Source organism: Lissotriton helveticus, chromosome 5_1 (genome assembly GCF_964261635.1).
Source record: "Lissotriton helveticus chromosome 5_1, aLisHel1.1, whole genome shotgun sequence".
In the NCBI taxonomy this organism is placed as follows: Eukaryota; Metazoa; Chordata; class Amphibia; order Caudata; family Salamandridae; genus Lissotriton; species Lissotriton helveticus.
In genome coordinates this window covers 562,890,824-563,179,181 of record NC_136065.1, presented here as the reverse complement: position 1 = coordinate 563,179,181, position 288,358 = coordinate 562,890,824, and the positions used below count along the sequence as shown (strand labels likewise).

The 288,358-nt window shown below is 43.7% G+C and overlaps 1 protein-coding gene and 1 pseudogene across 1 annotated transcript; one reads left to right on the top strand and one right to left on the bottom strand.

The window, feature by feature from the left end:
• Positions 1 to 74,163: 74,163 nt before the first annotated feature.
• Positions 74,164 to 286,454, top strand: MINPP1 (multiple inositol-polyphosphate phosphatase 1). Its single transcript, XM_078642895.1, has 5 exons — positions 74,164 to 74,895; positions 130,798 to 130,995; positions 146,247 to 146,344; positions 151,746 to 151,879; positions 282,346 to 286,454. The coding sequence occupies exons 1-5, from the start codon at positions 74,274 to 74,276 to the stop codon at positions 282,743 to 282,745; spliced, it is 1,452 nt and encodes a 483-aa protein (XP_078499021.1). The 5' UTR covers positions 74,164 to 74,273; the 3' UTR covers positions 282,746 to 286,454.
• LOC144756461 (uncharacterized) lies at positions 97,303 to 98,387 on the bottom strand (annotated as a pseudogene).
• Positions 286,455 to 288,358: the final 1,904 nt, after the last annotated feature.

Below are 288,358 nucleotides of genomic sequence, written 5' to 3'. Positions count from 1 at the left end.
CATCAGTCTCTTAAGTCAATAAATCAATATTATTACATATTGGTAGCACTAGACTCTTGTAGTTGCTTTATATAGGTGTAGCCATAGTTGTCACAAATGACTTGTACTTAGTAGCCATGGTGGAAGGGCATACCCTTCACTCCGATCAAGGGCCTGTTTATCGCTCTCTATGTTGGCGAAAACACTCATTGAAGTGGTAGTAAACCTTCAATTCTCACATCCCTTTAGACCCAGTTCAAACAAGTTAGTTAGGAGAGCTATTATTTTCTTGAACAAGCATTGACTATGAGGGTCTTAAGGAAAAGGTACTCCCTGGTTCAATAAACTTATATAGCACACAGAGCTTTAAATGTTAAGCCAAGACAAAATTTGATGAACTGCACTATTTATTGAATGTTCATCATGAAAATGCATTAAAACTGTCTTTGAGGGAAAAGTCCTCATATTCGATCATGCCATGATCTGTTACAGGAGTTGCATTTCTCCTGAAAAGGTTTGACTGACGCAAAGAAGCTGCAACCCCATCCGCGTCAGCTGCTGTAATTGGCTTGTTACCCAAGCACAGAGAATTTAAGGCTGAAAAGCGAGAATGAGAATGGGTGGAATTTGGTGCTGCCTACAGAGAGTCTGTACAAGTCGTACCAATGAAGGGCGGACAGTAGTGTTGCCACTACTGCCTGGAAAGAAGAAACAGTAATAGGTCTCCATTGACTCAGTGAAGCCGTACCATGTGGCCTATCCTGCACAGTTGTTTATTGCCGCTATCAGAAAAATTGCACATTGTGCAATCAACATATGTATCTTGCCATAGTACACGCTTCAGGTAAAGAGCAACCAGGTCCAAGTATAGCTCAAGAAGTGGTAAGTACTGTGATGACTGAGAATGTAATGGGGACACCATCTGCACCACCACTAACATCTGCCTCAGACCACATAGAAATCTTATTATATGAAAACACCAGAAACCCACCAGACTGTTACATATGAACTCTCTGAATGTGAAATATTCTTAGCCCACTTGATCACTGGCGCACAAAACTATTGATTTTAAATGCTTGTCATGGTGAACTCGCACCACAATTAGCGAAGCAGATGGGTGGCGTTAAGGTGTGCAATGAAAACGTATTCTAAACCTCCCTGGACGTATGCCTGGATAGCTTTGGCACTGGTTTTATTCGTTAAATGGGTGACCATGGGGTTGTTTCTCATTCAGATGATGCATGGTAAATACATCCTGGAGACAGAGAATTCAAGCTCAGTATTAATGAAGTCTGACAAACAGGAAAATCTACACAGAATAAATATGTTTGTCGAGTGAATCTATAATCAAAATAGTAGCCACTCCGCTGCAGGATGGTGCCTTTTGGGAGGACTTGGACCACAAATGCTAGGGCCAGCCAAAGCTGTACAGATGCCACACACTTTTTTTTGACATAGATAATATTTTATCGCCAGAACCTTTTGCCAGTGATTGAGATAAAACAAAGCACTATAAAGAACTTGCTTGCTTATTTACAGTCTTATGTTTTGCTGCATGATGCTAATTCTCATCTCACTACAGATAAGTTTAGGGACTTAAACTTACCATCAATGTGCTGATTGGTTTTTACAGATTTAGGGCTAGGTTTACAAACCGATTTGAGGTAGTTAATGGCCCAATTTGCAGAATTGGGCCTTTTGCGAATGCAAAAGGCATTTCCAAATGTACAAACTCTAAATTACGATTCGCTAACTTGTTACTGAATCGCAATTTTGGTTTTAAAATTGGTATTTGGAAGGAGCGTGGTTAGGGCATCCGTTCCAAATACCAATTTGCATTGGTATGTAAGAATGTTTAGTGACCAAAAAGTGGTCTCTAAACCTTTGTACCGCCAACACTAATTTGGTGGTAATTAATTCACAAATTGGAAGGGGTCCTCAAAGGACCCCTTCCCCTTTGAGAATGGTTAAATAAAATATTTTTTTAAGGCAGTGGTCCATGGGACCACTGCCTGCTCTTAAAAAATTAAACTTTAACATTGATTTTTTTCTTTTCAAACTGCATTTAAAAAAAAAAGATTGCTTTATTTGAAAGCAATCACAGACATGAAAGTCTACTGACCTCATCAGGCCACCATTCCTGGGATGGTAGCGAATCGTAGTGGGTCACAAATTGCAACCTACCTCATTAATATTCATGAGGTATATCTATTTGCGACCCACTATGAATCGCTAAATTAAACTCAATGAGTTTCATACAATAGGAATAGTGTTTTCCTAATTGCGAATCTCAATAAATTGCAATGATGAAATCGCTATTCCTAATCTTCGTACATCAAGCCCTTAGAGGCCACGAAGATGGTGTTTCACAAACAATCACGGGGAAGATGGCGCTGTACTAATGTGGCAGAGTGAACCTGAATGTGTTGCAAAATTCACTTACTTCAAACCGCCTCCGAAAAATCTCATTTCTACAGCCAGACAGACACAAACCTGGTTTGTGAGTTTCTTTCTTGCCACAAAATGATTATACTTTATTTCTAAGTGTATATATCGAATAGGGTGTGTGGTGTTGAATTAAACAATTCATTTACATATAGGGTAGGGAACAGATGTAAGGCAAATTCAGGGAACTAATACTCTTTTTCTGCATGTTACTATCCTAAAGATTTTATATTTCTAAATAACATTGGCAAGAGACAACATGCCTTGGCAGATATAAGAGAATTGTTAATTTTCAAGTTTTCCTAGAACGAATTACATGCGCTCTCCTAACTGGAAGTGGAGAGGGGTGCTAGACAGAGGTTAAATGAATGCTACATATTATGTTTAGGAAAGTATGGAAGACGTTCTCCAGCATGGAAAATCGCACCCCTCCGGCACTCCGCTAAAGTGTTGGTAATAATAAATCCTTAGATCAAAATGTTGGCCAAATTCATTATTTATTCTTATTTACATTTTCATTGGCTTCTTCTTCATATTACATGAACTGTAATGTTAGCTTCACATTACTCAGTGCAAATGTAGGAGAGTAGGATCTGCTTACTATGGTTACCCCCACTTTTTGCTGGTGTTTCACTGTTTTTCGACTTTAGTCTGGCTAGGGCCCTGCTAACCAGGACTCCAGCCTAGCTGCTTCCTCTCTAAATTGATTGCATGTACTTTAGGTACACTCCAGATTGGTTACAGGGTTACCCTTGTGAGTCCCTAGTAAATGGTACCCTAGGTACCAAGGGCATAGGTACCCAGGCCTAACAGGGGCTGAAGCATGTATTGTGCCACCCCTGGGAAGCCTTCCAAAATGGCACCACAGGTCTGCTACTGCAGCCTGGGTAAGGTGGTGCTTGCGCCCCTTACTGAGATATAGCCTACGTATATCTATCTTTAAATACAGACACATATAAACCTATAAGTCACTCCTATGGCAGGCCTTAACAATCCAGAAGGCAGAGTGCTTGGTTTTGTGTGAGAGGGTGCCCACGCATTAGCTGAGCCCCTCTGCAGCTTTCGGAATCACTTCTCTGTAGCTGTTCTGTGATACAGCCAAACCATATACTCTTATGTGCATTATGACCTCGCTGTAAATGCTAACTTTGGAATGGCTGCATCAAACCATGATGGGTTTGGTGTCAAACACTTTGGAATCCTACCCCCCCCCACCAGTCCTGGCGGCGGGGGTAGAATTCCACCCTTTTAGAGGGAGAAGACATGTACACCTTTACGTAACCCGTAATAGTTAAAAGAACCCCAACATCACAAAATGGATGCTGCTGCCACAGACACATGTCTGACCTCCTGCTGCTGGACGAAACTCCGGCAGGGGAGGCCTGGACAATAGGTTTCCTGTCACAGGGAGGTATAACCACCTCCCCAGACATGCTTTAGTGTATTGGGGCAGGGTGGGTGCATTCAGTGAATGCTTTTCAGACAGTGCCTGGGCACACAAGGTGTCCCTGTACATATCCCAGTTCAAACCGGTTGCTGGGGCACTCAGCCTCAGCGCGGTGCGAAACTGGACAAAGGAGAAGGGGTGTAACCATCTCCTCCCCAGGTCCTCCCATAGGTGGGACCTTAGAGTTACTCCGTCCCCTAAACTTAGTATAAGTATAGGAACCCAGTCCCTAGGACTTTAGATTAGCCTGGACGAAACTCTTCAACGTATATCCTGGAACTTCGACATTCTATTTCGACTAGAAGACGGAAGAATCTCCCTTGGGGTCAAGGAGTGACTCATCTGTTCAAACAGGCACCAAAGAAGCATCTTGCCGGTCTGCATTTCAGAGGTTCCTGCCAGATCCCGAAGGATTTGCGACACAGGACATGGACTTCCAGACATCTCCGAGGCCGACACGAGATCACAGCAAAGCTGAGACCTGTAGCCATCACGAGAGACGTGGGGCCGAAACTCCTGGACACTGCACATTTGCTAGTGCATCCACTTCCCAAGCTTTCCCGAAGTTGTGCATTGGGCTACTTGTAGTCCAAGCCCTGGGCACCATCTGCACTGAAGATTGTGGGCCTACATTCCACGAGTGTTCCGTGGGCCTGCTTCTAGCATTTCTGCAAGAGGCCCCTTAGCGATTCCTGGTCCGTCGACTGGTGGGTCCCCACAAAGGTAACTCTTCTGTTTCTTAGGCTTCCCTGGTTGCTCCAGACGTGCCCTGACTCCCCTCCAAAGGGTGAGTCCCTCAGACCTTGCAGGTCGGCACGGAAGCCGATCTCTGCTTTCTGCGTGGGTTGCTGTTGCCAAGGCTTCTTGGTTCCAATCCAGAAACCAACACCGCAGTACTCGACATCCTTCGTGGGACAGCTCGAATCCAGCTCTTCATCTTCCTCGATGCCTCCTGGTCCTCGTGGCTGAAGAGTCAAGCTTCACCGTCTTCACCTGAAATCACCTGACATTGGTTGGCATCTTCTCCTCGCCTTGTAGGTAACTGGCTAGTGACCCAGACTCTGTCCACTCTGCTTTCAGGTTCTTCTTGACTCTGATCCAGGCTTGGATCCATCCGGACACTTTCGACTTGGTCGCCTGCAGCACTTTCTCGCAGCTTGCCATTGAAAACGACGGCGAAACCCAACACGAAAAGACACCTATGCACCTGGCTTCCCAGGGTGAGGTAACACGAGTACTCCGGTGCTCCCGTGGGTATTGACTCTAGATCTGCCTAGCTCTAAAGGGGTTTGCTCCAAGTCCTCTTCTTTTTTTTTTTTTATACATTTTTATTAAAAGAAGAAAAAACAACAACATACAAGGCAAAAAAGAAAACAGTGTACATGGACATGTGTTCACAGAGGAGGACACCTAGGCACGATGTTATACAATAGATCAATGGCAAATGGTGTAGGGAGGGGGCCAGCGGGGAAACAAATTAAGAATAACCTAAAGCACACGATATATGGAATGTCGGATCAGGGGGACAGGGGGACTTCGGGGTTTTCCACGAATGGAGGCGTACATATATTTCCACGGCATGCGTTCCACTGGCTCCAGATGCTATTCCATTTCCTAGGTTTGCCCCGCGCCACATACACAGTCTTCTCTCTGAACATACACCAATCCATATTCTCCTTCCATACCGATACCGTGGGCGGCCGCTGGGAGCCCCACAACTGCGCAACATCCCTTTTAGCGATCATATTCCCAAGGGTTGCCCACTGCGTCTGGGCCACACTACAATCATTCGGCTCCCACACATTTAACAGGCAGCGCCTGGCCTCGGGCAGTAACAACACTCCTGTGACCCTACCCATCACGGCATGCACATTATTCAAGAACGTCACCACCTCCGGACACTCCCAAAGTATATGGAGGAAAGTTCCAAGCATCCCACAACCACGCTTACATAACCCGTCTGAGGAATAACCCATACGAATCAAGTGCGGACCAGTGATATATACACGATGTAAGATTTTGAGCTGAACGAGTTGGAGACGGGCGAAAATCGCAACTTCTTTAGGCGAGGATAATGCAGCTTGCCAATCCTCGTCGTCCAGCTCCAAACCATCACCGGTCCAAACCTCCCTAAGACGCACCAGCAGATCCACCCGGGTATTGATCAACTTCTTATATATCAGGGAAATGGTACTGTCGGGGACGTGGCCATCAAGGACCCTATCTTCAAGGGGGGAGGACTCGGGGATGACGGTACCCGCAGGGAGAACCGAACTTAAAACATGGTGAATCTGTGCATACCGGAAGAATTCCCTGTCACTCAATTCATATTCTGTCTTTAATGCTGCAAAGGTCTTGATTTTGCCCTTCACCCAGAGATCGCCCACGCAGCTAATACCAATCATGTCCCATTTTTCAAAACCTTTCGTTTTCCAGAGACATCCCAACCTTTCAGAAGCATACAACGGGGTCGCACGAGTCAATCGATCTCTCCATCCCACAGACGCATTCGCAGCATGCCACACGCGCAGAGCAATCTTGGTAGGTCCAGATAAATCCTTGCCCGCCGCCTTGGAATAGAGCGCCCTTCTGTAGTCCCCTCCCGGCAGCAAATACCTATCCATCTCGAACGCTGGGTTAGGAGCAGGAGCGTATGTCGCATGATTGATCGCGCTCAGCTGCGAGACCCAATAGTAACGCCTAATATCCGGCAGTGCTATACCCCCGTCATACCAGGGAAGAGTACGTTTAGCGAGGGCAATACGCGAACGTCCATCCCAGATTAATCGTCTCTGCAGGCTCTCAACCTCTCGAAAGTAGCTCGCCGGAATAATATCGAACGTATTCTGAAGCGCGTATAAGAACCGCGGCAGGGCCATCATTTTAAAAAGGGCTGCAAGCCCGAGCGGTGATAGAGGCAACCCGCGCCAGCGCACAACATCAAGTCTCAATCTCTGAAGGGGAGGGAGCAGATTAGGTTGATAGCAAGCCACAGGGTCCAAAGATATAAAAATCCCCAAGTACTTAAAGCCCGTCGGAGAGACCCGAATGGGGCAGCTGCGAGGCAAGGGAGGGGGACCGCCCGAGAGCACGTATACACAGGATTTAGCCCAGTTGATCACAAGGCCCGAATTCTTCCCAAACGAAGTAAGCACATCGAACAAAACATTCAGAGATTTTCGAGGGGACGTAAGGTACAACAAGATATCATCCGCATAGAGCGAGACGCGATCCTCAAAGTCCGGGGACAACTGGATCCCCTTAAGCGAGCACTTCCAGCGCAACCAAGCGGCCAGCGGCTCAAGGGCAAGCGCAAAAAGCAGTGGTGACAACGGATAGCCCTGCCGCGTGCCCCTCCCGAGGACAAAAGACGCAGAGACTCGACCATTCACAACCACCAGCGCCAGTGGCTCCGCATACAAAAGTTTCACCCAGCCGATGAACCTGGGGCCGAATCCGAATTTCACAAGAGCGGCCCAGAGATAAGGCCACTCTAGAGTATCGAAGGCCATCGTAGCATCCAAGGAAGCCAAGATGGCCGGCTCACGAAAAGATGCCGCCCTCGCGGGAACACCGTGCAAGCGCCGCAGGTTGAGTGCCGTGTTACGGTGCGGGATAAAACCGGACTGATCCGGGTGGACCAGGTCGCTGATAACGTTCGTCAGGCGGTTAGCTAATAACTTAGCCAGAATGTTCGGTTCAGCGTTTAGAAGCGAGATTGGTCTATAAGATGAACAGCGATTCCGTGGCTTCCCCTCCTTGTGAATCACTACGATATTAGCAAGACGCTGGTCATGTGGAAGGGAGCCAGAGTCGCGGGACTCTAGAAACATATCACGAAGATACGGAGCCATTTTGTCTGGACACAATTTATACAGTTCAATGGGCAGACCATTAGGACCCATGGCCTTGCCAGAGCGCACTGAACGAATAGCGGTAGCCACCTCATCAGCCGAAAGCACCGCGTCCATCAGGTCTCTATCAGCCTCAGACAGGCAGGGCAAAGTAATATCGCGGAGCAACAAATGAGAGTCATCCTCCGGGCTGTCAGAGACCGGAGCATACACAGTTCGGAAGTGCTCCGCAAAGCATTCAACAATTGCAGCCGGGTCAGTCACGCACACTCAAGGTTCTCAATCACAGGAACTACACGACTCGCCCTTTCTTTCTTGTCCAGCCACGCAATCAATTTACCCGCCTTATCCCCAACATCATACAGTCTGCCCTGCTCTTCCCTGCTCATGACCTTTGCAGCATCAGTAACCAGGGCCCTATAATCTAATTGTTTGAGGCTTGGGGAATGAAGCTTGGCACGGGACACTCCGCGCTCCAAGTTACTCTCCAGCTCGGCTATCTCCGCCTCCAAACGGACCACCTCTTCATGCTTACTTTTCTTGGCGTTAGCGATTAGAGATAAAGCCTGCCCACGTATTACAGTCTTAAAAGCTTCCCACAACGATACAGCAGATGACACAGAACCCACATTTTCAACAAAATAATAATCGAGGGATTTCATCAACTCAGCACGGGTCTTGGGATTGCAAAGAAACCAGGGGTTTATAGGGGTGACCCGTCCCTCCTTACTCATAGTAGTATCCATGCTAAGCCATACTGGGGAGTGGTCGGATATGCCCCGGGTGAGGTGCCTCACCTCCCCGATGGAGGAGGACAGCGCCGCCGGCACCAGAACATAGTCGAGTCTGGACAGACTGCCATGGGCTCCAGAGTGGAAGGTGTATTGCACCTGATCCGGGTGCAGCAACCTCCAACAGTCTATCAGACCCAGTGTCTCCAAGAACCCACTCAACCAGGATTGCGACTTGGGAAGATCCCTGGGGGGTAGCGATCTACGTTACCGGAGACAACCGAATTGAAGTCTCCGCCCATCACCAAGATGCCCTCAGGAAGCCCCAGTACTACACGCCCAAGATCCGCAAAAGTCGAGGTCTGTAGACCCGGCGGGATATAGACAGTAACAAATGAGACAGTCCTCCCCTCCCATCTACCAGTGAGAGCAGCATAGCGCCCCCTGTCGTCAAGAATCACATCATCGATTGCCAAAGGGAGGGAGGACCTGACGAGGATACCCACACCCCTAGAACCAGAGGTGAAGCCAGAGTGTGCCACAAGACGATACCCTCGCCGATTCATGGCATGACACGTGTTCCCAACCAGATGCGTTTCCTGCAACAACACAATATCGGGGGAGAGGCGTCGCAATAACTGTAACACCACATCCTGTTTTATCCTATCCCCCAACCCATTGACATTCCAACACATTAGTTTCAACCCACTAACCCCCATCCCAGAAAGAAGTGCTGAATCCACCCCACGAACACAATGACCTGATCAAGAAGAAATACGATACGTTGCCTTGAAAGAAACTCACAAACACCCAAGAACCCCCTCCATCCCCCAATTAGAACCTGTTACAACTCCCCCCACCCTGCACCCCTGCGTTAGACTCAAAAGCCACCCCAACTTGCAGTGTGCCTGTCGCCCTATTATTAAACTAGTCTACAAAAAGAAATCCCTGAGGAGGCGAGAGTCCCACTCCCCCCGCCACCCTCGGGTATAGAGCAATAGAACACAGTAATAGAAGAAGTATCGAACCCAGCCGAATAACACGTGAATGTTCAGAAATCAGGAATCATAATGTCACTCTTGTTCCGATACGCCGCCCTAGGCTCCACCCGGATGCCCGGTTGAGTCAGTCTGTTTGGGAAGGGTATCCAGCCAGTCACTAACTCCATCAGGACGATCAAAGAAGAGAGTCTGGTGTTCGTATTCGATACGCAGCCTGGTTGGAAATAGCATTGCATATTTCAGGCCCAAGTCGCTCAGCCTTCGCTTCACTCCCTGAAACCCCATCCTTTGCCTCTGAACAAGCTGAGTGAAATTCGTGTTCTCGAATTTTACGGGGCCCCTTACTCTCGAGGCCTGCAGGATAGTATCTCTGTCCCTAAAATTGAAGATCCTAGCGATGATAGGTCTCGGTGAGGCGCCTGATTTCGGTTTTCCACCCGGCACTCGATGGGCACGCTCCACGGAAAAATTTTTACTCAGGCCTGTAGGGGCAAGGTGATTCAAGACGTTGTCTTCCACAAGGAGATCAGTTGCCAGAGCACCAGAGTTTTCAGGGATCCCAATAAGGCGTATGTTGTTGCGCCGGGCCCTGTTTTCAAAATCCTCCAGTCGATGGGCCATGAGATCGTTGGAGGAGCGCAAGCTTCCAACTTCCGTCTGCAGATCAGATACATCGGTCGTGAGGCTAGAAGTCTTCAGGTCTAGAGACTTGACCCTTTCATTGGTTTTTGACAAATCAGCTCTGATCAAAGTAACATCAACTGCTACAGTGTCAATTTTGAGAGCGAGAGCCTCATATTGCTGACTAATGGAAGCCTTCATGTTGGCAATGGCGCCCATGACATCCTGCAGAGTCAATTCGGTCAGCGCAGTCGGGTTGTAATAGGGGCCCTCCAAAGCTCGACTGGCGCCACCGGGGGACCCCTTGGGTTGGGTATAGCGATCCATGACGTTGGTTTGAATCGGTCCCCCACGTAGAGGCGTTTTAGTCTTCTGCTTCTCGTTGTCAGGTCTGGTAGTTGTTGGAAACCGGCTATTTCTGGTAGGCTAAGGCTTATGCCAAAGCCAGGCAGAAACCACCATTCCAGTCAGGGCAAGGAAGTCACACGCCAAGATAACCCCTGCTCACCCTCTAGGTAGCATGGCGCGAGCAGTCTAGGCTAAACTCGGAGGCGATGTGTAAAGCATTTGCGTCAGCGCACAACAGCAACAACATACTAGGCACACCACAAAAGAGACTCCACACAAGGTTATATTAAAATAACTTTTGTATTGTCAAAACATATCAGATAGAAATCACACATGTACATTGTGCCAACTGGCACGGCAATATTCACAAGGGATTATTTACAAGACAGGGCCACATGGGCCACTGTCTGAATCAACACTTTGCAGATATAGAAATACCTGTCAGAAATTAGAATAAAAGTATATAAACTTCACTGTAACACAAAGTAACAGTTATAGATCACACCCAGTAACTACTGGGAACAGGTAAGTACCACCTACGCAACCCTACACTCCTTGGGAGACTGTCACGCAGGGGACCAGGACCTCACTAGGACCACCTGTACTAGAAAGAACAACCACCTAAGGATGAAATCCACTTAGGGGTATAGCTCAAAACACACTACCCATGATGCATGAATATACATTCAGAGGAGTAGTAAAGAAAGAAAACACATGATGTATAGACCTACACATTCAGCGGTGTTCAGGACAGAGCACATGATGCAATTAAAATACAGTCAGGGGTGCAGCGCAAGAAGACACATGATGACTAAACATTCAGAGGTGTAGCGCAAGAAGAGAAAGACACATAATGCATGTAACATTCAGGGGTGTCAAAGTAAAGCAATAGCGCAAGAATCACATGATGTCTAAAAACATTCAGAGGTGTAAGATCAAGGTGCGTAATCATACTAAAAGCATTACATTTCCTAGCACCACATCACAATGCGCCAAACTCACATTAGGCAGATACTATCACAGGAGCCGCTACCTGTGGCAGTCCCTAGGCCAACGGCCTTGTTGGGGCTCAGACGCCCTGAGTCTCAGTGTCAGGGTGTGCTGCCATGCAGCGCCAGTCTCAAAGTACCAAAAAGCCTAAACGTAGCAGGTGCCCACTAAGTGCTGGGCACCTGGAGAACAACAGAACTGAGCCAGGGCCCTCACTGGCCCTTCGGCGCCAACTGCGCCACTGCTGGAGCCACACAGGCTCTGGGCATAGCACATGCCCCAGACGTTGGAGCCACAGAGGCCCTAAAGCAATGATGCCAACCGTTGGAGCCACACAGGCTCTTAAAACACCGATGCCCCCATGAGCCTCACCGGACTCTAGCCCTCACACTCAGGGGCAGGAGGGGACGAGCACCGAAAATATGCCCCGAAGCCCCCCCTCTCGAATATGGCCCTCTCGGGAGCCAAACGGGCTCGTGAACATAATGCGGCCCCTCTGAGCCTCTCTAGGCTCAGGCACGTTGGGGCGACCCACTGCCAACTGGGGCCGCCCAGGAAGCCTTCACGGCTTCCTACTGGCACTAGGCGCGAGCTCAACACAAAGACTGGCCCCTCGAGCCTTCCCAGGCTCTACACACCGTTGGAGCGGCCCGCTGCCATCCGGGGCCGCTCTGACGAAGGGGGACCTCCCAGGCACAGCCCCACTCGGCCCGCCCTCAGCCCAGACTCACCGGGGCTCACGGGGCGGCTCCTCCGTCTTCCTGGGGCAGGCGCCGACAATGCGCCTCGGGCCCCCGGGCTCTCCCCTCTCCTCGGCATCGGCCGCCATCTCCCTCGCGCCTTCCTCCTCTTCCTCCCGCCTCACAGGCTGCGGGGCGGGACTTCCGGCCGGCCGCGCAGGGATTGGCCGGCCGGCCAGGTACTTCCGGGTCGCCGCGGGCAGCGCGGCGGCCCTCGCTAGGCAGGCAGGCGGGCAGCAATCGCGAGGTGGGCACTCGTAACTTACATAAACCTGGGCAAATCCAAGTCGGACAAATAAGCGGAGTGGGCTCCCGCGCCGATCCGCCGCCGGCCTCCAGCAGCAACGCGCTTCCAAGCGCTATAGAGGCACACAAAGCGCTCCAGCACTAGAAGTGCAACCAAAGCGCCATGGGCAGGAAATAAAGCGCTCTCAGCGCTATGCAGGACAAGTCCAGCGCTTCCAGCGCTGGAAGGCAATAAAGCGCTCTCTCAGCGCTAGATGCGGATGAAGCGCTCCCTCAGCGCTACCGGGACAAGTCCAGCCAAGTCCTTCAGCAATGCAGCTCCACCATGCTGCACGAAGGTCCCAGAGAGTCCCAGGGGGCTAAGCAAAGTCCCCCCTTCAGCCCAGGCAGGGCAGAAGGGTCCCCCAGGAGTCCAGGAATCCAGGCACCCAGGGGCTGGGCAGCGCCCACCCCTGGTAGATCCACCTCAGCCACACGAGCTAGCACAAGAACATTTTGGAAAGGGGCAGAGCCCTTTCTTATACACAGAAAAAGCTTTGAAGCCTTTGAAGCTTTCGTGCAAGGCGAGCCCTAAGCTCTGGGAGTATCTGGTTTCCCTCCCCTGTCAGCCTCAGGTCAGAGGTGACAGGGGGCCATCGGGAGGGAGAGTCATCCAGGGTGGGCCGACAGACACAGCCTGGCACCACCAGAGCTCTTTCCACTCCTCCCTAACAGCAGATGGGGGGCCTTTCATCTACGCCCTCCTCCGGGGCCTTGCGGACCCTGCAGACCCTGTTCTACTCAAACCAGACAGTCCATCTACCAACAGGCCCAGGCATGCCTGGGCAGACTCACCAGCCAATCACACGCTAGCACCAACTTACACAATTATGCCAACTTCCAAAAGTGGTACTTCTGGACTAGACACAGTCATGCTGCATACATCATTTTGCAGCATTCATTCTCACGAGTTCATACATATCAAACTCGACCCTGCACTCCCCATGCATCAGGAATCTACCAGGGGCATACATATTCCCCATTCATTCCTATGGGAGGGCAGGTCACTCACCATCCATACACAGAAAGCACACGCACTTTACACTGTACCACAGTGAAAAAGTGCGCAGAGGCCTACAATCACCAATCCAGGTTCCAAAAACAGGCTAGGAAAAAGCAAAAAGTCACGGGGTAGACCTGCCCAAAGGACCGGGTCCAACAGTAGTCATTTTGAATGGTGACCCCCGAAGGGGCCCGCGAGACCTGGTGAAAATGGCCGCTCACCACCAGACCACTGAAAATCACGAAAGTGGGCAGAAAGGGCAAAAGCAGCAGCTCAGCCCAACACCCAAACCCTCACGACAGTTGGCGTATAATCAGGAAGCAGAGTTAGGCTGGACCTCGATGGGGGCGCGAGGTAATCACGCAATCAGAGGAGGCAGAGGCCCAGAAACGAAACCGAAAGTCAACTCAGGGCAACAGGGGTAGTCCCTCAGGCCGTTGTTGTTCAACTACTCCCCGGCGTCTTGGCGTGCCAGCTCCCGGTGTCGCCGTAGGGCGGGCCTCAAAAACTCCGATCGGCGTATCTGCGGTTCCTGAAGTCCAAATGAAATTTTGAAAACAGCTAAGGTGTCAGCTGAGGTTCATCTTCAAGAACCCGTGGTCAAAGTCAGGATATCTTTCAGGATATATGCGGAGGGCAGCGAGGGACTCGGGAGCCCTGTGCTCACGCGGCCATCTCGGATGCGCGCGTAGCTTCTCCCGTACCAAGTCCTCTTCTAAGTGTCCTTCCTATAGTTGCAATAACATCTTCTCTCTCAGCCCATTTAGGTATCTGAGGTTTCGGTTCATTAGCCTTTCTATGGAAATCCTGACTCCTTTTCTCTACTAAGTTTAAAAATACCTTTTCTTCTTCATGTAACTTACAAGTTAAATTGTGCGTATGTGCTTCAGCTATATCTATTGTTTTCATTGTTAGAAAATATTCACCCATGAATTGTGAACTTCTACTGCTAAGGACAGGGTTCATGTTTCTACGTAGAGGTATTTTGGAAAAAATCACATCTAGGTTAGAATAATAATATTGTAACTTTCCAGTTCTATAAAATAAACTAGCTAAAATACTACATGAAATACCATATGTCAATGGTAAATGATGATATGTCACTCCTTGTGCTACTGATGTCGGTAATTTCATACACAAATACAATCACTAACTTCCATTGTTTCTACATAGTGTACTAATAGGTTAGCGAAAACATTTAGATCTGTATCATTTTTATATCTACTGTGATGTATATCTGTCTCATCAGGTGCTTCTAATGCTAATCTATCTTGCTTAAGGTTAGCTACCTTTCCATGTGTACTAGTGCTATTCTGTTCATTAACAGTCATTAGATAGGGAATTGCTATTGTCAGTCCTAACCATACTACAAGCACTATAATTCTTCATCACTTTCTCCACTTATTTCTAAATTCTCAAAATCTATAAGAATTACATATGTGCATTCAGGACCCTTGTATTTATTATTCAGCCTTAGCAATTGTGGACTTTGTGGTGTTGTGTGTCATACATGGAATCAGGAACACTGCTGTGCTCCGGATTCCATGGGATGACAGTTACGACTCAGGTTGCCTGATAAGATGTGATTTACTTTACTCTACAATAAATCACTTATTCACAACTTTCCAGTATCCTGAACCATCATTATTTCACTGGCGACGATTGGGCAACGTCCCTAATTCAACCTGGAGTCCCTACCTGCATCAATACACCTCGTCTGATGCGGAGGATCACGAACTGGCAAGTAAACTTCAAGGCGATGTCTGCGCTGTGTTCCCGACTATATTAGCGTCTGGAAGGTGAAACCGCCGCAATTTGAGGCTTTTCTGGGAGGAAGCTGATGAATTTTGAACTGATTTCTATTTCCCCGGTGAGTCGCGCTGCTCGAGCCTGTGCCCATGCGTATGACAGCGTCTACGCGAGCCTGCATGCATGCGAGCCGACGTCTACGCGAGCCTAAGACCAGCTGCTCGAGCTAATGCGCATGCGTGTGACGTCATAACGTCATCTCACGCACGGCGGCCATCTTTTGGGAAGAAATCCCACACAAAGCATTGAGAATCAGCGGACATCGCGCAAATAAGTGATTTTCTCGAGCCAAAACGAATTCATTCACCGATCTTCGACATAAACTGAGTTTATGCACCAATCTTTGACAATTATTCAAAAAAAAAAAAAAAAAAGTATCATATCTGCACCTGCGTTAGCAACGTTCAATACTGCTAACAGTTCAATTGTTATCACGGATGCTAGTAATGTAGGAGTTGGTGCAGTATTGATGCAACGTCAAAAAGGTCAATTGGTGACGATTGGGTTCGCATCCCGACCCTTGAGAGATGCTGAGTGCAAGTATTCCACATTAGAAAAGGAAGCCCTGGCATGCTGGTGGGGCATTGAATACTTCCGCAAGTATGTGTATGACACTGTTTTTAAGCTTTGGTCAGACCATCGTCCGTTGGTGGATTTATATACTACCAAGGGCTGTGGCAAGGCGAATTCAAGAATTGCCAGATGGCAGTATAAGCTTCAAGACTTTCATTTTAAAGTGGAATATATCCCTGGCATTAGAAATGTCTTAGCTGACTGCTTGTCTAGATTGCCCGTTCCTGATGACAAGGTTGTGGAAGAAGATAAGGATGATGACAATGTTGTGTCAATTTGTGAAATCTCCAAAGGTTGCATTGGTGAGGATGTTTGGAAGTCGGCATGTGATAATGATTCTGTTCTTAATGATATTTGTAATTTTGTAAAAACACAATGGCCTCGTAAAGAGCTGTTATCTGATGAACTTCTTCCTTTCTTTCAGGTTGCACAGGAATTATCCATTGTGGAAGGTGTTTTGTTTAGAGGTTTACAATTAGTAGTCCCGCATGAATTACAACCTAAGATTTTAGACATGGCTCACAAAGGTCATCCAGGGATGACATCCATGAAAAGAAGGATTAGGAGTGAATTCTGGTGGCCAGCAATGGATAAGTGTATAGAACGTCGGGTTAGAGGCTGTCTGGATTGCTGTTTAAGCGACAAATCGCAAAAGCACGTTAAGTGTGATTTGTTTCCCATATCTAGACCTTCACGTGTTTGGGAAAGTGTGTCGTTGGACATTGCAGGTCCTTTATCGTTTAACAAAAACGTGATGTATGCAATAATTCTGGTAGACCAGTTATCTCAGTGGCCTGAGGTAAAGATGGTTTCTAGTATAACATCAAGTGTTGTGATCAAGTTCTTAAACGAAGTGTTTGAAAGGGAGAGTTTTCCAGAATCTATCACTACTGACAATGGGGTGCAATTTGTATCTTTAGAGATGAGAGAATTTATGGAGCGCCATGGTATAAAACATATTTACAACAAGGGGTGGTGAGGGACAGAGTCTCTGAATTAAGCAGAATACTCTCACCCAGTCAAAAGATCAGGGCTAGATCCAACACCGTTTTTTAGCTCATTGCACCATCCCAGTTTCAGAACCTGGCTGTATGCAAATTAGTCTGTTCCTGTCCCAGTGCATGATGGGAACAGGGCAAACCAAACTACAAAAGCCAATTCTTACACTGGGAAGGAAACAAGCTTCCGGGGACCGGTTTCTGGCATTACAGCCGTCTTCGGCCCGGCTTGCTTGAATCCTGATGGTGCAATGAGCAAGGGACTCATGTCTGAGTATACCCTTCCACGCTTAGGGTGGACAAAAATATTTACAACAAGGGATGGTGAGGGACAGAGTCTCTGAATTAAGCAGAATACTCTCACCCAGTCAAAAGATCAGGGCTAGATCCAACACCGTTTTTTAGCTCATTGCACCATCCCAGTTTCAGAACCTGGCTGTATGCAAATTAGTCTGTTCCTGTCCCAGTGCATGATGGGAACAGGGCAAACCAAACTACAAAAGCCAATTCTTACACTGGGAAGGAAACAAGCTTCCGGGGACCGGTTTCTGGCATTACAGCCGTCTTCGGCCCGGCTTGCTTGAATCCTGATGGTGCAATGAGCAAGGGACTCATGTCTGAGTATACCCTTCCACGCTTAGGGTGGACAAAAATATTTACAACAAGGGGTGGTGAGGGACAGAGTCTCTGAATTAAGCAGAATACTCTCACCCAGTCAAAAGATCAGGGCTAGATCCAACACCGTTTTTTAGCTCATTGCACCATCCCAGTTTCAGAACCTGGCTGTATGCAAATTAGTCTGTTCCTGTCCCAGTGCATGATGGGAACAGGGCAAACCAAACTACAAAAGCCAATTCTTAAACTGGGAAGGAAACAAGCTTCCGGGGACCGGTTTCTGGCATTACAGCCGTCTTCGGCCCGGCTTGCTTGAATCCTGATGGTGCAATGAGCAAGGGACTCATGTCTGAGTATACCCTTCCACGCTTAGGGTGGACAAAAATATTTACAACAAGGGGTGGTGAGGGACAGAGTCTCTGAATTAAGCAGAATACTCTCACCCAGTCAAAAGATCAGGGCTAGATCCAACACCGTTTTTTAGCTCATTGCACCATCCCAGTTTCAGAACCTGGCTGTATGCAAATTAGTCTGTTCCTGTCCCAGTGCATGATGGGAACAGGGCAAACCAAACTACAAAAGCCAATTCTTACACTGGGAAGGAAACAAGCTTCCGGGGACCGGTTTCTGGCATTACAGCCGTCTTCGGCCCGGCTTGCTTGGAAGCGTGGAAGGGTATACTCTAGATGTGAGTCCCTTGCTCATTGCACCATCAGGATTCAAGCAAGCCGGGCCGAAGACGGCTGTAATGCCAGAAACCGGTCCCCGGAAGCTTGTTTCCTTCCCAGTGTAAGAATTGGCTTTTGTAGTCTGGTCTGCTCTGTTCCCATGATGCACTGGGCCAGGGACAGACTAATTTGCATGCAGCCAGGTTCTGAAACTGGGATGGTGCAATGAGCTAAAAAACGGTGTTGGATCTAGCCCTGATCTCTTGACTGGGTGAGAGTACTCTGCTTAATTCAGAGACTCTGTCCATCACCACCCCTTGTTGTAAATAATGGTATAAAACAATGGCGCGTGTCAGTGTACTATCCCAAAAGTAATGGCATTGTAGAAAGATGGATCAGAGTATTTAAGGAAGGTCTGCAACTTGCGTTGCAAGATGGAAGGGATTGCAAACAAACCATTAGTGAAGTTCTGTGGTGTTATAGAAACACACCCAGGAGCATGGGTGATCTGTCGCCTTTTGAAAAGATGAGAGGGAGGAGGTGTAGTTCCAACTTGTCTCGACCTTGGATGAGAATGCTTGGCTCAAAGAGTTCTCATGACGTTGATCGTGCTCCTGGTGGTGGTACTTTCCAGTTCAGTGTCAATGATTGGGTCCGTGTCAAGAAATGCAGGAATGTCAAGTCTGGTGAGTCTCGGTATTCCAGTCCTTTAAGGGTCATGCGTGTTGGAAGACAAGTTGTCGAGCTGTCAGATGGAAATGTGTGGAATTTGTCCAGGGTTGTTAAGGTTCCGAGGTGGTTGTGGCCCAAGGATGCGTCTCCAGGGTCTGAAGTTTCTTCTGGCTTGAGGTCTTCCAATGGGGCAAATAATTGGAGGAAATTCTCAGATTCTACAACCCTTCACCATTCTCCTGAGGTTAGATCTTCCTGTTCTTCTGCTGTCAATATGCCAGTCCAACGGGTACAGAGGAAATGTCATGTTCCTGTTTGGTCTAAGGACTATCATCTTTATAGATAATTTAATTTGCGTATTGTGCATGATGTTTTCCAGATATAAGTATTAATGTGTTTTATTTCCAATATTTTCAATGTATAATATTTGTTGTTCTCGTTATTTATCTTTTCATTGTGTCTCTGTAATTCTTCCTTCACGAAGGGGGATGTGTGGTGTTGTGTGTCATACATGGAATCAGGAACACTGCTGTGCTCCGGATTCCATGGGATGACAGTTACGACCCAGGTTGCCTGATAAGATGTGATTTACTTTACTCTACAATAAATCACTTATTCACAACTTTCCAGTATCCTGAACCATCATTATTTCAGACTTCTTCTTCTTGGCTTTTCAGTAGACGGTCCAGATTGGCTTGTTACCTAATTTTCTTGCTCTTGTTCTTCATTTATTGTCTTTAAGCAATATTTTAGTCTTTTGATAAATCTAGGCCAAGTATCCCCTTTTCTGAGTCTTTTAGCTGGCACCGTACTTTCAGTTTCTTCAGATGTTCTTTTGTTTTTGTTGATTTGTGGTACAATTTGATTATTTCTGTCTTCTGTATTCCTCTCTATCTGACCTGGTCCAGGGCTTATTATTTTTGTAGTTTCTGCCTAGATGTTTTCTTCTTCTCTATAACCCTGTTCAGGTATTTGTTTGCTTTGACTTTGTTTTCCTTCTTCCTGAACTTGTTTTTCTTGTCTTAACTGGTCCTGCCCAGGTCTTACTAATTCTTGATTGTCTTCTGCCTGGGCGTTTTCTCTAGTGCCTATCTGTCCCTCCTCAGACTCTTGGGTGTTGCTTCTATTTTCGTCTGTCTGAGTGCATTGTTCTTTCCTTATCTGGTCCTCCTCAGATTTGATGTTAGCTTTTTTTCTGTAATCTGAGTGTGTTCTTCTATTCCTGTCTCATCCTCACTATCACTCTGTCTGTCTAAATAGGTTTTGCTTCTTGCTCTCACAGTTATTTTTAGGTATGTCCACTATTGGGATCCAGTCATCCTGACTAGTGCTAGGTTGTTATCGGTCAGCTACTTCAGAATCCATTACTTGTGATTCCTTAGCTGTACAACCATCTGCCCTTTCAATCACTTCAGCTTGTTGTTATTCAATTTCATCAGGTGCTGATATCCGCTTGTTGTGGCTGGCATGTATCCAATTAGGCAATCCTGCACATTTCATAGCTGTTGTCGTAATCAATATAACCTGATGTGGCTTTCCCCACGTTGGTGCTAGGCAAGATTCTCAAGTGTGCTCTTTCACTACTACCCAATCACCAGGATTCAGGTCATGTGCATGGTTCTGCTGCCTGGCAAGAGCCTCTTCCCCAACTTGGTGAGAGATAGAATGAACTTGGTCAGCCAACTCTTTGCAATATTCTAGTAGCAAATCATCAGATATATTCAACAGCTTGTGTCCTGGTGTACATGCTTGCCTCATTGCCCTTTCCATGAGTATCTCATGGGGACTCAAGCCTGTATTCTTGTCGATATTGCTTCTGAGTCCCATCAGGACAAGAGGTAAAACATCAGGCCACTCCATTGGGGTGGATGCACACACCTTTCCCATTCTTGACTTGATTGTGCTATTTAGTTGTTCTACCACTCCAGAAGCCTCTAGGCGGTATGCATAGTGCAGCTTTTGCTCAATTCTAATTGCTTCACACATTTATCGAATTATTTCATTATTAAAATGAGACCCTCGGTCTAATTCAATCATTACTGGAAAACCGAATAGTGGAATAAGCTCTCTCATAAGGAGTTTGGCCACTGTCAAGCTGTCATTTCTCCTGGTAGGGTATGCCTCCACCCACTTTGAAAATAAACAAACAATGACGAGTACATATTTCAATCCTCGACAAGCAGGTAACTGAATAAAATCAATTTGTAATCTGATGAATGGACCTTCAGCTTTCCCAATTTTCCCAGGACAAACTACAGTTTTTTTGCCTGGGTTAATTTGTTGACAAATTAAGCATCTCTGCTATATTCCTGAACTTTGCGTTAAACCAATCTTGTCTGAAACGACGAATCATTGCATCTCTGCCTATGTGTGTGTCTCCATGATGCATCCTAGCCATGGGTGCAAGCGCACAGTCTGGTAACACAGGTCTTCCATCTAAATAAATTATTACACCATCGTCATTTCTGCTTTGACAACCTATTCTCTCCCATTCCTCTTTTTCCTTTGGTTCTGCTTCATTTTGTGAATCTCTTACTTCCTCCCATGTTCCCATGACCCCTAATAGCATAAGTTGGCAGCTGATTCCACATGCATCAATTTTCTTGTTTACTGCTATTTTGTATTTAGCACAATATTGGGAAACTTGGTCAGCATAACGATTACCAGCTGTCCCTTTATCGTTTCCTGATTGGTGAGCAGCACACTTGACCACAGCCACTTCTTTTGGCAATTGAATTGCTTCAATTAATTCTTTGACAAAATGTCAATTTTTAATAGGGGTTCCTGAAGAAGTCAAGAAATCCCTTTGCATCCAGAGCCGGCCAAAGTCGTGCACAACCCCGTAACCATACTGACTATCAGTGTAAATGGTTACCTTCCAATTTTTCCCAATTTTGCATGCTTTAATTAAAGCGATCAATTTGGCTACTTGTGCAGACTTGACTCATGTTAAATAGAATGCTTTGACTATTCCAGCCAATGTGCATACAGCATAAGCAGCACTCAGTCCTCCTTCCTCATGACGCATATATGAGCCGTCTACAAACAGCTCATGTTCTGCATCCTTTAAAGGTTCTTCTTGTATGTGTGGTCTAGGCTTTGCACTCATTTCAGTAAGATCAAGGCAATAATGTGCAACCTCATCTTTTACTTCCTTGAAAGGTGAATCAGGCAACAGAGTTGCAGGGTTTAAGACAGTACATCTGAGTATCGTTACATTTTCTGCACCTATTATAACTCGCTCATACTTAGTCAGCCGACTTGGAGAGAGATATTGGGTACGGGTTCTTGTCAGTAAAATCACCACTGCATGTGGAACATACACTGTTACCGGGTGTCCCATTATCATGGATTCACTTTGTTCCAGACTCATACATGTCGCAGCTACAGCTTTTAGCACCCCGGAAATGCAGATGCCACTGGGTCCAAAGTGGCAGAGAAATATGCCACAGGACCTTGCATCAGGCCATGTGTTTGTGTTAGGACTGAGAGAGCACAATTGTCTCTTGTATCACAGAATAATGTGAATTCTTTGGAATAATCTGGCATACCTAATGCAGGTGCTTCGCACAAACAGTTGCGTAATTTCACAAAACCTGTCATGCTTTCATCATCCCATTCCAGTGGATCATTTGCTCTTTTCTTTGTCATTTGTATCAATGGTTTAGCAAGTACTGCAAATCCCACAATCCACTGCCTGCAATATCCTACAACTCCAAGAAACATCCTTATTTCTTTCTGGGTCTGAGGTAATTTCATATTTCTAATAATTTTGATTCTCTATGAAGTTACTCTTCTGACCCCTCTTTCAATTTGGTGTCCCAAATATTTAACCGAAGTGGTGCAAAATTGCAATTTCTCTGGCGACACCTTGTGTCCACATTCAGCCAGGTGATTCAACAATGCAATTGAATCAATGACACAGTCATTTTGGGTTTTTGAGGAGACTAATAAGTCGTCTATGTAGTGCACCAAAACAGACTTTCGAGGCAACACCAGTGATTAAAGACATTTTTTTTAAATCTGATTAAAAATCAATGGACTTTCTGTGTACCCTTGAGGAACGCGATTTCAAACATAAACATGTTCGTCAAATTTAAATGAAAAAAAATGCCTTTCAGGGTGCAAGGGAATGGAGAAAAAGGCATGGCATAAATTAATTACAGTGAACTATCCTGAGCTCCATGGGATCTGATATAGGATCACTGCTGGATTTGGTACTATTGGACAACATGGTACCACAATTTATTTATTTTACGTAAATCTTGGACCACTCTATATTTCCCGTTTGGTTTCTTTATACCAATTATAGGTGAGTTACAGGGACTACTCATGATTTCTTTCAATATGCCCTGCTCGACCAGTCGTTCAAGTTCTGCTGCAACACCTGCTTTTATATCTGGGCTCATTTTATACTGTCGGGTATTGGGGTATATGGCTCCTTCCTTTACAGTCACTTTTATTGGATCTACATTTGCCGTTAATCCTACTTCTTTTCCTGTAAAATCCCATACATCAGGATTTATTACGGTATTTTGGATTTCTTCTGGTAATTCATCTAGGGCCAGATGTAGGTAATCTCAATTTACCTAGTCTTAAATACCGAATTTTACCGATTCGGTATTTAAGAATAGGTAAATGGGATGTAGATAATTTTTCGGTAAAAATTACCGAATCGGTAAGATTTGGTAATTAAGAATCTGTATTTACCGATTCGGTATTTACCGAATCGGTAAATTCCGAATCAGTAATAGGGGGAACCCTTTCAAGGGTGGCAGGATGTCACATTGACACCCTGTTGCACCCCTGAATAGTGCATGGGTGCACATGTGGCACACATACATGCCCTAAGGGCATGTATGTCTGCCACATGGCACTGAATAAAAAGCAAAAAATTGCTTTTGAAAAGGAATTTGTCATTTACCACCAACTAATAGTTGGTGGTAAATAACGAATCCTTCAATGTAAGAAGCACTCACTTGAGTGCTCCCTACATTTCAGAATTCGGTAATTTACCAAATCGGTATTTTAAGAATTTGGTAATTTACCGATTTCTTAAATTACCGATTTGGTAAATTACCGAATACTGAAATGTGACATCCTACATCCCAAATGCCCAATACCGGTCGGTAACGGCCGAAATGCGGTAATTTCGGTGGTTACCGACCGGTATTTGGCCACCTACATCTGGCCCTTAGTGTCATTCTTTTAACTGTGTCATTTACTGCAGTTCCCTGTCTAGCTAACATGATCTTATACACTCAGTCTTCATCAGGAGTAAGTATTGCAACACCATCCGGTGTGCAAAATATTGTGCAGTTCATTTTGCACAATAAATCCCTTCCCAACACATTTACAGGACTCAAGTCGCACACAACGAACTTGGGCATTTCTCGAAAATTGCCAATACATACCTCCATTGGTTCGATAATTGGGGGTCCTAATCTGCTTATTAGAAACGCCCACTACTTGGATCGCTTCTCCCGAGAGGGGTAGGTTTGGGATGTCTGCTGTTCTAACAGTAGAACGGGTAGCACCAGTGTCCAACAAAACGTGATGTCATTTCCCTCAACTTTACCTTCAATGTAAGGGACTGACTGGTCTACTGGCAAGGATGAGCCAAGTACTTATTCCTCTCCCCCCTCTCAGGCACCGTCATAAAGTCTCTTCCTCAAAAAATGTGTCCTGTTTGGAGATGCTGCTATGGGAGGCGGGTGGGGGAGTGGGAGGGTATTTGAGTGCGAGAATGACTATCTGTGACACGTTGGTTGTTCTGTTTTGGTTGAAAATGCAAATAAAAATAGTTTTAAAAAAAAATGTGTCCTTTATAAGAAACTGTTGGGTTACAGGATTTTTCTTACCACTTCCCTCCTGGTATCCGGTGTCCACACTGTACTTGGCTTGAATCACAAAATCTGGCATAGGGGCAGGTGGCAATTGATTCTGTATTACCTGTTGCGGTGACCTCATTAACACTTCATTCTGTGCCTGTGGAGTTAAATTTTGATTTTGGATATTATTATTCTGTACAAGTTTACACTCGATTTTCCAATGCCCCAATTTTTCGCACCCGTGACAGGGAAACTTTTTCTTTGCCTCTTCTTTGCTCATTCTCCCTCTTGGTTTACCCCTACTACCTTCACCTTGGCCTTCTCCTATTCCATGATTATTTGCCTGATTACTTAGATGGAGCTCTTGTTGTTCTGCTAATTTTACTTGGGCCCACATTACCTTTTCTTCTAATTTCTTTTGTCTATTATCTATTTCATTCCCACAGTACTTTGCGTACTTAAGGATTTCATCAATAGGTTTGTCCTGCCAACATAATTTATGCTCTTTAATCATTTGGGCTATGTCTGATCCCAGCCCTGACACAAAACGATAAATAAAATGTGTCATGTCTTTGTTATCAATGTTTTCTAACCCACTGTACTGTTTAAATACCTGTAAAGGGAAACAGCCTTAATCACGAATCTTTTACAACGACAGTACTAAACAACAAATTTTAACAACGACCTTTCCTGGACAACGACTCGATGAAATCACGGCTTACATGAACACCGACTACATGAACAAAGAAATAGGTCATTGTAAAAATTAGTTGTTTAGTACCATCTATATAAAAGATTTGTGATTAAGGCTGTTTCCCCTCCACGGAAGGATTCCAATTCTCGATCCATCACCATCCGCAATGCACGCTGACACCTCTGCCAGTCTCTCTTCCTTTTAGTTTCCTACTCTGTCCGGCTGTCTGTACACCCTCCACGATGCGTGATCTAAAAAAAGATGATTACTTGTCGTGTGGTTACATTGTTAGCTGGGTAAAAAACTGAAAATGTGAAGATGGAAGCTATTTTCCTGTCTAGGGTGCTCGGGAACACTCTCAACGTACCTGCTTTAATAATAGGGCTGCGAAAGCACACAAGGTCGTGCATCATAGGACAGGAGAACAGCATCAAAGATCCATGCCGAACAGATCTGCAACGTAGATCAGCTATTTACTGGTTTGGAGCAAGGCGGAAGTAGTTTGTGGCATTAAGAGGCAAACAGCTTCAAAGTTTTACTTACGGTGTCTTGGTTCTGGCAGGAGGATTCACGAACGGAGACCAGCTCAATTTATCAGTAAAAAAGGGAGGTAGTACAATGAGGAGATTGTATACATGAAAAGGAGAGGGAAAGTGGCGAGAAAGGAAGATTCACGAATATAGGATAAAAGGGAATTTATCCCCTGCCATTCCAGGACAATGTTTTCAGGTAGGCAAAATAAATGCATTGAGACAAAATTAAAATGTTTGTTGGGAATTAATGTATTAATATTGTAAAATGATTTTAAACATGCGTATTTAAAAACACTGAGTAGTATAATCGGATAATGAGCTAATTGTATATTTTTCGTGGTTCAGGCAGTAGTTGTTAGGAATGTAGTGGTTAAGCATTGTTCGTGGTTCAGCATTCGTGGATTAGGAATTCGTTGTTAAGGAAGTAGTGATTTAGTCATAGATTCCCTGTAAAAGGCGTTCATAATATGCATGTTCCGATTCATCTTTCACTTGAGTTGTTCTATCTATTTTTATCCAATCGGTTTCTTTTGGAGAGATCTTTCCTTTATAAATAAGTTATTACTTGGTGTTATTTTTTCATTACATCATCTGATGGGGCTACTGTTTTTGCATCTCTTGGGTACTCTTTATTAGGCAAATCTACTGAAATGTTACATTCTGTCCATAAATCAACAGGTACAACAATGTCAAATAGCCCATCTAAATCTTTCAACAAAACTTTTGAAACTTTCACAAACCTTTCAACCTGCCTATACCACTCTACTGGTTGCTCTCTAAGCTTCGGGAAGTCATTTGTAAATGATAAAATTTCCTGTCGGGACCATGGGACATGTACATAACCTCCTTCTTGAACTTCTCTCATTGGGCACAACCGCTCAACATTTTCTGTTTCTTTCATTACATACTCAGATGTTGTTCTATTTACCTGAGCTTCTTCCTTTTTCTTTGTCCATCTGGCTTTCCATCTATCTAAGTCTCCCCATTTTTGTAACAATGTCAATAATTCTTTTATCTGTAATTTTCTTCCTGATACATTTATATTTTCAAAATCTTTGTCAGAAAATTCTGCTCTATATGGTTTCTGCAATACTTTAGATTTACCTTTGTCAATTCCCATTTCTAATGCCATATTCATTAATTTTTCATGGAATATTTTTGTATTTCGAGTGATACTTCTGCATATCAATAACATTTATTCTTCGCTAAAAGAATGTAATCTCTCTAGCCCTACATTCCCTGCTATCGTTTCTACCAATTCAACGCTTAATTTAATGATATCTAGTGCCTTTGGCTGTGATTTCGGTTTTTCTATTGCTCGAGTCCATCTTTCTATCTCTTCTGGAGTAACCATAGTAGCACTTATTATTCCGGTGGGTGTTTCTATATGTACTTCCTTTGAGCATCCAGGTGTAATTTTTCTAAATGTGTCATTTGTCGGTTCTCTTATTGGCAAATCCATCAGAGAAATTACTGACTCACACTCACTCGCTTGGTCATCAACCATTATATTTTCATTTCTGGGTTGAATGATTGGAGTAGTCAGAACAGGAGTTTTAGAACTGGTTTGCTTATTTCCATACCAGGGAAGGGTGAAAAAGGAAAACAGTCCAAGGACATACCACACGGAAGGATTCCAATTCTCGATCCATCACCATCCGCAATGCACGCTGACACCTCTGCCAGTCTCTCTTCCTTTTAGTTTCCTACTCTGTCAGGCTGTCTGTACACCCTCCACGATGCGTGATCTAAAAAAAGATGATTACTTGTCGTGTGGTTACATTGTTAGCTGGGTAAAAAACTGAAAATGTGAAGATGGAAGCTATTTTCCTGTCTAGGGTGCCCGGGAACACTCTCAACGTACCTGCTTTAATAATAGGGCAGCGAAAGCACACAAGGTCGTGCATCATAGGACAGGAGAACAGCATCAAAGATCCATGCCGAACAGATCTGCAACGTAGATCAGCTATTTACTGGTTTGGAGCAAGGCGGAAGTAGTTTATGGCATTAAGAGGCAAACAGCTTTAAAGTTTTACTTACGGTGTCTTGGTTCTGGCAGGAGGATTCACGAACGGAGACCAGCTCAATTTATCAGTAAAAAAGGGAGGTAGTACAATGAGGAGATTGTATACATGAAAAGGAGAGGGAAAGTGGCGAGAAAGGAAGATTCACGAATATAGGATAAAAGGGAATTTATCCCCTGCCATTCCAGGACAATGTTTTCAGGTAGGCAAAATAAATGCATTGAGACAAAATTTAAATGTTTGTGGGGAATTAATTTATTAATATTGTAAAATGATTTTAAACATGCGTATTTAAAAACACTGAGTAGTATAATCGGATATTGAGCTAATTGTATATTTTTCGTGGTTCAGGCAGTAGTTGTTAGGAATGTAGTGGTTAAGCATTGTTCGTGGTTCAGCATTCGTGGATTAGGAATTCGTTGTTAAGGAAGTAGTGATTTAGTCATAGATTCCCTGTAAAAGGCGTTCATAATATGCATGTTCCGATTCATCTTTCACTTGAGTTGTTCTATCTATTTTTATCCAATCGGTTTCTTTTGGAGAGATCTTTCCTTTATAAATAAGTTATTACTTGGTGTTATTTTTTCATTACATCATCTGATGGGGCTACTGTTTTTGCATCTCTTGGGTACTCTTTATTAGGCAAATCTACTGAAATGTTACATTCTGTCCATAAATCAACAGGTACAACAATGTCATATAGCCCATCTAAATCTTTCAACAAAACTTTCTAAACTTTCACAAACCTTTCAACCTGCCTATACCACTCTACTGGTTGTTCTCTAAGCTTCGGGAAGTCATTTGTAAATGATAAATTTTCCTGTCGGGACCATGGGACATGTACATAACCTCCTTCTTGAACTTCTCTCATTGGGCACAACCGCTCAACCTTTTCTGTTTCTTTCATTACATACTCAGATGTTGTTCTATTTACCTGAGCTTCTTCCTTTTTCTTTGTGCATCTGGCTTTCCATCTATCTAAGTCTCCCCATTTTTGTAACAATGTCAATAATTCTTTTATCTGTAATTTTCTTCCTGATACATTTATATTTTCAAAATCTTTGTCAGAAAATTCTGCTCTATATGGTTTCTGCAATGCTTTAGATTTACCTTTGTCAATTCCCATTTCTAATGCCATATTCATGAATTTTTCATGGAATATTTTTGTATTTCAAGTGATACTTCTGCATATCAATAACATTTATTCTTCGCTAAAAGAATGTAATCTCTCTAGCCCTACATTCCCTGCTATCATTTCTACCAATTCTACTCTTAATTTAATGACATCTAGTGCCTTTGGCTGTGATTTCGGTTTTTCTATTGCTTGAGTCCATCTTTTTATCTCTTCTGGAGTAACCATAGTAGCACTTATTATTCCTGTGGGTGTTTCTATCTGTACTTCCTTTGAGCATCCAGGTGTAATTTTTCTAAATGTGTCATTTGTCGGTTCTCTTATTGGCAAATCCATCAGAGAAATTACTGACTCACACTCACTCGCTTGGTCATCAACTATTATATTTTCATTTCTGGGTTGTATGATTGGAGTAGTCAGAACAGGAGTTTTAGAACTGGTTTGCTTATTTCCATACAAAGGAACAACAGGACCTATAGTCACTGGGATCGTTAGTGCTTCAGGACTTGTATTTAATTGAGTTAATTTCTGGATTAACTCACTTCTATTTTTATTTATTGCTTCCCTTTCTTTTTCTTGAAGTACCCTTTCCCATGTATTCTCATGTAAAACTTGTGGAACTAATGATGTTTTCAAAAGGGGGGCAGTAGGGGTAATTCTATGTAATTATTCTTCATAGGGTGGAGGATTTTTCATTAATACGTCCTCTAAATAAACGTCCTCAAAATCTCCACTACTAGTCATTATGTGCTTTGTTTTATCTGTACATTTACTTCCCATGGTTTCCTCGGTGGTTAGTACAGGATATAATCCTTCCACTACCATGGCTTGTCTCCACTGTTTCATTTGCTTATCTCTGGTTTCTCGAGGAAATCCGGGATAAAATGTACTTAGGTTCCTGTCACATTGTGGTCTGTCTCGCTCAAAAGCCTCAGTTTCCCATTCTTCTAAAGCTTCGTACTGAGTTAATCTAGGCCTTGGTTCTAATTCATTCATGCGAGTTCGTAAATTATCCAATTTTCTAACCGTACACAAGTGTGATAACCTCTTTCTATCATCATATATGATGCTGGTGTATTCGGAGGAGGAATAATAATCCTTTCTCTAGTTTTAATGGGTTTATCCTTTTTGAAATAATTTTTGATTTTCTGAATAAATTACATTTTTCTTTTCTCTTCTTCGTTTTCCTCAAATGTACTGCTCGTGAGCAAACCCTATAAATCTTCTATCTGGACGGGACCCTACTATAGTTGGATCGAGTCTCCACATATATTTTCCACTATCTACTAATACTGCAAATGCAATTTTGATAACTAATTAAATGTTTACGCTTCTACTCTAATGCTTCTCCAATACCAGCGCGTTTTCTATTTCTTTTGACCAATCAACATTAGGTTTACTATTTTCTTTTTAACCAATGATTGCGCTGCTTTCCTGTGACTTGACTTTTACTCTTTGGACTCACCCCTCCTTTACAATTTTACCTCAGCTACACGCCCGCTGGTTCTACCAATCCCAGCGGGGCTCTCGGTGACGTCAGTGGAGCACCCGCGACTGACCCCTCCTTTGCAAGGTAATACGAAAACTCAATTTTCTTTAATTTAACTTACACATTTCGTTAATTAACAACATATAAATATTCGCTACTGTACCTGATTGACTAAATTCAAAAGAAAAAAGCTATTTCTTTTACTGCGAGTAAAACCCTTCCGTTTACCCTTCACACCCTACGAGTAAAACCTCTTCTGCTTACTCTTCACTCAAGCATCAAAGAACCCGTTACTCCTTCAGTATTACCCTTTCTAGGTGATATAAGACTAAAGTTTTACCAGCGACCTCCTTTGCTACCAGTCACTCTCACTTTTATGCAAAAAAAAATCCCTAATTAGTCCTTCAAGTTCTGCCTAACTTTTCACACTTTCTTCATCAAGGCAAGTAACCTCACTGCAGTGTGGCTTCCACTTACTACCCGCTATTCATTTTTCCCCGGGGATTTCTAGACAACATAAAACAATACAAACGGGTTTGGTTAATAACATAAAATTAATAATATATACAAGTTACTACTAACGACCTATCTTAACTTTAACCTAACCGCCACTCTGCTACCAAGATCTTACTGATGTCGCGAGATTACCGGCTTGGTTTACTCATATTACAACATGCTCATCTGGTCCCATAAACATACACACAATAAGCCGGTAATCTATTTGCCGCTGCCTATCAGGAATTAATTTACCTTATAGTGACTTATACCTGTACACCATAACTTACCAATTCCTTGTCACCTTGAATATTAATTTACTTAGGATCAGGTTATTAGAATAATAGGTATAACTGATTCATTTACCTTATTTCATAAATGATCACAGAGTCGGGAGAGTTTTAAAACCTTTAACTGTGCAATATTCTGTGAGTTAAATACCAATACAGATCGGTCACCAGTTTCTCAAGAATAAAAATAATGATCAAAGCAAAAATCTTTAGAGACTTAATAACATTTCTAGTCATTTTTACCAGGGAAGGGTGAAAAAGGAAAACAGTCCAAGGACATACCACACAGATTTATATTTACCTAGGTGCGAGGACCAATCTCTGGCCAAGGGCTTAGAAAAAGGGTTCCCGACTAATAAAGTGCCAATAGGTCAGGACAGATGCAGGGCAGGACAGGTAACATCCTCAAAGTGCAACGCCAGCGTCACACCCCTCTCTGGTGCTACTCTCGGACCCCTCTAGATGGATCGATTCTTCTCCTTCAGCAATCTCCCGATTCTTCTGTCAGAGTGCTCGACCAGGCCTCTGCTCTCGATACCATCCACGATCTCCTTCAGCATACGTTGGGTCAGTGACATGCCTGTGACGAGTCGGACAATCTAACTGACTAAGCCTACCTCAGTTATACCAATTTCCAGGGTATGTACTACCCCCAATGTTTCAATATTCATGTATTCCCTTCATTTGATTGAACAGTCGGACGGGGAGAGGTCATCACACCATACTAATATGACTTTATTGTTCTAAGTTCCCACCCATATTTATTTTCCCATGTTTTATTCCTCCCAGCAACATTCAATTTTTTTTTCTAATATTTGTATTAAACAAAAAAACAAAAGACATTACAAAAAGAAATCAACTCTCAGGTGAATGCATTTGGTTCCAAAGCATGGATTCAAATCGACACAGTACAGGATCAAATAGCAACGATCAGTAATAGGGTCAAGGGCATTCCTGTGCTCCTAAGTCTAATCCCGCCGCGGGTGGCTCACATATTCCTCCTCGGTGGCTAATCCTCGCTCCCCAAACCTTCCCCCACTTCTGCGGACAGCCCCATGCCACATACACCGATCTCTCCCGGAACATGCACCAATCAAGATCTTCCGCCCATTTATCAATCCGAGGCGGCTGACTGGCCCCCCAGAGTTGAGCGATATTACGTTTGGCCCCCATATAGGCCAGAGTCACCCATTGTTTCTGGTACACACTCAAGTCCGTTGGCTCCCACGCATTCAGCAGACATCTCCGGGCCTCCGGTCGCATCTTCTCACCCAAAACGTCTCTCAACTCCTCGTCGACTTTTGTCCAATACAACTGGATCACATCACAATGCCAAAGGATATGCATCAATGTACCGACTTCACCACAACCTCTTCTACAAACTCCACTCTCAGCTCTCCCAATTCGCACCAGACGAGGCCCCGTTATGTAGGATCTATGCAGTATCTTTAACTGCACCAACCGGAGCCACATCTGGATAGCAACTATCTTACGGGACGACACCGCCTCCGTCCAATCCTCATCGTCAAGTTCTAACCCATCTGCACTCCACTGAGCCCTAAGCCGCACCAGTGGGTCCTCCGAGTTGTTAACTAATTTCCTATAGATCAACGAGATGGTTTTCTCGGGAATATGACCATCTAAAACACGGTCCTCGAGAGGGGATGCCTCCGGAAGCTCTGTGTCCTTGGGAACATGTGTGGTAAGAGCATGTCTAACCTGCAGATAACGAAAGTACTCATTTCGGTGTAAACTATACTGCTTTGCAAGGGATTCAAACGTGAGTACTGAGTCTTTCCCCCACACATCTTTAATCTGGGTGATCCCGATAGGATCCCATCTATCGAATCCCTTAGTCCTCCACAAACTGCCCAACCCTTGCAACATTCAATTTTATTTCATATACAATGTATAATTTTCATTTGAATCGTCTTCCTCTTTTCAGGTCAAGAGGTGAGGTTCTCAGGTGCATCGCTGGTAAGATGTGACTTGGCAGTCTTTCAATGCCATGACTTCAAGGTTTTTAGAGTTCAAGTCCGCACGCGCAAAAAATCCAAGATGGAGATTCAGACACCCTTCAGGCCCAAATACGAGCTAATAATAAAGTCAAAGAAGGACACGTTAGAATACGAAAATAAATGAATGCACTGTATACCACTTATTCCTACTCTATTCCCATTACTTTATTTTATCTATTGCATTAGCAGTTAAGCAAAACACATGAGGTTTAAATCAAATCAAAGTATACTTTATTCGGCTTTAAAGTTAAAATCATAAAAGTTACACAGTTCCGTAAAATACAATAAAAGACAATAAAAACAGAGGGAGGTAATCCTATAGAAAAAAACAGCAGTATGTACATCTTGTGCAAAAAATTAATCAGGCGGATATATTGAGGGGTGCCTACCAACATTAAACATTTACTAGCTCTCCATACAGATCCTAGATCTCAATGAAGATTTCAGAAAGCCTACTATAAAAGATACACATTCTGGTTTCAACAATTGTAAATAAAAAAGAGCTGGGCGGACCTAGATAAAATTCAACTTTTTCACACGAGGTTTAGTTTAGGCAAAAGCATATGCATTAGCAATTGAGGTTTGAAGCGGCCATTTTTGGTACTACTGCGCAGCTGCAAAGAATTCCCACCAAAAAGCAAAGGACGTCATACTAAGTAGATGTAGTAGATGCATGCGCAGAAGAGTTCCCGCATTTTCGGCAGCCATATTAAGACACTCTGTTTACTTGTTAGTAAAGCACATTGGAAAGGTTCCTGTACATAAATTAAATGTTGTGGCGTGCAAGTATTAGTAATCACAAAACATGTTGGTTAATTCATTACATGTTATTTCAAGAGGATTGAATCCGAGCAAGTTTCGTTACGTATGAAACCTTGCTCCATCAGTATATCTAAAGTAAAAAGAGAATACCACTCCATATAACAATCCAAGATGAGGATATCGTCAAATGCATTTATAAACATTTGTTCGTTTATTTCATTCACTGTAAGCATGTTCACTCACGTTTTGATATTTTCACGCTCACATTATTCAGATACTGTCTTTTCGTACACACTCCACTGGGAGTTTATCACCACTTTGAACAATTACTCTATCAGGAATCTTTTACTATAACCAAGTATGGTTGTAGAACCACAATTCCTGATCCTCACAAATGTTTATACATGCATTTGACGATATCCTCATCTTAGATTGTTACAAGGAGTGGTATTCTCTTTTTACTTTAGATATACCCCCTGAGGAAAGGCATGGCCCGAAAAGCATTGGGGTTTGTTGTGAAAATTAAGTGCAGATGTTTCCACTGAGTAATGTGAAGCTAACATTACAGTTCATGTAATATGAAGAAGCCATTGAAAATGTAAATAAGAATAAATAATGAATTTGCCCAAATTTTGATATAAGGATTTATTATTACCAACACATAAGCGGAGTGCCAAAAGAGTGCGATTTTCCACCTTGGAGAACGTCTTCTCTACATTGATACAACCCACCTCAGGATCAGGAGGTGATACCAACTGGCACCCTTAATATTAGGACTGCAGGAATTTCACAACTAAAACACAGTGTACACTACGGAGTGTGATTGCTATTTTCATTTCATGCAATGTTTAGGAAAGTAACAGTTGAAACTAAGGAAAAGTGCTTTTATAACCTGCAGAGAATCTAATGTCATCATAAATGTGCTAATGGAGTTGTGCAACCACGATCAAACAAAGGGGATCCTGGGTATTGTTAGGTCCATATAGGCACCTATAGCATTAGTAAAGATTGTTAATCATGGTCTAATAAATATCTCCTGAGGTGACATCCTGAAAGAGGGTGCCCTGATTTCTTTCAATACACTCCAATCTGAATACCAGTTGAATGACACCCAAAGATATAAATATCTCCAACTGAAACAAGCATGGAGGGCAGAAAAGATAGATACCTCTGATATCCCCGAGTTCATGCCTTTAGAGGGTAGGCTACTGCAGGAAGAAATACCTAACAAAGCTGTTTCGTGGCCATACAAAACCTTAATAAATACTATTCCTGATCGGCTTAAACCCTTAAGATCAAATGGGGAAACCACCACCGGACCACTAGAAGACATTGCTTGGGAAGCAGTCTTGATGCACCCCAGGGAGGTGGCTATTAATACCTATATAGGGTATACTTTGACAGGGCATGCCTACACACCATGTGGAGGGCGGAGACACCAAGGCCTAGATGTAGGTAATTCCCATTGACAGACTCTTAAATACCGAATTTTACCGATTCGGTATTTAAGAGTCTGTAAATGGGAAGGGGGCAGATTTAGGTAATTCCGAATTCAGGAATACCGAATCTCTAAGATTCGGTATTTATCGATTCGGTAAATACCGAATCGGTATTGCCCATTGATTCCTATGGGCCTTGAAGCCCATAGGAATCAATGGGCAATACCGATTCGTTATTTACCGAATCGGTAAATAACGAATCCTGCAAGGGTGCAGGGATTGTCACTTTGATACCCTCTAGCACCCCAAGTACAGGCTTGTGTGACATGTGGCACACAGACATGCCCTAAGGGCATGTCTGTGTGTCACATGGCACAGGTGTGCATGCACAGATGTGCATGCACACCTGAATTCGGTATTTTACCACACAATAGGATTGTGTGGTAAAATACCGACTCTTAAGGGCCTGTGGCACTCTTAGGAGTGTCAGCTACATATGGATTTACCGATTCGGTAAATATACCGATTCGGTATTTTACTGAATCGGTATATTTACCGAATCGGTAAAATTACCGATTCTTAAAATAACATGCCTCTACGTCTGAAAACCCTAATACCGGTCGGAAACGGTATTAGGGCTCCTACATCTGGCGCCTAATTCCCTATGTTGTAAGACGGAGTGCTGAACATATATCAATACAATCTAGGAATGCCATTACATAAAATTATACTGGTCCCAGATAATAGGGGAACTGAGTAAAATACTAGAGGCGCGATTGTCTAGGGATGCCAAACATATCCTGTTGGGTATTCCCACTGATGTAGACCTCCCTTGCAGTAAACTCCTATTATGTAACTTAGGGTTGGTGGTTGCAAAGTGGGATATAGCCCGACACTGGGGAGCCCCGAACCACCCTACAATTACTGAGTGGAGGACAAGCATGGACCTTTATATGGTTGCGGAAAATGTAACATACAGAGCTAGAGGCTGCCTGAAGAAATTCACTAAGGTCTGGCCCCCCTGGTTGAAATACTACGGGTTGGAACTAGAGGGGGAAGTAGACAAGCCCCACCGAATCTCAGGGACTAGGGAGCGCAAAGCACCAGTGGGTACCTTCCCCCCTCTCCCTTACTATGTGGGTGTGTTCAATATAGAGTATTGTTTAGTGATGGCTAAGCTGGCTGTAATCTATATTTGAATCACTGCTGCCCTGACTTAATGCCTTTTGATTTCATGGTGTCATACATTTCTTGTGCAAATTGTGTATCCCAATGTATTTGCTGAATCTGTATTAATAAAAACAGTTTGAAAAATAAATATATCCTGACTGCACTAACAAAACACATTGATTCATTTAATGAATCTGAGTATTTTCCTCAAGGGGCGTCAACTGAAGAATAGGTCAAAAAGAGATCTAATATTATGGGTAACAGTGGTATTAATTAAATAAGCATTTGCAATGCAATTGGTCTCGCGTTTATGAAAGTTGGAGCTACTAGCTTGGTAAATGAATTATTTTTTACTTATGTTTGTTTGTAGTGGAGTATGTATGTTGTTTGTAGTGGAATTATGTGGTTTGAATTGGAATTGTTAGTTGTGGAATTGTGTAGTGTGTAGAGTATTTGTGCAGCGGAATTATGTGGTGTGGTAAATAGATAGGGATGAGAGCTGTATATTATAAATAGAAAGTAAGGTTGAGAGGGATACATAGTTTGTGTGTGTAGTGGTGAAGGAACTGTAGATAGAGTAGGTTGGCAAGCATGCCATCCCTACTGACCAAAATGAACTTTAAAACAAACTGTGACTAATATTGCTAAATCCTGGGAGCAGTCTATTCAACTGAATTGTATGTCGGAAATTTGCACGCTCCCTGCATGACCCCGTGTCCACTAGCCCCTTCCGTGCACGCTGAATTTCCGCGCTGTGCGGGCATTTCCATTAGTGGGCGGGGATTTGGACGGCTGGGGGCCATCCTGCGCACACGCCCACCGTGACTCGTGACGGCTCCTGGCCGCCACGAGCATGGAAGAGGTTAATTTTCAAATGTAAAACAAGTTTTATAGCACGTTGAAGAACCAGACCTAGAAGGGCATGGCGGCGCAGGGCACGCCTGAAATCTTTGAGTTCACCTGCCTTGTTGTACAGAGACGCGGAGTACTCTGTTAGCGTAGAAAACCAAATTTATTAGCTGCAGCTATGCACAGTTGTCCCGGAAGTACACCAATATTAGGTTCTCAGGAGACTGCCCCTTCACTCCGTGGCTCACAGTCTTTTATAACCATATACACCCACAGAAAAATACTCCCCATGCACCAAATATTAGCCAATAGGAAAACATTCAAAACAAGACACCATGTGACCAGAACGTCCCCCTTGAGTCGTGTTCTTGCCCAACCCCATAAGTCAATCAATGACAGCACCTATAGGTCAATCAGTAATGGCAGAACGTGTTTGTGTGCTTCAAAGGACAACTTGAGAAATAGGATAATGCAGGGAAAGAATACAGAAGGCCAACAGATAAGATAGGACAGGGAAAGAATACTGAAGGCCAACAGATAGTTGGGACAAGGATTAGTCAGTCTAGACAAGGATTAGTTAGTTTGGCTAGTTCCTGGAATTGGCTTCACAACAAGGAAGGGGGGGTTATTTGACACGTAGCAGTACAAAAGGCACAAAATCTTGGTTTGCCAAGCTGCCCGAGTGAGGGCAACACAAAATGGCGACGGAATACAAAATGGAGTCGAAACTGAATTACCTCAGCCCCTCCTTTTGCCATTACGCAGGCAAAACACAGACTCACGTTAATCTGAGTCAATGTTAATAGCCATGAGATCGTCAAGCTGTTGCTGCAACATCATTTTCATATTTTCTGCTTTCTATGAGACAGGTCTTGGGACACACAGGGTGGCACAAAGGCCGCAGATAGCGGGACCACATTGTAGACAGAGGCAACAATGAAAGATAATAGCCAAAGTCACTCCAATGAAAGTCAGTACCTTCCATCTCCATGTGGACAATAATCCCCAGAACCATCCTGTGAAAGACCAGTTTCCTTCGTCCTGGTGAATGGACTCAGCGATCAGGTGCAATTTAGAGATGGCCTGGTATGCTGTAGGGGCGTTGTCAGGTATGTAAATGCAACAGCTGGATCCAATCAATTTACATACCCCACCACAGTCCGCAAGAATGATATCTAAAACCATTCTGTTCTGTAATGTCATAAAGCGGTCCGCCTGAAGCTCGGCTGTGAGGTTACTCAGTGCCCCCACAGTTTCATCTATCGTTGCCTCAACAACTCGAACAGGATGCCTTATGTTTCTGCTATTGGCTATAGTGCCCCAGAATGGGAGGAACCCTTTGAAAAAGTCGCCTCCCTCTTGTCCTGCTGTATCTTCTGGATCAATGACGCCTCTCCTGTACCTATTTCTGTGATGTCCTGAAGGGGCGGTATATGTCGGAGGGAGGAGAAAAGCCACGTAACATGACCCTGAGAAATTTGTTGGTAACCATGTATAGGCCCTGTCATGGCAAACGAAATATGTTCCCTGAGATGCCATTAACGGTGGAGAAGTCTGGGACGCATAGGTATATGTATGTGCACAAGAGCTCTTTCCCAATTGGGCCTTAGCATTCTGACCATTTCCTTGGAGACACAGGTGGCCTCGGTGGGGTACAGTCCATATGGGCGGGGATCTTTTTCGCCTGGCCCTATCTGTAAGGCTAGTAACGTAACGGGTCACGTTCCAGCCAATGTATGCTCGTCATTCGTCGGCGGGGAACTCATTAATTTTACTATAATGCTTAGACATATCCACCATTCCCTTCGCCAGAGGGTCATGACTAACGTCAACCCCACCCCCATATGGACCAACAGGGTGCCGGGGTTGGTTCTCGTAAGCATTAGAGAACATAGATGTATAAGCCCAAGCGGACCCCTTCAGGGAAAAAGGTAAAACTAAATATGTAATGTAATGTAATGTAATGTAAAACATACTTATATAGCGCGTACTGTCACTCAAAGGGTATCCTGGCGCTTCCACTCAGCATACATCACAAGCAGAGAGGGATCACACAGCCCTAGGAAAGAGATGGGACTTCAGCCCCTTTTTGAAGAGAGACAGTTCATTCAAACTCCTTAAAGAGAGTGGAAGGGAATTCCAGAGTTTAGCAGCAGTGAAACTGAAGGAACGGCCACCCATCCGTGTCCTCAGGATTCGGGGAACTGCCACCAAATAAGCAGAGGAGGAGCGTAGGAGTCTGGCTGCTGAGTACCATTTAAATAGAGTCTGGAGTGCCCTGGGCCCCAACCCATGAAGTGCCCTGAAGACAATGCAAGATGCCTTGAAGCAGATCCGTTGATGTATAGGCAGCCAGTGAAGGTCTCTTAGTGCCAAGGATGACGAAGCTGAACGCACCCGTGAAAGGGCCAACTTGGCTGCCATATTCTGGATCCGCTGTAATTGTCTAATCAGGGAACTAGGGCCACCTAGAAGCAGTGCATTGCAATAATCAAGTCTGCTTAGTATCATACTACGCACTACCTCAGGTCTGGCTGCTGCAGGTAACATGGGGAGGATCTTACGCAACATTCGTAGTAGCATCATACAGTTGCCAATGGTCTTATTCACAAAGGCATCCAACTGTAGATGTGGGCCAAAAATAACACCCAGATTGCGGGCAGCATCCGCTGATTCCACAATGACCGAGGTTATGGGAGGCCAGAAGTCAACAGGCAGAGGGCGAGGAATTTTATCTAATGAGCAATGCAACACCTCTCTCTTTAATCCATTGAACTGGAGGGAATTTTGTCTCACCAGTCCGCAGTGGCTAGCATACAGCGGTGAAAGGTCTCTATAGAGACAGCATCCTTACCTTCAAAGGAGAAGATAAGTTGCGTATCATCAGCGTAGTTTACTACAGTGATGCCAAAGGATTTAATCAGCCTGATCAGGGGGCAGAGGTAAAGCTTAAATAAAATGGGGCTGATCGCTGACCCCTGGGGTACGCCTTTCCCTACCATTCTGGTGTCAGATCTAAATGGAGGCAGAGTCACCACTTGATGTCTATTGTGGAGGTAGGAGACTAGCCAATCCCGGGCCAAGCTGACCATCCCATAGTCTTCCAGTCTTCTGATTAAGGTAGCGTGGTTCACCGTGTCGAACGCGGCCGACATGTCGAGCAGCACCAAAAATGCTGCTTGGCCACTGTCGACACGCAAGCGAAGATCATCCAAAACAACCACCAGTACAGATTCCGTGCCATGAGCTGGCCGGAAGCCAAACTGGGCTACATCTAAACAGGCATTCGCCTCTATGAAACCTGATAGAGACTTAGTGACATATTTTTCCAAGATTTTAATTGGAAAGGGCAGTAAAGAGATGGGCCTATAGTTTGCAGGACAAAGGGGGTCTAATGTGGCTTTCTTCAATAAAGGCGATACCACCGCCAATTTCCAGCTGTCAGGAACCGTGGCAGTGCTAAGAGACTGGCAGCAGATTGAATATAAGGGAGGAAAAAGCTCTGCTTGGAACAGCTTCCAAAACTTATGTGGCAGCGGGTCCAATGGAGAGCCAATGAGACACTGTTGGCCAAAGTACAGAAATCCTCATAAGATGGAAGAGTAAAGCTAGACAGCACCGAGTGCGCAGTAATCTCCCTTGTGTCAACTGGAGTCTGTATAGGTAATGATTCAATAGTAGGCTGGATGTTAAAAGTACTTGAAGCAGAGAGACCACTCAAAATGGCGGTGATCTTGTCCTCAAAAGTAGAGGCCAAGGAATCACACAGTGCCTGCGAAACAGGAAGCTATTGATGGCACATGCAGGGTTGGAAAGACTGTTAACAATTTTAAACAGGGTTTGTGACTTATTGGCCTCATGTGCTAGCGTAACCTCTAAGTACTTGGCTTTGGCGCTTTTTATCTGCGCTTTATAACCCAGGAGCAGCTGCTTAAAAAGGATTTTATCTGACTCGAGATATTGCTTCCTCCAAGTTCTCTCAGCTTGCCTACAGCGCAGTTTCAGCTGGTAGAGTTCATTGGAGTACCAGGGAGCAGCATGCTTGGGCCTATCCTTCACTTTCCTTAGAGGAATTGCTTTATCTAAGGATTCAATAATCCGTTGGCAAAGGCTCTGATAATTCTTCTCCACTCCTTTTTCCAGGGTGAGGCCACAAGGTAGCAAAGTAGGCAGTGTGGAACATTTCAGAGATTTAGACCACTTTCTTCTAAATTTAGTGTTACCTATGCTATTATCCACAAGGGAGTCATTAGGGAGTTGCAGTGAAAATTGGATAAGGGCATGGTCAGTCCAGCATTGTACGGTTATATCCTTAATCTTGACCCAGGTATCCTCTGCAAAGACCAGATCAAGCATATGACCCCTCAAATGAGTTTGGGAAAGCACCAGCTGCTGGAGGTGGATGTTACTGCAGGCCTGGCATAGTTCTTTATAGGCGGAGTCCAGGGGGCCATTCGATCAAAGATTGAAGTCACCTAGAATCATAAGCCTGGCATGAGTTTTTGAGAGATCATAGATAAGATCCACCAAGTCGTGTGAAACTGTCATGGCACTGCCAGGAGGTCTATAACAGAGCAGGCCGGAATACAGGGCTCCCTTATGACCTTTAAATGAGAAGCCCATCAGTTCAATACCTTGAACGTCTTTGACCTCAAACTCTGTCAGGACAAATGCGTCCCTGAAGATAAACCCCACACTTCCTCCTCTACCGCCCACTCGAGGGTTATGCCTGATCTTATAGCCGGGTGGACAGGCCAGACCAAGCTCCACCCCACTGTCAGCTCTTGTCCAGGTCTCAGTGAGAAACAACACATCCAGACCCTGGGTTTCGATTAAGAGTGAATTTGGCATCCCTTTATCCGTAGTATGGGGCAAGAGTCCACAAACCTAACAATCGGTGGTGTTGACTACCAATTGATGTTGGTGCAACAATTGAATGAATGAATTATTAAAATATTCCATTCTCCTACTTTGCTCATGTTCTGGTAATGTATGTAACTGGTGCGGGGAGGCAGTGGTGCGAAAAGGCACGGAATGGGAGGTAGGTGTAGGTGTCTGCTGCATAATATAAGTCACCCAACCCACACAAGCTAATATAATACATAAAAAGATTAAAATACACAATGTTATACCACATCTATTATATAATAATTTGCAATATTTCTTCTTCATTTTATCCTTCTTATCAATTTCCTTTAGTATAACAGAATCCATCCTCTAAATGTTGCTTGTGGCAGTCTTCCTTCTTCACTCAGCTGTGATTATCAGCCGTCCTATGACACTGGAAGTCCCGCAGGCCTATTGCCACTACTCGGGTCACAAACTAAGACCCTTACCACGGCCCTACAACCTAATTGGATGGTCAGTGTCACTGAAAAGTGCAATCAAAAGAAAAAAATTCTCAATTGTCTCTAGCCACTCTAGGCCTCAAATTGTATCTCGTCTTATTTGGCACAGTCTGGTCCTGAAAAAGTGTCTCTGTATTGGTTGTATTCAACCTGAGATGTGGTGGTAAAGCTTCCTGTAAAATGTCATCATCCTCTTTCTCAGATCGAGTCCAATCTAGGCGTGCATTGCTAAAAGGTACGAATCGGGGGACCCTTTCACCTTCAAAATCGCCAATACCTTCACGGACCCACTGGTCATAAGGCAAAGGCAAGGGTACCTTCTTTCAATGCACACCGTGGATCCAATTTTTCTTTCCGACCACATTCACAGCTGTGCGTGTTGTCAACAATACTTGACGGGCTCTCTCCAGCGAGGCTCCAAGTTCTTTGATCTCTGGAAGTTCTTCACGCACACCCAATCGCCGGGTTGTATGGTATGGCCAGGATCAGTGGAAGCCTGAGGCAAGGCGTCTTGTACCTGTTGGTGAAGGACACGCAATTTAATGGTGAGGTCATGTAAATAATCAATCAACAACGGATACTCTATCTCGGAATACTTCTTTGGCCTTGGGACTCCCCAGACATTTGCTGGACGTCCAAATACAACCTTGTAGGGACTGAGTCCCATATGGGAATGGACAGTTGTTCGAGTAGACAAAAGAGCCAAGGGTAAAGCATCGGGCCAGGCAAGACCCGTGCTGGCCTGTATCTTCGCGAGCTTGAGCTTAAGAGTACCATTATAGCATTTCACCAAACCCACTGACAGAGGGTGGTTTGCCGCATGAAATTTCTGTCTGACACCGAGACCTGCACACACTTTCTGCATTATCTGACCCACTAATTCGCTTCCGTTGTCACTCCAAATCATTCGAGGTAAACCAAACCTCGGGAAAAATTCCTTCAAAAGGACTTTAGCCGTAGACAGAGCAGTATTATCCTTTAGGGGGTAGGCCTCTATCCATCTAGAAAAGGCACACACCACCACAAGGACATACTTCAGATTGTTACATCGCTCCATGTGAATGTAATCTATTTGCAACACCTCAAAAGGGTACGTTGGAGGAGCAAAATGGCATGCTGGGGTTGGTGTTCCCTAACAATACAGTGCTTAACCAGATTATCTGCGCATTTAGGGATTCCCGCATTCTGCCATACAGGGGCTAAAAGTTTACATATCCCTTTAGCACTAATGTGGGCTGGACCATGGGCCATGGTAACTACTGGAAGCACCTAGGCGTCTGGTAACAGCCAGCGCTGATGTTCCGACAATTCTGTCCAACACCTTGTCGCGTCCAACATTCCTGTACCCTCTTTCCACTTACTCAGTTCTTTCTCCGTAGCCTCTCCCTAGATCATTTTTACACTTTCTATTGTGTCCTCACACATCCCTCCTTGTCTGACCCATCTAGCAGCGCCTGCAGCATACATGCGGCTTGTAACATCGCTGGCTGTCTCTTTCGCTATCTGATCCGCAAAAGCATTTCCTCGACCCACATCATCAGTAATCCTCTTATGCGCACTACATTTAACAATTGCTATCTGAGTGGGCAAGGTAAGCGATTCGAGAAGGTCATTTACCAACTGGCCGTGCTGTATCTTAGTGCCGTGGGAGGTGAAAAACCCTCTTTCCTTCCACAGACGGCCAAAACTGTGGGCCACTCCAAATGCATACTGGCTATCAGTGCACACATTCACTCTTTTTCCTTCAGCCAATACACAAGCTCTAGTCAGAGCTATCAATTCAGCTGCCTGGGCTGAATTGTGCCTAATGCGTGCTGTTTCCACAACTGTGTACAAAGTAGTGACTGCATAGGCCGAAGTCGTCTCACCATTTGGGAGCTTGAAACAGGAACCATCCACCCATAGGATCCCATCCGGGTCCAGGAGTGGAGTGTCCTTTAGATCGACTCTACCTTTTGTCTCCTCTTCTGCACGGAGGAAACAATCATGCTGTTCCTGAGTACCTGTTTCTACTGGGATCGGTAACAGCCTGGCTGGGTTTAGGGTATTGCATCGTTTGATATGTACGTGGCTGGCCAAGAGCGTCAGCTCGTACCCTGACAAGCGGGCACTCGTAAGGTGCTGAGTCTTTGTTCTATTTAGGAGGGTATCTACTGCATGTCGTACCATGACAATAAGAGTATTATCCAATACCAATACAGCAGACAGGCGAATGGAAACTGCTGCTGCTGCTGTGGTTTTCAGACAACTAGGTAACGCCTTGGCCACTGGGTCTAATGTGGCCGAAAAATAGGCACATGGGCGCTGCTTGTCTCCAAATTGTTGCGTTAAAACTGACAATGCGCAACCTTCTCTCTCGTGAACGTAGAGTGTGAAAGGCTTACTGTGATCAGGAGTACCTAACACAGGAGCAGAGCATAAAGAAGTACGTAAGTCAGTGAAACTTTTCTGACATTCCGCAGTCCAAGGGAGAGGTTGGGGTGTATCTTTGAGAGTGAGTGCCAACAGAGGTTTCGCTAGCAAAGAAAAATTTGGAATCCACTGCCTACAATAAGAGGTAATGCCCAAAAAGGCACGCACCTCCCTTTGTGTACATGGTACAGACATTTGAGCAATTGCTTGAATACATTCTGGGGTCAATCGCCGTCCCTCCTTCGACAAGAGATGACCTAAGTAGGTAACCTCTTGGCGACAATATTGCAATTTAGAGGGTGAAACCTTGTGATAAAGGTCAGACAAGTGACGTAACAATGAAATAGTAACCTGTTTACAAATATCCTCAGAATCAGCAGCAACCAACAGATCATCTACGTATTGAATAAGGGTGGCACCTGGGGGCAAAGTGAAAGCATCGAGCTGAGTTTTCAAAGCTTGACTATAAATGGAGGGACTCTCACAATAGCCTTGAGGAGCACTCTTGAACCGGAAGCTTCGGCCTCCTAAAGAGAAGCCGAAAATATCCCTACTTTCCTCAGCAATGGGAATGCTGAAGAAAGCATTCTTGAGGTCAATAACAGAAAACCAAGCAGCCGAAGCAGGTATCATTGTCAATAGGGCAGTGACATCTGGGACGACAGGGAATTGGGGTACAACAATCTTGACCTCAATCACAAAACGATAAACGGATGGCTGAGAAGAGTCAGTACGTTTAAGAACAGGTAAAACAGGACTATTGCATACATTTCCCCTTGTCTCCTCAACCACGTCTTTCTGAACCAAATCATAAATAATAGCCAAGAGAGCTCTTTCACCATCACTGGAAATCTTATACTGGGGAATGCGAGGTAACTTAACATTGGATTTGAGAGTCACAATGTAAGGCGGAATCTGCAGGAGACCTACATCATTGGGGCCTGTAGCCCAGAGGGTGGCAGGAAGTGAGCGCAATTCAAGGGGGAGTTGGTCTTTAGACAAATACGCTGGGGAAATCAATTTCTTACCTAAAGTGAGGTGTACACCAGAAGGGGAACAATGCAATGTGGCGTACAGTCTTTTTAATAAGTCCAAACCTAACAAATTTTCACCACAACCAGTTGTTAAAATAAGCGGAGCCTCCAAATCATAAGGACCTATTGAGATGGGCAGAGGACAAGAAACTGGGTTATGAACTGGGGCGCCAGAAAATCCTACAGAAACATTTGTTAAGCCAGACAAAGGTGTCCCAGGGAGTTTAGAGTGGATGATAGAACTCTTCGTTGCACCAGTGTCCAATAGAAACGGCTCTGAAACACCTAGTGCAATGACTTCAATATAAGGCCCATCTTGGTCCACTGGAACTGATATGACTCCCTCACTTTGTCTATGGCTGTCCTAGCTAGTATGAAAACCGTGACTCTCATCCTCGGTATAATAATCATCATTGTAATAATGGGCAGACTGAGCATTCTGCTGATCAAAATAATTCATGGAGTTTTGAGGGGGAAAGGAACGCTGGTCTTGAGATGATGTACCTCGCCCCTACCCCTGGGTGTTGACTGGTAGACACCTCGGCCTCGCGGCCCAGGCATACCACCAGCATGCTGCAACAAAACCGGGCAATTATTCTTGAAGTGACCTTCCTTCTTACAATAAGCGCATTGATTTGGACCCAGTGGGGGCAGGGAAACAAAGGGCTCAGGTTTTTGTAACAGCTTCTGGAATTGGGGAAGCGGCTGGAACTGGCGCTGAGCAGGACGAGGGGGATAAGCCTGTTGCGAAAGAACTTTTGTTTTTAATTCCTTAGTTTTTTTTATCAAGTTTGTCCTTTTCTTCTTTATCCCTATTTTCATAATACTGAGCAGTAGCCAATATCTGAGCAGAAGAAAAAACGGCCCATGAACTTTCGGAATCCTTCAGTTTATTAGAAAGATCGGGGAGCAAATTAAACACAAATTTATCTACAAACAATCGTTGGCCACCTTCCGCGCTCATATCCTGACCACTGTGATCAAGAAACGTCTCCTCAAATCGAGTAAAGAAGTCGTAAACGCTTTCATCTTTATTTTGCTTACAGGCAGCTAACTTATCCCAATTAACTGGCAGAGGGGACATCATAGTTTTCATCAAAGCAATGATCCTAGCGGGAAGGTCTGCAATTAAAGCATCAGGTTTAGCACCACCCACTTGGAGTCCATCTGCGGCAAGGATAGCAGCCCAATCAACCCCCAATTCTTGAGCATGGTCTTCTTTCCGAATCCTAGCCCATAATGGTTGTGGGACCACATTTCCCATCAACATGTCTATATCGGCTAAATTCATAATGCATGCATCAACAGTCTGGGACAGCTCTTTGTAATAACCAGCAGGATTTTTACGGGGGTCTGGTAAGGATTGTTTGAGGGCCAGAACCTCAGATCTTTTCCAAGGAACATGTACCCATACACGTTGAAAGTGAGCGGGTATACCAAGATTATTGCCCTGGGGTGCAACCGCTTCTCTACACACCGGGGGAACCTCTCTCATAGGATAGCGTTTCAGTTTCCTTTTAACAGAAAGATTGGGTTCAGACAGACACCGGTAGGTAAACATTGTCCTAAAGGTGACAAGTGTCCTTACGAATCTCTGACAGAATATCGAGGCTGAAAATATCGACAGACAAAATATCGACGTTGGAATATCGAAGGCAAGTATATCGACACCCTATCTACAACATGATAAGTACAAAAATATCGAAACAAAAATATCGATGTTAAAAATATCGTAATTAAAAATATCGTTTTTTAAAACAAAGGTAAAATTAAGTAAATAGTATTTATATATATTTTAAACTTATGTTAAAATGTGTTATAATGTTTAAAATTAATAAATAATACATATTTACTATTAAACATTTAATTAAAATTAATTATTAAATATATAATATATACTTAAATAATTATAATATATACATTATTTTTTAAATAATTATAAAATATTAACAAATACTACAATTTAAAAATACATCAACACTCATAAAATAATAACATAAATAATAATAAATAATTATATTTAATAAATAACAACAATTAAATATACTTTCAATATTTTTAAAATTTATTAAATACAACATTATGTAACATCTTAAATACATAAATAAATATAAATAATATTGAATAGCATAAGGGTAAAAATTACTATTCAAACTCCAGAGGGTGCAACAGTAGATAAAGCGTTGGATAGCGTAAGTGTAAAAATTACTATTCGAACTCCAGTGAGTGCAACAGTAGGGAAAGCGTTGGATCGCGGGTATATAAAAATGACTATTCCCACTCCAATGAGTACAACATTAGTGAAAGCGTTGGATAGCGTAAGAGTAAAAATTACTATTCCCACTCCAGAGAGTGCAACAGTAGGGAAAGCATTGGATAGCGGGTGGGTAAAAATTACTATTCCAACTCCAGTGAGTGGAACAGTAGAGAAAGCATTGGATAGCGGGTATGTAAAAATGACTAATCCCACTCCAATGAGTGCAACATTAGGGAAAGTGTTGGATAGCGTAAGAGTAAAAATTATTATTCCCACTCCAGAGAGTGCAACAGTAGGGAAAACGTTGGATAGCGGGTGGGTAAAAATTACTATTCCAACTCCAGTGAGTGGAACAGTACGGAAAGCGTTGGGTAGCGGGTATGTACAAATGACTATTCCCACTCCAATGAGTGCAACATTAGGGAAAACGTTGGATAGCGTAAGAGTAAAAATTACTATGCCAACTCCAAAGGGTGCAACAGTATGGAAAGCGTTAGATAGCGTAGATTGGCTAATTACTATTCCAACTCCAAAGGGTGCAACAGTATGGAAAGCGTTAGATAGCGTAGATTGGCTAATTACTATTCCAACTCCAGAGGGTGCAACAGTAGGGAAAACGTTGGATAGCGTAGGGGGGAAAATTACTATTCCCACTCCAGAGAGTGCAACAGTAGGGAAAGTGTTGGATAGCGTAGGGAGAAAAATTACTATCCCCACTCCAATGAGTGCAACATTAGGGAAAGTGTTGGATAGCGTATGGGTAAAAATTACTATTCCAACTCCAGTGAGTGGAACAGTAGGAAAAGCATTGGATAGCGTATGGGTAAAAAATAATATTCCAACTCCAAAGGGTGCAACAGTATTGTAAGCGTTGGATAGCGTAGGTGGGAAAATTACTATTCCAACTCCAGAGGGTGCAACAGTAGGGAAAACATTGGATAGCGTAGGGGGAAAAATTACTATTCCCACTCCAGAGAGTGCAACATTAGGGAAAGCGTTGGATAGCGTAAGGGTAAAAATTACTATTCCAACTCCAGTGAGTGGAAAAGTAGGGAAAGCATTGGATAGCGTATGGGTAAAAAATAATATTCCAACTCCAAAGGGTGCAACAGTATTGAAAGCGTTGGATAGCGTAGGTGGGAAAATTACTATTCCAACTCCAGAGGGTGCAACAGTAGGGAAAACATTGGATAGCGTAGGGGGAAAAAATACTATTCCCACTCCAGAGAGTGCAACATTAGGGAAAGCGTTGGATAGCGTAAAAGTAAAAATTACTATTTCCACTCCAGAGAGTGCAACATTAGAGAAAACGTTGGATAGCAGGTGGGTAAAAATTACTATTCCAACTCCAGTGAGTGGAACAGTAGGGAAAGCGTTGGATAGCGGGTATGTAAAAATTACTATTCCCACTCCAATGAGTGCAACATTAGGGAAAACATTGGATAGCGGAAGAGTAACAATTACTATTCCCACTCCAATGAGTGCAACATTAGGGAAAACGTTGGATAGCGTAAGAGTAAAAATTACTATGCCAACTCCAAAGGGTGCAACAGTATGGAAAGCGTTAGATAGCGTAGATTGGCTAATTACTATTCCAACTCCAGAGGGTGCAACAGTAGGGAAAACGTTGGATAGCGTAGGGGGAAAAATTACTATTCCCACTCCAGAGAGTGCAACAGTAGGGAAAGTGTTGGATAGCGTAGGGAGAAAAATTACTATCCCCACTCCAATGAGTGCAACATTAGGGAAAGTGTTGGATAGCGTATGGGTAAAAATTACTATTCCAACTCCAGTGAGTGGAACAGTAGGAAAAGCATTGGATAGCGTATGGGTAAAAAATAATATTCCAACTCCAAAGGGTGCAACAGTATTGTAAGCGTTGGATAGCGTAGGTGGGAAAATTACTATTCCAACTCCAGAGGGTGCAACAGTAGGGAAAACATTGGATAGCGTAGGGGGAAAAATTACTATTCCCACTCCAGAGAGTGCAACATTAGGGAAAGCGTTGGATAGCGTAAGGGTAAAAATTACTATTCCAACTCCAGTGAGTGGAAAAGTAGGGAAAGCATTGGATAGCGTATGGGTAAAAAATAATATTCCAACTCCAAAGGGTGCAACAGTATTGAAAGCGTTGGATAGCGTAGGTGGGAAAATTACTATTCCAACTCCAGAGGGTGCAACAGTAGGGAAAACATTGGATAGCGTAGGGGGAAAAAATACTATTCCCACTCCAGAGAGTGCAACATTAGGGAAAGCGTTGGATAGCGTAAAAGTAAAAATTACTATTTCCACTCCAGAGAGTGCAACATTAGAGAAAACGTTGGATAGCAGGTGGGTAAAAATTACTATTCCAACTCCAGTGAGTGGAACAGTAGGGAAAGCGTTGGATAGCGGGTATGTAAAAATTACTATTCCCACTCCAATGAGTGCAACATTAGGGAAAACATTGGATAGCGGAAGAGTAACAATTACTATTCCCACTCCAGAGAGTGCAACAGTAGGGAAAACGTTGGATAACGGGGGGGTAAAAATTACTATTCCCACTCCAGTGAGTGGAACAGTAGGGAAAGCTTTGGATAGCGTATGGGTAAAAATTACTATTCCAACTCCAGTGAGTGGAACAGTAGGGAAATCGTTGGATAGCGTATGGGTAAAAATTACTATTCCAACTCCAGAGGGTGCAACAGTAGGGAAAACGTTGGATAGCGTAGGGAGAAGATTTACTATTCCAACTCCAAAGGGTTCAACAGTAGGGAATGCCAATTAATAAATATTTACAAAATATATTACACATAACAAATTGTAATTATTTACAATTAAATTACTTCCCACCCTATTCCCCTATAAACCCACAACCCACTCTGGTACTAAAACATAACATTTAATAATAATTAACATTAATTACCAATTAAATAAATAATTTATCAATTAAAATATTTAATTGCCAATTAATAATTAAATAAAAAATTAATTATTTACAATTAAATTACTTCCCACACTATTTCCCTATAAACCCACAACCCGCTCTGGTACTAAAACATAACATTTAATAAAAATTAACATTAATTGCCAATTAAATAATTAATTTATCAAATAAAATAATGAATTGCCAATTAATAATTACTATTAAATTACTTCCCACCCTATTCCCCTATAAACCCACAACCCACTCTTGTACTAAAACATAACATTTAATAATAATTAACATTAATTACCAATTAAATAATTAATTTATCAATTAAAATAATTAATTGCCAAATATTAATTAAATAAAAAATTTATTAATTACAATTAAATTACTTCCCACCCTATTCCCCTATAAACCCACAACCCGCTCTGGTACGGAAACATAACATTTAATAAAAATTAACATTAATTACCAATTAAATAATTAATTTATCAAATAAAATAATTAATTGCCACTTAATAATTACAATTAAATTACTTCCCACCCTATTCCCCTATAAACCCACAACCCGCTCTGGTACTAAAACATAACATTTAATAAAAATTAACATTAATTACCAATTAAATAATTAATTTATCAATTAAAATAATTAATTACCAATTAATTATTACAATTAAATTACTTCCCACCCTATTCCTCTATAAACCCACAACCCGCTCCGGTACTAAAACATATAATTTACTTAAAAATACATTTATTAATATATAAAAATAATACACATATAATATAAATTAATTTAAATACTTTACAAAAACATATAACACATACATAATAAAAATCTAAAAAATAATACAAATATCGATATTAATAACATCGAAATTAGTTACATCGATATATATGCTATCGATATTACTAACTTCGATATTACTTACATCGATATAAATGAATTCGATATTACTTACCTCAGGGTCGATATTCTGTCCTACGATATTCTTGACATCGATATTCTGTACCTTCGAAATTTTATACACGATATTTTGGTAGGTCGAAATTTTCAACTCGATATTTTGACTGTGTACCGTCCTTACAGCATCCTCAACCTCAGCACCCACAATTATCCCTTTATTAAAGTCAGCCTGAACATCTAGCAGACCCTGGGGAGCTAATCCTAATCCCATGTCCTCCCACTCTTGTCCAAGAATAACACACATAATATCAAAAACATGTCCCTTTGCATTGGCGCATCCCACTGCTGGAAAGTGTCCATGATATTTTGTATACCATACTGGGGACCATTCATGATCCACTTGCGGGCAAGGAGATCTAACGCATCTCGCTCTTCGGGACCTGGGAGCTGACTACGGGTCTGCCTACGAGGAAGAACAGAAGTCATGTTGAACGACCCAAAGAAAGGGGACAAAAAGCCAGAAATGGTGTCAACCATCCGCTTACGAACTGAGGGGGAATTCGACATCAGGACAGGGGACAAGGTATTAGGCGGGGCAGAAGAGGGGGTAGAAGAGGGGGTGACGGGAATAAAGGGAGTCTGAGGCAAAGGAGGTGGCGGGATTGGCATTACCGGAAGGGGCAGTGGCAGAGGTGCAGGGACCGGCTGGGGAACAACAAGTGGCTGAGCGGGTGGCAATAGTAGGGGTGCATTAGCACCCGGTGCATAGGGCGGGGGTAATCTCAAAAGGTGAGAAATTAAATGATCCTTTTCGGGGTCAACATCTTTGTCTGCAGGGGAAGTTGGCAACACCGGATAACACTTATCTATTGCCATACGATGTTGTCTATCTGAGACCTCAATCGCATAATCAGTCTCATTGTCTTTGAACTGCTGGGCAGCCTGTATAACAGTCATGCCCTTTTCCTTCCTATCTCTTTTCATTTGTTTAATTTCTTTCTGTTTGGCTTCCTTGCGCCAAAGGCGAAAGGAGTCAAACATAGCCGGCCGGGCTTTTCTCTTAAACAATGTAGCTTCCAAATTATCTAATATATCAGGCTCAAAACTACCATTTTGTGGCCACTGCAAAACACCATCTTTTCTCGTATAACGGACACACACTTCATTAAAGGTGATGGGGCCTACACCATGTTTAGAATAAAGCTCATAGGTGGGAGTTCCAGCCGGAGGAATTGGACAAGAGTCCTCCAGTCGGGAATCCCTATCACAACATCAACAACACCATTTTCTAAACTTACTGAAACCAGGCATCGTTATTTCACTGGCTCCTTTACAAACATCAAGGGGTTAATCAATCAACACAGCACAAATGTACTCACCCCTCGGCTTCGGCTTTTGCAAGAGCCGAATCAAAAATCAAAAACAAAGAAGTGGGAGCTACCCACTATTACTTAACCAAATGTTCTCTTACACCAACAGAGGTCCGTCCAACGTCTCGCAATACCAGTCATCACCAAAGGGACCAAGGCAGGGCTGCAGTCAGGGCAGCAGTCACCAGCAGCCGTTGGAAAGGAGAAGCCTCGCTGCAAAGACCTTCGGCCCACTTTCGACATGCAGGGGTCAATCATGTGGTGCGCTTCCTCCAGAATTTCCTTGCGGGGCTCCTCACGACCCTCGGGCTCGACCGCTACCTCTGAAGCCGCCCCACGTTGGGCTGCCAGTTGAAGAACCGGGCCTAGAAGGGCCTGGCGGCGCAGGGCATGCCTGAAATCTCCGAGTTCACCTGCCTTGTTGTACAGAGACACGGAATACTCTGTTAGCGTAGAAAACCAAATTTATTAGCTGCAGCTATGCACAGTTGTCCCAGAAGTACACCAATAGTAGGTTCTCAGGAGACTGCCCCTTCACTCCGTGGCTCACAGTCTTTTATAACCATATACACCCACAGAAAAATACTCCCCATGCACCAAATATTAGCCAATAGGAAAACATTCAAAACAAGACACCATGTGACCAGAACGTCCCCCTTGAGTCGTGTTCTTGCCCAACCCCATAAGTCAATCAATGACAGCACCTATAGGTCAATCAGTAATGGCAGAACGTGTTTGTGTGCTTCAAAGGACAACTTGAGAAATAGGATAATGCAGGGAAAGAATACCGAAGGCCAACAGATAAGATAGGGCAGGGAAAGAATACCGAAGGCCAACAGATAGTTGGGACAAGGATTAGTCAGTCTAGACAAGGATTAGTTAGTTTGGCTAGTTCCTGGAATTGGCTTCACAACAAGGAAGGGGTGGGGGTTATTTGACACGTAGTAGTACAAAGGGCAAAAACACTTGGTTTGCCAAGCTGTCTGAGTGAGGGCAACACAAAATGGCGACGGAATACAAAATGGAGTCGAAACTGAATTACCTCAACTTACAGAGAGGTAAACTCAACAGTACAGCTTTCCACCATGTCACAAATCCCACATGCACACCGTGACTAAGAGCTGTACTTGTTGCACTGGTGCGCTGCTGGAAAGTTGAGATATTGGTAAACTTGTTTTTGCTAATAAATGATGCGTAAAAGGGATTTGTGTAAGATCTCTAACTTTTTACACATTTTTCAGTCATTCTGTGTAAGGTATGTGACCAATATGTGACACATAATGTGATCTGCGAAATGAATGTACTTTCTTCTGTAGCATGCCATAAGTTACTTTCTTGCAACCTATAGTTCGCAATCACAGCAGCCAGGTAGGTGTTTGGTTGCAACATCTGCCCTGCCCCCCCTCTGCAGCTATACAAAAATCAGAACATAGCAGGTGATCAAGAAAGTGCTTGACATTTTCCATAAAACTGATTTACCTAGGCTCTATTCCAGCCCAATCACTGTTTCATTCCCTGCTCAAGTAACATTCTAAGGACATCAAAATGTGGAAGTAATGTCACATACAAGAACTAATAGTGGACGACTGCCACTGTGGGAAAAACATAGCCATCTTAGGCCTATTCTAGTGCTAGTGATTGTCATTTGTTGCTAACAAATATTGTCTATTGATTTCAACCAATAGGATTTTAATGTTCTGCCCCTCAGCTAACTGACCGCTCATAAGTAAATGTTCTAAATAGCACGTCCCACAAATTGACCCATTTGGTAACAGGACAACAAGACTTTTTTAGTGTGCAGAGAGAAATGCCAATGCCAACCTCGTGAAATTTTATTTGCAAAGCAGGCAAGACAGGTCTTGTCAAGTTAAACACACAAAGTGCACAGAGAGGACTGAGGTGGCAGTTTGCGAGGTGAATGTACATGCAGAGGCATATTTTGCTTATGGGCAAAAAATACATATATTGTTTGAAGCGCCAAGACTGGGAAAGGACGAAATTCTGGCCATCTATAGAAAACAGTGAGTTAAGCGCTTACTGAGTGTAATTCTGCAGCGCGTGCCTTTTATCCCTGCAAGGGTAACATTCAGAGTATCATTAAAAGGGGTAAATGAAGCATTTGTTATTTACAGCATTGTGCTGTAGCAAGGATGCAGTAGCAACTGTTATATTGAAAGACAAACATATTATATTGCTGTATTTCTTATTTTCCTTAAAAACCCCCACACACCTACGAACACAATATTTACTTGCAGAAATCTACCAGAAAAATGAGAACTTTAGTAAGAAAGGTCAGTCGGTTAAGTGCTCACTGTTGAAATCTGTGTTGTTAGAATCGCACAACGCCAAAGCAGCTCTTCAGTGTTCCGAGATCAGTTTACTTTGTTAACCACTTCTGTTGAACAGTACTTAATTGACATAAAGAAACACAAAAACATAAATGCAGAGAAAAATCACTTATGACCAACAACTTCCTAGGTCAAGAAAACGAGTCCTGTCAATACACCTGTTATTTACAGCGCTGCGAAAGGTAAGACTGCCAGTTATATCTTGCCCTGCCTAGTAAGAATATGTTTTGACAACATGTTAGTCCTAAGCAGCAAATCAGGCATTTTCTCCTGAAAAAACAGCACCTTGTCGGTACCTTAAACTTGAGAAGAACACTATCCGCCTGTTACATACCGAAAGAAGGCATTGTTTTGTTGAACGCACACCTCGTGTCCATGCTTGTGATCTCTAACAAATGTTGTATTCCTTAATTAACAGCGATACGGCAGTGCAGCCTGGCTTCGCTATAGCCTTTGTTCATCGCCTTAAAAAATGAAAACAAAGGAAAGCACACAGAGTGAGAGTGCAGCGTCCGCACCGAGACGAACACCATAACAAGAATTGACAGACTGTGCAAAAGGAAAAAAAGAACAAGAACTGCAGCATCTTATCAGCAGTAGGTTGTTCAAGTTAAGGAATCAAAATAGCTGCCGCCAATGAAACAGCCTTACTGCTTGATCAGGGAGCCTGCTGCTTATTCCCTGCAACTCACCTACTGTTTTGATCACCTCTATCACCTCAGTACCTCACGGTACCCGCTGTGCGGGTCCCGCATCGCCCGTCTTGCTGGGTGCTTCGCCGAGGATCAAAATCTTTGCCTGGAACTTCGGTTGCATCGCCGGCGTGAGGAGAACAGACCAGCAGGGCTGCGAGCGCCAGGTGAGGGACAGGGACTCCATTTCCCAGGAGTCCCTGCATTGCCATCACCTGCACCTGGACGTTCTCCCTGTTTTCCCCGCCCCCGACCACCGAGCTAAAGGTGCCCGCCTGCTCGTGGATCAATGGGAGACGCCTAACTGCCTTACTGCTTGATCAGGGAGCCTGCTGCTTATTCCCTGCAACTCACCTACTGTTTTGATCACCTCTATCACCTCGGTACCTCGCGGTACCCGCTGTGCGGGTCCCGCATCGCCCGTCTTGCTGGGTGCTTCGCCGAGGATCAAAATCTTTGCCTGGAACTTCGGTTGCATCGCCGGCGGGAGGAGAACAGACCAGCAGGGCTGCGAGCGCCAGGTGAGGGACAGGGACTCCATTTCCCAGGAGTCCCTGCATTGCCATCACCTGCACCTGGACGTTCTCCCTGTTTGCCCCGCCCCCAACCACCTCCCTCCTATAACAGGACCTGTTGTTTCCCGCTGCGCGGGAGCGTCCCGGGAGAAGCCCGGGACAAGGGCGGGACAGTCTGCGACAGTCCGCGACTGGCAGAGACTAGACTGGGCCAGGAACGCTGTTTATTTATCTCCGTGAGTGATTTCTACCCTTTGTGATAACTACGAAGTACCATACCCCTTACAAACGGATATAAGGGGAGGTCTCATAGTACTTGTAAGTAGTGGCTTTTGGACAATAGGCTTGTTATTTATTTTGGGCCACTGTGATTGCTGAGTGTTGTTACAGGTATGTCTAAACAAAAGCAAGGTACTGCTCCTTCTAACACCATGGATAACTATCTATTCCAAGTGGTCGCTAAGATAAACAATGATAGAAGGTCTTCGCTGGGGTTGAGCCCAACACCTACTAATATCTCAACCGAATCACCCCGAGTTAATTTGCAGGAATTAGAAGACTCCAGCGAAGCAGTGGTGCTTTCCCATATTAGTACTGAGAGCCCCGCTCTAAATGCATCCTCACCTGCTACATTGAGTAAAATAGATGAGGTTGATCAGGATGCCGCAGACTTGGACCTAGAAATAGTGGAGGATAACTCCCCTAAACCTGTGCCTGTTCCTGCGCCTAGGGTGACTAGAGGGGCCACAAAGGGACTACCTAAGCGTGGCGGATTACGCTCTAGCAGGAAAAGACCAGCTACTCCACCTAGGAAAAATAGTACAGAGGATGTAGGGGTTGAGGATGAGGGCAGTATGTTATGGGATGAGGCCAACATTAAGAAACTCATGGGAATGTTTGATCAAAAAATGAGGGGTATAATTAAGCCATTGTTATCTAAGATTGACCAACTTACTGACAAAGTTAACAAGCTTGAGGGTCTTCTGTTGAACACAAATGAAAACATGGGGGAAATACCAAACCAGGTGGTGGACAAAATTGAGCAAACAAAACATAGGGAAGGTGGAATTGGAGAAGGTAGGGAGTCGTTGGTTCCGACCCATCCACTTATTCTCACCCCATGCTCAACAGCAAACATCCATCGCCCAGCAGATCCGTTGATAAATAACGGGTCTAGGAAAGATTCTTTTTTGGAACCAGGTCCAATGGAGTTAATTGTAGAAGCATCCCCACTGATCCTGGTCCTAGCTAATGTACCAACCCTGAAGCTTGGCCAGACAGAGTCCCCCCAATCACTCTTAAGTAAAGCTCTATATTGGCTGACTAATAACATGCACATCACCCACTGGGGTAAACAAAAACTCTCAGAGGAATTACTAACTGCCAGAAGAGTGAAATGGATAGGTAGTAGCCCTAAAAGATTTGAAGGCGACTGTGTGGTGCTTAACTTTAAAGGACCAGAAGTATTATCTGATATTTTACCTAATCTTCTGCCCCCTCAACGTAGAACAGTAGAAATCATCCCTCTCACACTTGACTTCTTTTACAGCAGAAGTGGCTTTATTGCTAAACCAAGTGTTCTGAGGACCAAATGGACCACAGTGGCTAACAGAAGGGGCGGGGGTGGGGTTGCCCAAAGTTGTAACTGGGGTGTAAACTTAGAAAATAGATTTGCAGCATTATGAACCCTAAACGAGTGCGATTGACTCGTATATCAAAATAATATGATAGGATACTCTCATGTTGTGAAAACAAATAATGGTAGTGTTAATAAGGAGGGTTCATTAGCCCCGACCCAGGTAGCCAACCGCATGGTAGCTCCCAACCGTAATAAAAGGGAGGGGGGGCCCGATATCTTGGAAGGGTATAGCAGTCTAGTCCGGTGTAATGGCCATTACCCGAGTTTCACCTAGATGATGCCATTGGCATCCCTTCAAAATTTTTAGTAACAGAAACTACACAGCAGAACATAAATACAAGCAACCTTTCAAGACTTGGCCAGTCAGGGCCCACCAGAGCTAAATCAACATTGACCTTTATTTCTTGGAATCTTGCTGGGATAGCGAATAAAGTAACATCCCCTGAATGGTGTACTTTCATCGACTTACATGATATTATACTATTCCAAGAAACATGGTCACCAAGCCCTGTATATCGGGTGGGGTGCCTCGACTTTTTTATTTCTGCAGTGATAAATGGCAAACGCCGCCCATCAGGAGGTATGCTGATTTGGGTTCGCCAGTCGTTGAATTGCACAATCCAGCAAAGATCCCTTCCTACCGGGGATATACTATCAGTTAATATTAGATGGGATAACGGTGAAGAGCTAGCCCTTTTTAATATATATGCTAGGGGGGTCAGAGGGGGAAAGACCTCAGACGTAATAACGGTCCTCGAACAGGAGCTAGAATCATTGCCCCTAGAACAATTTATTATTGTTGGGGGGGACTTAAATACTACTTTTGAACCCCTGGGTCAAGAGGACAAATTCTTAGCAGAGGAAGAGGATAGCAAATGGGGAATCCCCCAGCTTGAGATAGCTGCAGTTAAAAGATGGAGTTCGGTGGCCATTCAAGTGAAGAGCCTCTGTCTAGCTAGAGGCCTAAGAGCCGCAAATGGTCGCACAACCTCTGACCGTGTTGGGAACAACACATTTGACAACGGTCGGGCATCCAGTAGAATAGACTATTTTCTGTTAGACACCAGGGTCTGGATCAAACTGATTGATATGACCGTAGTAAAAAGAATGGAAAGCGATCATAACCCGCTGTGTATGGCCTTCAAGTCCTATCTAGAGGAAAGGGGGGTAAGCTCAGAGGAAGAGAGGGTGACCTTGGACCTAGTATGTACAAACAATCAGCGGCATCTAAAATGGGGGAAGCTAGTAGAGGATGAGGGGAAGCTAGATGAACTTAAGAGAGTAGTAGGAGAGGAAGTAAATAATATAAAACTACTCACAAGTAACCCTAACTTTCGAGACATTTTGCTGGAGGCTCACAAAAAACTCTTTTGCAGACTGCAAACATTCTTCCTAAAACCAGTAGGCCACAATAAGGGCAAAAACACCAAAGTAGGCAGGGGTGGTATGGTAAAAGTTGTAGACTGGCACGCCAGAATCTTAGTAGAGAGCTTCAATTGGGGAACGCCGATGCAGTCAGGGAAGCCAGGGATACCTATAGACGAACACAAAAGCAGGCGAAGAGGCTGTGGAACAAGGAACTATGGGGTGAGCTCAAAACTGCATGCGCGGCCAAAGATTCGAAGTTATTCTGGTCCACGGTAAAGTGGGATAGGGGAGGGTTGGCTGTCCCCCCACAAAACCATGTTGCCATTGACAACTGGATAGAATTCTTCAAACCTCAATATGCTCGCAATCAGTCGCAAGCCTGTGTTACTCCGCCACCAACTGTTTATTACAAGCATAATGTGTTTAATGAAAAAGATGTAAGTCTTGCCCTTGACTGTGTAATGGGGGGAAGAGCGCCAGGCATGGACGGTATACCAGTAGATGTCTACCTAAGTGATCGGAAAACATGGTGTATATATTTTGCTTGGCTTGCCAATGCAGTGGCGATGGGTGGTGAAGTACCTTTGTCCTCGAAAGGAGCGGAAATTGTCCCAGTGTTTAAAAAAGGTGACAAATCCCTCCCCAGCAACTACAGACCCATCAGTCTCATAGATTCAGCTCAGAAACTGATGGGTCGTATGGTGCAGAATAAGCTTCAAGTATGGATAGAGGAAAATAACATTTTGAACACATTCCAAGCGGGGTTCCATCCCTTGACAAGTTCCATCGACCAGGTGTTTTACTTCATTTCCCTGTACTGGAGGAACGTCACCTTAAACAACGGCCCTCTATATGCTGTTGTTGTGGACCTAAAGTCAGCTTTTGACTTGGTCCCCATGGACAAGCTTTGGAAGGTCCTAGCTGATGCAGGGATAAGCCAAGAACTTCTTACTCTCCTTGTACGACTGCATGAAAATAATTATGCCAAAATTAGATGGGGGTCACAGGGAGAAGTAACCGAGCCTTTCCCCGTAGAGCGTGGGGTGAGGCAAGGTTGCGTTTTAGCGCCAACACTGTTCTCGATATATATAAATGGTATAGTAGAATTCCTGAAGAGATCCCCTTCTGATGCCCCCAAAATAGCTGGTTCACATGTCCCCGTCCTAATGTTTGCGGACGACACGCTTATATTATCACGTACATCAAGCGGTCTCCAAAAGGCGGTCAACGCATTTGGTGAGTTCTGTGATTCCCGAGGTTTAGAACTGAACACCAGCAAGACAAAGTTTATGTGTATGAACCGCCGCTCGTTGTTTAAAGGCGTTATCACCTTTAAATGCACTCCCCTTGAGCAGGTAGATGCTTTCACTTACCTTGGAATAACACTACAGGGGAACTTGAAATGGAACACACACATAGATACTGCTGTATTAAAGTTTAGCCAACTAGCAGGAGCATTACCACTAAAGCATAGAGCTTCTTTTACTAAACCAGTAAATTGTGTTCTAGAGATCTATCACATGAAAGTTATTAGTGCTAGCTTGTACGTTTCAGAGCTATGGGGATTTTGTAACCTAGCAAATCTGACTACAGCAGAAAACAGGTTTTTTCGGGGGCTGGTAGGGGTGCCGCAAAGCACGCCTACTGTTCCTCTGAAATTAGACCTTGGTAGGAAAAACATTGCGGACTTAGCGAGGCTGCGCCCACTGCTATATTGGAGACGTCTAATGGTGACCCTGTTGTAAATAAAACAGCGGTATTATTAAGCATTAGCTGAAGCCATAATGCATCAGTCCAAATATCTAGTATAGGGATTTCATTTTGTATTTCGAGTCCACCATTTTCATGCCCTACATTGCCATGTGCTCAATGTTCTGATTGTCCTACCTCTCTGCCAGTTACACTGTGGATTCTACCTAGCAACAGTTATTATTAGTCCTTCTTGAGAGTGTAGCGCATGCTCAGCAGAAGTAACAGTTGTTCCTTATTAGCATAGCCCTCCCATGTTTTAGAAATACTGTTAGCTCCACCCACTGATATATTTGGAAATGTCCTTACGTGGTTGTAACCTCTGTCTAAGCTGTAAGCTGAACCCCTTCCACTGTGTATAAAAGGGGCCATGTGCTTGTATTCAGTGTGCTACTCTGTACAATACTGTAGAAGTGTTGTGGAGGTTGTATCACCACCTTTAAAGGTTTATTAAACTATGTTTTTGTATTTCCAGTTTCCTTGCCAACTTCATTTGTAAGTCTAAGGACTTTGTACACAGAAGGGCGAACCCTTTCGGTACCTTTGGGCCTTGCTGAGGCCTGAACTCATCAATTGGCGCCCGTCACGTGGGGCTCATCGGCGACTCGGAGGCTCGAAGGACTGGTCGTGACGAAGGAGTGGAACTCTGCCGGGGAAGTGATCACTGCCAGCGGCGTCTTTAGTCCTGGCATCCTGAGGTATTTCTTCCTTCCTTCCGATCTGACCATCTGGGTGGCGCCGGTCTTCGACTGAGACCTCTTCTGTCGGTTTGCTGTGGATAAGCTGTTTGAGCAAATTGTGGAACTTGGCAAGTGGAATCTGGACGCTCGTGCTTGGTAAGGACCAATGTATGGTAATTACTGTGAGTGTTTATGGTAGCCAGTGATTAGCAAGGCAGTTTTAGGATACGCTTGCTGTGGTTTATGGATATGGATATGGATATGGAGATGTTTGGATGATCGATCATATTATGATTATGAATATGGGTATATATGCGTTGCAACACATATAGGTAGGCAATGTGGAGATTTTTCTCCAACATATGGTTGTGAGCGGCGCAACGATTAAGTGCCATTTTTCTGTATAATATTGTGTATTTCGCACTATTTCTAGCATGCCTGCTTTTAGCGCACTACGTAAGTGGTGCTGCTGTGGAAACCGGTTAAGTCTTGAAGAATCGCAGCCGGCTCCCCCAGAAGGGACGCCGAATAGGGACATGTATATTAAGTTTGGTCTTTCCCCTATAATGTACAGCACATTGTGGAGGAAGTATACCAAGAAGGATCCTGAGTTGAGATGGCCTTTGTATGGTTCGTTTGATGTGCGCAAAATTGAGTATGTGGAACAGTGCCTGTGTAAGCGCCGAGCGAGACAAGATATGTTTGAGAGTGTGCGAATGTGGGTGAAAGAAGTACGTGAGCGTGAGAAACGTGAACATGCGCTGATTGAGAAAGAGCAGAGGAAGAATGTGCGTGAGAAGGCGCAAGAAATGAGACAACGTGAACAAAAAGATGCGGAAGAAAAACGGGAAAAGGAACGTAGATTGCAGATATCTGGCCAATATCCCATTCGTCGGCCTCTTTATCCTGTACTTAATAATGCTGATGATGATTTTTCATTACTAGATCGTTCTCCGCCTCCGTATGCTGGCCCGTCTGCTCCGAATGGGGAAGATGAGGATTCTCGATCATTTAAAGATAAGGTAGACACGCGGTCTAAGCTAACATCTGATCGTATGGCGGAGCTCCGACAAATTTCTTATCGTATTCTTAAGGGTACAATTCCTCTTGCTGAAATATTGTTGTCTCTTGAAAAATGGCCGGACAGGGAAAAAATTTATTTTCTTGAAACCTTTTCTGATGAAGTAGTCGGGGCTTTTCGAAAATATTCTCCTGTTCTTGAACCTGATGACATAATACAAGATAAGAAAGAATTGCGTAAAGGTCTCTTTTCTCCTTCCCAGGCAGCTGATGCAGTTCGACGGTTATTCGTATTGCGGGATGAGGCGTCTCGGTTACGAGAAGAAAAGCGACAAAAGACGGTGGACGACAAAGAGACGGGTTTGAGTGGCGACGGGAAACAATCACCTATCTTTTCTTCAGATAAGGTCGATATTGTGCATGTTAAACCTATGCGAGAGGCAGCGCCTTTGTATGTTCCTCCTAAAGGAGCGGGTACTAGTTCAGATAAAGATTCAGCTGATGCCCGAGGGTATTTTATCTATAATTGGGTATATACTCCTTGGAATAGAGCGGATGTTATGGCCTTAAAGAAAGCGTTACCTGACCCACGGAAAAATCCTGCTGCCTTTTATGATGAAGTTGAGGGGGCTTTGAATTCTTGTACTATGACATTAGCTGACATTGATTTATTCTTTGGTCTTATATTACCCCCTGACATGTGGAGATCAGTACGGAAAATCGATGATTTAGTGACGTTTAAAGCTAAATGGGAAGACATTGAGGAGGAGGACAGAGCTAGGAAACCTGCGCAGAAACCACCCCAGCTCATTCTAGACCTCCCTGCTGCTATTTTGATTAAATTAAAGACGATTATTCCCCCTAAAAAGATTGACTGGACTATGTTAGCATCTTGCAAGCAAAAGATAGATGAATCAGTTTCTGACTTCTTTACGCGATTTGAAGAAACTTTTCACGATTTCAGTGGTCAGTCTCTGACGGATGACACGGGTCGACATCTGTTTGTAGACAAATATGTTTCGAATTTATTACCGGGAGTAGCAGCTCGGTTGAAAGCAAGTGAAAGCTCCTGGACGACTTCGACTCCGGCATCCCTCCTGACAATGGCTCAGTATTACGAGCGTCAGGAACTAGAAGCAAAAAGTAATGAAGATAAGAAATCTAAGGATTTGAAAACAAAAGTTATGTTAGCACAAGTGTATGGACCACCCCAGAGAGGAAATAATAGAGGTGGTCGGGGTTTTTATGATTCTACATATAACCGCACAGACTTGGCTAAAGATCAATGTGCATATTGTAAGCAACGAGGCCACTGGGCCAATGAGTGTCCTTTAGCGCGAGAACACAGGGCTATGGGACGGGGTAGAGGTTTTGGGAGAAATCGTGGGGGTTTTTCTGGACCACGAGGTAACCTAAATGACAGGGCTAGATTCGAATCTAGGGAGCAACAACAAGGAGGGTCTAATACCTTTGATAGACGAAATCAGTATCAGATGTCTGACTATGTGCACCCCGAAAGTCATGATTCCCAATATGCATAGGATTGCGTAGGATGGGGGGAGGAATCAGTTGAAGTACCAGTAGATCAGAGGGGTCCTTATGTTACAGCACATGTTTTGGGTTCTACTGATCAGTTTCTGGTTGATACAGGGGCTACTCGTAGCGCTTTGTCTAAACAATTGGTTCCGAGGGCTCCCCTGTCTGGCTTAACGATCACATCTGTAGGGTTCGATGGAACACCTTCTCTTAGCCCATTATCCCAACCCCTTGCATTTCATGTCGACAAATTTACAGCACCATGTCCATTCTTGCTTTCCTCAAACACGCCTGACAACATTGTGGGTCTAGACATGCTGAAACAGTTTAGAGCCACAATCCGCTGCTCCCCTGAAGGAGTACGCGTGATTTTAAATGACAATTACCCTGCAAAAGAGAGAGTGTGTATGGTCGCTGAAAGTGCTGCATTAGCCTCTTTACCTCACACGTTGTGGGCTACTTCAGACACTGATGTGGGACAGATGGTCATTCCCCCGGTTCGCATTAGTGTAAAGGAGGGAGCTGTGTTGCCACGCCTGCCTCAATATAGGATTTCACAGGAGGGTGAGGAGGCGCTCATACAGATTGTGCAGGATCTCATTCGAGTGGGGGTGGTGGAAGAAGTCCCATACAATGTTTGTAACAGTCCTATTTTACCAATCTTGAAGAAAGACACTGATACTAGGGTATATCGATTTATTATTGATTTGAGGGAGGTGAACAAGATAGTGGTGCCCCAATACCCTGTTGTTTCTGACATCACGACACTCCTTACCTTGGTCCCACCAACAGCGACAACATTCTCGGTTGTCGACCTGAAGGACGCCTTCTTTTCGATCCCTATTCACCCTGATAGCCGTTACCTTTTCGGCTTCACTTTGAATAATCGATCGTATAGATTTTGTAGAATTCCACAGGGCTATACTGAGAGCCCTAGTATCTACAGTCAGGCATTGAAAAGACAGTTGGATTCCTTTGTCTTGCTTGAGGGGGTAGTGCTTATTCAATATGTCGACGATATTTTGTTGGCTGCTGACACCCCTGAGCAATGTGAGACTTGTACGTTGTCTTTGCTTTCCTTTTTGGCTTCTCACAATCATAAGGTATCTAAGAAGAAATTGCAATTCTGTAGACCTAAGGTGACCTACCTAGGCCACCTTTTGTCTAAGGAGGGGCGTGCACTTACATCAGATCGTATCCAAGCCATCCTGGACACACCAACACCTTCTACACAGAAAGATGTTCGAGCATTTTTGGGTCTTACGTCCTTTTGTAGGCAGTGGATACTGGGGTTTTCACATATAGTCAAACCACTGTTAGCGCTATTGACAAAAGACACTCCAATTCCCCTTCCTTGGACAGATGAATGTGAAAACGCTTTCCAACAGTTACGTCAGGCCCTTTGTTCAGCACCAGTGTTAGGCACTCCTGATTACACGAAACTTTTCACATTATATGTACATGAGAGAGATGGATGTGCGTCATCTGTGTTAGTACAGATGCACGGGGACAGGCAGCGTCCGTGTGCATATTTCTCGGCATTGCTCGATCCTGTCGCTCGGGCATTGCCGGGGTGTTTTCATTCGGTCGCAGCGACAGCTGTGTCAATACGTCAGAGTGAGGGAATAGTGTTATCTCACAAGCTGTTAGTGTTGGTTCCCCATGCTGTTGACGCCCTTTTGAATCAAACAAAGACGCAGCATTTAACAAGTGCCCGTCTGACTGGATATGAACTAACGTTGCTGGCTCCCCATATCACATTGAGGAGATGTGCTACGTTAAATCCAGCAACATTGTTACCATTCCTGACGACTCAGCCTGAGGCACAAGAAGCACATGATTGTATTTTTGTGACTGAGGAACAGACAAAGGGTCGTATCGATCTCCAGGATACGCCTTTCTCAGATGTAGATGGAGAATTATGGGTGGATGGCTCCTGCCTGAAGCTACCGGATGGTACGACTTCGGCAGCATATGCCATCACTACTTTGTATACTATCGTGGAAACAGCACGCATACCACAGAAATCATCCCAGGCAGCGGAGCTGATAGCATTGACACGAGCATGTGAGCTTAGTGCAGAGTTGTGTGTGAATATTTATACAGATAGCCGCTATGCTTTCGGAGTAGTGCACGACTTTGGCCTGCTCTGGAAGGAAAGAGGTTTTCTGACATCACACGGAACACAAATTATGTATGGAGAACTGGTGCACAATCTTTTGACTGCCCTGACATTTCCTAAGAAGATAGCTATAGTGAAATGCAGTGCACATAAGAAAGTTATTGACAAAGTAGGGCAAGGAAATGCTTTCGCTGACCAAGTAGCACGAGAAACTGCAATGAGACCTGACTCCACTTCAATGTATGTTGTGAAGTCACAAGCAGAACGATGGCATGATGCTACGAAAGAAGTGAGGGAAATACAGAGAGTTGCTTCTGATAAAGAACGAGAGCAATGGTCTGAAAATGGAGAACTGGATGATGAAGGTTGTTGGCGCAACAAACAAATGGATAGGTGGAAGTTGCCCACAGCTTTTGTCCAACCTATGGTTCAAATGGCACATGGGCTAGCACATGTTGGAGCTTCAGCGGTTGTGAAATTGCTTGCGCAAGTTTGGGAGCATCCAGAGATTGCTAGCACGGCCAAGAGAGTGGTACAGACCTGTATGATCTGTCTTAAATACAACCCAGGGAAAGGAACACGGACTCCAGCAGGAGGATTTGAAATACCTACTGCACCTTTTGAAGTCCTGCAAATGGACTATATCCAACTTGAACGCTGTAATAATCTAAAGTACGTCTTGGTGGTGGTGTGTGCTTTCAGTAAATGGATTGAAGCCTACCCTACTAAGGACAATACTGCAATGACTACAGCAAAGGTGCTACTGAAGGAGTTCTTCCCTAGGTATGGTGTTTGTAGACTATTATGGAGTGATAACGGGCCTCATTTTATAGCAGACGTTATCAAGTACGTTCTGAGAGGTCTGGGGGTAAAACAGAAGTTTCATGCAGTGTTCCATCCACAGTCGGCTGGCTTGGTGGAACGCTACAATGGAACACTGAAGCTTAAACTAGAAAAGATCCAGGCTTCCACTTCTCTGACTTGGCCCGACGCTTTGCCTTTGGCATTGTTGTCAATAAGATCAGTACCACACTCCCGAACCGGCCTTACACCGTATGAAGTGGTGTTTGGTCGTCCCATGAATATTTGGGGAGTGCCCAAACCAAGTTCCGTATATGATGTACCTTGTGTATTGATGAATGACTATCTGGCACAATTAACTGATAACTTGGTTTCTATTCATCAACAGGTTCGAGAAGCACTCCCTGACCGGTCCACAGGTGAGGGTCATAGTCTCCGACCCGGTGACTTCGTCCTCATCAAGGCGTTCGAGAGGACGAGTGGCCTGGAGCCCCGATGGTGCGGTCCCGAGCAGGTTCTGCTCGCAACAAGAACGGCCGTCCGAGTGACCAACCGGAAGAACTGGATTCACTCCCTTCATTGTCGCAGAGTGCAACCCGGATTGGTGGAGCCTGCCGTGTTGACTGACCATCGAGAAATCCTGACTACAGAGAAAGGCCCTGCTGTGGTACCTGAAGAGCAAGAGGAGTTCTTCCCGGACCCGACGACTTCTGGAGTAAGAAAATATAACCTTCGACCCAGGAAGAAGTTTTCTGCTGTTTAGACTGCTGTCAGAACGGCCTCTTGGTTGGTGCAACGGAGAGCCGATGAGGCAAGGGGGGGGGATCAGCCTTGCATTAGAGTAGTGACACCCGTCTTGGCCCGTTGGTGAAGAAAACAACAGCCGCCTTGGGGGAAGAGTTCTGACAGCCTTTTTTTTAGTTTCAGGAAGATTTGCGAGACATTTGTTCAACATGGAGAGAAAGAAAGTGATCTGCGCCTTCGGATTTATTGCTAGTGTGGCAGTTGTTGCCATTATCACGTGGTTTGTTGAGGATGTAATTCCTGCCCGTGATCTATATGTGGTTTCTACACCGGTGCCAGAGGAGCATTTCTTTTATACGCTCCCCTATCAGGAATCAAAACACCGCTTGTCCTTTGTAAATAACACCTTCATTCAGATGCTACATCATACCCACACTGCTAAAAATGAAACAAATTGCTGGATATGTGGTATGATGCCAGCGCACCAGAAGAAGGGGGGAACACCGTTTATACCTCTCCCTTTCTCTCATAATGGTTCTTGTCGTGCCTGGTATACTCTTCTATTTGCCACAAGAAAGCCTGCTGTTGGAAGATTACTTTTTAGACTAAACAAAGAATGTCACCAGAATAAAGAAGGCTATCCACAAGCCAATGGAACTATATGGGAGTGGGAAGAATATCGACCGGACAATGAGTCTACTCCCTACATTTTTACGAACACTAGAGACACTGTCGAAAGTGAAAAATTTGTGATCTCAGTTGCACAAGCACAAGCGGACTTATGCGTACAAAGTGTTGGGTACATCCCTGTAGGTGTTAGTGATTGTATTAAAGTCTTAAATATAGATGGTCTGAATAATAGCACATTTTTAGCATCCCATAATACATATTTTGTATGCGGTAATAGAGGATATTATCGATTACCAGCTGGCTGGTCAGGAGTATGCTATGTATCGTTTTTATTACCACCAGTGTTTTTAGCACCTGCCACTTATCATAAAGACTTGAAATTGTTGAATAATGCCACTGTGAATAGATACAAACGTACTTTATCTATCGATGATGTGGACCAGACCGACACTAGTTTGCAGCAATATGTAGATTTTAACCTAGGGTTATTCTTTTTTGTTGGAGCTGCCCTAAACAGTAGAAAGATAAGAAGATTAACTAGAGTTGTAGAGGCAGTGACCAACCAAACTGCTGCAGCACTAGGAAACGTAACTGAAGAGTTGCAAATTACTAGAATTGTTGCCCTGCAAAACAGAATGGTGTTAGATGTCATATTAGCAGAAAAAGGAGGAGCTTGTAGACTTATTGGAAGTAGCTGTTGTGTCTTCATCCCAGACAACTCGCCTTGTTTATAATGCCATAAATAAACTGCATAAAATAGCTGCTGACATACATGTAGATAATGGTACATGGACCTTCTCTAGTTGGTTTTGGACCTTATTTACTACATGGGGTTGGAAGATCCTCACTGGCCTTTGTATAATAGTAGTAATTCTTTTTACTTGCTGTATGTGTATTCAATGTGGTCCTATGATATGTTCTCTTTGCATTACCTCTTGTATACCCAATAAGAAAGCTGTTTCCGAAGCTGCTTATCAAAAGAGTCTAACTAAAGAGATTTCTAACATTATGAGCATTGACATTCAAGATGAGTTTGATGACTACCCTATGAAATGGAATGGCTTCAGCTAACGCTGAAAGGGTCGTCTGTTGTAAATAAAACAGCGGTATTATTAAGCATTAGCTGAAGCCATAATGCATCAGTCCAAATATCTAGTATAGGGATTTCATTTTGTATTTCGAGTCCACCATTTTCATGCCCTACATTGCCATGTGCTCAATGTTCTGATTGTCCTACCTCTCTGCCAGTTACACTGTGGATTCTACCTAGCAACAGTTATTATTAGTCCTTCTTGAGAGTGTAGCGCATGCTCAGCAGAAGTAACAGTTGTTCCTTATTAGCATAGCCCTCCCATGTTTTAGAAATACTGTTAGCTCCACCCACTGATATATTTGGAAATGTCCTTACGTGGTTGTAACCTCTGTCTAAGCTGTAAGCTGAACCCCTTCCACTGTGTATAAAAGGGGCCATGTGCTTGTATTCAGTGTGCTACTCTGTAGAATACTGTAGAAGTGTTGTGGAGGTTGTATCACCACCTTTAAAGGTTTATTAAACTATGTTTTTGTATTTCCAGTTTCCTTGCCAACTTCATTTGTAAGTCTAAGGACTTTGTACACAGAAGGGCGAACCCTTTCGGTACCTTTGGGCCTTGCTGAGGCCTGAACTTATCAACCCCAGAGTTAGCCCACTATGCTTCAGCATTGACAGACATTATTCTGCTTGACCGCTTTCATAAAATTGTCTGGTTGAAAGAATTACGGGGGGTACTGTCACTGTTAAAACTAGACCACCTATGGGGTAATACTGATGTGTCCTGCTTCCCCTCAAAGATCAGGCTGAAACAAATGTACTGGGAGATGGTGAACCTTAGAACTTTTGCCAATGGGACTAACTCTTCGCTGACGAGACGCTTCCTGGACCTAAAAATGTCTCCCTCGTGTGAAGCGTACTGAGACTTGATTGAGAAGCCGCACGACAGGAAGTTGTACTTTCAATTTAGAGTTGGATCACTCCCAGTAAATGTGTTTAAAAAGAAATGGTCTACATCCTGGGACGAGCATTGTTACCACTGTAAAGACAAAGTTGAGCATGTCTCCCATGTACTGTTTTGCTGCCCTTTATATGCCAACCCAAGGCACAAATGGATAAGACCTGTTTGCCTCAACCTGGGGACGCGTAGCCAAGCAACAGCACTTAGAATTCTGGAAACTGACTGTTCTCCACTGTTCGTAATTGCTGTTGCAAAGTTTTTGGCCTGGGCCTGGGTGATTCGAACACGTACTCTACTAGGAAAAATGTCGTGAGGTATCTCAGTTACCATGTTTTTAATGCTTTGACTTGTGAGTAAGTGTCAAGGTTGTTCTTAATAATGTCTTAACAGCTTATTGTATTCGACGGATTTTTCGTTTAATAATTATCTTAAATTCTGTGTATTTTAGACTTAGTATTTATTGTATAGTGTTAGGGTGGAAATGCTTTTATGACTGATGTTGAATAAAGCTTTGAAATTGCAATTGGGTGTACAACCATCAAATATAGCTGCCGTATCTGCTGCCCTCAGTGGGCGCTCCCACGGAACACACTCTGTACATAAATTAAAACAGCTCCCGGAAAGTGGGCTCCATCTTACCATGAGTTTCTGCATCATAGGCGTGCCTGGCTTCAATGTGCTATAAATTACACATTCCAGGGAGTGTATTTTAGGACAAGTGATCTGCGGGAGAGTCTTATAAACTGTGGTAACAGGACAATTTTTAGAGCTGTGGGGGCATTGGAGGAAGCAACCCTTGGGCAAGAAGCAATGTAGGAGGTCAGGTGTCCGACACCGGACTGAGAGGCACACAGCATTGTGAGCAGGGGTTAGACCGAAGGAGAATAGAGGGAGGATCCGGAGAGAAGGGAGGGATCGAGGGAGGGGAGAAAGTGTGAGCGAGGAGGGGCTAGAATGAGAGTCAGCCTGAGGAGGGAAGACGGAAAAAAGGCAAGGAGGGCAGGACCTGGGATGGCTGAAATCATGAGCAGGCGTGCCTAGAAGGAGTGACCACGTGAGGAGGAGAAAAGAGGGAGGAACAGGAGAGGAGGGAGCAGCGGTCGGATGTGGCGTAACTGCCATGAACTACCTTGAAGCTGGGTAACCAGGTTTGAGTGTTGGCGTCAGCTCAAGCATCCTGTGATCCTGCACACCACTTAATCTCCACTACCTGAAAATTTAATGTGTCCGGCTGTAATGCAACTGGTGGTCATGTAAAGCGCTCTGATACCTTCTGGTCCAGTTTGTGCTATATAACACTGCAAAAATTAAAACAAACAAACAAATACCATGTGTTGTGGGAGGTGTGGGGGGGAAGAAGGGCAAACAGCACAGCAAATGAAGGGGATGCTGCAAGCATTTCATGAAGCGTGCATGAAGTAAATAGAACACTTAACACGGCAGACACAGGTCAACAAAAAAAGAGTGTTCTCAAAGTATAAATACCCTGAAGAGTAAGTGCACATGTAACAGGGACAGTCCTCATGGGAGAATCCAAAAATCCAAAATCAGGGACTACTAAGCCTATTCACTAATCAAAAGCCAGCCTTTAGAAAGGACAGTAAGAGTAGCCAATTGAAAAGATGGAGGGTGTTTAAAGCCCATATTTTAGAAAAAGCATGTCACGAAGAGAACGTCCCATGAGCTGCCTGGGCGAGACCTAAAATTGTGCTACATTTCATGGGAGAATTGGGGAGATAGACACTAAGAATATTAGCGGCCAACTAAGATGGAGACTTTAGAATACTGAAATTTAAAAAAAAAAAGTTTCCTTAATGACATCATCTGCTCTTACAATTCTGCTCGCACATCTCTCATTGAGAATATGTACTAGACAAGACAACTTCAATTCAGAGGACCTCATCACGACGTTGCAACACCGCTCTCGTCGTGAACGTGCAAAGCAAAAACGAAAGTGAAAAATATCGCTGCTTGAAAAGCAGTACAGGAAGTGATGACAGCCCCGCATGATTTCTGCTCAAATTCGTGAACTGGAAATAAAACATTATTCTAGCTAGAACAGCCGCCATCTTGAAACGATAAAATCCGACTTTTACTGTAAACCCAGCAGTACACGAACATGAAATGTCAAGGTATTCAAATCCCAATTCACATTCAGTGAGCCAGCTAGTCGCCAGACTAGTCCGGTTCACGGATAAATACTTTATATGCTATATCATTGTAAGCTAAGCGTAGTAATCAAAACTCAGCCTCGTTTATTAAAGGGACAAAACAAGTTCATGTTCAGCAGGATGGGAGCAGTTCCTTCGTAATTTAATAAATTGGATGTGGTCCGTGGGCTAGACTGTCGGCTTTGGTAATAAGTTGGATGTGGTCCGTGGGCTAGACTGTCGGCTTTGGTGCTGGTGACCAGAGTTCGAGCCTCGGGCTCGCGTCCACATCCTGTGATTCTGGGCAAATCACTTACTGTCCCCGTGCCTGAATGTGTAATGTAAATATGCATAAAAATGGTGGTGCATTTCTGGAATGGTGTCCACGGCCTGTGGGCCAATGACAGGAGGTGGGGCGGGGCTCCTTAGCAGATGACGCGAGGGGTGGTTCCTCGGTGGAGTGCACGCGCCTACTCTTAAGTCTTGGGACTTGTCCCAGTGGCAGTGCTGGGTTCAGTGCTGAGTCCCTTCCCCGGCCGGTGACAGCATGCAGGCCGCCCTGTGCGGATGGAGCCGGCGCGCCCCCAGCCCCGCGCTGCTGCTCCTGCTCTCGGTGGCCCGCTTCTGCTCTCCCGGGGGCTGCGCGGCTTCCACCGGCGAGGCCTCTCAACTCTCGCCCTACTTCGGGACCAAGACCCGCTATGAGGACGTCAACCCGGAGCTGCAGGCTGACCCGTTGTGGACACAGACCCACGACGAGGCGCTGCCCGCCGGTTGCACCCCGCTCCAGATGGTGGGCGTCATCCGCCACGGCACGCGCTACCCCACCCGCAAGCAGATCCAGAAGATGAAAAAGGTGCACCGGCTGATCGGGACCGGAGGCGGCTCCCAGTCCGCCCTGGTGCGGGACCTGCGGGATTGGCATATGTGGTACGACGACTGGATGGACGGGCAGCTGGTGAGGAAGGGGCAGCAGGACATGGAGCTCCTGGCCACCAGGCTCTCGGCATCCTTTCCCGCCCTCCTCACTAAGGACCGATTCCGGCACCGCCAGATGCAGTTCATCACCAGCTCCAAGCACCGGTGTGTGGACAGCGCCAAGGCCTTCATCCGGGGCTTGTCACTCAAGTTCCAGGGCCAACAGGGGGCCTCGGAGGGGGATCTGCAAGGTACACTGATCACGTGATGTGTTCTACTGTAAATCTGTTTCTGCAGCTGCTCGATTTCTATTCGAGTACATCTACGGCTCTTTTGGATAGGCTACTCTGGAAAAAGAAGAGTTACACTTTGAGTGTTTGCTAAGCACTAGCACTGACCGCTAAAGTCCGGGCACAAGTTCAAAACAAGCATTGCATAGCCAATAGGTCTCGTTTTTGGGACCTTATAAGCATTTAGTTATGCAGCACAATATCCTTGTATGGCTAAACACTTCTAAGGTCCCAAAGGCGAGACCTATTGGCTATGCTAATGCTTGTTCTAGTGGGGGGCTCATTAGGGTAAACTGGGCCATCATTTCGTGGTACAGCACAATGCTTTAAGAAGAAAGACTGAGGACTCTTTGTATGAAACTGCTAGGTGGCCCTAATGTATAATTCTTATCTGCGAATCACTAGGCTCTTCACTACAGATAGGAGTAATAGTCAACAACATATGAAATGTCCTGCATCCATAGCAGTGGTATACTGTTAATCATGCTGTACAGTAGCTAAGACATAGTTCACTTTGGCTAACAGAAATGCAATTTGTGCTTACAATTAAGACATGTCTCACAAAAGTAGCATTACACTAAAGTTCTCTCTGTTGTGGGCCAGACAGGGGAGAGTTCAATGTTGAAGGCTCCCTTATAACAGGAGACAGAATGTTTAATACTGTTAGTACCATCTGTTTTAAAATCTTCAGACAAAGCATATATTTAAAACAATCCACAATGCCAGATTATTCCCTTGGAAACTTCGGAACTCTCTTTCAATTATAGGGGAAACTAACTCTATCCCACTTTCTGGAGCCTGGGGTTCACCCTCCATCGTTGGCATCAGACACATCAGAGTAATGTATGGTTCCTCTAGCTGCAAGAGTAATATTTTACACTAGGTCCTCCATCATACAAGCAAATAATATCTTTCTGAGTAGGTGCTAGGTCGTAGCCAAACAACTGCGTTCTATGATTGGCGTAGAATTGGACACAGTGTAAAAAACAGCCTCCTTCGTCCAGAAATGCCCTGGATTGTTAGCTCTGAACTGGAAAAGCTTCAGATATGGCGTAAAAAAATAATAATAATATATATATATATATCACACAACACCTAAAAACTTCCAACACAAGCATAAAGACAGGGGTAGTCTAATGTTACCTCACTCGTATTTGTGTAGCACACGTTATTACGCTGCTAATGCCTCATTCATAGCACTTAAGTGAATCTCGTCCTATACAGTTTAATCATATAAACAAGTCCCTTAAAATATATACATTTTAATCATAAACCTGAAGAGCCCGAGGCCAAGTGCCAGTGTTCTTTACATTATGGTACGCGTAGTACTTGATGTATGACTAGGTCAGCAAAAACACATCTATCAGAATACAAATAAAAAGATACCTGCATGAGAATTGGCATCCTATAATGATCAATCAGACTAGGTGTAGTTGTAGCAGTTATTACGACATTCTACAATCACAACACATCCGAAAACTTAATAACCCATGAGAGCTATCAGCAAAAATCTACCTTGACAGTCGGAAGAGGGATTAAGGGAGGGCGCCACTTCGGATTAGGGTCCGCAGCACAATGGTGGGCGATGCACAAAGTATTTTAAGAGCGAGAACCAGGCTGGCATAACAGTTCTAGTTTCTTGGCCACTGCTTGGTAAGAAATGAATACTGGTCTCTCTATTATATGCGTGGACAAACGCCCGGTCGAGAAGTACAATGTCCATCGTGGTTTATATTAGGTTACATCAATATTGGTGGCTTTAACAAACAGTTTTAACATAAAAATAGAATATGAAAAGTGTCTACAAATCTACAGCTTGGTAAGAAATGAATACTGGTCTCTCTATTATATGCGTGGACAAACGCCCGGTCGAGAAGTACAATGTCCATCGTGGTTTATATTATGTTACATCAATATTGTTGGCTTTAACAAACAGTTTTAACATAAAAATAGAAGATGAAAAGTGTCTACAAATCTACAGCAATACTGCAGTGTCTGGGCAGCCCATCCTCCCTCCTAAACTCTAAGCCGGCAAGGTCTAAACTTCAAGCACCTCAAAAGTGCAGACTCCCTTACTTACCTAGTGCCCTGAAGCGTGCGCCTGACCCCATCTCTGGTTCACCTTCCACAATGTAGACCACGGACCGCAGCCACTACGAGCCTACCTGAATGACAGACAACCAGCAGAGCAGTCAGCTGATGCCATCATGTGACAGGGAGGTGTTGCGTGGTCACGTGACATAATCCCGAAATAATATAGTCTCATTGCTTGAGATTCCATAGAAAGAGAAAACGTTTTACTGATAAACTCTGATGCAGCAGTAAGCCTCACATTCACAACAAGCATTGGCTGCGCGGCCCTGAAAGTGAGGCGGCAGCGAAAGTGAAATTGTTCTGCTTAATGAGGGGGGGGCGGGTTGCCGTGGCCCTAAAAGTGACACGGGAAAGCAAAAGTGTTCTGCTTAATGAGGAAGACAGTTGTGTGTGCGCGCACGCGCTAAACCGCAATAAAAAAAAACACGCAAGTGGTAACAGGATCTGTGGTGGAGGAGGGAATTGAAGCGCAAGCAAGGCGGAGAGCGGCACGCAAGGCATAATGAGCCATAACACAAACCCACATTGCGGCTGCTCGTGTGCATGCAAGCTTGAGGCCAGCAAAAGCCTCTGGTAGCACTTTGAAAACCCCCTCACTAAATGTCTCGCAGGGCAGCGCATGCGCTGGCCCAGGCGCGACCTACAAAAGAAGTGGCTGGGACTACCCAAGTTGGGTGCAGGCTCATTACCTAGTTGGCTGGGCATTAGCCTACACCACGCAATACCTTATACATGTGATGCGTCAATGCTGGTAAAGGGATATAGGCCGTGATTTCACACCCAAAGAATGGGAAAAGGCCTTTCATTATCTGAAGAGAATGCCAAATTCCAGTTTATACATCAAAATTTTTCACAGGGTTTACCTCCCCCCTGCAAGCTTGCATAAATAAAATTGTTTGGGTCTTCTCCACTCTCCACCCGGTGTCGCGCGCTGAACGCTAATAGGCCACAAGGGGTCTCCAACCATGAAGGGTGCAGTTGGGTGCATTCAAAAGGGAAAAAAGCACATATGGAAACTAACAGATTTCTCGTCTTGGCCCTCCTCATAGCACGGCATTCCAGAACGATGAATTGGAAGGCCCACACCCTCCCGACCATACACCACTGATGCGCAGCTATGATTAAGTGGGACAAGGCTGAAGCAGTGGCACTGAGGAGGGAAGAAGTCTGGGGGCTGTGTAAGACCCCAATAGCCACCTCATGGGATGGTCTATTGCACGAGCTCCTGACATTCAAAGACTCCCTGGTAGCTTAGACGGGGAACATCTCCCGTCTTTCACCCTTCATATTGGATTGCTCGCTGTCATCAAGGTTTATTCCAGCAACTCTGGCACATTTTCAGTTGTCCCCATTCTAATTATTTTACCTCATCCTCATTCACTGTAATGTTGATATAAATAAACAGTGCAGACACACCCGAAACACTCCTTGCCATACATACCACAAGCATCGCCTCACTTTGACCTCTTACTATGTGTTATTCTTGCAATGACTAATCATACTTTGTGTACTGTGTTGTTGTTGGATATCAAAATGTATCTGTGTTGTTGTAACCCATGGATTAGCCGGCTTTTGTGTGGTTATGGAGTCTTGAAACACATTTAACGTTTGACTCCCTTAACTCTCGCTCTTATAAGCTTAGCCTCTGTGTGTATATGATGCCTTCACACCTAATAAAATCTTAAACTGTGAAAGGCCTAAACTGGGATACAAGTATCGCAAAAGGTTGCAACCTGTTAGATCAATGGCAAAAAGAACAAATGATGGACTGAATGCTTAACAATGCAAACATTCACCCCCGTCACAAAGATCTAGTTTGAATCCATTGTTGTTTTTGCTCACCATGTCATTCCAGTTTGGATTCAGCCATATGCAAATCAGTCTTGACTCTGCTCCCTGGTTGTGAATGTTTGACCATATTCAGCATTCCGTCTCATCTTTTTGTGTTGCTAGAAGTCGCCCTTAGTGAGAAGGGTATGGAAAGACGTGGATCCCATGCTCGCTACGCCACTGGATTCAAGCTAGTCTGGCTCATGAGGACTGATACCCAGAAATCGGTGCCAGAATGTTTGTTTCTGGTCCGGGGAGGCCCTGGCCTGGCAGTTCGGGCTGGACTGTTGCCATGGGGAGACGGGACTGATTTACATATGGCTGGGTCCGAACTGGAATCGCAGGGTGAGCAAACAAACAATGGGTTTAAACCCTGACATCTGTACTGGGGGATGAATGTTTGACATTATTCAACATTCCATCGATCAGTTGTACTTTTTGAACCTGTTAGACCAGACATGTTTCTAAAACTCACCAGCTCAGGCCCTGGTGTGCTTGTTCATCCTGTGGCAATACTCTAGATTTGCAATTTTATCACCAATTCTGTTCCTCTTTAGATCGCACGATCACCTGCATGTTTAAAAAGTTAAAGTTGTAAAAACCTCAGGCCTTTAAAAATGGCCTCGTATGTAGAATGAGAACATCAGCAGTGTACTCTAAAATGTTTCTTCACTTTTGCATCCATGCCATCCCTATCCTCCCTGAGAAGGGCAAAAAAAGTACACATGGACTCCGCTGCTGCTGCTATACGTAGATCCTTGTGAACACATCCTGTATCTCTTTTCAAGGTGCACAATATTACACCACATTTAAGGATCCCTCTGTATTGCGTTCCTTGTGTCTATAGGAGAACATATACTCACAAATACCCTTGTCCCTATCACATATTCTAGTCCTTACTCAAGATTATATGGTTTTGCTACAGATTTTACTTACTGGCCATCTAGACTTGTTACATAGCACATTAATCCTAACTTCACTACCTTTCCCCACAGGTTTTGAGGGTAAGCTATCACTACAAAAAAAAACCTTCTTTCTACCCCCTTTCCACACGCTTAGGGGCGAGCCACTGAAACTTTCCTCTTTTACACAGACGCAGAGGTCCGCCCGCATAATATGTAGCGTGAGCTACACACTACTGGCCACATCCCCTTGATTTTGTGAAACATCTTAGCTGAGCAAGGTACTAACTGAAATCTGGTTTAATATATATGCGAGTCCTCACTTTAGGGTGACACTTTGAGTGCTAGGTGCCTTATTGTGGACCCCATTCAGAAGACAAACCTGTCTTCTAAAACCTTTGTAGTCTTGAATATGATCTGACCTGCACCTTGAAACGCCAGCACATTCTTTCCACATGAAATAACCATATGGTAAGGCGTCTCCTGCCTGTGGAATCTACACCACCCGCGCTGACCTGTCAGTGTGCCCTACTTAATGCTTCAACGTCACAGTTGTGCAGATTGGAAGTAGCACTTAGCCAGGTTATCTCGAGCTCCACTCGTGTATTTGGAATTTAGTTGTCAGAAACACACAAAGGAAATACCTTTTTTGTGCGCTTCTTTATGGGATGCCTTTAAACAGGGTTCTGATGATGGGATCATGAGGATGTGTGGGATTTGTGGTGAAACCATGCGTGCCCCACAGAAGAGAACTAACGGTAGCAAGCTCTGTTGGGTTCGTTACAGATAATTTGCTCATATTAATTAAGTGAAGGCGGTCACAGTGAAATTTCCCTGACACTGCTCTGTCTATTTCTCTCACAGTGTCAAAACTTTAAACCAATGAGTGCATTCGTTCACTTCACTTGCAAATGGTCACTTGGTAAAAAAAAATATTCTTCTGTGGTCATCCTGCTCAAATACAGTCTATAGCCTTCTAGAGTATTACACCACATATTATAAACAGATTCTTACTGCAGTTCACGCTTCATCATCTATTATTCTTTTGAGAAACTAGGCTTGAGCATTGTCTCTTGAGAGCTTGTAGGGGTGAACAATAACAGTAACATTTTCAAGGAAATTTTTGTTTAGTGGGACAAATTAGGATACCTTGCGTATTTTGTTCCCCAATGACGATATGGTCCGGGTCAGTTTCTAGAGTTTTGGTTGAGTGCTGTGCGGGTGTACAGAATCTGAAAATTGTTGCTAAGCTTATGGAAAGTTTGGTGAGACGGGCTGCCTGTAGGGTGAGTTGCCTTCTGGAAGCAAATGACTTATGTTAGGCTCTCATTGAAGGGGTTCCACATGTCTTCAAATAATTCTTTTTTTTTGTGTGTAATATTTTATTGTGTTTTAAGGCAAATTAAAAAAAACAGACCCAAAGATTTCAACTGCTCCCACCCTCCATATATTTGTTTTACATAGCTCCCCGGCCCAATAGCTCTCCTGTCTGCTGCCAGTGAGGGTTGCCTCTGCTCACCGAATGACCAGTCGTTAGCCAGCACCATCTGTGCTGCCTGATAGTATAAACAAAGGTCCAGAGAGTGAAACCCCTGTCGAACACCTTTCCGATCAAGGCAGACAGCGATATCCTTGGAGCCCTGCAATCCCACAGCAGTAATCTTGTTGTGGCCACTGCCAGTTTAAAGAAGCCGTCTTTATTCTTTCGGTCACCAGGTCGAGGGTGGAGGAGGTGGAGGGAGGAAGGGTTTCGGGGGAAACGCTAATATAAATATGCCTTGTTTGTGTATGTTTGAAAACCCAATAAAGAAATTTAAACCATAAAGAAGCCGTCCAAGACCTCGAACAAGAAATTTTGGAGGGAGTATAAGAATTGAGTGAAAAAGATCATCTTGTAAGGTGCTGCAAGCCCCAACAGCAATAGTTGCAATATACACACGTCTTTCCCGTATTCTCCCAACAGCCTGCCCAGGTTATGACTGTGAGATATATCTGGCGATGTCTGGTGATACTAATGCCTAGGTATTTAAATCCCCACTCCTCCACTGGGACCGAATAACTCCAAGTATCACTGGGCCGCCATCCTGCAAGGGGTAGAGACAAGATTTGACCCAGTTTTTGCGGAGCCCCAAGACCCAGAGACATTACAAATCTCCAAAATCCTCTCAATTGATTTCACTGGCTCGGCTAAATATAGTAAGACATCTTCCGCATATAGCGAGACAGCGTCCTCCCAGTTGTGTTCCTGTGGAAAACTGTATTTTAAAATTGACATCAGTTCTGTCATTTTGTCCTTTAAACCGACATTTTGATTTGTTGGAACAATCTTCAACGTTTCACCCATTTACTCTTGCTGACAGTTGCCATGTTCGTGTTTGTGTGGCTATGAATTATTTACCTAGAAATCTTCCTCGTGATCTATGACATGCCTTGTTCCTGCATAAAGAGTAATAGGTTTGTCAGCATTTGCTTGAAAACCCCAGGCGCTCCTATGATTAACCTTTGGAGTAGTGCTACATGCACTCAGTCTGGAGTAAATGTATTAGTAACTTGTGAAGCCTTTGTGTGTAGTTCACTATTCATGGCCATTTTAGTGCTGTGAAGAGGTGTACCTGCTCAAGCAAAATAAATAGTATTTTGTATCTTCATAGCCTCCGACAGCTGGTTTTCTTTTATATGTAAGTGGAAGATTTGGAAAAGATAATAAACCTATTTCCACATTCCCAGCGCAGGCTGCGCACCAGGGCATCTCTGCAGATCCAACTCGCTACTGGTTCCATGGTGATTGCAAGGAGTAGTGGGGATAGCGGACAGCCCTGCCTTGTCCCCGTCCAATGATTAGCTTGCAGAAATGGTATTGTTGACCTTAACACGCGCCGTAGAGCCAGTGTATAATAGCTGAACCCTGGCTCGAAAAGGGGAGGCAAATCCTAATCTCTCCAGGAACACCATAAGGTAGGGCCACTCCCGCGAGTCAAATGCATTGGCCGCGTCTGGTGCCAAGTCGACCGCCGGCACCTGTAGGTGGTCTTCTCAGGCTAAACATCGGAAGAGGTGTCTGAGATTATGTCTGGTAGACCTGCAAGGCATAAAACAGATTGGTCATGGGCTACAATGGTATATGTTTTCTTATTTAACTAGTTGCCCATTAATTTTATAAATCAATTTCTCAAAGGTGGCCAGGATTGGTACTGTTTCTGACCACTCCAGTTTAGTTGGTGGTGCAGGAGATTTTCATTCTTGCAATACGCATAATTTAGCCAACGCTAGTGAGGAGTCCAGCCATCTCTTGCTTTGGGAATTTATTTGCACAATGTCATCCATATCATGCAGCAGTTATAGTTTTACGGCTGGACGTATGACACAAGTACCTACGTGGTGTAATTTCCTCCATATCTGTTCCCAGTATGATGCAATATTCAAACAGGACCACTGGATGTGCTTAAAGTCACTGCCCTGTTGACCATATGTCCATCATTTTGTTGACTGGGATATGCCTGTTTTATGTAGCTTGGTTGGGATCCAATGCCAGTGAAGTTGCTACACTTTAGTCAGTAAGTGGTCAAGGGCTAGGTTCATGAATCATTAAATAACTTGACCACAATTTATTCTTATCTGAGAATGCTCTATTTTACTTGTTATACTGGTCGCACACCCGTTCAATCACAGGTGTGTCACCCTAGGCACAAGTGTTGAATGCTGGATCCCAGCTTTGATAAACAATATCGTTCATACTGTAGTTTGGTTCATTGGTAATGTTTAATTCTTGTTTTCACCAATTCATTCACATTGAATTCCATTCAATTCATGTAAGGCGTAAACATAAGTAATTCCAATGCATTTCGGTGCTACTGTGCACCTTCATCGGGGAACGCCTGAAAATTAAACACATAACATTTTTTGAAACATTCATCTCTATCTCAAAAATTCATGAAAAATCATATTAAGCCATCATATACACTTTCAGTCTCAAGTTGTGAAATTAAATAGCGCTATTTGTGCTCCTGTGGTTGCACGGCATTTCTTCGTGTGTGACACTCGTAAATGATTTTGCCTCCCTGTTCTGGCCGTTACCCCGTCTAACATTACGCGCTTGCCGCTGCCCGCCTGGGCGTTTATACGTTACACTGCTCTTACTATCTGCCGTTAAGGGCTATGCCCCGAGTTCGTCTCTCACCTTAATGAAAACAGGATTATTCCCCGTTACGCGAAGCTCCTCCGCTCCGTGTAGCTGCTACGCTGTTTGTTCAAACACGATTCTAGCGCATGCGCACCTTAAAGAAGTTCAGTTTTTTTTAAAAACGCTACTCTTATGTAACTTTATCTATTGCGAGGTATTGTCCTCGAATACTAAACATTCGCTTATCGCGCTCAATTCCACGGGTCCTACGCTGTCCACTTAATTAAATCTAGTGCTATTGCATGTACTGTATAAAACATGTTACTACGCATATTCAGTTAGTATTACACAAGTGATCGCATATTATAAGTAACACGTAAATTCCATTCTTTCGTTGAGCCCGTTGGGCTTCAAGCTGCTCAAATGATAGATCCAATAATTTTCCCTCTGTAAGAGGATTTTCTTGTTCAAGGGTCCGTCTTTTTTTGGTACGATTTCCTATACGCAAGCCCTCAATTGGCTGATGTTGTGTCTTTTATCCATAAAATGTACGGCGACTGTGGATTTCAATTGTCCTGTTCTTATTTTACTTTTATGTTCATTCAAGCCTGTCTTAAGTTTCCGCTCAGTATGACCCACATATCCCTGTCCGCATGGGCATTTCAGTAAATATATTATGTTGGTTTTATCACATGTGGCATTGAGTTTTAACGGAATTTTATAACCTTTCATCGGGTGAGTGATGCTGGCACCCTTCATTATGTTGTGACAATTTCCACAATTTAGACATGGTACTGTGCCTCTGAATGTTTGTTTGCTTGACTTCTCTCTGGGGGTTTTTAGTAGTTCTCCTATGTTTTTACCTCTGGTAAATGCGAACAGTGGTTCTTGTTGAAATATTCCCTTGAAATCTGGTTCAAGTTGAACCATTTGCCAATTTTTTCGAACGATTCTTTTGAAGTTTGCGCTTACGTTGGAATATTTACTGACACATGTGATTCTTTGTTCTTTGATTTTTGGTGTCACTGTTAACAACTCTGCTCTCGTTTTTGCTTCAGTTCTTCCCCTTGATTCTTTGATTATATTTTGTGGATAACCTCGAGCTTCAAATCTTTTAGCCATGATGTCTAGCTGTCGTTGACCTGTATCCTCTTCCGAGACCAGCCTTTTTACTCTAACAAACTGAGAGTATGGTAAATGTGTTTTCAATGATTGAGGATGGTGACTCTGATATTGCAGTAAGTTATTTCTGTCTGTTGGTTTACGGTGTATATTGGTTGTGAGGGTTGTGCCCGTTTTAGAAATCTCTACATCCAGAAATTGTATGACTTTCTTGCTTAAGATCCAAGTGAAACCAATTCTATCATTTTTGGTATCCAAAGCTTCTAGCTTTTGTTTTAATGACTCTTCCGATCCTTTCCATATCAAAAAAATATCATCAATGAACCTCACAAACATGAGGAGGTTAGTAGCCCATTCGTCATCATGGTAGATATGTTGGTCTTCAAATGACGTCATGAATAAGTTGGCATACGCCGGTGCGGCGCAATTCCCCATCGATGTACCATTCAATTGGCTGAACCACTTATCTTTATAGGAGAAGTAGCTATTATACAGTGTAAACTGCATTAGTTCCATTAAGAACACTTGTAACTCATGAGGATATGTGCTCTGGAGCAAAGCATTTTCTATGGCTTCCAAGCCTTCTCGGTGTGGAATCGAAGTATACAAGGATTTTACATCAACTGTTGCCATTATGCTCTCATCATATATCGCCACTTGTTGTAATTTTATCAAAAAGTCTGTTGTGTCTTTTATGTATGACAAACTTTTAGTTACCAAAGGCTGTAAATGTTTATCAATGTACTTTCCTATCGGTTCGTGAATGCTCATTTTTGTGGAGACTATTGGACGACAGGGTGGTTTAAGCAAGTCTTTATGTATTTTTGGTACCATATACATATATACATATATGGGCTCCTGGGGCTGTCCTGTGTGAGGTACTTTCTCACTTTCTCACTGATGATTAAAAAAACCCTGAACTTCTTTAAGGTGCGCATGCGCTAGAATCGTGTTTGAACAAACAGCGTAGCAGCTACACGGAGCGGAGGAGCTTCGCGTAACGGGGAATAATCCTGTTTTCATTAAGGTGAGAGACGAACTCGGGGCATAGCCCTTAACGGCAGATAGTAAGAGCAGTGTAACGTATAAACGCCCAGGCGGGCAGCGGCAAGCGCGTAATGTTAGACGGGGTAACGGCCAGAACAGGGAGGCAAAATCATTTACGAGTGTCACACACGAAGAAATGCCGTGCAACCACAGGAGTACAAATAGCGCTATTTAATTTCACAACTTGAGACTGAAAGTGTATATGATGGCTTAATATAATTTTTCATGAATTCTTGAGATAGAGATGAATGTTTCAAATAATGTTATGTGTTTAATTTTCAGGCGTTCCCTGATGAAGGTGCACAGTAGCACCGAAATGCATTGGAATTACTTATGTTTACGCCTTACATGAATTGAATGGAATTCAATGTGAATGAATTGGTGAAAAAAAGAATTAAACATTACCAATGAACCAAACTACAGTATGAACGATATTGTTTATCAAAGCTGGGATCCAGCATTCAACACTTGTGCCTAGGGTGACACACCTGTGATTGAACAGGTGTGCGACCAGTAGAGTATCTAATACACCTTGGAGGTAGTTGATACCCCAGAGCACAGTTTAAGCAGCACAAAACTATCCAGGAGCGGTGCACAACCCATTTACTTGAAGTGATTATCAAACTATTTTACTTGTTCCCGGACTTGAACACCACTTATCTGATCTGTGAGCATTCTACTCTCCGCCTTAAGCAAAAGAAAAATATTCAAAAACAGTTTACGCATTTCCCATATAATTCTAATTAGAGTTGAGCGGAACTTGCGGAGTTTCATTCCCCGTAATTCGGGAAGTAACTTAAAAAGTGAGATTCAGCGGAGTCCTGGAAGAGTTGGGAAATATGCACGATGCGCTGCAATTTGGTGTCGGTAGCGCGAGCAGAGCGCACAACCATTCGAGTTGATCTACTCGAGAAGCAGCCTTCTGACCGCTCGTGATGCCCGTGACCACCCATGTTAGAAAATGGGACTAGGGGGCGCTAAATCTCGCTTTCATTTTGGAGCCTCGCAGGAAAAAAATCTGTTATGCAGCGATTGGGTGAATTTGGCCAGAGCTTTGCGGTCCAAGAATAACACAGTCGCCAAATTCGCCCAATTCTGCGGGCGGAATGAAACAATGCACCCACCCCTAATGCTATTACAATGCAGAAACATAATAGTTCTCTGTTTGTACCTCATTCTTTTTTTAGTAGGGGGAGACAGCATTTTCTCTGTCAGACCAGGCCCATCAAAGTGTGAAAGGAATCTCCTCCCCCTACTCTAAATGCCGACCGGGCCTATTCTGGTGCTAGTGAAAACTTCTCCTGCTATTCTGAATGCAGCCCAGGTCTATTCAGCCCAGCCCCGACTCATCCACACATTCTCTAGCCACTGCACATCCCCAGCCCCTGTCACTCCAAAGCCGGACAGTCAAAACACATCCTAGCAGAGGCGCACTGGATGGCTAAGCAAGAAAATACCTACTTTCTAAAAGGGGTATTTTCAAACAAAAAATGTAAAAATCACCCTCACTAAAAGATGAATGTTAACATTCGGAGTTTAGGCATACTAAACTTTATTTTCCTGTCTTGTTCCCAGGGGTAGTTATGTTTATTAGATGTTATAAGCAAACTCCCCATTCTATCCTGTGGGAACAGGTAGCCTTGCAATGGTGAAAAACAAAATTGGCAGTATTTCACTATTAAGACATGCCACACACTAGAAGAGTGTTTTTTTTAATCAAGTCATTATAATTTATGTTATTAATATCTTGTAGTCTGGCCGTTAATTTAACCCCTAAGTAGATTGCATCTTTACAGATCTCGGGGATAGCCGTATTTGGGGAGTAGTTGGCTACAATTTGAGTCTTCTGTCGGTTAAGCTTGTAACCTGACACCTTCCCAAATTTCTCAGCCTCTATAAATATTCCTTTCAGCGCATCAGCTATGTCGGTAGTATATACGGCGATGTCATCCGCATAAGCTGTCATTTTCAACTCCTGTGAGCCGGAGCTGAAGGGCACAATCAATATTTGAGAGTGGAGGGCTAACAAAAATGGTTCTAATGAGAGGGCAAATAAAAGGGGTGAAAGGGGACATCCTTGACGAGTCCCACGCATGATGGGGAATTCTGATGAGGTCAGGCCCCCATAACTAATGCATGCAATTGGTTTGTCATAAAGTGCATTTATACCCTTCAAAAAGTTTCCCCCAAAACCCATTTTAGACAGCACACTCCAGAGATAGTCCCACCCCACTTGGTCAAAAGCTTTTTCAGCGTCTAATAAAATCATGCCGAGTGGGGTGGACTCAGTCTCCGCGACATCGAACGCCGTAATAGCCATATTTACATGTATAGTTGTATCTCTCCCGGAGATAAACCCGTGTTGTTGTGGGTTGACTATTTTGGGCATAACTGGGGCTAATCTGAGTGCCATAATTTTGGCGAATATTTTCGCATCAGTATTTATCAGGGAGATGGGTCGGTATGACCCTCTCTCCTCCTTGGGCTTGCCTTTCTTTAAAAAAAAGATTATTTTTGTCCTGTTCCAAGATTTGGGAGCCGTTCCATTTAGCCCAATTGATTGCATGACTTCGAGTAGTAGCTGTTCTAATTCCAATCTACACGTTTTATAAAGTTCCAAGGGTATCATATCCTCTCCTGCCGCTTTTCCAGACGGTAGGGAGTTAATAGCCTGATGTAGTTCTGCCAATGATATGTCGTCAGAAAGTAAGCCCAAGCCTAATAGATTCTCTGTACGCACTGGATGTTCATCAACATATTCCTGGACTAAGTCTGTATCTACTGAGCTGTCTGGAGTATATACGTTTCTATAAAAGTCAGCAAATTGCTCAAGTATATCTTGCGGCTGATTATATAATTTGTTCCCTTGCCCTCGAATATTAGAAATTAGAGTGTCTGCTCTATCTTCGGCAACTTTATAGGCTAAAATTTTGCCTATTTTATCCCCCCCCCCCCATATTGCGCAATTTTGAATTAATGAATCCTTGCGCTACTTTTTTGAATGAAGTTAGATTTTATGTCATTTTTCAGTTCGCTAAGTTTTAAATTAATTTCTATAATTGCTGGGGGGTTAAGCTGTAGAGCTGTGGCCAGTAGTTCTTCTTGTTCGTTTATGTTTGCTAATAATGTGGTCTTGTGTTGCTTTCGTTCTGCATTTTGCCTGATCACATAGGCCTGCGTAAAACCCCTGATGCTTGCCTTGCAGGAGTCCCATACCATACAACATCCAGTTGAGTTCTTATTAAAGCTTATAAATTCATTGAGATGGGCTTTAAGCTGAAACACAAAACTTGAGTCTGAGATTAGGTGTCTAGGGAAAGAGAATGGTCTGGGAGGTGTCCTAATGCTTAGTGTGTCAAATGTCAAAATTAAAGCATTATGGTCGGAGGTTATTCGGGGGCAAAGAGTCATGGAGCCAGTCTGCAGTAGCTTATCGCTGGCTAAAGCCATGTCTAATCTGGTGCACATTTTGTGAGGCGCTGAATAATATGTATACCCCGGTATATTTGGATTCAGATATCTCCAAGCGTCTTTGATATTATGTGTCTGACATAGGTCCAATATGGATATCCTGGTCTTGTGCATCCTATGACGAACATGCGACTTAATTGTATCGATTTTATAGTCCATGATGCAATTAAAATCCCCCATTATAATGATTTCCCCCTCCCAGTCCAAAAGCTTCATATTTAATTGGTCAAAATAAATTGGTTCATCTAGGTTTGAGCCATAAACCACACATAGAACATACTTGTTGTTTGCATAATTGATTTGTGCGATAGCCCATCTACCGTCCTTATCGTGAGCAGTTTGCATTACTTCAACCCTGAATCGCTTATCTTTAAGGATAGCAACGCCTCTTGTAGGTCTCTCAAAAGTAGAACAGACCAAAGTATCATACCCCATTTGACTTAATAATTTCCTATCTTTCCATATGATGTGGGTTTCTGATAATAAACAAAAGTGAGGATTGTGAAGTTTCAGCTCTTCAGACACCAGAGATCTTTTGTTTTTACTATTGAGACCTGCTACGTTCCAGGCTAGGCATTTTATTACATGCATTTAAATGTTCGTAGAAATACTAGGCCCCTCTTCAGATAGTCAAACAATAAGTTTTGGTCTCTCGGGCATCTAAAACAATCAATAAACCATTCAATAAACAGTGATTTAAAGTCTTTATCGAAATCTTCACCGAGTTTACCCCTGTCAGCTAGCAAACATTTTTTTAATAGATCCCCCCCCCTAACTCTTCTTGCTCCCAACTTGCGGAGAGGGAGTCCCCCCCCACCTCCCACCCCCCTGGCTCTCACCCCAGCCGGGGAAGAACCACCCTCCAGTGATAGCTGCCGTTGGTGAGGCAGCACGTGTGGTGACATACCCTGAAAAACTCCCCCCCCCCTTTTTTAACAAACATCGTTGTGCATACTAAATAGTAAATGAAGTGTAACATAAAATTCTTTCTCTTCCTTTTTCTTGTTTTTTCCCCCTTTTTTTTTTTGGTCCGCCTTTGCCTTCCCCTTCTTTGTGTGTTTGTGCTCCCTGACCTCCCTTGATATAGCTTATTAGCCACCCTTAGGGTAAGTAATAGTTGTTTAAGTCTAGCTCTGGCTCTGGCTCTGGCTAGAGCAGATGCTAGAAAGATAGGCCTCTGCTTCATTAACATCGTTGAAAGTGTGGGTCCGCCCGTTCCTCGTAACCTTAAGACGAGCAGGTTCTTGGAGGAACACCTGCCCTCCACAGGCCTTAATGGGATCCATCAATTTACGGAGCTGCCACCTCCTATCCATAGTGTCCCTACTGAGGTCAGATCGTGCAAAAAACGAGAGCTCTCCTACAACTATTGGAGAGTTAGGGCGGGCTCTCTGCCAGACCGCTTGGCGTAAAAGAAAGTTACCAAAATAAATTAGAAAGGGGCGTGGGAACTGATTTTCTCTATTCCTTTGAAACAGGCAGACGATGGGCCCGCTGAATTTGTGAGTCCCAGTCCCAATCTGCCAGAAAAACCACTCTTCTACTGAAAAAATGGAACAGACTGCCCTTGAATTTGATTAGCAGAATTAATCTTATTAAGATGAAGGTTTTGCCAAAATTTGTTTATTTATTCCGATCTATCCCACTAGCATTAAATAATAAATTTTTTCAGCACCTAGATGGGATCCTGAGTAGCTTTATATGGAGCTACAAGAAGGCTAGAAAATCATTAAAAATGTTGAAAAATAATACAAACAAGGGAGGGCTGAACTTTCCAGACTTCAAACTGTATTTCTGGTCTGCGTTTTTTACACGTCTACGTTCCTTATTGTATGGGGACAGAGCTCTTTCTTTTCATTCTTTTATGTTGAAACAAGATTCACAATTTTTTCTGTTTAGAGCTAATGACCCGAACTATTACAAGCGGGTGAGATTTAAGACTGCTAGAGATATTGTTAGGATCTGGGGTAATGTACTAAAATTTTGTAAAACAACTTTCTTCCACCCGAAATTGCCGCTGTGGGGTAACCCAGGCCTTCCGGCCATTTTTACGGATACTATTACTTATAATTGGGCCTCACTAGGGATCAGGGTATTGGCGGATTTGTACGGCACACAGGGCTTTTTAGAATTCAATACGCTTAAACAGATATGATATACCGGAAGCCACAAGGTATAAACACCTGCAAATACACGACTATTTAATTAATAACAAAAAGATTCAAAATATCACCGAATGTGACATATGGACTTGTCTTTATTCAAACAAAAATAAATCCGTTATTAGCGAAGCCTATAAAACACTCAGTACCTTTAATACGGGCGACTGCGATAAACTGGCCACGAAGTGGGGTACTCAATTAGGTTTAAATATTACTTCAAATCAGATTGAGCATTCTTTGGCTAATATTAACAACCTTGTACGGTCATCTAGCCTTCGGCTACAACAATTTAGAACGACCTGTATGCTTTACTACACACCTGAAAGAATCTCTAGATGGTCCTCCAATGCCTCTTTTAGTAACCGCACTAAATGCCCTAAATGTCTAACCGAGGCAGCCAATCTAGTACATATGTTGTATTCCTGCCCCAAGCTCAAGACCTTCTGGGGGATATACAGAATGTTCTTAGACTAAAAAATATCTCGCTACCTACCATTACGGCGGCCTCGGTTCTACTAGATTTTAATCCTTTCCCACCTTCACAATCAGCCTTAGCCACCATACTTATTTCCTGTGCCAAACTAACCTTGGCTAGGGATTGGATCAATTTGGAACCCCCGACGGTCTGGAAGTGGTGGACACTAGTAACAGAGATACACGCCATGGAGCTAGCCCTAGCTAATCTCAGGGGAACACGCTCACTGATTAAATTTAATAGAAACTGGGGTACTTTTCTAGAGTAAAAGAATATCTAAATGTCGCATAATTGCTAATTCTATTTTTTGTTTCTTTTCTCCTTACAAAGATGAATTTGTCTATAGTTTGATCTTGTAACAGGAACTCTTATACTGTCCCATATATCAAATTATTTGGTTTACAACATATATACTCTAGTGTCTCTATGTACATGTATGAAACCATTTATGTATGTATATTTTCTGGGTTTTTTTGTCAGCCGGCAAACAAGAATAAAAATATATTAAAAAAAAGACATGCCACACACACCAGGGCTTGTCCTAACTTTCACATACACTACACCCTGCCCACAGGTGTACAGTGGGCCTACCTTATGGGTAACTAACATGTAAGAACAAGCATTTACAATGCAACGGTTTCGCCTTTGCCAAAGTTAGAGCTATTGGCATTGTAAATGACAATATTTTTATTTATGTGTTGGTTTTGATAACAGATAAATAAATGGCATTGTCATTTACATTGCCAACAGCTTAATCTCTTGCAAATGTAAGACCTATTGTACCCTACTGGATTTCACTGAAGAAATTCAGAGTCTGGTCTGCAGGTGTCACGTGACAGATGCCCAATTGACAGCTGAGGGGGTTAAATCGTGCTGGGGTGGCACATTAAGGCAACGCTTGCTGAAAGCACTACACTACCCTACTGGAGTGTCAGTCTTTTTAGACATGGTTCACTCACTCATCTTGAAACAGGAAGCTCGCCACCAGTTCCACAAAAAATACCGTCATTAAATCTTTCCTTTTTAAGGGTTGGACATTTCAGTTGGCGTCTGCTCTCAGTCACGCTCGTCTTGTCGCCCATTGTCAATCACGCGCCTCTCTGTGCCTGGCTGTCAAGTGCCGGCGCCATCCTAGTGCGCATCTTCAGTCAGCCACGGTGTGCTAGCCAACCGAACTGCATTATGGGATGGCATGGTGGGTTAAAGAACCTGTTTTACAAACATGTGTCCGTGCTTGTGAGGAGGTAGTGCACCTGTTGAGGGAGAGAGAGTGTGTTTGCATATGTGCGTGCATGCATGTGTGTGTGAATAAGCACTTCCAAGATTTAGTGGGACTAGAGTTTTTATCTACAAATCATTGTTTTCAGCTGTGTTCTAATGGAATCAAAGCAACACTACACCCCCCATAATGCATAGTGTGATCACATAAAAGTACAGAACTGGAAAGAGTGTCCATAATGACCAGCAAGACGGTTTTCACCCTAAGAAGGATGTGCTTCAGTCTCCAGTGCCACGGGCGAGTGGAAACACACACTGTGCTGGTGGAGAAGTAGAAGAAGTACAAGTGTCCATAGAAGAGAAGTAGAGGGGATGCACTCTCCATTCCCTATGTACTCTCCACTCCCTATGCACTCTCCACTCCGTATGCACTATCCACTCCCTATGCACTCTCCACTCTCCACTCCCTATGCACTATCCACTCCCTATGCACTCTCCACTCCCTACGCACTCTCCACTCTCCACTCCCTACGCACTCTCCACTCTCTACGCACTCTCCACTCTCCACTCCCTACGCACTCTCCACTCTCCACTCCCTACGCACTCTCCACTCTCCACTCCCTATGCACTCTCCACTCTCCACTCCGTATGCACTATCCACTCCCTATGCACTCTCCACTCTCCACTCCGTATGCACTATCCACTCCCTATGCACTCTCCACTCCCTACGCACTCTCCACTCTCCACTCCCTACGCACTCTCCACTCTCCACTCCCTACGCACTCTCCACTCTCCACTCCCTACGCACTCTCCACTCCCTACGTACTCTCCACTCTCCACTCCCTACGCACTCTCCTCTCCACTCCCTATCCACTCTCCACTCTCCACTCCCTATCCACTCTCCACTCCCTATGCACTCTCCACTCTGCACTCCCTATGCACTCTCCACTCTGCACTCCCTATGCACTCTCCACTCTGCACTCCCTATGCACTCTCCACTCTACACTCCCTATGCACTCTCCACTCTGCACTCCCTATGCACTCTCCACTCCCTATGCACTCTCCACTCCCTATGCACTCTCCACTCCCTATGCACTCTCCACTCTCCACTCCCTATGCACTCTCCACTCCCTCGAGCTGCACTCCCTATGCACTCTCCACTCCCTATGCACTCTCCACTCTCCACTCCCTATCCACTCTGCACTCCCTATGCACTCTCCACTCTGCACTCCCTATGCACTCTCCACTCTGCACTCCCTATGCACTCTCCACTCTCCACTCCCTATGCACTCTCCACTCCCTCGAGCTGCACTCCCTATGCACTCTCCACTCCCTATGCACTCTCCACTCTGCACTCCCTATGCACTCTCCACTCCCTATGCACTCTCCACTCCCTATGCACTCTCCACTCCCTATGCACTCTCCACTCCCTATGCACTCTCCACTCCCTATGCACTCCCTATGCACTCTCCACTCCCTATGCACTCTCCACTCCCTATGCACTCTCAACTCCCTATGCACTCTCAACTCCCTATGCACTCTCAACTCCCTATGCACTCTCCACTCTCCACTCCATCTTATCCCGGTCCCAAGGTTAAACTGATGTCAATGAGAAGACCTTATAGACAAAAAGTTTGGTTGGAGAAATCACATTATCAAGCAGTGCTATGGCATCGGTTATTAAATGCTAATATGTTCAATGACGTGAAAGCATTTTGGGATGTCCTCAATGAATTGGAAAAGGGAGGCAATAGGGCCTATACTGTTAATATTATGGAGGAATTTAAGTATCAAACATACGTTTTTTCAATAATAAATTACATTGGAATTCTAATTTATTTTTTCAATACTAATAGCTCTTAGAAAAGGCCTTGAATAGCGTCACAACCACTTAGTCCCAGTATAAAGTCTCCGAGTTATCAAGTATGAGGCAAACTGAAGGAACTGCAAGTTTCATAGGCTGATGTAGAAGAGTTGTCAACGGTTCGGTCCCAAACAGAAGCAATCAGTAAGACGATCCTCAGGACACTGTCCGTAAACAATCAAGGTGGATCTTTTGAGGAAGAATTATAGGTATATACAACTGTACTAAATAAAAAAAAATAATAGATAACATGCCATCTACAGAATACAGCCTTGCTTTTATAACTCGGAGATTTTATAGCTGGGCTACGTGATTGTTACATCATTCAAGCCTCTTCTATATACTATTATGGAATTCAATTATTGCTGTGCCCTTATTGCTGTGCATTGTCTAATGTGGCTGGTCATATCCCTCTAAAATTATTTCATAATTATTCAATTTAGTACTGAAGAAAACAAAATTAGAACTCCTATGTAATTGAGTACTGAAAAAAACTTGGATTAAATTGCTCATTGTACACGCCGTTAAGCCTCTTCATCAATTGAGCATTCATTCGATATATTTCTTTTCCCCCAAAAAATATGCCTATATAATGAAATTGATTGTGGATTGGAAATTATGCGACCACTCATGAATTTTTAGATTTCATTACACAAAATAATTCCTTCAGAAGGTCCCTTGTTGATGTTGTTCAAGAGCAATCTCCCTGAGGGAATTTTTGAATTGCGCTAGTGTTTTTATAGTAGTGGTTGTGTTAGATGTCAAGAATACACTGTATTTTCAAATCTGAGAGCATACAATCTTTCAATGACAGTTACTCACCTTTGCTAGGTCCCTCACTTATAGGGTTACAACTTGCTCGATGTAGTCAGGACATATAATGTTGTGCGTGTTTCTACAACTCGTTGCCTTCATCTTTATTAGTCCAGTTGGTTTGATTGTAGCAAACCAAAGCTAGAACTTTTAGAATTAATAAGGTTGTAAAAAAAAGAAGCCTAAGAGCTGAAACATATTTTCCTAATAACAGTTGGTAAACCCGCTGCCCTTTTTTATTGCATAGGGTACAGCTCTTATAATAATTATGCTCTTTAGATCACACCCCATAATAACTATTATGAAATTTTACGACACCCATGTGTCTGGCGCACAGATGCCTAATTGTGCCTGTCTTGCTCTATAACTGGTACTATAATATTGCAATTGTATCTATGTAGGTCTTACACCCCTTACGAGGCATTTAAGAATTTTGGGCCGGCAGGAAGCTGCTCCGGAACCTAAGGATAATGTTTAATTCAGTGGTTATGGAGATTAGTTACATGCTCTCAAGGAAACCATACATGTATTTACTTCAGGTTCTTTGTTGTACATTGATGGGAGTTCGGCGTGATCATTATTGGAGGGGATGGGGTTATGGGAGTTCATGCATATGGCTGGTAGGATTAACAAATTAGCTAGATGGGATTAGATACTGTTAATTGTCAAGGGTATGACTTTCAAAGCAGTGATCTTTGGATTGCGGTATGGGCAGGACACTTGCAAAAATACAATAATAGAATACAAATATTTAATAATAATAGCAATGAAGGCAAAAATGCATGTGATTTGGAGAATGTTTTGAGTCTACACCATTTTTTCTTGCAAAGATATAGGAATTGTTCATTTTTGAGACAGCATGCAATCTGATGGTGCAATCCGAGGGTGCAATCCTGCATGAATTTAGAATCTACAAAATACATAATTCTCACCCATCTAAGGCAAAAGTAGATCTTCACCCTGCATCCCAAAAACATTTTTCAAGCCAAGCTAAATATACCATTTGCAGTGTTTGTTCCTAGTCCACATAGTTAGGAGTGCTTTTGTGAATTCATCAAGACTCTGGGTTTTCAAGTGTTTTTCAAGGAGGAGCGGCGTGATTGTCTCACATGGACCATTAGTAATGGTTATAATAAGCAAAGACTGTCTCCCAGTTGGGGAGACTCCCTACAATTCAGAGGGGCCTTGACTGATTCCAGGCCTGTGCGGCTGTGCCTAAACGGCTTGTAAATCTTGAAATCTAGACGACACTAAGCTGTGCCCCTTACCTTCCAGGTCAAAAGCAGCACATTGATGATAGCCAGCAGAGGACAGGGTCCGTTTTCATTCTGGGTAACAATTGGAGTCTTCTGCTCCTTCCACAGTAACCACTTGATGTGATAGACAGACTGCCCAGTGCCGCGCTCCCGCCCCGCCGGCTCCTCCAGACCCTCGCTGACACTGAGGTCCGAACTGGGGTGGGAGGGCAGGTGGGAAGATGACTCTTGGGAGTCCAGGCTGGGAGAGGTGGCTGCAGGGGGAGAGCTGGAAGAAGGAACTTTATGTGGGGAGCTTCCTCCGGGTGTGGAGGGGGGGGTTGGGGACTCACGATGACAGGTGGATGAAGAGGCCCCGGGTGGCAAGAGGGTGGGTAGGGAAGCCACAGGCAGGGGCTTCAATGAAACATCTGCAGAGATTAAGTGGCTGGGCGGGGCAGATCCGGGTTCCAAGGGGTTTGGCGAGGTGGAGAGGGAGGGCAATGTGAAGGGTGGCGACAAGGGGTTGGGCAAGGCAAGCTCGGAACCTGACGAAACAGCCGTCGGGGGTAGGGGTATGCGAGGACAAGCCTCGGAGAACGAGGGGTCTTGAAAGGCAGTCTCTGCAGACTGAGAGGTTTCAACGGTGGTCTTGGGCTCTAAGTGGCTATGATGAGGAGAGGCCGCAGGTGGAGATGGGGTGTGAGAGTCCTCGTAGACGGGCAGTGGGACAGCCCTGAGGGGAAGGGGATTGGGAGAGGCGGCGCTGATGTTCAGCGAAGAGGCCCCGGACGGGGGGGGCTGTGCTCGGAATTGTCCGGGGCTTCTTCATGCTCCCGCTGCCTAGGGAGCAGGGAGCCGCCGCTGGCCTCGGGGCTTCCGGGAGGTGCCCAGTCCGGGGGTCCGGGACATTGTGCCTCGGGGGCCTCCCCCTGTGAAGGTGCGCTGATGGGGCCGCCCTGACTGTCGTCACAAACGGGTTGCGGCTTCCATGGCTGGGTGCTCATCCTCTCCTCCGGGATGTGGGCAGCTATTCCTCCTCCTCCTCCTCCAGCGAAGTCCGCTGCCTGCTCGCTCTCCATGCGGCTGATCGGAAGGTAAAAATGTCAAGCGGGAGGGGGCGGGAAAGGGGGAGGAGAGACGCAGAAGACGGCTGGAGCAGGAAGGCGGGTGCCGGCTCAATGCCGGACCAGATTCGGGGGCGGGAGAGAACACGGACGACGGGAGGGGGGCGGGAGAGAACACGGACGGCGGGAGGGGGGCGGGAGAGGACACGGACGGCGGGAGGGGGGCGGGAGAGAACACGGACGGCGGGAGGGGGGCGGGAGAGAACACGGACGGCGGAAGGGGGGCGGGAGAGAACACGGACGGCGGGAAAGGGGAGGGAACGGGAAACAACGTAACTCCGCCCAGGGAAAAAATCTCGGGAACGCCCCCGAATCTGGTCCGGCCTTGACGGACAGATCCGGCACTCAATGGCTAGCCTCCATTTATGGAGCTAGCCAATGAGAGCCGGGGGACGTTCCCGAAGTCCTTATTGTCAACAAAGGATTTCACCTGCGCTGAAAAGCTGCGCAGAGCGCAGCCTTTCGGCAGGCGAAACCCAAAAAGGAAGGTTAGGGCCTGGCAAGTGGGTGCACTTGCCTTGTCGACATGGCAGAACTAGACTGCACACACAAACTGCAGTGGCAGGTCTGAGTTACCTTTTCAGGGCTACTCATGTGGGTGGCACAATCAGTTCTGAAGGCCCACTAGTTGCATTTGGTTTACATGCCGTGGCACACTCCGTGCACTTTACTAAGGGCTTACCAGTATATCAAATATGCCAATCATTGAAACACCAATCCATAACACAATTTCATAGAGAGCATATGCACTTTAGCACTGGATAGCAGTGGTAAAGTGCCCAGAGTCCTAAAACCAACAACAACCGGTCAGGAAAAAATAGGAGGAATAAACAAAACGTTTGGGGATACCCTGCAAAAAGGGACATTTCTAACAACCACCAATACCACTAGCACCATCTCTACCAATACCACCACCACCAATACCACCACCACCAATACTACCACAACCAGTACCACAACCACCACCACCGCCAATACCACCACCGCCAATACCAGCACCACCACAATACCACCAACGCCAATACCAATTCCGCCACTTCAGAGCCTCTCGCTCACTAGTAATAGCAGGGGCACTGTACAAGGCTGGAGCTGCAGCCGAGATCATCCCTACCTCCATCCATGCCTGCCATAAAGCACAGCCTGTCCTGCACCATGAGGTGAAGCCAGGGCCCTACTACAGCTGGAGTGTTTTTTATTAGGCCAAAGATAGCAATGACATTATGCAATGCCACACTGCACACTCGGATCACGGAAAGGGCAGGAAATTGCTCCCTTACCTCTCCTCCTCCTGAGCCACCACAGTGTAATCACAGCGCGAAAGGTGTTGGAGCGCCTTATTAATATTTATAGCACGGATCATATGTAACTCCAACTTCACACTTTGTGTCTGTGTAATTTACAACACTTACACATCTTCTTCACTGCACTATTTATCACTACTTTGAAGACGTCGCAGGCCTGTCTCTTCCTCTGATATTTACAATCTAACAAGCGGTCGAGAAGGCCCTTTATTGCAATGCAATAGGTCTTGCATTTGCAAGAGTTCAAGCTATTAGTATTGTAAATGATAATGCCTTGTATTTATGTTTTAAAACCCAAAACATAAATAAAAAGCACTGTCATTTACAATGTCAATAGCTCAAACTCGCGTGGATGCAAGACCTATTGCATTGCAAATGCTCGTTCTCCTATAGGTAGGCCAAAAATGACTGCCAAACAGAATTATTCCTCCAATACTGGGCCTGGATTCAGAAAACTGGCTGTTTATGAAACTGGTCAACCTTGTTATTTTGAATACCTATGCTTTCTAAAATTGCCAAAAACAATTAATGTGTGCAGTATCAGTGTCTGCGCAGCTTAAAATAGATACAAATCCTCATTTGATGCCACTATTGTAGTGTGTGGAAGTAGTTGTTTTTGTCACATTTTATGAGGTATTGAGTTTGACTTGCAGTGCCAGTTCACTATTCGGTCTGACTCTACACCATATGTATTGTTGATAGAACTCTTACGGTTGCCAAGGGAAACTACTAAGGTGAGTATTAAACGGCTTGTTTTCGGGACAAGAGTTCGGCCTCTTGAGTAGCCATTGCAGAAAAGACAATTGTTTCCTGCAGTTTTTTAAGAATTCGACTGGCAAGTCCACTGGGTATAGTCTGTGGTGGCAACTATTATCACCACTGCTGGTCTATAATTGTGGACACTAGGAGGTCACAGCTGCCAGATTTCACCGAAGTGGCAAGGGTGAAAAGGGCAAGAAAGTGGTAATTATTTAAATTTTAAAAGGGCATAGGAATCAACGTAGTATCCTACCCTGTGTAATATTACTTCGCAAAGGTCAGATTAATTTGGAGGTGGTTGGCAAGTATGAATGTACGAATGTGCACTAATAAGTGAAATAGGCTCCAAGACTGAGGTTCATATGCATTCACAGCATACACGCAACCTTTCTGATTCCCGGGTAAAATTCTGGCACATTTGACTAAGCCTTTTCCTTGGTGGCAGGTGAAATGATATATTCGCTCAAACAAACCTTTCTCTTCTCAATTTCGTAGCCGGAAGATATTCCCTGTGGTGAATTGCAGGCTCAAGGTAAGCTATGCTACTGGCCCAGAGAAGGCAGGAAAATTTATGGCCTAAAATAACGCAGCGGAAAGGTGCTGTTAACAACTAAGGGTTATGTTTCTGCTATATTTTAGTGATGCCATATAATTTTGTTTCCATTTTTTACTATCAATGAACCTAGATGGAAAATGATTGTTGTGCAGTATCGCCCTGGCTTTACTTTGCCATGTACTTTAAACTGCCATAAAAAGATACCCCTGTGGCTGTTCATTACCATGAGGTAAACATTGTCACAAAAAGCCTCCAGACTGTTAATCCCATTGTCCAGTCATGAGTCAGACAACCTTCACCAGGATAATGCTGCAATTTTGTTTGCTGTCTGGCTTGTAACGCTCATTTGCTTGGCATCAGCAGTTTAATTATAACCTTTTGTACAATGTCTGCCCAGAACTCCTGTGTATGGCTCGGAGCCCTGCTGGTCAGAAGACAGTTCAGCCGATTATGTGTCTAGTGTTGCCAATGTGGTCTGTTTGACATCAAAAATTAGATTGTGAACCACAGAGATGCTAGAACAAACCCCTAATATACTTGAATAATGGGCACTATTTGTGTGTGTTTGAATGATTTTCAGAGTTGAGCCTTCTGCTGTAAGACTTTCTGAGGCGTGGTGTTGTGTAAGTGAGAATAAGTGAATGTTCTATGTTTTTCGCAGTTGACGTTTTAGCATGGAGTATGCACTGTTGCAGTTATTACTCAGTGGAACAGCCTACCATGATTATTAATTATATTGATTACAATATTTTTCTGGGTCTCGCTACGGTGTATTAGAATATACCTGCATCCCATCATTGGACATCAGTGACTGGTCAGTAGCCCTCTGATTCGCTGTTGTGTTAGTAGGGGATGATTTACTGGTTTTCTTCTTTACACTTGTGTTTAAAACAGATACTACATACACACATCAACTCTGTGACATCAATAAAAATGACAGAGGGGTCAAGCAGTGATTTTGGCAGGGCTTAAATGAGGAGAAGATGTGTAGTTATGGTGTTCTCTGGTGGACCTGCCGAAAGGGAGATGGTTTGAAGGTCTGTTGGTCGAATGGAAATGTGGGGAAGTTGAGTTGTGATGCGCAATTGGTGCAGGTTCTGTCACTGAGGAATCACTTGAAGGACTGCTTGGGTGATAGGAGTTTGAAGAACTGTGCTTGCTGCCCGGGTGCATGGGGGTAATATGTGAAGATGGAGAAGGAAGAAATAAGAGTGACTGCAGTAACCGTGATGTGTTAGTAGAGAGGCACTGACTGACACACTGAGCAAGATTGAAGATTGGCTGGCTCACCATTCCAGGGTGGAGGTCAAGAAAGACTGACAGACTAGCTCTGACTACTTCCTGCTTTCCTGCATAGGCAACAGATTGACTCACCTGTGCATTAATGGGCAGGGTTGGAAGTGAGGGATAGCAAGTTAGAACTGAGAAAAATCCTGCCCAGCCTCAAGGAATGGCGAGAGAGGAATAGAAACGAGAGAGCTTGGACTTGGGCAGCAGAGAAGAGAGTGTTTACACTGCAGGAGAGAGAAATCGCATGGGCTAAAAGATGGCGAGAGAGTACACGGAATGTGGGTTTGGAGGTTCCGAGGTTGGTTGAAAACTCTCACCCCTCCAAATCTTTCCTTGTTATGGTGTGAGGGCCTTCTAAAAGGGGATTACTGGATTCCCATTAGCCCTGCCTGTCTTGTGCCTACTATCATAGTAATGAAACGGGGCAATATCCGAGGGAACTTCAAGATATGTTTATTTGTACACCCACCAGAAGGTCCATGTCAGCAGCCGGACGCTACATTGGACTTCCATCTAATGAAGTACATGCGTTCCGATGCTGACATGTTTAGCATACTTTAAATGGAACACTATTTAAAGGAGCAAATTACAACACATCTTCCCTTTTATAAAGCATGGAAAGAAAGAAAACAAAAGTAGATTAGAGTTTGAGAAAAACATGGAAGATAAAAAGATTATTAAAAACAATAAATTCTACAAGGTGTTAAAAAAATAAGTAGCAGTGAAAATGTAAGGTAACATTTCTACTTGAGAATAAAATCTTGAAAATGCGAAGGCGGCCTTCTTGACCTAACGGGACGTGCAGAAAGACTGGAACGAAAGTCACCATCACCACTCTGTGTGTGTCTGTCCATAGATGGCTGATCAGAATGAAACTCACCATTAGCACTCTGTAAGTGTCTGTCCAGAGATTGCTGGAAGTGTCTGACTTGGGGAAAGCCCACACAAACATCACCACTCCTACTCTTTGAAAGACGAGACCTGTTCCAGATACCACCACCAGAAAGCATGACAACATTTTTCCTAATTTAGAGAAACAAAGATCAAGGTGAGGCTTAAAGTGGTCCTCCAGTAGCTGTGGCTACCAATTACTAGAAGGAGTGTGACTCTCTAGAAGTTAAATGTAAACTGAAACCTAACCGGACTCAGTAAACAATGTATGTGTGGACACAATCTTTTAGAATGACATCACATTGTATTATTATAATAAAAAGGAGTATCATTCAGTTATTTACAAGTAGTTCTGGTGCTTACACATAGACGAGCGGAAGTGCGTGAAGTGATGGTGCTCTTGTGACAAGTAAAAACTTTACATTGCATTGAAAACACTATGCAAAACTCATAATTAAATTAATACAGTAAAGGAGTTTTGATTGTGAGGTCGACGGTGTTTTAATCTTAGAACACCTAAAAATAGCTCGACCTCTTAAAATTTACCTTGCAAATCGCGGTCGAGTGGATTTGTCGAGCCCTGCAAAGTCACAATCATCCGAAGTCCTGGATTTACATACTGTTTGGCATCATGTCTGAGTGTTTTCTCCCATGTGGAAATTGATTGCTCCACAACAGAACCTTCTACTCAAACCTCAAGCTGGTAACCTTATTATGATCTTGGCTTCAGTGGTTCTCCCAAGGGCAGCCTACGTAAGCGCATCCCAAGTAAGTGCCTGGTTCGTAGCAGCGAAGAGTCACATGGTACAGCCATCTTAACTGTTTGGGGTGCTAGAAAAGAGTCTTACACAATGTAGGGAGTCACAGCAGACCAGAAGATGTCTTGTGGTGTAAGCAACAATGTGTGTGGTATGTATGACACCACTGCTCTTCACATCTCTAGTGGCACATGTGAAGATGTGGCCCTTTGTTGCTGGAAAGAGTATGCAACATGTTAATGGAGGTTCCCCACTCCCTTTCAAGGTTTTAGGGCCATACCTTGGGAACAGTATTCTCCACTATGGTCACAGCATTAATAGAGGACTTGAAAGCACTGATGATAGGCTCCAGCTGACAGGTTACCTTGTGCTTTTGGGTGCATTTAGATTTCTTCCTGGCACTGTAGTGGATTACTGCTCCCCAGGACAGAAGGTTTTTCCTATCGGGCTCTGGTAGTGGCAGCCACTTGCTACACTTTGGAGAGTCAGGGTGGTCTTTAATGGCATTGAAGATTCAGTGATTCCTTGGGTATAGAAAATATCTGAGCTCTTTTGTGAATTGAAAGGCAGGGCATGCTTTGTTTGTCTTGAGTTCTAATCCCACCCCGCTAGACTGAACTTTGTCATTGTTGGCAATTTTCTTAACTTCAACAATTCCTTAGTTTTATAAGCTGCCAAAACTGTGAGTTCTTAGAAGCACATGAAGCCTCATACTACTACAGCCCATTATCTGTCATACTATTGTTGCCTGTTATTCTGTTAACTGAGAACACAAATACATTTTCATTTAGCTAACACGAAACTGTGGTTTAGGATGATCTAATGCTGCTAAAAGGTAGCAGCAGCATACAGTAAATGAATACTAGTTGGTCCTTATTCAGACGTTGTCATACCAATGTAAGCAAATGTAAGCAAAATCTACCTAACACATGATAAACCATATATTGGATTAATAGATCTGCATTGCTTTGGTTGACAAATGCGTGTGTTAAGGTTAATCAAATTGATTTGAAACCAGGTAAAAATCCAAGCACTGTTCAAGGTGGTCTTTCAATCGTTTCATAGACTAGTGATCTGTATGAAAATGGCTTAACAAATACAAAATACTGATCATTCCTCTGGCTGCATTCCATTCCATAGTTCTGTAGCTGGCCGTAGCTATTTATTTCTGCACTAGGACCGACCATTCTAAAATATGTTTTGTCCCGCCCAATTTGCTCATCCAAATTGCTGTACTTATCGTTTCCAATGTGAAGTTCAGATTGATTTGGCCAACATGCCGCTTTAGCCTACCAGAGTTCATCACAATTGCAACGCAAGGCCTAAAGCTTTTGCTACAATTGGTCTACTTCTCATCCACCTGGGGCATCTGGTAGACAAACGACTGGTTGCCCCAGGTGCCTTGGGAAAGTTGACTACTGGGAATTTAGTTGTGTGGGGCATTACTTATTTGTATCCATTGTTTGTTAAACATACAGCAAAGTGAATTATTTAAACATGCATAGAATACAATATTTTTCTTACATTCTGAATCGCATAAAGCAGTGGTTTCTTAACCTTTTGATTTCTGTGAACCCACTTTCAATCACTAATCAGTTTTGATTTGGTTATTATTTTTAAAAGACAAACCAACATGCTGGACTCTAACACATCACGTAGTCTTTTGCTTCTAATGCATCCATCCTCTTTTTGTCAGTATATATTAATGCTTCTTTTTAGGACACCAATTGTCCATGCTACTGTTTGCTGTACTGTCCCTCCTCCCACAACTCAGGCTAAGGATAACAACTTCATTTTTAGCCTCCAAATTCTTTCTTTTTTACAGACCGTTTAAACATTTTCAATTTTGTGTTTTATGCCTCCTGTATTTTATTAATTTGCTCATATTTTATCAAACAGTTGTGGACCGCCTTAGTTAAGTTGCAGGGCCCTAGTCGCTCCTGGACGTCGGGTTAAGACCTTGAGTCCTACAAAATGAGGCCTCCAATCAGTTGCTTTCATAACAAGTACTGGAAATGCAATGTCTCACATTTTTTTAAGTTAGAGCTATTGGCATTGTAAATGGCAATGTCTTTTACCTACCAAGGGAGAAGGGAGGGAGCAGCGGGGGGTGGACTGCCGAAATGCTCTTTTGGAAAGTGATTAGCCAAAAGTAAACCAAAGAAGCAGAGACTTTAAAAACGAGTGGTTCAAATGCCTGAGACAAAAGGTTGAGTGCAGCTGGGGAAGGGAGTTACTTTAAGGAAAGATGATTGGGGCATACTCCTGCGGATCCTGCAGCAGGATGTGGGCATGCCCAACTCCATTAACAAGTCGCATTCCTGTGGAGGAGAAACACGCAAAGCCTGGAGAGACTAATCCGAGAACATGAATACAGCAAAACAGCCACTCTCCGACCAAGACACGGCCACGTCAAAATAGAAAGTTCGGGGTGGGGGTTAGATATCCCAACTCAGTGATAGGGGCTTCAAAGCATTGTTTTTCAGTTTTATATAGTGCGAACTCGACCTGAAGGTATAGGAGCTTTGTACATGAGCACCAGTTACATTAGACAAGGATACATTCTTTAAGGTATTTGTACTACAGAACCTTCTTTAACTGAGTTAAAGAGATTGTGCGGAGAAGATTAACAGTAATAAGGACTATGCAGTCTCTTTCACAACTGCCTGGAGTTTTGGGTAGCAGTGAGGGCAACCTTGACGTTACTCTAAACGCGAAATCCACACAAAGATATAATTCAAGCTACCAGGGAATGTGGGAAGAGGTACATTCAAAGCACCCTTCGTGGAACCTAGAACGTTGGTTCCATTAGAGATAAGCATGCACATTTGAGGGTCAATTTTATGTAACCCTGTCTACCGTGATTAACTACAATGCTCTTTAGACAGAGCTTATGATAGGAACACTATCCGGGCAGCAGAACCTGAATATGTATGCACAGGGTTCCAGAAAATATTTTAAATAAGTCCACTCTTTCCAAAATATGAAAGGGAAAGTGTGATCGCCTTTCTCCTTGAACCAGCATGCTTCTAAGGATAATAAGACTCTATTGGGGGGTGAGAGAAGCATGTAAAACAGTTAAAGTAACTAAAAAAATCGAAAATCACTGCACAAACATATAAATACCAAATAGAATGATGGGCGGGAGGTGTTGGGGGAACGGCGCAGCACAGGACGAATAACTGAATTGCGATGGATGCCAACACGAACAGGAAATGCATTGACAGGCGGAAGGTAGTGAAGGGATGGCATCGTGAGCCAAGTCAAAAAACAAAGAAGTATGCCAAAACTAACTAAATGGCCAGAAGTTAACTGATCCATGTAACAGGATCAGTCTCTATTACAGAAACTAAATGGTCAAAAGGCAGGACAAATGTAAAGCAGAAATTTTGGAAGGCAAACCAAGGAATGAATGAAAGTCATGGATGTGTGATGGGTGTGGTGAAAGCCCACAGAAGTAGAAACAGCATGTCGAGAGAGCGCATGCATGCTGCTTAGACTCGACCAAAAAACACTGGCACTTAAGGGAATTAGCCTGTATGCGTAGGTGAGAAAGCAAAATGCAATCACTCAAAGTGAAGCTAACCAGTGGCCTAAGTAGGTGCACCCACTGCCCCATGCTATATGCTGTAGTGGGCGGACGCAAAATGTGAATAACCGCTGACCAATGGATGGAGATAGGTGACTGAAAGCCCCTATATATGTAAGTATATTATACATATTTACACAAAGGGCCTACGTTCACCAATGAAGCCACAGAGCTCAGAAACAAGTCGAAATTCACTCCAACGCAGAATATTCCAAAAGAAATGTATGCATTTGAACAAACGGTCCTGTGTCCATTAATGAAATGGAAAAGAGTAAGAAATATTTTCATAAGAATATCAGCTCGAAACAACAAGCAGCCATCAAAGAGCTAAAATCAGACACCTCAGTAGTTATAAAAAAAGTCTGACAAGGGGGGCGCAGTAGTCATCGGGCTCAGAGAGATGTATCTGGCTGAAGGACGGGATCAAGTGAATAATGACACCTGGTACCTGCCCGTTGAAGAAGATCCAGTGCATTCAATAAAAGCAACGATTTCTAGAATACTACAACTTGGCCTAGAAGGAGGCTTCCTGGGGCCTAAGGAGTTTGACTTCTTGACGAAAAAAATTCCAAGAGCACCAATATTATATTTTGTGCCAAAGATCCACAAAAACCTGGAAAAACCGCCAGGGAGACCGATTGTCTCAGGTTGCGACTCCGTATTGGAGTCAATCTCGAAATATGTAGATTTCTTCCTGAAGCCGTTCCTCATGGAGGTTCCCTCATACCTGCGGGACACCACAGATTTCATCACAAAGATTGAAGGAATACCTTTGACGAACAGACCCAGATAATGGTGTCATTTGATGTCACATCACTTTACACCCAGATACCCCAAGATGAGGCGCTGCAAGTGATTGAACTATATTCAGAAAGCAGATCGCGACCCCATAGTGTCCCAACAACATTCATCCTGCAATTGGCAGAGGTGTCATTAAAGAAGAACTACTTCAGATTTGATGACTAATTCTATATCCAAGTGAAGGGGACCGTCATGGGATGTCCTTTTGCTCCAAAGATGGCGGTCCTCTTCATGGCCCAATATGAAGAAAAATTCATTGAGAACAATAACCCTTTAGAAGAAACATAACACAATGGCTACGATACATTGACGGCATCTGGTGCCTGTGGTAGGGGAACCAGATGGAGCTGACGTCGTTCCATGACTGGATGAACTCGAGGCATGAAGACATAAAGTTTTCAGTACGATCCAGTAAAACCAAGTTGACATTCTTGGATGTAGAAATTGTTCCTGTTGAGAAACAGTTGACAACATCACTGTATAGAGAAAAGACGAACAAAAACACAATTCTACACCATAAGAGTGCCCACCGAAGAGCCTTAAAGAGACTTTCCCGTATGGGCAACTGCTCAGAATCAGAAGAAACTGTTCTCAGAGATCAGACTTCGAAGAACACACCGCCATTTTCTGCAATGAAATGGTAAAGAGAGGCTATCCAAAAAAGTTGCTAAAACATTCTACTAAAAGAGCACAATATACAACCCGAGAGAGCCTCCCCAAGTCAAAGAGAAAAAAGTGCTAGATAGACTACTATGCGTGAAAACATATGGTCCTGATACAAACAAGTTCAGGCAAATTATACTAAGAAACTGGCATTTACTCAGAAATCTTGAATGTCCTTTTCCCAAACCTCTGTTCACAATATAGAAAAACCAGAGCATCGGGTAACAAATAGAGCGAAGGCCACCGAAAATATGGCAACTGTGTCGCCTGCAGTACCACCATTGAAGGCACCAGATTTGTACACAACAACACTAAATGGAAACATGCTGACTTCACCAACTGTAAAACAAAGAATACAGTATACACAATTGTCTGTCTCTGCAAGAAAATTTACATAGGGGAAGACTAACCAGCAGGTAAACATCCGAATTTCCCAACACCGGTCGAGGATCAAAAAAAAGGTTTTGACTGCCCCAGTGGTTAATCAATCAATCAATCAGTGACACTTATAAAGCGCGCTACATACCCGTAGGGTCTCAAGGCGCTGGGGGGGGGGGGGGGTGCCGCTACTGCTCGAACAGCCAGGTCTTCAGCTTCTTCCTGAAGGAGAGGTGGTCTTGGGTCAGGCGCAGGTCGGTCGGGAGGGAGTTCCAGGTTTTGGCACTTCGTTGAAAAATCCCATAATGAAACTCAATTCAGAAGGACAATGCTGGCTGGTTTAAATCCATTCAAAACGACGATAGATGTCGAGAGTGCCCTACTTCAAAAAGAGGCATACTTAATCTTGAAGTTTAATAGTGTAACCACAGGCTTGAATAGTATGACCGAGTTATTGTGCATATGATACCTACATCACCCAAAATGTAACACAAAGGTTCTCTCTCAATAGCCATGATAACATCGATCCAAAAATTACATTTTCCATGTTTCCAATAGAGAAGCCATAAAGAGACTCCATTAGAAAATGCCAGTTGCAAGCTTTGACAGAGTGAGAAAAGAGCAGACACGCTAAAGATGAGGTACGCCTATCCAAAGACCACGACTAAAATAAACAGCACCGAGTCAAAGTTAACCGCTGAAACGCGCTTTGAAATTCCTTTCTAGAAATGCGCGCTGATTGACTGAAGGTTGCTGATAAAAGAGAAGAGAACGTGGACGTGAGAACTGTGTATGCCTTGGCAAGAAATGTCACCCCGAGTGGGACGGGTATGCTCAGACGTGAGTCCCGTGCTCTCCATGCCACTGGAATCAAGCTATCCTGGCTGAAGAGGGCTGAAAGCCCGAAACCGGTCTTAGGATGCTTGTTTCCAGTCCAGGGAGGACCTGGCTTGGCAATTCGGGCTGGATTGTTCCCATGAGGCACAGGGTCAAGACTGATTTGCATATGGCTAGGTTCAAACTGGAATGGCATTGTGAGCAAAAAAACGCCGGATTTAGGCCCAGATCTCTGTACTGGGTTGAATGTATGACATTGTTCTGCATTCTGTCCATCAACTGTTGTTTTTGCAATCGGCAAGAAATGAAGCGTAGCTAGCTTAAACATGCACTGAACGCCTGGCTAACAAAGCCATTGTTTTACAGGGTTTGAACACCGTTAAAGGATCGGAGAGTAAGCAACACGAGCGGCCCCTCACAGAAAATATCTCGAAGTCAGGTATGCTAAAAGCCTTTGCGTGGCATACAAGAATATTAACAATAGAGGTCTTTTTCTACATTAATAATTAATAACACAAACGTATTTTCTAACCGAATCATGAGAACGATTACTGCTAATGTAAACCGAGACAGAAACCAGCCGGATTGTCACTGCCACAGCACAAGGTAGGAAAAACAGAAGCAAAGCGTAGCTATTAAATATTCACCAGCACAATAATAAATAGCCCAAAGCAACTCTCGATTTCTTTCTCCACTTTTAAACAGAAAAAAACACCGCTTAGGTGCACAAACCTCCATTTGAAGTAACAAGCTGAAGATAAAGACACCACCTCTAAGGTACATTAAACAAGATAAGCAAAGTTAAAAGTGGAGGTTAATAATAGGGAGCCCAAATACAAATTTTCATTTTTATTATTGTATACATCCATTTTAGAAAAAAAGCCACTGCTGTTAAATTCAAGAGCCCTGACGAGAGTCCCTGTACTTAATGCCTGGGATTCGAAACGCGTTGGCACACGATAGCAACACAGAGGAATGATGAATTGAAATACAGTCTGCATATTGAGGAAAACTTCCCTGCATTACACATGAAGGTGTTCCCTGTGTCCCCCCATTAGTTTGATACCGGACTCTGACACTCTCAGGCAGTCCAGGATCAGCATCTTAAGTTCATTGCTAAAGTTGTCATAAGAACGTCTAAATATTGGATGTTAGTTTGTTAATAATTGTTTTTGTATTGAATTAGAAAATTGGTCCTGTGGAATATTTATGTGTATAATGATTGTCTAATGTTTGTATGGAATGTCTTTTTCAAGTGTGACTATATACTAAAAAACGAAATCTTCCTAAATAGAAGGTATAAATGAAATACCGGTCAAACAAAAAGTAATGTGTTTGCCCAAAACGTCAATTGAAAATACGTTTACTGATGAAACAAGGTCCAGGCCCTCTCCCTTTGTGTAACATAGCACAACGGCCCTGCATGAACCTTGCCCCTTGGGCCTAACTACCCCCCTTTCTCTCTATTATACATATTTAAGCAAAACCAAAAGCTATTGGTTAATGCCAGACTTAAAACATTGACAAAGCCAGTAGATCTCGCATCGGTGTGAACTCTTAGCTTTGGCAGTGTTTGTGTGCCTGTTTTATGGTCTAGTGAGACAGTTTTTAGTGTAGATTTCCCAGATATTACCACAAACAGTGCCTTCAGAAAGCACAAATGCATGCAGTCTCCCATAACCTGCAAGACACCTACACAGCATGTTTAAAAAAAGTATAAAACTGCACTGATTCATTAATGGGGGACACTTATTTTGGTGCCTGTGGCTTATTTTCCAGTCCGACCTCGCCTGAGTACTAACCTACACCTGCACATCCAGTAATTACAGTTTTGCTTCAGATGAGTTAGCGACTTGCCTTAATATAACAAGTTGATGTTATTCCTTGTAAGACTCATCAAATGAAGTTTGAATTTGCATATGGTCACTTAAAGACATGCTGTCTGTGTAGTCGCTTATTGTCCAATCATAATAATATGATTTTAATAAAGTGCTTCTTAAGCTGATGTTTGTAATTTTGTAACACTCTTAACAGCATTTGTTACTATTGCCCAACTCATGGTGTCCATTATGGTCCTTTTCAGTGTTCAAAGTGTTGTTAAATGTTTTCTGCGGTTTCTGATGCAATCTTAAATAGAAGAAAATAATAATTTTGGTTTTCAAAACTCATTTTCCAAAGTCATTGTCACCTTTTATGGGTGCTGTGTGAGATCACAGTGGTGATAAGTAACTTAACATCCCAGTAGTGGCATTTCAGCATTAGCTCAGTGGTGGCTCCTCCGATAAGGCGGAGGAGCGTCGCCCCACTGAAAAAAAGGAAAAATAAAATGATAACCATTGTTATTATCATCTTATTTTTCCTATATACGTCAGTGGTTCTCAGGCGAGGCGGGCGGGGCTGGCGGAGCAGGGAGAGGAGTGATTTTCACTCCTGAAGTGCGCAGGACTGCTTGACCAGCCCTCTCGGGCCTCTTCAAACAGTCTTACGCACTTTGCATGTCCCCCACCAGGCTGCATTACACACAGGAACTTGTGAACCCTCCCAGTCCCCGTCTGAGCACCGATCCATGGCGCTCAAAATGATTGGCTATGGGGAGGTTGGGAGGGCGGGTGCTTCATACTGCTGGCCGGTAGTGCAGGAAGATGTCCGAGGGACGAAGGACGAAGCTCTGAGGCTGTGGCCGTTTAAGGTAAGTTTTTTTTGTGTATTTAGGCTTTCTTTAGTAAGTGTTTTTTATCGTTTAGGCTTTCTTTTTTTGTTCCCCCTCCACACCTCACCACCCAGGTCCAGTAGTAGCCGCTACTGAATTAGCTTCAGGTTTAAACTACGGGTCACTAATTTCGATCCTGGCAGCTGCAACCCTTCCTTTTATCCTTTCAAAGTTGACAACCGCTCAGGTCGGCAATTGTAATGCTGGTTTTTACAGCTCTGAGAACGCCTAGAATAATTATGTTCACAAGACTGTTCTAGCCTCCAAAATTGAAGATAATTTCAAGGTCAGACTGCCATTTTCTGAGAGGGCTACCGACTAGAGAGCACCTTGCAGAGTTGGATGAGGAATATAAAAAAGTGATTGCTGGATTGCTTGAATTCATCTCGGCCATCAGCAATCGCTGGTGTGACTTTTTGCTCCTCATGTCTCCTCAGACAGGATCCAGCCATATGCAAGTCAGCGTTTTGCCTAATCTAATAGGAACAGTCCAGTTCGAACTGCCAGGACAAGTCCATTCTGAACTGGAACAAGCAACTTCAGACTAGCGTGAGCCTATTTGGGCCTCTTCTGTAGGACGCAGCTTGGTTCCAGTGACTCCGTTCAGGGGAAAAGACTAAAAAATGGTAGCAGGCTTCATTTAGTAGTATTTAATCTTTTGATCTATGCCCTATATGAGCTAGAGTTGTGTAGAGCGTGCCAGCAAACGAGACATGGGATCGAGAGATGTATGCTAGGTTGAAAACACAAATTGAGATTTGAATTTCTAGTGAGCTGTTGATTATCACAGTATTGCTGACGCCATAGAACTTATCTGTTAACACTTTATATAAATCAGCTTTTTGTTGTATTACATTAGTTTGAAAATATTCAAGTCCCAATATCGATCGATGAACTACCAAAAAAAAAAAAGTTCTTACATCTAGGTGATATAATGATTTCAGGCCGGACTGAACATTCTTTTTCACTCTGACATTTTGCCAGTGGGTTAAATGTTGGAGCATTTTCATAGCTGGGTGGGCTGCTATGACATCATCTGAGTTGCTGCCTTCTGCAATCAGGAGCTGATTCGAACATTTGTATTGGCTTAAGACTCATGTTTTGTGAATTCGATCAAGGTATACCCAGAAACTCCAACGTGCCTATGTTGTGCATACAACCTACCTCGAAGGAGAGAAAGTGGTTTAAATTAGGAATGTGCATTTGTCCTTTCTTCGAGCTTATGACTATCTCAAATTACATCTACCTTTGTGAAAAGAGCTCTTCAGCAGCCCACATCATTTTTGTTGTGACTTTTCACACTACATAGTGGTAAAAGTGAGAGAAGAGCAACAAGACATTTTATGCTATTAGTTTAGGGTAAACGCCACGGTAAAATATGGATGTAAATGCACTTGATCTCTCTGCTGTGTCCATGCCCCCTCATTTCCTAAACCAGCCAGGGAACCCAAGTATAGAATGGGATGAGTAGATTGAAATATTTGACAATTATCTAGAGGCCTTAGATGCCAAGGATTACGCTAGTAGTAGAAAGAAAGCAATCTTGCTTACTAATCTTGGGAAAGAAGGCCAACACATCGTTAAATATTTGCCTGTAGCTAATGATAAGAGAGGCCAGCCTATTGCAGATGTGTATGAGGAGGCGCGAAAAAGGTTAGAACTGAGGTTTGCGAAAGAAATAAACATAGCGCTGAGGAGATATACGTTTTATACCCAGCCACAGAGAGTAGGCGAGTCTATCGATGAGTACGTCACTAGACTTCGAGAACTTTCACTAAAATGCAAATTTGGACCCATGACTGAAGAAATGATTAGAGACCAACTCATTGTACACTGTAGGAGCAGAAAGACTCGGGAACGTTTATGGGCTGCTAAGGACCCATCTCTCAAGGACGCAATTGACATTGCAAAAATAATTGAGGAGTCTGATTCGTGCATGAAAGAAATGGATCGTAGAGATGTTAAGGTCAATTTGTCAGGTGAAAGTGAAACTTCTGTGGTGCAGGGTTGTGAAGGGGAAGTGGCTGCTTCAACAAGGTTCAGAGGCACGAGAAACGCCCCTGTGGAAAGGAAATTCCCCAATAGAGCTGGTAACAAAACGTGTGGAAAGTGTGGGAGCGCTTACCATGCGTCCGACTCAATACAATGTTGGGCTATTGGGAAAGAGTGTTTAAAGTGTGGCCGTAAAGGTCATTTTGCAAGAATGTGCAAAGATACTAACAAGGGCAAAGTAGCGATGTTATCCGAGGAACCTACCATCCCTTACAGACCAGACAGAATCTTGTGTGTGGAACCATCATCATATGATGGAAGTGAGAGTGATGAGATCCTTTTCACTGAGTCTCATGACTCAGATGTAAGGAGAAAACACAGGCCCAAAGCAGGATTTATCATTGGTGGAAAGAGTGTTGAGCTTATGGTTGATTCAGGATCACTGTATACTATTGTTCCCAAAAGAATCTTCAAGCAGGAGTGGCCCAACACGAAGCTTATGCCCAAAGACATAAATCCTGGTGGGTATCAGGGCGAACAAATAGACATTTTAGGGTACATGGAAACAAATATTTTGTTTAAAGAGAGATCTGTAAAGGGTAAGGTGTATGTGGCAGAGTCTGGACCCCCCATATTAGGATGGTATCATCAATTTGATCTCCACATCAAAATTGACCCACGTGCAATTGAGCAGGTAATGGTAGTGGATGACCTCTCAATAGGAGACATCTTGGAAGGAGGTAAAGGTGTATTCAGAGAACAACTTGTCAACCTTGAAAGTTATGTACACAAAATTAAGCTTAAACCCAATGCTGTCCCTGTACAAAACAAACTGAGAAAGGTCCCCATTGCAGTGAGGGGGGAGGTGAAAGTGATGTTGGATGAGATGCTGTCCAGTGGAGTCATAGAGCCTATTGAATGTTCTTCATGGATTTCTCCGGTCGTGATTTCACAGAAAGCTGATAGTAGTCTACACTTCTGTGTGGACCTCAGGAGCTTGAACCAGAATGTGATTCCAGACACGTTTCCCCTGCCGAATATAAACGAAATGATGGTTTTACTTAAAGGGGCGAAGTACTTTTCTAAGCTTGATCTTCGTCACGCCTACCACCAAATACGTTTACACGAATCTTCAAAACACTTGACAGCTTTCATCACCAACGAAGGCATATTTCAATTCACGAGGATGCCCTTCGGGTTATTTTCAGCTGCAAGTGTATTTCAACGGATGGTCACAGAGGTTTTCAAAGGCGTAAAGAATGTAATCTATTTTCAGGATGACATTTTAGTGTTTGGTGAGAGTGTGAGTGACCACAATGCTGCCTTAAAGAATGCTCTTGCGAGAATTCTAGAATCTGGTTTGACATTGCGCAGGGAGAAATGCTCATTTTTAGCAACAGAGGTGGAGTACCTAGGGCATTCCATCTCGTCAGAGGGTGTGAAACCAAAGAGAGATCTTTTGGCTTCAATAAAGTTGGCTCCTGTTCCTATAAATAGGGACCAGGTACGCTCATTTATTGGGCTTATCGAGTACTACTCGAAGTTCGTCAAGAACGTTGCAAGCAAAACAGAACCACTAAAGGTGCTCTTGAGGAAAGGTGCCAAAATTCAGTTGGGGGGGATGAACAAGAGAAATGTTTTAATGAAATCAAATTTGAGATACGCAATGCTGGCATTCTAGTTCCGTTTGCTGTAGAGGAGAAGACCATCATCACAGTTGATGTTAGTGACACCGGCTTAGGAGCTGTGTTGTCAAAAAGTGACGGAAATAGCGAAAAAACAGTAGCGTTTGCATCTCGCACTTTGACTACTACTGAACGATGCTACTCCGTAATAGAAAAAGAGACCTTGGCAGCTGCTTGGGGAGTAGAGTATTTCAGAATGTATGTTTGGGGGCGTAGGTTTAAACTTCGCACTGACCACAAGCCCTTGTTGAAGATACTCTCTCCAGGTGGAACAGGAAAGGAGTCAGCCAGGCTAGCCAGGTTAGCCTCAAGATTACAGGAGTACAACTTAGATCTGGAGTTCATTTAGGGCTGGCGCAACGTTCAGGCTGATTGCATGTCACGTTTGTCTTTGAAATGGGAGGATGTGGACAAAGCAGGAGTGGCTAAGAAGGAGTGCGAAGGAGCTATTTCGTGTGTGAATGATGTCGTTCTGTGGAGTTGTGGCGCAGTCAGCAAGAAAGAGTGGGCAGAGGCCATGTCGCATGATGAGGACCTGAAGAATGTTAAGAATCTCATCTCTAAAGGCAGGCGCAGGGAAAGTACCTTGCCAGCCAGTGTCCGGCCCTATAACGCAGTCATTGATGAGCTATCTATTATTGGTGATCAGATCATCATGCGTAAAGATAAGTTAATTCCCCCTGTTGATGTTCGGAAAAAACTCTTTGACTTAGCTCATGAAGGGCATCTAGGACAAACCATAACTAAGAAAAGGCTGAGAAACGAGTTCTGGTGGCCTGGAATGGATGGTGATGTGGTCAGGTGGGTGAAGAGGTGTAGTGAATGCTGTGAATCAGAAAAACGGCTTAGAGTGGGACCCCAATCCACCCCTAGTTCCATCCAGGATCCGGGTGCGGTGTGGCATAGTATATGCCTTGATTTTATAGGACCTATGCCTGGTGTCCACCCCAGCAAGAGATTTGGTCTAGTAGTTATGGACGTTCATACTCGATGGCTCATTGCTTATCTCCTTCCAGAAATAACTACCCGCATTACTATCAAAGTTTTGCGTACTATTTTTAAGGAGGAAGGCTATCCCGCGATCCTTATCATGGACAACGCGACTCAATTATCCTCAAAGGAGATGAGGGGATTCCTGAGTGAATGTGGAATAAAACATGTGTTCACCACTTTGTACAACCCACAATACAACGGGATTGTAGAGAGAGCCAATCGAATGATCAAGGGCGCCATAAGTCTGGCACCCGCTAATAATCTTGACATTGAAAAAACTCTTAACGAGTAAGTGTGGGCTTATCGCACGACAGAAAATTCCACCACCGGAGTGGTCCCTTTTGTAGCTATGCGGGGCAGAAAACCTACCTCCAAACTGGTGCCTCCGTGGATCCGGGAGTTGGTGGAAGGGAAGAATGGCGGTGAGTGTGATGTGAGAAGTCCCGTGCGTGGTTCCAGGAAGGTTCAAGAAATAGGAAAAACTGGTCTAAAATTCTGGTTGGTGATTGCGTCAAAGGCCGGTCTGGACGTTGGGTCAGAGGTATGCGTAAGTTTCAAGGACCATTCAAGGTGAAAGAAGTGCATCCCTTCTATGTGGTATTGGAGAATGGAGATAAATGGAACTTGCGCAGGGTGGCTAAGTACAGCTCTGGAGACCACTTTCCTGAAACCTTCAATAGAAATGCAATCACCAAAGATACTTGCTCAGGGTACATGCTAGCTCAGGATCGCCAATTGCTTGACGGTGCCCGCACGGGTACAGAGACGAGGGCTCCAGGCCCTGGAGGGGACAACTTGGGCATTGATCAAAGGGCAACCAACCAAGTGATGCATTTCAGAACCTTCATGGGGCTCAAGCTCATCAGAGACCCTTACAGATCAGGAGACTTCCCCCACATTTGAATGATTTTCTTGTTGGCTGAATTGTTGTTTATCTCCCTGTCCCCTTCTCCCATTAATTCTGTACTTTCATTGTTTATCACTCAACTCCCTACCTGCGTGTAGAGGAAAGGGGGGTATGTTGTGACTTCACTGTGGTCGCACCCCCGCGCCACAGTGGAACGTCCCGATGTCCGAACGTTCTAATGTGAGCGCCGCCAGTTCTCCGTCAGTGAGGCCTCGCTGGCGGAAGTGAACGGGCGCGCTGGTGCTGTGCTGTAATGAAATAAACTTACATGAACCCTCTGGTGCCTCTGACTCGTATTTGTAGCCTACAACAATTTTCATTGTCTGTTCCATCATGTACAAGCCGGTAAACCCAGCACGTCACCATATCTGGCATGTAAGAATTGAATTTCCAGTTGGACACATACCACTCCACTACCGCAGACTCCTAAAGATCAAGACTTAAATTTGCAGGAAGGAGAAGTCAAGATGCCAAGCCTTTGCTCCAGGAATCTGGAACACCCTGTCCACTCGTGATTAGCAAGCTCCCTCACACCTACTCTTCAGAAAGGACCTCAATCAACCCAAAGTCTACATGTAAACCTCCTCTGCCCCAGATGATAGACCCCCAGCTCTAATCCCCCTGCCCATCTTGCATCCCCCCCTCTCCCACGATAGTCATACCCTCTAACATCACCTTTGTAAAGCACTCGGTTGCACTGTAAATGTGTCTGCTCTACACAAATGCCTATTAATACATACATGGGACCCTATGACATCAAATTCTCCATCTATTTGTGTGGTAGAAATCGATGAATGAATTTGGGCCCAAATGTACTAAGTTTGGTTGAAACCAGTTACTTGACCGCCACCAAAACATTCAACAATGAACATTTAAACGTTAACGTAACCTTAAATGGAGCCTAAATCTCAGAAGAATGGCAGAATGCTTTTCGAGCCTTTCTATTAACACCTTAAACGCGGCGGTTTTTCTGCCGCGGTGCGGGCCTTCTAAAGGGTGGGCGGGGCTGCGTCGGCTGTTGGTCGTGCGCAGCACTGGGGAGGGAGTGCTCCCGTTGGCCAACGGCCGACGGGAGCACGGAAGGGGTTAAAAAACAGTTAAGCATTAGGGCTTTAGTCACATGTACAGTGTTTGCTTGTCCAATTCTCAATGCATTTTCGAAGCCTTTCAAAACAAGAACCCAAATTTGGAGATATTCACATAATTCTCAGCCCTTCAGAAGCACAAAAAGAGCGTAAGAGGAATCGAGATAATAGTTTGGAAATGAAACAAAATAAATACACCTTTGCAGCATATCTTCCATTGGACGCACGGTGCGGTGGAAACACAAATTGTGTGATCTCTGCTGCTTTTCAAACCTGCCAGACAACCAAGCCTGCAAGATATTCTACTACAAAAACAGTTGGGGCACTCCCACCAAGCTGCAAGCCTAGCTTCAACCCAACTTCGCGCCATTTGATTTATTCATCGACTGTTGCTAACAGGATTTCAGCGTGGCTTCCAATCACCAGCAGTTCGGGCCTGAGGGGTCACTTATATGCAGGCATCTCTGAAAACCAGTCCCTAAACAAATTTGCTCTACTGGTGGCAGAAACATTTTTAACAAACAGCACAGCGTCAATCTGAAATATATTATTGACTTTTTGTGGAGGTGAGAAAGTAGAAAAGGACAGCAAGGTGGCTGTGCCAAAGCTATGTAGAAAGTAAGCATGAGGCAAACTGATTTTTCTCAGTTTTTAAATAGAACAGGTTTCTTAAGCCTGGAATCTAGGGAATGCTAAAGCGATTCTGTTATTTTACTGACCTCTGCTGATCGTTTTCTATCAAGACAGCGAAATAGAGGCAGTTGCTAGAAAAATAAAAAAATAAAGTCCCTAAGCAGAAAGTAAAAAGCGGAAGCAGACAAGTCATGGGGTAATACTCCAGAGCCCACGAAGTAAGTACACACAACAGATCATCCAGACCTAAAAACCAGAAGGTAAATTGAATTTAGCACAATTCTGACTCGTGCTGCTGGAAGGAACTGAATGAATGAACAAAGACTCTGTAAACATCTGCATGTCTGAGCTGCAGTGATTGTAAAGGAAGCTGTAAGTTGACGTAGAAGGGAAAACCGGAAAACAGCTAGTTCTGTATTGCAAACATTTATTTGTTTGGCTTGAGTAAACCTAGGCGACCATCTTATCAAAAAACTTTCTTTTGAAATTCTTCAGGAAGATTGAAGGGGTGCTTTTAAGGGCTGGAAAAAGTGCTTCAGTGTTACTTTTCTAAATTTAGATTGTTAAACAGTATCCTTTTTGAAGTGTGGAATTCTGCCGATCCAGTGACTTCTTTCTGAGCAGTAATGGGAATTTTCCGCCTTCTAATCTATTCCTGTCAATACAAGTATAGATTCAATTGGTAACTATATTGTGTAGTACACATAATCTAGCTTGTGACTATCAAATGACAGATGGGTTTGATTTTAGCCCCATCAACCTTCCATTGTCCCTCCCCACATTGAGATTTGTGCATTCTAGGAAGGAATTTAGGAAGCGTACGGACCATTTTGGGTGCATAAGAGGGGATGCTATCGAAACAGCTTGAGTAGGGTTTGACCTGACTGGTATTGCAAATGATTGAGAGCATCGTTTGTCTCGATCTGTGAGCGAACATATGTTCTAAAATGATAATAGGCATTCAAATAAATGTTTACACAGCTCATAATTGTTAAACTTTAAAACAAGAGTTAAGAAATATGACAATTTTATTTAGTTTTTTTATAGTCCTCATTTCCTCTACATGTTAATTCCACTGTGCTTCATCAATAAAACTTCTAGAAAAAGAGGGTTTCATATTTACTTTGAGAGGATATGACCCCTTTCTGAAAAAAAGCAACATTCCTCATTTTGATGGTTCTCACCAACTTAAGACCCATTGCTAACTTCTTTGTTGCTGCCGAACATCATTGATAAGTTGCTTGTTATTTGGCATTGGGCATGTCAGCAGATTTGGGTGCCCTATCTCCTGTACGCTGTAATTCTGGATATTTCCTCAAAAAACAAGTAACCCTTCTAGGAATCAATCATGCAGCGTGAATGGCTGATGAGACCTTGTTTTAATTTGGTAACTAGCTTACCCGTCGCGCGTTGCTGCGATCTCATAAGAAAGGAAATTCAAGGAAACTTGTTATGTTAACATTCAATTTACCTTGTGTCATTTTTATTGAAACGTATTCATTTTAATATGGAAAACATTTCAAAGTGTTGTTTGGATTCTATTTATTTATTCGAGTGCTTGTGGATACACATTTTTTTTTTCCGTCTGAAGCGTACACGAATAAATCAGAAGGTTTTCCGACGCGTGAGCTGGCCACATACAGTTGTCCATGTGAGAAGCACAGATTCTCCAAATGGAGTCCACACACTTGCAGCGATTGTCCTTGTACTTTGTTGATGGTCATTGCAAAAGCGAGTCTCACCGGAAACTGTAAACGTTTGAATTCAAATGGCATATCTGTTGGGATCATTGGAATACGTGGCAACAGTACATCTTCCCCCTTGAATTTCCCATTCAAAATTGTAGCTTCGATGACATTGTTAATCATCTTTTTCACTGAAAGCCTTGTACCGTTGCAAAGTCGTGGTGGATTGATGTTTCGGAGAAGAATAATAGGCACGCCAATTTTCAATGTCAAAATGTGCGGTGGCATATCTTGCTTCACGTTGCTCGTCTGTTTCTGAAGCTCGTAATGCCTTTTTCTTTCGTGCTTCAGATGTAGATCGACCAATCGATTTCCTTTTGAGGGGCATAACTGTCGACGATGCTCGCAAATTCGCTGAAAATAAATAAATGGAAATATTCATCATTCGAAAGATTATGTGGGCCCTGGTGGGGCCGATATTTAAAAAAATGTTATGCCAGAAACCTTCGCGGGAGTGTACTCAACAACTTCCCAAAGTTTCATGGCGATCGGATGAATGCTGTAGTAATGCATAAAGGACAAACAGACAGACATACATTCGTTTTTATATATATATATATATATAGATAGATTCAGTAGTTTTTGCTATTGTGGTTTAGCAGTGTCCAAATCTTTGAGTGCCCAAATGCGAGTTTATTGAACGCCAATCCTGTCTCAACTTGGTTCCAGCTTGATGCCGTTAGTGTACAACCCTGAGTGATCACAGATTGGGTTATGGTCATGTGTGTTTAGGGAGAACAGATCGATACAAAGGATGCTTGTTTCCGGTCCAGGGAAGACATGGCTTGGCAGTTCGGGCTGGACTGTTCCCATGAGGCACAGGGTCAGACTGATTTGCATATAGCCATGTCTGAACTGGGGTGGCTGAGTGGGCTAAAGAATGGTGATGGATTAAACCCAGATCAGTTGACTGGGTGTGAGTGTATGATTTGCTCAAACGCTCCGTCCATCATCCCCTTTTGTATCGCTTTGTTGGCCCTAAGTTGGCAGGGGATGCTCAGACGTGAGTCCCTTGCTCACTTGTCCACTGGATTCAAGATAGCTGGCTGATGAGGATTATGAATCCGAAACCGGTCCCAGGATGCTTGTTTCCGGTCCAGGGAAGACATGGCTTGGCAGTTCGGGCTGGACTGTTCCCATGAGGCACAGGGTCAGACTGATTTGCATATAGCCATGTCTGAACTGGGGTGGCTGAGTGGGCTAAAGAATGGTGATGGATTAAACCCAGATCAGTTGACTGGGGGTGAGTGTATGATTTGCTCAAACGCTCCGTCCATCATCCCCTTTTGTATCGCTTTCTAGGGAGAACAGATAGCAGGAAATACATTCTGGACCGAGATTACAACTTCATCTTTTTTTTAATAATTCGTTGTTGTGTTCAGTTGCTATATGAAGCTGACGGGAGACAACTTGGTGAAAACTGGTTGCATTGATAATGTGAGAGTGATGGATGAAGAATGATGGATTACATCAAAACACAGCCAATACATACATTCCGATTGACACAATTTGCTGCTCCTGGTGTTACCCCTCAAAGGCATGTCAATAGGTGCAGACCGTGCCTAGAGCTCTGAACACATTTAAAGTATTTAACTGTTGAATCTCTTCTCTAGGCTCCAGTGTTTTCACAAATACGATATATCTGGGGTTTAAGGATTTGCCAATGCTTGAAGGTTTAAGTTTTTGATAAAGGGATGTGGGTTTAACGTATAACCCTTCCTGAATCAGCTTATCGTTGCTCCTGGTTTCTCATTGCATGCTTGTTCTGATTAGGAAGTCAGTAGGTAGCAACCCATTCCTATTAGGCTTTCAATTGACATCCGAAGCTGAAATTTTCTCTTTGCAGAAATTGTCTGCCTTGGTGTGGTCTTGCTCCTTTGTTGATTACTGCTTTGCACTGGGGTATAATTTTGTACTGGTCACTAGATCTGTTGTCTGCATGGCTGGCTAACTGACAGGTCGTGCGCAAATTTCTACAGTGTGCGCCCATCATGGTATTTATTTAGAAGGTACACATCAAAAGTGATAGTCGCAGAAGAACATATTCCTAAACCCACCTTTTGCAACTTGGAAATTGTTTTCCAGCCCCCTGTAGTCACCACTTCTTGGCTTTTTCCCATCATTGATGATTTTTAGTTCTCTGCTCTAGACGGCACGGATACGCTGTCTCGAAATGAGACGTGCTGTATTTACTATAGTGGGCTTCAGCCCACCCTTAGGCTTGCCATTTGCTGGCTCACACATTGTTCTATTATTTTGTTCTCCCAATTGGTCCATGACATGCATGGGTCATGCCTCTTCTGTGTTTTCTTGTCCTCGAGAGTAGCAACCAAGTACACTATACCTCCACTATCGCCCATGTTATGATCAATTAAATAACTTCTTTTTGCTTAGTTTACGAGCCATCCTCAGGAGCGCTGGTGTTCTCATTAGTGCCAAGCCATTTATTTTTCTTCATATCCCATGCGCCTTCCCTACTGTTCTTGCTTTGGTTGCTCTGGTTCTCGCAGGCTCGACTCTTATTGCCTCTCGCTCCCTCTCCTCAGGCTACGGCTGCCTCCTCCCCCACCCCTGCTTGTCAGGCTCTTTCCTTCCCTGCCTGCAGCCCACACAGCACTACCACTCAACTCTCCTCACCCCCATGTGGGCTGGTGCTACAGTTCTCTCTCTCTCTCTGCAGGGCAGAGCTGTCCTCCCTCTCCAGGCTTGGGATGCTCCCAGTGTCCGCACACACCCTTCCAGGCTGCTCTCCTTCATGGGATACCAACATGGCGAATCAGGAGCCGCTGACAACCTGCTCATGGGAACCTTAGGGCGGTGCAAGGACCCGCAGTGAGTGACAGCCTATTACCTACCACCTGTTTCCCCCACCCCAGTGTCTTTATGTGTATTTTATACAATCAAGAATTACCCCACTGCCCCCTAACCATGGTGTGTGTTTGTGATGTCATAGTGTTATATTCACTTGTGCAGCGCTAGTTCAGAGAAGCCTTCACAGTGATGTCTTTCTTCAATCACTTTGAGAAGAGGCGGGGCTACTCAGAATTTTGGTTTTGTTTCCGCTGTGCGGCTGTCTCCGCCTCCTCCCATTCTACACAATTAAATGGGCGTCAAGGTATTGAACTGCCTGGCCTCACTCTTATCCCGGACCCAATAGGTCTTGTTAATAAATCCCTCACACACCAACCTGTTTGGTGTCATGCTTCATCATCGGGGTCCAACCAGGCAGCCGAATGCCGCCTGGTTGTGCTTCAACGCCTGACTACAGCGGAGCAGGTGTCGTGCAACAGTGTGATGTGGATGAAGGTGAATCTTAAAAAATACCTCTGGGAATCCTTACCTACTGTTTTATTCTTGGCCGCCCAGGGTATTGGTTAAAAATATGTGATGCAACTACAAATAGGAAGATTATAGCTACGAGTTGACTTATGTGTAGCGGTCTACATGTTTCAGTCCCTTGTTGAAAAATTGGGCGGGACTTTCGTCAGGACCAAGAGACACGTGAAGTGAGTGGGAAAAAGTGGTGCCACGGGTGATTTTATCCTACACACGCGCTAAGGTGTGTGGAAAAAGTGAAAGATAAAATGCAGAGTCTGTGTACTTACAGACACTTGCTGCTTGCGAGAAAAATCTCTAACCTATTTCGGGTCCCTCAGTGTCCCAGTCGGGATGCCGATGGACCCGAAATAGGTATCGCGCAGAGGACACTCTACAACTAAATTGGTAACGGGAGTGCCTCTCCCCCGCGCCCTGAAACACTGGACCAGATTGTTATAGCGAAGATTTTTCTCGCAAGCAGCAAGTGTCTGTAAGTACACAGACTCTGCATTTTATCTTTCACTTTTTCCACACACACAATCACAAGTGACCTAGAAGATATTCTTAACACACAGTGGGCTAGTCCACATTGATTCTTTATAATACATTTGGGGACAGGACGCGCCCCTAAAAACCCTTGCCCTCTCCATTGTTTGCCTCACTCTTATCTCTACATCTTTGTGCTTTCTTCTTCATATTTAGAGCATGACTCCATCTCACGTTTGCCCAGTTTCAAACCAAAACAGATCTAGCTCTGTTTTGGTTCGCCCTGTGTGAACTTCACTTTTATACCAGTAGTTCCAGGACTCACTATAGTATAAGTGAAATGGGCACGAATTCCACTGGTCTTCAGTAAAAGGCAGTTATATTTGGGGTGAAGTGAGCTGTCACACTCTTAGTCCAGATGCCTCTGCATCTGCCACCCTAATGATAGGATACCCCCCTTGAGCCATTGAACAGCATTTATATCCTTTTCTGAATTCTATTCATTTCAAAGACCTAACACATCTACATCACAGCAACGTGGACAATGCGTTAATGTTCTTCCGAGCATATTTCTTGGGGGAGGAGGGTATTCAATCTGAATTTTAAGTCGTATAGTCAACGAGTTTCCACAAAAGTTGCTGCTTTTTCATTTCTATTTGAACTATTGGGATAATTTACAATTTCCGATTGAAGCATCAATCCTAACACTCTTTTCAGTTAACATTGCTTACTTTTCTAGATTGGCAACCACACTCCTATACATTACTTAGCATTAAACTGGATGTCGCAAGGTGGACCATAATGTTATGTGGAGTTTCCTGCTGGGGTAAACAAGCTGCACACTGAGCTGCAGCCGAGTAGAACCAGCATGTTTTCAAAATTTTTCCCATTAAAGTGCTGGGAGATGTGTCGGAGCAATAAAGCTCTCCACAAGGTCTCAGCAGTATTAGAGCTATGGGCGTTGGCAATGTAAATGCATTTGGGTACGGATCGGGCTGTTTTTATGGAATACACAAATCATTAACCTTGCCAGCGCCTAAAGCTCTCGGATTGCTGAGACCTATTTATTTATTTTATTTATTTGTTTACATTTGTAATGCGCACAGCTACCCAACAAAGGGTTTCCCGGCGCGGCAGATCCCAATAGCAATGCGGTTACAGAAAACTAGATGTTAAAGAGCCATGTTTTTAGGGCTTTTCTGAATTTGATGTAATTTGACTCAGACCGCAGTGTATGTGGCATTGAGTTCCAGAGAGAAGGTCCTAGGAATGAGAAGGACTTGCCACCCATGCGTGACAGCCTGGTCCTTGGAATTTCAAAATGATTTGCCGTGGAAGACCGAAGAGATCTGGAAGGACGATAGGGGCGCACCAGGTTTTGCAGATATTTAGGAGCGGTGTTGGTGGAAATCCTGTGCATAAAACATAGAGATTTGAATTTAACTCGGTTTTCAATTTTTAGCCAGTGTAACTTCCTGATGTATTTAGTGGTTGGGGTAGAGATGGGAATTTTACAGAGTAGTCTGGCTGCTGCATTTTGCACTGATTGCAACCTGCGGACAGTAGCTTTGTTCGCCCCCAGGTACAAAACGTTGCCATAATCTAGCCTAGATGTTATTAGGGCATTGACAACTGTTTTCTTGGTGTTTTCAGGCAGCATCCAACAGATCTTTTTTAGCCATTTTAATATGGCAAAGCAGGTGGCTGAAGTCTTTACCGCTTGCTGATGTAAACTGAGTGAGTCGTCAATAATGACGCCCAGGTTGCGAGCATGAGTAACCGGGGTAGGGGGGGTGCCCATTTCAGTTGGCCAATGTTGGGGTCCCCAAAGTTCTTTATTTTTGCCCAACACGATTAACTCTGTTTTTTCGCCGTTAAGTTTTAGAAAGTTTTTTTGCATCCAGTCGGCGATTTTACAGAGTCCGAGTTGTAGGGTGGAGGAATTGTCAGAATCTGCAGCTGATAAAGAAAAAAGCAGCTGGGAATCATCAGCGTAAGAAAACATTAAAAGCCCTGTTTCCTCCACTATTTTGGCCAGGGGGCTCATATACACGTTGAAAAGCAACGGGCTAAGGATAGAGCCCTGTGGAACTCCGTGTTTGAATGTCATTGGCTTTGTTTGTTGCTCTTTTTATCATATCCACAAATTTCGTTCCTCAGTATTTCACGAACATTTTTGCCAAGCTATCCAGATGCACATCTTAGCACCCTCTTTATCAAAAGACCTTTTGCTGATCTTTTACAGTTCTCTTGCCATGCGCATTGTTTCTAATGTTTGAAATACGGCTACCATCAAACCTCTTTCAAAAAACCTTTAATTAAATCTATCCGATCTGGATAATTTGCAGCCTATTGCGCTACTTCCGCATCTTCGCAGAGTTCTGGAAAAGCTAGTTTTCAATCAACTCCATAGTTTTGTGGAAATTACCTGCTTATTTTATTCCTACAGGCTTTTGGAAACACTTATCTGTGGAGGTTTCTGTGCTGGATGATCTGGGCAGATTGGCCAAATTCAGGAGTTTTTGGTTCTTGATCCTTTTAGACCACTTGTCAGCCTTCGCTGCTATTTAGCAAACTATCCTCATAACCAGTCTGTCCGAATCCTGCATAAAAGGAACTGCCTCAAAATGGCTCCACTCTTTGTATGACTCTTTCCGGGCAAAAGCCTTTTCACCTGTTTGATCCAGACGTCTCAAGTGCATCATTCCACAGGGGTCAGTTCTTTCCTCCTTATTATTCATCTTATGTATGTAACTATAGCCGACCTCTTCCATTACCAGGTAACTAGAACTTGTATTTACACAAATCGTGCCAGATGATTTTTGGGTTGTTTAATTGACCAAAAATGCAAATAATTTCCCCCTTGGTAGCAAGTTTATGATTACCACGATGGTGGATGTCAGCTGACTTTAGGAAGCTTAATTTTTCGGTGATTGAGCTACTTACAACCACTGAAGATTTTTTAATTTTTTTTTTACATTTAAAGAACTGTCTTGACCCTGTACAATGTGTTCTCCTACAGCAGTGTCTTCTTTCGCATCGTGGGCATGCATATGCCTGTGTAGCATAAAATACCCAACATGATCCAGTTCATGATTTTTTCAGTGGAATGCCTTACAATATATTTTGCCTTTTAATTGATCAGCATCTCATAATCAAGTCTGTAGGCAGAGGTCTGGTCTTATGACTTAGGATATGGCGTACGTGTCAATCAGAAGACCTTAGTGATTCCTTCCTCTTGGTTATCTTTAATATAAATGTATAATTTATGGCACACTGTTTTTTACCAATAACCAGTTGTATGTGCACAAAAATATCTCGAGTTACGTTTGATGCCAGTGAGTCGTTGCGACTGAATATCAGTCAGATGTTGACTTCACCCCGTCCTTTCCAATTTAAAGTTTGGGTTTAGCCTCAAGTGCTGTTTAGCACAACTGAAAAATGAAAACCTTCTGGTGTTTCATTGACCTCTTGAGATGAGCAATCGTTTCCTTCACTGGTTTAACATTAGAATGACTGTACCCCGTTTCTCTCTCAAATCTAAGATGGGGTAGTTGATGAGTCACTACGGGTTGGACATATTGGATGCTACCCAGCAACCCCTGACGGAGAGGAATATGGAGTGCAGCATAGCCCCAAGAAGCGATAATTGATTATTTGAACATGAAACACAGATACTGTGTCTCTGATGGTATACTTCTGGGATATGTACTATGCCATTTAATTGTTCTCTTGACTTTTCGTGGAATCATTGAAGCTGCTGTAACAATGCTTTTCATGCACGCCCCTTATGCAACTGTTATTATATTTATGATGATTGTATGCTTGCCATACATATAAATAAAGATATTTATAAAAAGAATTATAAATCTACGATGTGGGTGATGTGCATTGCATTGAATTCTGTGTTGTGTTACTGCAGCGCTACACATGTTCGACTCGTAGTCACTCCTATCCAATGTCTTCAAGTGGAAAAAGACTGTGCCAAGGTGTTATATGGCCTTTAAAAACAGATCCTTATCCTGAGGAACAAAGTTCGACCAGCAGATCTTGTCCTTGTTGTAAATGCCAGCCTTATTTGAATTGCCACCATGCTGTAGTCCTGGCACATGTTAACTTGAAAGTTCTTTCTGCTGTCCATCTTGCCTGTTGGGCAGTAAGAGCTTTTGACAGTACTGGAGGCTGACTATTCACCTACCAAGTGGCTAAGATCTATAATTATCTCCTTCCCGACCTCTTGCGATATCGCTCTCATCCCACACAGTTTAAAAATCCACCAATTGGCTGTCGTAGGTTAATAGAATCGCCTAGAGACTTCTTTCGACTTGCATTGCTCTACGCAGGTGTTGTCTCCCACTCTCCGGGACCACTGTTTCCTAAAACGTGTGTTAAAAATATAATTTGAGCCACTGAAACATCGAAGACACTTTTAGATTTTACTCAACAGGTTTAATAGTACCACAGTTTGTGCTACTTCTCATCTAAGCAATGCGACTTGTGCTCCTATTTGCTAAAGTAATGGAACCTAACTTATGAACTTCAGATGGATAAAAGGTTGAGTTGCACCTGGAATGCTGTGACCTGTAGATCATATATCTGATGTCAGAGGGGAATGCTTACCTCACTTAAGTGTTATATAAAAAATGGTTATGGCCAAATTATGTCTCTTTTTTTGGGATCGCAAAAAATGTGAATCTATATATTTTTCTTATATCGTGGTTACTATCTTTCTATTGGGTTTGCCAAGATCCTATCTGGAAATAATATGCCACACTCCAAAAATTGAGTTCTAATGAAATACAAATCTGCAGATTATGGCAAAGAAAATAGGATGGAGAATTGATGATAAAGAGGAAACCAGGGTTTTCAAAAACTATTGCCCTTGTATAGTGCAGATTTTTCAAATACAGTAGTGCATACTTTGATCACTGGATGTTTGTGTTTACTAATGCTATATGGGGTGAACTGATGGAATATCTAACATCCATGGTTTTTGACCACCATAGATGCCCCGGGCTCCGAACCTGTAATTAATGATTACTTGATGCGGTTCTTCGACCACTGTGAGAAGTTTGTCACCTATATAGAGGAGAATGACACAGCAATGCACCAGGTGGACGCCTTCAAGGAAGGACCAGAGATGAAGAGAGTTCTGGAGAAAATGGCAGCTCTCTTAGATGTACCTATGAAGGATCTAAATGCAGGTAATGCTAATGTTTTTGTATTTGTATTGAAATAATCTTGTGTAAGATGCAGTTTTGTTTGATTCCGGAAACAGAAGGCTGAATCACAAAAAAAATATTGATCGAAATTAGGGATGGGCAAAGTTGTGCAAGCTTATACATTGGCATTTTTATTACAGATTTACTTAGATATCCTATGTGAAATGTGAGTTGTGCATGAAGGACATGAAAATGTTAGAGAATTAAGAGATCCCTGCACTGGCAATTTGTGCAAGGAAAAGATGCCCGTGAGCAACAAGATTATCTTGCAACCTTTATGAGTTTACCCATCAGCTTCTTCTGGGTCACCAAGTGTTGTATTTGGTTAAACCACTGACGAGTTTATGGTCTTCATTAAGCCTCTCTCTACATACAAACAAGCAGTCTACAGCTAAGTAGGAGCCTCCAAACCTTCAAATTAGTCTCTGAAAAGCCAGTACTAGCCAGATCCATTCTCACCTTAATTATTGTCAGCACTTGTATCTAAAGTACGTCCTTTAGTTGCACTCTGACTCAAGGTAAAGTAGTCTTCCAAACACTGTTTGTGCACTGACCATTTCCCATTATATTGAAGCAGTGCTTAATTTTTAAAAGAATAAGTCCTGAGGATCAAAGAATTTCTAAGAAGCCTGCACCACAGCTGAGTGTTGGGTTTGCTGAACACCAAGGCTGTCTATCCTTGATTCCACCTCATTCATCCTCCATTACACTCTCCTTGCCATACTACCTCACTCTGCAGGTTCTTTTTCAGCCATGCTTTTTTCTTTTGTTACTGTTTTCCTTCTTTCTGTTCCTCCTTTCCCTTTTTGTTCCCTTTCTTTCTCTTGTTCTGGGTCAAAGTCTGTTGATGAAAAATAAGTCCTTGTCCCCAAAAAAGAGTGCTGGTGGGCCTCGCTCTCAAACACCAGCTCGCATTAAGCACTGTATTGAAATCAAGATACAATTGGTCTCACATGCAGCTTAACTTTATAAACTGTAGATATGTAAACCTAATGCACAAATGAATATATAGTTGGTATTAAATGAGTCTTAAGTTATATTCAGACTCTGTATGCCGATGATGTAAGCATTACATAAGGAAATGTAAAATTAAGGTTTCCCATCATGTAACAATACATAGGAATGATAACGATTGATCCTTGTGTACCCGTGAGCACCTTGGTGATGAGCAAGGTGTCTTTAGGCACCCATTCCATAGAGAACTGCTAAATGGCATTTTAACCATTGTAGGAACACCCCTGGTATCTATGCCCTTATGAGTTCACATGCACAGCGAGTGTGTCGCCAAAGGCACGGTACATGTGAGGGTGCCTGATGGAAAGGATCCCAGGCACAGAGTAAAGCAAATATGCATTGTTCTAAATCATTTTATTCAAATTAATACCAATTTGCTAAAAAAGGTTAGTTGGGGAGATCAGACCCATGTATTAATTTGATCCTCAAGGCTGTTGGGTATGACACATGTTGCTCTGTGTAAGACGTATTTGGATCATTTGTCTGTAATATTCCGATTTGTACTGGGTTTTAACAGGGCCAATTCAGGATTAAGGGAACAACACTTTTTGCTACTTTTTGGTAGTTTGCATACATCCTATGGTAGCAGCTTTAAGGGTGTTTGCCTCATTTTCTTTGCCCTTTGCCATTACAAGGGTAGTGTCAATTTGTATATGCAGATAACTTGATTTGGTGGCATGTCCTTTTTCTCTTGCCACCTAATTCTCACTTTTATTTTGTACATTACTTGTGTAGAATATAGAACATATGTGTCAATTGTGTGCATGTTGAGCATGCAGTAGAGGTCTGTGTTGATTAGAGTGACAAATATCCTTATCTGTTCTATCAAGGTATTGGAGCAGATAAAGGGACTGACCTACAGATAATCATATTCAGGGGCCAATGTGTTCCTATAGCGGGCTGTAGTGTTGGAGACACCATTCCTTAATGGTTGAAATATTAAACAATCGCCATATAAAGCAGAGTTTCCTATGACAATTTTGGATATTTGTCATCGTGGATAGTCTTGTGAAGTGTTATCCTAGATGATTTTTCATTTTTGTCGTTCTTAAAAATGCTACTTTAGATTTCTACCCGTTTACGCTAATGGTCATATGGCATGGTCGCAAAAGCTTTGCATGAGTTGCTAGTCATCCTGGATATAACCACTGCATCAGCAGTGAAAGCATAAGTTACACTTTGTGGTCTGCCAATATTGGGTTATGTGCTGTCCTTTCTTTCAGGACCTGCTTGCAAAAAATGTAAATGGGTCAGAACATACACGCTTGTCCGTCCCTTCTTCTCTCTGCCTCCCTTTGTATATAGAGGAACAGTGGCGGCCGGAAAGACTCGTGGATGGCAGGGCTGGTCCAGGAGGCGGAGGCGTGGGGGTTTGTGATGGGTGGGGAGTTATGGGGGGTTGCGCGTGCTTCTTATATTAAAGAAACTGTAAGAAAAAATAACTTACCATCTGCTCTTGTTCTCCTTGTGGATTGGTAAGCACCCAGGCTTCCTGACCAATCACAGTGCTGCACTGCAGCATTGTGATTGGGTGCTCAGCCAGGTAATGGGGGCCTGGGCATGTTTTCCACGCAGGCTGTAATGCAGCCTGCATGGAAAAGAGGGAAAGTGCGCATGACTGGTATGGGCGGCCCGAGAGTACTGACCAAACAGTCTTTGCGCACTGAGGAGTGTACAGACCACCCCTCTCCTGCTCCGAGAGCAGTGCAGACCCGCCCAGGAAACATAAAATGATAATAACTCAAAGTTATTATAATTTTATATTTCCTTTACTTTGTTCTGCTCGAAAGTAGTGGGGCGACGCTCCTCCGCCATAGTGGAGGCGCCACTACTGTAGAGGAATGGATGACTCCATCGTACATAAATCTGCTGCTGTTTTAACAATGTCCACCTCTATATGGAGTACCTCGTAGAGTGTCGATGTAAAAAAGAAATCTGAGCTTCCCAACCCATTACAGCATAAAATAAGATGTGCAGCATCAGAATAGAGAGGCAATATTCGGTCTCTTCCCCTCTGGATGCTATCAATGAAGCAGTACACCCTGCTGCTTAGGGACCCATAAATGCCATCTTATCCTTCATTTTCTTTAAAACACTTTGTATGTGCATCTGTACAACCTCTTAAAGGTGCACAATTTTGGGTTGCCACCATAGCACATAAGGGATTAAAGTCCTAGTTTTTGTGAACAGCTCTGATTGAAAAACCTGGGGCTGGATTCAGAAAGTAAGTCTGAAAGTTTGAAGTCTGCTCATTGTGGGTCTTTGCATTTTCTCAGGCAGTCCATAGAAAACTTCCATATGGAGGCATGGAAATCTACATAAATCATCTATTTTGACTACTGTCCCTATCCCCATCCATAAAATTGATCCTGAGTATACAAAGCAGATGCAGTTTTTTCATTCACTACCTGTATTTTACTTTGGAGAACCTTAAGTCCCTCCCGCCCCCACAACATACTGAACGCACATAATCTGTGCGTCGCGGCACCTCGATTCGCCGTCAAAACTAGCCAGGGGCGCTGCAAACAAATGTGCACCAAGCACACAGTTTGAGAACCAAGCCGCTATCTTGTGAAAGGTGCCATTGAGAATTATTTATTTTGTCTCTCACCCATTCTCCCATCACATGATTCCAAGGAGTGAGCCCCTAAGAAAACTAAGCGATCCTGTGGAAACCCCTCACCCCTTACCCGTCTCCTTGCTTTACGGCCCTTCACATCCCAGGCCATGTGCCCTACACAGGGCTGGATCTTTGGAGGGAGGCTCTGGGCTTTACGTGAGAAAAAAGTGTTTTTTTTATTCTCCAACCCACTAACTTCCATTTGAGTCAAGAAAGTGGAAAGGCGAAGGATGGAAAAATTTTAGTCATTGCAGAATGCGTTGGATTTTCAGCCTTGTAGAGGGAGTGTTTCCCTCAGATAGAGTGAGTTAACCTATGTGCCTCACAGTGTCCCTTGTAACCCCGCATGTGTTGTACTCCAGCATGCCATGCTTCTCGTTTCTATATTTCTAAGTCCTGTAGTCTTTTCTTGGACACTTCCCTGCACCTCCTGTTTTAGCCATTTGCACCTGGACTGAGGCAGAGCCTGTAGGCGTGCCCACTGTTGCCCATTCTGAAACTTCCTGCTCTAAAATGGCATTTTCAAATCCGATCTAGTTTAAGCCTTATTTTGCAATTAGACTGCTATCACTCAACGATATTCAGTCAATCAATCATAGCATTTATATAGCGCACTACTCAACCGGAGGGTCTCAAGGCGCTGGGGGGGGGGGCGCTACTGCTCGAACAGCCAGGTCTTGAGCTGCTTCCTGAAGGCGAGGTGGTCCTGGGTCAGGCGGAGGTGGGTCGGAAGGGAGTTCCAAGTCTTGGCAGCCAGGTAGGAGAAGGACCTTCCTCCTGTGGTGGCTCTTCGGATGCGGGGGACGGTGGCGAGGGCGTGGCTGGTCGATCGAAGCTGGCGTTTGGGAGCGTAGAAGTTGAGGCGGCTGTTGAGGTATCCTGGTCCTTGGTTGTGTAGGGCTTTGTGTGCGTGGGTGAGGAGCCGGAAGGTGATTCTCTTGTTGACCGGGAGCCAGTGCAGGTCTCCCAGGTGTCCGGAGATGTGGCTGCGGCGGGGGATGTCCAGGATGAGTCGTGCTGAGGTGTTCTGGATCCGCTGGAGTCTTTTCTGGAGTTTGGCGGTGGTCACAGCGTAGACGGAGTTGCCGTAGTCCAGACGGCTGGTGACGAGGGCCTGGGTGACCGTCTTCCTGGTCTCGGTGGGGATCCATCGGAAGATCTTTCGTAGCATGCGCAGGATGTTGAAGCATGACGAGGAGACGGCGTTGACTTGTCTGGTCATGGAGAGGGAGGAGTCCAGGATGAAGCCCAGGTTGCGTGCGTGGTCTGTTGGTTTGGGTGCGCTGCCCAGGGCGGGGGGCCACCAGGAGTCGTCCCAGGCGGAGGGTGAGGATCCCAGGATGAGGACTTCCGTCTTGTCCGAGTTCAGTTTCAGGCGGCTTTCCGACATCCATTTGGCTACGTCTGTCATCCCTTCGTGCAGGTTCAGCGATTACAGATGATTTAGTCACGTTCATCCAGAGCAGTGTGCATATCAATTGAGTCCATTACACTAGACCTTTCTGGTTTCTAGGGCGACTTAGGTTTTACCCTCCCAAGGAATAATGAGGACACTTCCTGAGGTCCTACACAAATTTGTATGTACAGCATTTCTTATTTGAATACTTCTGTAACCACAATATATTTTGTAAAAAGTCAGGAGTGTCCATTCCCTTAACCCACTGGGTCAGTTCATACTTTGACATTCTATTTTCTTGCTCGTCAAAGGCTCATATACTAAAACAAATAAAGTCTGTCTCATAATTTCGCTAGAGGCAATTTTTTAAACAAAAATAGTTTTAAAAAATTCAACAAGCAGACCGCCAGTGCTGTTTTGTTTCTGACTTAGTCGATAACACAAAAGGAGGGCCTGAGGAGGATTAAAGACCTGCAGTGGCCAACCCCCCTCTATAACAACTTTAAAGAAAGCACAAAATAGATCCCTGGGTCTGATGTAGGTGGGAGTACTGAAGTGTCCCCTTTACAGGACGGTTACCCTCAACCCCTGAAGGTGGCATGCTTCATCCTAGGGATACCTCCTTGCATTACGAACCTGGTCATGATGCGGGCTACAACCCCCTCTCTTAGAGGGAGGAGCTCAGGGATGTTTTGTGAGGAAAGAAGTATACTAAACCCGGTAGATGAGCAGGGTGTGGTGTAGGGAGCAAAAAGAGGAAATATGTGTGAGCTAAAACTAACGCTGAGGAACGCCCCAAAATTTTTAATGGGGCGTCCAACGGTTAGGATTAAGATAAAATACTGTGACAGGTGTTTATTCAACCTGTCACAGGACAGTGGGGGTCGACATGTTTCAGCCTTTTACCCTCCATAAAGGTGTAGCAGCTTTCTTCAGGAACAACAGAAAAAGAAAGTAGAGTAAGTTCTCCCACATGCTAAAAGATAGTGAACATATAAAGCCAGTGGATGGAGTGGTTTGTCATTTCAAAGTGTAGTGTCCACTGGCCAGTGTGTTTACCCGCAATTTTAGGTAATCAAATGACACCTTGACCTCGGCGAAAACTCGAGATGGCATCTAACTTCCTGTATTGCAGAGACAGAACCTCTCCACAATACAGGAAGTTAATAGACTGCTCGCAGCCGTTGCGGATCCCCTTCCGAGGCGCGAATCAACACCTGCTGCATCGGTGTCACGAGGACCTAGATGCCACCTCGAGTTTTGCGCCGAAGTCAAGGTGTCATTTGATTACCTATATTTGCGGGTAAAACACTGACCAGTGGACCCTACACTTTGACATTAGGAACCACTCCATCCACTGGTTTAGTATCTTCACTATCTTCTTTGCATGTGGGCAGAAGTTGCTCCACTTTCTTTTTCTGTCGGTCCTGAAGAAAGCCGCTACATCTCTATGAAAGGTAAAAGGTGCTGACCCCCACTGTCCTGTGACTAAACCCCTGTTGCTGTATTTTATCTTAATCCTAACTTTTGGACGCCACATGAAAATTTGTCTTGCCGTTCCTTAGCGTTAGTTTTAGCTCGCACACATTCCTTCTTTTTACTCCCTACACCACACCCTGCTCCTCTACTGGTTTTAGTATACTTTTTTTCTCACAAAACGTCCTTGAGCTCCTCCCTCTCAGATAGGGGGTTGTAGCCCGCATTACGACCAGGATCGTAATGCGAGGAGGTATCCCTATGATGAAGCATGCTACCTTCAGGTGGTTGAGGGAAACCGTCCTGTAGAAGAGACACTCCAGCACTCTCTCCTAAATCAGACCCAGGGGTCTATTTTGTGCTTAAATACTGTTAAAGACATAACCAACAAAAGTTTTTCATTAAGCCATTGTTATATTTTTATTTTGTTACATCTATAATTACAATACCTTCTTTGGCTACATACCAATTATTTTCAGGGAGAAAAATGGAAGTACTCCTGAGGCCGGGCTTACATCACTCCACCTGCCACAAAAAAAGAAAGAAAATGGGGAGCCACGGCCAGTGGCACAAGGGAGCTGTGAGTCGAAAACATTTGGGAACCACTGCATAAAGAGGAGGTGTTTACATACTCATTAGCGCCTTGGAAATTCACTTGTTCTTACCATTTGTAGGATGAAATGTGCATGCATTTCCCGGCTGGAAATGGCCATATACGGGGTTTGTGAATACTTGCTCAGTTCTTACTTTGATGATGGTGGAAGCAATGTGCATGGCCGCCCTGGTTCCCCTGTGAGACCTAAACTTGTATATACGACTGCAAAAATCTTGAACTAGCATCAGATCTCTCCCCTTGAAATTTGTGATTTCTAACATTTTGCAATTTAAGAAATCAGAAAAGAATTTTCAGCTTTTTGCACCTTTAAGTCGAACTTTAGTGAATCGGGCCATCGTAGGTGCTTTTTGGGAAACGACTTAATTATGCAGTTCTTTAGTTTGGCACTCTCAAACAATGGCATGAATCCTGAAGTCACTGGGCTCAAAATGAAGTGCAGTTCATCTAGTACTCTCGTTTTAGTCTCCGAATATGACAGCTTTGAGGATCTGGACACTAAAGGATGAGCGACAGAAGAAACTCCTACTTGAGCATTCCAAAACAACACATTTATTCCTCCCAAACAGGATGTTCAAGTGCACAGTGTGAATCAGTTTCTCATGAATTAAATATGCTAATAATAACCTAGCCCCATGCCAATCAGCCAACTAATGATACAGTCACTGCCAGGATGACATTAGCCCATCCAGTGGTGAAAAAATAGCTCGTACAGCCAATTATGTTAATGGACTGTAAAGATCAAGTGAACAGCGTGGCAATTTCGTTGATTTTTAAGTGCTAGATGTGGCTTTGGTCTATTAGCAGAGAGCACTTGCATTCTCGAAAGCATCTCTTCCTGTCAAGAAGACCGTACCTTTTGAAAATTAAAAAATAATACTGATTGCTTCGGCAGGGCAGAAAGACCGAAAAATAAACTACTTTAGTTATCATGCGAGTAATAAAACAAAATAAATTCACCTTTCAAAATGTTGCCTAGCAGACCACACAAAGCACAAAGCACATCCAGAATTAAAACTAGCTTTTGCATCACCACTAATGTTTTTTTTCTCTGTTTGTCTATTTTTTCACGCAGTATAGAGATGGCTGACGTTCCTCTCTTTTTTTTTTTTTTTTCAGGCCTCCCTTACCCTTCTTTTTGAAGCATTGCCCTTGTATCCACTCACTGGTGATGGTTCACATGAAAAAGACAAAGATAAACTACCTGAAAATGTCCACCTTAACCCAGGCTCGGTCAGTTCTTAGAGGGGAGTAGGGTAGGAGCATTGGAAACTCCTATGCTCTCCGGCTCACTCACTGTTTATATAAACAAGCATTGGCAATGGTTGTTATATTGGTGTCTGTATATTTAAAAGCTTGAAAATGTGTATAGAAAATAAATTTTCAAGTTTGGCTAATGAGCAGAAGAGGTAGCACTTGGATGCTTACTTCCCACCTAATGTGAGGCTTCGCCTTAGCTGCCCAAGCCGATTGAGAATTGAAGAGCACCTGCTTTTTAGGTGTTGTATTATGGATCTATTTCCTGTAAGCTTTCGAACGCATGTATAGCCTCTATTCTTGCTGTCCACCTTTTGATCACGTGCCTGCTTAGCAGAGTTGCATTATAACATTTAGACTACTTACCAAGTTAGCGGGGCCCTCGTTCTCACCCGCTGAAAAATATGAACATGGTTACATGGGAATGTGGGGAGCAAATGTACTAAGTAAAGATGGAAGGAGGGTGGGAGCACACTTCCTCACACCCCAGCACTAATTTGCCCCAATGCATCATGGTAAACGCAGTGCATGATAACACTTACTTTAGTAGTAGTCTTTATTTTTTCACCCATCTTGGTGCACCCTGTGCTGTGTAACTCTACACAGGTGCTTCTGGATTCCTTCCATCATCAGTAGAGAGCAACCAGTCTTTTTGGGGGTGCTGGAAATGCTGCCCAAAGTCTTGTCAGATCTCACTGGGCGCAGGTGCATCATCACATGCTTATCAGCTCAGAAGCTCCCAACCTCTTTTTGTTTGAAAAGACTCCCTTGAGCTTATGACTGACGAGCTCTGGCTGATGTGCCTGCAATCATTGAGCAGTACAGAAACCTGAGAATACTTTGGGTAGCATTTCCACCACCCCCAAAAATGTGTTGCTCTCTACTGAAGGACCATTGTCATGAAACAATTGTCAGAGATGCACTGCACCAACAAGAGTGAAAAACTAAAGACGGTCTCTCAAGTAAGTGTTATACTGCACTGCATTTACCATGATACATTAGGGTTAATTGAGTGCTGGAATGTCAGGCAGTGTGCTCTCACCCTCTTTTAATAATTGAAGATAACTTCCTAAAAGAGATCTTCAGTAAGCATTTACGCAGGAAGATTCTGTGAGACCCCAAATCTTGTTTTGAGTTGCATTAAAATGAAATAAACGTATGTTTTGGTATGTGTATTTGTAAAGCTCACTGTCACCCACGAGGGTATCCTGGTGCAGAGCAGGTGTGTGTGCCTATCCCTGACTGTGGTAGGTTGCTTAATTTAAAAGCCATGTCTTCAGCCGTGGAATTCACTGAGGGAGGAGGAGGCTCTGATGTGGAGTGGGAGGCCGTTCCACGCTTTAGGAGCGATGTTGCATTATGCTCGTCCTCATGATCTGGTTCTCTTTAAGTGTGGGTTGTGTGCAAGTAGAAATTCTACGGAGGTGTCTGGGTGGTTGATGGAAGGAGATGCAAGTATTCAGGTAGGAGGGGCCTTAGTTGTGTAGTGCCTTGAATATGTGTGAGGAGTTTGAAATGAGTATGCTTGTAAATTGGTAGACAGTGCAGCTCCCTGAGATGTGGTGTGATGTCAGTTCTATGTGGGTGTTTGAAGATGAGTCTGACTGCTGAATTCTCAATGGTTTGAAGTCTTCTAGTAAATTGCTTGGTAATCCCGGCACAGAGGGTGTTACCAAAGCCCCACTAACTGGTGAATAGGGTGTGCGTAACAGTTTTTCTAGTGTTGCTTGTAAGCCATTTGAATATCTTCTTCCGCATCACCAGAGTCTGGAAGCAGGATGCAGTGATGTGGACTTCTGCAGTCCTGTCCAGTTTGCTCTTGATTATTCCGAGGTTCCTGGTGTGGGTGTTGGGTGTGGTTGATTATTCCAAGGTTCCTGGTGTGGGTGTTGGGAGTGGGCCTGAGTTGGGCTAGCCACCAGTTGGAGTGCCACGGTGATGTATTCTTGCTGAAGATCACTAAGTCAGTCTTGTCGGTGTTGAGCTTGAGACAGTTGACTTTATCCAGTTAGAGACATCGGTCAAGCGAGCAGGGAACTTGTTTCTTGTATTGGGGACTACTTTGAGAGGGAAAGCATGAGTTGCATGTCTTCGGCATAGAAGAGGATGTTGATGTTTTGTCCGCGGATGACATTGGCCTGAGGGGTCATGTATGTGTTGGTGTGGGTGGGGCTGAGCGATGAACCTTGAGGCACTCCACAGATGAGTGTGCTAGCGTCAAAGGAGTAAGGTTTAAGGCTGATAGTGTCATATAGATATGCTTTGCCGTCACACTGTGTTAAGTTAGCATGAGCTAATTAGAAGTTTAAACACTATTTTACCTTTCTGCTGCTTCTGCACACAGCACATATTGTTATTAGGGCTTTGAGCCTAGTAGAATATTTTGCTTCACACGAGAATAATATGTTTTGCTATTGTATCAGCTTTGCTTGGTAAGCTATGTCTGAACAGGGAGTGCCGAGGCCTTCAATGTTATTTCAACACAGTGGTTGTTGTGAGGTCTGATCTGCGCACGTTCTAGACATAACACATATGCAGCTGCGGCCAACTCTGGCTTTAGGCGCGTTTAATATTGCACTGCGCAGAGCATGCAAAGACACTTGATGCATGCAGAGAGCTGGTGGAAGATGATGTGATCCCTTTCCACTAGGATCAGAGGTATGGGGCCGCCCTTCTAAAACCCAAAGAGACCTTCTTTAGATATAATATAATATACTAGCAAGGGAGGGTAAGATTTAGGTGCTATTTAGCCTTCTTCCCTTTAGCATTTTAACATGCTTTCTCCCTTTGTATTTTATGGACTAGTAACTATGCTGATAACCTTGTTGTTTATAATATGTTTGCTTGTATTAGCTAAGATACTGCGCTTGAGAACACTGCATTAGAAATAAACATTTCAAACCTGCATGTGCCTTTATTCACTCCTCGTTTTGGGCTGGTATGATAGTATAACGAAAGAGTGTTCATGTGTTTCATGTTACCTGAGGTGTTCTAAGTCCATGTTCTGGGTTGTCTAAGCACTGCCATGTCTCCTCTGTCAAAGATGATTCAGATGTCCGCACTGGCGGTGAGGAGTGCTGTGTCTATACTGTGGTTAGGCCTGAATCTGGACTACATGGTGTTGAGGAGCTGGTGGTTGTTGAGGTGATGTCTGGCACGTTGGTTGATAACTTTCTCTAAGACCTTTGTGAGGGTGTTAGGAGGGAGATGGGTCTGTTGTTGGAAAACAATTTGGGTCAGTGGATTGTATCTTAAGCAGCGGCATGACAGTGGCATTTTCCACGTGCCCAGGAATGTGACTCAATGGCGGTGTTGAAGATGGATGCTGGTGCTTCGGTGATCAGTAGGAATCCTTTGAAGAAGGTGTGTTAGGGGCAATGGTCAGATGGGCCTCTGAATGGATGATTGTAACACCAATTTTGACGATGGTGACTGGTCCACAAGGTCGGGGTTTGTTCTTCAGCAATGATGGGAATTTGAGTTGCAACAGTGTATGGGTCCGGTAAAGGTTGAAAGTTACTGTATATGGAGGTGATTTTGTTACAGAAGAATTCAGAGAGTGTGTTGCAAAGGTCTTGTGAGCAGGGAGATTTTACTGGAGTTGGCAGGAGCGGGATGAAATCTGTGATGAAGATTTATTTGCTGCTGTTAGTGCTAATCTTGAATTGATCTCAAGAGCTGTGCGCTTGGTGTTCCCTATCCGTTGGTGGAAATATCTTGGGGGGGGGGGGGATATGAAGTTAACAATATATATGGTATTTTGACTTGTTCTCTATTTGCACTCTAGTTGCTTGCAGTGGCGTTTAGTTAGTATGAGTTCCTCTGTGTACCAGCCGGCCTATTGTCTGGCTCTTGCCGTGGTTATGCACTTGATGGAAGCGAGGGTGTTATGCATGTGGTGATCCAGTAGTTAAGGCTTTTGGCAAATTATTGGTGTGCTTGTGCCAGAGTGGGGAGAGGGCGGAAGCAGACTCATCTTTTGTGATGCTTTTCCAGCTGCGGTGGGTGGTTACGGTGGTGGTGGGTCTATGGTGGTGCAGGATGGGTATATATAAACTTGACTAATGCATGGTCTGCCCAGTCATAGCTGTTGGCTTGTCAACTTTGTTGTTGCTCATTGAGAAGAAAATTGGATCTAGTAGGTGTCTATCGGTGTGGGTGGGTTCGGGAACTTGCTGGATGAGACCAAGGTTTGTGAACTTTTCTAGAAGGGCTGTAGAGTTGAGGTCAGTGTGGTCTAATAGATGAAAGTTAAGGTCTCTGAAGAGGATGATGGTTCTGGCGTTGATGATGAGGGATGTGACAAAGTCTGCGATGTTGCTGGCGACATTAGTGCGGGGTCCTGGTGATCTTTTTACAAGGGTTCCGCCCAGAAGGAAGTTGGCTGTAATGCAGATCTTGAACGTGAGGTGTTGTATGTAACTGGTGGGAGTGTTCTTATAGGTTGTGCAGCTGATGCTATCTTTAAATAAAATGGCGACTCCACTTCCTTGCTGTGCGGATGGCCTTGCCTTGTGATCATGTAGTTAGTAGAGATGGTTGTAGCGATTTCTGGTGCATCGTAGGGTTTAGTCATGCTCCATGAGGAATAGCAGGTCCGGAGCATGGTTGTGTGGCAGGCCCCATATCTCTGTGACATGTTTGGTGAGCAAGCGGGTGTTGAGGAACCTGTATGTAAGTGTGGAGTATTGTGTGAGTGGTTTTTGGTATGTACGAGTGTAGAGAGTGCGTTTCTAGCTATTAATGAGTACACCTTTAAAAGAATGGTATATGTCTTTGTATTCTGTATTCTGGCATGTTAAATGTGCATCTTTTCATTTAATACCTGATATTTGACTGGATTAGTCGTGGGTCCATTGTAAGGGAATAAATCTACTTTTCTTCAAAGTTAACTTTGAAGTTTGTTCCTGATTTATCTCCAAAAGAACTTCTTTTTTCCATGATTAGTCCATAATGGTTGAGAGGTAAATTAGGAGATATCGACACTAACATTGATTTGTCCAAGATCAGGGAACATGTTAAACAAAAACAAACAACATACAAAAGGAATTTTGATTTGAGGAACATGTCAAAGTGACTTCTTTGTCTCCTGGTGACTGGGTGATTATAAAGAAACCGATTAAGGTTAGCAAAGGTGTATCAAGATTTTCAGAACCTGCACAAATTGTTAGTTTCAAAAATGGCAATAATGCTACAAAATCGTGGATGGTGGAATCGAAATGCTCTGGTTAAAATTACACAAGAACAGGCGAAGATGATTTGCAAAAGATTCAAAACTCAAACTGATAATTTGGTTTGATTTTGGTGATCTTGTTCAAAAGGATGACATTAATAATCACACTTCTTCTCATTCTTATGAGAGTGTTGGGAATGGTGATTCTGAAAATGTTATTCCCATGGTCCAAAGTTCTATGGAAAATATCCGAGACCATGAACATGGATCTGGTGAAAATGCACCAATTAGATGTAGTTCTCGCATCTGAACTCTCCTTTGTTCTGATGAATTTGTATATTATTGAGGTTACTTTACTTATTTATTTATTTTTTTAGTTATAGGATGGGGGGGTGTAGAGTGGGTTTCTAGCTATTAATGAGAACACCTTTAAAAGAATGTTATATGTCTTTGTATTCTGGAATGTTAAATGTGCATCTTTTTATTTAATACCTGTTATTTGACTGGATTAGTCGTGGGTCCATTGTAAGGGAATAAATCAACTTTTATTCAAAGTTAACTTTGGAGTTTGTTCCTGATTTATCTCCAAAAGAACTTCTTACAACGAGGCAGTGGGGTGCTGGTGGTGTTGGTGCGGTGGTCATGGGTGTACTTTGTTGGAGAGTGCATGTGAACTTGTAGGGGGCAAATGTAAATGCTTCTTCAGTTTTGTTTGATGCGGTGTGACAACAGTGCAGCGAGTGATGTCTGGGGTTGAGAGCACAAGGAATGTGGCATGGTGGGGGCAGAACCTGGGGTCCTTGCGCTGGGCACATTCCAAGTTTGGATGGGTGTGGACGGGCTTGCCTTTGGCAAGCAAGTGCTGCCCCTGCTATGTCCATGCTATAGCCTCCATTAAGTAGGGAGGAGGAGCTTAGGGTGCCATGGGTGGGAAAACGTGACCTCACTTCCTGTGCCGATGGATGATGGGAAATCCAGTTATGGAATTCAGCACTCTGATGTACGTCTGCGAGTTTAGAGATTAAAATGGGCATAGTGAAGACCAGCGTGGAAAAGCAAAGTCCCGCTATATAATGAGATCTGACAGTGGCGACGAAATGAAAATTAAAAAATGAATTCGCCTATCTCTGACCTTCACAGTTCAAATGGGGGCAGCAATGAGGCCCTCCGTCTGGACGGAGTAAGCTCTGAAGCAGTCTTAACATTCTACGTCTTCAAAACGTTTCTCTCAACCCTTCCACCTAAAATGGATTTGCAAACAGCTTAGAGATTGTTTAACGTTTCTGCGTAACACATCTGTAAAGTTCTCAGATGCTGATATTGCTAGAATATCATACCTCTGCTCCTACCTTACAATGACGAGCTTATCAAAATATTAACCGCATATTGGGTGTTGCAGATACTCTTGAAGTGTGATGTGTCAGCAGGAAAAGGTCGCCTTTTTGTCTCTTGCCCAGGGGGCATTTCTGGGTGTGTGTCTTGAATACTGTTTCATCAACTTTGTGAACTCTTCAAAGAAATGTGAAAAATGAGGTTGAACTTTTTTATCCGACCACTAAACAAATATACACACAACGAATGATGCCTCTCAATGTCTTTAATACTACCTCAAATTGTATATATGCCGACCAATTTAATGCATTCACCTTTCTTTGCATTTAAAGCCACTTTCATTTTATTGCAGATTTAGCTCAAGTGGCCTTTTTCACCTGCTCCTTTGAACTGGCTATTAACAGTGTGATCTCCCCGTGGTGCTCTGTGTTTGACGAAGAGGACAGTAAGGCAAGTGTTGCTGTTCACATCTCTTGTTTCTTCCTATTCTCATGTTGGGTGACGTTCTAGCACTTACATGCTAGCCAAGAAAATGCTAATGTTAGCCTTAATACATTTTCACAGTGTTTATGAGATTGGTAGATTTTGGCTGTGCCTTCTTCTTTATTTCAGTTTTTTCAAGGTACGAAAGTATTGAAAAGCAAACATTTGTTAGAATTGTGATGTCCTTTTACACATTATTGGACAGGACATAGCTGGATACTTACACCAAGCCCTGTTTTTGGGGTGTTGCATAAAATCATATAATATATACTCGCAAAAAAGTAGTAAATTTATTTAGGTATTTCAGGTAGCCTACACGAAAATGAATACCATATGACTTGTAATAATAAAAAAAATCCATTTAACTTGCTATATTCCTTTGATGGAGACTCTTCGCTAGTTTCCTGACAAAAACAGAAGTCCCAAAACAAATATACCCAACTCCTTGTTTAAGAGTCTACACAGGGTCACTCCAGAGATCCACCTGCCGTGATTGAAACTAATAACGTGGCCTGTAAAGCCCTTGATTACCAGTCATTAGACCAGCATCATGTGCCGTGTCATATGTTCTCACACGCCCATGTTTGACTTGCATTAGCTGCAAGTCAAAACTGGAATCTAAAACTTTTTAATCAAGCTTCTAAAATAGAAAATGGTGGCCTCTCTCTGTGCCTCTAAACATACATGTGAAAAGTACACAGAGGTCAACAAGCAAACAAGGGCAGGGGATTGATCTAAAAGTGTGATTTGTTTAACCCCATTGGGGAGCTAAGAGTCGCATGAACCTGCCTGGCAGAAAGAGGGATGGATTATACACTAGAGAGATAGGTTTGACATGTATCCAGAAGAGCAGTGCAAAGCTCATATGGGTAGATCTTTGCTTATTGAACTCTACAGTCTTTCATTCATTTCCATTTCCCCAGACTCCTACCTGGTATTCTACACCACAGTGCTTAAAGCTGGGTAACATTGCAAGCTTATCCTTTCGGTAAGTAACGGATTGACGTGTCCCAGTGTCTTTATTGCAGTAACAATGCGATTACTGAGCTGGGTAATGGTCCAGAAACAAGTAAAAGCAATACAAATGGTGCTCTGTCTGAATAAATCACTGGGTGAAAAAGTTCGTAGACTCTGAATTTGTAGGAATAGCTTTTGCAAGTGAAGTACTCCTTTCTTAAAGTAGCTGTGTACTCTGAGACTGATTATTCTTGCGTCTCTCTGACTCACCTCTCCTAATATCAAAAACCCTGCAATGGGGCAACGGTTTCATCAAGGTTCCTTGCTGTATGTTCTACTTTGACGAGCATTATTGCTGGCCTAAAACAGGGATGCGTCTTGGCCCCTTTGCTCTTCAACCTCTTTATCTCAAACCTCAATGGAGGGCTAGACTAGGTCAACTCGCACCCCTGATCCTCAGGCCCAAGGCCATTATCTAACTTGCTTCATGCAGATGATATGGTCCAGTTGAGGCTCGCCCGGTTGGGCTTACAGGGTTTGCCGAAGGCCTTCTTCGACCAAACAGATCGAAATAAACTGGCGGTAACTCTTGAAAAATTGAAAATTATTATCTTTGGGAGAAAGACAAAACAAACCGGGCATTTGGCATATGAACAGAACCAACATAGAGAAGATCCCAGAATATAATTTTACTGGGGTATGCCACCTGTGAACTCCACAGGACTGGATGGGATTTATCCTGCAGGAGCAGCCGAGTCTTTCTGTCCGGAGTAATATCTTTGATAATCTTGTGAAGCTTCTCTCAGATATGTTGCTTGGGTGATTCAAGCAGTTGCTTGCATGGTTGTCTGGATGCGGTGTTAAAAGGCTCTTTCTGCCTTGAGCTCCTTGAGGTGTAGACACATTCAAAGAGATGTAAGCAGTCTCTTACGTTCGGACGATCTAGAGCCTTTTTTGTAGTCTGTTCCGATGTTAGTGTCTGATTCTGCTAATTCTGCTGAGTTTAATAAGTGGTCTCTTGTTACCACCAAATTACTTATACTACTTGCATTACTTGCATTAAATGTTTCTGATCCTTGGCTGACTAGCAACGTCTTCCCTCCTCGGCACTCGGCCGAATAATTCTAGTTCATTTAACGAGCATGCTACACCTGTTGCAATGGAAGGAGGGGGGCGTTGCCACTTGTGTTTTTCACGCATATGGAAGAATCAGTCTCTTTAGCCCCTCCTATGTTGGTGACGAACCCCAGCCGTCACGCTCCGCAGTGCTCGTGTGCGGATGACAGCTGGGGTTCGTCACGGCCCCGCCCTGTTCTTTTGTTTACCGCACAGGGGGAAATCGTGGCCGCAGCGAAGGGGTTAGATTTGGGACATGCTGGGGCCTTGTCGATTTCCATTTCAGTATAAGTTTCTGATTCTACTAAGTTTACAGCGTCCATTAATTTACCTTTTGTTGCCGCCATGTTGCTTGTACTGCTTACATTACATGTAACTAGTCCTTGGCTGACTTTCAGCACCTGTTGCATGGGGGAGAGGGGTAAGAGTTTCACGCTTACTTTCATTTTCACTTGCTTTTCCCCCACTTGTAGATGTCTGGCCGGTTGAGGGTTTAATTAACGTGAAAATGGTGAGCATACTCAACATTGTTTCTGAAAGACTCAGGTTGGGTTCTTTTGTAGGCGCGGTGAACAGGGGACAACTAGTCTTCACACTTATCAATATGTACTGCACATGGTCCCTACTACAGGGATTGTGTGGACCCGGCCTGATGGCACAACTTGAGGTAGCAGCCTCTGTCTCTGCTCCTGGCCTGTCTCCTCTTTTCTTCCTATTTTTCTCCGCTTCTTAACCAGCTCCATGGACAGAAGTGTTTGGGCACGAGTCGGGTGTTCGCATGTCGCCCTTTTCCTGGACCTTCTGTATTGGCACTCCCATATGCCGCTCCAAGTACCCCTCCCTGCCTCTGAAGGAAGTGTAAGGTAGGTGTTCAAGAAAAAGCGAGGAAGGAGTGGGCACGTCTGGTCCTTAAACTGGAGTGTAGCTCTATAGTCTGGCCAGTAGCTCCCACTTGTTTCCTCTACATCCCTGAGACACAAGACTTTGGGCGCACATGACCTGGTCCTCTGCCGGAGACAGGGGGTGGCGGAAGAGAGAAGAGGTGCAACTGGCCAGATGGAGCAAGACTAGAGACATAGCAGGGGGTCCGCTCCGGGAAGTCTGGTAAGTTAAAACCAAGGGTGAGCTGGCATGCCAAGGGTGAGCTAAAGCATGGGTGAGCACAGGTGAGGTGATTACTGGTTGAAGTGGCTTGGGTGACACCCCCTCGCTTGTCTCTTGTCCCACTCACCCTCCAAAGGGCTTAGGAAGCTGTCCCCCAACTGCCTCACTGAAATAGGGAACTGTGAAGTTGTGAGTGGGCCCGTAGCGACAGGACCGGGACCTGGTCCGCTGCTTCTGCTGAGTGCCATCTGCCCCCGCAGCTTCTCAAATGGCTAGCCCGCCAGGGAAGTCTCGCTCAACTTGCTTGGGGCCGGGCTAAGATCTCCACCTTCCCTTCACCAGAACGTCTGTGGCTCCTTCCAGGGCGCGGCCATGGGCAGGTGTCGTGCTGTGGGGCACTCCGCGGTGGGTGAATGAGGTGGGCATATGAATCAAGCGAGTCGGGCTTTGGCGGTGGCTTCTGCGGCAGCAACAATGTGCGAGAACCTCCCTGCTTCCTCCTCACTCCTCCATGTGTCAGACCGGATCTCACTAGGTTATGCTGACTGCGGCAGGATCAGCTGATATTCCTGTGTTCCAGATATTATTCCTACCTCATGGAGATTGTTTACTGGTACTCTTCCTTCAAACTTGAGCTATGATTTGGCTGACAGTCTGTGTCATGCATATCTTTTTTCCAAGCCGAACAAAGGGCACTAAAAAACATAGATGCATGAGTCGGCCACCTCTGCTTCCAACCAAGGTTTTAGGAGTACCAATCCCTTCATAATAGTGGTTCGGTGAAAAGGATGCTGTGACTCAAAGGATGCTGGAAGTGGTGGCTGCAAGTGTGTTTTTTGTTGCATTATGCTGTGCTCGCCTACTGGGACATAAGCCAATGACCTGCTTGTATGACACTGCTAGTCAGAGAGCTGGCCTGAATTTGCTTGAGGAGACTATAGTCTGAATGTCATGTTAGTTTTAGTTTTTAATAAATGTCCACATATTTTCTTGGTGCTTAGGAAAATCTAACCTATAAAACGATATCTAATTTGGAACAACTTATTAAAAATCCAGTTTTCATGGCTATTCTTTGGTTCTAATTAAATGGGATTCTGAATGTGTGCTGAGTTTCGTCGTATTCCAGAGTTTTGATGCAGCTATGAAGAAAGACCTGCCTCTGTAGGTCACCGAATTTGCCATTGAAAGATAGAAATTAGAGAAGCATGGGCACTGAAGAGGATCATACCAGACGAATTTGAAAGACCCGCCTTAAGATAGATAACCAGCGGACAGATCTCCGCGCATAAAATACGTGATTTCATTTAGAAAGACACGATGGAGCAACTTGACCCAAGATGCGGAATTAATTTGAGTTGGTATAATCCAATCTAGACCCAACTAAAACATACTTGACTAGTAATTAAGCATTAACCACTAGAGATGTGTAGAAGGGCTCTAATGTATGTGAGATTCATTAAAAAAAATTATTTACAGGGCAAAAACGGGTGTTGACTACCCTGGCCTGGCCACCTGCGTTAGCCAGGCAAGCCGTGCACCCATTTCTTTGGGCCAGGTAATATTGTCCGCCAGGCAGCATCTGGGGTGCAGAACTGAATCTCTGATTTTGTTGGGTTAAGCTTTTCAAATCTGGGGCATCCCCCAGTGAGACATGACCATGACGTTTGCGTGAGCCATGGGTAAGGCTCTGGATAAAATGCATCGTCTGAAGAGGATGTGCTTCTTCAGCAGAGTGACATCTGATGGTGGTAGGACACACATATACCATTCCAGGATTTCTGCAAGTAGTGCTTTTCAGTTAAATAATTCAATTCATCATGGCCATGACAGGAAGGGTTATCCCTGTGGCACTTTTTAAACAGAATTGTGAGGCGTTCAAATGCGTAATTACCGGAATGACTCTGACGTATTCCCGCTTAATTAAAATTACTCCCAGGCATTTTGATTATCAGGCCAAAAGATTTGCATACAGGCACACTGAAACGTGACACCTATTTACCTAAGCGCAGTTTGTGAAACTGGTTATTATGCGTAGATCTTTGCAGAATAGATTGTCTTCTGCAAAGTGGCTGTGCTCTACGAATACTTTTTTGTTCCTCTTGTTACCTCTCAAATAGTGCTTGACTTTTGCCCATTATAGAATACTGCAAGCCTTTTGGTGTCTAACAGGTGGTCTGGTTTCTCCTTCCAGGTCCTAGAGTATTTGAATGACCTGAAGCAGTACTGGAAGCGGGGGTACGGGTACGACATCAACAGTCGAGCCAGCTGCGTTCTGTTTCAAGATATCTTCAAACACTTGGATCGAGCAGTCGCTGAAAGCAAAAGGTAAAAGGATTGGCGTCGTCTTGTTTATTGCGACTGTGTCTTTAACTGCATTAGAACTGCATGTGTCTCGGGCGCTGCTGATTCTGCCATTTATTACACCATCTGAAAGTCCAAAGCCGCCTGTATTTGTGGACCCTTTGTTTCTGCTGCATTAAGGCCTGCTTTTACATGTCTCTGACGTCATACATCGTAGTAAGAAGGCATGCAGTTTTCAGCCATTTTATTCATTATTTTTACAGCATTATGACCGCATTCGGATGCATCTTTTTGAAAACTTTAGAGGGCTGGAGAGCCTGTCTTAGTAGGTTCTGCATGAGAAGTGAGGCAGGGAAGTCTTGGCCTTTTTTCCCCATGTAGAATATATCATAGCCAGGCCTTTTTCGTTACATGTAACTATTAACTTCAACTCTTGGGAACGTCTGCCACCGTGTGGTTAGACTGAGGACTGCAACTATCAGCTTCTTTATAACGATATACTTATAAAGTGCGCTTATACCGTATGCCTAGTGTCTGATAACAGGCGTTAATTATTAACCAACCCAGTGGTTCTCGGAAATGGAATGAGCACCAGTGCTACTCTGCTCATTATTCTCCGTGCACATCTATCTCCACATTTTCTCATCTGCCGACCAGTGTGCAATGTTTTGTTGTTCCTTTTGGGGTTTTATTGTGGAAAGTATTTTTTTCTTCTCTTTAACAACATGATTTAGTATATAAACCTAAGTAATCAAAAGTCATGCTTCTTATAAGATTTTGCATCGCCTACGGTGGGACTGCCTCCTATTAGGTGAACAGTTTCCGTTTAACTGGTCCTTTTTATGTCGCAGCCTACAGACAGCTGGGCTGTCTGGGTTGCTAAAGAAATCTTGGGGACTTTCAGAAAGTTGACCTAGGAATGCATCCCACCCTTTGTTTGCCATTGGTTTTGTGGTTCGTAACTCACACTTTCTGGCTTTCTATTTGCTGGCTTTATATGCTTTAGGCTGTTCAGGTTCAGGTCCAGTTCATTCCTCCCGTTGCCTAATCGTGTTACTTTATTCTTCCACTAACTCACTTCCTGTAAACAGGCCTTTAAATCTTGTTCTTATTTTGCCACATTTGCTGTGCATTTAAAGGCAGAGCTCGAATGTCAGGCTCTCTCTTCCAGGGAGCTTGATGGTTATTTTTCTTTTAGCTGTCTTCAGAGTGAGAACATTTATGTCAACGTCCTCTTGAGTCTCCACGTAAGATGAGATGGGATTTATTTTTCCACAGGACAAAAAAACATAAATTGTGCTGATGTTTCAGAATATATCCGAATTCGTACAAATGAAGCACATTTTTTTGTAATTCTGAAGTGTGATGGAAACCAATATTTGAATAAGATCAAAACACATCAATACACTAGGTGATAACATTATCATTTGTGTGCAGTAAAACCGTATTTCGGTGCAAATGTGATGCTTATTTCAATATCAATGTGTTTCTTTAATTACAGTGCGCTACCACTCCATGCATACTCCACACTACGCCATTCCGCTCAATCTAACCCGATCACTCCCACCCTACTCCAGTCTACCCCACTCCATCCCAATCTACTGCACTCCACTCAAATCGACCCCACTCTGCTCCTATCTTCCTGAGTTTACCCCAATCCATTCTTCTACACTCCATTCTACCCCAATATACCCCACTCCAATGTACCTCAATACAACCCACTCCACTCCAATCTACTCCACTCCCATCTACTCCTCTCCACTCTAATCTACCCAAATACAATCCAATTTACTCCACTCCAATCTACCCCACTCCAATTTACCCCATCATTCCAACTTAACCTACTCCACTGCAATCTATCCAACTCCTCTCCACTCTATCCTATACCACTCAACTCTACCCCACTCCACTCCAGTCTACACCACTCTCCCACAATCTACCACACTCCAATCTACCAAAATCTACTCTACTCTACCCCACTCCACTCCAATCTACCCCACTCCACTCCACCCCACTCTACTCCAATCTACTCCACTCCACCCAATCCACCAACTTCAATCTACCCCACCCTACCCCAATCTATCCTACTCCAATCTATCCCACCCCAGTCTATCCTACTCTAAACTACCGCTCTTCAATCTATCCCACTCCATTTTAACTTCCCTTCTACAATCCACCCATTTTACTCCACTACATCCCACCCTAATTTACCCCATTACACTCCACTCGAGTCTATTCCACTCCACTCTTCCCCAGTCTATCTCCCTCCACTCCGCTCTATCCAGCTCCACTCCATTCTACCCCACTCCACACTACCCCACTCAGATCTACCCACTCCAATCCATCCCCTCTACCATACTCCACTGTACCCCAATCTACTGCACTCCGTTCCACTCTACCCAATCTATCCAGCTCCACTTCACTCTAATTCACCAGATGCCAGTCAAATATACTCCTCCCCAGTCCAATTTAACTCACTCCACCCTATTCCACCTGAATCCAAACTGCCCTCATCACTGCACACCAAACTGTCCAACTCCAATCAACCCCATCCAATTCCTCCACCCCACTCTACCCTGCTCCAACCTACTCCACTACAATCTACCCCACTCCAAACTATCCCAATCCTATATCTCACTCCAGTCTGCCCCACTCCAAACTATCCCAATCCTATATCTCACTCCAGTCTGCCCCACTCCAGTCTACCTCACCACACTAAAATCTACCCCACCATAATCCAGCCAATCTATCCCACTCAAGTATACCTCACTCTATTTTACCCCCTTCCACCCCAAGCTACATCACTCCAGTCTACTCCTCTCCACTCCAATGTACCTCACTCGACTGCACTCCACTCTTCTCCACTCTACCCCACTCTGCTCCAATCTACACTAATATATTTCACTACAATCTACAGCGATCTACCCCACTGCAATCTACCCCCTTCGACCCCAGTCTACTCCACTCCACCCGTCGACTCCACCCCACCCCAGTCTACCTCAATTCAGTCTACCCCACTCTACTCCACCCCATTCTAATCTACCCCACTCCCCTAGTCCACACCACTCTACCATATTCCACTCAAATCCAAAACCCTCCACTCAAATCTACCCAATTCCAGTCTACCACACCCCACTAAAATGTATCGCAGTCCACTTCAATTTAACCCACCCCACCCCAGTACACTCCAATCTACCCAACCCTATTCTACATCAGTCTACCCCACCCCACTCTAGTCTACCCTACGTCAATATACCCTACCCCAATCTATCCACTACAATCCATTCTACCTAATTATACCACAGTTTACCCCACCCCACTCTACCCCATCCCAATCTACCCCACTCCAAACTACCATACCCCACTCCACTCCAGTCTACCCCACTCCATTACAGTCCACCCAGTGTACCCTACTTCGCTGTAATCTACCCCACTACAGTACTTTCTTCCTAATCTATCTCACTCCACTCTTGACTCCCCTCCATCCAACTCCACCCCACTACAATCGACACCACTCCAACCTACCCACTCCAATCCACTCCATCTACCCCAATCTACTGTGCTCCATTCTACTCTACCCAATATGCCCCACTCCAGATTACCAAATGCCACTCAAATCTACCCCACTCCACCCCAAACTACCATACTCCAATCTATCCTATCCAATCTGCCCCACTCCAGTCTATTTCACCCCACTCTAACCTACCAACCCTAACCAATACTACACTACTCCAGTCTACCCTACCCATACCAATCTACCCACACCACTCTGTCCAACTCTACTCCAACCTACTCCACTCCAATCAACCCAACTCAACTCCAATCTACAGTATCTACCCCATTTCTGTCTCACTCTAGTCTACCCACTCCACTCCAGTCTACCCACTCCACTCTACCCACTCCACTTCTGTCTACCAGCCCCACTCCTGTCTACCCCACTCCACTCTAATCTATCCCAAGCCACTGTGCTCCACTGTTCCACAATCTACCCCACATCCCTCAATCTGCCTCAATATATCCCAGTCAGATCTACCCCTCTCCACCCCAATCTACACCACTCCACCCCAATCTACACCAATTCAATCTACCCCACTCCAGTCTACCATCCTAATCTATCCAACTCCCGCACTCTGATCTGCCGCAATCCTCCCCAATCCATTCTACTCTCAATCTACCCTATCCCACACTAACACTACCCCAGTTTAGCCCACTCCAGGTTACCCCACCCGCTAACTTTTAGCCATTCTGAAAAGCAGCCACACTGCTGTACAAAATGGCTAAAACTCAGTCGCATAGGCGAGACCTATTGGCTTTACCAATGCTCGTTTGTAATGGTTGCAGAGCAGTGTCATAAGAATGGTCTCTAAGGAATCAAAGATCTTCCAGTGATCTCTCACGGGGAACATTAAGTAATCTTAAGCACTGGAAGTCCTTTCTAGAAAAGAGAGACCAAACATCGAGCATACCAGTGACGCCAAAAATGTCCAACCCAGTTGTGCAAATGTTTCTTTGTGAATAGATCATTCTTTACCTCCAGATCAATCACTGTGGTCTCTGGGATGAGCAAGCCCTCTGGTCTCATGTGATGAGTTATTTTGGAGTCCGGATCTTTCCTCTCTTCGAGCACCCTGGATCTCTGCTAGTGAAAGGAGTCTCCGCTGCACTTTTTGGATTCCGCTCCTACTCCAGGCTACAGCCAGATCGTGTCTTAAATGACCAGTCTCACCGTTGTTCTGTTGGACTTGGAGTAATTCTTGAAAATCAATCGTATGACTCTCCAATAAGCACAGAAGAACTCGGGAATGACTTTGCACAGATTCCCAGCAACCACATTTGTAGCTCCGACAAAAAGACTACATTTATGTGTTTTTTTGTTTTTGTTGGTACTAATGTCTTATCTCTTATCCAGTTCCCCTAAATACATCGTGACTCTCGCACTGGCCGTGAACCTCAAGACGAGGGTAGATTGAGACGTCCTCCGCCATTGTAGTCACTGGTTAGTTTCCTGCTGCCACCCCTGAGGAGGGGGACGTAGCACCAGCAATCTGTCTTAAATCCTAACAACTCGTGTCCCTGCTGCCAGTTTTGTTGCTTCCAGTACGCCCAGGCTCCTTGCCACATTGGCATGTCTCGCGCGGGGACACTCCGAGTGGAGTAACCAGGCGCTTTATAAGCTCCTAAGATAGCATAACATTAGAAACGTAAAGTTGGCAGCTGTATATATTGTCCTGTAGTTTTCTGTTATATTTAAGCCGCACCAGAGTATGGATGTTTCCTCTTCTTTCCAAGAGATGCTGGCCTAGTACTCTTGTGGATTGAATACATAGCTGACAAGGTTTTGAATTGCTATGTGTGACATTTTCATTGTTTCAGTGTAATTTTGAGTGACATTTCAATGACTGAGTGACACTAGTACCTTCCATAGTAGTGACTGTGACCCCAAGACTAACTCAAGACCCCTTTGGTTCCTCTACCTTCATTGGCTTGTCAGACCGAGATAAAGGGGCTGTGTGGGGCTGTGCTCTGGTCTCTAACAGGCTGGATGGGTTCTTGGATGTTGGCTTCCGTTTTAAATGCTCCTTCGCTGGCCCTCCTAGAGAGTTCTTTAGTACATCCTGTTTCCGGTCACCATTATCCACGCTTTGCTGTCGTGCTATGAAAAAGATGCAGCTAGTGTGACCAGCCATTTATGGGAGCAAGTGCAACTTAGCTTCGACAGACCATCTCTGGGAGCTGTTTTGTTATTTGACTGCAACGTAAAAGATCAAGGCAGGAAGTCAGATGAGGAAGGGACGCTGTGGTCCAAGAGTTCAAGAGATGCAGGTAGGTAGAAAATACGTTTATTTAGGCAGTTGTCCATAAAACAGTCTAAAAAGCACAATTAACAATTAAAATCAATAAAAAGGTCCCGTCTTGCCACCCGACAACACCCTCACATTATAATTCATCATAAAATTATATTTAACTGAGTGTAAGAGATGGCAGAGTTCAGAACTTCTTCTTTCTTAAGTCTGTTTCAACTGAAAAAATAATGAAATTGTATGAAATGCTGGAAGTGCATTCAAATGTTAAGGGTCCCCAGTCAGACCCTCCAAGATTTCGTGATTTCGCGGTTTGCCGCGCAATCAGCACTTTTGTAAAAATGCAGCGATTTTTACATTAGTGCCCGACGAAAATGAAGGAAATCTGATATTCATTGTCTGCATACGAATAGTGGCAGAGTTGGGCTCAATTGCTTTATGCAGAAACCCGAGTTGTACTGTTCCTTAATTTTTTTCATTTAATTAAATATCTACCTCCATGAAGAAAATGTAAAAAAACAATTTACTAATGAGTAACAAAACATCCATACTAACGAAAATGCAAAATATATATTTTTTTTAAATCTCAAACTTCTTCTGGTGATAGCATGAGAAAGGCATGATTGCTGAAAACATGTGCCTATTGTTAGGCAGCCAAAGACCGGTCCTAAGAACAGTTGATGGATTCAAATGAACAATGATTACCATCCCTAATGAAAGGTATTCCATGACATTTTCTACAAAACTTTAAAAGGTGCTCCAACTTTTAGGAGTATTGTACACTTGCTTAAAGTATTTTTAAGAGCTTGTTTCCCAGCCTACACAAACTGAGTTTCTCGTTTAGGGTTGCAATACTTCCATTAATTAAAAATCCCAAACATCAATTAAGAGTATCTGCACATATCCTGGAAAGGTTGCCAACCTTGCATTTGTCTCTCTCTAGCAGTGGCGGCTCGCAGAGGGAGTGCTGCGAGGCGGGGAAGGAGCAGGTTGGGGTTAGTGGACTCTGACATACGGCGGAATGGAGTAAAGTAAGTAAACAAAAGAATTTACCTTGCGCGTGCTGCATCCCAAACTCGGCGATGCAGCGTACGCAAGTTAATTTGTTTTTATTTATTTATTTATTTACTTACTTTACTCCGTTCCGCCGTATGTCGGAGTCCACTACCCCCAACCCTGCCTCTCTCCTTCCTCACCCCACTCCCTATGCGAGCCGCCACTGCTCTCTAGTATACTTGTCTTCATTGTAAATGCTTATTTCTGATAAAACTCAGGACTTTGACTTAAAACATTTCTAAATCTAACAACTATGAAAAATAACATATATAAGAAACAAAATGGCCCTTGTCCCAGAAGTATTTATATTTTAAATTGTTTTTAAAGGGATCTACAAGGCCTATGAATTTGTAATGCTTTCCTATGGCATTTTAATAATAGTTTTAGCAGTAGAGCGTTCTGACCATGACACTGGGTTGCATTTATTTTTCAACATTACATGTGATGTAACGAACATTAATTGGCTAAAAGGATGTTACCATAGGTAGATAATTTCACGTATGATGCGAGGTATGAAAAGGTTTGCCCAAGACAGGGGCAGGTGAACTTGAAGGGAAGGCATAGTCTGGGAAATATTTGTTCCCGCTAGCGAGTGCGGCTGTACACCCTATCCAAGCAAAGTATAACAGGCATTCGAAGGGGGTTCGGGGGTGCTGAAGCAAGGTAACCTTCCTGAAGAGAGCAGGTGGTGGAGTCACCGAGACGGAGACACATAATAAACATTGTGGGAGACGCATAGTAAACATTGTGGGTGCCAGCAGCCGATCTCTCATTCCTAAGCAGGGAGAGAACATGTACACCATCAATCCATGCGTCACAAACAGTCTACAGCAGTTATAAGATGAACTCAAGAGATTTATGAGCTGCTAACATGGGCCAAACAAACATTCAACGTCCGCCCTACACTCAAACTTCATGTTATAGCCAAGTTGTACTGCAATAAATCACGGAAATAGGCTGTTTTCTTTTTTTCAAGTATATTTATTTCTTACTAACAATATACATAAAAGCTAAAATAGAAAGCCTTTTTTAATAAACCTTTCAAATTTAGAAGTTGCTTTAATATATGAAAGTATGGATTGTCTGAACGCATCAATATATTTTAAATACAGGCACATTGGACATTGAAGTTGAGGGGGTAACATGGCCAACTAGAGCATGGGCATCAATATACCAAAATGCTAAGGGTATTGGAAGGGACATCACATGAAATGACATCACATCATAGCCGGACTGGCCGTAGCGGGCATCGGGCATTTGCCCGTGAGGCTGGAAGGGTGGGTACCAAGATGTTTTATCCATGTGTAGTAATTTGCCTTAAAGTGTTCCACGGTTGTATAGTGCCTTTATTATGAGTTTCTCCTCTGCTGCTCCCAAGTGGATTCCACAGGTCATATACTGTGACTGGTTGCATAATTTCCAATTTCTTTTGGTATCTCCCTGTCCCTCCAATCTGGACCTCCCCAGAGCATACACTAAAGTAGGTTCTAGAATGCCATTTCCTACGGGATGCTACCAGGCCATCTTTGATGGGCTTCTCAGAACCTTTACTAAAGCAAATGGAGGATTGCATTTCCAAGGGCTAGCAGCCTTCACCTGTGGGCTGCTTCCTCTGTTCCATATCCCATGTTGCCTATTACAAAGTGGAAACAGTTTCCATTGTTTTAAAGCTGAAAATGAATGATTATGAGTAAAATAAGGTACCACAAAATGCAGCTAAATTTCCATATTTGTGCCGCTAAATTTGTTAATCCATGCAGCAATATCCTGGGGGTCTGCCCAGTGTTGTCTGCCTAATGTAGATTGCTGAAAGGAGGTTGGGACCTTGGCTACTGGTCTAGGGTAATATGCTGCACAACCTGTCAGAATGAAAGTGTTAGTACATAAGTCAGTGGCTGAAGACTACTACAAAATATGTTTTTTTTGTTTTGTTATTTTGCAAACCGAGAATTTTGTTGAGCAATACGGCACACAAGGACATGGGAGGTACAGAGTACAAATGCAAATAGTTCGCATAAACCAACATGTGAGTGGTACCGAAAGAGGATGAGACAGGTGTGCTTTATGTCTTCGAGCAGCTACAGCAGACAGTGACTGCAGGTCTATAGCTGCAGTACTATAGTATACACTTGGTGATCTACATATGTCCAATGTGTGCTCACCCAAAGCAGCCACATGCAGGGCTGAGGAGGTATACCGTTCTAACTATAACCCTTTTCTTGGCATACTCAGGATACATTTAAGAAACAGGAAAGTAGGCTATACGAGCGTAGCTGCTTCACTGGCTTTGCTGCTGTTGGTAGTATTAAGACTGTTCTGCCTTTTTCAGTGCAGTGCTTAATGCAGTGTTTCACTTTCTTCGCACTCAACTCAGTGGTACTCCTTTTATCCACTTTGGAATAACGGAAAGCTGAGTTTGGCCCGCAGCATGTGCCGAACTCCACTCACCTGTCCTTTCTTGCAGGTGTTCATCTTGAGTGCATTCATGTCAAACAGCCAGATACTGCAGTGCGTTTTTTGATTCTTTCAAATTGAAAAGCTTGTGTGTTGGGTGTCGTTTCAGTGGAACTCACTCTGTTAGGCAGGGGCTCACAAAACCATGTGGAAAGTCCAGCTCGGGCATTGGTGGGGAACGAACAAGGACTGGCTCTGTTTCAACAAATCCCTGGTTTCACTAGAAGCCAGCAGGCACAGACTTGCCACGGGAAGCGGACTAGTAACTTCATTTGGTGACTCAGGTTTGACCTGAATTTTCTTCCTGGACTCCTCCTTAACCATATTATGCAACCTTGCTTAACCACTTGGCCTCTTCGAACCACAGTTTCCTTACAATTAAAAGCCCCTGCTGCCCTCGAAGCTGGGGAACCGGGTTCGAGTCTCTGCAAGGGACGAGCAACATCCTGTGATTCTGGGCAAATCACGTCATCTCCCCGCGCATAACAAAATGAATGTGTCAAGTTTGCACTATATAAAACTCCTTGTCAAAAACGCAGATTACAGGCTTTGTGCTATATTGAGGTGCATGTTTTATAAATAAACACAGCTCATGTCCTTCAAGTTTTATGTATAGCTTCCATGGCAATAGTGGGCAAGAGAATTAACCTGCTCCGAAGAGCTCCTCAGAGAGTCCCACCTTTAGGCAGGGGTTCTCTAGCACCACGTGGAAAGGCCAGTCGGGCTGGGGCACACTCAAGTACATGTAACTGACTTTTTCTGCGCATATCACTGATCACCTTGCTCCTTGGCACTATACTCCTACCTGTTGGTACACTACCCAATATATGATACACTTTGGTCCACTGAATCACCCTCCCCGATGCCCCCAGTGCCTTCTTTATCCTAAGAAATTGGTATAAGCCATCCACACATTCAAGGTTTTACCTGAACACTCTGTAGTGGGATCAATGACTTGTGCCGTCTTATATTACTTGTTTACCTGATTGTAATTTGATATGTTTCTGTACATTACTGTTATCCTATTATGTTAGTGATTATTATACCGCTCCCATTATCTTGTTCATTCCTGCTGCCCCTACCCCTGTCTCTGTGAAGCTCTCTGATATCTGTAAGGATCTTGTTCGCGCTATATAAAACTTTGAATAAATAAATAAATAAATAAATAAATCACCAGGCTTTTACACTGGACTCCATTTTAAATGATAACCCTTACAAGTCGTTCATGGGCGCCATGTTCACAAGGCTAGGGCCAAGTGCAGTGTGTTTGCACTCCAACTGGAGGCTACCTGGCCTTCACGTTGCACCTCATTGATGTACTAGCCAGTTGCACGTGAATGTGGATTCACAGGAGGTGTCGCAACCTCCTGTCTAATGAATATTAATCAGGAAGGTTACTGTCTAATGAATATTATCGGGCAGGAAATGTTCTCCGATCCATTGCAAATGCAGCCACGAAGGAGCCCTGCAGGGAATCAGCAATCCTGCTTTCCTGTGGTTTCATTCCCTGGCGAAAACTTTTTTTTTTTTAAGTAGTCCTTGCCCCTTAAAGGAACAGGTGCTTACTTAGAAAATGTTTTCCTCCAGGGAAAACATTAGAAGGCGCATGCAACGGTAACCTGGACCACTTGCTGCGTACACCGCTCCCTTCCTTCTTTACAAAGCAGTTACCACTGCAACGTGGGTGTTGTTAACATACATAAATGGTCTAGGCTAACACACCAGTGGTCTGTAACTGTAGTTGCAGTCGTAATGCATTGTTGCTTGCCTTTGTGTTGCAAGGAACTGAGGGAACGCTTTTTTCATGTCCCTCCTATTTGCAATTTAGAAGTGTTTACAAAAGTTACTTTGTGGGAAGGACAGACTATTTCAACAATCAGGGTAACTCGGCACAAGTCGGCGGTACACGCGGGTGGACGGCGTCCACCCACTATTTTCACAGGGTGGACGCCGTATACCCTGTTAAGAGGTTGAGCCCCTCTGATAAATGTGCTGAAATGGTCCCGATGTAATTTTCAAACACCGGGGCACATTCAGTAGCACCTACACATTTTCTGCCTTTGATAAGCAACAACGTGCAAGCAGGGACTGATGACGCTTTCTTGTTTCAGACTCCTGATGTCCCCATAACAAAGGCCGAATTTGAGGGGTCATCAGGCCACTTTTTGTTGGAGTCTCTTGGCTGGGAGTAGTCAGGAGCCTAACACCTAAAAGCAACTGCAGCAGAGGGGAAACAAAGGCTCACACCTTGGTAGCACTTCACACATACTTAGGAGAGGCAGCTTTTTCACTTTGCTCAGTCCCTGTTTAAGAGATATGTTTGCACTTTAAAAATGTAAGATGTGTTGGTCTTTCCCAGTACTTACACAAAATAAATATAAGTTATGTAGTGCTTACTACCCCTGAGGAGGAGTTGAAATAATTTAAGTACCATGCGTTTTCTTTTATAGCCTACCCATCCTAATGCAGAACGTCAGAATGCTTTACATCACACGTACATATTACATTTGCAATAAATCACATGCACTTGTAAATCATTGTACAGCAGTGGCGGATCCTTCATGGGGGCGTTTGGGCGCCGCCCCACTGCTTTCTCGCCGTGTGCGAAGGCAGAAACAAATAGTAGAGAACTACCATTTGTTTCTGCCTTCTCGCACGGCGAGAAAGCAGTAGTTCCTGCTTGTGAGAGTGGGAGGGGGGTTACTCGAGGGCAGGGGGAGTGGCTTTCCCACTGTTGTTAATACTGTCTGTTTGGGCAGCCTGAGAGGCTGTCCAAACAGACAGTATTAACTGTATTAAGAACCGTGGGCAAGCCGCTCCACCTGCCTTCGAGTAACCCCTCCCACTCTCCCTGCTCTCTGTATGCTTCAGCATACAGAGAAATGACGTGGTGTTAGGGCAGCCGGCCGAACCAATCACAGCGCTGTGCTGTGGTGGAGGCAGGCTGCCTGAAGCCTTCCTGCGTGACGACGAGCACGGAATTCGAAAGTAAGAACAGGACGGCGTCGGCGGGAGTCTGGTGGAGTCTCGGATTCGGTGAAGGCGGGAAGAAGGTAAGTTTGACTTTTAAATTTTATTTATTTTATTTATCCCGCTTCCCCCCCACCCGTAATGCCGGCCGCGCCCTCATGTCTTGTGTAATGTTGTGGTGACGTTTGGGGGCTGCAGGGCAGTCTCCCCGACTGAGTCATGCCTGTAGAAGGAGGCACGGCCTGCCAGCATGCCGCAGAAACAAATAACAAGGCAGGCAAGTTCTTTGGACGGCTCGGAGCAGGAGTGGTGAATGGTAACCCTCAGCCGTGGGAGCCATAGAAGCTTGAGCTGGGCTGAGGTGTTGTCTTGGCTGTGACTTTGGCAAGTGGGGCTCCCCTGACCAAGCCGCAAGCTGCACCTTATTCAATAGGCTGTTTGCCATCATCTCGGTGAGGCAGGCTTGATACAGCAGAAACAATGGTTGGTTAGAAAAATGTGTTTTCATTACCATCGTACAAGCTGGAGGCAATAGGTGGGTCTAAATCATTTCCACCTTATGAGGAGGCTAGGCAGGTAGTTGAGGATTTTACTGGTGGTAAACATTCGGCCAATTGCCAGGGTTGCTGGATGGATGTCGGCTCCATCTCGACAACGACTCGGGAAAGATGGAAAGGCACCAGACTGCATCTTACAGTACAGCCTTTGTGTAAACTGTTTTTTTTAAACTGCTTTTATTTTTGACGCATGGTTTAGAATTCTGAGGCTGTGCTTTAAATAAACGCATGGAGAGAGCTCCGTTTGTTTAATATTATGAACTTGTCTGCGCTTTCCTTATGATGGTGGTTTAACAGCAGCACTGACCATATGTCCACTTGATTTTCAATTTTTTTAGGGGGGGTTTCGGGCAGGCGCGCTACGCCCCGCCACTTTCAAATGTCACCAGCCGCCACTGTTGTACAGGATGTGTTACATAAAAGAGTGGGGGATTACAAGGTGTAGAAGTCACATATCATCTTCCATAGCTCACTGTGGTATATTAACAGGTTTACAATGCACTAGCGAGTAACATAAGGAACTCTGTGTTCAAAGCAGTAACCCACTTACTTAGCTACATAAAATAAAATCTGTCATTGGCATGTTACATGATGTGCTTTGCTAGCTATTTTGAGTCAAAACTGAGGCTAGATAAAACACAGATCTTTCCCGCAAATGCATTAACCTCCATCTAGAGTTATCTTACAATTATTATTCACTCAGATTTACTGGAACACACAGATCTCTGTAGCAAGCTCCTTACCCCCATAAGATATTTTAAAATACAGTCTTTGCAACCAATTAACCAGAACAGACTTACTGTCAGTTTTCTTCCTTGCCACTTTTTGTGCAAGAGTTTAAATAAAAATAAATATATAGGCTGAGACCCATATTTTGCGTCAGTCTTAAGTCACTTTTCTGGCACAACCCTGACATAAAATCTGTTTTTGGATATACAGTACCACACATTGCCCTGCCTTTCATTATCTTGCATCAGGTAGGCATTATATGGGTGGTGTTAGGGTATACTTGTGCATCCATCGATGTATTTTGACGCAACACCATATTTACAAAGACTTGTAAATACAGATTTGCACCAAACTGGTGAGTCTACCTGAGGTTGGAGTAGCAAGAAGAAATATATCCATTTCTCCTCGTTATTTCCTCTTTGCATGTATGATGCATTCTGCAGCATTCCTGCAAAGAGGAAATAGCCTCATTGAATAGTTCTTGCGTGGCTTTGGGGAAGATTAAATATGCAAACTTTTTCTTAGGGTCCTATTGCTGAATTCCAAGGTTCCAGAACCCTTTTCTTTAACTACCCTAAAACTGCTTATTCTTGCAGGTTCTTTTTTCAGCCCCTTTTATGCATTCATCATTGTTTTCTTATCTCTCTCCTAGCTTCCCTTTCTGCCTTTCTCTCTTGTTTTGAGTCATGGTCTGTTGGTGAAAAATGAGCCCCAATCTCCTAAAATGAGTGCAGGTGGGTAAGGCTGAGTAAGAATACTTTGCATAGGAGAGTGGTCTCACCTCTGAAGAGTGCAGATAGCTAAATCTATCACATCTACGTGGAAATGTGCGGCATATGGAATATTATGTCTGGTTGAGCAGGCTGACGGTAAAGATAGTTTGTTCGATCCTTGGGTAAAGGAAGCTTTACGCTGACAAAAGACAACTTTGTTTTATGTGTAGCTTACAAAAGTGTGAATCTTCTGCCTAAATCAGGAGGTTTTGCATGTATACTCGAATTGCCCTCATATGTACTCATGGTAGAGCTGCTAAACATATATGTGAGGGCTTAAGATCTGAGGTCACTTCTTGTGATGCCACTTCCTGTAAAGTCGTGGCTTGTGATGCCACTTCCCATGATGTCAATTCCTGTGAAGCCTTGTGTGATGTCATGCACCGTGATGTTGTGCACCGTAATGTTGTGCACCGTGATGTCCTGCACCGTGATGTCGCGGGCCGCGATGGCGCGCGCCACGATGTCACACGCCGTAATGGTGCGCGCCATGATGCCACTTGCATACTGCCTAACTAGGTTAGTCCCCCTACTTTTTTTTAGGACTTGTGCCCTGGGTACCTTGTATGCATTTCAAAACATAGTTTTGCAGTTGCAAGATATTTAATTTTGAGATGCAAGCTTTGAAGCCACAACCGTTTTGTACTTTGGGCCTCAAGTGACAGAACAAGAAAAGGAAAGTTAAGACAGTACACTGAGACTAAATCTCATGGCAGAATGATGGTTCCATACGTGTTAAAATAGGTCATGGTGATGTCATGTTGGGAAAAATCTTTCTCCCGTTTAGGCCAGCAAGTGTCTGCTTGAGAAGAGATGTCAGTTGTGGCTGCATTGGTGACTGAGGTCTGACTCATAATTGTATAAACAAGGGAGGGAGACCCCTCACACCAAGGGGACAGGTTCCACTGAACAGAAAATCTAAGAGACTCCCCTAGCTAAACTGAACACAAAGCGCTCAAACTCCACTATGTGTAATCCGTGTGGCTGACCGCTTTTACAAGAGAACAATAGCACATGGTTTATATGACGTTATTTGATTGTTGATCATTGTTTATATCATTTTTGAAAAATGTTTTAAAGAACTGACATATAAAGAAGATACTAGCATCATTCTAGGATTTAATGGCACGCACCATTTTTATGCGTGTGTGTGTGTGTGTGTGAGAGAGAGCGAGAGAGAGAGAGAGAGAGAGAGATAAAGAATTAGGCAGAAAACACAATTTGTGAAGGAGGCAGGAAGAAAATGAGATTAGTGTAGGACAGGGGTAAGGTGATGGCGTATGTATTCTGTTGATGTGCACAATCGCTGCCCTCTGTGGCTAGGTTGAAGCTGTAAAAATATTTCCAATAAAATAAGGGTGTTTGAGGGAGGTGACAGCAGTATGGTATGTGAGAGCCAGGTGAGTGTTTGGGTTGGGAGACCGTGAAAGGGAGAGAACTTTAGAGAATGTCTGCATTATCTTTACCCATATTCTTCCCCATCACTGTCAGGAAGGAGCACACATTAAAATTAAAAAAAAATCGCATGGTGGTTGTCATATGTAACCTTTCCAGTGTGGTTCGAAGACTCGGGCACATATTGATCCTGCTTGGGTTAATGCACTGTGGAAAAACTATTGTAGCGGTATAGAGATGCACTCCACTTAAGGAGCCTTTGTCCGAAGGTAATAAAGAACCCCTTCTCTTTAGAAATTGTAAATCTACACTCCTAAGCGAACGAGCTCCTGCTACGTCGGTGTATAAAAAGGCACGCGCATTCATTCATTGGTAGGGCAGAGCCTTGAACAAATGCGTCACTGAGATTTCTGAAATCTTGGAAGTTCCCACAAATAAATATTTTGCACATTTACGCAGTCGACCACACGATGGCAGTGTTGCAGCGGAGTCGAAGTGTTTGGCAGAAATTGTTTTTTTTTATAGGGCCACATAAGATCAGTTTTGAGAAGTTCAAGAATTGTTAGACTTTTTACATAAGAATTCGAAAAAATGCTTGTTGATTTACAGAAGGAGACATACGAGGGCGCACCCACATCAGCGAAGCTTGTTTGCACGCCAAAGTGCATGTTAGCAACGTTTTCCACAGGGTACACAGTAAATATTAACCATAGCTTTAATTCTTCTTGCAAACAAAAACGGTGCCACAACTGTCACGCATTATTGTATTGAATTGTTATTTGTATAGCGATAGTAACCACACGTGGGGCTTTGCTTTGCTGCACTTATTCACGCGGGTAGCACTCTACACTCTATCGGATGGAAACAGCGTTTAATTTGTTTAAAAAAAAAATAAAATTGTCGGGGCGTTCGTGAGGAGGCCACTGCAGCTGACACCACACATTGCCCCTCACATCGCTGCTAATGACACTACCCAACATAATTCGCTTGGGTGGCAGTCAGTAGTACTTTTTTTAATGTATATTGAATTTAGGGGTGGGCGGAATTTGCGCAATTGCGTTACGCAAATCTCTGCGAAACGGTAAAAAATCTCCGCGAACACACAGAAATTCCACGAACACGCGGAATTGCTTGTTCGCGATGCTGTTTTACTGTTCGCAGTCACTGTTTGCGTGCTCGGGAGAAAATATCTTGCGAACACGCATTTGAGAACGCGAACAAGCAAAAAATTCCACGAAGTTGCGGAACGCAGAATTTTGGGCAATTTCGCGTTCTCCGCGGAACGCGAAATTACCCAAATTCAGCAAATTCCACGAGCGGAACGGAATTTGCCGCCCAGGCCTAATTGAATTAATAAACAACTGTTGTTGTGTTCGTCTTTAAATTGGACAACGCCACCATGTGACAGGCTGTTACAAGCCCTGGTGTTGCTGGGCACTGGAAACCTCCAGCTCAAATTGAGCACTGGCGGAAATTGTTGTATTTTGCTCCTCTGTGAGAAATGTTTGCGTGGGGTGCATTGTGACCACTGCAGCGCTCGGTGGTGTAATGGATGAGGAAATGTGAGAGACCGACACAAATTATTTATGATTAGGTTTGTAGGCCTATTAATCGTGCTGATAATTCATATTTCAGACTCTTGATCCGATTTCTTATGCTGGCTTTGGCAGGCGTCATGTGGCCTGTGCTCTCATGGACATACATAGGGGGTTAATAGGCGCAGATAGTTAGGGGCATTGCTGATCTTTTCGGACGGCTGTGTTACAGCCCTCCTTTTTATGCACTTGTGTGATGTCACTTTAAATGTTGCAGGATGGACAGTGTTGTCGTCATTTGTTTGTTATTCTAGGATGTCCGTGCTCAAAGTATGTGACTATGGAGTGGATTATGTTCGCGTCCTGTGGTGAGCGGAAATTGTGGCAGATCTCCCTGGTCTCAGCAGGCCTGACTGATTAGGATGGAGCGGGTACTTAGGCAGGCTGGCATCGAAAGTATCTGTGCCTCCCGGTTGCCAGTAAGGCTTCACAGTTCCTTTCCTATGTGGTATCCCTGTCCTGATGATATTGAGGCACCATGTAATACATTGGTACAGGATATCCTATGGTGACCTATGCTATGTCAAATTGATACTGGGAGGCTTTTCATAATGATTAGAGTACCTGTCCTCCATCGTGGGGTTAGAAGAAAAAAGTAGGGTACGCATTGACTAATATGCCTGCTAAGTGTGGGAGGTGCTTTGGTCAGAGTCCATATTCCTATAGGCAGATTTTGGGACTTCAGGTGCAGTGTGGCAGTGAATACTTCCAGTGTTGATGGAGAGAGGCAGTTTCTGTTGAGGCCATTTCAGTTTTGGGTGGAGCTCCAAGATTATTGAGTGCCTGCATTTATCCTCCTGGGTTGATGTGATGGCCAGGACGGTTTCTTAGTTCTCAGCCATGCTTTTGTTGATAGAAAGTTTATTCTTTTTGGTTCTATCCCAGAGTCAGTGGTTGATAAAATTCTCTTGGTTATAACCATGTTTTCTCCTTTCTTCTGAAATTTAAATGCTCCTGAATGCTTTAAATCATGGCGGAGGAAAGAAAGCAAAGCTGCCGCTGGATTTTTAGGTCGAGCTTTGATCGACCTGTTGTATCAACCTCTATGAGCTCTGGCCCACCCACCAATTGCCGTTTGTTGTTTCATATGGAATTCAGAAATGCTGGCTTGTTTTTTTATTGTTAGTTGGTATGATGATCTTTGGTGCTAGCCTGGGGCTTAAGGACGTAATTCAATTGTATTGTTAAAATTTAGTTTGTAGGTTTCGTTGTCCTTTTTCTTGGGCGGCTACGTGGATGATGCAAAATGCTTTGAACATTGGTGTATCTATTAGTAGCCAGTGAAAGATTGTCAGGATTGGTGTTGTGTGTTCAACGGGGTGAAGTTAGGAGGAGGAGTCTGACTCAGCAATTAGTTGAATTTTGCACATGATGAAGCAAGTGACACCAAGGTATATGCTATTGGTATTGTCCAGATCGGAAAGCACAAGAGTGAGAATAGCTTGCAGTTTTTGTTGCAATCTATTAGAAACTGCATTATTAATTGGTGTGGGCAGCAACCTACCCTAAGGAGTAATCGCAACCCATGTCGGGGTGAATTCCTACAGTCGCTAAATTAAGCTGAGCTCCACCACCGGTAGCTTTGGCTCAGAGCGGACATGCTTAACTTAGGGCAGTGTGTAAAGTATCAATGAAGTAAAAATGCAAAACACAAAAAATCCCAAATGGAATTCGAAAAATAGAGTAATATAAGAAACAAAGGACACCAAGATGAAAAAAATCTGATAAAGGTAAATGTAGATATGAACTTTCATTTTTTTATGTAGAAATAGCGCCATAAAGCACAAAGTGCCAATAATAGGCAATGATCGCAGTAGACCGGGACCTAGGCACTAATTGAGTAATGGTAAATCTGTGTATCTCGCGTCATTCTCAAATTCATAATGGCAGGTTAAGGTGTTGCTTAATAATTCAGAAAATATTTTCTTAAAATAGGTAGTAAGAAGAATCGATGTCTCGGAATCCAGATTGAGGTCAGAATTGTTTGCTGATTTATTTCCAGAATTGAGATCCAGATTCTCTTCAAACATTGCAGGGACTCCGAATACTGATCATACTCCCCAGGAAAATTACATGGTACATGTAAATTAAGACCAGGTGTCCCTGATATTGCAGATGCTATGGATGAATTTTCACCTGGAGTGTTGCTGACAAGATTCAGCATTGTCTTCTGTGACACAGATGGGTCTGAGAGACTTCTTTAGGCCTTTGAGACACTTATAGGCTCAAATGCAATATCCGGCAAAGTGAAATCCGAGTCCCTCATCTTAGGTCACAGCTTGAGGGTTTTCTGGCACATTCACCAATCCTCTAGCACTAGTCATCTCTGATATTAGGGGTAGGCCCACTTCATCTTCTTTATCCACCGTTGTCTCCAAGCCTCGTTTGACCACTGTGGGGCAAAAAAACAGACGTTTGCTCTCCATCTTTGGAGAAAAAGCAGCAACTGAATTTAGTCTTTTAAATCATTTACATTAAAGGACTTATTTCGGAGTCAGTTAGATTTTCTTTTTTCAGGCCCTAGTTGGAATCATTCTTCTATATCTAAGCTTTTTGGCAGTCACTGTGCTGCCTTGCAATTTTACATGCTAATCAGGGAAAGGAAGGAAACCTGGCCATATATCAGCAACCACTCGCACCTTCAGAAGATCGTCACAATTGATATTCGTGTTCTTGGGCATGTGATCTGTTAAAGCTGCCCTGTGCCGTTCACCGCTGTCCCCGAGACCATAAACTGCCCCCAAGCCTAAACCCGAAACCAACCACCCTCTCCAACCTCCAAGGAGGTTAACGGACAGAAAAAGTGGAGGCTTGTTTTTCGCGGTTCTCAGTCCAGCCTATAAATCAGGGTAAATGTTGCCCACAACTTTTATATTCTGTCCGGGAGCCCCAGACAGCACCAAGGGATCCTCTAGTATCAGATGTATTGCAGTAAAAGAGAGTGGGGGAGGGCGGGCACAAGCCATACCGGCTGATAGCCTGCCGGATGTGCCAAAAGATGCCAAGGTGTGATCACAGTTGAAAGCCCAGTCACCCTATGCCCTACAATAACTCCCCAAATGCCAATCGCCCTCAAAACCCCCACCTGCCTCAGCCACTCCTGAGAAAGCCCCTCCCCCCCCCGATCGCAGACTCATTGGTGGCTCAGCTTCTGAGTGCTGTTGGGACAGAGCAGCCGTCTGGGGACCTGAACTGCTGCTGCGTGCTGGTGCGCGGCAGGAGCTGTCATGGGGGGCTGCCCTCAGCAAGTAGCGGCTGGTAGAGGAAAGGTTGAATACGAGAGGCACACCTGTGGCACAAGCGCCTCCCACACTTCCCCAACACCGGACATCCCCACTGAGGGTTCTGTCGATGCTGTCGACCCCTCTCCGCCTTTCCTCAACGCCTCCACTGGTCCATTTGATCAGTCTCCGACTCAGTGGTTCCATGGAGCCCCAAACTCTGAGCACTCTGCTTCCTGTTAGCAGACAGGTGTGGGTGTACCTCTCTATGGCCTGTAAGAAGTACAACATTGGGTACATTCATATGATGCATCATTAGGATATATCCTAAATGAAACCTATAGCTTTACATCATACAACATCCCACAAATGTTAAATGTTATAAATACAAAAAAAATGACATAACAAAACAAACTGCATCAGATCAGCACTTGATATAGATATCCATGAACTAGACTCAAACTGAAAAGAGCACATACCATTAATGTGAAGGTTAGTGTTTCCTTCTGGTCTTAATAGGATCTAACCCTCCAGATTCCACAGTCTGATTCAGTACCTGAGGCTCTAGTGTAGCAGGTTTATAGCATGTCGCTGCCACCTTGTGCCACTTGAACTACGAAGTACTGGTTCATGATAAAACATCACCAATATGGACTCCTAAGAGTAGACAGCCAGCTTTTAAGATGTCCCAGCCTCCCAATGACCCGCAAACGCAAACGAACACAGTTGAGGATGAGACCAGAAGAAGTGCTTCTTAATTTAAACTAACCACTGAGAGTCTGTAGAGGTCTGAAAACAGCAGGTTTTGCTTCATAAATTGTAAATATTTGGGAACATGTATTTGTAGAAAACATCACTATATGTATGTAGAAAATAAGGGGTATGAAAGTTTTTTTTGTATTTAATATTTGAATGTATGGTAGTTAGAGTAGAGCATGTGCATGGCTTGGGCCTATGCATTTTCCTTCTTTAAAGTTGACTGATGCTAGCTGTACCATTCTCTACATTTACAGTGCACGTGAGTTATGAAGTAATGCAATACGTGCTTTTGGCTCTTGAATACAAAGTTCATTTGATAACGCTGCATGTTCACTTGCCACTTTATCCCACTTTCCAACGTAAAATGCTATCACTTTAACAATGTTTGCAACCTTTGAGTAGCAAAGGGTAATACGGCTTACTAAAGCAATAAAAACGGAGCAACAAAAATGAATTGAAAAGATCAAATGTTTCTTTACAGCATAAAAAATCGGTGGGAGTGGGGCGAGCCACACACAGAAGTAACAACCGTTTGATTTTTTTGTGGAGTTTTATATAGCGCAAACTAGACCCGGAGGTATCAGAGCGCTTTACATGAGCACCAGTTACGTTCCACACAGACACATTAATTTTTGTAGGCATGGGGAGATTAAGTGATTTATCTAGAATCACAGAATGTTGAGCGCCACTGCCGAGACTTGAACCCGGTTCCCCAGCTCCGAGGTCACCGCCCTAGCCGTTACACCACGTTCGCCTTGGCTCCCCCATCGGGGTGATTGTCACGGGCATGTACAGAGAGAGGAGCACCGGAGAAAGAGGATTTTTGAGGTGATGGAACTGTCTACATGTCCTGTAAGAAGCAGACTGTAGCGGAATCTCAAATGCTCTGATATTACTTTTGTTGTCGCTTCCACCTGTTGAGAAATGGGGAGCCAATATGGCGCCCAACAGCGCTGGGGAAAATGTGTGAAACTGAAGACAGGCTCAACAAGCAAGAGACTTTGAATTTGAGACCTGCTGGATGGCGTTCACCCCAGGACCGGACTGGAAACCCAAAGAAGCCCTGGCAAAATTTAACAGACCAGCCTCCATACGGTACATAACGAGCGTAGCAAGCGAGCTGACCACTAGAAGGAGGGATGGATGCGATTCTCTCTCCCCCCCCCACCCTGCCCCCCCCAGAAAATTTGGGGGGGAAACAGCAAAAATTGTGCATTCCACAACACATTTTCAATGATATATTTAACTGTATTGTTTTTTAAATCATAATAAATGATGACCTTGTAGTGTACCAGGATACAGCAATGTTTGTTGGGGCTCTTCAATGTTTCCCTCACTATCACCCTCCAACAGTGCCTTTCATTTCTACTTAGCCCCTTGCTCACATGTATTTAATTTTTTTTATAGCACCTCTCATACCAGTGTAGGGTACCCGAGCATTTTACATTACACACTCATACAGAGAAAATGAATGAAATGGGTGTAAATCAGTGCATAGAAAAAGTTACATAAGACAAATATGTGTATATATATATATATATTCACCATAAAAAGCAAAGGTTACAGGGATGTTACAGTTAGGTTCAGAATATACTCAGATAAAACCATAGCAATTCAGAAGTTATAGTTCGATCTCAAGAAGCTACAACTCGTGCCATAAGGCAACTATAACTCACCCCCCCACCATGCTCAGTTTTCTCTTCAGTAATTTTATTGCAAATGTTGCAGTGATTTATTAATTATTTCACAGAAGATCTCATCAGTGATGTCATATGTGGGGGTAATTAGAAGTGCTTGGCAAGGGCACAGGGCACGACTTCTAGCTTCTTAAGACAACTCTAACTAAAACTGCTGAATTTCTATGGTTTTTCTGTGTGTGAATTCTGAACCTAATTATAACGTCCCTGTTACCCTTGTTTTTTTCAGTGAATTTATAATGTTTTTTTAAAAATTTATTTCCTAACTATAATGCCCCTGAAACCTTTGTTTTTTTTCAGTGAGTTTCTACAGTTGTTTTAACGCAGTGAGTGGATGAACACAGGTTCTGGCCTGCAGCCCCCGCATGCAGCCAGTGCCACATTGCGCACAGTCAAAGGCCGTACACGTCGGGGTTTGCTGCAGGGCCTGGCCTGTGGCCAACCCACTAAAGGCAGCCAAGCTGGAAGGGGGACACGTAGCCCTCCATGGGAAAATTTAACAGCGATACTGCAAAAACGGATTAACTGAATTATACCAACTTTGGTAGAAAGCTAGATCTTGGTCCAGAACGTATGCTTTTTGTGATTTGGTGTAAGTCTGTTCAGTAGTTTTTGAAAAATGAAGGTTAAAAAACTGTATATTTCACTCTGTTGAAGATCCACGGAGACAACAGAATTTGAGGTAAGATCTGATTGGCGGCCACCACATCAGCAAAGAGTGGTCAGCAGCTATTTTTAGGTCTTGAAACCTCAGTCTCCTGTCCTTGAAGAAGTTTATAAAAAAAAAATATACAGGGGTGCAGGGTAGGGCTACCCTGGGCATAGGTTGCTGGGTGTGGGTCACAGAGTGCAAAAACTGCATTTAAAAAAAATAGAGTGCTGGGTCCGCAGAGCGGATAAAATAAGAAAATAATAATATACTGGTCTCCCGCCTTATAAAAAAAAAAAAATATTTTAACCCCTGTCAGGAGAATCAGCACATTGTTATTTTGGGGAGCTGGCCATGCGGCCCGAGGTCCCTGAGACCATTACCCCAAATGTTTTTTTATTTTTATGAGAATGGGGCACATGGGTCCATATTCCCCAGAGCTTTACATCTATGTCACCAGGACCCATCCATTCAACACTGCAGTTCTCTGCCCAGAAGAGTGCAGCAATAAAAAGCGGGAAATTGGTTTCCTGCCTGCACTTCTCCGAGCAAGGAACACAGCTTTTTTTCCCGTCGGGCAAGAGCAGTGAAGAAAGATGATCCCATCTGGGCGGGAGCAAAGTAATGGAGCTGGCTCCTGCCAGCTCCCGGGTTGGCACTGGGGCACTCAAATTAAGTATATTAAATATATATATATTCTTTAACTAATAAAAAAAGAACGGCAGCAACCACTCACTTATTATTCACAGTTATGGGAAGTAGCGCCCCATAATACCCTAGGTCTTTTATGAAGTGTATATTTTCTTCCTGGTCGTGCCCCTAGAAGAGGCAGGGGCGTTATCAAACATTGTTTTTAATGTTGGAGGCTACAGGGAGCGCAGTAGTCCCTGAACAATATTTTGTTTTAAAAACACAGTAAGTCTCCTGGGTCATTAAATTCATGACCCAAAGAGACCTTACCTTTTTTTTTAATATATGTCCTCCGAGCTGGAGCTGTATGCACTTTAGCTGGCGTTTTTTTAATTACACCCAGCCCCACGCTGCACAGCCGCTTGTCAGCCCAGGTACCAAACCTCACGCCATGCAGGCTGAAGGCCCTGTGCAGTGTGGGGCTGGGGGCCTGCGGGGGAGGGGCATGGTTGCAAGGCCTGGCACAGCGAGGAGGTTGGCTGCCAGCATGTGGTTGGGTCGAGGGCCTGACCACAGGCCAGACCATGCACCCAACACCATACCATGCATGAAAAAAACAAAGGTTAAAGTGATGTTATAGTTTGGTGAAAATTAAAAAAATATATATACTATTTTAAATGAACAAAATCTCGTATATTCGCCAGTTATAGTTATCTGAAGTAAGTAGAACTTGTGCCCTAAAGTAACTTACTGCGTCCTTGCCCTGCTCTGCTAAATACCTCAGATATTAGATCACTATTGAAGTGTTCTATCAGCTTACCCAGAAGGGATGCACAGACACACCATCCTAGACCTTCCGTTGTGATACAGATTATGGCTATTAAGTGTGAGAGTATGTGTTGGAAGCCGTCAGCGTTTGTATTCGGCATGAGTTATCATATTTCACAGACTTCCTCAATGGATACCGTGATCGTCATAGATTTTAATCATGGCCATTTGAGGTCACATGTGAACCCGAGGATTGGACTTGGAATGTTATGTGACGCTGTGCGGTACCCTTGAACCATCAGATTGTCCCCCCCCCCTCCCGAGCATTGGCATTATTACACTTGAACAGCGAAATTGTTTGCTTAATTTAATTGTTTGCTTAATTTAATGTGATTCTCTGCAAACATTCCACGAAACAACTACTTTTCATGAACTTGGTAAAAAAAAAAAAAACGTGCGCACTGCCAACTTTCTTCCTACCACAAAAGTCATTATGTTTTTATGGCACAGCTAATTGATTATGTGTGGATTCGTTTTTGGCTCCATTGCGGGTAAGCGGACGCCGTTCAGTTTTATCACAAGTAGTGGGTACGCCGGGCCCAACATGTTTGTTTTGTAAGGCTTGTTGTTCCTTGGTTCATTAGGAGTTTGTTTAAAGTGGGAGACGGCCTCTGATTTGAATGGGCTAGCTAACAACAGCATTTACACAAACGATATGTCTTAACGCATAAACCGACATTTTGTCCTCATCTGTTGAACTTCTGGAAGCTTTGCTTTCGCTAGTGTTTTAGTTGAACATTGCTTGTCTTTCCTAATGTTATGAAGCCTAAGGCTCTTTTTGTCTGAAATTATGCATAACTAGCACACAAGCGAATGATGTAAATGCTGGAATTAATCTGACCCACCACTACTTACGGTGAGAGCATTCCATTCGGTAGATTTTTGGTTCATCTGTGCCGTTATGACGTCACTGAAATGCGACCCGAGTAATTCATTAGTTGTGGATGAGATACAGCTTCTTTTGTTCATAGTGTGACTATTCTTTGTCAGAGTCACAGACATGCACATGCAGCATATCTGTCTGAGTTGGTGGATTGCAGCAACACCTGGCTTCCTCCTCAGTTGCAGATTCGGAAAAGGAACACCCCAACACTTGGCTTGCAGTGTGGCATGCACCGTGAAAGTAAAAGGGCTGATTGGTTGGAGGAAGGTAGCAAGACTGGATAATCTACTCTGATAACTTTTTTTAAAAAATTGCCCTTATTTTTTCTTACTTATTTTTCCAATATGACATACTGTAGTGTCTCCTGTCTGTATTGCGTGTGCAAGCTGCGTTTGAATGGCTATCAATTTCTGATGAAGGGAGAATAACGGTAAACTTGCAGACTTCTGTACTCACCTGAGCTATACAGTAGTAACCAATAGACCATAGTGAACTGCAAGATAAGCAGAGTAACTTGACATTGCTTATGAATGTGTGAATACACCTGGCAGAGCTATGCAAATTCTATTTCCTGTAATAAAACAGGATTGCCCTCTTACAAAGGTGCACAGGCTCGGAATGCCAACTTCCAACGTGTACACACCAAGCACACTTGTTCTTGAACTAAAGATCAGAATTCCAAAACACTGACAGTGGTGGGTGTTTGAGATCTGTTATCTGGGACCATTAGGTGGAACTAGGGCTTAATTTTTAAAAGAATTAGTGTCGGTGCCCAATTATACTCTCAGAAGTCCGTAGCCCGTGCTACTGTATGTTGGTGTGCCCAGTGCGTGGACTTTATTCCACCGTGTGACTTGTTAATCATCCACCATGCACTCCCTGCACCTTTATCTCTCCCTTGTAGGTTCCTGCTATCTCCCTTTTTGCATTATTTTTTGGTTTTCTCTTCCTCCTTCTTTCCCCTGCGTATTTTTCCCTCCCTAGCCACTGGACAATGTCCTATGAAGAAATATAACTGCCAGTCCCCAAAAATGAGTGCTGGTGGGCTCCACCTGCTACCACCGGCTTAAATTAAGCGCTGGGTGGAACGTGTATGAGTTGTTCCTACCTTTGATGAGGACTTGTAATCCATGGTTATTCCTTATAACGAGAGTGAGTAAGGTCTTCAGCTTGTTCTGGATTAAGAACAGATTCTCTTCTTCCTCGAGTTCACCTGAAAGGTTGTTTCAGATCGTTTTACCCAAGGCAACAGGAGTTTTCCAATTCCGTTTCTCAAGTTAGGTCTGGTTTAGTATAGTATTTCAGCCAACAACCCATCTACACTTAATGTATGAGTTCCAAGTAGGAAAGGAGTTTGTCTGTGGGTGCCTGATAATAGGTTTTTGTGTGTTGATGAGGGAAACTCCGACAGATAGGATTGTATGGCAGTGTGAAATCTTAATTTACATGATAGTGTGTATGAACAGAAGAGTCTTTTTCAATTAATTTGTAGCTTAGCTGTGGAATGTTTTGTGTGCTTGTATTGCTCTTTTGGATGCCACTCTTTTCTCAGTGGAAAAAATAGCCCTTAGATTAACCCACAGCTCGTGTATTCCTCTCGAGACAATGATACATGCTTTGGCGTAGGTTCCAACTTTCAGCTTTATTTTGTCGGTTTGATGTGAGCTTTTGCACAAAGCTAACACAGCTTCCTGGTGCAGTATTTAAACTATAAAAGCACAATTCTTTGCTAAATCATGGATTCAGACGATGGAACAACTGATTATCCTTTACAAGTTTCGTATGACGAAGATACCGCAAATGGGGCTCCGCAGTTATACAAATGAAAACCACATGGGTATGTCTTCTACTTCCACACTACTGTATGCTGTGAGTATGTCTGGTACTTCCATACTACGTTATATCCTTTACTTCCAAACTAAGGTATGCCACAGGTATGACTTGTATTCCTCACCACGGTATGCCATTGGTATGTCTTGTACTTCCACACTATGGTATGTCTTGTAAATCCACACTATAGCATGCTATGGGTATGTCTTGTACACACGCACTTTGTTACATCTTGTACTTCCACACTATGGTAGCTCATGGGTATGTCACTTGTATCTCTTTTACTTCCACACTTTGGCATGCCATGGGTATGTCTTGTACTTCCACACTATGGTATGTCCTGTAAATCCACACTATAGCATGCTATGGGTATGTCTTGTACACACGCACTTTGTTACATCTTGTACTTCCACACTATGGTAGCTCATGGGTATGTCACTTGTATCTCTTTTACTTCCACACTTTGGCATGCCATGGGTATGTCTTGTACTTCCACACTATGGTATGTCTTGTAAATCCACACTATAGCATGCTATGGGTATGTCTTGTACACACGCACTTTGTTACATCTTGTACTTCCACACTATGGTAGCTCATGGGTATGTCACTTGTATCTCTTTTACTTCCACACTTTGGCATGCCATGGGTATGTCTTGTACTTCCACACTATGGTATGTCTTGTAAATCCACACTATAGCATGCTATGGGTATGTCTTGTACACACGCACTTTGTTACATCTTGTACTTCCACACTATGGTAGCTCATGGGTATGTCACTTGTATCTCTTTTAATTCCACACTTTGGCATGCCATGGGTATGTCTTGTACTTCCACACTATGGTATGTCTTGTAAATCCACACTATAGCATGCTATGGGTATGTCTTGTACACACGCACTTTGTTACATCTTGTACTTCCACACTATGGTAGCTCATGGGTATGTCACTTGTATCTCTTTTACTTCCACACTTTGGCATGCCATGGGTATGTCTTGTACTTCCACACTATGGTATGTCTTGTAAATCCACACTATAGCATGCTATGGGTATGTCTTGTACTTCCACACTATGGCATGTCTTGTAAATTCACACTATAGCATGCTATGGGTATGTCTTGTACACACGCACTTTGTTATATCTTGTACTTCCACACTATGGTAGCTCATGGGTATGTCATGGGTATGTCTTGTACTTCCACACTATGGTATATCTTGTGCTTACACACTATGGTATGCCATGGGTATGTCTTGTACTTTCACAATATGGTATGCCATGGGTATGTCTTGTGCTTCCACAATATGGTATGCCATGGGTATGTCTTGTACTTCCACAGTATGGCATGTCTTGTAAATTCACACTATAGCATGCTATGGGTATGTCTTGTACTTCCACACTATGGCATGTCTTGTAAATTCACACTATAGCATGCTATGGGTATGTCTTGTACACACGCACTTTGTTATATCTTGTACTTCCACACTATGGCATGTCTTGTAAATTCACACTATAGCATGCTATGGGTATGTCTTGTACACACGCACTTTGTTATATCTTGTACTTCCACACTATGGTAGCTCATGGGTATGTCATGGGTATGTCTTGTACTTCCACACTATGGTATATCTTGTGCTTACACACTATGGTATGCCATGGGTATGTCTTGTACTTTCACAATATGGTATGCCATGGGTATGTCTTGTGCTTCCACAATATGGTATGCCATGGGTATGTCTTGTACTTCCACACTATGGTATGTCTTGTGCTTCCACAATATGGCATGCCATGGGTATGTCTTGTACTTCCATGCCACAATGGATCTCTTTCCAACACCCTCACCTTATTTCACGCAGCAACCCCTACCTCCAACCTTAGGTTTATAAAGAACATCTGGTCCCTCTGTAGTGCTATGAGATCCATATAAGTCTTTAAATTGTTTGTAAAGCAGTTTTTGCACGTATCCCAGACTTTCTAGTTATTGTGTACTTGGCTACTGCTGAACCAGATTCCAAAGCCAGTGTATGGGAATATTCTCATATCTCTAGCTTCCATGACTTAAGGTGTTTATGTCAAGTTCCATCCATTCGCTTTTATTTTCATTTTTTCTTCATATGTTAAATGTATTTCTTTGCTGATTTAATCATATGCTAAGTATATTTCCACTCTTCTTATGAAATTGCTCTTTAGCACACAATCCCGATCGTGTTGCTTTTGCTTTTTTTGTCTGCTTATTGAAGACTTAAACATATGTTTTTTTTTCCTACAGAGGCAGGATAGGTGTGCTCCACAACATAGTTTTTAATATCATACATACATTGTGGAAATCACTTTCTATTTAAATGGAAGCAGCCTGATCAGTCATACATCTATTAGATGCCATTAATCCAGCTTTATCCTGCGCCAGATGGCCGACCTTAGCTGGTTCTCCTTTTACATGTATAGGGAATCGATTCCCAACTCCCACTTCCCAGAGGTTGTGCTTGCGAAATTAATTGCGAAGCCTAAAAGAGCCTGGTAACTCAGGATAGTTTGGGATATAACTAATGCATCAAAAAAGCATAACATTCCTTTTTTACTTTAAATAGGCAGTTGTGTAGGAAGGTGACGCGCCCTATGGATCGGCTTGCCAAGAATATCTCCTTTTCTAATTCCATTTATGAAGCAGCTTATTATCTGAGACGTTTTTGTTGTCGTTCTGACTGCAAAATCTACCATTCTTTGTAATGGTGTCATCAATATTTTACTGCCCTTTTTTATTTTTAACACTCGTTGGGTTTCCTCCAAAAATGTGAATTGGATGAACCAGTTTGGCAAGTCCTTTCCCTTTTAAAGTGGATTGTTGCCACTTGTGGTAGGTTTTTCACTTGGAGGTGTAATCAGATAGCAAAGATACCCCTGAATTCCACCCCCCCACCACCCTCCACGCTTGGCTCACACTTCTTCCCAGAAGGGAAACCGTGCTCTCGTTAGAGATCATTTGGTTGTGTTGCTATGGGTGTGCCTCTTTCAGCGCATAAAATCCCATACCACTTCTTTCAGTGTAAAATGACTCTTCTTCATAGTTTCAGAATAAGTATCTCTTTGCAATCACATAAGTTAATAATTTCCAGGATAACAAATGTCCAGATCCGCGTGTTGTCTCTAATACAATTTAAAGTTTGAATAATACCAAAGGATTCAAGATGGTCAATTATTGATTTGGCTTTAAGGCTTCCATTTTCTACAGTCCACATTTTAAAATCTCCAGCAATAGATCGTTATTTTCTTTGTAATTCCTCCAAATGTATTGATTCTAGTAATTCTGATCCAGATAACCCCATCTGTGTTAGGTTGTGCAAAGTCCTACTAGGTTGAATGTACGTTTGCTTGGTACTGCTGTTTTGCACTTTTGGGATTTGATATGGAGGATTAAAGTAGCTCTAAAGACATAAATTTGATGGTTTTATGAAGACAAGTGCAACACCTCCCCATGTACCGGAGACGCCTCTCTTCAAATGTATTATTGCGTGTTCCATTGGAGCTATATGTAAAATAACTGGTCCAGCATTTTCTCTTAGCCAACTTTATATCAATGTGTATATTAGTCAATTTAAAACAGGCCTGACATTGACTGGTCACGAATAGTACAATTCAAGTGAGGCTTTCGCAATGTCCGCGATTTAAATGCATGAACAGTATATTGAGAAATTGTTTAAGTGGAGAGTGTTAGTGTGCTTCTTGTTCATTTTGAAGACCTATTGTATTTTACTGTCTGGTGGGCTGGTCGACTGGCCCTTGTTAAAAAAAGAATCTGCTGCCTGTCATAGCTGATCTAGCATTAATGCAAGCCCAACAGGAGCTTATTTTACTGTTTAGTTCTGTAGAATGGCATCCTCTTTTAGCGCCTATAGCAAGTCCTTCTTTCCTTGACTTCTGTGTTGGTTAGAGTGAATTTGTGCGTCATATGATTACTTAAGTATCCCTTTTTAGGCGAGGCAAGATTGCGGGTTAATCTGTAAAACATATAGTTAACAAATCTTTAAAGTCTACATAGAGCCGGCTTTAGCTCCATTCAGAGGAGTATTACTGTCTCACCTAATGCTATCAATTACTTGGTGTGTTATTACTTCCACCCATAACTACTTTCATTGCAATGCCTGAGGGACTATTTACATGTGAAACACATACACTCAAATCATCAGGCTGTTTCTCACATTTAATAATGTATCTTCTGTACAGAAAACCATGCTTTTTTGCTGCGTTTTCCAAAGCATTGTAAAAGCCAATAGAACAGGCTTTAATATGATAAACATAATTTGTGGACGTGAACACCATTTGCAAATCCCTGTTTCAAAGGCATTGGGATGTTAACCCCTGGGGCGCGGCCGCGATTCTGCGCCTGTGTGGCGTTTTTCGAAGTGGGCGGGTTCATGACGGCCCCCAGCCGTCATCAGCACACACCCACCGCGGTGCATGACGGACGGGGGCCGTCATCAGCACCGAAGGGGTTAAAACAAGATCTCTTTTGCTTTGTCAAAGCGTTTTTTTGCTTTCTGCCCACAAGGGCTGAGTTAAAGTTTGTGCACACAGAGCAGTCATTAGAGACATGGCATGTTATTCCTTCTGGGATAGTCCCTGAATGTTTGCATTAGAACCTGACTGTGCCACTCCTCGATGTGAGATACGCTTCATTTCTCTTCTGTCTGTTATCTAAAGGACGTATTTTAGGTTTGACTGGAACCAGTGCATCTCTCAGATGGTGAAGCCTAATGACCTTTCATGGATATAAAAGGGTTGTTTGAAAAAAGACTCATAAGTAGTAATCCAAAAGAAAGCATTTATCTGGCTTGATGAGCCAACTATAGAATTGTCCTTCTGAGTCCAACCTCATGAAACTCTGAACAAGGGATTTAAAATCCAATAGCTTTGACTTAGTGTTTAAAGTGGAACTCATGTTAGTGTCGAGAATGAAGATTTGTACCATTGAGTTGGGTAACGATAAACATCTGTTCTTCAGCGCATAGATGCCCACGAGTGCATGTGCGCTTTACAAATACACGTTATGTTATGTACCAGTAGCTGCAATTGAGATCTGATTGGACAATACAGTAAATCTTTCTGCAGATGAGCGGCTCAGGGATAGGCTGCTTCATAGAGCCCATACGTACTTGGGAGTTACTCTGCTCTTCCAGGATGTCCATAGACCAGCGACTGATCCAGTCACGCAGCATGTCTCTGTTAAAAGAATGCTAGCCCGCCTGACAAATTCAGGCACTGTTCCATTAAACATCCTCCTAAGAAGTGCCAGAACATTCCCATCAGAACAATAACAGTTCTGTAAGAAATGTTGAGTCCATCCAAGGAACATAAGTGGATGCCAAGGATATTCAGCAGAAATGCTTGGTCTGATCTAGAGACCATGTGGTGGCCTTATCCTGCGAAAGTCACCCCTCTCCCCCTTCAATCCTATGAAAGCAGTCTCTGATTCAGCTGCAGAGCCGGTTGCTGATCAATATGTGACCCATTTCCCTTCTATGCGCTTTGCCTAATTGTTGCTCAGTCTATGTGCAGCACTCTTTGTTGAATGATTGATGCGTGTCTCACAATTACAATTTTACATAGTTTCCCATTAAAGGTTTAGCAGCCCCTCTTAGAAAGTACCACCAGGGCTACGTGAGAAGTGTTAAAGCTATATTAAGAGGTCCATGTGCTCGCCCATATAATTCTTAACAGCCAGTGTTAAGTGCAGATCTGCCAACCTCGAACGAAATCTCACCCAGCGAGGGCAAGGGACTGGGTGTGGGCCGAGCCTGGGGAGTCGGGGAAGTGAGTTGAAGGGGACATGACCCAATAGAGGGGGTGGGACTTTGTGCAGGGCATGGTCTGTGGCCCACGCTAACACCCACACCCTCAAGAAAAACACCCACACCAACGAGGCTTCATTGGCAGCTGCTGATGTCCATGTGGGATTTGCAATCTCCCCTGGATATCAGCTGTGCTGCTGAGCCTTCCAAGATGTGAGTTTGAAACTCTGTGTGCAGGAGTTTCCAACTCACATTGTCTCTCACCGTGTGATATTGGCTCCTCCCCTAGTGACTGTGTGAAAGGAGCCTATATTGTGTGGCAAACTGTGACGCCGTGTGAGTTGGCAGGTGCGGAAGCATCTAATTGGATTTATTTCAGCCCTTTTGAGAAATAGACGGCCAACTCAGCTTGACTTCTAGTCTGTGACCACACCTCCACATCGCTGTCAGGTTGAAACCTGCAGGTGAAATCTACATATCAAATGGTTAATTGTGCTATTTTTTCCAAACCTCCAGCGCCTCTGTGTGGGCCATAGGCCTAAGGCAGTATCAGTCACATCTAAACGTCATCTGGCCTGTGAATAACTCTGACCCTGAGCAGCTACTCCAGATTTTACTAGATGTTTCCATGGTGCAGGAGCACACCTTTTCCTGTCTTAAGCTGTTCTTTGAAAATCATTAGTTTCAGACGTGTTTGCTCAATTGAAATAAATTACATTGAACTAAGAGGGATATTCTCAAAACACATGAATTGGATTGGTAAAGGGATGCTGGTTGTTTTTATGAAGTGGGTTCAATATACCTAATGCAAATGGTGCTCGGTGCACGTTTCTGCAGCCGTAGTTTCCGGGAAATTATGTTAACCCTGATCCAGCGGGCTATAGAAAATATATCATAAACAACGCTACCCAACTTCATAACCTATAAACAAAATTCTATACTAAATATGGACCCATTTATGAACCTGATATATTTTAGGCCTACTGAATCAGGTGGTCAGAATAAATCTATATACACATTATCTACAAACTATATACATATTTATATATTTGCAGAAAGAATATTGTCATTAGAATAAAACCCAACCATTTAAACGACCACCATAGGCGACGTGATCTAGCTAATGGTAACCTACACTTCTGAATAACCAAGACCAGCTTGTTTGTCAAATGTAAGATTTTATTTTCTAAATTATGGTATATAAGTTGAAAGTTTTATAAATGAAATTTATTTGCAATAAAGCAAGCATGATGGTAAGAATTATGAGAAAAATACAATTTAAGCAATTGAATCAATTTTAAAGAAATTATATAAAGTTTAGCATTTCTAAAACCTATTTCCCTAACTGAGCTAAATAGACAGAAATTAAAGTAAAGGTCTTTGAGGATTCTTACGTGCTCCACGCAAAGTCCAGCAGCACATCACCCTCATCGGAAAGTCAGAAAGCAGCAGCCAGCCCAACCCTAAGGGCATGACTTTTTATACCTTTCTACGCTAACTAAACTAGCAAAGGAAAGTTTTCAGAAATCTACGACGTCCCATTGGCTGAGAGTGACAAGTGACATGTCACCCGATTCTTAAAAAGTTCCACAAAATCATGTCTTACAAAGACCATTGTCTCTTCCACGTGAAGCCAGAAGCTTCCTGCGATTGCAACTTTGTATTAAGTCATCCTCGCAGTTTCCATAGTCTTTCAGCACAACTTCCGCGGATGCCAAGTTAAGGATTGACAAAATGTTCACTTTCGACCTTGGCCATGTCCGACAGAATGATGTCAGCTCATCAGTTTTTGCTTTGTGAATGCAGCTTCAATAAACGTTTTAATTCAGAATGGGCGTCTCGTGACTTTCTGCAGAATTATAGATCAGCTCTTTTTCTGCGGCTCAAATAACTAGGCCCAAAAGCAGGCAACTTATGTTTTCTAGTATAAAACAAACACAAGAAAAGTATTAATGTAAGAAATAAAGTATATTCTGTATCCACCCCATAGTTTACTAATTAATTAACCCACCCGATTAATCAAAATGTTACCTAGCCATTGCAAACAAATAAAGCAGCGTTTATATTTACCAGTCTCCGTTTATCTATGAGACCCATAAGCACCTAGAATAGTAGAAATGACATCACACAGACAAGGAAAAGCAAAACAAGCACATGCTTATTTTAAGTTTGCAGCAGTTAGTAATGACAAAAACGAAAACAATAAATTATTTTATTATTTTGCACGAACAAAAAGATGCAACAAATATGCACGTTTATGAGCACATATGTTAGTCCCCCCACGTGTAAAGTTTAATCTAAGTTGTATTAGCACGACATATCACAAATCATTACTATTATTATTCATGTTATGGAAATGTGACTTTGCGAGTTTAAACAAAATTTTGTTTTCTATCTCGCTCCATCAACTCCCTCATCTGGTGATTAACAAATCACCACACCAGCACTCAAAAATTTGGTAAATTAAATTTTTAAGAAATCGATTCAAATTCAATTGTATTAGTAAACCTAAAAGTCTGTTTCAGCATAATCTTTACAATTAACATGACGCTCTCTATGTAACTCCTGTAACTCGATCTCCCTTTCCTCTTCTTTTCTCAGTTTATAGATTCTCTTCTTTTCCTTCAAATGTTTCTTTCTTTTATGTAACAAACAACCTACTTTAGTCAAAATAAAAATGAATACTATTATAATCAAAGGTGCCAGAATCTTGCCAAGAATTGAACTTCCGATATTATGAAACCAGTTTTTAATTGCTTGAAACCTTTTTGAAAGTTTCCCAGTAAAATCTTCTTCTTCTAAAGGAATTATCTCTGAATGCATTTGTGTAATATTTTTAATATACATTTCAATATTCTTACTTTCATCAGGAATATATGTACAGCAATGTTGGACATGTAAAATGCCACAGACTCCTCCCTCTTTTGCTAGGAGTATGTCTAAAGCAATGCGGTCTTGAATTACCATGGATCTAATAGCAATAACTTCAACGTTCACTAATTGAAACCCATCAGCAGTGTCAGTTGATAATCTATCAACTATAGTGGACAATTTTCTGATTCTCCCTGCATTTAGGGTTATACCAACAAAAGGTATTACAGCTTGAAAAATATCTCCCAGAACTTCGGTAAAAGTTTCTCTTTTAGCTCTATTTACATAATTATGTATTTTAAACAATCCTTCTGAATCTCTGTCAACATGAAACACTTTAGGAAAAACAATTCCCACATAACAAGTTCCATACCAATGGTCTGGAAGGTTGTAGTAAGCTTTGTCACCACAAACAAAATAAATTCCAGGAAATATAGGATCTTTCCCACCTTTAAATCCCCAACCTCCCATAATCTGATAAGTATCTTCACAGTTGCTTGCACCTACAAAATAATTATCAAAAAGTGTATTATCTCTTCTAATGCAAAGCTTTCCACTAACAGGTTTGTCTATGTGAATTGCAATATTTTCAAGCATTTTGCCATTTAATTTCTCATCCTCTTTTTGCCAGAAGGATGACTTAGTCTGTTTGACTAATTCATTTCTCTTATAAATTGCTCTTCTCTCCTCAACCATGTTCAAAAATTTCTTTCCTTCAGCACTTAATTTACATGTTAGATTATTCTTGTAAGCATACTCATAAGTGAGTTCGTTAGTAACAAGGAAATATTCTCTCATTTGTTTTGCTTTCTTATGCTTATTTAAAGCATTATCAATCTTAACATTAGCAAAAATCTCATCATAATTTGAAAAGTAATATTCTAAACGTCCAGTTTGATAAAATAAACTAGTTAATACACTACATGTAACAGCATAAGTGAGAGGAAGCATATTATATGTTACTCCCTCAGAAACAGAAGCAGGTAACTTAACGCAAACATAACAGTCCTTTACATCCATTACCTTTACATATTCACTCAAAAGCTTTGTGAATGTATTGCTTGAAAAATCACCTATTGATTTATCTTGATGAATGTTAGGCTGATGATCAATTACTTTTGCAGATGCACTATGTTTAGTTTGGCTAACCAGAGCTTTGCTTGTTATGTTAACTTTGTGTAATTCTCTATTCATTTCTAAAGGTATAATCACAGCTAGTACCAACCAGAGCAGAACTAAAATGAGCAGACATACCAGAGTCATCTTACAGCATCTTTTAAAAACAGAACACTTTGAAGTGCTCTCCTTAACGTAAGGCATTTTTAGGTTAGTTTTAGCCTCAAAAATAAAAAATAAATTTTAAAATTTATATACACCCCCCTTTTAAAATATATTTTTCTTTTATAACCCTAGACAAGATTTCTTCGACCTTATGTCATACATACGTTTTCTTCAACTAAACAGTTTTTCTTCGACCTTGTGTCAACTAACAGGATTTCTTCAGCCTTTTGCCAATTTAATAATTTTGTACTTCAATCATTGTCACTAATTTCTTGGATTTCGTTTTCTTCTTCACTACTATCATATATGTCAATAACAGGTGGAATTACTAAGTAAGTCCACTCAGGAGACTTGTATTTCTGGTTTGGTCTAATTATTCTCTTTCCTTTTCTCGATATCACTTCAATTTTTCTTCCAACTCCAACTTCTTTTCCTGGACTCTTTTGACTACTGATTTCTTCAACTTGTTCTATTGGCTTTTTAATCAATCTGACTCTCAATCTTCCACCAGGCCAGTAGTCTGCTTTTCTCACGTACTTCTTCTTTGGTTCAGAATTATTTGATTCTGATTTCCAAGTCCTTTTCTTTCCGTTTTCACTTCCACCTTCCACGTCACTTTCTTCAGTTTCGTAGTCTGAAATTTCAATTGACTCAGGAACTTCTCTATTCGGCAATTTCACTCCTTCAGGAACTTCACTTTGTCTTCCATCACTGGTACTCGGTAATTCGTTCTCCTCCTCTTCCTCAATTACCTCTAGCTTCCCAGATTTTGGATTTCTGTTCCTTACTTCAGAGCTTGTTCTCTGCCTTTCGATACTCTCCCAGTCTGAAACTTCCTTTGGTTCAGCTTCTTTGTCTTCAATAGAGACAACCGAATCTTCAGTTATCTTTCCTTTTAACAGATTCTCTTCTCCTTCAGAATCTATTTCAATTATTTCTAAGTCTTTTCTTGTCAGATTTCCATTCACTGACACAGTTTCCAGATGTCGACTTTCTTGTCTATCTTCAGAATCTGGAATTACTTCACCTTCTGTTCTGTCTTCTGCTTCAGAATCAGAGTCATCTGTGGTATCACTTTCAACATCAGAATTCTCAGGAGTTGGTATTGGAATAGTATGACTTGGATGAATCCAACGCTTCAATCCTCTGCACTTTACAGCATTAGTAGTGATCAAGATTACCTGCCTAGGTTTCTGCCATCTAGGAGATAGACAATTCCTTCTCCGATGTACTTTCGTTCTGACCCAATCGCCAGGTCTCAGATCATGAGTCAAAACTTTTTCATTTGATTGAGCTTCAGTTCCCACCTGATTAGACACAGAAGTTACCATATCAGATAACCTTTTACAGTAATCCAAAATTGCACTGTCATTTATGCTCAACAGTTTACCTACAGGTACAAAAGCTTGCCTCATAACTCTTCCCATTAAAATTTCATGAGGACTCAGACCTGTCTTTTTATCTGGTGTACTTCTTAATGACATCAAAACAAGTGGAAGAGCATCAGTCCACTTAACACCTGTCTCAAGACACATTTTTCCAATTCTGTTTTTGATAGTTCCATTTATTTGTTCAACTACACCTGATGCCTCTGGTCTGTATGCACAGTGTATTTTCTGCTCAATGCTCAAAGCTTCACAAATTAACTTCAACAGTTTGTTATCAAAATGGCTTCCTCCATCACTCTCAATAGTGACTGGAAAACCATACCTTGGGATGATTTCTCTGAGCATTAGTTTTGCTACTGTAATTGAATCACAATGTCTTGTAGGGAAAGCCTCTACCCATCTTGAGAATAAGCATACAATTACAAGTACATATTTCAAACAGTTGTGTAAGGGCATTTCAATGAAATCTATTTGTAACCTGGTAAAGGGACCACCCTCTCGACCAATTATTCCTGTCCCCACCACTGATTTTCTGTTTGGATTCATTTGTTGGCATGACAAACACCTTTGACAAAAAGATTCTGCAATGGTTCTAAATTTGGTATTGAACCATGTTTCTCTAAAAAGTCTGACCATAGAATCTCTTCCTAAATGTGCAGGACCATGATATAATCTGGCCATGTCAGCAATCAAGCAATTTGGTAAGACTATTCTGCCATCTTTGTAAACCCACACTCCATCTTCTTCACGTGGTCTACAATCTGATCTTAACCATAGGTCTTTTTCTTCATCATCTGTTTCGTTTTGTAAATCTCTAATCTCATGCCATGTTTCTACAACAGTTGTTAGCATTAATGAATTTGAATCAGTTTCTTTACTCCTCTCCCGATTGTATGAATAATTTTTCCTTGCGCAGTACTTTGCTGTTTCGTCTGCGAAGGCATTTCCCTTGGAAATATAATCAGTTCCTCTAGTGTGCGCTGCACACTTGACTATGGCAATTTCTTTTGGCAATTGTATTGCTTCAATTAATCTTCTAATGAAAACTGCATTTTTAATTGGTGATCCTGTTGATGTCATGTATCCTCTCTGTGACCAGAGTTGTCCATAATCATGCACAACTCCGTATCCATACTGACTATCAGTAATGATGGTAACTCTTATATCTTTTGATATTTCACATGCACGAATTAAAGCAATCAATTCAGCCACTTGTGCTGAACGAACTCCTTCAAGACATGATGCTTCTTCAACATCTACAACTGTACAAACTGAGTATGAAGCTTTCAAGACACCTCCTTCGGATCTTAAGCATGAGCCATCTACAAAGTAGACAAAATCCGATTCAGACAAAGGTCTGTCTTTGATGTCTTTTCTTGGTTTAGTGCAGAATTCCATGACATCTAAACATTCATGTTCAGTTTCAATATCATCAACAATTTCAGAATCAGGCAGTAATGTAGAAGGATTCAGATTCAAACATCTTGAAATTGAAACATTATCTGCTCCCAGTATGATTTTCTCATACTTTGTCAATCTGCTACTTGTTAAATGTTGAGTCTTACCTCTTGTCAGTAATATTTCAACTGAATGAGGCACAAAAACTTTCACAGGAAATCCCATAATGATTCCTTCACTTTGTTCAAGGCTGATACTTGTAGCTGCAACTGCTTTCAAACAACCTGGTAATGCTTTTGCAATTGGATCAAGAACTGCAGAGAAGTATGCAATAGGTTTCTTTAGATTTCCATGTCTCTGAATTAACACAGATAATGCACACCCTTCTCTCTCACTGCAATACAGTTCAAAATCTTTCTCATAATTTGGCATACCCAAAGCAGGAGCTTGGCATAAGCTCTTTTTCAGGTTCTCAAAAGATTCCATCTCAGCATCATTGAGAATAATTGGATCTTTTACATCTGATTTGGTCAGTCTTTGTAGTGGTTTTGCAATTACTGAAAATCCACTTATCCATTGTCGACAGTAACCTACCATTCCCAGGAACATTCTGACCTGTCTTTGTGTTCTTGGCGGTAACATTGCTTGAATCATTTTTATTCTCTCTATTGTTACTTGTCTTTTTCCCTTTGCAATTCTGTGACCAAGGTATTTTACTTCTTGTTTGCAAAACTGTAGTTTTGCTGGGGACACTTTATGTCCTTCTTCAGCAAGGCGATTTAACAGAATTATTGTGTCTGTTACACAATTTTCTCTTGTCTTTGCAGCTATTAACAAATCATCAATATACTGCACTAATGTAGACCTACCTGGTAAGTCTAAATCTTCTAATGATCTTTTTAACAATTCATTAAAGATTGAAGGACTTTCTGTATAGCCCTGAGGGATTCTTGTCCATCCAAGGGTCTTACCTTGGAATCTGAAAGCAAAGATTTCATAACTGTCTGGGTGTAAGGGAACAGTAAAGAATGCATTGCAAAGGTCAATGACTGTATACCATTCAGCATCATGTGGAATCTGAAATAGAATTACTGCTGGATTTGGAACCACAGGACAACATGGAATGACAATTTGATTAACCTTTCTCAAATCTTGTACGATCCTAAATGTTCCGTTAGACTTTTTAACTCCCATAATTGGTGAATTACAAGAACTACTCTTCATTTCCTTTAATACACCTTGCTTGATTAACTTTTCAATTATAGGTGTAATACCTTCAATTGTCTCTGTTTTCATTTTATACTGTGGAGTGTTTGGAAATTCTATTCCCTGTTTCAATGCAATTTTAACAGGATCTACGTTTTTCATCAGACCCATCTCATTCCCAGTAAAATCCCATATTTCAGATTTCACTGTTTCTTTTAGCTCTTCAGGTAAATCCTTTTCTTCAAATGCAGGAAACAATTTTGTTTCTTCTGCTTCCATCATCATCATTGTCATTCTGTACAAACCATCTTCCTCCATTGTTTGTAACTCAACTCCTTCAGGAGAACAATATATTCTGCAATTCATTTTACATAGGATGTCTCTACCTAATAGATTTACTGGACTACTATTACAAACCACAAATCTGTGTTTGTCTCTGTAATTTCCAATTTCAACTGGTACTGGATCAGTTAAGTCTGTTTTAATTTGCTGATTACTTACTCCCACAACTTGGATGGTATCCCCAGAGAGAGGTAGGTTTTCAATTTCCACTGATCTAACAGTAGAACGGGTAGCACCAGTGTCCACTAGAAAAGTGATGTCTACATCATTAACTTTTCCGTTTACATAAGGACCAGACTGGTCAACCTCAAGAGTGGCTCCAACAACACACTCTTCCTCCTCTCTCGGGCACCGTCAGCAATAATCATCAGAATCACTGTCTTGACTTTCTGTTAATAAAAATTGTTGTGAAGCATTTTGCATTTGAACCTTTTGCTGCTTTTGCTGTTTTTGTGGTTTTATTACCTGTTCACATCCCTGAAATCCCACGTTTGGATTATATTTTTGAACTCCCCCACAATTCGGAAAAGGTGGTTGTGGCAATTGGTCTTGACGATTATTCACCTGTTGTTGTTGCTGTTGTTGTAACTGTCGCTGAATATTAAATTCATTTAACCCCTGTTGCATCTGTAGCTGTTGCTGCACGTTAACACCATTCTGCATCTGTGGATTCAATAAGGGATTCTTTAAGTTTCTAGGGGGATGAGGACACTCGTCCCTCCAATGTCCAATTTCGCCACAATTAAAACAAGGTAATCTTTGTTTCAGCTCTTCTATCTTTGGGCTAAATTTCTTTGGGAAATTATTACCTTTAAACTTTCCTTGTATCGGGTTAGTATTTCCAGTTTGAACAAAATTAGTGTTCTTATTTCCCATGCTGGCAATCTGTTGCTCAGCCACCTTTACCTGAGCCCACATGGCTTTCTCCTTTAGCTTCTTCTGTTTTACTTCTAATTCATCGCTACAATATTTTGCCTTTCTTAGAATATCATCTACAGATAGTGCTTGCCATCCGACAATACTAGTTCTGATCATTTCTCCAATTTCAGGTTTTAGTCCATAAACAAATCTATAGATAAAATGACTCATGTCTTTTTCATCTAATTTTTCATAACCACTGTATTGTTTAAAGATTAACAATAGTCTTTCATAAAAAGAATGAACTGATTCTTTTGTTTCCTGTTCTGTTCTTTCTATTTTAACCCAATCAACTTCTTTGGGTGGAATTTTGTTTTTCATCCAAACAATTACTTTCTCATAGAAATCCATTACAAGTGGATTTGGGGCACCTGTTTCTTTAATTCGTTCAGGTTCTGCTTTTGGCCAACTAATAGATATTTTACATTCTGTCCAAAGATCAGATGGAACTACAATGTCAAAAAATCCATCTAAATCAATCCACAGAACTTTTGACACTTTGATAAATCTATCGACTTGCCTGTACCACTCAACAGGTTTCTCTCTTAATTTTGGAAAGTCATTTGTGAATAACAGAATGTCTTGTCTCGACCATGGGACATGAACATATCCTCCACCTGCAACTTCTCTCATTGGAAATTGTTTTGACAATTTTTCTAATCTTTCATCTTCTTTCCTTTTGGTCCATTTCACTCTCCATTTATTCAGTTCTCCTAACTTTTTGATATAGACAATCAAATCTTTAATGTGAACTATTCTTCCCATTGAGTTCAAACTCTCAATGTCACTTTCTGAAAAATCTAATCTGTAATGTTTTGCAAAATTCTTTTGTTTACTTACATCGATTTCAAGTTCTGCAGCTAGATCCTCTAATTGATCATATTTATTTTTCGTTTTCCACTGAATACTTTTGCAAATGAATAGTAGCTCATCATCCCGATAGTAATTTAAACTATCTGGGCCAATTGTTCCAATTATTAATTCTTCAATATTCGCTTTTAATTTGGCCACATCAAGTTTTGGTGTGGTTACCCTAACTTCAGGACTTCCTACATCTGACATAGCACCCATTGGTGTTTTTGGAGATAAATCCTCATTAAAGGTTAAATCAGGCATTCTCGATCTAGAAGTGTTTAATTCAGTCAAGTCTGAATAAAATTTTTCAGCAGGCTTTTGAATTTCTGTATTTAAAGGAATAGTTAATCCAATTTTGTTTGTATCTCTTTGATCAAATACAGGCTGAACAGGACCTATTGTTACTGGAACTGTGACAGCTTCCATGCCTTTTGTCATTCTTTTAATTAATTCTTCTTTAGACCTTAAATATTCATTATAATCAACATCCTCAACATTTCTTGTCTCTCTTGCATAATCTTTTGGAGGTTCCCTTGCTCTTGGAGTCATTGAAAAATGTCTACCTTCATTTCGAGCATTCTCGAATTCTGATCTTCTAGGTGTTTCAGTGATTTCACTATTATTTGGATAAAGTTTAGGAGCTTCACTAATTGGAGGTGCACTCGGTGAAGTTTCAGTAGAAACCACCGGAGTAGACCATGATCTAGGAGGTCTCAAAGGCTGATTAGGCTGTTTCTTTCTAGCAGTTGTATATATTTCTTCCATAACTGCATCCTCAGATTCACTTTCCATAGATTTCCCTGTAGGAGAACCCATTACCATTTCATGAATTAAATACAATCCTTCACTCATGTTTCCCTGTCTCCACATTCGCAATCTATCTTCATGAGTTTCTCTTTTCCATGATGGATTTTTAGAAGGTCTTTTAATTCCACTAGCTTCTCTTTGTAACTGATACATCTCGTCTTCCCACTCAACTAAAGCTTCAAATTGAGTTGGTCTCGGTTTTGGAACAAGAGCATTCATTTTCTCTCGTAAGTTTCTTAAAACTCTTATATTAAATGAACCATCATCAGGCCAAGCTAAAACACCGTCGTTTTTAGTATAACGTTTCCAACTGTCGAACCATAAGACAGTATGATATCCGTATTCACCTTCCATGTACGCTGCAGGTGTTTTATACTTATGAAGTAGTTTACCACCTCGCGTCTCGATTTTCTTGTCAGGTGAAAATAAATTCTTAAATTTCTGAAATAATGTTGTCTTTTTCTCAGCATATTTAAAATGATAACTCATTTTTAAAAGTTAAATTTAATTCACAAAATCGTTCGTAAAATATTTCCGGGATGTTCCGCAAAACAACCAATCCGTGCGCGAAACACACCAACAAGCCAATGGCAGTTGAGCTACGTCACTTTTCTGCTCAACCAATAAATTTAGAGATTTTCCGAAAGACCAATCAGCTCACAGGCCGTCAGAGACTCAGGAGCCAATCAGAATACAGCTTGTGACGTAGGTCACCCAATCCCAGCGCGGCTCTGTGACGTACACAGCAGCTGCGGTTTCTCGCTTCTCACTCCTGGCGCTTACCCCTCCTTCACAAAATCTTTTCACAGCGCCATTTTAAGGACACTTTTCAGTGTAAATTAATTCTTAACAATGACTATAAAGACAACATCTGTTCGTTTCACTATTTAGGATAGTTTACATACATTCAAGTATCCACACTTCGGAATAGACGGCGCTATTCACACTAAGGATAATATTCAATTGTCAGTAGAGTAACCTTACCCCACCCTTCTAACACGTATAATTATGAACTCGCTTTGCTCTGAACCCACCGCGAAGTGAAAGTTCTAAGAGTTCCACTTGAACATAAAATACAATTCAAACTCGCACTTTTACACGGAAAATTCCCTAATTTCAAACACACATGAAATCCGTACAGGACTCTCACCTGTTTATAGAATTCATGCACCGTTAGCAAAATAATGACGTTATCCGTACAGGGCTCTCACCTGTTTATAGATATGAAACATGTACCCGTACAGGACTCTAACCTGTTTATAGATAATCATGCACCGACGTTAATTTTACCCTTCACTCAAGCTCGGATATAACTAATACTCTCATCACAGTGAGTTTTATGGAAGGCGCTTTGTCCCTATTCTCATGCTGCTTTGATTTCTTAGAAAACCCTCACTATACAAGATTCAGACCTAGCCCTAAAACTGTGCTGCTCGGCGACAACACTATGGTACACGGCGATACCTCTTGTGATATTCGGCGATATCACTACAAACTGAACAGATGGCTTGCGTGACTAATTTCTCGCCACACAATCTATACCGGTATAGCTTACAGATAGGCACGAAAAACGAACTTAACAAGTGTTAAAACATCGATCCTATTTCCATACCATGACGCAACCCTTAGCAACCAACATATTACCTTGGTTACCTCTTAGCAACCATCAATTTCTGCTACCAGAGAATTGATCCAGCGGGCTATAGAAAATATATCATAAACAACGCTACCCAACTTCATAACCTATAAACAAAATTCTATACTAAATATGGACCCATTTATGAACCTGATATATTTTAGGCCTACTGAATCAGGTGGTCAGAATAAATCTATATACACATTATCTACAAACTATATACATATTTATATATTTGCAGAAAGAATATTGTCATTAGAATAAAACCCAACCATTTAAACGACCACCATAGGCGACGTGATCTAGCTAATGGTAACCTACACTTCTGAATAACCAAGACCAGCTTGTTTGTCAAATGTAAGATTTTATTTTCTAAATTATGGTATATAAGTTGAAAGTTTTATAAATGAAATTTATTTGCAATAAAGCAAGCATGATGGTAAGAATTATGAGAAAAATACAATTTAAGCAATTGAATCAATTTTAAAGAAATTATATAAAGTTTAGCATTTCTAAAACCTATTTCCCTAACTGAGCTAAATAGACAGAAATTAAAGTAAAGGTCTTTGAGGATTCTTACGTGCTCCACGCAAAGTCCAGCAGCACATCACCCTCATCGGAAAGTCAGAAAGCAGCAGCCAGCCCAACCCTAAGGGCATGACTTTTTATACCTTTCTACGCTAACTAAACTAGCAAAGGAAAGTTTTCAGAAATCTACGACGTCCCATTGGCTGAGAGTGACAAGTGACATGTCACCCGATTCTTAAAAAGTTCCACAAAATCATGTCTTACAAAGACCATTGTCTCTTCCACGTGAAGCCAGAAGCTTCCTGCGATTGCAACTTTGTATTAAGTCATCCTCGCAGTTTCCATAGTCTTTCAGCACAACTTCCGCGGATGCCAAGTTAAGGATTGACAAAATGTTCACTTTCGACCTTGGCCATGTCCGACAGAATGATGTCAGCTCATCAGTTTTTGCTTTGTGAATGCAGCTTCAATAAACGTTTTAATTCAGAATGGGCGTCTCGTGACTTTCTGCAGAATTATAGATCAGCTCTTTTTCTGCGGCTCAAATAACTAGGCCCAAAAGCAGGCAACTTATGTTTTCTAGTATAAAACAAACACAAGAAAAGTATTAATGTAAGAAATAAAGTATATTCTGTATCCACCCCATAGTTTACTAATTAATTAACCCACCCGATTAATCAAAATGTTACCTAGCCATTGCAAACAAATAAAGCAGCGTTTATATTTACCAGTCTCCGTTTATCTATGAGACCCATAAGCACCTAGAATAGTAGAAATGACATCACACAGACAAGGAAAAGCAAAACAAGCACATGCTTATTTTAAGTTTGCAGCAGTTAGTAATGACAAAAACGAAAACAATAAATTATTTTATTATTTTGCACGAACAAAAAGATGCAACAAATATGCACGTTTATGAGCACATATGTTAGTCCCCCCACGTGTAAAGTTTAATCTAAGTTGTATTAGCACGACATATCACAAATCATTACTATTATTATTCATGTTATGGAAATGTGACTTTGCGAGTTTAAACAAAATTTTGTTTTCTATCTCGCTCCATCAACCCCTCTCCCATATCACGTGGCCTGATGCATGATTGTTTTCACTCCTCTTTATGGTTACATGCTTGCATACTAGTGTCTACCTAAAACTGCCAGACTGAATGATGCTTGGGAGCTTTACGAGCTGCCATTGACGAAGATGAGAAAGGTTTTTATGTAGTGTTGGACAAGCGAGTTAAGAGGTCATTGTTTTAAATAATTAGTTTCCATGACGTTGTAACGGTTTACAGCTATTGGGGCATAACTATCTGGCGCTCACAACTTCTAACTATTCGTTATCTAGTTATCGTTAACAGAAATCTCAAGCACGGCTGCTAAGTTCAGATAAAACGGCTGTCCTGCTCACTCTCTTTTCTGGTTTCCTTTAAATAGTTACCAAAAGCGAATTAAACCGCATGCTGTCTTCAAGTGGTCTGAATCGGGTTACAATTACTGATGCATGGGGAATTTTGAAAATGGTGGTCTGTAAATGTCACTGTTGAATTTCACTATATGTGCAATGTAATATGCAGTTTATTGCATTGTGCAGCATGGGAAAGGGCTGTGTCTCACTAGAGGCCAAGCAAAACAAAAACCGAGATGCTAGGGGTTACATTTGTGCGCTAAGGTAAAAATCACATTGAAGAGGCCTTCGGAGTTTGGTTTAAATTCTCTCTTTTTAAAAAAAAACAAAAAACATTGCATGCACAAAACACAATGGCATTATATATAAAACCAAAGGTTAAAGGGACGTTATAGTAAAGAAGTAGAATTAACCCCTTACATGCTCGTGACTGAACCACTCCGTCCCGAGCCACGGACGCGCTGTGCTGGTGACGGAGTGGTTCCGTCACGGCGCGGCCGCCCCTACCACGCTAATAGAATTCCGCGCCTGCGCCGCATGTTCTATTGAGCGGGCGTGGCCGTGACGGAACCACTCTGTCACAAGCACAGCGCGCCTGTGGCTCGTGACGTAGTGGTTCCGTCACGAGCATGGAGGTGCCGCGCGGCCCCCCTCCCCCTAACGCCGTTGGCGGAAATACCGCCGCGGCCAAGGGGTTAAAAAAACCTTAGAAATTCACTGAAAAAAAACAAAGGGTACAGGGATGTTCTAGTTAGTCTCACATTTCACTCGTACAAAACTATAGACCTCAGCAACTATAGTAACCTGAGCTAACTATAACTTAAACCCCTGCAATGCACTGCTTATGACCTCACACATTAATTCACTCATGAGATGGCCAGCGGTAGTTAGTTATAGTAGGGAACTCATTTCTATAGCAAAAGCATTGTTTTGCTAATAACTTTGGTGCCGTTTGACGAATCTTAACAACATTTTCAAAACTAGTTCGGCACTCACTTCAGCTGATGTCTGGAAAACTTTGGACCGATTTGTTTATCTGGGTCCAAGAAAAAGGGGTTGTTCCAAAACACGATTTCCTCATGCAATTTTCCATAGGGATTTTGAGCACGACTACAGCCCGAACCGCTGAACGGAATTACACCAAATTTGGGGAATCCTTATAAATAAATAAATAAATAAACAAGCTAGCTCGTGGTCCAGAAAAAGCCCCTCAGTAGTTTTGGAGTTACTCCAGAAAAAAAGAAATATAGATAGCTAGGGCCGCAAATCCTCAGTTGATCTGACAGATCTCATGCTGAGATCTGCTTGACTCTCAACACTTCAACCAAGATGTGTTGCAGCCATTTTGGGACTATGGCACAGCCAAGTACCGAAAATAAAGTATAAAAAAAAAGAATGACCTAGGAAACTTAAAGGGGAAGGGGAGCCATGCAGCTGCCATTCTCAGGCCATTCACAGCACAGGTGACCAACACCTCCCCGAGACTGGCTTGGCACAGGTTGTAAACTGCTTAAAATTGGAGTGGGGTCTTGTACAGTAGAGTGGAGTTCTGTTTCGTAGAGTATAGAAAAGTGTCATATAATGAATAGAGTGTTGTACAGTGGAGTGTAAAAGCAAAGAGTGGAGTATAGAGTTGGACATTGGAGTGTTCTCGTGGAGTAGTGTCAAAGAGTGCCTTAAAGTGTAGTCGACTGTTGTAGAGTGGCTTTTTCTATAGAGTGGAGGAGTATGCCGTATAGTGGCGTAGAGTGGCATACACTGTAGTGGCATAGAGGGGATTATCATACAGTGGAATACTGTACAGTGGTGTGTGGCGTGGCATATAGTGGAATGGTGTACAGTTGAGTGGCGTAGGGTATGGTGGATTTGCATGGAGTGGGGTGGCATATATTAAAGTGGCGCAGAGTTGAGGAAACTGCTATAAATTAGAGTGGTGTCTCATACAGTGGAGTGTTGTACAGTGTTGGAAACTGTTGTAGAGTGGAGTTGAGTGTTGTACAATAGACTGTACAGGCATAGAGTAGAGAATACATTTGGACAGTGGAGTGTACAGTGAGAGAGAGGAGTTGGGTCTAGTAAGAGTGGCATAGAGTGTAGTAGCGTTTTGTAGAGTCAAGGAGATAACACTGGAGTGATGGAGAATGGAGTGACACTAAGTGGAAGAGTGTACACTGGAGTGTCATAGAGTGTAGTGGCATACAGTGGATTAGCGTAGACAGGAGTGTCGTACAGTGGATCTGGGTAGAGTGGAGTAGCCTACAGTGGAGTGGTATCCAGCAGAGTGGCGTCGAGTGGAATAGTGTAGAATCGATTGGCGTACACTGGAGTGGGGTAGAGTGGAATACTATACAGTAGATTGGTGAGTATTGAAGTTGCGCACAGTGTAATAGCGTAGAGTGGAGCGGTTTACAATGGAATAGCGTGGAGTGGGTTAGAGTGGAATAGCATACAGCGGGGTTGCGTTCAATGATATAGCGTAGAATGGAGTGGTGTGGAGTTGTATACAATGAAGTGGCGTAGAGTGGAGTAGCATACAGTGTAATGGCATGCATTGAAATAGAATACAGTGGAGTGTTGTACAGTGGAATGGCGTAGAGTGCACTAGCGTGTGGGGGAGTAACGTATAGTGGACTGGCATAGAGTGGAGTGGCGTACTCTGTAATAGCATAGAGTGGGCTGGCGCACAGTGGAGTGGCATAGAATGCAAAAGTGTATAGTGGAGAGGTTTAAATTGGAGTGGAGTGGGGTAGAGTGTAATAGTATACAGTGAAGTGGTGTCTCACTGAATAGAGTTGAGTGGAGTGGCATTGAGCGGATGGTGTAAACTGGAGGTGCGTACAGTGTAAGATTGTAGTGGGGTACAGTGGAGTTGCTTGGAGTGGAGCCTTGTGCAGTGGAGTGGCAGCCAGCCGAGTGGCGTAGAGAGGAGTGGTGTACACTGGAGTTATGTATGCTGGAATACTGTAGAGTAGAGTTGTGCATAGTGTTGCCGCTTACAGTGGAGTGGCGTACAGATGTATGCTAAATTTAGCAGCAATGTAGATTATGGTGTGCCGAGTAACCCAACACAGTGAATTGCGCTGCTTTGCGTTTCTCTAGAATTTGCAGTCAGCGTAGGGACGCGCATGATGGCGCTGCTTTGTAAATTTGACTTAAGTATTGTGATGTTTAATCACCCCAGTTTATATATTATTTGGACCCTCTAGTAAGGGCCACTATACCCCTAGGCAGGGTGTTCTCGTTTGTTCTAATTTTGGTCTTTTTCCCCCCTATGGCCTGCCTATATCACTAAGGATCCCACGGGGAACCCCCTTCTTTTGTATATTAAGTATTGTGATGCCCATGCAACACTGAGAGTGACGCAAGGGTACTGCAATACAATACTGGTAGGCCTTAGTTATATTCTAGGCCACGGAATACTGCAGTTACTTTGCGGCATACCGTGGTACCTGGCGATGACAAGCCAGTATATAATAGGGTAATGGCTGTTTTTAGAAAATCAAAAGGCAGCCATATTGTTTGACATATTGAGACATTGAGCAAATGAAGGAAAAGCAATGTTTAGTTTTTGTTTTTTAAACTGCAGCTCTAATTATACTCTTATGATCTGCCTTTCCCTTTCTCATCTGGCTCTGGCAGCAGGCACTGTGACATCAGAATTCAACTGTAATAAGTTATTAAAGTTAATTGACTTTGCCACAGTTCTAGGAACCATTTGGAAGGGACCTATACTGGGCTGATTTGTGGTACTACATATAGGGACAATTTCGTAATCTCTTTAACGCCGCCACTGCGGCGCCGATTTTGCGGAAGTGTGGCACTTCCGCAAAACGGGCGGGTCCGCGTCGGCCATTGGCCGACGGCAGCACCAGTGAGGTAGAGTTGCCGTCGGCAGCATGGAAGGGGTTAATTCTTTACTTCATTGTTTACATTTAAATTCATTGTCACATTGACAAAGCTTGAAAACAAACCCACGCTTTATCAAACTCAACTCAGGATTAAATAACCGTTTACCATTATGATTATTTTTGTGTTAATGAAGTCTTTAGTGGTCCCATCTCAATATTAAGACAGAGAAGTGTGAAGAAGTCATAAGGTATAGAAAAAACAAGTTTTCTCTGTACCCATTCCTGCTTCTCCGACATAGACATTCCAGAACGTTCCTTTGTTTTATGATTGGGGTTTGAAGACTTTGTAAGTCATCGTTCACCAGTGAATGATGTTCAGAGTAAATTACTTTTACAATTTTGCTGAGATCTTCTTGAAAAAAAAATGTTTGCTTATGAGTCTGACATAAGGCTGGCCATGACATGCCTTCGACATCATACCATCCGTATTAAAGACTTCTGAATGAAAGCTAAACCAATATTGTGATGCTGTGCCAAAAAAAAAGCACTTCTTAAACCAGCCAGCACTGGTGCGCCCCGAACCAGAGTAAAGACGTCAGCATTACCACGTTGCCTACAAATGCTATCTTCCGGTACGAAATAATTTATGGCTGTAGGAAAGTAATAATCTTCGTAAAACACCCTGTTCGTTTGCGTAAGTAAACCTCGAATGTGTAAAGACATCTGGCAAGCTTTCAAGGCCATCCGACGTGGCCAGAAAAGGATACTTCCTGCTTCCGGGTACCGATGTCAGCTTTTTTATGACCTGGGTTCATCCGGCCGTGCTGTATTAGTGTACTTAGTAGATGCTTCAGCTGCAAGGTGTGGGTGAGCCAACCGGGTCTTTGTGTACACAGAGTTACCACAACTTGAATAGACCGATCAAGACAGCCTGTAAAGGGTGTCTTGTGGCCTTTATTCACATAATACACTATAGTAATGTTATGATTGAGTGTATAGTGCGTTAGGGCTGGTGCACAGACACGTAACCAGAAACGGACCTTGCGGCACCGGAGATATCGAAAAATAGAAAACCTAGGAATAGAATGTTTTTTCCTTGAATGCAACAGTGTGGGCTCGAACTTAAAGGTTTCAATTAAGCTAACTCTTCAATTAATGTGATTAGTACAAAAGTAAATTGAGGCAGCTGTCCCAGTTGGGCTGCTGCAGTGTGAAGTCTAGGCCAGCAGTTTCAGTTTAGCCTTAATATTCGTAATCAATAATAATAATAGCAATAACAATAAGGATACCTATGTAATGCGTCATACTGCAGTAATACTGTTTCTGACTGACCTCGCGAGGATGGAAAGCAGAGTCTGCCTTGCCGTGATTCAAATGGGTGACCTTCTGATCAAGGCTGGTACCGCCCCTAGGAGACAAGGGCATAGCTTCAAAGGGAGAGTTTGAGGTGCGGCGCCCCTAAGTAAATGCTTTTCTGGCTTGGTAGTTGGGTCCGGGGGGCCTGAGTCTGGTTTGCTAAGTCTGTGTTGGCTTCTCTTGTCCTGAGTTCACTCGGAGGCAGTTGTTCATTTTCATTTGGATCAAAAACCTAATATTTTTATATATATATATATATATATATATATATATATATATATATATATATATATATATATATATACACACACACACACACAAGTATACCAAAAAAAGTAGCTAATCTGCACCCATAGAAGTACTCCTTCAATTAATGCAAATTTACTCCTGTTTGGAATTCACAAATCTTGACAGTAGCAGGCTTGAATAGATGCACCAGTCTCGGGTTTGTAGGCATTTTACTGGCAATCAAACACCCAAAGGTGATAAGATGAGTGCTTGTAAATAGTCTAACTACTGATAATAGCTGGCGTGGTATTCCGAACCATAGTTTTTTGCCCACTGAGCCACGCTAGACAGAAGGCCTCATTTAGGGTTTGGCAGACAGACTAAAGGCCAAGTTGGCGGAGGACTTTACTTCTGCCACCCTGACTTTGCTCCACCCACCAAAATTAGCAACCCAGCAAACATCGTTATATATTGTCACGAACAGTCGTCATGGCAGTTCCTGTCAATGTAGGAAATGTTTGACGGATGACTCCGTCAAATATGATGGCGATCTGTCAAACCCCAAAGTTTTTTATTTTTCCAAACCAAACTCCCAAACTGTGAGTTTATTTTTCAAAAAATAAAAAACACTAATGATCTTCACTCCATTGTAATTTTCTCTCATGATATGGAGGTAGTATTTCTTTTTTCACTGTCCCTCACAGCCAAAATATACATAGCGGTGACCGACAGAAAAAAAAGCCATCCAACAGTCCACTCTAAATAGGACCGATGGTCAGATGTCTTACCTCTGATGGCCCCTACTCCTCCAGACCACTTGAGGAAGTTTTACACCGCTGGAGTAAATTTTACTCCATCAGTATAAAACTTGCTGTCCGCTTGAGTCAAAATCGGGTGGATGAACTCGGAGTTTAGTGGACAGGGTCATCTATCACCGCTGCAATGGAGTACCTGTTCGTCAAACTCTAAATCAGCCTTAGAACCCCACTTAATGTAAATGAGTACTGAGCCTGCTCCTGATCGAAAGAGCGTGTCCTGAACCTCTCATTTCACCCATTCACACTGTGGCCCACTGCATTTTTAGTTGGGTAATTTGAGGTTCTCACCTCCAGGAATCTGAGTGACTAAAACCTACGCCCCTGCCAGTAGCTTTCAATCTTCTCCGTGTGAAGGCATGTAAGAGCCTTCAGAACCCTACGAGAGAAGCCCATCTTCACTATACTTGTCAAGTCACCTGCATTTGGCGTTTGTCACCCTCTTTTGGGCACTATTCGCCAGAAAAGTGTTCATTTTCAATACTCCGTGATGGGATCACCCTCTTAAAGTGAGTTCTCCCGCATTTGTGAGCCAAGAGGTTGAGGGGCATGTTTCCCGGACACTGCCCTTCAGGAGTCTACAGAGGTCAAATGTGGCAAGGCAGGATTCTCATACTTGCACACCTGAAGCCTCAGGCGTGTGAGCGGGAGGGGTGGCACAGAGCCGAGGCTTACAGAAAACTGCCGTGTGCGAGCCCAGAGCATGGGTGAGGCACCGAGCAGCATAGCATGCCTGGACACCTGTGCAGGGAAGGGGGCACGGGCTGCTGAGGAGTGCGGGAGCTTCCATAGACTGGCCCAGAACTGGCGACTGTGAAGGAAAGTGTAGCCAACTGAACACGCCCTAGCCTGACGAGTGAATAAGTAACCCTTCACCTACAATGGATGAAAGAAGTATTTTATGTTGCATAAATGTTTGTGAGGTGGGGGAGGGACTGCTGTCAATCTAGATACGAGTACTAAAATATTTGATAAGTTCACATTTTGAGCCTTCTATCGTCGCCTACGAGAGGTACCCTTTCACCTAAGATGAGGGCTTCGAAACATGTTGAATAGCCCATTGGTTGTGGTCGCTCAGTGTGCTGTCCCAGATAAACGCCAGCCTTCTTAAATTATAAATATAATGGAAATGGTGAGGTTAAAAATAAATGGGCGCACTAGCCCAAAACACACACTTACGAGCATCTGTGATAATTTCCTCTTGCAAGTATCCAGGAAGCTACACAGTGCTGCATGCATTAAAACATGCTTTTTGTTACATTGGTCTTGATTAATTCAATCTGAAACGAAGTCACATGTTCAGGGTAAGGGGTAACGAGGTATGCATTCTACCTAGGCAGACCAAGTTAACCTACCTCTCCATGCTCGTCTGTAGAAACACACCTCTTAATTATTTTCATATGTATTGCCTTAGTGTAGTAATTATTAACACCCTTTATCTTTATTGTTCTGTGTGGAGTTTGTTTGCACAGCATACGTGAGATGAACTCTGTGCAGTCCATGCCATACTGCTGTTGCGTTATACACCGAAGAGTGTGTTACACTGTGCAAAACATCTACAGAACACCCACAACCAGGAAGTCCACAGCACCAGTAAATACAATAATAACTGTTGCTCTTCTGCCGTTTCTAAGAGCTGTAAAAACAGATGTTGCTACTACCGAATTTATGGTACCCTATTTATTGACCTTCTAGGTGTGGAAGTCACAGTCGCCTTTGCTTGGATTCTAACAGTGTGTTGTCAAGTGGGGAGCATTCAGCTCACTGAGCCATCCTGCTGGCATTCACATCCATGCTTTCATTTATTGACCGTAACCAAGAATGCACAAATTCAAATAGATTCTGCCACGCTTCTACGGTGATGCACATGCACACACACGTTTAAATACAGTAATGTTTTTGTTTCCTTTACTTATTAGAGGGTGTAACCTGTAATACTCCACCAGGCAAGCCGTTATCAAGCCCTGTCATTTTAGTGCCTGTAGTCCCCATCCTTGACTAAAACCTACATTACTAACATGTTACCAGCATTTTAAAGCTGTAAATGCCAGGGCCTGAAACATCCTCGACATTCTTTCCCTGCTTAAATATTACTACATGTATTTATTTGTAGAGTTTTATATAGCACTAACTAGGCCCGGATGTATCGGAGCTCTTTACATAGATATGGAGTAACTAAATAGTTATATCGGTCATAAGAGAACAAAAAAACAAGTCACAAGGAACATAGAGGGAGGTGGGGGAGGGGAATTGAGCTAGTAGCTGGAAATTAATTAAAGTCAGGCATACTGGCAATGAAGAAGGTTAAACTTCAGGGGACCCTTAAAAGTCAATGTCAGCGAATCCTTAGTCTGGTGGGGGTCGTGGAATTTACAGCACCCACGGTAGGTTTCGCTCTCCGCACTGGAGTACCCTAGCTGTGGAGAGGGTCAGAAGGGGGAGAAATAGATGTCTTGCTCTGACCATCCTTGCCAAAAGGGTGTTGGCGTCCCGATGGGGGGGATCGTCGTGAGGCGAAAAATAAGCTGGCGAACCATGACAAAGACGGCTGCATGCAGCGATTTCTGCATCCGATAAACGCCGCCAAGATGGAGGCCTCAGGTCTCAGTCCCATAGACCTCTAGTATAAAATGGAGGAATTGCACATCCTTTAAAACCCAATCAAAAATCGGGGAGGAAGCCAACTTCTGGGTGCTGGATTCGATGGGGGGGCAGTCACGGGGATGAGAGGGAGGAATACAGGAACTCGTTGTTCTTACTACATGAGGAATGCTGACGAGAAATGCCTTCTGCAAGCAAATTAGGTGCATCGAATTATGCCACCCATCTAAGACACTTGTTACAACTGAAATCAGGTGGACGCAGGTACAGATGACTGGCGCATATGTTGAAATATTTATTACTATGTACGTCAGTACAGCAGTTGGGTAATACTGTATATGAGTCAGTGCCCTGCCAAGCGCATGTTATCAGCGGAGTCCCAGGGTAGCATCTGGTGGTTCCAGCTGATAAATGCAGAATCCTAAGGAACCAGATGACCTCATACATGCAGCTATGACAAGAGATTTACCAGGACAAGGGAGGGACCAAGAGACAGACCTATGATACAGAACATCTCCCTCCTTTAACCGCATCGGTGCGGCGCATTTTCCCGCTGTGCGCTGAAGTTTTAAAAAACCCGCGGTTCATGACGAGCTCAGCTCGTCATGAGCGTACGAGAGGTGGACCTCATGACGAGCTGAGCTCGTCATCAGCGTCGATGTGGTTAAAGTGCACCCCACTGTCCAAAAACATAACCCGGAACAACTCAAACAACTATTCATCTAACATAGTCAAAACGCTCCAGTATGAACTTCCACACCCAAAACCACCTCAGGCAACAACACTTGGACTTCGTGTCAGAGAGTCACACAATTCATAACTCCCAACAGGATGGAAACCCGCTTAAATACTGAGTGGCCTAAAACCCAGCTCATGCTCCACACTACGCTGCTACTCTCCTTGCTATTCCACTGTACGACACTCCAGTCTACACCACTCTTTAGTATTCCACTATTTGCATTCCACTCTATATCACTACACTGTACGCCCCACTGCTCAACATCATTCCACTATATGAAATTGAAATGAAATGAAATTGAGATTTATAAAGCGCACTACTAAACGTAGGTGTCTATGCGCTGAACTTGCAGTGGGTAGGAAAGGTTGTATTTAAAACCAGAATGTCACCAGTAGGCCTGAAGAAAACAATGTGAATACTGTACTAAATATTAAACAACCATGTTTTAGAGCCTTACGAAAGATAAACAGATTTTCAGTGTATTATTTATTTAGGAGGCATCAAGTTCCAAAGTTTTGTGGTAGCAACTGCAAAACTCTTACCTTCCCAAGTGGCTCTCTTGATTTTACATACGACCAAATTGGCCTGGGAAGAAGATCTTAAAATTCTGGGAGGGGTGTATTGTTGACAGAGCTGTCTGATGGATTCTGGGCCTTCAAGATGAAGGGCCTTAAAGCTATGCACAGAGACTTGAACAGTACTCTTTCTCACCGGAAGCCGGTGAAGTGTAGTGAAGAGAGGGATTGGAAGACCGACTGATGTTTTGATATCCATAGAAGCAATTTAGCCACTGCATTTTGGACCATTGAAGCTTATGCAAAGCTTTCTTGTGGGCAGTCAAGAACAGTCCATTGCAATAGTCTAGTTTAGAGAGGGCTAATGCAGTGATCACTGCATTGCAAATGTCCATTGGGATGAAGGGGAAAACCTTCCTAAGTGATTTAAACATAAAGAAACACGAATAAGTGATGGCATTAGCGTGTCCCATAAAGGACAGATTTTCATCGAATTGGACTCCTAGGTTTTGACTTTGAGAACAGGAATTGGGAGAGCTACCATTTCCTGAGACCACCATTTGGGGGACCAAAAAGAGGGGCAATTGACCAGAAGTAACACCTCGGTTTTGTCTGAATTCAATTTCAGACAATTGTTGGACATCCAACTCCCGATCTGTAGCATACCGTTGTGAAAGCATTCTGTGACCAACACTACGATCGTCAGCATATGAGACAACTGAGAAACCAAAGCTTTTAATCAATGAAGCTAGAGGAGTGAGGTATAGATTAAAAAGAGTTGAGCTCAGTGCCTATCCCGGTGGAACACTACAGGGAAGAGTAAACTATGTTGACCTATGGCCGTTTGCTTCCACGAACTGAACTCGGTTGGTGAGAAAGGGTTTGTGGAGGTTGAGGGCGGTGACCCTGATACCCAACTCAAACAGACGGTTGATGAGGAGGCCATTATTAACGGTGTCAAACACTTCAGAGAGATCTAACAGAATTAGGGCAGCTTTCCCTCCCTTTTCTAACACCTACACCTCTCTACACTACTCTACACCTCTCCACTGCATGCAACTCCACAGTACGCTATTACACTGCACGCCAAACAGTCTACTGCACTACACTATACCCAGCTCCGCTCCACGGTATTGCTCTGTATGCCACTACATGGTACCTCACTCTACTGTGCACTGCTCCACTCTACTATGCTCTACTTCACTCTACTTCACTCCACTCTATGCCACTACACTGTACTGCTCTCCAGCCTACACCACTTCACTCTGTGGCACTCCTCCCTATGCCACCCCACTCCATGCAGTTATGTACTCCCCCACTCCAAATTATCTACTACACCACTCAACGGTACGCTATTCCACTGTATGGCAGTAAATTCTACCACACTGCACTGTACACCACTCCACTGTACCCTATTTCACTGTACACTGCTCCACTCTACGTCACTTCAGTCCACACCATTCCACTCTACTCGCTCCCACTGTATGCAACTCCATTGTACGCCACTCCACCCCACTACATTGTATGCCATGCCATTCTACTGTACGCAGTTACACTATACGCCACCCAACTCTACGTTATTCAACTCTATACCACTTTACCCCACTACACTGTATGCTATTCCACTCTACGCTACTCCACTCCAAACTACTCCACTGTATGTTTTTCAGTGTACACTACTGTACGCCACTCCCCTGTACTTGTCACATTCAGAGCTACTCTTACCAACGTTGGTGCACTGGGATGGTTCCTGACTTCGGGTTTTGAAAGTTCTGATCTGTTGGAGGTAAGGGCGACCCTTTCCGGTAGCCACAGTGCTGCCAACAATGTAACACCAGAGCAGACTGTGCCTTCCGGAAGGAGCCCCCATAGAGGAAAAACCCTGAAGGGAAAAAAGAACTCTTACTGCAGACGAGACTCCAAGAATGGAAAGGAGGTGAAAAGGAAAAGGCCAAAGAAAAAGGGCAGAAGACCCCAGCAAGGTAAATTGACCTGAAGACCGGAAACTCAAAGCAAGAGCAGAAAGCTCCAAGGATTCAGACAGGAAAAGGAAGCACCAACAGGAAGTGAAGATACACCAAACAGGAGTAGAGGGCACCATCAGGAGCTTGGACACACCAGCAGGAACAAGGAGTGTTGCAACGCAAGAGAATGGAGGACCCGGACACTTTTATACCCATAGATAGGAAGTGATGTAACCGTAAGAAAGCAGTTGACATCTTTGATAGGGAAGAAGTGGTGAAAAAAATAGAAAAGATTTCCATCACAGAATGGTGCAACAAACCCTCCCCAAAGCCTTCTGAGAGCAAGATTAGGGCATGGGAAGAAGACTAGAAGAAAGATTGCCCCAATGCAAGTTAAATGGATATCAGAGTAGTATTAGTAGTAGTAGTTTATTCGAACATTTGAAGACCATTCACATAAAATACTGAACAATTCAAGTACACCGTAAATAGATACAAAAGAGTAAAATGTTAAAACTCATTGTAAAAACAGCAACATGACAGCTTTAATAACGAAAATAAAATATTAAATATTTGGGTGGAGAGATTCAATTAATTCCAAATTCGAGAAGGTATTTATGTAAATTTCATCATAAGAAGCCACCAGTTATGAGGTAACTGATGTGATCCGTATTGCAAGATGTCAAGAGCTGGCCATTCCTTGCATCAGACATAACGCATATTGGTTCCTAGATAACAGCCTAATCCTTATACGCCAAGCATAAAAGCAAATATCTCATTATTACGAATAAAAGCCATTTAATTGTATCATATTTGAACACACGTAAAGGCGTCAGCGGTTCGTTTAAAGGACAAAAGGCAACAAGCCGGAGATAACCACCTTCTTCTGTGTGCATAATGGGGGCAGAAAAATATAGTGTTCAATTGATTCTGTGCTTAAGCTACACACTGCACAAAAAGCGAAACAGTTGTATTCTTCCATTTAATTTTGAAGGCATTAAGTGGCCGAACCCCAACCTTCAACTGTTTGTAAAGTGCGCATGCTTGAGGGGGTTCATTGTCATCCATAAAAATTTCAAAATTAAAACAGTTTTTAAAATCTAAGAACCTATCAGTTAAAGTGCCCAGTGCTGCCCTATTTACATATGCGAGCTTGAAGTAACCCCAACATCTGTTTTCTAAGAGGGGAAAGACTTTTTAGACATTGATTTGGGGTCCTCCCATAGGGCCCCCAGCCCCAGTTTATACAGCCACTGCTTAACCTCCTTAAACCAGGCCAGTCGCCGACTTGTTTTTCAAGGGTGAGAAGTTCATCAGCAGCTTCCTTTTGCTAGATGTGGGTATTACTAGTCCACAATCTAACCCAGAACACAAGGACCTTCAAAACTGCAATGTATGAGATGGGAAATAATCCTAGGTCTAGGCGTACCAGGAGTAATGGCATATTTATCAGTAGGTTTAAAGTTGATCTTTTGAATTCATTTTCTGTCCCCCTCTAGTTGTCTCAGTTGTTCAGCGCCATAAAGTGCTGCTCCCAGCCCTTTAAATCAGTGAATTTCAGTATCAGATCAATTACGTTTTTTGACAATTGCACTATCAATATGCTGGAATGTGTGTGTGCTCTTTTGTGTCTGGGAAGACCATGTCAAATTATTAGGTAGCCTACCACCCAGATAATTAAAGACTATAACCTGGTCTAAGATCTTTGAACCCAGCCTCAGATTCCCTTTAAATGATTTATGTGGGTTAAAAACCATAAACTTTGTTTTGGAGCAGTTCATTTCAAGTCCCCGGTCATTACAAGCTGTTACAAACCTATTTAAAATATTTTGACTTTCCATTGGGGTTTTGGAGATAAGCAGGGTATTGTCTGCTATCAGAGTATTATTAAATGTGTTCTCAGAGCTGAAGTGAGAACTACAGGGCTTCATTATGAATAACACAAGAGGTTGCAGTTCTACAACTGGAGCTGTGACATAGCCTGAAACCTGCAGGCAGAACCGCGGTCTTCTGTGGTATAGATGAGTGTGGTGGGGCGTATTCACGACGTTCTAATGACAATAGTGGGGCACTGTGGAAGAGGACAACTCGCCCGAGGAGGGACATAAGACACCATGGGCTGAGTCGCTGCCTGCGGCGGTGTGCAAAAAAGCTGAGGACTGCTTAGCAGCCCACATGGTTGTAGACGACGCAGGTGGTACAATGGCCCGCAGTGTAACATGTACTCTAATCCACACCACTCCGTTCAGCCACTGCACTCTGTCACTCCACTGTATGCTATTCGACTGTACGCCATTCAACTGTACCCCACTTCACTCTATGCAACGTGACTCTATCTAGCACTCCATTCCACTGTACACTATTGTACTGTACACCACTTCAGTCTACGCGCCTGCAGCCAAGGTCACAACATTGTACGCCACTCCGCGACACTGACCCTTTAGGCTCCTCTCTATGCAACTCCACTGTACGCAACTCCATTTTGTGCCATTCCACTCTATCTAATTCCATGCCACTCTACTGCAATCAGTTCAACAGTATACTTCACTCATCAACAGTCTAAATCCTTCAGCTGTACCACACTATACCCCACTGTTTAGCACTACACTGTACAACAATGTCCTCCTGTCAATGCCAGTGCTCAGCCCTCTACTTTATTCAGTAGCCCTTTACAACTCTCTACGAAACTCCCTCTATTCTGCTCCACCCCAGTTAATATACTGTACTCTGAGAGACTACCCCACTGTATTCCCCTACTGCACTCTGTACCACTCCACTGTACGCTACCCTATGCCAGTCAACTGTACAACAGTCTATCCCACTCCACTCTAACATACTGTGCTGCCATCTGCTTCACACCACCCCACTATACAACTCCTTAATCCACTATGTGATACTACTTTACTCCTCTCTACAACATACCAGTGCACTGCACAGTACCACACCAGTCCACTCGACAATACTATACTCCACTCCATATTACACCACTCCAGCCTATTCCACTCTGCTCTAGAACGCTACTCCACGCTAAGCTGTGCTACTCATCTGGACTCCATTCTACTCCACTATACAACACTTTACACTACTCTGTGGTGCTGTACAACATTCCACTCTACCACACTCTATGCCACAATTCTCCTCCTCTCTGTGGGACTCCACTATATAAGAATCTACTGCACTGTTTTCCACTATTCAACACTTTATTCCATTGTATGTCCCTACACTACACTGAAAACTCTTACTCCACTCTGTCCCTACATCCCAGTGTACAACACTCTACTCCAGTCTAAAACACTTTCCAACACTCTACGACACACCACTTCACTGTACTGTCCAAGATGCAACTCCACTCTAGTGCACTCCACGTCCCTGTACGATACAACACACCATTGCATTATATAACAATTAACTTAACTGTACTGTAGTCTACTATGACACTCATCTCCACCCCACTCTACTGAACTTTATGGCACTCGACTTTACTCCACTGTACCCCACTCAACTCTACAACACTACACTGTACAACACTCTCTTCCACTCTACGACACTCTCCTCCACTCTACTCTACTACACCTCTTATTGGCACTCAACTCAGCTACAGTAAACTCACCGATTTGAAACACATTTTGATTAAACATTTAAAAAAATAACATTTGGTGTAATAAAGCAAAGGTTAAACCTTTGTTATATTTAGTAAAACTTTAGTTATTCTTTCTATACAAACTGACTTGAAATGCACAAACATTACAAATTCTAAAGTTCTAGTTATACCTTACATTTTTTAATTATGCACCACCTTTTTCTTTAACTACAAACTGAACTTGAACTACTCAAATTTAAATTTCTAATCTTGATCTTATACCTTTAATATATAATATAGATAACACCTTCAAGTTATTATAACTCTTGCACCTCCGTACACATTGTATTCAATTTGGTAGCCACACTACATTAACCATAACTCGCCACTTTAACATGCACTGTGTTTTAACAAATCATGTGATTTGTGATGTTATAAGTGTTCTGGTAAATGCTATTTTAGAAAGTGTAACTTATTTAATATGAACGGGTATAAGTAGTTCATGGAGAACACACAAGTTATTGTTAATGTAATGTGACTACCGGGTTGAATACACTACTACGTATGGAAGTACTCCAGTTTTAATATTAGTTATGGTGCCAGTGGGACCTGGCTCTTTAACTTTGCTCCCGGTTAGGCAGAAGCAGCATTTTTCTCTGCTCCCGCCTGGGCAGGACTAAAGTTGTTTTTTGTGCCTAGGAGACTGCAGGCATTGAATGCCCACATCGACGAGAGAACTCTACGACAGCAGCATTATGCCTGAACATTAGAGAAACTAATTATTCGAATCGACCAAGTTGCTAGTGTTTCAAACGTACTTTCCGACTTACCGCCCTGAAGAAGCCCCGGGCCGTATGGCCATGTAACGGTACGAAACACGTGTTGGCTGTTCCGTTCACTCACTATCAAGGATAGAGTGATAACACCACTAAAAACAATCTATAAAACGACTCAGTGTGTGATTGGAATTTTCCCCGTGACGATTACAAAAAACAAACCTTGCCCTAACAACCCTGTATGGAATGCCCACACTCTCCAGTGCTGGAAACTACAGTGTTCCTGGGAATGGGGTCCCTAGGACACTGTTTGGATTGGGCCCTAGCCGATATAGTCCCTGGGGCCACTCTCTGGCTCGGGGAGGGGCGCTTCACGTCCCCTGCCCCTAAAACAAAATTTCAGCCCATAGGACTGAGTCCCTAGGACCTCCAGTGGGGAAAGGCCTGACGAAACTTCACAACACTTTGTAAAAAATTGTTCTTCCACCTCAGTTCCTAACTGGAAACTTTGGGGGAGGGGGGTGATACCTCCGACAGGGTCTGAGAAAATGGGAGTCCTAAAACACATTTTCCACATTCATTTTTCCATTGGAAAATTATACAGCTACAGCCCAAATTGCTGAACGGTATTGCAATATATTTAACGGACAGCTAGTTCTTCCTCCAGAAATCTTTCATTTTGTGATTTGGTGTAAATCCATTCATTAGGTTTTCTGATATTAAGGCTTAAAAACTTTATACATTTCATGCCACTGGCCAGCAGATCTTGAGATAAGATCTGATTGGCTTCCACCACATCAACAACATTGTGGCAGCAGCCATCTTAGGACTCTGGACTCAGTCTCTAGTCCTGGAAAATATGTTTAAAAAAAAGATATTAGGGGGCAGGATAGGGATACCTTGCCCCCCCAGTCCTGGTGGGGAGGTCTCATTGGGGCCTCTCCATAGTGACCCAATTTTTTTTTTTTTAAAGCTGCCGCACATTTGTGGTGGATCCGCATATCTGGGGTAACATTTTAAATAGTGCGAGTCCTGCGCAGAAGCCTCCCCAATGTGAATCAGGGCCCGGAAGGGGCAGTGGTGATTGGAAATGGAGGGTGGGCATTGGCACAATGTCTTTTGCAGGGGAGAGTCCCAGTGATACCCTATCCCTTCGGGCCAAATTTTTTATGAAAGTGGAGGGAGCTCCTCGATCTGTGGCAAGGCTGCGGAGAGCCCATCCCCCAGAGCCAAAATTGAAAGGATGGGGTGTGTGTTACTCCCCTCCCCAAGCCTCAAAAAGGCCTGAGGACAGAGGACCCTGTCCTCCAGGACAAGCTCAGTGCTTGTGTCCCGGGAGTCCAGTCTTGGGGCACTGTTTTTGTGCCTGCCCCCTTGTGGATAGGGAAGACTTGTATGCTCCCACCCGGTGGAAGCTGCAGAAGTGCTCCTGATGGGAGCACACTATTTTTTTCCCTCCCACTGCTCTTGCAGTAAGATTGCTCCCACCCGGCGGGGGCAAAGGAAAAAAAATATGATTCCATTGGTTGGGAACAAAGACAATTCCCACTGCATACAGTATTGATGCATGCAGGGCTCAGGGGGGCATGGGCTTTCCCCCGCAGCCCCAATGTAATTGTCCTGTGAGTGTCCCTGGCGGAACCAGGCCAGCCAACTTACGTCCCAGTGATGGGGTCCCTGGGGCCTGAATTGGGTCAGGGGTTGGAGGGGGCAGGCGGCTAGTTCCCCTCCCCAACATTAAATATATATATTTTTAAAGCTAGCAAGTAGCGCCCCATTATTAACTGGAACTTTTTCATACAACATATTTCCTAGCTCGTGCTGTCCCTAGAAGAGACAAGGGTACACAAACATGTTTCATAATGTTGTGTGGGACTGCAAATGTTGCAGCAGCCTCCCAGCAACATACAAAGAAAAAACAGTAAGTTCCCTAGGTAATACGATTTATGACCCCTGGAGAGCGTACCATATTTTTAAAAGCACTCCGAGCTGTATGCTCTTCAGCTGGAGTGCAGGTACCTTATAGTGGTTGGTTCTATGGTTGCATTCGGGAAATGTAAAAAAAAAAATTATAAAGGTTTTATTGAAAATATATTTTGACAATCACCTTTATTAAACATTGCAATGTGTAATTTTTTTAAATAAACAAATGAATACAGTATTGATGACTTTTTGCCAAAGCCAGCATGTTTGCACGACTTTAAGTGACACCCTTTGTGTTGTTATAAATAGAGAGAGCGGGAGCACACTGTCTTGACATCCCAGCACCCAGTTTACTCAGATGCATTCTGGTAAATGCAGTGCATGGTAACACTTGCATTAAACTATCTTTCGTTTTCACCATGGTTGGTGTGTCGCTCAGAGCCTGTCAGCTCAACCAGCTCAAGGGAGCGCTCTCAAACAAAAACAGGATGGGAGCACACTGCATTGACATCCCAACACCCAGTTCACTCAGCTGCACTTTGGTAACATTCACTTCTATGAAACACTCTTTAGTGTTCACCATAGATGGTGCAGCCAGTGCTGAGTATCTCTTGTACATAGTCATCTGTGCGGCCAGGCCATGCGCCTAACTCCATGCTGCACCATGCACAGCGCCTGGTTGGCCCCATGCGCAGGAGGGGTTTGGGCGCTGTAGCCCAGGCCCTGCCCTCAACCTCTGCTGGCAGCCAACATGTTCTATGACATCATTGATAATATCATTGCAAGACCTGAATTTAGATAATTGATGTCAAAACTGTGCATGGCGAGGGCATGAAAAATCTATATTTTCTACTCTCTGGAATATTCCTGTGAAAGGGAGGATGAAGAAGGCTATGCATAATTCTGACTTTTCATGCTTTTAAGTATCCGAACATACAAAACTCTATTAATGTCAGCCACTAGCGAATTATATATAATTCGTGATCCTGTCAAATGTATTCACCTTAACTCCTGTGCTCATCTCAATCTCCGAATATTCAGAACAGTTGAACCAAGTTCGTTTTGATTTGATAGTGCCTTACTTACTTAACAGAATCTTCAAATGTTTCTTACTGGCCTAGGCTAACTGGTTCTGGGGAGTCATTGCAATAATAATTGGCCCATAACTACAAACAAAAGAGGTAATTGTGTGTGAACACCTTCATAGTGATCTATTTAAAACATCTGCACATGGAATGTGCACGTACATCCTGGTTTTCCACCAGGAGCTTTTTAGATTGTCATATATTTCTGCTTTATCTTCTTTTTGACCAGTTTTTAACAATTTTGTAAGAGTTGTAAGCATGTTGCCAGTGTTTCCTACATGGAGATTTGCAGTTTTTAGTTTTGTACTTTATACAGCCTGGATAGCATCTGACTAGTACTTCATTGTGCCATGACCTATCTGTTGTGGACTAGCAAGGTGACTGGCTCCCAAAGAGGGTTACACATTATAAAAGCCAGTCCACTTGCAGGTTTACTTCACATCTGTTGGCAAGAGGCCCTTGTTATCCTCCCTACTTAGATGTACTCTTCTTTGGGTGCCCTAAGGAAACTAACCCCTTTCCAGCCTTTAGGGACTCTGTGGGTGCCTGCCATTTGACTAAATCTCCATGCTGATATTGCAGCTTTTTAAAAAAAAACATATGTTATTGTCTTATTTGCATAAACAATACAGGACCCTGTCTCCCAGGGGAGCCTGCAACAATAATGATCACGATATCAATTGCAATTGACATTTTCATAATAGCAGCAAACATTGCAAAAAGATACTAAGAGCCACCCCCTACCCTACTCTCCCCTTCCAACCACCCTCCCCAACTCCCCCTACCCCCCCAACACCCTCCACCAAACGGTCGCACAGCTCACCATAAGTCCAAAAACCAATCCAGCATGTAGTACACCATACATATACTAGGCTAAAAACAACCCATTCATCTCGTCCATTCCATGCTCCAGACCCTCCCACATCTCCCTTCTCACCCATCCTGAGGGAGATCATCCTGTTCCGCCTTGGGCTCCAGCCACACCCCCCTATAATCCGCCCAGCGTTTCTAAATTTTAAAATGCTTCCGCGAAAAAAGCCCCTGGCTACAAAGATCGGGCTCTCTAGGCCCATGTAAAAGTCCAAGCCCCTCTTCCAGACCGTCATCTTAGGGGCACGGGGGTCTTTCCACCCTTTTGCTATATCTCTCTTAGCAGTGGTAAGGCCTAGTAACATCAAGTGCCTCTTGTATATGTTACCCCCAACCCCATCCATGACATGCAATAAGGCAAATTGTGGCGTGTTCGGGAGCTCCCACCCCAACACCTCAGCTAAACAGGCCAGAACCCCTCTCCAGAAGCGTGCCACAGTCCCACAGCTCCACACTGTATGAAGGAATATCCCCTCCTCACAATGACAGCGAAGACAGTTCGGCGTGGCAATCAGACCCTCCCGATAGAGGCGAACTCTCGTGTAATAAACCCTGTGTAAGTATTTGAACTGGCTTAAGCGGAGGCGCATCGCTATGGCGGCGCCCCTGGGTGAAGCCAATGCCTCCCTCCAATCCTCCTTCTCCAGCCCACCCACATCCACCTCCCAGTGGTCCCTGAGCTTCTGAAGTGTGGGAGAACTATGCGTGACTAGCGTCTGGTATATGCGAGAAATCTTTTTGGTTTCGAGGTCCCCCATAACACTTTTGCCTCCAGGGGGTTGAAGTCCGGGAGGGTCTCCAGTCCCACCAAACTAGGGGACAGGGTGTGGTGAAATTGAAGGTATCGAATAAATTGACAGTTGGGCATATTAAAGTCAGCTCTGAGCTCCTGGAAGGGTTTCAACGTGGTGTCTTGCATCACATCGCCCAAGGTCGAGATGCCCACATTGGATATTGCAGCTTTCCAGAAGTCCCAGCCTGAACTCTTCACTGAATGCTTTTTTTTCATTTGCATTCTTGATGGCGGAGGGGGGCATTTGACCTACTCCGTACCATTGCGACATAGAATTCCTAATACAACCACTTTCCAAGATTCGCCATTTAGGAGCTCTTATTTAGGCGGACTCAGACCAGGTGTGCACCTACCTGTGCTGCTCATACCAGTGATCTTCTGAGCACAGCCATGGTGGCCTCTTGCTACTTTGTATAGAGGGTCGTCATGTTCTTCCCTTCTCCATCGGGGTCTTACCCTGGCCACTTCCCGCGAACATGCGGGTTCCAAAGGCCACCTTCCCAAAACTATAGTAAGGTACCTTTGCTGACAGCCCACACTTGAGGTTTGGAACCGCCTCATCACAAACCTAGCCCATCTTCTGTTCCTTGTGGCCTCTCGCTGCCCGTAGGCTCCTTTCTTGGCCATGATAATGGTATTTTTGAATGAAAGCCTCAACCATCCTTCACCTGCCCTCCGATAGGGCATGGGGGACTACCTGTTTCTTTTGTGCCCCTGCTTAGAAACACCCTATACATGCTTCCCTCATTAATTCATGGGTTGGAGGTAACCCTGCATGCTACAAGCCCCACTCCTGCTTTTGATGAAGTGTTCAGTTTAAAATTTCATGGCGGTGTTACAGGACGCATGAAAATCACGTTAATGCTCTATACCTCGGTTCCCTCATCCAAGAACAGTACTTTGAAAATGAACTATATCAGTTTTAAGAACACAGTTTAAAAACCTGTATGTTTTTATTTCAACGTGGAGATTAGAAAGTCGAAAAAAGCCGAATTATGTCATGTTACATTTGCACCCTTGTTCTCTTGAGTTAAATTCATTTGAATCAGCCCCCCTGCCCTGTTTTTTTTTTTTTTTTGTTTAACTCCTGGCACATTCCTCTCCATGGCATTACTCCTTCCTTGTTGCCTGCGGTTTCCTATTCTGTTTTGCTGGCCACATGATCGTCACAAGAGCATCTCAAGGGACAATCTTATCAGTTATGTTGCTATTATAGCTGTGATGCCAGCATGGTGGTTGAGTGTTTTTAATCCCTCTCAACTGAAAGGGCATATTGGAGTGCCTCGAAGCTTTTGATGATTTAGATATGGAGAACCCTGGGTGCAATTTCTGCCAGCTGTTCATCCACCATTTTATTGCCCACTAAAAGCAAGGCAGGGTTTGCAGTAAGTGTACTTGGCAGCCAGTGTGTACTAAGAGCGGTCACAAGAGGTGAGTAAACATTGCTTATTTTCAGCCATTGCTCGATGCAGGGTAATATTCTGCAAGGCAGCTCTCTTTACTCTAGGCTCAGTTGTGTATTCTACTGAATATGGCGGCTCAGTCAGAGGGTGCATGCGACCTTGGGCTAGGAATCTACTCGGAAATACCCCTGGAAAAGCAGAGGTTTGATATTGGAGACTAAGACAGATCTGCAGATCTGGTTGCTTATTGCACTAGCGGAGGGAAAAAGTACAGAACATACACATATGAGTTTAATTGTTAACTTCCGTGACTCTGTGGCTTCTCAGACACCACCCCCCTCACCCCTCCTTTCGCTGCCACTTTCCCTGCCTGGCTAAGATTTTTAAGAAAACGCCAGTTTAAAGCAGGGTAGCCTCGTTTTGTTGGTAACATTCTAAGCAATTCTATTCCTAAATCAAAGTAATATATTGCATAGAATATGTGATCATAGGCATATTTTGTTGGGTTTATAGCACATGGCTCTGCCAAAATGAGGCCACCAACTCTTGTTTAATCTTTTCTACACCCTCCCTACTAGTGATTTACACACGGTATTTTATTTGTGCCAAGTCATCCTGAATGCACAGTCCACAGCAGAGCGCTTCAAGCAGCGTGAGACAGACTCCTGCCCTCTAGGCACTGTGCCTCAAACAGGGCAGGGCCCAGCTTTCTCAAATCTTAGGCAGATAAATATGAACTTTAGTCTGGTATTTTGTAGAGGTCGGGACAAGGTTTAGTGCCTTATGTTCATTCTCAGTGTTTGATTGGCGAGTTTATTGGCCAACGTGAGCCAGTATGCCCATGTTTGACAAAGCGAGCGTGATTTAGCTCTTGGTGCCTTATCATTTTGAAAGTATGTACTGGCAGATGAACGTGGAATTTATTTTTCCTCCTTATCACGCGATACAGTGCCGTACGTTTGTCTGCTGCTGTCTAATTTTTACGTTTAGGGCAAATAGCAGAAACGGATCCGGTTTCCTCTTTCTGGCACCGTGTGGAAGGATTCAACATGTCTATAGAACCGCGATAACAAACAATTGTCCCAAGCTGACAATTTACACTAGAAATTTAGAATGAAATTGAGATCTTAGAATTGTATTTTCACTAATTTTCACATTAATTTAATTGTTGTTGTCAAAGGGACCCATATCAGAAAAGGATGCCTTCATAAGCAGGAAGAGAGTAGTGTAATTTGCCTTGTATACACTATGGATGAGTGCTAAAATGTGCCCTTAATTTCGTCTATAACAAGCTTTCAGATTACTTTCAAAGAGGGAAAGAAATCGCCCACAAAGCCACAAAACCTATCAGATGTGATCCATATTCTTAGCATTTACATTTACATTTACCTCTGCGTAGTTCATGATATTTCATCATATTATGTCCAGGAGCTATGAAGTTTCATCATTTTGAGCAATGAAATCACTGTATGCGTATGTTGCATGATATTTTACCACCTGGCGGTAATGTTGTTCCATCAAGCTGTGCAGTTGACCCCAAATGATCCATAACATATTTTTGATGAGTCGTGATGTCACTGCAAAGCTGCCTTGCAATTGCTCCCACCTGTGCAGTGAAATTGCACAAGTGGCAATGCTGCTACCCTGATAAATCATGACATTACAGCAAAATGGTTCAGAGTCCGTTCGTTATGTTCTGACATTAGCTAAAACTAGATTATTAAAGTACCCTAAAAGTACCAGGGCTTTGGTCATTTTGCACTGTGAAGCTGCTTCTAAATGATGTATATGTTTGCTTTGGGAGTGCCACACTGCCACTGAATTACTTTAAAACGTGGCATGAAGTTATAATCACGTGAAAGGTTGAACTTACACTGAATGTGTCAAAATGACTGCCACTAAACCTGCCACAGGTTTTCCTCCTTATGAAGCATGTAGCTACTGTGAAAAATACTCTCAACACCTCCACGCATGGGCGTTGACATTGCATGTAGCATTACATGGCCTTCAATACACCTCCCATCACCTTCTTACCCCTTGCTAAGAGAGAGGTATGTCAGCCCCTGCCCTTTTACACTTGAGCCAGTAAACAGAAGTGTAATCGATGGCACTGTACCCTAGGGCTTTCCTTGCTAGACTTGAGGGTAGAAGCAGAAGCATGGCTACCCCCTGAAGGTCCAAGATATTTCAAACCCTGTGGATGTTGCACACAGGATTGTGTTGACGTATGGAACGAAGAGCTCAACTTGGTTGACGAGAAGCAAGACCTCATCAGGATATTTTTGTGGTAGAAATGGGGGCATGGACTTTGTGCTGACAAGGAGATGCCTCATAACGTCACTTGACAAGATCGGTTGGTAAAAAAGCCCCCCTAGTCGCTTCTTTTATGGAATGGGCAAGGTCGAGTAGCGAGAGACTAATTTGCAAAATTGTGCAAAGTGATTGTATTTTATGAAGTTATGTACAATAATTTGTTTTTTTTTTGCATTAACAAGATCTCATGAACCTACAGTTCTGATGTGTGATCAGCAGTTTTTTTCTGATTGACTGCGATCAAATGCATATCCAGCGTGACTATCTCTATTATTCGGTACAAAAGGGGGTGGTGATGGACGGAGCATCTGAAACAATCAAACACTCACACCCAGTCAACAGATCTGGGTTTAATCCATCACCGTTCTTTAGCCCACTCTGGCACCCCAGTTCAGACATGGCCATATGTAAATCAGTCTGACCCTGTGCCTCATGGGAACAGTCCAGCCCGAACTGCCAAGCCATGCCTTCCCTGGACCGGAAACAAGCTCCCTAGGACCGGTTTCTGGCATTTCAGCCGTCTTCAGCCAGGCTTGCTTGAATCCAGTGGCAAAGTGAGCAAGGGACTCACGTCTGAGCATATCCTGCCCCCTTTTGTACCGCTTTGTTCGCCATAAGTTGGCAGGGTATGCTCAGACGTTGAGTCCCTTGCTCACTTTGCCACTGGCTGGAATGCCAGAAACCGGTCCTAGGAAGCTTGATTCCGGTCCAGGGAAGCTTGGCAGTTCGGGCTGGACTGTTCCCATGAGGCACAGGGTCAGATTGATTTGCATATGGCCATGTCTGAACTGGGGTGGCAGAGTGGGCTAAAGAACGGTGATGGATTAAACCCAGATCTGTTGACTGGGTATGAGTGTTTGATTGGTTCAGATGCTCCGTCCATCACCACCCCCTTTTGTATCGCGTTATCTCTATTATTCTGCATCTGAATGTAAATAGAAAATAAACCTCTTTTCTTCAGGTATGTGTTGCATTTGACTCTTGAACAAAGCTCGAATACCAAGTATAAATACCATGTTTCCCTGGGCAAGAAGCTGTGACTTTCGGTTGTAGGGATATAGAGGGGGGGGAAAGTAGTTTGGAGGAAAATACAGTGAGAGGGGTAGTGGGAACAGGATGATTAAGAAAGGAAGATAAAGTGAGAAAGGAAAGTAGAGACAAAGACTAAACACTGTGTCTTGGTAATTATGGACTTTTATGTGTATATATATTTTTAACACAGTTTTTGTGATGCTATTGGTAATTTCATTGTATTATGTCTTTTAAAAACGGAAACAAACAAGACAGGATGGCAATCAAATCGCATAATATTCATAAACCAAAATTAGTACATCAGAAACAGATAAAACTGGAGAATCATATTAGATTATCAATCCTTAAGTACCTTATGCCAGATAGTTTATGTCGGATGCAGCAGCTCCGCATTTGGGTCTCTTTGTTTTTTCATTAGGGGCTTGGTCGCCTCTTTTTTCTCGCCAGCTTGCTATCTTCTTAGAAGTATAAAATAACATGCATAGTGTCTTAACCCCTTCCATGCTGATGACGAACCCCAGCCGTCACGCTCCACGGTGCTCGTGTGCTGATGACGGCTGGGGTTCGTCACGGCCCCGCCCTGTTCGTTTGTTTACCGCACAGCGGCGGAATCGGCCCAGCATGGAAGGGGTTAACATTTTGAAGTTTTAAATTGACGGACACTATCGCCTTTTTTAATGAAGTAAATGTATCATTAATTACTACAACAGAAATATCGGACCTCAAAATACTGCTCCACTTCAGCGCGAGCTGTACACATGGATCTGTTCTAGGCTGTGTAAGATATCGGTAAGCAATACGTATTGAGTGTTTACGGGGTGCTTCGTGAATAAATGTCAGAATCTCGTGGGCAGAAATTGATACACGCCATTGCGCCCTTAAGAAAAAATCTCTAATCTGCAAATACTGGTAGTAGAAATGTTGAGGAAGTGAAAATGTATTTTGGAGACTTTGAAAGGTCCTAAAACCAGTAATGTCATATAAATGACCAAGTCTCTCCACCCCGTATATAGCCCAGCTTTTTGCCAATCTATCCTTGAAAATCTTGGGCAAAAATGGGTTGTCCCAAAGAGGAAACCTGTCGTGAAAAGTTGGAAGTGAATAGCAAAAAACGATGGCCCGCTAAATATTGAAAGTGTCTCTGATGGTCTTGAAACAAATACCTTTATAGTAATTCGGCTCTATTGTGCAATATAAAAATCTACCACTTTCTTGACCCAGTAGAAACTGATGGTGAAAGTCTTGGTCTTTATATGCGAAGAGACTATGGAAGCGCCCTGAAAAAGAAGCCCAAAAATAGAGCTTAAAATCCGGTAGTTGGAGACCCCCTTGTACATAAGGATGTTTTATAAATGTAATAGCTCGCCGAGCTAGTTTGTAGCCCTAAATAAAACTACTTATTATACCGTTGAGTTTAAAAAAATAATAATTTGAGTCTCTTAAAGGAATGGCAAAGAATAAGTATAGAAATTTAGGTAGGATCAACATTTTTATTATATTACATCTACCTATAATGCTAATAGGAAGATTGGGCCATCGATTAAAGCTTTTTAATGGTTTCCTGTAATATTCATGGTATTATGTCAAGACATACATCTTAGATTTCCAAACATGACTACCAAAATGTCAGGTTTAAGTGGTACAGTTCTTTAAAGCATTTCTTTGAGGAGCTCAGCACAATTACTGCAACAAATGTTTTAGTAATACATTAAGTATAACGCTTTCAGTCTTATTTTGAGATAATCAAACCAATTCAGTACATTTATTCAGAATTTGTGCTGATAAATTTTCATCTCCCTCACAACAAAACATGCGTAGGAAAGAGACCCTGATAAAACACTAAGAAATGGGTGGAATAGCTCTGAGTGATTTTGGTATAAATGTTAATATTCCAGAGACATTTTATTGAAACATCATGATTGTGTTGAAAGGCATGATTTCATATATATTATACATTGTACTTTCTCTGTTACTTCCAACAGCAGCACATTGAAAAAACAAATGTTACTCAACCTAGGAACTTTCTGACTATAAACTTTCAAAAGACTCACATATGTCCATAATCAGACCATTATTCAGAATCCTAACCCTTATTTGTCTTTAAGTCTGTGGTCCTTCATCTGGCACGTTTCCAATAGGATGTATCGGAGTGGATCCCCTTACAAATCCTTACCAACACTTCTGCTATGACATCCACTTATTCACTGAGCTGGTGCAGATAAAAAAATAACTTTGGGAGGAGAATTTTATCCTTCCATGTCTTCAAAAATTCATAATTTTCCTTCATGTGTTGAATCTATGCCTAGAATAATGTAAAGATCTTACAGAATGTTAGATGCTTTCAAGAAACAAATTCTGTCAATAGTGCTGGCATTGTTATTCCTTATACCTATAGTTTGAAAAATAGAAGAAAGAAATGTGAATACATCTGCATTGTTGGACAGAGACACATGTGGAATGTTTATCATGAATGAGCCACAGAAAATACAATTCCAAGCGAGGAAAGAAGGCTCCTGAAGTGATTTGCACTGTTGGTGACTTACCGTTAACTTCAGAACCAATAAGAGAGACTTTTACACCTCCGTGATCGCCAAATGAGACTTGTAATGAAGTGTTATCTTTTGGCATTATTGTCTGTCATAGGTATGGTGCAATCTTTGATGTTTACTGGTTGAAGAGGTATAATACACAAGTCAGTTGGTGTACTCGAACAATATCTTTGGTATCATTGTTTTTTTATCACTGCTATGCCTCTGGGAGTTATGGTCCCCCAGTGAAGAGACAAGGACTCTATATTGAATTTGCTAATGGTTAATCTTTCCTCTGTACCACTGCAGTATCCTCATTTTTCTCAATTTTTAAGACTATTGTTTGTTCACTAAATCTCCATAAGAAAGAGCATTATTCTAAATAATTTACCCTGGCACGGTTGTTCCTTGGTTGTATGTGATTTCATAGAAACAAGACTTCATGGAATACCATTAGTTAGAAACCATTTCACCTAAACTGTTCAATAGACCTTTTTCAGAATGAATGGCATGTGCAATTTCATATAAACAAATGAATAGAATGTATTTTTGTGTAAACCCAATGGTTGTAGATCTTACTTTCAGAAATCGTTTTCTCAGAGGTATTTCAGTGCTTTATGTCAGGGGGACATTTATTTCAGTTTTATATATTTTACATTGTCAAACAATTACTTCTGATGCTTTTAATTTGCTGGCCCTTTCCCAGCCCTAACCCCTCAAAACCTCCAAATACCATAAATCCCTACTCCCTAAAAACCCATCACCAGACCTAAACTACTTTCATCCCTGAACCCAAAAAGCTCTCTGTACCTCTAAATTCGACACATTCCAGTAACCTAAAAAACCCCTTACTACACATAAACTACACCCATCCCTGAACCCAAAAGCCATTTCTACCCCTTCCCTCTGCCCATTCCTGAACCCCAAAAACTCCTCGCTTCACCCAAACTCCACCCATCCCTGAACCCTAAAAAAATCCTTGCCACCCTTAAACTCCACCCATCCATCACCCATCAACACCCTCATACTACTCATTCATGAACCCTAAAAAATCCCTGTCTACCTGTAAACTACACCCATCCCCGAATCCTTCCCCTCACCACACTACAATTCAATAAACTCATGAAAGAGAAAATTGTAATTCCTTTGTTGCAACAAAAATTACTTGTTCATTGAAAAATAAATCGTACTATGAGCAAGATGTGTCTTTGAATGAAGATCATCCAGTTCCTGTGAATCCGTCTGTTTTTGAATCATGTTAAAAAGAACAAATTATGCTAATAACTTGTTGAGAATGAATTACTAGCTGATCATAAGCAAGTGATACTGATTCGGGATAACGACGCAAAAAAGCATCCGCTAAGACATTCTTTGATACAGGAGTATAAGGGATGGCGAAATCATACTGGTAAAGAAAAATGTTAATCTAGCTTGACAACTATTTCTGCATTGAATATTTGGCAAAACACTGTAGATTTCGACGATCAGTTTGGATTTCAAATGGTTCTTTAGGTCCCCAAGAGAGGTCTCCTATCACTACAAGCCATCTTCATGGCCAAGAGTGCTCTTCCAAGTTCGGAACAGTCCTAGCAAATTCTGATAAACATTAAATCCATTGAAGAGAAAAAGACCCAACTTACTACTCAAAACAATTAATATGCAACTCTTTTTCCACCAAAAACCATCTGCTTCTAACGGTCCGTCTTGGTACTGAACATTCCAGCTAAGATGAATGACATGCTGATCTTGCACAATCTTAAAAATTGTGCTGTTTTATCATTTTAAAAATGCTGATCGTAAAAAAGCAAAATTAATTTGACAGTGTGCCTCCTGCTTTGGACTGCAGGGCTTGTTTTAAAACGTTTTCTTTTGAGTTTTAACCCCTTCCGTGCGGGGCATATTCCCCCGCTGTGCTGGGGGGAGGGGGGCGCGCGCAGCGCCCTGGTGCTCATGACGAGCTCAGCTCGTCATGAGCCACGGTGGTCGTGTGCTCATGACGAGCTCATGACCACACCCGTTTCATTAGAACGCTCGCACAGCAGGGGAATTTGCCCAGCGTGCGAGCGCTCTAACGGTCATGACGAGCTCAGCTCGTCATGAGCACACGAGCACCATGGCTCACGACGAGCTCAGCTCGTCATGAGCATGCAAGGTGTTAAGAAGCACTGCTTTGACTACCTCACTGCTTCTTATGCCATATTTCAGCTTGTAAAATGGTGAGTTGCATGTTTCATGCTAATCTACCCCAGGTTTTGAGACAAAAAATAAAATATTTTTTTTAAATATTTGTTTTGCTTATCTTCACATTTGTTAGTCTGTGTTAACTATTTATCTAATAATTATACAATAGTAGGTCCTCCGGGAAACCTTATGACCAACAGCTGATCTTTTTCTAATGGATTCTTCTTTCAGCTGTTTCCTCATAGTCATAAGTAAATCATTATTCATCAAGTTGGAAGACTTCCATTAAAGGTAGTTCTATTCATTTTAGTTTTACCCCCCATAAAAACCAACAAATCAACCTGTCATCTGTTATTAGTAGTGATAGTAACAGCAGCCCTTAATCACATTGTGGTTACTCGCCCAGTTCACATTCGTATCAATCCCAATTAATTTCTTCTATGTCTGAATAATATCGATCAGTAATGAAATACATTTTCTGGCTTTTCAGAATTCCTCGGTCCAGAACTCTAGAAATAGCCCAAAATGTATAATAATTACCAAATTCATAAACAATATTAAAACAGTGGTCTGTTTGAAAAGCACCATACGCAGCCTGTTATATCCTCTTATAAAGGTCTATAAAAATTGTAATCTTCAAGTAATTTTCTCCCATTTTCCATATAAAGCAATAATATTATTCCCTTAAATCGATTTAATGCAGACCCCTTTTCCTCTGACCCAAAAAGATTTTCGAAACTTTTTCACTAAACACGCAATTAAACTTGCATCACTTTTAATACAAAAACTCTTTTGAACACTTCTAGGCATCTGTCATTTTAATGAATTATTGGAAATGGGTGTCAATGGCACTTAAAAACCTACAAACTTCAAGCATAGGGCACAGTCACAGAATATGATCCCTAAATGTGTAATGAACCTTTTCTTATTGGAGAATACTTGCAACGTCTGGTTAACCATCAGCAAGGTACCCCCGCAGAGTCAGTAAAAAGTCCCTTAAACGTTTCTCTACATGTAGTTGAAACAATTGGATTAACTTTAGCTGCGATCGTGTATGTATTTCAACAACTAGTCCCTATTCCAATACCTCATCCAACATGGCTCCCATGCTTTCATTTATTCATGTACATGGACATCAGTAAGCGTCATCTAGCCATTTCCATGACTTCTGTTAAATCCACATGGACACTGCTTGTGCCTGTGACATCAAATCCTTTTTTCCACATGTACTGAAACTGGATCAGCCCCAAGTTTTCCATATTGTTTCTTCCTCTCCCCCCGCCCCACGTTCTTGTATTTGGTTTGCCATGTGCGCGATTGTGTTTAAAACATAGTGTGGGTGCTAGATCCAGATAGTTGCCAATAGTGTATTGAGGTCCTGATAGAACCATCTGGCCTGTGATTTACAGTGAAAAATACATATAAAGGTCTTCTGGAAGGCCATGGTTTTCCTGGCTGTGCAATGACTGGATTACTATTTATTTTCTGCTCGGCATCCCTCTATAGAGCCATACAATGTTTTCATCACAGAGAATGGGTTGCTGTGGTGGTTCTGAGAAAGGAGTAAACATAAAGAAGAGAAAGAGGTCAACATTGAACTGCCTCTTTTCCAAGTGCCAATTTGGCTTTCTCCTCCAGTGAGTAGTCCTTTTTAATTTGAGAAATGTCTTGCTTTATTTGATCTGATGGGTGCCTTTGAAGGTTTTGCTTGTTTCAGGGAGCATGTGTTGGTATTCAAATATGTATTTAGTTCAATGCTTTGGTTTCATATAGTAGACCTGAGCATGTGAGCGAGATACAGCGCAATCCCTCTGAGGTCATTTTGTAATTTTCAGGCTGATTGAAACAAGTTCTTCCTGAGAGAAAAGGGGGTAGTCCTGTTTAGAAGGGTATTTTTCTCAAGAATTATGTCAAGAGTAGCTCCTGCCTTTATGATTCTAGCCAGAGCCCCTCTCATGGTTCACTTAGTAGGGTCCAGTGTCTCTGGTTCTAGTTCAAACTACAAGAGCCCCTCAGTGCACAAATGAATTGTCACTGAAAGGTAAAACAGTCAAAGCCTCTGCTTCCAGGTCTTTTACCAGGATCCTAGTTTGCAGCAGGGTCCTCGTGAGCTCCTTTGCCTACTGGGAGGAAGATGGTTGAAGGTGTGCACGACGATTGAGTGCTCCCTGTTAGCTAGCAGGGTGCCAGAGTACTTGATAGACTTTGGTTTGTAGGAATTTGTAAACAGACAATGGTGGAAAGGGTCACTGTGATAGTGAAGTTCATTTTGGTGGAGAGTTTGAGATGAAGGAGTGCCCATCAGACCTATGAAACGTTCTTGCTACAGAGACATAGGGGTAGAGCTGGCTTATTAGGAAGGAAAGTAATGAATTTTAGTTGGTAGTTACAAAATGCTCATGTGGTGCTCCGTCCTCAAATTGTGCTGCTGTTTTATTGTTTTTATTTAACTTTTTTTGAGAATATGTATTATAATAGCTTTGATCAAGCTTCAATAAAGTACTGACTTGCTCATTATAACAGCCCCCAGTGCTGCTATAAACAGTTTCAATAGCTTTATACAGTACCAAGAGGTGAGGTTTGGATCTCCACTATTGTAGTGTCCAAATGAAATATGGATGATTGATTCTCCGTGCATTCAAACATGTAAATCTCCCAGCTTTGTGATTAGTCGAGAATTCTCGTCTTTCCTTTGCCAGCAACTTTTGCAGCCAAAACCTTTTGCCTCTAAAGAAATGTAAACAGGCACTCCCTTTTTTACAGTTTTTCTACTCCCCTCTCTACAAGTTGGGAAAAAACTAGGTGAGTGCAACGTTCCCAAAATGTTTTTGCTCTTTGCATTCTCACTTTGCAGCCATCCACATCGTATCTCCGCAGTGTCCGGAAGATATCTATCAGAGAGTGCAGAACCATTTAAAGTAAAGTCAAGTATCCCTTTGTTTATATAAACCAGCTGGTGGTTCAGCCAGGGACAGACCGCATAAGGAATGTGGACTAAAGTTGCTTTTGTTTCTGAACACAAACAATGGAAAGATGTTGCATTCATTTCTTTTTAATGAGAACGGAATAAGAAAATGAGTAACATATGTGGCAGAAAAAAGAAGCGCCTTCTCTGCAAATAATTACTTTTTATACTGCAATAATATATAATATTATGTTCTGTTCCATACCACTGCACAGAATGATTGGTTCTGCCCAGATCAGTGATACTAATTGTATCATTTGTTAAGGATAAAAGGGCCCGTTCTTATTTTTGCGTAGCTGAGATTTTTGTAGCGGACTTTTTTGGGTGACTTTACTAGTTTTAATATGTCACACATATCATGCTCTTTAAGGATCAGCTGCATAAACTATTTCTTTAAAAAGTAACCTGTTATGAGTTTGTATTAAATCTGGACATATACTATGCAAAATAAGCCAAGTAATAATCCTTTAAGCTGTGAAGCGCCAACCCACCCTTCTCAGGTTTCTCATTGTAGGAGAGTAGGGTCTGCTATCCTATGGTCACCCCAAATTTTTGCTTTTTGCTTCACTGGTTTTCGACTACTGAGGCTGTGGGCCTGCTGATCAGACCCCCAGCCTGCTGTTCTCTCACTAAATTAATGATACATGTGCTATAGGCACATACCACAATTGGAAATGGACTCCTTGTCAGCCCCTGTATAATGCACTATAGGTGCCCAGGGCATAGGGGCCACCAAGGCCTACCAGGGGCTGCAGCATATCTTTTGCCACCCCTGGCTGGTTCTTAAATTGACACAACTGGCTGATCACTCAGCTGGGGTAAGGTGGTGTAATCACCCCTTACTTAGATATAGTATACCTATATCTAAACCTATATCTGGACACATATAAACCTGTGAGCCACTCCTATGGAAGGCCTCATCAATCCTGGAGGCAGAGTGCGTGGTTTAATGTGAGATGGAGCTCTAGCATGAGCTGAGCCTGTCTGCAGCTGTCGGGAACAACTCCCTAAGCTGTTTCAGGATAATGCCATACCATATACTCTTAAGTGCCTTATAATCCTCGCGGTTATATAGCATCTTTGGTTTGGCTTTATCAAAACATGTCGTGTAAGGTGTCATACGATTTGGAATACTATCCCCTCGCCAGTTCTGGCGACGGGGATAGCATTCCACCCCTCTAGAGGGGTAGGACATGTTGCTTTACTTAAATGCGGTTAATTTCTACAAAGACCTTAGATCCACAAAATGGATGCCTCTGCCACAGACAAGAGTCTGGACCCCTGCAGCTGACCGAAACTCAGCCAAATGGGGCCTGGACAAAGGGTTTCCTGTCACAGGAGGGTGTCACCGCCCTCCAGACAGGAGATAGTGGATTGTAGCAGGGAGGTTTGAAAGAAACCAGACACTGCTTGGGGCGCACCAGGCTGCCCCTTGCATAATCCGGCCAAACCGGTTCTGGGGCACTCCAGCCCTCGTGCCAGGGCGGCCTGGATCAAAGGAAAGGGGTGTATCCACCCCCTTCCTGGGTCCCACCCATAGGGGGGGACCTAGCAGGTAATCACGCCCCCCAGATTCGAATAAGAGTGGGAGCAGTGCCAATGCACATCAGATTTCCTGAAAGAAACATAAGAAACGAAACTCTGGACCCTTGGACCTCCTACTCAACGTGGAAGCCCGAAGAATCTCCCTTGTGGTCAAGGAGTGACCACCCTGCACCAGCAGGCACCATCCAGCCCTCGACGTCTACTTTGTTGCAGTTCCCGCCGGAACTCGAGCGACAGAGATCGACGAGATCAAGCTTGCCTGCCTTCCAACAGCCCGATCCACAGTCCCTGCAGAGCTGAGACCCGTGGAGGCGACCGGAAGCGTGGGGCACGCCATCTTGAATTGACCGCGAGACGCTGACCGTGCAGCCCACGAGTTACCCTCGAAGCTGTGCACCGGGGTTTGAGAAGCCCCAACCCTGAGCCACTCTTGCACCGAAGCTCACCCCTCTACACTCATCGAGTGCTGTGTGGGGCCCTTCTGCTACTTTTGGCTCAACGCGTTGGCCCGGTCACTTGCCAGCCGGCTAGTGGCCCCTGTGCCGACGAAAACTTGAAACCGACTTGTGAATCTGGTTGCTCCAGATCTGCACCAGCTCCCCTGAAAAGGAGCCCCCACTCTGACCTTCCTGGTTCGAGTGAGAAGCAATCTCCCTGTTCCGCGTGGATTGCTTTTGCCAAGTGTTGTTTGCTCCAATCTTGAAGCCGACAGCGCCGACGGTGAGAGCCTGCGTGGGACAGATCGTGACCTGCTCCTGGATGTCGTAGATGCCCCAGAGCCCACGTGACAGCGGAGAGAAGCACCGCGACAGCGACCTGATTGCGCCCGACATTGCCTGGTTCCGTCCTGGTTCCACCCTGGTCACTGCTGAGTGACCCAGACTCTGTCCCCTCTGCTTTCAGGTACTTTTCGACTCTAGTCCACCCTTGGACTCCACCGGACACTTCTCTTTCACCCCGCCTGCAGCCCTTTTAGCTCCAAGCACCAAGAGCCTGCGTGACGAAACCCGACTCAACTTCGACCCTGTGCACCCGCTTCCTGTGGGTGAGGTAACTTTGCTCCGCCGGTGTTCCCACACTGGTGCACACCTCTAGGGTCTGTGTCTTAAGTTTTGTTCCTCTAGGTTCAGCGGAAGTGTCCTTAAACTCTAACTTTGTCATTTTTACGCACCATTGGTTAACATTGGTGCATGCGTGCGCTTTCCGCACTGCTCCCGAATCCCGTGGGCCTCTCCCGACTTCAGCACTGCTTGTCCTGACTGCTCCCAGCGATTCCCTAGGCCCTAGGCCTAACCACTGTTCGATTGGTATCTCTTATACCACTTGTTTAGTATATGGTTTGAGTGGCCACCCGCCCTCATCCATAATTGTGCAACTTTGTATGTTTAAACTGTGCTTTTGATTTAACGCTTGTGCCCCTTTATTCATAAAGAATACTGGGGATTGTTTTTAGTAATAAACACATATATTTTTATAATATATACTTGTGTGGTGTCCTTTCATTTGATATTACAGGATTGTATGTGGTAAAACAGCTCGCTTAACACGACCTCTTAAGTTAAGCCTTTAGGCTGCTTAGTCCATGCTACCCCTAGGATAGCTTGTCTAACAAGGTTGACTTACAACCTGACACCATAAGGGATTGTTTGGTCTGATAATAGGTGGTTCCAGAATTGGAAACATCACCTATCAGGCCAACTTCTCACATTGGTGAGCAGCGGTGCGGATTTGAGCTTGCTGTTGTTTTACCATTGCAATCTTTTATCAAATTGAAAGATCACATCAAGTACCTCTAGGTACATATAAATCAAAAGCTTAGCATATTAAGTTCTACTGAACTTAGTAGTTGTAGACTAAAGGGATTAGCACACCCTGGCTACAACTCACTAGTAAGGTACAGTAGGAAAACACTTAGTGTAGGTGTAGGTAGGTGCATCACTTACACCACACTAGAGTCATGTCTGACACAGGAAAAGCCTCAGGGTCTACTCCTGTGACAGTTGACCTTACCCAGGCAAATTCCAGCTATGACAAACTAACCCGAAAGGACTTGATTGCCTTGTGCAAATCAAGAGGGTTAAAAAGGGGCAGAAGCCCCACCTGTCCAATCCTGATAGCCATTCTAGAACAGGATGACTTAGAAAGGGCGAAGGGAATTCCCCTAGGGTCAGGAAATGGAGAGAACCCACCTGTAACTGGTACCCCTCAGGAGGAAGAAGGAGAAGAAGGAGAAGAGGGGGATGAGGACTCAGAGGTTGAGGACACAGAAGACCAGGATCAGGAGGGTAGCCAGGTTGGAGTTGCCAGGCTTAGCCAGGCCAACTTAAACCTACTGGGGAATGGAAAGGGCCAGCACCTCCCCAGATCCTATAGCATTCTCCCAGGCAACAGAAGAGTGAGATCTCCCTCAGGGGACTCTCATATTTCTAGTGCCTCAAGAGAATCTGAGAGAGGTATGACTGCCTCTCAAAAGACTGAGCATAGGGCCAGAATGAGGGCTGTCAGACTCCAGATAGAGAGGGAGGAGGTAGCCCTGGCTCAAGCTAAACTTACCTTGGCTCAAGCTAGACTTACCTTGGCAAGAGAGCAGAAATTGAGTGGCTTAGATGCCACTGGTGGCAGCAATCTTCCTAAAGAAAAAGACAGGGGCTATGATAATAGAAACCTGACAAAAATTGTGCCCCCCTACAAGGAAGGGGATGACATCCACAAATGGATGACTGCTCTAGAGAGAGCCTGCATGGTACAGCAGGTTCCTCAGGATCAGTGGGCTGCAATTTTATGGTACTCCTTTTCTGAGAAAGGGAGGGACAGGCTCCTCACAGTTAGACCTGAGGATGCCAAAAACTACTCTGTTTTGAAGAGTGCTCTTATTGAAGGGTGTGGCCTAACCACTGAGCAATACAGGTTGTTGTTCAGAGACACCCAAAAAGCACAGACTCAAGACTGGACTGATTTCGTTGAGTGTGCCACTAAGGCTTTGGAGGGTTGGTTGCAGGGAAGTAAAGTTTCAGACTATACAGGATTGTACAATCTTATAATGAGAGAACAGATCCTTAATAACTGTACAAACCAGCTGTTGCATCAATACCTTATTGACTCTGATCTGACCTCTCCCCAAGAATTGGGAAAGAAGGCAGACAAATGGGTCAGAACAAGGATTAAGCAGAAACCCCAGAACCAAGGTGGTGACCAGAAGAAAACAGACCAGAAGGGTGGAAATCAGAAAGATAAAGATAAAGAAAAAGACCAGAAGTCTTCAGGCCCCCAAACTAGTAGTAAGGAGGGTGGTTCCCAAAATGGAAACAAGAAGAAGAAGAATAAAGGTCCAAAGACACCTTGGTGTAATACCTGCAAATCAGTTTCACACTGGGGCAGTGAATGCACTAAGGCAAATCCAGTCTCCACCACTCCAGCTCCTAAAGCAACTGCAACCCCTAGTACAGTAAGCAGTGGTGGAACCCAGTCCAAGGGTGTAGCTGGGTTGACCCTGGGTATTGAAGTAGGATCTGGCCTAGTCAGAACCCCTACACAGGCAGTTCTCTTATATGATGTGGACATAGATTTGCCCACTGCAGTAAGTCCCAGTAACCTGGGCAAATATAGGCAGACTCCCTTAATTAATGAGAAACTGGCTCAAGCCTACAGGGACACATGTGCCAGTGTCACAATGGTGACACCTGACTTTGTGGACCCTGGACAGATTGTACTAGGTGAGAGTTACCTAGTGACCAATGCAAGCAACTCCACTACTTCCCATAGTGTGGCAGTTGTGAACTTCTCCTGGGGAGGGGTAGATAGCCTAAAGAAAGTTGTTGTGAGTGCAGACCTACCAGTAGACTGTCTGTTAGGCAATGATCTTGAAAGCTCAGCTTGGTCAGAAGTGGAGTACAGGACTCATGCAGAAATGCTAGGGATTTCAGAGCATGTCTCTTGCCATGACAAGGGCTCAGGCTAAGAAGTGCCTTCCTGAACCAGTGGTGGATCTTGGAACAATAGACCAACCACAACCCAAGAGAAGGAGCAAGAGAGGAAAGGCTGAGCCTTCCACCTTGCCCCAGGTTGAGGATCAAGTTTCAGAGGAAACTGATTCTGCAGTCCAAGAGGAGACTGTCTCTGAGGAACTTGAACCTGACCAGGTTGAGTTTCTGGGGACAGGGGGACCCTCAAGGGCAGACCTGAGGCAGGCTCAATTAGATTGCCCTTCCCTTGAACCCCTCAGACAGCAGGCTGCTGCTGAGGCTGCTGGGGATGCCCAAGGTACCCATACTGTGTATTGGGATGATGGACTCCTTTACTCAGAGGCTAGAGACCCCAAGCCTGGCATGACAGGTAGACAGGTTGCTGGGGAAAGATGGCGGCCGGCTGTTGAGACCGGTCGGGAGCTCCGTGCCTGAGCTCCATATGCAGTTACGTGTAGAAGAAGGATGCTTGCGAAATTTAAAAAAATCACTCGTGAAATCAAGAATTTGACTTTCGTGATACCTCTGCGATACCAGTGATGGACTGATATGCAGGGGGTTGCGTGAGCCTGGAAAAGTCGTTTGCAGCTACTGAGGGCTATTGAGGGCCGTTGGCGCTAACGGACGTGGCGGGCATAGTGAACGCAGCGAAGTCAGCAGCGGAGTCCGCTTCCTTTTCTAAAGACAGCGGGTTAAGGAGAAAAAAAAAAAAAGGAGAGCCTGACGCTTACCTGCTGTGTGTGTTCCATTTTTGTCAGATGCTGACCCCGCTCAGCGCTAGCGTTAGCGCTCAAGATTTCCATTCACCCTCCACCATCAGGACAGAGAGCTCCGGTGAGAGGCGCCCTCCCATCGGCGTTTCGGAGCTCGATTCAGAGTTCCCAGCTGGCCCAGACATTGGAAAGTGGGAGGCGGCGCTGCGTGCTCGTCGAGTCTGCAGGAAAGCGGTGAGCCGATTTTCCTTCTGTGCTGGAGGTAAGGTGGGGACTGTTGAAGCGCTTAGAAAACTGGACATTTTGTTCAGTGAAGTACTTTGATTCTGAGACTTGCTCCTGTTCTTCAATTGAAAATTCAGTTTGGGGGGGGTTACATAAAAAATACAATTTAATCAGCTCGGATGATTTACCCCAGCTGACTTTCCAGCCAGGAGCCTGTGGGAGTAAAATATTATTACAACCCCTTCAGTTACAATTACAACTACAATCACAATTGCAGCACATTACTTCAGGGAGATTGGCTGGAACAAAAGTGGAGGGACAAAAGGAAAGCACACTCTGCGCCACCGCACCTCCAGTAACCCCAGAGCTGGCAACACAGGCTATACAGGCAAGAGTTCTTTTCAACAATAATCCCTCAGGTGCAGACAGAATTGAAACCGTAGGCACTGACGTTTCTGATTTGGACACTAAAACTGAGCCTTATCTTGATTTGTGTCAACAGGAGAAGACCTCCTATTGTCTAAGGAATAGGCTTTTTCTTAAAAAATCAGCTCCCCCTGCTCTCAAACAAACGGTAATCCCGCGAATCACAAAGAGAGTTTCGCGTAAAGTTCCTAAATCAGATAAAGGGATACCAATAAACAAGAAAGAAACTTTGGAGGTTAGGCAGGAACTAGCGGAAAGAAGGAAAAAATCTGCAATAAAAATTACACCTTCTCTGAGGACTTATTTTAAAGTGCAGGATAAACCCCAAGACAGAGCACACTTTGTACCTGTTATGGAAAGGTCTGCCTCACCAGAAGTACCAATGTTACCTCAGCCACTAGTGGGGGATATAAGTGATCCAGGAATTTTTTTGTCTGAGTTCTCAACGAGGGAAATAGGAAGTCAGGATCTTGAGAAATCACAGATGATAGATGATAGATCAACCTCAGAATCAAACTACTAGTCAAAACCAGTCTCTCATTACGACTACTCCTCTAGGCTCCCTTGGAAATGAACCCGCCTCGGTCCCTGGTTGTTCCACTATGCCGACTACTCCAGAGCTAGAGAATGTTACAAATTCTGTATCCCCCGACGTCATCACTTTGGATATATTTAATACTAATTCTAACCCTGAAGTTATCCCTGACTCTAACTCGAACAAACCCGATAATTCTGCTAATGTTGCTAGAAATCTTTGCGAGTCTAGCGGCAGTAGTATGGAGATACTTATGGAAAAAATGTTCACAGAGATGACATCCAGATTTAGGATATCAGAAGTTAACCAAACCAAACTCCATGAGAGGTTTGAATCTCTGGACTCAAAGCTGCTGGCACTAAACGAGAGAGTCTCTACAGTAGAAGCTGTAGCTGTGGGTCTAACAAAGAGGGTGGAAGCATCTGAAAAAAATATAAGAGATTTAAGAGCAAAGGACAAAAGTATGGAGGAAAAACTGGAAGCTTGGAGAACCAGTCTAGGAGGTCAAACTTGAGATTTCTAAATGTGCCAGAAGGCAGAGAAGGGTCAGACGTAAAGAAATTCATCATCTCCCTACTAGAGGAATACTTCCCGTGGTGTAAATCTTCAGACCTAGAAAATGACATTCAGCGGGCTCACCGTGACCCTTTTGGGAAACCGAAAGAAAGAAAGAACCCTAGGAAGATTCTGGTGAATTTTAAATCATACAACATCAAAGAAAGGATTCTGAGTGAGGCTCTAAAAACAGGAACATTCAACAGAGATGACTGGTCTTTCAGAATTAGATCTGACATTGCAAAGGTGACACAAGACAGGCAGTGGGAGTTGGGTCAAAAAATGCCTGAATTAAAATCACTGGGGGCAACAGTTCAAATGAAGTTCCCGGCCTCACTTAGAATAATGTGGAGAAACAAGATGTACAATATAAGAGATCCTCTAGAGGTTGATAACTTGATAACATCAATGCGGGACCAGATTCAAAAACAATCTCAAGCCCACTCCTAGGCATAAAGCTAAATACACTTGCTGCGGGAGATCACATTTATAATGATTCTATGAAATTTAACTGTTCAATCAAGATATATTTTTCAATTTAGCATCCTTATCTAGTCTTTCTCCTTTTCGGGCACGGAGCTCAAAGAGGGCCATAATTAAGGCCCAAAGGAAAGGGAGGCTTTCCCAGGGAGGGTGTGTGTCTCCCCGTCCCTCCTTTTTTCTTTTCTTTTCTACATTTTTTAGTAAATACTCACGAACACGTTTGGCTTTCAGCCATTTTAAAAGGGGAGGAAGGAGTGGGGGGGGAGCACATGGGGTGTGGGAGCAAACTAGGGAAAAAAACAAAAAATGTCCTCATCGCAAAATAGAGAAGAAAATCGGGAACCAGATGATCAATAAAAAGTGCCATAAACTTTACAGAGGGGGATGGAAAAAAACCTGAAGAATATAAAAATAATTACCTGGAATGTTAATGGGTTAAGAGTCAAGAGCAGAAGAAGGAAAATCTTTGAATACTTAAAACTCGTCGATAGCGAAATACTAATCCTACAAGAAACTCATCTAATGAAAAAAGAATGGGAAGAGATCATTAAAACTCTTTATTGGGTTGAAGATTACGTCTGTACTGATCAACAATGCGCCTCAAAGGGGGTTGTTATTCTTATAAAAAAATCCCTGAAAGCTAAAATATTATCCGCCGAGACAGACCCTAAAGGGAGATGGGCCTTGGCCAAGATAACTTTTTTCAACAATACCTTTATTTTAGCCGGGTATTATGGCCCTAACATAGACGACCCCACCCCGTTACAATCTTTATACTCTCAATTAATCGCGGTAAATTTTCCTGTGATCCTAGGAGGTGATTTTAATATAATCTTAAACCCAAACACAGATCGGATACCAAAAGGGAAACAAAACACCTTGCCCAAAATGAGAGAATGGCTTACAATATACAAAAGAGATCTAAATCTCATTGATGTATGGGACCAAAGGGGCTCCAAACAGGATAGATTTACTTTTAATAATAAAAAATTGAGAACACAATCAAGAATTGACTATTTCTTAATAGATCAAGGTCTGGTAGAAAATACTCATAAACTAACTTGCCTCCCCGCCCATCTCTCAGACCATTCGGCTGTGCAAATGATATTGAAAATAAATTATGTTAAATCTATATCAAGATGGACGTTAGACCGCTCGATCCTCCTGGATATTACAATAATTGATTTACTTATACAAGAGACAGATCAGTATTTTCACGATAATACAGGGAGTGCTTCACCCCAAATGATCTGGGATGCATATAAGGCTCTAATCAGGGGTAAGATTTGTAGCCTGGCAACACATAAATCAAGAGAGGCAAAAAAAGAGATCCAGAAACTGGAAGAAAACATAAAAAATTTGGATAGACAGATTTTGTTAGATACTTCCTCACTGAGATGTCAAGAATTAATGAGGGAAAGGCTCAAGCAGAAGGAAAAATTATCATCACTATTGGAAGGGAAAATTAGGGAGAGATGGGAATGTAGTAAACTTGCTAATTACGAGTATGGAGAGGGTTGTGGAAAGATGCTCGCATGGAAACTCAAATCAGACCAAGTTAGAAATAAAATAAATTACATTCACCCAACAGACAATTCTCAAAATGGGTTTGAAGAGAAAATAATAAAAGAAGAATTCTCGGCTTTCTTTACTAAACTCTACGCCGAGGACTGCAACCCAAAAATGGAAGAAATAACTAACTTCCTGCAAACACAAAATATGCCAGTTCTAACCCCAGAGGAAAAAATAACTTTAAATGGTGAAATAAAATCAGAGGAAGTTGCCCAAGCGATTAAAGAGCTAAAGAGAGGAAAAGCAGCAGGGCCTGATGCCCTCCCCAACGAATTCTATTTAAAGTTAAAAGATACGCTTGTCCCCCATTTAACAACACTAGTCAACCAGATTTTCATAAATAATGCTAAAATCCCGGAGTCATGGAATGACGCCATCATCTCTATCATATTAAAACCAGGAAAAAATCCAAAGCAATGCGAATCTTACCGCCCAATATCCATCTTGAATTGTGATTACAAGATTTTTACTCAAATTCTGGCAAAAAGGTTAGGGAAAATAGTGGGGACCTTAATAAATTCTAACCAGATAGGCTTCATGGCAGGAAGGCACTTACAAGACCTCACTCACGAGTTAATCGCAGCAATCGACATCTCTATAACAGAAAAGATTCCTCTATCAATAATTACAATAGACGCTGCTAAAGCTTTCGATAGAGTAAATTGGTCCTATCTAAATGAAGTACTAAAGAAATTCAATCTAGGGGAAAACATCGTAAAAGCAGTAGCCAATATTTATAACTCACCCAGAGCTAAAATATTAATTAATGGTCACCTTACTAACAACATCCTGATAGGTAGAGGTACACGCCAGGGCTGCCCACTCTCCCCTCTACTCTTTAACTTTTATATTGAGCCGATTGCAGAACACCTTAGGAACCTCCCTTTAATTTCCCCATTCTCTTACCAAGGGTGGCACAAGAAAGTCGCATTATATGCGGACGATCTCATGATCTTTACCGCAGACTTAAAAGAGGCTCTTAAAACAACAGAAGAGACCTTGTTGAATTTCGGTAGGATATCTGGTTACCAGATAAATCAAACAAAAACTGAAACCATAAGCTAGAATGAAAACTTCGTATCCCCCTTTAGTAAAGACAAAATAAGATACCTGGGTATTGATCTGGTAAAGGAGATTGATAAAATTACACAAATAAATCTACATAGGGTAGAAGTTGAAGTTAAAAAATTACTGAATGTCTGGAGAGCTTTGCCCTTAACATTCCTGGGGAAATCAAATATCATAAAAATGGCAATTCTACCAAAATTCACCTTTATTTTTAATGCTATCCCGCTTGAGTTCAATAGAGATAAGATAAAAAAGATCCAGGGAGACTTATCCAGCTTCATATGGTCATCTAAAAAACCAAGGATTGCATGGCGTAAATTAAGAAGATCAAAAGAGCAAGGAGGAATAGCAAGCCCAGACCTCCTAGAATATTGTAGAGCCTTCCAGTTCAAAAGTAGTAGGGTATTGTTGGGTCCATATGAAAATTACCCACTATTCTTATGTGTATTAACAAACAACACTAGCCACTTTCTATACAAATTCGGACATCCTAAGTTCTTCAAAAAAATTAAACTAAAGGTCCTGAAATCTGCCGCAAGAGTATGGTACTGTATTAGATCTACGCTGGGTATCCCCTTTTACAGCGAAAAGGCCCCGATCTGGGATTCTCATACTACACCAGACTGCCTCAAGGATAGTTTAGCAACATCGCTAAGATCAGCAGGAATAAAGGATTGGGGTCAACTTCTGTTTCAGAATAACTTGCTTGACTGGGATATATTATCTCAGAGCACAAACTTCACTCTTTCTAAATTTAAATACTACCAACTACAGAGTTGGAGTAAGTCTCTCAAAGAAACTAGAAAAGGTAATACTACCCTTGAGATGAAGATGTGGACGTCTAAATCATTTTTGAAAGAAACTTCCTACTGGTATTGGGCCTTAATCTCGGCCGGGGAGGAAGACTTCCGAATCCCAGAAGACATCTGGGGAAAAGATCTGCTGACGCTGGATATAAGTAACATATGGCAAGTATCTATGAACATGTGCTGGTCAATTGTAACATCTGCTGCTCTTAAAAGAAACCATTTGCTCACTGTACACAGAGCCTACTGGACCCCAAAAAGATTATCCAAATTTAACGGGGCCACAGTGAAGAACTGCCCAAAGTGCGGTGTGCAGAGGGCTGACGATCTACATATGTTTTGGCGGTGTCCCAGCCTGGATGCCTTTTGGAATGAAGTGGGTATTACCTTAGACGGGGTATTTGGAAGACAACTCTCTGTAAGTATGGACTTAGTTATTTTTGGGATCTCAAGAACAATTGCGGGAAGGCCTCTTACTAAAACCCAAGAGAAGTTACTTTTCATTCTGATTCTCTTGGCAAAGAGGGAGATCTGTGTAAAATGGATAACTCCGGTTGCCCCTACTCATAATGAATGGTTGGCCTCAATTTTGAAAGTGTTTAATTTAGATAAAAATAAGAGGTATACCTCAAAAAAATATAGATTCTGGGACCTGTGGGAAGAATACCATAAGTATTGAACTAAAGGGTGTGGTAAATAAATTGTCTATTTGAAACCTGAAGGCATTACTCCTGGCTCTCCAAATCACCTCCTCTGTTTACGGTCCAATGATTACGCTATCGCAACAATGATGAGAAAGGCTTGAAAGAGTAGCAAAAATGGCTAGCTCAACCCACTATGACCAACTATGCCTCCTCCCTATAAGTTTGTGGACGTAAGGGGCTTCCTTTCTCTAGGGTGTCACGAATATCGAGAAGGATCCCTGAAAACTCCTGACTTTTAAATGTTGCGTAATGAGGACTACAAAAAAACTAAAAAAAAAAAAAAAAAAAAGAGAGGAAAGGCTGAGCCTTCCACCTTGCCCCAGGTTGAGGATCAAGTTTCAGAGGAAACTGATTCTGCAGTCCAAGAGGAGACTGTCTCTGAGGAACTTGAACCTGACCAGGTTGAGTTTCTGGGGACAGGGGGACCCTCAAGGGCAGACCTGAGGCAGGCTCAATTAGATTGCCCTTCCCTTGAACCCCTCAGACAGCAGGCTGCTGCTGAGGCTGCTGGGGATGCCCAAGGTACCCATACTGTGTATTGGGATGATGGACTCCTTTACTCAGAGGCTAGAGACCCCAAGCCTGGCATGACCAGGAGGCTGGTTATACCTCTGAAGTTTAGGGGGTTCCTCCTTACCTTGGCCCATGATATTCCCCTTGCAGGACACTTAGGCCAGAACAAGACGTGGGACAGGCTTGTTTCACACTTTCACTGGCCTCATATGTCAGAAAATGTCAAGGAGTTTTGTCGCTCCTGTGTCACTTGCCAAGCCAGTGGTAAGTCAGGTGGCACAACAAAGGCCCCCCTAATACCACTACCTGTGGTGGGGGTTCCCTTTGAAAGAGTTGGAATTGATATTGTGGGTCCAATGGACCCCCAAACAGCATCTGGGAACAGGTTTATACTGGTGGTAGTGGATCATGCCACCAGGTATCCAGAGGCTACTCCCCTGAGGACCACCACAGCACCTGTGGTGGCAAAAGCCCTCATTGCAGTTTTCTCAAGAGTGGGCTTCCCAAAGGAGGTGTTATCAGATAGGGGCACAAATTTTATGTCCAGCTATCTGAAAGCAATGTGGAAGGAGTGTGGAGTAAACTACAAGTTTACCACCCCCTACCATCCACAGTGCAATGGGCTTGTGGAGAGATTTAACAAGACCCTAAAAGGCATGATAAAAGGATTACCAGAGAAGCTCAGGCGGAAATGGGACATTCTTTTACCTTGCCTGCTCTTTGCTTACAGAGAGGTCCCACAGAAGGGGGTTGGCTACAGCCCTTTTGAACTTTTGTTTGGCCACCCTGTAAGGGGTCCATTGTGTTTGGTGAAGGAAGGATGGGAGTTACCTCTCAAAAAGCCCAAACTAGACATAGTGGACTATGTACTTGGTCTCCGCTCCAGGATGGCTGAATACATGGAGAGAGCATCCAAAAACCTGGAGGCCAGCCAAGAATTACAAAAAGCTTGGCATGACCAAAAGGCTGTACTGGTAGAGTTCCAACCAGGACAGAAGGTGTGGGTACTGGAGCCCGTGGCCCCAGCAGCACTCCAGGACAAATGGAGTGGACCCTATCCTATCATTGAGAAGAAGGGGGAAGTCACCTATTTGGTTGACTTTGGAACACCCAGGAGCCCTCACAGGGTAATCCATGTGAATCGTTTGAAAGCATTTGTGGACAGGGAGGACATGAGCTTGCTCATGGCCACAGATGGGGATCAGGAGGAAGAGAGTGACCCTCTCCCAGACCTGCTTTCTCAGAACCCTGATGATGGTTCAGTTGATGGAGTAGCCTTGGCAGGCAGCCTCACTGACCAGCAACAGGTGGACTGCAGACAAGTTTTGCAGGCCCACAGGCATTTGTTTTCACTCACACCCAGCCAGACTGACTGGTGTACCCATGTAGTGGACACTGGTGACAGTCTGCCTGTGAAGAATAAGATCTACAGGCAACCTGACCATGTCAGGGATTGCATCAAGGCTGAGGTGCAAAAGATGTTAGAGCTTGGAGTGATTGAGCCATCAGAGAGCCCATGGGCCAGCCCAGTAGTCCTTGTGCCAAAACCTCATACCCAAGATGGAAAGAGAGAAATGAGATTTTGCGTGGACTACAGGGGTCTCAATGCTGTCACTAGGACAGATGCTCACCCCATTCCAAGAGCAGATGAGCTCATTGACAGATTGGCTTCTGCCAAGTTTCTGAGCACATTTGATCTGACAGCTGGCTACTGGCAAATCAGATTAGCTGAGGAGTCAAAAGCCAAAACAGCATTCTCTACCCCTAGTGGACATTATCAGTTTGTGGTAATGCCCTTTGGTTTGAAGAATGCACCTGCCACTTTCCAAAGGTTGGTGAACCAAGTCCTTACTGGGTTGGATGACTTTTGTGCAGCATATCTAGATGATATTGCTGTCTTTAGCTCCACCTGGGAGGATCACCTGATCCACCTGAAGAAAGTTTTGGAGGCCCTGCAAAAGGCAGGCCTAACTATCAAGGCCACTAAGTGCCAGATAGGGCAGAGTAAGGTTGTATACCTGGGCCACCTAGTAGGTGGAGGTCAGGTTCAGCCACTGGAGAGCAAAATCCAGGCCATACAGGACTGGGCTCCTCCAGTTACCCAGACACAAGTCAGAGCCTTCTTGGGCCTGACTGGGTATTACAGAACGTTTGTGAAAAACTATGGGTCTATAGTGACACCATTAAATGACTTGACATCCAAGAAGATGCCAAAAAAGGTTCAGTGGACAGTTAGCTGTCAAAAGGCATTTGATGACATGAAGAAGGCCATGTGCTCTGCACCTATCCTGAAGAGTCCTGACTACTCCAAACAGTTCATTGTACAGACAGATGCTTCTGAGTTGGGGGTGGGAGCTGTGCTCTCACAACTTAATCAAGATGGTCAAGACCAGCCCATTGCTTTCATTAGCAGAAGGCTGACCCCTAGAGAGAAACGTTGGTCAGCCATTGAGAGGGAGGCCTTTGCTGTGGTTTGGGCCCTGAAGAAGTTGAGGTCCTACTTGTTTGGAACTCACTTCCTAGTTCAGACAGACCATAAGCCCCTCTTGTGGCTCAATCAGATGAAGGGTGAAAATCCCAAACTGCTCAGGTGGTCCATTTCCCTACAGGGGATGGACTTTACAGTGGAGCACCGCCCAGGAACTGACCATGGTAATGCAGATGGTCTCTCCAGGTACTTCCACTTAGAACATGAAGACTTATCTGGTCAAGGTTAGTTTAATGTCCCTGCGTTTGGGGGGGGGTTGTGTAGGAGAGTAGGGTCTGCTATCCTATGGTCACCCCAAATTTTTGCTTTTTGCTTCACTGGTTTTCGACTACTGAGGCTGTGGGCCTGCTGATCAGACCCCCAGCCTGCTGTTCTCTCACTAAATTAATGATACATGTGCTATAGGCACATACCACAATTGGAAATGGACTCCTTGTCAGCCCCTGTATAATGCACTATAGGTGCCCAGGGCATAGGGGCCACCAAGGCCTACCAGGGGCTGCAGCATATCTTTTGCCACCCCTGGCTGGTTCTTAAATTGACACAACTGGCTGATCACTCAGCTGGGGTAAGGTGGTGTAATCACCCCTTACTTAGATATAGTATACCTATATCTAAACCTATATCTGGACACATATAAACCTGTGAGCCACTCCTATGGAAGGCCTCATCAATCCTGGAGGCAGAGTGCGTGGTTTAATGTGAGATGGAGCTCTAGCATGAGCTGAGCCTGTCTGCAGCTGTCGGGAACAACTCCCTAAGCTGTTTCAGGATAATGCCATACCATATACTCTTAAGTGCCTTATAATCCTCGCGGTTATATAGCAACTTTGGTTTGGCTTTATCAAAACATGTCGTGTAAGGTGTCATACGATTTGGAATACTATCCCCTCGCCAGTTCTGGCGACGGGGATAGCATTCCACCCCTCTAGAGGGGTAGGACATGTTGCTTTACTTAAATGCAGTTAATTTCTACAAAGACCTTAGATCCACAAAATGGATGCCTCTGCCACAGACAAGAGTCTGGACCCCTGCAGCTGACCGAAACTCAGCCAAATGGGGCCTGGACAAAGGGTTTCCTGTCACAGGAGGGTGTCACCGCCCTCCAGACAGGAGATAGTGGATTGTAGCAGGGAGGTTTGAAAGAAACCAGACACTGCTTGGGGCGCACCAGGCTGCCCCTTGCATAATCCGGCCAAACCGGTTCTGGGGCACTCCAGCCCTCGTGCCAGGGCGGCCTGGATCAAAGGAAAGGGGTGTATCCACCCCCTTCCTGGGTCCCACCCATAGGGGGGGACCTAGCAGGTAATCACGCCCCCCAGATTCGAATAAGAGTGGGAGCAGTGCTAATGCACATCAGATTTCCTGAAAGAAACATAAGAAACGAAACTCTGGACCCTTGGACCTCCTACTCAATGTGGAAGCCCGAAGAATCTCCCTTGTGGTCAAGGAGTGACCACCCTGCACCAGCAGGCACCATCCAGCCCTCGACGTCTACTTTGTTGCAGTTCCCGCCGGAACTCGAGCGACAGAGATCGACGAGATCAAGCTGCCTGCCTTCCAACAGCCCGATCCACAGTCCCTGCAGAGCTGAGACCCGTGGAGGCGACCGGAAGCGTGGGGCACGCCATCTTGAATTGACCACGAGACGCTGACCGTGCAGCCCACGAGTGACCCTCGAAGCTGTGCACCGGGTTTGAGAAGCCCCAACCCTGAGCCACTCTTGCACCGAAGCTCACCCCTCTACACTCATCGAGTGCTGTGTGGGGCCCTTCTGCTACTTTTGGCTCAACGCGTTGGCCCGGTCACTTGCCAGCCGGCTAGTGGCCCCTGTGCCGACAAACTTGAAACCGACTTGTGAATCTGGTTGCTCCAGATCTGCACCAGCTCCCCTGAAAAGGAGCCCCCACTCTGACCTTCCTGGTTCGAGTGAGAAGCAATCTCCCGGTTCCGCGTGGATTGCTTTTGCCAAGTGTTGTTTGCTCCAATCTTGAAGCCGACAGCGCCGACGGTGAGAGCCTGCGTGGGACAGATCGTGACCTGCTCCTGGACGTCGTAGATGCCCCAGAGCCCAAGTGACAGCGGAGAGAAGCACCGCGACAGCGACCTGATTGCGCCCGACATTGCCTGGTTCCGTCCTGGTTCCACCCTGGTCACTGCTGAGTGACCCAGACTCTGTCCCCTCTGCTTTCAGGTACTTTTCGACTCGAGTCCACCCTTGGACTCCACCGGACACTTCTCTTTCACCCCGCCTGCAGCCCTTTCAGCTCCAAGCACCAAGAGCCTGCGTGACGAAACCCGACTCAACTTCGACCCTGTGCACCCGCTTCCTGTGGGTGAGGTAACTTTGCTCCGCCGGTGTTCCCACACTGGTGCACACCTCTAGGGTCTGTGTCTTAAGTTTTGTTCCTCTAGGTTCAGCGGAAGTGTCCTTAAACTCTAACTTTGTCATTTTTACGCACCATTGGTTAACATTGGTGCATGCGTGCGCTTTCCGCACTGCTCCCGAATCCCGTGGGCCTCTCCCGACTTCAGCACTGCTTGTCCTGACTGCTCCCAGCGATTCCCTAGGCCCTAGGCCTAACCACTGTTCGATTGGTATCTCTTATACCACTTGTTTAGTATATGGTTTGAGTGGCCACCCGCCCTCATCCATAATTGTGCAACTTTGTATGTTTAAACTGTGCTTTTGATTTAACGCTTGTGCCCCTTTATTCATAAAGAATACTGGGGATTGTTTTTAGTAATAAACACATATATTTTTATAATATATACTTGTGTGGTGTCCTTTCATTTGATATTACAGGATTGTATGTGGTAAAACAGCTCGCTTAACACGACCTCTTAAGTTAAGCCTTTAGGCTGCTTAGTCCATGCTACCCCTAGGATAGCTTGTCTAACAAGGTTGACTTACAACCTGACACCATAAGGGATTGTTTGGTCTGATAATAGGTGGTTCCAGAATTGGAAACATCACCTATCAGGCCAACTTCTCACATTGGTGAGCAGCGGTGCGGATTTGAGCTTGCTGTTGTTTTACCATTGCAATCTTTTATCAAATTGAAAGATCACATCAAGTACCTCTAGGTACATATAAATCAAAAGCTTAGCATATTAAGTTCTACTGAACTTAGTAGTTGTAGACTAAAGGGATTAGCACACCCTGGCTACAACTCACTAGTAAGGTACAGTAGGAAAACACTTAGTGTAGGTGTAGGTAGGTGCATCACTTACACCACACTAGAGTCATGTCTGACACAGGAAAAGCCTCAGGGTCTACTCCTGTGACAGTTGACCTTACCCAGGCAACTTCCAGCTATGACAAACTAACCCGAAAGGACTTGATTGCCTTGTGCAAATCAAGAGGGTTAAAAAGGGGCAGAAGCCCCACCTGTCCAATCCTGATAGCCATTCTAGAACAGGATGACTTAGAAAGGGCGAAGGGAATTCCCCTAGGGTCAGGAAATGGAGAGAACCCACCTGTAACTGGTACCCCTCAGGAGGAAGAAGGAGAAGAAGGAGAAGAGGGGGATGAGGACTCAGAGGTTGAGGACACAGAAGACCAGGATCATGAGGGTAGCCAGGTTGGAGTTGCCAGGCTTAGCCAGGCCAACTTAAACCTACTGGGGAATGGAAAGGGCCAGCACCTCCCCAGATCCTATAGCATTCTCCCAGGCAACAGAAGAGTGAGATCTCCCTCAGGGGACTCTCATATTTCTAGTGCCTCAAGAGAATCTGAGAGAGGTATGACTGCCTCTCAAAAGACTGAGCATAGGGCCAGAATGAGGGCTGTCAGACTCCAGATAGGGAGGGAGGAGGTAGCCCTGGCTCAAGCTAAACTTACCTTGGCTCAAGCTAGACTTACCTTGGCAAGAGAGCAGAAATTGAGTGGCTTAGATGCCACTGGTGGCAGCAATCTTCCTAAAGAAAAAGACAGGGGCTATGATAATAGAAACCTGACAAACATTGTGCCCCCCTACAAGGAAGGGGATGACATCCACAAATGGATGACTGCTCTAGAGAGAGCCTGCATGGTACAGCAGGTTCCTCAGGATCAGTGGGCTGCAATTTTATGGTACTCCTTTTCTGAGAAAGGGAGGGACAGGCTCCTCACAGTTAGACCTGAGGATGCCAAAAACTACTCTGTTTTGAAGAGTGCTCTTATTGAAGGGTGTGGCCTAACCACTGAGCAATACAGGTTGTTGTTCAGAGACACCCAAAAAGCACAGACTCAAGACTGGACTGATTTTGTTGAGTGTGCCACTAAGGCTTTGGAGGGTTGGTTGCAGGGAAGTAAAGTTTCAGACTATACAGGATTGTACAATCTTATAATGAGAGAACAGATCCTTAATAACTGTACAAACCAGCTGTTGCATCAATACCTTATTGACTCTGATCTGACCTCTCCCCAAGAATTGGGAAAGAAGGCAGACAAATGGGTCAGAACAAGGATTAAGCAGAAACCCCAGAACCAAGGTGGTGACCAGAAGAAAACAGACCAGAAGGGTGGAAATCAGAAAGATAAAGATAAAGAAAAAGACCAGAAGTCTTCAGGCCCCCAAACTAGTAGTAAGGAGGGTGGTTCCCAAAATGGAAACAAGAAGAAGAAGAATAAAGGTCCAAAGACACCTTGGTGTAATACCTGCAAATCAGTTTCACACTGGGGCAGTGAATGCACTAAGGCAAATCCAGTCTCCACCACTCCAGCTCCTAAAGCAACTGCAACCCCTAGTACAGTAAGCAGTGGTGGAACCCAGTCCAAGGGTGTAGCTGGGTTGACCCTGGGTATTGAAGTAGGATCTGGCCTAGTCAGAACCCCTACACCGGCAGTTCTCTTATATGATGTGGACATAGATTTGCCCACTGCAGTAAGTCCCAGTAACCTGGGCAAATATAGGCAGACTCCCTTAATTAATGAGAAACTGGCTCAAGCCTACAGGGACACATGTTCCAGTGTCACAATGGTGACACCTGACTTTGTGGACCCTGGACAGATTGTACTAGGTGAGAGTTACCTAGTGACCAATGCAAGCAACTCCACTACTTCCCATAGTGTGGCAGTTGTGAACTTCTCCTGGGGAGGGGTAGATGGCCTAAAGAAAGTTGTTGTGAGTGCAGACCTACCAGTAGACTGTCTGTTAGGCAATGATCTTGAAAGCTCAGCTTGGTCAGAAGTGGAGTACAGGACTCATGCAGAAATGCTAGGGATTTCAGAGCATGTCCTTGCCATGACAAGGGCTCAGGCTAAGAAGTGCCTTCCTGAACCAGTGGTGGATCTTGGAACAATAGACCAACCACAACCCAAGAGAAGGAGCAAGAGAGGAAAGGCTGAGCCTTCCACCTTGCCCCAGGTTGAGGATCAAGTTTCAGAGGAAACTGATTCTGCAGTCCAAGAGGAGACTGTCTCTGAGGAACTTGAACCTGACCAGGTTGAGTTTCTGGGGACAGGGGGACCCTCAAGGGCAGACCTGAGGCAGGCTCAATTAGATTGCCCTTCCCTTGAACCCCCAAGACAGCAGGCTGCTGCTGAGGCTGCTGGGGATGCCCAAGGTACCCATACTGTGTATTGGGATGATGGACTCCTTTACTCAGAGGCTAGAGACCCCAAGCCTGGCATGACCAGGAGGCTGGTTATACCTCTGAAGTGTAGGGGGTTCCTCCTTACCTTGGCCCATGATATTCCCCTTGCAGGACACTTAGGCCAGAACAAGACGTGGGACAGGCTTGTTTCACACTTTCACTGGCCTCATATGTCAGAAAATGTCAAGGAGTTTTGTCGCTCCTGTGTCACTTGCCAAGCCAGTGGTAAGTCAGGTGGTACAACAAAGGCCCCCCTAATACCACTACCTGTGGTGGGGGTTCCCTTTGAAAGAGTTGGAATTGATATTGTGGGTCCAATGGACCCCCAAACAGCATCTGGGAACAGGTTTATACTGGTGGTAGTGGATCATGCCACCAGGTATCCAGAGGCTATTCCCCTGAGGACCACCACAGCACCTGTGGTGGCAAAAGCCCTCACTGCAGTTTTCTCAAGAGTGGGCTTCCCAAAGGAGGTGTTATCAGATAGGGGCACACATTTTATGTCCAGCTATCTGAAAGCAATGTGGAAGGAGTGTGGAGTAAACTACAAGTTTACCACCCCCTACCATTCACAGTGCAATGGGCTTGTGGAGAGATTTAACAAGACCCTAAAAGGCATGATAAAAGGATTACCAGAGAAGCTCAGGCGGAAATGGGACATTCTTTTACCTTGCCTGCTCTTTGCTTACAGAGAGGTCCCACAGAAGGGGGTTGGCTACAGCCCTTTTGAACTTTTGTTTGGCCACCCTGTAAGGGGTCCATTGTGTTTGGTGAAGGAAGGATGGGAGTTACCTCTCAAAAAGCCCAAACTAGACATAGTGGACTATGTACTTGGTCTCCGCTCCAGGATGGCTGAATACATGGAGAGAGCATCCAAAAACCTGGAGGCCAGCCAAGAATTACAAAAAGCTTGGCATGACCAAAAGGCTGTACTGGTAGAGTTCCAACCAGGACAGAAGGTGTGGGTACTGGAGCCCGTGGCCCCAGCAGCACTCCAGGACAAATGGAGTGGACCCTATCCTATCATTGAGAAGAAGGGGGAAGTCACCTATTTGGTTGACTTTGGAACACCCAGGAGCCCTCACAGGGTAATCCATGTGAATCGTTTGAAAGCATTTGTGGACAGGGAGGACATGAGCTTGCTCATGGCCACAGATGGGGGATCAGGAGGAAGAGAGTGACCCTCTCCCAGACCTGCTTTCTCAGAACCCTGATGATGGTTCAGTTGATGGAGTAGCCTTGGCAGGCAGCCTCACTGACCAGCAACAGGTGGACTGCAGACAAGTTTTGCAGGCCCACAGGCATTTGTTTTCACTCACACCCAGCCAGACTGACTGGTGTACCCATGTAGTGGACACTGGTGACAGTCTGCCTGTGAAGAATAAGATCTACAGGCAACCTGACCATGTCAGGGATTGCATCAAGGCTGAGGTGCAAAAGATGTTAGAGCTTGGAGTGATTGAGCCATCAGAGAGCCCATGGGCCAGCCCAGTAGTCCTTGTGCCAAAACCTCATACCCAAGATGGAAAGAGAGAAATGAGATTGTGCGTGGACTACAGGGGTCTCAATGCTGTCACTAGGACAGATGCTCACCCCATTCCAAGAGCAGATGAGCTCATTGACAGATTGGCTTCTGCCAAGTTTCTGAGCACATTTGATCTGACAGCTGGCTACTGGCAAATCAGATTAGCTGAGGAGTCAAAAGCCAAAACAGCATTCTCTACCCCTAGTGGACATTATCAGTTTGTGGTAATGCCCTTTGGTTTGAAGAATGCACCTGCCACTTTCCAAAGGTTGGTGAACCAAGTCCTTACTGGGTTGGATGACTTTTGTGCAGCATATCTAGATGATATTGCTGTCTTTAGCTCCACCTGGGAGGATCACCTGATCCACCTGAAGAAAGTTTTGGAGGCCCTGTAAAAGGCAGGCCTAACTATCAAGGCCACTAAGTGCCAGATAGGGCAGAGTAAGGTTGTATACCTGGGCCACCTAGTAGGTGGAGGTCAGGTTCAGCCACTGGAGAGCAAAATCCAGGCCATACAGGACTGGGCTCCTCCAGTTACCCAGACACAAGTCAGAGCCTTCTTGGGCCTGACTGGGTATTACAGAAAGTTTGTGAAAAACTATGGGTCTATAGTGACACCATTAAATGACTTGACATCCAAGAAGATGCCAAAAAAGGTTCAGTGGACAGTTAGCTGTCAAAAGGCATTTGATGACCTGAAGAAGGCCATGTGCTCTGCACCTATCCTGAAGAGTCCTGACTACTCCAAACAGTTCATTGTACAGACAGATGCTTCTGAGTTGGGGGTGGGAGCTGTGCTCTCACAACTTAATCAAGATGGTCAAGACCAGCCCATTGCTTTCATTAGCAGAAGGCTGACCCCTAGAGAGAAACGTTGGTCAGCCATTGAGAGGGAGGCCTTTGTTGTGGTTTGGGCCCTGAAGAAGTTGAGGTCCTACTTGTTTGGAACTCACTTCCTAGTTCAGACAGACCATAAGCCCCTCTTGTGGCTCAATCAGATGAAGGGTGAAAATCCCAAACTGCTCAGGTGGTCCATTTCCCTACAGGGGATGGACTTTACAGTGGAGCACCGCCCAGGGACTGACCATGGTAATGCAGATGGTCTCTCCAGGTACTTCCACTTAGAACATGAAGACTTATCTGGTCAAGGTTAGTTTAATGTCCCTGCGTTTGGGGGGGGGGGGGGTTGTGTAGGAGAGTAGGGTCTGCTATCCTATGGTCACCCCAAATTTTTGCTTTTTGCTTCACTGGTTTTCGACTACTGAGGCTGTGGGCCTGCTGATCAGACCCCCAGCCTGCTGTTCTCTCACTAAATTAATGATACATGTGCTATAGGCACATACCACAATTGGAAATGGACTCCTTGTCAGCCCCTGTATAATGCACTATAGGTGCCCAGGGCATAGGGGCCACCAAGGCCTACCAGGGGCTGCAGCATATCTTTTGCCACCCCTGGCTGGTTCTTAAATTGACAGAACTGGCTGATCACTCAGCTGGGGTAAGGTGGTGTAATCACCCCTTACTTAGATATAGTATACCTATATCTAAACCTATATCTGGACACATATAAACCTGTGAGCCACTCCTATGGAAGGCCTCATCAATCCTGGAGGCAGAGTGCGTGGTTTAATGTGAGATGGAGCTCTAGCATGAGCTGAGCCTGTCTGCAGCTGTCGGGAACAACTGTTTCAGGATAATGCCATACCATATACTCTTAAGTGCCTTATAATCCTCGCGGTTATATAGCAACTTTGGTTTGGCTTTATCAAAACATGTCGTGTAAGGTGTCATACGATTTGGAATACTATCCCCTCGCCAGTTCTGGCGACGGGGATAGCATTCCACCCCTCTAGAGGGGTAGGACATGTTGCTTTACTTAAATGCAGTTAATTTCTACAAAGACCTTAGATCCACAAAATGGATGCCTCTGCCACAGACAAGAGTCTGGACCCCTGCAGCTGACCGAAACTCAGCCAAATGGGGCCTGGACAAAGGGTTTCCTGTCACAGGAGGGTGTCACCGCCCTCCAGACAGGAGATAGTGGATTGTAGCAGGGAGGTTTGAAAGAAACCAGACACTGCTTGGGGCGCACCAGGCTGCCCCTTGCATAATCCGGCCAAACCGGTTCTGGGGCACTCCAGCCCTCGTGCCAGGGCGGCCTGGATCAAAGGAAAGGGGTGTATCCACCCCCTTCCTGGGTCCCACCCATAGGGGGGGACCTAGCAGGTAATCACGCCCCCCAGATTCGAATAAGAGTGGGAGCAGTGCCAATGCACATCAGATTTCCTGAAAGAAACATAAGAAACGAAACTCTGGACCCTTGGACCTCCTACTCAACGTGGAAGCCCGAAGAATCTCCCTTGTGGTCAAGGAGTGACCACCCTGCACCAGCAGGCACCATCCAGCCCTCGACGTCTACTTTGTTGCAGTTCCCGCCGGAACTCGAGCGACAGAGATCGACGAGATCAAGCTTGCCTGCCTTCCAACAGCCCGATCCACAGTCCCTGCAGAGCTGAGACCCGTGGAGGCGACCGGAAGCGTGGGGCACGCCATCTTGAATTGACCACGAGACGCTGACCGTGCAGCCCACGAGTGACCCTCGAAGCTGTGCACCGGGGTTTGAGAAGCCCCAACCCTGAGCCACTCTTGCACCGAAGCTCACCCCTCTACACTCATCGAGTGCTGTGTGGGGCCCTTCTGCTACTTTTGGCTCAACGCGTTGGCCCGGTCACTTGCCAGCCGGCTAGTGGCCCCTGTGCCGAAGAAAACTTGAAACCGACTTGTGAATCTGGTTGCTCCAGATCTGCACCAGCTCCCCTGAAAAGGAGCCCCCACTCTGACCTTCCTGGTTCGAGTGAGAAGCAATCTCCCGGTTCCGCGTGGATTGCTTTTGCCAAGTGTTGTTTGCTCCAATCTTGAAGCCGACAGCGCCGACGGTGAGAGCCTGCGTGGGACAGATCGTGACCTGCTCCTGGACGTCGTAGATGCCCCAGAGCCCACGTGACAGCGGAGAGAAGCACCGTGACAGCGACCTGATTGCGCCCGACATTGCCTGGTTCCGTCCTGGTTCCACCCTGGTCACTGCTGAGTGACCCAGACTCTGTCCCCTCTGCTTTCAGGTACTTTTCGACTCGAGTCCACCCTTGGACTCCACCGGACACTTCTCTTTCACCCCGCCTGCAGCCCTTTCAGCTCCAAGCACCAAGAGCCTGCGTGACGAAACCCGACTCAACTTCGACCCTGTGCACCCGCTTCCTGTGGGTGAGGTAACTTTGCTCCGCCGGTGTTCCCACACTGGTGCACACCTCTAGGGTCTGTGTCTTAAGTTTTGTTCCTCTAGGTTCAGCGGAAGTGTCCTTAAACTCTAACTTTGTCATTTTTACGCACCATTGGTTAACATTGGTGCATGCGTGCGCTTTCCGCACTGCTCCCGAATCCCGTGGGCCTCTCCCGACTTCAGCACTGCTTGTCCTGACTGCTCCCAGCGATTCCCTAGGCCCTAGGCCTAACCACTGTTCGATTGGTATCTCTTATACCACTTGTTTAGTATATGGTTTGAGTGGCCACCCGCCCTCATCCATAATTGTGCAACTTTGTATGTTTAAACTGTGCTTTTGATTTAACGCTTGTGCCCCTTTATTCATAAAGAATACTGGGGATTGTTTTTAGTAATAAACACATATATTTTTATAATATATACTTGTGTGGTGTCCTTTCATTTGATATTACAGGATTGTATGTGGTAAAACAGCTCGCTTAACACGACCTCTTAAGTTAAGCCTTTAGGCTGCTTAGTCCATGCTACCCCTAGGATAGCTTGTCTAACAAGGTTGACTTACAACCTGACACCATAAGGGATTGTTTGGTCTGATAATAGGTGGTTCCAGGATTGGAAACATCACCTATCAGGCCAACTTCTCACACTCATATAAAGTGCTTAAGGCTACTCTGGCAATTTTATTCTGCCAAATAAATGTTGTCATCATAGACTCCACTTTCTTAAAAAAAGATGCCGTTAAGACACAGGGGGTGGCTTAGAGGAAAAACTTGATGTGTTTTTAATAACACTTTTTAAAAAAATGTTACCACATTTTTAAGCAAAGGCAGTAGTCCATGGAACCAATGTCTACTCTTAACAAGCATTGGCATAGCCAATAGATTTCGCTTTTGGGACCTTATAAGTATTTAGTTATGCAGCACAATAGCCTTGTTGCTACAACATCAACTTGTGCATGGCTAACACTTATAAGGTCCCAAAGGCAAGACCTATTGGCTATGCCAATGCTTGTTGTTATTTGTGGCACTGCCAATAGGTCTCACATTTACGAGTGTTAGAGCTATTGACTTTGTAAATGATAATGTCTTACGTATGTGTTTTTGTTTGGAGTGGATGTATGTGATGTGGAGTGGAATTATGTGGCTTGGATTGGAATTGTTAATTGTGGAATTGTGTGTGGTGTGGATTTGTGTAGTGGGATATGTGGTATGGTGGATAAATAGGGGTGTAGACCCCAATATATACTAATGTGGTGATTTTTATTATGGACGTATAATTTGATGCATGGAAATATAACAGCCGCTTAGACCCATGCCGGCAGTTCAATCGCCCATCCAATCATTGGATGGTTTGGCCTCTACTCCTACGGTGGAGGACTTGTGTGCCTTCAGTGGTATCACTGAAGGCACGGGTTATTGCTGAGCAACAGCCATATTTGACACATCAACTCAAAACATTATGTTTTCAAGATACAATCTCCCAAAGTATGAGTTTGTTTCTTGAAATAAAAAAAAAGCCCCAATAAATTCAGTCATCACTTGATTACACAGCCCTGGACGGCCAGTCCTTCAATGTAAAAGAAGACACTGAAATGTAGAGCTGGTAGGAAGTAGAGAGAGGTGACCACAGTGGCATGGCGGCTCAGTGGCCGATAGGCCACCAGGTATGATGTTTATGCAGGCAGAGCCAGCAGAGGCTCCAACAATACAAGCCTGGTGTTTCCTTCACTCTTAACGAGGTTCCAGCTCGGTTAAATCTAAATAATGCCTATAGTTTCATTAACAGTATTTATCAAGCGGTAAGAATAATTGCGGGGTCGCTGGGTGGTGTTCTATTCCTCCGATCCAGGTTGCAACCCCAAAATCACCTCACACAATGGACAACTAACTGCTTTCAGTTTCTCCCATAGCCCCAGATAAAGTACCTGATAAAACACCCACTGCATTAGACACAGCAACTTGCACAAAGTCAACTCCGGTCAACACAATATGCAAAAGCATTGGAGAAATGGACAGTCAAGACAGACCACAAATTCAGATACATGATACATAAATATAGGTGAGACAACATAATTGAACAGATGAATCGTCATATATGCTACACACACAGGCATGATACACACACAAAGCAAATGATACATTCAAATGAAAACACCCAACTTCGTCTTTGTATGTAGATGAATGAAATGACGCTCTTGTATAGCGCACGACTACCCGTAGGCATCTCGGCGCTTGCTTAGGGAACCCGTCCTGGTATTCCCCTGTGAGATACCCCGGCAGGGTGTCCACAAGGTGAAAGCCAGGCATCCCACCGCGAGGGGCCGTAGTGGAGATTAAGCAAGCTATTGCCCAGAGTCGCAGAGTGTGACTCCGTGAGTTGAGTAGGCACCGGAACGAGAATTATCGAGTCCGTGGAATTTTTGAGCCCGAGACCCGCCGAGGCGGGTAATCGAACCCTGGTCCACGGCTGATCTCAGCTTCCAGGTCTGCCGCCTCTAACCACTGAACCACGCTTCTCCACTCTAACCACTGAGCCACGCTTCTCCACTGATAACACCACCACCACAAAAAGATCATCATACACAAAAACACATACAACTGTATTCTTGAATGAATACACTAACATCGGTTAACACACACTTACACATTACATAGAATATTCACACACGATTTCCTTTGAATGCATGCACAACAGACACACACACAATTATACAGATATACTCGCATACACCCACGTCTTCACATACAAACACGTCCTTGCATGTCAGTGTACACCGAGATAAACTGTTTCAGACATACACGCACACTGCAGGGGGCTAAAGGTGGGAATAATGTCAATGTAATGAGTGACGCAGACGACACCCAAATTATGGTCTCTCTCACCCAGTCGGTGAATGACTCCGCCTTATAGTTCCGATCCTGCATGGAAGCTGTTTCCCAATGGATGGTTTGGAACTTTTTGAAACTCAACGGGGAAAAGACGGAGGTCCTGATCTTTGGGGGCAATCAGGACATCTGGTCTAACGAGTGGTGGCCGGCCTCCCTAGGGGACTGTCCTGTTCCCTCTTACTCGGCCAGAAATCTGGGGGTCCTGATAGAAACATCGCTCTCCTTTGACCTCCAGGTCAGCAGGACGGTGTCCACCTGCTGTGGTGGTATCAGGATCCTCAGAAAGATTGCATCCTACCTCTCCCCTGCTGCCCGGAAGCAAGCCACAGTTGCTCTTGTCTCTTCGAAACTGGACTATTGTAATGCCTTGTACGGGGGCATCAATAAGAGGGCGATCCACCTTCTCCAGATGGTGCAGAACGCGGCGGCCAGGATTGTTCTGGATCTTCCTAGGCTTTCATCAGTATCTCTGGCCAGGAAAAAGCTCCACTGGCTCCCCGTCCAGTTTAGGATATTCTTCAAACTTCTCTGCCTCGCCCATGGGGCCTTCTATGGCTCGGGTTCTGAAGGTATCAGGTTCCTTCTTCATCCCTATAGCCCTAGTAGAGTTCTTCGCTCCTCTTCTAAAAAATCTTTTTTGGTTCCCAGAGTTGCCAAAGCTAGATGGGGAGGCCGTGCCTTTTCCACTCTGACACCCAAGCTCTGCAACTCCCTCCCTCCAGAATTGGTAGGCCAACCGTCTCTAGTGCTTTTTCGTAAACAATTAAAAACCTGTCTCTTTTCGGAGGCATACCCGTCGATCTTGAATCCGGTGCCGTGAGACTATCTGTGAGACTTTCTGTCCGTTTTGTCTGTCCATCTTGTTATGGCTGGCGCCTTGATGCCCTTGGGCTAAGTCGCGCGTTATAAGTTCCGCTTCATTCATTCATTCAGGGGGAGAGTGGTTAAAGTGGTGGGAGGTAGAGAAGGAAAAGCAGTCGGCGAGATTGGAAAAGAGGAATAAGGGATTGAAAGATGTCGGTAGCAAGGGAAGTAGAAGAGAGCGGGGGAAAGAGCGAAATTCCACCCAGTTGGTGACAAGAGGGCAGCAAACGCAGAGAAGCTGCAAGTGAGGATGAGGCAGGCTCAACGAGTGAAGGAAGTGGGTGGGAGAACTAAAGACTGTTCAGGAGAACGATGATGAGTGAGAGGTATTAAGAGAGGGCGAGAAGAGGGTGAGAAAAATCAGGCAGTAGAAGATAAGAACAACAGGAAGTGACGTCACGAAAGGTGGCTTGCACCATCGCGCTCATTGCCTCCTCTCTGCAAAGATAATGGTGTCCTCTCGAAATTAACAAACCCACCGGCGCCGAGATCCGCGGGAGACGGCGCGCAAATCAGCATTCGCTCCTCGCAGTTAATGACAGAGAGGCCAACGAGTGAAGTCCAGCTGTTTGGCAGGGGGGACAGCGTCCACCCGGTAAAATAAGTGGGGGGACGCCATCCACCCGCGTGGTATCCCCACTCGAGCCCTGTATACGTGTCTCGCGTGCTCTAGAATTTGGGCACATTTCCTTCTGCCCCTTAAGTTTGTCACAATACATGGAACATACGGGCTTCTTTGGGGATGGAGGCGTGTGTTATTTAAAACCGAGAGCTTGCAGTGTATTTTTATATTCAGGTAAAAACGCTAAATGAAGTAAACTGAGCTCTCGGCGATATGTCATGTGAGCAGAAAAATCTCCTCAGCTTCATTGAACAAAAGCACAGCAGCTGAGCGGAGTATTTCAGTGAGCTGCATCATCGGTTTACTACCACCCTTCTGCATAATCTGTTATTTCTTTATGCACGGTATGCTAGCATTCAGGCGAATTGAATGATCGTTCAATGGGGTTTAAGCGGCGTAAACCACTGTAATTTGATGGTTCGCATGGGCCTCGCTTATTTTAGTAGTCTTAGTTCATGATATTTTAACATTTAAGAAGCACACAAATAAAAGTTTTGTTCTGAACACAAATACAGAATGAAACATATACTCCTGTGAACAGGGCCCGCCTTACAGAAGTGCTTGGATTTGAAACATAATCCACTTCTGGAGTCTTTCTTAACGTGTTTTTTTGCACAGGCCGGTGGTTGCATCACTGAATAGAAGGTAGGCCAGAATTTGGTATGGGAGAGAAAAAATTGCACGGTCATTGTTCAGATGTGTGACCATTCTTCAACTCTTCCTGTTTTATCTCTTCCTGCAGTCGTTAAGAGAGTTTCAGACGACCATGGCTCCTACACTGTTGTCTGTGGTTGACATGGAATAATAATTTGTTGTGGTTCAGTATGCCGCAGTTGGCCTTTAGTGACTAATAATGGCCTGGTCTGGCTTAGAACCGCATTCTGTGTGGATTATTTTTGAACATGCGTATACCTATTTTAAATATAGTTTTCACAAACCTTGCCAGTTATTTGCGTATTTATATGAGCGCTAAAACGTGGACAATTAAATGAGAGACAATCTTGAGTTTGAGTCGGCGGTGCTGAAGTGGTATGGGACCAGGAAGAGTCAACAAGCATTTGCAATGCAATAGGTCTCGCGTTTACGAGAGTATAAGCAATTGCCATTGTAAATGACAATGCCTTTTTTATGTCTTGTTTTTAAAACAGATAAATAAAAGGCATTGTCGTACACAATGCCAATAGCTTTAACTCTTGCAAATACGAGACCTATTGCATTGCAAATGTATTTGTGCTATAACATTTTTTTAAAGGTGTTAGGAGAGAGCGTGTCCTGCCAGCAACAGCAGGCAAGACAAAGCTATTTGAGAAAATAGTGCTCAGAGGCTGTAATTAAAGCCTACCGAGTAACAGCACACGCAACAGGGGGTGTCGCCATGGGAGTTTACAAAATTAGACAATGCGATACTAAGGAGGGACTACTAAGCCTATTGACCAATGAACAGTCACAGTTTACAGTGGACAATGACTCAAACCAATTAAAAATATGGGCGGAGAGTGGGCAGTGCTTCAAAACCCCACCTGAATACAGCATGCCTTGCAAACTATCCCCTGGGATTGAAGAGCTGTGACGAAGTCACAGGCTTGAGAAGAATCATATGCTCATAAGATCACACGCTCATGACAACTTGCAGTGAATGTGACATCCCAAGTGGTACTGACAATGAGACAACTGGAAAGATGCATCAAAGCTAGCTGTAAGATCCACAGTCAGATTTGATTTGCTTGATGTTTCATCGAAGTGCATCCAAATAAGCAAATAACATTTACATGAGCAGCTCTGTGCAGAATCATTCCTTCAGAGCACGGTGAAAGATAGGAGGGGCCCGGCAAACAAACACTAGATTGAAATCGAAAATTGCAGACCCCTCTGTCATTGTCTAACTCTTAAAATAAACTGTTAGTTATTGGGACTTGAACATAAATGATTACTGCAGGTCCTGTCATTTCTATCCTGCTCACAGAATCAGAGGTAATTATTTCCGACACAAATATTGCATTGGAGTGTCATTTCAAGATCTAAGCCCAAATGCCAAACTTGTTGGAGACGAGGATGATTTCTTAGCTTTTGCTCAGCTAGTTCTGAAATCTCAACTGCAGATGTAGTTGACATGCTCAAGTTTTCTGACTTAAATGATGATACATGGTCCTCGGATGGAAAGGACAGTGGGCAGTAAACTTTTTGTTACTGAAAGAATAGTAAGACAATAAAGGAGCCACAGTGACTAGATTTGCAAAATGTTGGATTTCATTTGTCTGGACTGTGACAATATTGTAATGAATGGGACATTAACAGTAAATGTGGTTTCATGTGAGACCACATAAGAGGCCTGTGATGTAGACTATTGTATGAGATGTTTTGATCAATTTCTAGCAACGTCGTTGCAAAAGGTTTGACCGGTTGCTGGTCAATGCACCTTGCTTAATATACTGCTTATTTGAAATAGGGCCTTTAGTACAGTACATCTTCTTTTCTCTAGATCTTTCAAAGAATTAGCATGTTTCTTCAAAACTCTTTCAAATAATAGATAATGTATGTTTTTAGATAAAGTCTCCTTCAGCACCTGGATCTGTACAATTGCCAGAATAAGTGGACTGCATGTTTTTGATTTGGAACAGAAGCAGTTGAAACTATTCATTTCCAGGTTGAATGTGACCAAGTTCCCATATGACTCAAACCCTATTGAAATCTTAATTACAAAGAGAAACCGAGGTGGGTGCAATATGTTGGAAGGTTTTGAACACAATAATCCCGCAACAAGTTTAAAAACTACTCATACAGTGTATATATAATCCCATCTGCGCTGGTTATTTTTCTTATTGACATAGAGCTGGTAGTTTTACATTGCGATGGTTGAGTTAGTGACTTGGGAACATTTAAAATGTCTCCATTTTATAACTAAGGTGTGTCCATGCTACCATATCAAGTGCGACAGTTTTTTGCCATATACATTTGTAAATCCTTTTAAGGCAGCCACCTTGGTAAGCCCAGCCTACTATAGTTGGACTGCATAGTGGTATGCGCTCAAAAATTTTGCTAGGTTTAGCTGCACTTAAAATGTTATTTGATTAGGAACAGCAATCTCCTTTGCCCTTCCCAAGTCTGCATATTAGTGTCTGATTGGTAGAAAGGTCCTTAAGGTCCACACCATGTCAAGTCACCATGATCTTGACCCCCAGTTTCCAGGGCTTGCTGTGTCCTGCTCCTGTGCTAAGTCATTATGAACCGCACAACTAGGGCGGGTTACTTTGATGTTGGGTTAGTTTTGTTCTCTGACAGATTAGTTGACGTTAGCGAGCAGTTCAGTCCAAAGGTTGAAAGCTGTTGGCCATCGTCCAGCCTTCCTTAGGCGCACAATAGTACAGATCCAGTTAAAGTTTGGATATTCTGTTGATGTCACGACGTTTGTAAACTATTTTCGAAGATTGTGGCCTTAGCCTCCGGTCGCTTTTAGACCCTCTTAGATACTGATGGGTTACTCTGCTTGTGAATTTTGTTTTCTGCTCTGTGACTTTGATATATGTGACCTTTGGCTGCTCTCCTCTGTTTCCACGAGATCTGGCACCTCTACATGCTTTACTCTGTTGCCTTTCTGAACTTGTAACTTTCTCTTTGCCGTTTTTACATTTTGAACTTGAGCATGCATGCAGAAGAAAATTACATACCGAGGAAATCTGGACTGTACTTGTGAGAGTACTAGAAATCATGCCAGCTCCAGGAGACCTGGGTTTTGTACACACACGTACACACACACGCACGTACACACTCCACACACACTCCACAACCACACACACACTCCACAACCACACACTCACTCCACAACCACACACACTCACTCCACAACCACACACACACTCTACACACACATACACTCTGTACATACACCCAACACACACACACACTATCCACACACACACACACTCTCTCCACACACACACTCTCCACACACACACTCTCCACACACACACCCTCATACACACACACACACTCTAGTCTGGGTCAGCAGTGACCCACACTCTGTTTTGCTGTATATGGGATGGGGGTCAATTAGGGAGTTGAACATCTCCGTTGCATGACCTTCCATTTCCCCTTCGTATGTGAGTGTTGTGTCTTATTCGCCGGGTAATCTGTCTAATGTTTGTATAATGGTTTTCACCACCAGCTCTCATGATCTTTCTGAGCATTGCTGTGTATGGAATAACTACTCTTCTGGGTTATCGTGCCCTATTTCCAATCCTCCTGTGCCTCATGCAACGGTGAGATTATCGTGTGCCTGTGCTGACCTCTTTTCCTCCCTACATAGTGTGACTCTTTCACTAAGGTCCATGTCCAGACTGTGCTTCAGTGTTGTAAGGTAGGGGGCCCTCCGATTACTTCCACAAGATTACTAAGGCTCCTTTTTGTAAGCTGCAGTGCAAGGTCAAGGAAGTTATTGCCGCTTTTTCTCATTTTGGTGTGGAACTATGCCCAGCAAGCATCCCTATGGCACAAACAAGTTTGTTCTTCTCAAACCTTTCTCAAAGTGACTCCTCTCCATTATTAAGTTAACCATGACACCCTTATACCATGTGTAAGAAACCTGCATGGTCCTGTGCGCATCTAGGGCATTTTGGATTATTTAAGTCTGTACCTGCCAGTTCCTCAAAACAGGTCTGTTAAGAGGGAGGCTGTAGCCTCGGGAGCAATAATGTTTTAACTAAGGCGATCCAACCCATAATAAATATGGGAAGTGTTATTCAGACATAGGTGTAGCTGAAAAAGTGTGCAGTGTCGCTCTCCAGTTCTGGTTCATGATGCCAGTCTCATTGTGGCAGATATTTGCATCCGGATACCCAAAGGTATGTGGCTCTCGTGCTACTCCTCGGTCCAGCACCTTTTGGGGTTCTGTTTCAATCATGGGTTTGGTTGGGTGGATAAAAGTGTTTGCCAATTTTTAAGCCCAATCTTTAGATGAATTTCTACTGGGAATCAGTCATTAAATTCATTCCATTATAACAATCTCATAGAAACAAAAAAAAATCAATCACACAAAACGAGATGGCATGTGCTCCATACGATAGCCTCACACCTCTCCCCTTTCTTTTGTGCTTACCACACTAGTGAATAATTCCATAACCAGTACTAACACCATAGGGGATAGCAGACATCTGTGGCGCCTATAATGGAGCACCTAGGACATTGGTAAATCGCTCTCTCTGTCCCGACCCTAGAAGTTAGGTTTGTCTATATCAATGATAACTACTGAATTCATTCCCCTCTGAATCTCATGCTTTGAGCACAATAAACATATACCGCCAGCTACGTGAGTAAAAGGACCATTCTAAATCAGTGGGCACAATCATCGCTTTCGGCCCATTCAGTGGGGCTTTCTCGAGTGCTTGAATCAGTAACTGAAGGTGCAGAAAAGTTTGATTTGATCTCTGCTTCAGTCTTTGTATAGTGACCCACTTATAGTTTTACTTAGTAATGTAACAAGGCTGTATTATTGTCTGCCTGTGTGTACCCAATGTTTCCATCTCCTGTCCTGACCTGTGTCACCAATTGTCTCTTCAACTCTGGTGGGATCAAACAGGTGAGCAGAAGCCAAAACTGATCCCATTTCATACCGATGTTTCAGACAACACAGCGCAAGAATTATTGCATAGTTCTCAGTTTCATCAGCTAGTTATTTGTGGTTGGAAAGGTCCGGTTTAGATTTCTCCTCCACTACTCTTAGTATCTTATCAAGCACTTACTTCTCCTGCTACTTCAGTTGAACGCCCATTTCCATCTAGTGCAGCAGCCTGTAACTATTGCCTCCCAGACCCTGGTTGCTCAATCATGTGGTTAGCCATGGACCACCCTCTCCTCCTGTGTGCCCAGCAAAAGGGGGCAGGAGCTCTCAAGGTGTGCGTCTAGCATGCAGTTGTAGTCCCCAACCAACACTGGTGGTCTCATTGCTAATCGTTTTATCAGTATTGCGCATGAAATCTGGATTACTCTGTGTTTGGGGCAAAGATGTTCCCTAGTACAAAATCTACACGATCTAGCCTACCTCTGACCTGTACAAACTGCCCCCCCCACTATCAATGTGGATTTCATTGGCCATGAATGAGGCTCCATGGCGCATCCCCAACAGTGCACCTCTATGGTACGAGGTATAGCCGGTAGTGAATAGTTGCTCCCTTCTTCAGCATTACAATTTCAATGCTTTTTTGCATCGTATGGTATGTTTTGTATGTTTACGATATAAAGATTTCCTGGGCCCCTCTGGTTTTGCAAAACAAATACATCTTTTATTGGTTGGTGATGAACCCTGTGCACTGAAAGTTCCTATGTCCTTCACTTTAGCACTCTCCCTCTTTCGGTGAGTTCTTGAAGGTGCCTGCATTTTGCCTCCGACAGCCTGCTCCACTCTGTAGTTGCTGGGCCACCTTGGTTTCAGTTATGGGCTCGCAGCAATTGCCCTAGTGCTCATAGTGCTAGCCCTAGTGCTAGTGGAGTGGTGTGGCTCACTGGTTAGAGGCGGCAGACCCGGAAGCAGAGGTCGGCCCGGGACCAGGGTTCGATTCCCGATGCGGCAGGGTCTTGGGCCAAGGTCAGCGGACTCGATAATTCTCGCCTCGGTGCCTACTCTAACCATGGATCCCACTCAGCAACTCTGGGCAATAGCTTGCTTAATCTCCACTTACGGCCCCATCAGCGCCGGGGATGCTTGTCTTCACCTTGGAGATGCCCAGGAGGGACCATCTCACAGGGAAAGCCAGGATGGGTTCCCCAGCGGTATACAGCGCCGGGACGCCCCTTTGCTGGGGAAGCTGTGCGCTTTACAAGTATACAACATTTAACATTTAACATTCATCATACCCGTAGATGCTGCTGCTTTTCAACCGCTTTCTTATGTGCTTTCTTCATGAGCCAGTGGAGTTCCACTTCTGCTAATCTCACATCTTGGGCCTTGTTGTAGTCCTAAAGGGTCACATCGATTTTCCCAATTAACGGGACTGTTCCCATTCCTTCATATGTTATGGATACCTCTTTTAAGTCCAAGATTAATAGGGATTCAGAGTGGATGGCCGGGAGCCCAGGGAATTTGTGTCCTGCCCATACTACCTCGGCTATATCACCGATTGAAGCAGATATTTAGCAACAATATAAAACATATGCCCAATCCCAATTTCAGGAAACACTCACACTCCTAGGTCGAGCTTATCGATTTGGACAATGTTCTACGGTGCCATTGATGTTCCAATAAGAGATGGCATTTATTGTAGCCATTTGAACAATTAAATGTGGCTTTGGTCCTCCGCTGTTTTTTAAAACAAAAATCTAAATATGGCTAGATAATTTGCGGAAGAGGGTAACAACATTGGTATAGATGCATCAAGCTAAACACCGCTCGCAAAGGGGCAGATTCTCAGAATCTGCACCTTTGCGACCGGTATTTTTGCATTTGGGATGCATCATCCCAAATGCAAAAATCGCAATTTAAAAAAACTCAAAATTTTAATTACTTAAATTGCTGTTGCATAATGCATTAAAGTTAAAAATTAGTCATTTCGCTAATAGGGGGAGCAAATTACCATGAAGTTGAACTTCATGGTAATTTGCAAAAACTTTGAAAAATGCACAACGTTCCATTTTACACACAAACCTGCCCTTAGGGCATGTGTATGTGCAAGATGTACCCATATGTAGATTTCAGGGGTGCAACAGGGTGTCCTTTTGACACCCTCAGCCACATGCATCAAGCTAAAAACCAGCCGCAAACGGGCAGATTCTCAGAATCTGCCCCTCTGCGACCGGTATTTTTGCATTTGGGATGCATCATCCCAAATGCAAAAATCGCAATTTAAGGAATCTCTAAATGGAGATTCCTTAAATTGCGATTGCATTTAAGGAATCCCAAATTGAGATCCCTTAAATGCAATGCATCAAAGTAAAAAAATTAGCGATTTCGCTAATAGGAGTAGCACATGACCATGAAGTTGAACTTCATGGAAATTTGCAAAAACTTTGAAAAATGCACTTTTGTGCATTTTTCAAAGTTTCATGTTGTGTGACATGTGTGTGCGCAACATATGTGCACAGATCAATTAAAGGGGTGCCAAAGGGTGTCCTTTGGACACCCTTGCACCCTTGAAATTGCATTCTCAATTTGCGATTCGCTAATTGCGATTCACAAATTGAGAATGTCTTCCCATTCATTCCTATGGGCCTCTATAGGAATGAATGGAGAGGTATTCCTTAATTGCGACTCGCAATTTGCGAGTCGCAATTAAGGAATATTAAGTAATCACAATTTTTTTTAGCGATTTCTTCATGCATAGCCTTCTGCTATTCCTTATTAGCGAATCCTTATTTTTCGCTAATAAGGATTCGCAAATGGCATTGTTCATGCATGTGGGCCCCTGGCACCCTTGAAATTGCAATCTCAATTTGCGATTCTCTAATTGGGAATCGCAAAGTGAGATTGTCTTCCCATTCATTCCTACGGGCCTCTAGGCCCATAGGAATGAATGGGGAGGTATTCCTTAATTGCGACTCGCAATTAAGGAATTTTAAGAAATCGCTATTTTTTAAGCAAGTTCTTGATGCATAGCCTTTTGCTATTCCTTATTAGCGAATCCTTATTTTTCGCTACTAAGGAATCGCAAATGGCATTGTTTTTTTTTTTTTTTTTTTAAAACCTTTATTGGTGCATATACAAAGTACAGATACAGGCCTACAACCTTCAGGCCGGCCACAAATATTTTGAGCAGGAGCGCATGCAAAATGGCGACGCAATAGCACAACGATATCAATAATCGAGCAGTCAGGAGGTACACTGTAAATCACGTGCTATCGCGCCTCAGGAGCACTGAAGGTTAATTTTAAATGTTCCGTAGCAACTATTAAAGTCCAACTGTTCCGTTTTAATTGAAAATAGCAACTATAAACTAAGAAAAAGGGGGTCCATGTAGGCGTGACATAACAGTAGCCACAGAATTACACATATCCAGCAACCCAATGTCGAGTCCCCTCAGGCGGTATGGCGGCCCAGAAAATGCACAGCAAGGGTATCAGAGCTAATATCTCAATAAATAACCACCGCCGCCCGCCCACCAGCAACATCGACACGGACCCAAGGTAGAAAAGAAGAGGAAAACTAAAAGAAAGAAGAGAAACAAGGCACCATAGAAACAGAAGAAACCGAAAAACCCAACCCCCAACCCCCCACCCTACAAGCATGCAGAGGCTACGGCCTACCCCCCCCCCTGCAGTGTGTCTGTCGCCCAATAAACCCGAAATATAGAATAAGAGAATAAAGAAAAGAAAAGAAGAAGTATCATAACACCGACGATATAGGGAGCAAGAAAAGAACAACCTAATCTAAAACTCCCATGTAACACCTAACCCCGGAGGAGGGCCACAATCACCGATTCCCGGACTCCACCGCCCGCACTAAACTTCCGCCCCTTACACAAAGTCAAAAAGAAGACAGTCATTACAGCCATATGTGAAAAGGGATGTAAAAAATAGCGCCCCTAAGTATACCAAAATAGCGTTACAGTCCGGGTCCCCACCAGCCGATCAACACAAATTACAATATCACGAACAGCAAGACTCACCCCCAGACCCCCAGCCCACCAAAACATCCACCCCGTGAAAAAGGATCAAAATCGGACACATCCATTGCAACCTAAAATAGAAAAGGATCATTGCAAATAGCGCGTACAAATGTACCAGGAAAGCAGCTCCATTCAGGTCTACGCCAGCCAAGAGATAAAAGCAGCGCAAAATTATGCAGTTCGAGGGAACCTAAACAAAGTAAGAATGCAGCAGCACGACTCAAGCAATTTGGCACAGTAGGCGCACATAATTACAAGGAACACATCAAAAGAGCAGTCCGAGTAGAGTCTCTGTCAGCCAGTCCATAAAGAGCATTGATGAAGATTCCCTCATCCCTGGCCAGATCTTGAGCGTTTCTTCAAACATGGCCACCGGGGGAGGTCCAACTCAGACAAAGCCGGAGGACAAAATGGCCACCACCGATGAAAAGAAGGGAGGCAGAGACAAAATGGGCACCACCAGTCACTTGCCGAGCAGCAGGAAGACAGGATAATCACCCCCGAACACAGGAAGAGACATCCAATCCGTCGCCAGAAATCAAATGTTTGCAAAGCTGCAGGTTCAAAGGGGACCGATGTTAACAAAGTCAAAGTTTGAAACACTAACCTCTCCGTAGACAAAGTCTCAGACCCCGACAAAAGGGGAAACATTGTAGCGCCACTGAAGCAGTCGGACGGCCGTTCACAGGCATCACGGCAAATAGGGAAAGTCAACACCTTCCCGCGCTCATTCCGAATCCCGGCGTCCCCAACAGAGACAGACAAAGGCGAGCCAGAATAGTCCTGAGAAGTGGTCGAACTCCCCCGAGTCGAGAGAGGGATACCGTCGAGCCGCTCACCCAATTCACCGAAGAAGGCACGCCAGTCACGGCGGAGCCCGGCAAGTTCGGCCAGGATGGCCCCGTACGTTGGCATCGATTGCCGGCACTCCAGCTCCACAGTAGGGAATGGTTCTCTAGGTGCAGTATCCGGCTCACCAACGAGCAGGGTGGTATAATCGTCACACGAGACAGCCCTCACCATCTCAGGGAAGGCAGCCGCCATTTCTTCTGCTCCGGGACGTGTACACGGAGATGGGGGCGAGCGCGGTGTCAATTAAGCGCACTCCGGGTCACCGTTGCAAGCACAACACACGGCCTGGGAGCGCCGCACGGGGGATGCCATTGCCGGTCCGCATCCAGGCGAAGGCGAGAATAGGGGCGACCATCAAGATGGAGAGGCTGCGAAGAGTCGCAGTGTCACCCAGGGAAGGCAGCCACAGCGGGTAGACGGCTGCACGACGAGTCGTCCTTATGGAGCGGGGCACTCGGGTGGTCAAGGATCCGTCAGATTCCCCCTTGAACAGCAACAGGGATGAGCGCACCGGCGCACCTCGGGTTCAGCAGGCCGTTGCCGGGCCAGTGACCGCCGGCGGAGAGGAAGCAAAGGGGTCCCAGAGCCAGGGCTACGGCGGTCGTCCAGGCAGCACGACGATATCTCTCCCAATACAGCACGCAGGGACCTCGGAAGATCACAGATAGAAGCAGCGCGGTCATAGCATCGCCACACAGCAGTCAAAAGTCAGGATAAAAGTCAGGATGCCGGTGCTGGGTGCACAGGCTCGCGGAGCCGGGAATCAACACGTCCGTTCAGGTCGCCATCTTGGCTCCTCCGCAAATGGCATTGTTGATGAATCTATGGGTTAGTCTCAGAGTTTAACCCCTAGATGCATCAAGAATCCATTTTGCGATTCCTTATTTGCGAAAAATAAGGATTCGCTAATAAGGAATAGCAAAATGCTATGCATGAAGAAGTCGCTTAAGAAATATCGATTTCTTAAAATTCCTTAATTGCGACTCGCAGATTGCGAGGCGCAATTAAGGAATAACTCCCCATTCATTCCTATGGGCCTATAGGAATGAATGGGAAGACAATTTCAATTTGCGATTCTCAATTAGAGAATCGCAAATTGAGATTGCAATTTCAAGGGTGTCAAAAGGACACCCTGTTGCACCCCTGAAATCTTCATATGGGTACATCTTGCACACACACATGCCCTAAGGGCATGTCTGTGTGTAAAATGGAACTTTGAAAATGGCACTTTAGTGCATTTTTGGAAACTTTTTGCAAATTACCATGAAGTTCAACTTCATGGTAATTTGCGCCCCCTATTAGCGAAATCTCTAATTTTTTAACTTTAATGCATCGCAATTAGGGAATCTCAATTTGAGATTCCTTAAATGCAATAGCAATTTAAGTAATCGCAATTTTGCGATTTCTTAAATTGCGATTTTTGCATTTGGGATGATGCATCCCAAATGCAAAAATACCGGTCGCAAAGGAGCAGATTCTGTGAATCTGCCCCTTTGCGAGCGGATTTTAGCTTGATGCATCTGGCCTAAGTTGTTTGAGTGATCGATCCAGACTGCTTAATAAATCGTTTTGAATCCTTCTTGAATTGTTTGTGTGGTTTGGATAGTGGTTCTACCCTTTTATGGAAACGTAGTTGATGTGTCTTGTGTGATATTTGGAAGTAGATTAGGTTATGATTAAGCACGATTATGACTGTTTGTTGTCTTAGTGGTATGACTAAAAGTTCTGTCGAGCTTGTAACCAGTCGTGTACATTGGAAGGCACTCTTTATAGGCGAAGCCCAAAGCTAGCAGCTTTTCGAATAGGTAATTAATGTTGGCTCTTTTTACTACAGATGGCTCCTTTCATTAGCAGAGAAGTGTTATTTGGATCACTGGAGTCTCTGGTGTAGGGCATTGTAATCTGCAGGCTAGGCTGACATAACACTACAATGATGAGGAAGTTATATGAATAAATGGCACTAGGTACCACCATACAGTCAAGGAATGAGTTTAGTGTTTTAGGTATCTCTGTGAGGGCAGCTATGCAATGTGTACCAGGGCTGTTGGTTTACACATACCTAAAAACATATGGTTCTCAATCTGTCCTTGTTGTTCTTGCAAGATCCCTAGGCATAGTGAGGAAGTCTATGGTCAGAACTTGCTATGTATATTTTGGACTTTTTTGAAGTTCCATGGGAGATGCTCGCCGAAGGCGGTGATGGAGCTGTTTAGAAAGCTTTTGTTAATGGGAATATATGGCACTAGTTTTCAGTGCTTGTTATTGGAACTAAGGGTGTTTTTCCATATGTAATATCTATTGACCAGACTCCCTTTTTAGAATTCAGTCACTAGTGATCAGGTTTGAGCAATGACCTAACCTGTAGTGGTTAGGCTTCTCAGTTCGGACACTATGTTGATAGTAGACTTTTGTTGAGAACCTGCCAGCGATAAATTGTCTTTGGTGTATCCTGATGGAACCTGTTGAAGTGATCATAGTGCAGGGAGCCTATAATAAGCGTTTGTCCATGACAGCATTTGTGTTGAACAGCTTGCGGTACCTAAGAGACTTGCTAGTGGAACAGTTGCAGACTCAATGCATCAACTAATGTTACGGAGATTATATTAAACCTGTTGTCCGTGTCTTGTTTTCCTGGCTACTGCTGACTGTGTGGAAGATCTATTCAAATGTGATTTCCGAAAAGAGTCTGAATCATTATGTGGTTTCTTTTTTTGATAGCCTATTTTATTGATTTTTAAAACGGGGAAGGTAAAAAAGAGCCCAGAAACACCACAGCAAGCATGATACATTGAGTGACTGTCATCGCTAAATATGCACCAGCACACTGATGTCCCGCACCGTCCTTAGTGTTGCATACCCACTCAACCTCAGAGGGCTGAGGTCGATTTTGTTATTCAATGTGGCCCAACCACTTACCATATTTGGCTGGACATCCCCTCGCTTCTTAAAATGGTTTCCCCTGCAATGCGCACCAGTCTAAGCCTTTGTGCCATTTGGTTACAGATGGTGGGGAGGGAGACTTCCATTAGGCGGCAATATCTCGCTTGGCCAACGCGATGACGATGCCCAGAAAGAACTTTTCTGCCCTGGTCCCATCAGACCATCCATAATCCCTAGTAAAAGGTTCAAGGGTTTGAGTGGCACCTACCAGCCCAGGATGACCGTCAGCTCAGCTATCAGTACCTCCCAGTATGGGGTGAGACGTGGGCACACCCATACCATGTGGTAGAAGTCTGCCGGTTCTGACCCACATTTTGTGCAAGATGGAGTGGTTCTTAGGCCCGCCCGATGGAGGCGACTAGGGCTAAGGTACGCACAATGAAGATAGAACAGCTGGACCAGGCGGAGCTTGGCTGAGGTAGTAATGATTTTGGGAGACATTAAGGCATCCCGACAGTATTCGTTGTCTAGCGGGCCCAGCAAAACCTCCCACCGGGTACTGAGTGTGTCAAGTGTTGTTGGGCTGTTGTTGGTTAGGGAGTGATATATCCTTGAGATCCCTCCTATCCCTAGGTTTCCCATTGTGATCTGTGTCTCCACTGGACTGAAATCTGGCAGTGTTGTACCTGTTGGTATGTGGGCGTTAACAGCGTGGCGGAGCTGCAGATATTTATAGAATTGTGATTAGTGGAGGGCGTGGTGCGTCTATAGGTCTTGAAATGATCTTAGGTGGTCCCCAACCCATACGTCTCCCAATTGCGAGATGCCTATGAGATCCCACTTCCTGAACCCCTTTAGGGTCCCCAAGCCAGGTACCCTGCCAGAGGGGTATTTGGTGTGTCAACCTATTATTCCAATGTGTGTGACGTAAGGCTGAACGCCAAGCCAGCAGGACTACTCGAGTTACTGCCGGTAGGTCAATGGGTATAGGGCCTCCGTACATCTTTGTCTGGATCCGTGTCAATCCCAGCTCCTCCAGTTCAACCCTGCACGCCGGGTCAGACCAGCCCCCATTAAACAGTCATGCAGTACGAGCAGTCGGGTTTCTACGTAGTACAAATAAATATTAGTCATCCCCATACCTCCGTCAAAGGGTGGGATCTGGCAGTGGGCGAGGGCCAAATGGGGCCTCAAGCCTCTCCAGAGAAATTGTGCGGCCATGCTATCTAGCTCCCTGAACCAGCTGCTTGGAAAGTGAAACAAGGTGTTCTGGATAATGTACAGAAAACGGGGAGAATCATCATTTTAAATAGGGCTATTCTCCCAAAGGGGTTGAGTGCAGATTTGACAATTTTTAGAGATCTTCCTTAGCCTTCCTGACCAGTGAGGTGATATTGAGACACCAAGCCAGGTCTGGGATCAAAGAGACCCAGATCCCTAAGTATTTAAATAATTGCCGCCGTATCTGGATGGTGGACTCCCAATCAAAGCAATCCCTTGATATATGTAGGGGTACTAAAGTGGTCTTGGCAGGGTTTAGGCGCAGTCCAATGCTTGTTTAAAGGCGCAGAGGATCTGGGGGTATTTAGGCCCAGAGTGTTCCGGTTCTGATAGAAACAGCTGGACGCCCCCATTTATAAATACTCTTGCCTGAGGTCTGGAATAAAGCCCCCGGAGGAGATGACGGAATTGATGACCCAGGCCAGCTGTGCCCAGCACACTATCCAGGTAATGCCAGTTGACTGTATCGAAAGCTTTTTCAAAGTCCCTAGCAGGATTGCTTGGTCTCGGGTGATCGAGTGGCGGTTTGCTAGGGCCAAATGGAGGCGCCGAAGGCAGTTTCTTGTGTTGCGCGCCAGCATGAAGCCGCATTGGTCTAGGTGGACTAATGTTCCGAGGAGTGGTCGCAGACGTTGGGCCAGGATCGTAGCATAGATCTTGTCCTCTGTGTTTCTGAGTGAGATTTGGCGGTAGTCTGCGCAAGGAGGTTGGGGAGGCTATGATGACCACGGTCGTTGCGTCTGTTTCAGGCGGGAATGTCCCTGTCTCCGCCACTTCTGCGAATAGGTCGTGGAGGTGGGGCGAGTAGTGTGTCTCGGAATGTGGCGTAGTACTCTTGCGGGAACCCGTCCGGGCTTGGTATTTTTCCAGCTGCCACGAAGGAGATGGCATTGCCTATTTCCTTCTGCATAATGGGGAGATCTAGACTGTCCGGCTCGGATGGGCGGAGGAGAAGAAGGTGGTTCCCACCCCTGCTAGTTAGCTCAGAGAGTGAAATCTCCGGCCTATGGGCCGAGTAGAGCCGGGAGTAATAGTCAGTGAAGGTTTAGGCTATTGTGGTTGGCATGCGGTGGGTGAATCCGGAGGAGTCGTGGATCTCGGGAACTATACGGTATGCCAAGGGGTATGTTGCCAAACAGTGTAGTAGCTTTCCGTTTTTGTGTCCTCATCTGTAGACCCAGGCGACGGATAATCTCCACCACAATTTAGCTGAGTCTAGCGAGATTTGTGTGATTTTGTACTTCAGCAGTGTGAGCTGTCTCTCTTTGTTCTCCTCTGTCGGCCCAACTCCCTCCCTCTCCAGGTGAGTAGCTTAAGCTTCAAGGAGGGCAAGTCGGCTGTCTTGGGCCACTCGTTTAGCTTGGAGCTGTCCTTTGGCGAAGCCGTGAATAGTGGCTTTACCCGCTTCCCATAGAGTGCCTGGGGAGGGAACCGAGCTCTGATTGGTGAGAAAGTACTGCCGGAGTTCCTTCCCAATTGCCTGCCTGATGTTTTTGTCTTGGAGGCACCAAGCATTTAATCTCCAGATAGGTCGTGTTCTGGCAGAGGGTCCGCCCAGCTAAAGGAGTAGTGGTGAGTGGTCCAATATCCCCCGTGAGAGGATACTGACGTGGGTTGCCCTCGGGCAATCTGGGGCCAGCATAAAGATCATGTCGATGCATGCGTGGATGTGATGAGCCGCGGAGGTATGGATGAACTGAGTGCTTCTGGGGCTCCATGCCCTCAAGACATCACATATACCCAGGCTCGGTGACCAGCTTACCATTCTATTTGCGTGTGATGTTCTAGTTGTGGTTGCACAACCCAGCCACACCAAGAACTTCACAGGTAAAAGACCATTTACTCATTAACAAGGCTTTGTTGTTCTTTCACTCTTTCATAGAGCCTCTGCATCTTCACTCTGCCGATTTCTGGCAAAAAATTAGCCCCCCCGAATTTTTTTATTGAAACTATTCGAACAATGTTGAACTTAAGCCTTGGCTGCTACAGTTAGTGTAGAAGTTGCGTGGGGGACCCCTCATTGAATCAGGATATAGACATTGCATTGCGTCAGTGGAAACTATTCGATGCTACTGAGTTATTGGAACCGACTTTCCCGGTCGTCCGGGCAGGCGTACCCTGTTTACGTCGCTTTGGATGAACCGCTCATCGTCAGATTGCCGGGCTTCTGAAGAGATTTGTATCTGTGGATGCAGTGCCCAGAGTCAATGTGCCCTCCGGCATCCAGGACTTGGCCCAAGCCTCGATGAGGGTCACCGTTTGGCCTTGTTCGATTGATTGGTAAAAGCAAAAATAGTTTTTTGGTCTAAAAAGCGCACACTGCCAAGTAGTTACTGGCACTGAACAGAACTATTTAGCATGCTGAAATGCTCCTTGTGAGAGAGCAGAATGCTGTCACTCACAGTGAGGCCAGCCAATACCAAGAAAGAGGCAGAATTTTAATAGACCCAAAAGGTAACGGTCAACGCCAGACCAAATTTCGTGCCTCATTATTTAAGAAAGTCTCAAAAGTGCAACCATGGTATATGACCTTGCATTAAGTGCAGTTATATGGTTTTCATGAATTCCCAAGAATTTACAGAAGTAGGACAAGAAATAGTACTCCTAGAATACATTTGTGAACTGCATTTTAGCATGAGCAAATATGCATGTGTAGATTTGCTCAGGCGAAAATCTGAGTGTTTCCAAGTTCCCTTTCCCTCCAACCACTTTTGTTGTTTTACCAACTCTGAAAGAAGATTCATGTCTGCCATTGTCAGGAGTAAATTTCCAACATTTCTCAGTATGGGAAGAGATTAGAGAAGAGTTGTTGAAAACCATTAACACATGCAAGTTAGTGGGTTTGCACAGACTCAAAGGGGCATTCTAACCCTGGAACTATTGCTTACCACTACCTTCAGCCCCAGTATGTAAATCTGCGGAAATGTGGCAACATAAGGAGATTGCAAGTATTCAAACACTACTATGGTATGAGCTCTGGCATAATCAGAGGAGCTATATCAGAGCTCTATATAATGAGATTGCTGCCATCATTTGTCGCTGTCCTACATGGCACCAAAGGGGTAAGTGGATTTTGTTACAGAAGTACATTTATGAAGCAACCTGCCCCATCGACAAGTAGATATTTTATTAAATTCCACACCCCTGAAGGGCCCTAGATGTTAGCAGTATCTATGTTCAGCTTAATCTGTTTCTCCTTGTCTTACCTCTTACCTGTGGCGTTCCAGTCCAAACAGTCCGGGTTTTTCTTGATATAAGAATCCTTGGCAACTCTACACTGGCTGTTTAGTAGAAAACCATTTTGAAGGGATAGTGATTCTCACAGTTTCCCAGTATTTTGTGAAAATAAATGTGATTATGTTGGATTCTGCTGCCTCTGGGCCTTAGTTTCCCTGATGTTTATATATTAGTAACGTGCTGATGACGGATATGGTGAAAAGTTATAGTCAGTGTTTTGTTGCTGTGGTTATTATCTCAGGTGGTTCAATTCAAAATCCATAAATGGCCTTTTTATCATTTTCATTGATTATTCCATAAAAACTATTATCTTCAAAGTTTGTCTTTCCAAATGAAGATATATGTACAAGGGACTGTAGCCAGTCAGAGTTTTAGCTTCTATGACCAGTGTAATAATGTGGCATTCTTATGTTATTTATGTTCTATCTCCCATTCCCTGTTACCAGCTAATGCCTAATTACTCTGCATTATAATACTGTTGTCGAAATCTTGTTATCCATTGTTGTGTAATAATTATTTTAATTAATTTTGTCATTTGTAGCTCCCAGCCGATTACAGCACCTGTAGTTTTGCAGTTTGGGCATGCAGAGACCCTCCAACCACTGCTGGTCCTCATGGGTCTTTTCAAGGATGAAGAGCCACTCAATGCTAGCAATTTTGCCAAGCAAAGTGATCGCAGGTTCCGAAGTGGTCGCATTGTGCCATACGCATCAAACCTGGTCTTCGTTCTATACCACTGTGAGCAGGTCCACAGCCACGACGCAGAGTACCAAGTGCAAATGCTGCTGAACGAAAAATCACTGCCCTTCCCCCAGTCTGGCAAGAGTGTGGCTTCCTACCAAGATCTGAAGGCGCATTATATCGACCTCCTCCAAGGCTGCAATCTCAAGGAAGAATGTGCGCTTGTGAAGATTAACAATACATCTGTTGATGAATTGTGAGTGAAGGGAAATAAAAATGCTAAAGGGAGTTGCAGTGTGCATTCGTTGTCTGAGCTTGACATATACAATATTAAAAACAATCACCATTTGAATACATAATTTTGGTACACTTTGTTGCAGAACAATAACTTTTGTTGGAACCAGCTAAGCTGGTTACCTGTGAATCAGTGTGTTATATGTTTAAATCTTGTGTGAATCGCATTGAGTAATTTACAGTATGTGAAATTTTAATTGTAAAGACTCTTGATGCGTATGTTGAAAAAAATTCATAATGAACTGTTTTAGCCATAGTATTGTTATTGGTGGCTTGCCAAAATGCAGGATTTCCAACTTTGATGTCTTCTCAATTTACTGTATGAATCGCTGAGAATGCTACATATTTTCATACATCTGGGCAAGAGACTCAACTTGAATTGTATTGGGATATTGTAGCTTGATTTCCGCTGTCCAGTGGGCAGGCTGATTTGCCGATTACTTTTTAATTCCATTCCTCCTCTTAAGGCCCAGTTTAAAATCATCAATCATTTGATTACAATATTTTGCATATATGTAGAATACTTTTTATTTGCTTTAGTTAAAATATTTCGTGAGTGACTCTCAGATAATGTAAAAACATCTCTGTGTGGACCAAACGAATTTAGAAAATAGCTTTAGAAATTGAAATGCTTACGGGACAAGAAGATGTTTAACTGAACTTTAGATTCCTTTTTTTAGGTAGCCTTTTCGTTCTTTATAACCTTGAAGTGTTCCAGAAAGTGTTAACCTTTGTGTTTACGATGTGTAGTTCAATTAGTTTTTTAGTCCTAGTTAAAAAAAAAAAGAAAATGAAGAGAGAATACGGTCTATTTTATTCAAATCTGACTGCTCAGGGAAATTCTTTATCTACTAAAACACTATTTTTGATTCACCATGTTATGATTAGGTGACATGGTTATGAAAAATAGAAAATGACTTTCACTGATGTGAACTTAACCAATTAACGTCTTTTAATGTGCCTTCTTTTCGAAAATATGGTTGCATGTTCACTGCTTACATTGTACCGAACATGTTCTCAATCATTTGGTTTTGCTTTTGACATCTTAGAGAATCCATCCTTCTCTCAGAAATGTAACTAGATTGTTTATCTGTAGATTTTAATTTATCTGCAGCCTTCGTCTTGGAGGTTATCTCCTCTTAAGGAAAATGCTCTTCTAAAACAGAATGTTTACTGTAAGTTTTAAACTTCAAGCAGAAGTGTCAAAAAGTAGTTATTCGCAGCTAGTATCTCTAAATCTAAATCTAATGAACTAGCTATCATTTTAGAATGACTGGTATCCTAGTTACAATAATTGTGACTAGAAATACTTAAAATTAGATTTTCTATAACATAAAGGTATTATAAAAATAAACCCAGCCATCGTCACATCGGATATGTATTGGATGGGTACCTGTTAGTTTGCACTGGGGACAAATATGTCTCCTTGCTGCACTTTTTTGGGAGGAATATATTTAGTAGTTTGCAGCGATCAACACAGCCAACATGGCCTAATTGACACAATCCATTTATATAAAAATATACAGTTGACAAATAATATAAATAACATAATAATACACTAATGAAGGAAAAATAAAAATCATTAAGCCCAGCCCCCCACCCCCCACATCAGTAACCTAGAATACTACACTCTCAGTCTGGTTGTTGTATATCACTAGACCAGTGCTCTCGTCTCTGTGTGGTTGTCTTTCTGCCATGGACGGTTTTAATTTTTTGATCTATGCAATTGCAGAGATGATGGGCTGGTGGCAGCTCAATTCTGCTGTATGTTGCCCATTTCTGCCATATTTGTGGTTGTTTTATCGCAGCCCCTTGCCTTGTATATTGCTATTTCCAGCCCCATGTAAAAATCCATCCTCTTCTTCCATACTATCAGTGATGGGGGTGCCCACCTTTCCTGTGTCTGGCAATATCTCTTTTGGCCAGTGTCATGCCCAAGCGGAGCAGGGTCAATTTATTATCTATTCCCACCCACATCCTCCATAAGGTGAAGATGAACCAGTCTTGGATTTCATGGAATCTGCAAGGAGAGATCTTCACTTAAGCATGAGACCACCCAGTGACAAAATGATGTAGTGTCGGACAAATCCATAGTGTGTGAATGAAAGTACATGCATCGCCATTACAGCAAAGGCAGTTCGGGGAAGAGGTCATACCCATCACCAGAGACGACGACATGTGAGATATATACAGTGTATGCATCTAAATTGGATCAAACAAAGCCTGACTGCAATCACCGCTACCCGTGGGGAGCCTAGAATCTCTGTCCAGTCCTTATTTTCCAACTCCACCACATCTGCTTCCCAGACCGCCCGAAAGTACCTGCAAATTTTTAGGGAAGTGGTTGTAAATTCAAATAAATCTGCATCCATTGCGCCTGCTTATGAATTGAATACTTAATTACTTTCTTAGTAAGATGTTGCATGTAACTAACTTTGAGAACTTGCATAAGGCTGCTGAGTTCTAATTGCTCTTACCTTCAGGGAAGACTGATATGACAGTTTGGTAATTGCGTTCTTGACACAATTCCACACTGCATAAAAGTGAGTACTACAAATGCAAAATATTATACATCACCAGATATTTCAGTATTTTTAACAATTCTTACTCTGACAGTGTTGTCCCTTGTTATTCCTGGAGTGCCCTTTATGGTAGCAGTATTACCTCATCCGGTATTCTGGTAACAGGCAGTTTCTCCAGATCAAGGTAGGAGAGTCTGAATCACTCGGGGGCTTGATTTCAGTTTTCACTGTTTTGATAACTTTTGAACCAGTTTATTTTTGCTTCATCCCGAACCCCTCCATTTTAAATATTTTACAGTTGAGAACCACAAAATAGTCAATCTAGCCCATGTTAATAATGATCAGTTAAATGACACAACCCTGAAGATTTCAAGGATGCATAGTTCCATAAAAGCTCAAATTGAACTTGAGACAGACCCCTCCGGCCCTCATACCCAACACTACACTTCCCACATACACTATAAACATATACTGTCACAAAATATGCTAACCTATGAACAGAAACGATTTCCCTTAAAACTGAAAAATTGTATTATCGGAGGTACAGCCTTTCAGCTTGTGTTAATCATGTTATGCACATTTGTACACATAAAAATACAGCCTACATATTTTGATTGACAATATCCTAATTTATTTCTTTTAGGTTAGCCTTTTACCTTGCAGTTCCTTGGTTTACTTTTTGACTTTATTTAAATGTATTATTCAGTAATTCATTTTGACATGGACACAACATACAACATTGATTGGACAGCTGGTATTTTATTTAGAATTTCATTACACTTGGTTTAAGGTTGTAGTCTGTTATTTAAACATTAAGGAAATATTTATTCTTGTATATTTAGGTTTTGTATCTTTCATTTCTAAAGAGTTTTTCTTTCTTCATTGTGTCTTAAATACAGCAGATCCAAAGCAAAAGTGGTCAATTTGTAATGGGGCTTTGGATTTCCCACAGTTTTAAGAATTCTAATTAGGTGCTGATTGCTAAGATTAATAAGAATGTAAAGTTCCATGGACTTAATGTTGTTTTTCACCCAGGTGAGCAAAGTGATCAAACTATCAAGCACACAATTGTTAAGCAATGCTGTTTATCTTTTTGCACATATGCTATATTATGATTGAGTGGAGAATAAACTGGTTTGTAATGTGAAACATTGCCCTGTGTACTTAACTGTGGTCTTTTGTGACTGAATAATGCTGGTGCTCCATATTAATCTGTTTTCTACCTAGCAATTATTTAAAATTAAGGAAAAAGCAGTGGTTTACTTTGCAGGCAATTACTCTCTTATCTTTATTTAACATTGAAAAAAACGAACAACCAAGTCCACGATAGCCTCTAGATAGATATGACTAGGCCAGAGTTTCCATCCAAAAGGCATTTTTTGTTTTCTTAGTAACTTAATTGCTGTTTGATGAACCTGCACAAAACGTTCCCAAAAAACGTTTATCTCCTTTAGGTTTGGCATTGCACCGCCATTGTAAGTAGGATGAGGTACGTGGATGACATAGTCATTATGTGGAAAGGTTCATCAGATAAACACCAAGATGTCATCACAAAACTGAATAGGAACAATTTGAACTTGGATTTAAGTATGGATAGCAATAGAGCACATACCTTGATTTGAAGCTAACTGTAATGAATAAGAAACATCCCTATACAAGAACAAACAGCCAGTAGTGCAACCTTACATGCCAACAGTACCCACCGTATGTGCCTTAAAAGGAGCAGCCTATATGGAGAACTCCTATGAGCCCAAAGTAACTGCATTGCTACTGATGATTATAAACAGGTGAAAAATTATATGATGAAAAGATTCTATGCAAAGGATTTTCTTTTCAGAGAACTGAAGAAATCACAAAACACTATCCGCAATTAGGGAATCCATGATATTTGACAACATTCATAAGTGAGCCGAGCTAAGGACAGACAAAGCTGTTGGACTAATAGCTACATACAGCACTCATCTAAAATGCATTAGGAACATCTAAACCAAATATTAGGACAGCCTTATTAGCTAAGAAATGATCGACCCCAAAGTAAACTCAGGACCAATGTTGACCTTTCGAAGACGACCCTTATTAAAAGACAGAAGAGTTATTTACCTGTGGCAGAACCAATAACATGGCTGGACCAAATCACAGGTTTCTTTGTGTGTGGCAATTCGAAAGCTTTGAAAAATAGCAATGTTTCGCAATATGGGTTACTTAAGAGAAAGAAATAGAGAAGTATCCTGGAGAGTAACATGCAATACTGACTGCTCTAGCTATATCATTGAATGTTCTTGACCCCAAAGGTATGTACAACCTTCCCAGTCAAAAAAATAATTCTGGAACATATGCAGGCAATTTCAGCTGTGGAATAGATTGTGTGGTGAAGGATCCAAGACTGGAGAACAGGTTACCTGAACCAAGGCATATCTAAAGATATATCATAGATCTTGAGACCTTACATGTGAAAGGCATGAATTGGTATGACAATATTTGTGTATTTATGAATTACCAAGCACTCTCTGTTTTTAATTTTTATGTTTTTATTCTTATTTTCTACAATTTGCTTTTGGATGAAGCAAACTCCTAAAATCTGATGGGAGGAATGCTTGCAATAAGTCTAATCACTGACAATCGCTTGGATAAGCATTCCAACCAATTGTTCTTTTACCCACCATGCCACCTCAGTTTGGAGCCAGCCTCAGTCTTGACCCTTCTCGAATAGGAACAGTCAATTTAACCATCCTTTTCTTCACCTTGTTGTTTTTGCGGTAGACGCCCAAACTGTGACTGGTATGCCCAGACGTGGGTTCCCTTGCTCATTGTGCCGTACAGCTGTACCTCACTGATGAAAGAGAAGTTCAGATTCTGAAAAGTCTCTGAGTATTCTTGCATGCCTGACACTGGTCTGGGGATGCTTGTGTTTCCATCTGGAGAGGATACGGCCTGGCAATTCAGAATGGACTGTTCTTGTTGGAGCAGGACCAAAATTAAGTTGCATAAATTAGCGTGGTATGTCTAGAATGGCACAGTGGGCAAAAAACGATGGTCAAGTTCAGCCAAGAGTGATTG

Coding starts and splice junctions, on each gene's coding strand:
- MINPP1 (XM_078642895.1), top strand. CDS start 74,274: ATGCAGGCCGCCCTGTGCGGATGGAGCCGGCGCGCCCCCAGCCCCGCG. Junction 130,996..146,246: donor TATGAAGGATCTAAATGCAG/GTAATGCTAATG, acceptor ATTTTATTGCAG/ATTTAGCTCAAGTGGCCTTT. Junction 151,880..282,345: donor GCAGTCGCTGAAAGCAAAAG/GTAAAAGGATTG, acceptor TGTCATTTGTAG/CTCCCAGCCGATTACAGCAC.